Source organism: Balaenoptera borealis (genome assembly GCF_965194805.1).
Source record: "Balaenoptera borealis genome assembly, chromosome: 12".
Lineage (NCBI taxonomy): Eukaryota > Metazoa > Chordata > Mammalia > Artiodactyla > Balaenopteridae > Balaenoptera > Balaenoptera borealis.
The window spans coordinates 107,128,707-107,360,119 of record NC_138869.1 but is presented as its reverse complement, the minus strand read 5'-3'; the positions used below and the strand labels follow the sequence as shown (position 1 = coordinate 107,360,119).

The window sequence follows — 231,413 nt, the reverse complement described above, 5'->3', positions numbered from 1 at the left end:
GAGGTATGCTTAGGAACATTATTTTTAAAAAATATTACAGGTTAAATTAGGGAGTAAAAACACAATTTGAAGTTGGAAGGGAGCTGGTTGAGAAGGCTCTGAGATGTTGGGCCTGAAGCATATTTAAATGGCAGAGTGAGAGTGACAGTGGCAATTTGATGGATTTCTCGGTTTGCGGTAAATATTTCGGGCGGCGGCGTAGACATTTATGGGATTGCATGCACAGCCGTTACTCCTGGCCTCTGCCCCAGGGCCCCTTTGGGCAGCCCGGACCATGTCCAATGGCAGACAGCTGTTGGGGACCGTTCACTGAGTTCCTGGAGTTCTCTCGTGGTGATGTGTGTCCTCGGTAAGACTGTCCACGGTGCTGGTTGCTTCCTGAAGCAGAGGAGGAAAGCATAGAGGGTCTGGCAAACTGGCTGCGTGGCCCACCGGCAGCAGCTCCAGACACACATGTCTGCACGTGATCTGCAGCGGTCAGGCCTTTTGAGAGCCCTCCCAATCCCTTAGCCTCTTGTTCTAAGGCTTCTTGAGAACCTGGCAAGGAAGGAAGGTCAGAGCTTCTTTCTGCAGCCAGGATTCTGCATGTAGACTTGTAGCTGTAGCATGCTTCTGTTCCGTGAAGATAGCCACAGATAGCTTTTGGATCATCTAGTGCCTGAAAGCTGAAATCAGAGGTAATAGTACAGTTATGGTGATGAAAGAAAGCAGTCTGGTTGAAGATTTGATAAGGGCCAGTAAGATTCGCTAGTAACAGGATCTAATCCAACCGCAGGCATGATCTTCCCTGTTTTGGCCCTGCCCTGCCCCATGGGAGACGTTTGTAGAACCAAGAGGTCATATCCACCAGACCCTGCACCATGTCCCACATCCTAGGATGTCTGAATTTCCTGCCCAGTCTGCTCCAAGCCCACTTCTAGCACAGAGATGAGCCTCTCTCCCAGGGTCTTCCTGAGGGCAGGTTATTGAAACTTAGTACAAAAAAGATGCCTGCCGTGTGCACCTCTAGGACCAAGGGGAGGCCGTGTGGGGAGAGGGAGCGGTGGGGTTTGGTGTGTGGGCTGGGATGTCCACAAACACGCCCCTGAAGCCCAAGAGAAACTCTGAACAGGGAGCTTCAGGCGAGCGCCCCAGGCTGGCAGTACTCCGTGCACAATGTCACACGCGGATGCAGGGAAGTGACGTGTCCTGACCCCATGGAAGGACAGCAGAAACCCTGGGTTCGGTCCGTCTCTGGACTCAGCCCTTTGCATTCTTCCCTTGGCTGCTTTTAGTCTGTGCCCTTTCCCTGTGAAAACAAGACAGAACTGTAGCTGTGAGTGTAACAGCTTTCGGTAAAGTTCTGAGTCCTCCTAGTGAATTATCAAACCTAAGGGTGCCCTTGGGGACCTTTGACCTTGCAGTTGGTCTCAGAAGCAAGAATAGTCTTGGAGACCGTTCCCTCTAACCTCACAGTTGGCCCAGATGCTTCACAGTTGGTGTCAGAAGTGGCATTTGCTCGTGTGACCCTGACTCGCGGAAACGTATGGCTCAAGAAGAGGGCGGATGACGGGGTGGAGAGTGATGAACTTGTGGTTCCTCGGGGACCACAGGTCAGCTGAGGTGTAGAACTGGAGCTGTGCTGCACTTAGTTCTCGGAGGTGAAAGTCACGTGATGGCTCCAGCCCCTGAGTAGTTAGCTCACTGGACGCACGAGAAAATGCGGAGCGACAAAGAACAAGCGAATGAGTGCCCGTCCAATCGTGTTGTTCTCTGCAACAACCAAAGTGAAAGTGGGGTGTTAGGATGGATCTTGAGGCTGAGCCACGCTTGGATTCAGGCTGCTCTGAGCTAACTCAGGGCTGCCACCAAACGGGATAGTGAAGCCAAAGACACAGATGGCTGAGATCTGCAAGATAATGGGGACAAGACAAAGGGGAAAGTCAGAGCCGGTCCCAGTGGGGTTCAAATCTGTGAGCGGTTACTATTGGATAAGTTAAGCAGACGTTGATGGGATCAGAATAAAGGTCTTACTGCAGCACTCTCAGAAGTCAGATGGGCCCATGGGAGCCTCTGCTGGTTCCTCCACATTGAAGGGCCTTAAATCTGCTTCGTTCACCCTGGTTTGGAGGAATTTTAAAAGCTGGAAGGCACAGATGACAATGAGACAGCTGACCAAGAATTTCATGAGGTGACGGCCCCGTAGTCTAATCAAGGCACAGACTGGCTAAGAGCCCAGGTCCCTTGGACAATCCGCCCCCCTGCCCCGAGCTGGGGGCCCAGGGTGTGTGCCTGCGAGGGGGCGGAAGGTTCGGGGGGGTGGAGGAGATGCTTTGGGGGATCCTTGACACGGGGGCCCCGTGCACTCTGCTGCCAAAGCTACAGTTAGATTCGGAGGATACAGGGAGAAAAGAGTCGGTGGGACTGAGGTGAAAGTTTGGATGAAAACTGAAATGTTCCAGCAGACTCTGTGAAGTGGTTGTGTGTCCTTTACCTGAATGTTTCATGGGGACAGATGTTGTGTCTGACTGGGGAATGCCTCCCCTACCTAGTATTATAAAACAGGAGGCAGGTAAAGCCACCCCCAGCTTTATTACTGTTGATTCGACAGCTAAGCGGTAGTCACCGAGATTGCCTGAAGCTCCCAGCTTGCTCATGTGACCAGGGCGAAGTACGGAGAGATTATCTGTACAGTGACCCGAGTGGGGTGCAGACGGGGGCTTATGGCAGAAGCCTGTGAATCCCGCCTGGCAGTGACCACTGGGATTCCCACTGGAGAATTCCGGAAAATTTCCATGGCAAAGATCATTCCTAGCCTGCTATTGGACATTACTTGAAACTGCCCCGATGGCTGAAGGACGTAAGATAACCTTGGAACCTGAAAGACCCGTAATGTCTTGGGTGACGTCGGAGAAATGCTCTCTAGCGAGGGGCGTGCGAAGAGCGTCCCGTAGTGGATGGAACTGGTTTGTACAGGAAAGGGTGCTGCCGCTCTAAGTGCGGGAGGAGGACGACAGTCAGCCCAGTGGCCTGGAACGCGAGCTGTGTGCCTCTGTGCTTGGGCTTTTAATGACTCAGGGGTGGTGGCCAAGGGTCAGGCGGACGGGCAGCGGAGCCTGGCCTGTTAAAGGGCCGCCCGCAGGGGGCACAGCCCTGTGGAAGTCACTCTGGGAGTTTGAGGGGTGCATCAGTGTAGGGCATGCTCGCTGTGCATGAGAAGACCCCCCGTCGGGGATCGGGAGAGGTTGGGACGGGCAGGTGGCCATCCTTGAGGTGGCCCCGTGGGCCCATGAGCTCAGGGGACGTGTGGGTGCCACAGCCATGCGGAGATGGGCTGAATCTAGACATACTCTTCTGAGGCACAAAATGCCAGCTGTGCAGTCTGTGCACGCGGGACAGAGGCTGCTCCAGGGGAGGGTAATGCCCACAGCCGTCAGGTGGGGCTGCTGCCGCCCCCCCCCCCCCATGGTAGTAGACACTCTGAGTTAGGTTTTGCATGCCTGGTGGAAGAGGCAATTGTACAAAATACTGTAAAAGGACTGGAATAGAAGGTATTGTACCAATTCGGGCCATGGAGCCCCATTTCTTTAGATCGAGGACCCCGCTCTCATCCTGAGAAATAGTTGGGTAGATCACTGGAACAGGCAATGATTCAGGCAAGGAGGGCCGGCTTACACACCTCTGTGAATGTGTGCTCACACTCAACATGAAGGGGGCCGTGGAGGGTCCACCGGGGAGGTTCCTCCACTTTTCTATGGCATCTGGGGTACAGGTGGGAGGGATGCTGATATTACTGTACAACCCTTGCCCACATCACCTCAACTTCCTTTTTCTGCATGCAGTGGTCCTGGGACCAGGGCAGCAACCACTGGCCAGTAGTAAGGTTGATGCCTAAGCAAGAAACTCTCACTGTACCCTCCCATCTTTATGTCAGAATTCCTAAGGGCCAGAGGGAGTGGATTGTGCCTTGATCTTATCTGGCAAAACCGGGGTTAACAGTGAATGCAGCTGTATTGCCTGGCGGTCAAGAAAGCCCACTCCTTCTGGAACCTCGTAACCCTCCCCTAGGAGAAAGGACGGGGGGACTGAAGGGGGGGCTTGCCAGACTACCGTTGCTGCTGCCAACCCAACACGGAGGCTGAGCCTAGCACCCTTTCCAAACAGAGGTGGACAAGTCTGTTAAAAATAAAATGATAAATGTGGAGAAGGAGGAACGGGAGCTGAGGATAAAGGAATGAGTAAGTAAATGGTTTGTGCAGTGAAGGAAATGCAGCGTCTATGTTGGTGCCTTGAGAGAGACTCGGAACACGAGATGGTGGGGTCGCTTAGCCCGGGTACCCCGGCTGCCTGAGAGGGTGGGGCTGTCTGTTGCTGACACCACGCTTGCTTTTGGACCTGAATGGTCGAGCGGAAGCCTGCAGGACTGAGTGGCATCACCCAGGGAGCACCTTAGGGTGTGACGATGCCCCGAGCCCATCGTTGATGACTCAGTGGGACTCGGATGAAGTGTAATCTTTTGACTCTCGTTTGTCAGGCCGCCACACTGTGATACGGGGGTGACGCTGGCCTTGTTGGTGAGACTCAACCACCTTATGTAAACAAGTCTGATGATAATACTGATGTTGGTGATCAAATATAATGAGAAATGGAGTTAAAGCCTATTCAGGACGTACTAAAATGACTGGCTTGGGGAAGAACTGGGTTGACCCAACCATCAGCTAATTTTTATGCCGCATAGTTCTGTACAGGTTTATCACGAGGGGAAAAGAGTAATCTAACTTAGTACAAAAAGATGGAAATATATGTACTGGCCTTGTAGGATAAATCGGTGGGTTGTTTCCTATTGCTCAGTCTGATAAATACTATATCAAGTCTAGATGCTCAAAGATGACTGCTTTGCTGTAAGAGAGCCTTGGCCAAAAGCCAGGGGTGGCCTGTGTGGTGAAGAATTAATCTTACCCAAGAGAGGTCTGGTCCCTTCCCTCGGCTGCTGGGAGGTGATTTCCAGGCCCCTGGAATGTCCTGCCTGATAGGAGTGTGCTGTTTGCTTGGGGGGCTTTGGCCACTGACCGTCTAAGGAGTGACTTGCAGTTGGGGCTCTGGGCCACCCAGTACCAGGTGAGACCTCCCAGGAACTAGAGACCAAAGGCCTCAGCGTCCAGGAGGAGCTGGGGCAAGAGGCTGCTGGGTAGGCCGGGAGGTGGTCCAGCCCCAGTAGGAACTCCGGGCTCACAGGCTCAGGTCATCGACCTCGTGGGCGATGGCAGGGGCTTCATGTGTCCGTGTCCCCACGGGGAGAGGACCACTGGGCCCTTGGCCCTCTGTTGGACACTCCTGGACACCTCCCATGTTTCTCCTCCCTCGGCTGATTTTAACCCATGTGCTTTCCCTGTAATAAACCATAAGCAGGAGTAGAACAGCTTTCAGTGAGTTCTATGAGTCCTTCTGGCAGATTATTGAAACTGAGGGTGGTTTGGGGAACTCCTCAAACTTGTACCTGTCAGAAGTGTGAGGGCAGTCTTCTGTGTGAACACCGTGCCCCCCCCCCCGACTTTGTAGTTGGCCCTCATTTATTCAGGGGACGTGGTGAGTATTTACTGCTGAATTCTGAACCCCCCGGGCTTCTCCTTGGCTGTCAGTATGCTGGCAGCCCGGTGTAGGGAGCTGGGTGTTGGCGAGGGTATTCTGGGGAATATGGTCATCTCGGGAAGAAAGCCCTAATAATGGTGATTTTCTCTGCTATCTTTTGCTCTGTAACTAACCACCCTCAAATTTGATGGGTTAAGACAAAGCACTTATTGTTAAGCACGGGTTTGAGGGTTGGCTGAGTGCGTTTTGTCCAGGGCCAGTCCCTCTGGGGTCCGTGTCCTGGGCCACCTCACTAGGGCTGGTGGTCGGCAGCTCGTTGGTCCAGTGACTCGCTGTCTTGTCTGGCTGTCAGCGTGATGTCAGCTGGACCAGCAGCCTGTCACCCGTCAGGTTAGTCACGCTCCTTCTTATGGTGGCAAAAGGTCCCCAGCGGTGCAGAGGGCAAGCCCCAGTCCACAGTGCCTCTCTTCACGTGTATCACCTAAGCTGTTTCTCTATCAGATCTGCATCCCAGTTATTCAGTGGTGCCTGGCGAGTGGGCACAGAAAGGAAAAAATCCACACTGAGCTCCTCCTGTGTCCGCCAGCCGGCCGAGGCGCTTTACACACGCACGTGCTCATGCACACTCGCACACACACAAGGTAGATCTGATCTCCTCCTCGGACATGAGGAAACTGGTGCAGAGGGGTTAAGAAAATGGCCTGGCATCATGCAATGCCAGCAAAAAAAAAAAAAATCAATTGCATCTCCTGCCGCCTGACCACGCATTTCCTGGAGTTTCACATCCACGCTGTTTCCTAGGTAACCACCGCACAGCCGCAGGACCGTCTGCATGAAAGGAAGGGGGGTGGTCCATCCAGCGTCCACTCTTTCCCTCTCTTCCTGCATCAGCGGCGCTGCAGCCCTTTGTTAGGGCGTTACTGTGGGCGAAAACAGAAAGCCCAAAGCTTGCCGGTGGGATTAAATTTCCAGCAAGATACTTTTGCTCACTGAAGGACCACATTCATTGAGTGTCTCGCCTGTCGGAGCAGTGAGCCTGTTTCTATTTTTATTCGCTCCCTGCCTTTCCCTTCCCCTCAGGCTTTCTGTCTTCACAGCAGGCTCCCTTTGCTGGCGCCACAGCCGTGAGAACTCCTTACTCCAGAGAGCCTGTGCCCTTGACCCCAGGACCTCTTCCCCTCGGGCAGCGGGCAGCGGCTCTGCAAGGCCCTCATCCTGCCCTGACCTGCAAGTGACAGGACAGGGACCAGGGCCAGCAAGTGTCTGTGCCACGGGGCCAGTCATCCTGGCGCTGAGTCTTTGTCATCGTGCTTGCCCTGTGATGGTCCCTGCAGGTGGCCACTGGGACCTCAGGAATTTGACCCCCTGCCCTGATACTGGGACAGGCTTGGGGAGGGAGGAGATAGGCGAGGAACAGGAGAATGGGGCAGCCCCTCCCTCCCGCCTTCAGCGGTTTGATCTTCCTCCGTCCAGAGCATTTCCTTTCCCTTTTCTACGAAGCTGAAACGCATTTGCTGTTACGAGCGCCTCTCTTCTGACATAAATATTAGTGAAATGTGAGCCCCCCGGGCGTTGCTGCTGAGAGCCGTTTTTCTCGGCAGCATGTTGCGCAGGCACCGGTCGGAACGTCTGTGTCCGGTCCTGTGATGCACGATTAACATCTTCACTTGCCACTTGAAATACGCCTGCACAGCTGCAGTGCGGGCCGCGTCAGGGTGGCCCATCCGCTCGGCCACGGGTGGCCCCAGGGTCGGGACGTGGCCTCGGTGATGCGGGCGTGGGGAGGCGTCCGCATCAGGGGTCTGAGCTGCTGGGCGAAGGTGCCTGGCACGTCTCTGGATAGTCTCATGCCCAAGTCGGGCTTTTGGTTCTGCAAGGCAGTGGGCAGGGTGGAGACGGGGCTCAGCGCCCAGGCGGCAGGGCCGGCAGCCAGTTCCAGCCGGCACACGACGCCTGGGCAGCGCAGCTGGGTATTAGGTGGGCTAGTGACACGCTTCCTGGGTGTGGTGACAGCACGGCGGTCGTGGGAGAGGGTGTCTTTGTCCTCAGGACGTGTGCTCTGACACTTTAGGGGGAGTGTTATACACACAAGCCAGGGCCACAAAGTGGGCAAAACATTAATAACGGTTGAAATTAAAGAAAGGCTTACTAGGGTTAGTGTTGGCTGCTCTTCTTTCAGCTTGTAAGTTTTAAGTTTTATTTTTTAAATAAGTTTTTTGCAAAGGTTAATGATTAGTTCTAGGCCTGAGACCTGAAACAGTTTTCCTCATGACGGGCCTAGAGTTAAACTCTAGAATAAGTGGTAGTTTCTTAACTGTCTTGCCGACTTCCTCCTTATTCATGTGGAAGAGTCCAGAAAGGATGGACTCCGGTGAGAAAGCTACATTCAAATCCACCCGTTAGAAATATGTCTCACAAAGCCGGCTGGTGTGTTCTATTTTTATCTCGCTTTTTCTTGTTCTCACATATTCAGTGCTTAATTGGCTTTCTCATTGAAAAGAGCATTTTTATCTGACTGGCCATCCTGCTGCAGTAAGAGGGGTGGAGTGGTGTCTGGAGATTAAACCCCAAGAGTGGATGGCGAGTCTTCAGGTCCCTTTCGTGGTTCTGCTTTTATTATAACCTTGAGGAAATAACTCCATCAGCTGAAACACACACAGGAGAGCCACTCCTCTGGCCACTTGTATGTGAACAGCAAATCATTTAAAAAACAGATATTCTCTATTTTGATGCTTGTGCAAATATAACATGAATGCCTGGCTCAAATGGGTAAATGCATGGAAATCACACGATGGTGTCTGTCTCCCCTCCCAGACGGTGAGGTTCTTAAGGGCAGGGACAGTGTCTGTCTTAACCCCCATTGCCCAGCACCATAAATAATTTGTTGAATAAACACATGAATACATAAGTAAATGAAAAATAAATAAATGAAAAAAGGAAAATAAAGAGATGTGACAATATTCGAATTCTACAAACAGCCAAGGATTATGCAAATTTGTAATACCATTGTTTTTATGATTTATCATGTTTGTAGACTAAACATAGCAGATGGATGTCCAGTGCTTACAAGGGAAATACTTAGGTAATGATACAACATTATCAACATGTAAAAGTCTGTTGTTGAGAAAGGATTAGACGCTAAAATTAAAAAAAAAAAAAAAAAAAAAGAAACTCTTGGCGTTAGAGTGGTGAGACTTGAGGCAGCCTTCTTTATCCCGTGTAGCATTTTGTTTTTAATAAAAGTAACTTATAAATGAGTATGACCCCCGCAGGCAAGCAAATGGAAGCTGTTTGATATAGAGAAGAAATAGCACAGCGTGGAGAATGATTTGCCTCAGTCCACGTGGAATCTAGATTTAGAGAAGTGCATGTTGCTCTTATTAGAATGTTGGGGAAGAGAAGAGAGGCTTTGGAAGTAGCAGAATCCTGAACACAGCCTGATGCCGTGGCCTTGGCTCCAGCAGGTGCTGACGGAGGGAGCAGGAAGGTGGGCGGGGAGGGGTGCGTGTTGGAACAAAGTTCAATGTCCATGGTGAGCAGGCACACACGCAAAGACAGAGGTCAGCTTGAACTAGAAGAGTTCATCCCGTAAGCAGTCTACTTAATGTTGGACAAACTGTAAATCTACTCAATTTAAAGGTAAAAATAGCAGCACCCATTTCTGTGCCCATGGGTTCATCTTCAGATCCTCGAGTATCCTATTTTGTGAACATTAATTGGACAGAATTCAAAAGCACTGTAGTGGATTCAAAAACAATGCCTCCGGGCTTCCCTGGTGGCGCAGTGGTTGAGAATCTGCCTACCAATGCAGGGGACACGGGTTCGAGCCCTGGTCTGGGAAGATCCCACATGCCGCGGAGCGACTGGGCCCGTGAGCCACAATTACTGAGCCTGCACGTCTGGAGCCTATGCTCCGCAACAAGAGAGGCCGCGACAGTGAGAGGCCCACGCACCGCGATGAAGAGTGGCCCCCGCTTGCCGCAACTAGAGAAAGCCCTCGCACAGAAACGAAGACCCAACACAGCCAAAAATAAATAAATTAAAATAAATAAATTAAAAAAAAATAATGCCTCCAGTGACATACGAATGGTGCTTATCCTCACTGATAATTAGGAAATATAAATAAAATGAGAGTGAGATCATTTTTCATCAGGTTGGCAAAATTTTTGAATTTGATGATGTCCATTGTTAGAGAAGATGAATTTTTAGCACATAAACTAAAAATATGTTTATTAAAATTTTTTAAAGTTTCCTAAATTTTCTAAAATCAACCTTAGTTTCTATCTCAAGAGCCCCCGACTCTGTTTGGCAAAAAAGACAACCTCAACTTAGTCAATGTAGGTTAATCTTTGTCAATTCAGAAGACCCTCTGTCAACTGGGGGTTTCACCCTCCCCTCTCCTCCCTGAGGCTGGTTCCGCTTTAGAGCCGGTATATGTGATGCCAGAGCATCCCAGAGAGGGGGTCTTGCTCTCCCCCTTCACTGTCATCTACCCACGCTCACACCTTTCGCATACACACATCCCCTATCGTCCCCCAGGAGAGAGTTCGTGCTGACTTATCCTCCTGGTCCCGTTGTGACAGTTAACTGTATGTGTCAACATGACTGGACCATGGAGTGCCCAGGTAGTTGGTTACAGGTAGTTGGAGTTTATCAGCGAAGATGCTTTTGGCTGCAAGAAACAGAAGGTCCAACTGAAAGTAGCTTTCATCTTAAGAAACTTATTACCTTGTGTAACAAGAATATTAGAGCAGTAGTTCTCAAAGTGTGATCTAGTGACCCCCTGAGAGTCCCTAAAACCCTTTCAGGGCATCTGCATGGTCAAAATCATCCATTCCAAGTGCAGGATAGACCAATGGATTTTAATGTAACAGAGCAGAAGTCAGCAGTCATTTACAGAAAGTTTATTACAAAAAAGGTGCTATAAGCTAAGTTTTATTGGCACACAGCAACACTTATTTGTTTATGTTTCTTGATGCTTTTGGCAGAAGGTAATGCAAATGGCAAAGTTTCATTCTTTTTCATGGCTGAGTAGTATTCCATTGTGTGTGCGCGCGCGCACGTGCGTGTGTGTACACACCCCACATCTTCTTTATCCATTCAACTATTGATGGATACTTAGGTTGCTTCCATTCCTTGGCAATTGTAGATAATGCTGCTGTGAACATTGGGGTGCATGTATCTTTTCAAATTAGAGTTTTTGTTTTTCAGATCTATACCCAGGAGTGGAATTGCTCGGTCAAATGGTTGTTTTATTTTTAGTTTTTTGAGAAACCTCATACTGTTTCCACAGTGACTGCACCAATTTACATTCCCAACAACAATGTACAAGCGTTCCCTTTTCCCCACATCCTTGCCAACATTTGTTATTTGTGTTCTTTTTGATGATAGCCATTCTGACATCATGAGACATCATCAGTGGGAGGTGATATCTCATTGTGGTTTTGATTTGCATTTCCCTGATGATTAATGATGTTGAGCATCTTTTCATGGTCTGTTGGCCATCTGAATGTCCTTTTTGGAAAAATGTCTGTTCCGGTCTTCTGCCCATTTTTTAATCGAGTTGTTTGATTTTTTGATGTTAAGTTGTATGAGCTGTTTATATATGTTGGATATTAACCCTTTATTAGTCATATCGTTTGTGAATGTTTTCTCCCATTCAGTAGGTTGTCTTCATTTTGTCTGTGGTTTCCTTTCATGTGCAAAAGCTTTTAAGTTTAGTTAGGTCCCATTTGTTTATTTTTGCTTTTATTTTCTTCCCTTTAGGAGACAGATCCAAAAAAATATTGCTGTTATTTATATCAGAGTGTTCTGCCTATGTTTTCTACTAGGAGTTTTATGATTTCTGATCTTATATTTAGGTCTTTAATCCATTTTGAGTTTATTTTTGTCTGTGGTGTTAGAGAATGTTCTAAATTCATTCTTTTACATATAGCTGTCCAGTTTTCCCAGCACCACTTATTGAAGAGGCTGTCTTTTCTCCATTGTATATTCTTGCCTCCTTTTTTGTAGATTAATTGACCATAAGTGTGTGGGTTTACTTCTGGGCTCTCTATCCTGTTGCATTGATCTATGTGTCTGTTTTTGTGCCAGTACCATACTGTTTTGATTACTGTAGCTTTGTAGTGTAGTCTGAAGTCAGGGAGCATGATTCTTCCAGCTTCATTCTTTCTCAAGATTGTTTTGGCTCTTTGGGGTCTTTTGTGTTTCCACGTGTGTGGTTTTTGAATGGGTGTGGAGGTTGTGAATGGAGAGTCTCAAGAGAAGAGCAAGCAAATAAAATATTTTCCAAAACCCTTTTCTCATAAAAAGAAAGAAGTGATTTTTAGCAATTCAGGGGCATAAAAGTGAAATGGTTACAAAGCTGCCAAAATCAGGAAAGATTAGCTGCTCCAAACATTCGGTGAAGCAAGACAGAACTCGTTTTAGAAGCTGCGGAGCATCTGAATTCCCTTTTCATCTCATTATATCCAAATCTGAGGGGTTTCCAGGGGGAAGCAGAGCTAAGGCCCTGGCCAGCTCTCTTTCTGTACATGTGACAGGCTGTCGGTCCTGTCCCCACCTCTGCCTGCTTGGTGTCAGTCAGGACAGGTTTATGGATGCTGTCCCAACATCTGGGCTGTGAAAGGTCACCTCCCTGGATGATGCATAGGCCCCTGGAGCATTTCCAGTCCTCAGCAGTCTCTAGCCTGGGCAGGGCAACCAGGGCGAAGGGCCTGGAAGCAGGTCACATCCACAGGCATCTCCACAGGCAGGAGTCCCTGCCACGTGGCAGAGCACTTACACCAAAATGCGGTTCAGCAAAAAGGTGTGGATGCCGAATGACTGAGACATTTTCCCACGCTCAGTAGCCCAGCCTCTGTCACGTGGAGGCACTCAGTAAATGTCTGTGCAGTGAATGGTCAGTGAGGAAAGGGAAGAAAAGCATCCTTTTGAATAGGCTTCGTGCGCTGGCAGCAAAATGGGTAGACTGTGACCCCTTCAAGCAGGTGAGGTGTGGAAGTGTGACACGGGTGTTAGAGACTCTGCTACCCCCTTGTCTTGTTTTTAATATGCTAATGCTGCAAGGAAAACATTTGTTCTGGGATCTCTGCAGCTAGAACTCAACACCCACCGACATCATCCAGGGGTCCTGCCCCTCCCTGGCTGGTGGGGCAACAGTGCGTCCCTGGGCGCAGGTTAGAAATGTAGGATTTCGGGCCCCGCCCCAGACGGACTGAGTCAGAATCTGCATTTTAACGAGATCCCCAGGGAAGAGCCGGCAGGTTAAAGTTTGAGGAGCCCCTGGGGACGCAGACACTCTTGCCCCTGTGATGAGTCGTCAGGAGAACCTGGGAGACCCCGCTGCTCGAGACACACGTGGGGTCACATTAACAGAAATCTGGAGTTTTCTCCCCGGACCCCAGCGATTTCGTATGGTTCAGCGTCACACTTGGGGAGCGTCCAGAGTGTTTCCACGCTCCCCTCCTGGCTCAGTGCGTGGTGTCACCAGCTTCTGCTCGCTGACCTGGGTGCCAGCCGTGCCTCCTGAGAGATGGCCAGGGCTTCCAGAAGGGCGCCATGTTCAGGAGGTGACAGTTCTCCTCACCACCTTGAATGTTGTCAGCAACAACAATGACCACTGATAGTAATATCAAGTGCTGCCGTGTACCAAGCGCTGTTCTAGGGGCTGCGTCTGTATCTGACCCGCGGGGCAGGCATAACAACCGTTCCTATTTCGTAGGCGCAGAAACGAAAGCCCGGAGGCATTAAGTACTTGCCCAGTTCCCGCAGCTTGTACGTGGAATGACACCTGCTTGCGTCTGGGCCCTGGTGGCAGAGCTGCCTGATGCTCTGACAGCACAAGATTTCTTGTCACTTCCTGCTGGGCATACACGCTAAAGGCTCAGAGGAGCCGGAGACGTAGTGAACGGTCTAAAAGTGGGTGAAGAAAGCGAGGACGTGAAAAGAAGCTGGTCATCCACGCCACTGTGGGCAGACATGTTCCCAGGACCCGAGGGGCCCCCCTGAGTCCCACAGTCTGCAGTGTGATCTGGCCCGTGTCCCTGGGACACATAGACCTCACTGACGCACACAACTATCACAGACAATCAGCTGTGAGCGAGGACGGCTGGACAGGACGGGAGACGTGGGCAGGGGTGGGGGAGGAGTGCCAGGCCGGGGCCTGAGACCTCCTGGAGAGAGGCCCCTGAAGGCTTTGTCCAAGAAGCCCCCAAGTGGAGGTGCCTTCACCTCAGTGGTCTAGGGGTAACTGAGGGGACAGAACGGAACCGCTGGGGCGGGGGTGAGAGAGAGAGAGGAGCTCCGTCCCAGGTCCACGGCGGCCCGAATGACCGAGTCTGTCCGGTTGGCGACCATCTCAGACAGCGTCAAAGTCAGGAAGGGGAGGTGGGAGGGGAGCCCATGTGGGAGACGACTGAGTCAGGACGAGACTCCTGGAGCTTGGAAGTCCTTTGCTTCCAAGCCCTAGAATTTCTAATTTCCTCCAGGAAGTCTGTAACCTCATCTTAGGGACTTTATCTGGCAAAGGGAACTCCTCACCTGGACGAGGAGTCGGGGTGTCGCTGAACCCCTAGAGGCCAGGAGCAGCCTGGCCCTGCAGTGACCTCCTCAAGGCCTGGCCGTGAGCTAAGGCAGCTGGCGGAGGGGCGGCCGGGGGGCCGCCGACCCCTTCTCTCCCAGACTCCGGTCCTCCTCCTCCTCCTCCTCTTTTGGTCGAAAGCTTTGGGCGGTGCTTGCCCTCAGCGGGCTCCCCTCCTGGGTGCTGTTGCTGAGGCTGACACAGGGGAAGGCCTTGCTGACACCATCTTTCTCCCGCCTCCTGGCCTCAGGGCTTGCTTCTGAGCTCCTGGGTCTCTAGGAAGACATTGCACATGGAGGTGCTGCTGGTTCCCAAGCATAACCACATCTTCTACGTCTCCTTAAAATCTCTCACTCAACCTTTGCATAATTGAATACCAGATTCAACACTAAAAAAACCAAAAACAACCAAAAAAATTCACTCTTATGGATAGAAGCAAGACACGCACATTGGTGCCGTGTAATGAAGATCTGCCCACAAAGACTGCTCTGGGCGGAAGCTGGGCGGGTGGCAGCCTGCCCTCATCCTGTGCCAGCACTCACATCCACCCACTGGCTTTTTCTGAGAAATATCCAAACAAAGGGGTACAATTGTGTGAAATGCCAGCCAAGGAGCCAGCATGCGGGCCTCCCCGGGGTGATGGGAGGGGCTGGGCTGGGGAGGCTCATCACGGGTCGGGAATGCAGGTGGACTCAGTGCCGGACTCCTTTCCGCAGAAGGACGGAAAGCTACAGTCTGGGGTGTCTGCCACCAAGAGCGGGAGATAGCATCTACACCAAGCACGGCCACCCTGCTTCTTCCCAGACACCTGTCAGGATTGCTGCGGGAAGAGGAAAACAAATCAAAGACGAGGGAGGCCAGGCTCATGGTGATGGGGAGAAGCACGCAGCTCTGTGCAGGAAACCACTAATTATACAGCCACATTTTCTATAATAACAGCTTGGCTGTTTCAAGAGCTATCGTTTAAACCAGCCCGTCGTCTCCTACGAGAGCCCTGATTCTCATTAATATGTGAGTCACATTAGACCTTCCAGTTTGGGGGGATGTAAATGTTGCTTTTCTATGGAAATTGGCCTGATTTCAAGCCAATGAGGGTGCACTGATGCCTTCTCCGTGTTTCCATGGCATCTTTACAGCAGCTACCACGGCCTGGTTGCACTTAATTGTGCTTCTGTTTGTCTCCCCAGCGGCGTGGAAACTCCTTGAAGGCTGGAGTGTGCTTATTCCTATCTGTATCCTTAGCACAGTGTCACGCACACGGCAGGTGCCCAAAGATTATTTGTCGAAGTAAATGGTTGATGAATTAGAAGCGTGACGATCGAAAGCGAGACTTCAGAAATGACTGGATCCCAGGGTCCTTGGAAGACGGCGGCGGGGTCACGGCTTTGAATCTCCATCAACCATCTTCCATCACCGCCCCCATCAAAAACAGGCCAAGAAACTGACCCTAATCAAACTAAAAAATCAAATCTCCCTTTCAGAACTAGCCTTATAGTAAGAAAAGCTGCTGGAAGCAGAGTCCATAATATGGAAGATGGGATTAACAGCATCAAAGGGAAGAAAAGATCCTGGTAAAAATGAGGGAGGGAGACTGATTGAAGCAGATCTCAGAAAGTAAGCTGGTTAAAAAAAAAAAAAAAAAAAAATCACTTTCTGAAAACAACACAAGGGGGAGCAATAGAGCCATGCAGCTCTTTAAACTATCCTGGCCTTTCTTTTACGCCTAAAACTACAGGAAAACCCATTTCGCTTTAAAAAGGGCAACAGAAAAAAATCGTGCTCAAATCCCATTCAAAATTATTAATAAAAGCAAGAAGAATTATAAGCAGAATAATGTCTCTACAGATAATGAAAGTATGCCAAAAACACAACAGATTCAAATGGATGAAAGCTGTAACCTAAAATTTCAAATTATTTAAAAAAAAAAAAAAAAAATCAAGCAAAGGATAACAGATATGAAAGAAAAATGCATTAAAGTTACAAAAACTCTGAAATGAGATTCTTGGGAAAAAAAGTATTTCTAAATAGGTGAAAGAAGTGAGAAAAAGAGTAAAAAGAAAGAAAAATCATAAATGAAGTCCAAACTAAAAGGAATACAAGAGTAAATACACAGGACAGATACTGCCGTAAGAGAATTAGTAGTTGCAAGGGGAAAAAAAAAACCAACACCATTTTAATCAAAAGGAAATGAAGAGAGGAATTCTACTTTCAAGCCAAGATGGGGCAATAGGAATTGGATTACCCTTCTGACTGAAACAACTAAAAACCTGGGCAAAATATGTGAAACAATGGTTCTCAAGATGTTGGACACCAGGCAATCAGTGACTGGCCGCGGAGGCACGGGAGATGAAGTTGGCACGTGATTTTGCCCCAGCTGACGGTTTGGAGGCAGCTTCCAGGCTGCAGTGGGGACGGGGGGAGGAGGAACCCAAACAGGGTTCGGTGGTCTCAGTGAGTTGAGGACCGAGACATCAGAATTCAGAGGGCCCAAGTCAGGCAGGGGCACAAGGCAGAAAACAGAAGAGGAAGGAGCGTCACAGAGAGAGCTCTGGGGGTCTGCAGAGAGGGCCTCTCGTGTCTTTGGCTGAGAACAAACGTGCACGTGCAAGGTCGGAGACTACTGCTCAGGAACAGGGGAAAAACTGCTGGAAAGCAGTACACCAAACAGTTCCTAGAGCTCACGCAGGGCTGGGCATGATTTGTGTTCCTGTTAGTTGGATTGGAAGCACCTCATCATGCTTGGGCGTTGCTGTAATAGTGGGGTTAAATTATCCCTGGACCAAAGACCACTTTGGATTTACCCTAGTAAAGCTTAGAAGCATGTTTCCAAAGGACCCATTTGATTCCAAGTCACGGAACTGTGTGCCAGAACAGAGTCCCATAACATTTAAAGGACCATAACAAAATCCAGCAGTCAACAACATGAAACTCACAATGTCTGGCATCCAATCAAAAGATACAAAGAAGCGGGAAAATATGGCCCATGACTGCGAGAAGGATCAATTATAGCAATAGATCTGGAAATGACAAAGATGATGAAATGCCAGACAAGGACCATAAAGCAGTTAGTGTATTGTATGCTGCAGACACTCAAGAAAGTAGAGGAAACGTGAGCGTGAAGAGGAGAGAAATGGAAAATTTTTAGAAGACACAGATAGAACTTCTAGAAACTAAATATATAATATCTGAGATGAAAAATACTTGTATGAGATTAACAGCAGAGAACAGTGAATTGAAGGTACAGCAGTCAAAACTTGAAGCACAGAGAAAAGACTGAACAAAAAATAAGCAGATTATCAGTAAAGTGTGAGACTATGTCAAGAAGTCTAAAATGGGGCTTCCCTGGTGGCGCAGTGGTTAAGAATCCACCTGCCAACGCAGGGGACATGGGTTCGAGCCCTGGTCCGGGAAGATCCCACGTGCCGTGGAGCAACTAAGCCCGTGTGCCACAACTACTGAGCCTGCACTCTAGAGCCCGCGAGCCACAACTACTGAAGCCCGTGCACCTGGAGCCCGTGCTCCGCAACAAGAGAAGCCACCGCAATGAGAAGCCCACACAATGTAACAAAGAGTAGCCCCCGCTCGCCGCAATTAGAGAAAGCCCGCGTGCAGCAATGAAGACCCAACACAGCCAAAAATAAAATAAATAAAATAAATAAATTTAAAAAAAAAGAAGTCTAAAATGCATGCAATTGGAATCTCAGAATAAAGTAGGGGGATGGAAAAATATTTGAAGAAATTATGGTAGAAAATTTTATGAATTTGATGAAACTACAAGCTCACAGATTCAGGAAGCTCAAGAAACCCCAAGTAGAATAAAGAGGAAAGCACCCCAAGGCACATCACCTTAAAACTGCTGGAAAGGGCTTCCCTGGTGGCGCAGTGGTTGAGAATCTGCCTGCTAATGCAGGGGACACGGGTTCGAGCCCTGGTCTGGGAAGATCCCACATGCCGCGGAGCAACTAGGCCCGTGAGCCGCAATTACTGAGCCTGCGCGTCTGGAGCCTGTGCTCCCCAACAAGAGAGGCCGCGACAGTGAAAGGCCCGCGCACCACGATGAAGAGTGGTCCCAGCTTGCCGCAACTAGAGAAAGCCCTCGCACAGAAACGAAGACCTAACACAGCCATAAATAAAATAAATAAATAATTAAATAATTAAAAAAAAAAACTGCTGGAAAATAGTGATTATCTTGAGAGCATCTTAAAAGCAGCTAGACAGAAAAATAAAACATTACATACAGGGAAACAAGGTTGATAATTATTGGTGATATCTCATACAGCACAAGTTAGGAGACCATAGAATTATGTCTTTAAAGTGCTGACAGAAAACAAGTTGTCCACCTAGAATCCTATATCCAGTGAAAATATCTTTGAAAAATGAGGCAAAATACCTTTCTCAGCCAAACAAAAGCCGAGAGATTCATGGCCAGCAGGTCTGCACTACAAGAAACGTAAAGGAAGTTTTTCAGGTAGAAGGAGATGTGATCCACCCACAAAGATGAAGTGACCTGAATTGGTAAATATTGTGGATAAATCTGTTTTTCTTAGTTTTTAATCTCTTAAAACTATATATAACATCACGCACTTTGGAGTCAGAAAACCCTGGGATTTATACACGGGTCCTCCACTTAGAGCTGAATGCTTTGGGGGCGAGTCACTTAACCCGAGTTCTATCAGGAACGCTCAGTTCCCTAAGGAAGGATGAGACTGCCGGGCACGTGGCCCGTCCTCGCCCACCTCACAGGAGGACAGGAAGTCCAGGCTAGTCAACCAGCATTGCTTTTCTCTGACCACATGACCGATCCAGGGATGGGCGCACAACATCTGTCTGGCCAGTCTGGGTTCTTCTTTTCTCTGAGTCTCTAGGAATAGGGTGGAATGAACCTAACGTAGCCACCAGGTGGGGAGACCCTGCCTGAGCATGAAGCCCAACAAAACTGCGGAGCCAGGAGAGCAACAGAGAAGGACGACGTTCTGAGAACTTATTTAGAGGCTCCAGATGCAGCCATGAGACAGCCAGAAAGGTCTGCCCCTGGACTTTTAAGTTATGTGAGCCAACAATCTCCCAACCTTACCCCTTTTGTAAGTAAATTTTGAATTGATTTTGGACACAATGAAAAGCACCTAAACTGTACAGTATCTCTGAGAGGATGAAATGAGACAAACATGTAACCTACATGTTCAATAAACCCTGCATGTTATCACTTTCTTATCACTACACATAGCTTAATGCCCTTTAACCCTCCGTACAAGTAAGGTAAGAACTCTGTTTTATAAAGGAATTTACAGAGGTGAAATGACTCATCAAGATCCCAGAGTTAATAAATGACGTGGCTGAGAACTGTGTCCCCTCTACACTGTGGTCTCCATAGTAACATTCCTGGCATGCGGTCGGCACTTGGTAAATGTTGATTCCCTGCCCCCTTCCTGTAAACGAGACCCTAAAATCATGCCTGTCTGCCCAGAGATCTAAAAGAAAGTAGAAGCTGAACAGCTGCTTGTCTTGATTCTGGCTCATTGCGGTATAGTTTGCTCTTCAGAGTATTATCTTTGAAGGATCTGACCTTCTCAAGGCTTGAATCTTCCCGTCTTAGCCTCTGAAGGCTCGTCCCTCTCAGCTGTCCCCCCGGGGTCTCCGCTGCGTCTGGAAGTGGCTGTCCCACAGATACCCCGCCCCGGCTGGCCCTCCAGCACACTGACTTGCATTGTTCCCTGGCATCTACCAGCGTCCTCCTGGGCAGGCTGTCCCCGTGACCCAGGTGGCCCCCAGCCACTCATGCCCTGTGTATGCCCTGTACCCTCTCCTCCCACCCAATTCACCAAAGTCGCCTTGGTTCGTTCTCCTCAGTGACCAGGTGTGCAGGTCACATTGAACACATTCATGAAAAAAAATCCCATTGCTTTGGCCAAACAAATGTTCACAATCGGTGCAAGCTGACGTGACCACTGCACTACGGATCATTGCAAGGAATTTTCCTATAGAAGCCATGGGCATGTGCTGTCATCAGCTGACTAAAATTTAGGAAGGTCCGGAAGTAAGAGGAGTAAACATTTTGATCCAGGAATTTGAATCAAGAATCTTCTTTGATTCAGTCTTCAGCTCCCTGTTTTAGAAAATGGGAACTCCTGGCATGAAACACTTTGCAAACTCACGTCTGCAGAGAGCCCTGCAGCAGGAGCTAAGAGATCAGGGTTAATGTCACTCCTTAGCCCCCCTCTGATTATGGGAGAAACTTCTGGTTACCCATCCAGTGTCCATTCTCCACTTCTTCCTTCCCAAAAGAACCTCTGAGCTGGTGGCGGGGGCAGGGGGATAATGTGTGCGCATCTAAAAGGCTACTTCTCTCTGCACCCCCCGCAAAAAAAACGTGGCCAGTGAAATGCAGGCAGAGGCCATGGAGGGGGCTCCTGGCACAAGTCTTTAAAGTGGCTTACTCAGCCAGAAGGAGCCTCTTTACCCTCCTCCTTCCCCCTTCTTGCCAAGAACCCAGACACCATGACCAGAGCTGCCGCAGCCATCCTGCAGCCCAAGGAGAACTCGAGGTTGAAAGCCAGTGGCAGCAACGGGTAGAGAATAAAGAGGATATTGTAGTGCTAAGGGCCTGGACTGGGTGTCTCTAGACTGTTTTAAGTTAGAGAAAAAAAATAACTCTAAGCCACTGTTGCTAGGAGCTGAACGTCAGCCTCAACTGGACAGAGTGACCTGAGGACATTGCTTACTTGGAGCCTTAGTTTCCTAATTTATGAGCTGCTGGAGTCATGTGCCATCTCTACAGTTCCCTCTGTTTCTAAGACTCTATACAGATGCACAAGTACGAAAACCCTAAGGCTCATCGGATCTCCGTTCCACCTTGGCCGCCTGGGCAAATTTGAAGGCATCTACATCCCTAGGTGGAGTCACAAGGACTATAAATTTATACCACGTGACCCAGCAATTCCACTCCTGGGTATATACCCAGGAGAAATGAAAACACACATACACAAAAAAAGTGTGCATGAATGTTCATAGCAGTATTAGTCTTAATAGCTAAAAAGTGGAAGCAACCTAAATGTCCATCAATTGATGGATGGATAAACAGAAGGTGGCATATGCACACAGTGGAATATTATTCATCCGTAAAATGTCATGAAGTACTGACACCTGCTACAACAGGGATGACCCTTGAAAACATTATGCTAAATTTAAAAAGCCAGACACAAAAGACCACATGTTGTATGACTCCGTGTATATGAAATGTCCAGAAAAGACAAGTTTGTAGAGACAGATTCGTGGCTGCCAGGGGTTGGAGGGAGAGGGGAACAGGGAGGGACGGCACGTGGGTGATGGGTGACGAAAATGTTCCAGAATCACACAGTGGTGATACTTGCACAACTCTGTGAATATACTAAAACCCACTGACTTGTACTCTTTTAAATGGTGAATTTTGTGTCATGTGAATCATATCTCAGTTAATAGAAAAATAAAAAAATGACTATGCAGCATTTTGAGTGAAATAGACTGCACCAAATTAAGCTTCTCTGGGTACGTGTCAGCAAGCATGCCTTAAGAAAAGCACGAAGGGTCAGGGAGGTAGGGGAAAAAGCCTTTAAGAAACACAGGTATGAATGAGTCTTTTCAAGTAAATGGCTCAACTTTGAGCCATTTAGAAAAGCATGACCTTGCAAGAGAATTTCTCTTACACACTGGAAATAAATCAGCATTATAATAGTTGTCAAGTAGTGTTGTGTAGTACGCAAGTCACAACTAAAATGGGGGTGTGTAAAAGGCGGTACTCCAAGGAATAGTCATGAATTTCCCACTCATTTTCACAATAAGTACCCCCGATGGAGTATTCTTCTTGCAGCCATAATTGCAGTAGGACATATGTGTGGTGTTTCAGAATCAGGAGATTCAGCGTTGCCTGACACTGACCCCGTCAGAGACAAAACGCTCGACCCTGTGCCCAGCCCATGTGGGAAGGATGAGTGTGGACCCAGGGACACCTTTGGGTTTTTCCTTGAAGCCAGGACATTTCTCTTTCCCTCCTTCACAATCCTCGTGTGGCCTTGTAAACAACAGGACCTGGGAGGTGCGGCTACAGAGAAAAGAACAGAGTCCAAAATCTGATTTGTACAGAAAGTTCTGTGAACTGAGACAAAATTCTCTGACCCTCCATCTCCTTACTTACAAAATAAGGAAGTCCAACTAGATGACCTCTTCAGGTTACTTTCAGCTCAAATTTCTATTAATCTAACACACTGTTAGTGATGAAATGGGAGCTCAGCTTAGGTCATCAGCTTAGGGCTGAGGCGGAGGTGCAGGCAAATCTGGAGCGCGTTGGGGTTCCCGTTCCTTCTCAGACGCTTGGGGTGACTCCAGCTCACCCTCCCGAAACCCAGCCTCAGAATCCTGCATCACATCCCAGTGGGTCTTGTAATTTGGGTACCATGCCTGACCAGAAGTGAATGTCCTCCTGGTGGCACCTCAGGGAGGGCTGGAAGAATTCCTTTGTAGAAATGGTGTCGAAAAAACACACCGTCACCGTCACCCCCACTACTAAATCCCCGCACACGATGCTAACGTGACAAACGAAAGTAACAGTTTCAAAAAGTATCTCGTAATTCAGCTGCTGTTCTGTGCATTTTCCTACTGTTGCAGTGTTTTCCTAAGTGTGCATTTCAAATCACTTTATACAACTTGGCTTTTAAAGCTTCGCCCTGGAGCGTCTGCTTGACGGGTTGGTCTGGCACCCCTGTTCCAGTCATGCAGAAGCGAGCCCTGGCAGCGTGTGTGTGTGGGTGTGCCGACGGGCTGGCAGGCTGGCCTGCTGGGTGCCTCCTGTCCGCTCTTTTCTCACAAGGTGGAAAGAGAAGCAGGACACTTACAGGATGCCAAGAGGCACCTGGCAGGATTCCCTCTCGTCTCCAAAGTTACCCATCATGTGTCTGACAGGTCGTGGGAAGGCATGGCCAAGGGCGGATCCAGGGGGCCCTGGCAGCTGCCCCAAGTGATCAGAGCTCTTCAAACCCATGTTCCCCTTCAGCGAGGTTGTTGGAAGCTTTACACTAGCTCAGCAGGAAATGCACCTGCCTGTTCATTGTTAAATGTAGAAAATTAAAGCAGAATCCACTGGTTCCTGACCCGTTTGACCCTCCCCATCACTGGGTCTAGTTTTTATGATGTATAATATTCAGAAGGTGAACTGCTGCTCATTTCCATTTGGGGGGCATTTGGTAGAATGAGCTTATTTTCACACTATTTAGAATGACACTGCTCACACTTTTTCTTTGAAACTGTTTTCATACTCCAGCCTCTTCACCCCTCATCTTTCTCCTTCTCATCTTCCTCCTCCTCCTCCTCCTTCTTTTTCTTCTTTAAAAAAATAAAAAACACTTAAGTAGGAATAGAACCAAGTAGAATGAAATAAACACAGGGTCAGATTTAAAGTAATATTTTCTCTAATTTTGAATTTGTCTAAAAATTAGAGAAAAACCATAAGCCTAGTTTCCTTGGTGTGTTTTTCTTCCTAGAGGGGTGCGTAAATATGTTTTGCACATTTGTTTATTACCTACACTCCACTCTTCTCTTCCCAAAATGAGAAACTGACTAGCCCGGATTAAGGCAGAACATTGGCACATTTTGACAAAGTATAACTGATCCCACAGAAGCATATAATCTTTACTGAAAGTCACTTGTTAAAATCCCACAGCTTCTTTGGTGATTGAGTTCAAGTCTAGAGGCAGAGTTGGGTTCAAATCCCAAATTCCAAAGCTGCATGGTAAGAACACAATAAACTGAAAATTATAGTGGCTTACCTATTAAAAGTAAAATTCTCCAATAATCCAGAATTTATAATTTCGTATAAATTCAAAGGTAGTTAATGTGCAAATAGTTTGTAATGTAGTATAAACATAATTGCTGGGAGAAAGGTTGCTTGAGAATTTTAGTCTATTAACAATTTATAAATCTATGGTGATTCCTAAGTACAGGGGATTTCATTAACTTAAAATGTCACAGTATCATATACCCTTTGACGGAATATTCCACTTAGAGAACTTCATACAATGGTATATGCACAAACTTACTCACTGTGGCACTATAAGATAAAAGTGTAAGCAACCTACATGTCCATTGGTGGGGAACTGGTTAAATAAAATACGGCACAGCTACATAATGGATACTATATATCCAGTTAAAGGAGGCGGCCACTCTGTATTTTAAAGATACACTGTTTAGTGAAAAAAGGCAGCAGAACAGTATTGGTATCATAACGTGTGAAGAAAGAAAGAGGGAATAATCTAAATAGGTTTCAAGACTCATGGAATATTTCTGCAAGGACGCAAGAAAGATAACAATATAAGAATGCTTGCCGTCCGGGGAAGAAAATGCATCAAGAGACACAGGAGGAAGAGAGGCTTTCTTTCCACTCTCTATGCTTTAGAATTCTGTGCTGTGCGCATGTCGTAACTATCCCCCCCAAATTTTTTTTTGTAGAGGAAATAAAGGTATAGTAGGGTTTCTCCATGAGAATAGTCAGTGTGCTTTCAAGCAGGCATCTCTCAACTCATATTTACTTGAAGGCATCTTCAAACTCGGATTGCTCTCCCCTCTTAAATTGGGTATGATTGTGGTTGGTTCAGTTTTACCACACTGAACAGTAAATTCATGTGAGATTTTACCCATCCCTTCGCTTTTCTGAAGGAAGGATTCAATATAATGTGTTCTGAAAGTGCCATTTAAATTGCTAATAAAGAGAAGGAGACAGAAAAGAGGACACCATCAGGACACAAACGTTTATGTGATTTTAGCCATTACAACAGTAGTTCAGAAAGATCTCAGATGTTACATGGATGTCATCAATATTACAAAGAGGAAAAAAAACAAAAACAAAAAAACGGACGGGCAACAGTGAAGAGAACCAGCGCCCCGCCGCAGTGACCCCAGCCCATGCTTCTCTCCTTCCGCGAGCCCCCCTCCCCCTCGCTCTCCTCCCGGCCTCCAGCCACGCGGCCTCCAGCCACGTCCAGCCGCGCTCGGGGCTCAGGCCTCGTCCTCGCCCTCCTCCTCCTCAAACTCCCCCTGCTCGTCGGCCGTGGCGTCCTGGTACTGCTGGTACTCGGACACCAGGTCGTTCATGTTGCTCTCGGCCTCGGTGAACTCCATCTCGTCCATGCCCTCGCCCGTGTACCAGTGCAGGAAGGCCTTGCGGCGGAACATGGCCGTGAACTGCTCCGAGATGCGCTTGAACAGCTCCTGGATGGCCGTGCTGTTGCCGATGAAGGTGGCCGACATCTTGAGGCCGCGCGGCGGGATGTCGCACACGGCCGTCTTCACGTTGTTGGGGATCCACTCCACGAAGTAGCTGCTGTTCTTGTTCTGGACGTTGAGCATCTGCTCGTCCACCTCCTTCATGGACATGCGGCCCCGGAAGATGGCGGCCACGGTCAGGTAGCGGCCGTGGCGCGGGTCGCAGGCGGCCATCATGTTCTTGGAGTCGAACATCTGCTGCGTGAGCTCGGGCACCGTCAGCGCGCGGTACTGCTGGCTGCCCCGGCTGGTCAGCGGCGCGAAGCCGGGCATGAAGAAGTGCAGGCGCGGGAAGGGCACCATGTTCACGGCCAGCTTGCGCAGGTCGGCGTTGAGCTGGCCCGGGAAGCGCAGGCACGTGGTGACCCCGCTCATGGTGGCCGACACCAGGTGGTTGAGGTCCCCGTAGGTGGGCGTGGTCAGCTTCAGGGTGCGGAAGCAGATGTCGTACAGCGCCTCGTTGTCGATGCAGTAGGTCTCGTCCGTGTTCTCCACGAGCTGGTGCACGGACAGCGTGGCGTTGTAGGGCTCCACCACCGTGTCCGACACCTTGGGCGAGGGCATCACGCTGAAGGTGTTCATGATGCGGTCGGGGTACTCCTCGCGGATCTTGCTGATGAGGAGGGTACCCATCCCGGAGCCGGTGCCGCCCCCCAGCGAGTGGGTCAGCTGGAAGCCCTGCAGACAGTCACAGCTCTCCGACTCCTTCCGGACCACGTCCAGGACCGAGTCCACCAGCTCCGCGCCCTCCGTGTAGTGGCCCTTGGCCCAGTTGTTGCCGGCACCGCTCTGGCCTGCCAGAGGGAAAGAGTCTTCATAAGACCCTGATGACTGCCTTCAATTCCTTTTTCCCCTAAACCCTTTAATAGAGTTCAGGGAGTCAGTGTTCCGAGAAGATTATTTCAGGTTGTAGTTAAAATGGCCAGACATTAAAATATTTGGTCATGGACATAATTATAAATAAGGAGGGTTAGGGACCTGGCTATTAGAGGTTGAACGGCATTTTGTTTTAGGTTATATTGAGACAAAACCAACACACAACTCTATACGTTCTCTAAGGCGGTCACACCCCTCCACCCTGAGCTGCCCAGCGTAAAATGAGCCTCCCAGGCCATCAGCCATGGCAGTCACTCACCAAACACGAAGTTGTCGGGCCTGAAGATCTGGCCGAAGGGTCCAGACCTGACCGAGTCCATGGTGCCCGGCTCCAGATCCACCAGGATGGCCCGAGGCACATATTTGTTACCTGCGGGGACAGAGCAGGACTCAGACCTGCAGGCAGGGAGCTCGGGAGAGGAGGGCCTGGTACCAGCTTCCTTTTTGCAGGCGCTGCTTGTTTCCCCCAAACAAAGAAGGACATAGGATGACAGGATTCTCAAAGGGGCGCCCGCGGGAAAACCTCAGGGAAAGATGGGAATCCTAAATCCGCTAGTCTACCCTCCCCTGGGGCCACACTCCCGGGGTAAGTCCCCGGGGGAGAGGGGAAGGGGTAAAGGCAATCACCAGTGGCTTCATTGTAGTACACGTTGATTCTCTCCAGTTGCAGGTCACTGTCTCCATGGTAACTGCCGGTGGGGTCGATCCCATGCTCATCGCTGATGACCTCCCAAAACTGAGACACAGAAAAACCTTGCATTTAGCCTCGCCCCACCCCTCAGAGAGGCCGTGACTCACAGGGAAAAGCCCCGACTCAGTTCCGATAACCCAACCTCTCAGGAGCTTTAGGGCAGCGGGACCTGCACAGCCGCAGGGCTTTTGCATTTTGCAATGTCACGGAGCTGAAACTGGGCGTTTCCCGGGCGAACAGCTGCTCGCGGCAGGAGGCTGGGGTCTGGCGGGGAGGGGCGGGCGCGCAGGGACCCCAGCGGCGCCGAGGGGGCGGGCCAGGGAACAGGGCCCGGAGGGGGCTGAAGGAGGGGGGTTTTAGGTTCAAAGCACGTCCAGAGACCTCGGGAAGCTTGCTCTCCGCCCCTCCCCCCGCAGCTCGACTCGGGTTCGAGCGCGTCAAATCGATTCTCCTGGCGTCGGGGCCCCGCCCGCAAAACCGCGCACACAGCCCGGCGGACACACCGCCGCGCTCTCCAGGCCCGCGTGCCGGGCTAGGAGAAGAGCTGGGAGGAAAGGGGGGCCGAGGGACCGGGATTCCAAACGAGTTACAGCAGAAAGTTGAGAGGTTCCTCCCCATCCCCCCCGAAAGCGCCTCGGGCCCACGTCCCGCTCTGCGGCCCAAAGCAGCCGGGAAGAACTGCGCTTGGCGAGCCGCGGGCCTGCTCAGGACCACGCTCGCGCCCGCAGCCCCGAGGGGCGCTAGGCCGGCGTCCCCGTCCCCACCCCGACCCCACCCGGGCGCCGCGCCCACCTTGGCGCCGATCTGGTTGCCGCACTGGCCCGCCTGGATGTGCACGATCTCACGCATGGTGCCGGCTCGCTTCTTCTGGCCCCGGTCGGCGTCTGGTCAGTCTGTCCGTCCGCCTACACACCCACTGCGGGGTCACCGGGAACGCGCTCGGGAACCAGCCGGCTGAGAGCGTCCGCCCAGCGGGCTCGGCCTTTTATGCGAGGAGGGTGGGGCGCCCCGCGCAGGCCGCGCCCCCAGCCCGAGCACCCCAGTCCCCTTCGGGCTGGCGCTCTCCAGGCCCCGCTGACGTAATGCTCCGGGCCCCAGGGACCGTCCAAGGGGCTGGACCACGGGCCCGCGGCCAATCAGCACAGGCTTGCGGACCGGGCGAGGCATGGGGGCTGCGGGGGGTAGGATGGGGGCGTGCGCATTGTCTAGGATGGGGGGGGGGATGTGGAAAAGCTGGGCACTGCGACTGCGGGGTGGGTGGAGGAACCGAGGGCGGAGGGCGGCGACGCGAGGGCGACCAGGGTGGCAGGCCGGGTGTCTGGGGGGAGAGCTGGCACTGAACGGGGGGGAGCCAGGGGACTGGAGCCCGTGGAGAGGCTGTCAGGTGCGCCAGAAAGGAGAGCGCTGTGCCCCGGGTGCTGGCAGGTGTCAGGGGTGGCGGGGTGGCGCAGGTTTCGCTACCAGCGAGGATTGCGGCCCTCCTCCGCCCAGGGCCGGAGACCCCTAAGCCACCCTCCCTGGTGAGACCACTGCCCCTTTCCCCAGCCCTTAGAGGCCAACGGCTGTCCTGCGGCCGAACCTCGGTCGCACAGAGTCTTGGGAGAGGACAGGCTGCCCCAGGAGAAAGTCCTGTGTGATCAGTTTGTTGGGGTCTGAAGGCGGTGACCTTGGACACCTAAGACCCAAGAGCCCCAGGGTGCCCTCCGCCCCGCCCCCCAGCATCCGCGCGTCCTCTCTTTTGTCTCTGCCAAGGGCCCCTTCTCTGTGGCGGCAGCATCCAGGGGTGGGGCGACCTCCGCGCCTCCTCCGCCCTGCGCGACCCTCTCCAAGAGTCCACAGCTCCCCGGCTGGTACCCAGGACCCCCCCACCCCGCGGGTCGGCTTTTGCTCCTCGGGAGTGGATGGGGTGGGTGTGGCCGGCCGCGCGGGCTGGACTGTCCAGCGGTCAGAAGAGGGTGCGGTTCGGGGGCGGGGCTGCGGCAGAACAAAGAGCTGGAAAATGCGTGGGCTGCCCTCCCAGAGCTGAGCATTTAAAAAGCACTGGGTTCAGTCCATCTATTGTCCAGAAAGGGGATGGGTTCCAAGGGAGGTCATCGCCCGCCCCACCGCTAACATTCTCGTCATCCATCAGGCGCCGGACCCCGAGGCGGCCCCGAGGTCCCCAGCCTTCTTGCTGATGCTGCGGGTGAGGGACACGCCTGAAAACTGCGGCACCGCGAGGTAGAGGTCACCCGAGACCCCGAGGCGCTTTCCGCGCGCGTGCGCAGACGCGCAGCCCAGACACTCCTTCAAACCCACAATTTCTACAGAGGCCAAGAAGGAGCTGATCTCTTTGTTAGTTTTCGTGTGTGTGTGAGTGTGTGTGTGTGTGTGTGTGTGTGTGTGTGTGTGTGTGTGTGTGTGTGTGAGAGAGAGAGAGAGAGAGAGAGAGAGAGAGAGAGCGAGCGCTGGAACCTGGCTCCCGCAATTCCGGGGGTGAAGCTTCCCCTCCTCCACCCTGACCCTTGAGGGGTCTTCTGCGAGGTGACGTGACCCCTTTTCATCCTCAGGCGCGAGGGCCCGAATGACCCGGGTTCCCGCGGCGGAGCGGAGCCCGCAGCTGTTGAGTGAGAGCCTCCCAGAAGTATCAGCAAGCTGTCATCGCCTCCCTTCCCGCTGGGGGTGGAAGGGGGGCTTTCAACCCAATCCCTGCGCACAAAGAGAGACAGAGAGAACAAAAGCCCAGCCGCCCCCAAACACCCCTTGTGCCCGACTGCAGCTCGGGACAGAGGTCCCCAGACGCGGCGGCCGGAGCCAGGGTTGGGAGGGGTGGGGCGGGGGGCAGAGGGGCGGAAGGTCGGTCCACATGCCCGCTTGCGGGGCTCCAAGGACCTGGGGCCTGGCCCCGAGTTACTAATCCAGCTCCCACAGATGCAGAAGCGTCCAGGGCGAGTGATGCCCGAGGTCACACAGCAAGTTAAAGACAGGACTCAGGCCGGAATCCCGCTTCCCGGCTCCCAGCCCTGGGCAAGGGGACCGCGTCCAGGCAGAGAGGGCTGTGCCTGGTGTCAGCACCGGACCTGGGGGGTGGCGGCTCGGGTGGGACCGAGCAGCGCGGGAAGGACCCAAGCGAGGGCCGCACACACGCTGCGGGTGTGGACGCGCGCCAAGCGGCTAGAGCCCCGCCCGGGCGCCGAGCGCAGCGCTCCCGGGGATGAGCTCCTCGCCCGGCACCTTGAGCCCCACCAGCTCCCGCACCTAACGGTTTATTTCTCAGCTCCCGTTTCACCGCCAGATTTCCGCGGAGTGCCCGGCGTGGAAACGCGTGTTCAAGATTATGTGGATAAAAGGACCCTTTCCTCCAGGGTTTCTTTTTGGGAAGGGGCTTAGGATAAGGCGAGGCTGGAACTCATCCTTCCGGAAGCCTGGATGTCCTTGAGGACTCAGCACTTTTGGCTCAAGGCCTGCCTTCATTTCCGACCATTTGCCGGTACTGGCCCGCATTCCCGCCTCTACCGAGCGGGCATTCTCGTTAACCGTTCCACGGCCCCTCCCCAACTTGGGAGTATGATACTGCGCATTTTAATTTTCGCAAGGAGCTGGTTTTGCGTCGGAAGGATGTGTTGATGACAGCCAAATCTTTCCCCGAAGTTTTCAGTTTACCTGCCAACACTTATCACCCTTATTCTGCGTAGCTCTCAGAGAAGAGGCCGGTGAAGGGCTTTCAAAGAAAAAACCAAATCGCTCTCAGTTGGGTCCTCCAGCATCCAAGCATTTCTTTTTGTCTGTGTATTACACACAATTCCTCTCCATCTCGGTCGTTGTACATCAGACATGAAGGCGTCAGAACAGTATATTTCATCATCACTTACATGCTATTAACTTTAATGATGCACTAACATTTCTAAATTTTCCCTTCCTGAGACCATTGTAGAAACTACACATGTAAAATAAAATCCAACCTTTATTTTATGAATAGCATTGTGTGGCTGAGGTGAGTAAGATTCCCCCTAAGCTATTAAAATCCTAGTTGCTCTCACACTTTTCAGAGTATTTTCAAGGGCACATTCTCAAGTGATTTTGCATTTATCTCTTAAGTGGCCACAGGGTTGTGTTAATTAACTGAAGTCTGATAGAAAGGGGACATTACATAGCTGATTTGGTAGTAAATTTTTAAAGCGTTGTTTTCTTAAAGCAAGATATGTGTTTTTACACACACTGAAATTGCAAGACTTGTAGCTTTCGGATTTTCCCACTGCCTGCTTGCATTCACCACTTAATACACAGCTCACAGGCCCGGTAGCCTGCCAGCCGACTCTGCAGCCGAGATGCACGCGGTTTCCTAGGCAACCGACACTTAGCCAATGAATGAAGAGGAATCGAAAGAAAGAGACTGCAAATCCATCATTATTTCCTTTTTTACTCGTCTCAATGCTCTCCAGCTAGAAATATTGGAAAGCTACCAACCCTAACATTTATGCAAAGGAGTCAAATGCCCAGAGAATTGGGCCTAGGAAGGGGTCCAGCCCTGTCTTGTGACTGCGGGGAGGGGGTGGTGGAGGGGGGTTCACGGGACTCGCCGAGACATGTGCTTTCTCAGCTTTGTCACTCCCCCTGTTGATGTCCTACTGTCCCCCGTTTCCTCCCGGGCCTTCCCTCCCCCCATGAGAAGCCAGCAGCTCCCGGCAGAGCTGCCCCGGGGGCTCTTTAATCAAAGGGCTGCCTGGGTGGGAGCCTCAAGCCCTTGTCCTTCCGCAGTCGTGGGGCTCTATGGGGACCAGAAGGCCCAGGTAACAAAAGACGAAGATGAGCAGAGAAAATTCCGAGACCGTGAATGCAGAGTGTGGGGCGACATTTACTTTTGTTCCGCCGTGAGGCTGGCTGTTTTCCCATGGCCGGTGACTGAATCTGGGTTTAAAATGGCCTCGGTCCAGACTGAGAGCGCTGAGCTTTCACCGAAGAGCTTTGCCTTCTTTGTCCTACAGATCGGCAGAGGGAGTCGGACCCCGGCTTTCCCGGGCACAGCTTCCCTTTTATAAGCGGCCTCCCCTCCCCTACACTATCAGGGATTTGTAAGATTCTTGGGCTGGGGGAGGGCAGGCCAGAGGATGCGGGCTCTGTGAATCCTAGGTGAACGGCATCTCCTCGTGACACAGAGTCAGACTGGGCGGAAAATAGAAGCAGAGTAGAAACCACCCTTGAATGGGAACATTAGAGCATACTAAGATTGACAGGTGCAGCCCATGAAATCAACAAACGTAGAAATAAACTCCTTATGAAATGAATGCTACACACAGAAGGTATGAGGGGAGCCATTTCAAGTTTCAGCGCAGATCGCTGTAGTGTTGATGTGACTGTGGGGCTGCCGCTCCCCGACCCCCCAGTAGAAACCGGTCCACCAGCCACGGGTGCTCGTGGGGATTCAGGCAGCTCACCATTTGCCCCAGACCTTTGCTTGCCACTTAAATAGAATTAAAACATGTGTTCAGATAGATGCACACAAATACATAGAGTTAACACCCTTGGCCTCTTGGATTTAGATGTCTGGTCTCCATTAACGATGTCTTCACTGCAGAAACAGGTCACCTTCTGAGCAGGAGCTCTTGGCTTGACGTGTCCAGCCTCCTTTTTAGTGGGCACCACATATTCATGGTACATTTTCAAGAAAATAATGCATTAAGAGTGCCTCTGGGAGAACCCTCTACCTCTTTCAAAATAACCACTGGAGAGGAAACGTATCAAAAGATTTGGTTTCTCACATATCTCCGGAAGAACTGAAAGCAGAATTTCGAAGAGATATTTGTACACCCCTGTCCACAGCAGCGTTATTCACAATAGCCCACGGTGGAAGTAACCCTAAGTGTTCAGCAATAGATGAATGTACAAAAAGACCAAATGTGGTCTACACATACATGGAATACTCTTCAGCCTTAAAAAGGAAGGAAATTCTGACACCTGGTACAACATGGATGAACCCTGAAGATATTATGCTCAGTGAAATAAGCTAGTTATGAAAAGACAAATACTGTATAATTTCATGTATACAAGGTACCTAGAGTAGTCAGATTCATAGAGACAGCAGGATGGTGGGGGCCAGGGGCTGGGGGAGGGGATGGGGAGTAAGTAATGGGGACAGAGTTTCAGTTTTGCAAGATGAAAAGTGTTCCGGAGAGGATGGTGGTGATGATTGCACGACAACGTGAATGAACTTAACGCCACTGACCTGTGTGTGTAAAAATGGTTGAGATGGAAAATTTTATGTTTATGTGCATTTTACCACAATTAAAAATAAAGAATTAGTTCCTCACTATCTATGAAATATCTAGTGGCACCTTTTTTTAAAAAAATTAATTAATTAATTAATTTTTGGCTGTGTTGGGTCTTCGTTTCTGTGAGAGGGCTTTCTCTAGTTGTGGCGAGCGGGGGCCACTCTTCATCGCAGTGCGCAGGCCTCTCACTGTCGCGGCCTCTTGTTGCGGAGCACAGGCTCCAGACGCGCAGGCTCAGTAGTTGTGGCTCACGGGCCTAGTTGCTCCGCGGCATGTGGGATCTTCCCAGACCAGGGCTCGAACCCGTGTTCCCTGCATTGGCAGGCAGATTCTCAACCACTGCGCCACCAGGGAAGCCCCTCTAGTAGCACCTTTTTTGTCTTGATGCTAATATGGTGCCCCAAGTTTCTCAATGATTGATAGACAGATACATAGATAGATACATAGATGATAGATACATAGATAGACAGTAGATAGATACTTTAAAAACCAGTATCAATTTCATCATTTATTGCTCCTCCTTCTGCCCCAAAAGTGGTGTCAGAGGCATCTCAGTACTGTTGGCTCCTTGTTCATTCGTCTCCATGGACTCCCTGTGGTCCACAGTCTTAGCGCAGAGTTCAGGCTGCTCCAGTCCGGGTGATCTGCCATCCCAGGGTCACCTGCACCCTCTGCCTCTACAGTACATCCCAGGAGACTTGGACCTGCCTGCCCATCTCCTTTCAGGACGTGTTTTCTCAGCCTCTGCGTCTCTGCTCATGCTGTGCCATCGACCTGGAGTTACCCTCTCCTCTTCTTCAGCCGGTGACATTTCAATTGTTCTTCATGCTGCAGCTCAGCTCTCTGTGATTCGTCCCCCTGTTGCCAGGAACAACGAACTGAAGATGCTCTGCTCCGCCAGAGGCTTCTTCACGTGGTTAATGCCGGTTTTGCATTTGTTGCATTAAAGCAGTGATCACTGGGCTTTTTCATTGCACACCTCCACCCATTAAAAAAAGAGTTGAGGATGCATATTGCCCAATACTGTATATGTATATTTATTTATACATAAATTGTATATATTTATTTATTGTAAACATTTATTTTATTTATTTTTGGCTGCATTGGGTCTTTGTTGCTGCACGCGGGCTTTTCTCTAGTTGCAGCGAGCAGGGGCTACTCTTCGTTGCGGTGATTGCCGTGGCTTCTCTTGTTGCAGAGCATGGGCTCTAGGCGTGTGGGCTCAGTACTTGTGGCACATGGACTTAGCTGCTCCACGGCATGTGATCTTCCCAGACCAGGGCTCAAACCCGTGTCCCCTGCATTGGCAGGCGGATTCTCAACCACTGCGCCACCAGGGAAGTACCCTATACTTATTTTTATGAGCCAGTATCTCAAGGTACCATATACTTAGTATGAGTTGTACTGTGAATGATATCAGAAGTTAATCAACCTCTCAAATACACTTTTGTATAACTTTTAATTTTATTCTGGCGAACATCTCGCCAGACTTGAGCTCCTCATGGTTTTCTTACCTGGCAATGGGCTTGACTAAGAGCCCATGGAAGGAGCAGAGTGTCAGCTCTGCCATCTTATTTGTTTATATGTTTGCATCACTAATATCATCTTCACTTTGCAATTTCTTTGTTGTAGTGTTTTGAGCCCCTTCCTTGCCCAGTTGTGAGGGTCAGGGGAACAAAATCTAGATAACGTGTTGGTAAACCCATCGTTGTTTCCTCCTTTCCAGGGAATGATTCACAACACGTAACCACAGGATGCAGGGTCCTGCGAGGCGCCAGCATCATTGGGAACATTAACTAAAGTATCATTTCTTTATTTTTACGGGAAATAAGTATAAAGAGGAGTTCTCACAGTTTCTTCCCACGCTGCAAAGGCTGCCTGTCCCATCTCAAGACCTCTGCGTGAGATTAGAGTTCGTCCCATCGAGGACTCTGTTGATGGCAGGAGCCATGTCTTATTAGCCTTTATATCGCCCCCATTGTCTGAAACTAAGTGCAGGCAAACAGTAAATATTCCTCCAGTAAAGAAAATACCCCGAATATATGGCAACCAGAGAACCCAGCTATTTCCAACCCACACAGAAGCGGGTTAGAGGCCGAAAAGAGACCAAGTCATTTACACAGGTGGAAAAAAAAACCCACAGTTGTCCAGACTTTTCTAAAACAATATTCAATACTAGAAGATGATAGAACAATTCCTATAAAATTTTCAAGGAAAGTGTGCCCAAATATTTGTATATCCAGTTGCATTGCCTTTTAATTTTAAAGGTAACAAATAAATATTTTTGAACGTAGAAGAACTGAGGAAATGTAGTTTCTGTGAGTCATTTTGGAAAGAAAAAAAAAAAAAGGATCCAGAGAATGTAGAAATAGAAATAAATCTTAGAAAGGTTGGCTGTTTGAAAGCACGTGACCTAAGAGATAATGGTATCTCTGAATATAGCCCAGAAACAGATACGGAAGCCCTTCAGTTGAGGAGTTCTGTGGAAATGCTCTTCCAAGATGCTGGTAGTGACCCTGGCCAAGGACCTGAGGCTGCCGGATCATCATCAAGTTCCCTGTAAATTGGAATTATTACCTCCTTACAGGGAATTGGTTGTTTGCCAGTTTATTCTGGAAGCTTCTCTGCTACAAAGAATAGAAGATTTCCAGTGATGGAACAACAGATGCCCAGACATTGAAAAATGTCCCATGAAAATATAAAATTCTCAACAAATTGTAAGATTTTAGAGAGAAGATCAAAGCAATAAAGGTATCTCTTGAAGAACTCAGGATGCAAAATAAGAGTCTGTCTGAGGAGGTGAGTGGGCTTAGAGACACGCCGGGGCCTTGAAGAAAGGAACCAGATTGCAGCAGAAAATCCGCTTCTTATTTTGATGACTAAGGATAAATGCCATGGAAAGAAACAGGACAAGCTATTGGGAAGTCAAAATTCTATGGAAATAACACAGTTTTTATAAGGAATTCTGTAAAACTCACAGAGGCCCTCCCCAGCAAAATGCTGTAATGAAGCTAAATTAGTAAAGATGAAGTCTACGGTCCACCAGGCTTACGAAGAAAATGACTAAATTTAAGAGCAGCGCGGAGCAGCGATGGAGGAATGAGAAATGCTCTGAGCTCAGTGAACTAATAAAATTACGTGGAAACTCTTAGAAAGATGTGTGAGGAGGCTCGCTTGCAGAGAAAAGGAAATTGAAGTTTTAAATCATTGCATTTTGCAGTGGAAGCACAGGCCAATCACTGGAGTGACATTATTTTTAAAGAAACCAGAGAAGGAGGAAGATGAAGAGCTCACAGACAAATCTTTGCTAAATCCTTTGTTTCCAACATAAGCTGACTGCTGAGAGGTCAGTTGGACTGACATTTGGCCGAAATTCTGCTGGAAAATGAAAGAAAAAACCTTGCAGCACAAAGCAGAGATCTGTAATGACCTCTCTCAAAAGAAATACCATACAGGGTTCTGAAAACGCAGCTGCTTCACGACTGGTATAAATGGGAAAAGAAACGCAGAAGCCGCCAGCTGCAGAGGAAGTGAAACCTTACAAGCAGAGGAAGAAGACACACTGAATGCAGAATGGCAGCAGAGAGATCTCACAAAACCCCAGGCTGACCCTCGTGGGGGAAGCAGGTGATAGCTGGCCCGCTGTTCTCGCTGGAGTGGAGGGGAAATATGCCAACTGAGGACAGAAATTGAGGCAGTCAAACGTGTGACTTCCGGAGAGAAATCCCCTTCTCCCGCTGCTCTGCTCACACCCACGAGGACGCGGTACCCACAGCTCTGGATTTCTCTTCTCTTAGGGAAGAGATACGCCCCAAATGATCTGCGGATGGGCCAAGGGGATCATATGCAGTTTCTGGAACAAATGTGCCTCTGCCACGGGCTCCAGGAGCCATCATCAGTAAACCCAGAAACCTCTTCCCTTTGACAGTGATGATGTCACAGGTGAGGCTGGCCTCAGAGAACCCCGGCTTTCAACTGGAGGACGGAGGGTGCCCACGGGGTCCGCTTGGACACCTCCTCACCGTGGGTGGCTTCCGGCCTCTGCGCCGTCTCCCACCCCTTGCTCCCGCCGGGCTCCCCCTCCAGGCCTAGGGAACACTGCCCCCTCGGAGCAGGCTCTCACATGGGGGGAGGCCCTGCAGAGCCCCGCTCTAGAATCCCAGGCCCTCAGAGCTCTGTTCTGACCTCAGGCAGCCTCCCCCGCCCTCCTCCCATCCCAGAGCCCTGCACTGCTTGCCTCCACCTTTTGCAAGATTCAGGAATGTCTTCAGGCTCCAGAGGTGACCTTGTCTCGTGGCTGCTCACAGGACGACTGTCAGGCGTCTCCCAGACCCTCGTCATGACGATGAACGGGCTGCTGGAAACATCCCTGTGCTTCAAACCCATTTCTATTGTTCTCTTTTGTATCGAATTTTTTATTTTCCCAGGCTGACCTGAAGTTGTGCCCTCTGAGCCACAAATGAAGAAGACTCTGCATATGCAGCCGCCTACAGCAGTACCTGTTTTATTTTGGTTACCACAATTCAAGTAGTTGGCAAATTACTTTAAACATTATGAAAATATGATGAAAATGAAATACCTTTAACAAATATTTTTAAAGTTCAGAATTGTTGTCAAGGTACCTTAAGAGGGAGAAAGAAAAAACCTCATTGTAATTTGAAGTGTAGCGAGGTGCCCACCTTTGCATCGTAACAATTTCCTCACTTGGGAATCAGATGATCTGGAATGACCACAGGGGCCTGTTCCTTTGTCCTAGTCGCTGCCTTCATCCTGGAAACCGATTGAAATTAGGTGTGTTCCCGAGCGGGTTAGCACTCTGCCACTTGAAAGGTGCACAGACTTCTCAGGCCCAGCTTTTTTCATGACCAGAAGGACACGGGAGAGTGGGTTATGTCACAGTGGAGGGTGAGGGTGAGGAAACAGAGCTTGCTTCCCAAAGCCACTCCGGTTCTGACGTTTTCCCCAGGTGGGCAGAGGAAAGGGCCTGGTGGGCCTTTCCCGGGGAGGGGAGAGCGGGACGGCTCTGGCCTCCTCCCGAGGGTGAGCTGGGACCCCCATGGTGGGGTCAGGGCCAGGGTCTTGGCCTCTGGAGGTGCTGTCTTGCAGCTGGCACACCCAGCTTGATCCTTTAAAGTGGACTTAGAGGCCACCGAATTCATCCAACAAATATTTGCCATGTGTCAGGCCCTGTTCTAGGCCCAGAAAGACAGCGGTGAATGAATAGGGCAGAAACCCCTGCCCTCCTGGAGCTAAGCTGCAGCCGAAGTTGTCAAGTTAGAAAAGTATGGTTCCTGGTTTTTGATGTTTTTTCTTCCTTATTTCCTTGCCCTCATTGGTTTTGTTCATCCTGTTTTTATGCTTCTCCAAGCCTTTCTTTTCTCTGTTAAATCAAGCGTGTGGTCAGACGGGTAATTAAAGGTTGCAAACACCTGGTGACAATGAGTCTGGGACGGCTTGTGAGACGAGGTGCGGTCAGGTGCGTCACGCTGACACTCGCGGTAACGACACTAACCCATCCTCCAATCTCCTCCCACCCCCCTACCCCTGTTCTGTTTCTCTCTGAATGATTATAGATCCTGGTGTGAGAAAACAAGCGATTGAGTCTGGGATTTTGTTGGAAAAAAAAATAAAAAACAAGGAAGCAAACTCTCCGCCTAAAAATTGGCATCTTTAGTCATTACAGGGTCATCACGAAGGTGACTGCTAGGCCGAAGGCAAAGGTGAACCTACTTTCTGTTGTCACCTTGAAGCCTTTTTGCTACAGACCAGCCACAGGGGGAGAGAGAGAGAGAAAGACAGAGAGAGAGAGAGAGAGGGGGAGAGAGAGAGAGGGGGAGAGAGAGAGGGGGAGAGAGAGAGAAGGGGAGACTGAATCTCCCTAGGGCCCCAATCAAACTCCTGGGAGAGGGACTCCGCGTGGCCCCAGGCTCCGCGTCTGCTGGGCGAGCACGCCAGGAGCCCACCGCGGTGTCGGCCAGGGTGCCAGGGAAGGGCCTTGTCTGGGAAAGTGTGCGTGAGCGGCAGACGGGGCGGGGTGCAGGGGGGTGGGAGGCTGGGCGTGGGGAGCTCCGTGACCCCCGTGGAGGGTTTTCATTTTAGCCGCGAGACGGCGATTCGCTGAAGACCCCCGCCGTCTGCGGCCCCTTAGCTGAGGCCTGTAGCAGCTGTGAGAGTCTCCAGAGCCCACGGGGCTCTGTGAAGCCGGCAGGTGGGCCCGGTTCTCCTTGCCTCGAGCCCCACGCGGGTCTGAGCGGTGAGAGGGGCAGCTGCAGGCCTGCGGCTCCCCCCGCCCCCCCCGGGCTCCTTCCTCCACGGGCTGCAGGGTGTCCGCGGTGTCTGCGCGGGAGGGATGGGCTCGGAGGGCGGGGCGCTCGCCCCGCAGCCTCAGCGGCCATCCTGCAGGTCCCTGGAGGGCCGCAGGCGGGTGCGGGCCCGTCGAGCACAGGGGTTGCGTTGCTGTCGCTCTTGTCGCTGGACTGGGCCGTGCGGAGGCCAGGGCCGGGATACAGGAGAAGCGCGGGTCAGGGAGCCGGTGACGCAGTTAGACGTGTGGTGACGTCCTCTTGAACCTGGAGCGAAGCCTTAAAGACGCTACCAAGGGGAGCCCAGGTCGCACAGACGAAGCGGGAGAGCAGAGTGGGAAGAACGTCCAGTTTGGGCTCAAACTGCGACCTAAACGGAGAAACTAGGGAATACAGACGCTCCCCCGGGTCGCTGACGTGTGGACGTGAGGCTCAGGCAGCGGCCCCCAGTGCCAAGTAGGTAGGTGCCCGCCTGGGAACGACTGTCACCGGTAGATGAGGGGATGGGAGGGCATAGGACCTTGTGCCAAAATGGTTGGGAAGAACCCAGCGTCAGAACTGGGACCCGGAATCGCACTGCCGTGCTGCAACTGGAAGGAAAGTACAAGGAGTTGCGAGGTGGAAGTGGGCAAAGCACAGACTTCACGCCTGGAATCCTGTGGGCAAGGAGGTGGCTCTTCAGCCTTGGCCTCCGCAGCCTGGTGCTGAGGCTTCAGGTGGGCTCGCTGTGGGGCTGGTGATGGCGGGAGGGCAGGCCTGGGCAAGCGGTGGGCAACGGCTGAACAGCGGTACTTCTGGGCTGGGAAGCCTTGCTGGGGAGGGGGGGGCTCTTAGCAGCAGCTTCCAGAGGGCAGTGCCCAGAAAGGGGGCGACTGACCCAGTGGGGCCCTTGGAAGTGAAGTTGATGCAGAAGTTTACAGGAGAACTGCAACGTTAGTAACAATTTGTGATTTGCTCTGGATTCTCGGAGTGTTACCAGCCTGGGTCCTTGGACTCTTTTTTTTTTTTTATTCATTTATTTAACTTTTGGCTGCATTGGGTCTTCGCTGCTGCACGCAGGTTTTCTCTAGTTGCTGAGAGAGGGGCTACTCTTTGTTGCGGTGCGCGGGCTTCTCATTGAGGTGGCTTCTCTTGTTGCGGAGCACGGGTTCTAGGCACACGGGCTTCAGTAGTTGTGGCGTGCAGGCTCAGTAGTTGTGGCGCACGGGCTTAGTTGCTCCGCGGCACGTGGGATCTTCCCGGACCAGGGCTCGAACCCGTGTCCCCTGCATTAGCAGGCGGATTCTTAACCACTGCGCCACCAGGGAAGCCCTGGACTCTTTAATCAATAGAAATCGGTAAGAGGCCAGAGGAGAACTCCAGGCGAGGCTTTATTAGGACTCTGCAGCACGAGGGAGCGAAAACAAGTAGCAGGTGCCCTTGCTTGCTCCCTGAGGAGGGCAGGCTGGTCCCTTAGATGGGCTGCGGATGGGGCGGATCAGAGGTGTGGCTTAGGTGGACTGCCCACCCCTCTGGTGGCACCGTGTGCAGGGGGCATGCGCAGGACCCTGCTTTGGCTCCCGGCACCTCAGAAGTGGCAGCTGGGTTTTGGCCTTGTTGTTCATAATTTGCCCCAGCTGGGCATGCGTGCAGTTATTTTTCATCCCTTATAGTGTCTTTGTATTTTGGTGCTCTAGGAGTTGTTTGTTCAGGTGCAAGCACTGCAGCAAAGGGTCCCAGGTCCCAGGCTGTGTCAAGAGGACCTGGTACAGTTTGGGCAGCAGAGTGTGTGGAGGCTTCTTAGGGTGATGAGACTTGGTTAAATACATCGTGTGAATGTATTTGACCTTCTGAGCTAGGGTCACCCTTCTTTTTTTAAAAAAAATTTTAATATTGGTAAAGCTCACATAACGTAAAATTTACCGTCTTAACCATTTTGAAGCACACAGGTCTGTGGTATCAAGTACATTCACACTGTTGTGCAACCATCACCACTGTCCATCCACAGAACTCTTTTCATCTTGCAAAACCGAAACTCTGTCCCCATTAAACCCTAACTCCCCATTCCTCTCGCTCATGGGGCCCTGCCCCACCATCTACTTTCTGTCTCTCTCAGTCTGACCCCTCTAGGGACCTCAGAGAAGTGGAACCCTCAAGTATTTGTCCTTTTGTGTCTGGCTTATTCACTGGAGCACCATGTCCTCAAGGTTCCTCTGTGTTGTAGCCTGTGTCGGAATTTCCTCCCTTTTTAAGGCAAGGTCACCACTCTAAGTGGGTGTCCGGATGCTCAGATGAGGCTTTTCATTGGGAGGATCTGGCTGAATTTAATCCTCCCTTTTCCTCTGTCTCGCTGCCCTTTCTCAGCTCATCTCTCTCCCTATCCATTTAACAGGCTCTGAGCCCACTCTGTCCTGTGCCCCCAGCTGTGTCCTCAGTGCTGACCCCACCTTCTGAGCGCCCTGCACTTCCCCCCCTTGGTGCCTGTGCCCAGCCCAGGCCTCCCACCTGGTCCATCTGACTCCTCTGCATCCTCCCACTCCACTCCACCTCTTCCAGGAAGCCCTCCTAAGGGCTCAGTCTGCGCTGGGTGAACTGCCCAAGTCACTCTGCTTACTTTTAGCCCAGCCCTTACTGAGCTGCATTGTAGCTATTTGCTTTTCCATTTCTTTCTCTAGAAAGAGCTTTGTCTTCCTCATTTTTTTTTTTTTTTTTGTTCCCCTGGTGCCTGGCACAAAGTAGTCGTTCAATAATTGTTTGTAGGATAAACATATGCATGAATAAGTGAAAAACTGCTTGGGAACTCACCTCTGTGCAAGCCAGGGGCCATCATTAGGATCAATGGGCTTAATTGCTGCATTTTATGGACTGAGATAAAGACCTTTTTGGTGGAGACTGATGAAGTCTGGGGTGAATACGGAAGGGACCAGTACCGTTTAGATCTGGTTCTGCGCAAAGGTAGTATGTAGAACAGCTGCCTTTAAAGACCTCCTGCTCTCTGAGTCAGTACACAAACATCTGCAGAGACACACAGATTCTTAAGCTATTCAAGGATAGATTCAGAAAGTGCTCAGAGCACAGCGCACGGCTCCACGGCTGTCCTAGCGGACACTGCACACCTTCCAGAGCCCCTTGGTGGCCTCCGTCCCTCGCCCCAGACAGTACCGCGGTCCTGACCCGTGGCACCAGGAATCCAGCAGCGCTGGATGCGTCTGCGCCCCTCACTGTGAGGTCCATTCATCCCGGTGCGATGCGCGTTCACACACCCGCGCTCCCGGCCCTGCGACGCGGTGCGTGGATGGAGGGGTGCCGCCCTCCCTCTGCTCGCGGCCCGGGGAGCGGGGTGGGCAGCCGGGGGCGGGGCGCGCGCTCAAGGGCATCTTTGTGCCCCCGGCACTCAGCGCGGGGCCTGGAGCACAGATGGCCTCAGTAAATGTTTGCCGAGTGAACCCGTGAATGGGCGTTTTGTCTCTGGATCTTTTCATTTTTTCCCTTGGCTTGCTCCCCGCTCTCCTTGAAATACAGCTGCTTTCATGGGCCGCGTCTTCCTTTATTGGGTCGCTGGGCTCGTCTTCAGGGCCAGGAAGAAAACACCAGAAACGGACCCGCCCAGCAGCCATGTTCCGGGCAAAGGAGGTCTCCTTTGTGCCAAGAGCAGACCCGTCTACACACTAGGAGGGGGCTCGGGGCCGAGGGGCTGGCCCACGGGCCGTGACTCACGCAGCGTCCGGGCACCAAGGCGGGGAAGGGGCTTTGACATTCTTGAGACACCCCCCAACGTGCCGAACAGCCAGCCCCATCGGCCCCTCCCACGGCAGGGCCTCTGCGGATGGATTCCTGCATCACATGATCCTTTCAGCAGGAGACACGCACACACACACACGCGCACACACGCAGGCTTTTGTTCCCTGTCCTCCGTGTCTGCTGATGGCGGGCTCAGCTCTGAAGTGTGGGCGAGGATTCTGCGAAAGCCTCAGGGGCTGCGCCCAGAGGCGGGCCCGGCGCTGGGCATAGGGATTAAGCTCCATCTTCCGCCGGCAGCTGTGTCTCTGCTTCCTTGCGAGTCTCATAGTGCCACCGACCCCACCTGCGCCCCGGAGCCTTCAGGTCACCCCCCCCAACACAGTCACACGCACGACGACCACATTTCCCCGCCCCAGGGGGTACACGCCATCCGTGAAAAGGGTCCCCCTCCAGGTGTGTGACTTTGCTTATCTGAAAAGTGCTGAGTCACAAAGTAAAATCACATTGAGACCAACACTTACTTCACTGAAATAGGAAACACCGGGATTGTGGGGAATTCTGAGGTCCGGGAGGAGAGACAGCAGGTCCCACTGACGTTGGTGACACGGCCCCAGCGTCGCTGTCCGCCTTCAGGGCCACAGCAGATGTCCAGCTGTGGGAGCTGCCGTGGGAGGGCGGCGTGGAGCAGCCCCCCCCCCCCGACACCCCGCAGCCTGTGCACCCCCTCCACCCTGGCTCCCCGCGGCGGTCAGCCCCGCCCCCTGACGGGGGAGGGGGCCCCGGTGGTGCCCATAGAGGCCATGCTCCGCCCGCAGTGACCAAGTGCCTTCTGGGCCTCTTGTCTATCCTGGGCTTCATTCCCTTGTTTGAAAACTCGAGTCACAACACCCACCTCACAGGATCGTCGTGAGGGTCTCCCACTCGTGAACCCCTCCCGCCGGCTGGGCCTCTCTGCCTGCAGGACACACGCTCCCCGGCCTGGCTCATAAGCTTCTCCCTGTCCGCCTGATCGTCCCCCATCAGGCCCGGCGCCCTGCCCGGACTAACCTGGCCCCCCGCACAGTGCGGCCCTGCACCCACCCCCCCATTGTTAATTATCGTCTGGTGTCTGCCTGGGGGTCAAGATGAAATGCTCTTCCCCCAGCTCCGTGCGCCCTAGAAGCTTCTGGGAGAAGCAGGGGTCACCGGCGTGAGGACGCACGGCCACGTCCCTTGTTGGAACCCCCTTTCCTGCTTTGCTCCCCTAAATCCTGGGCTCGTGTCGTCCTTCCCGGGGACTGTGAGCACCCACGCGGCTGCTCCCCTGGCCAGCCGGACTGGGGGGGACCTTTTTATTCGTCGCTCATGGGTCAGTCAGAGGCAAGGACCAGACCTGCTCCGTCCTAGGGTGGAACTGGGGCTCCTGCCGAGTCCGGCGTGGAGTGAGGGCGTGGGAGGCCGGTCTGCGGCCGGCGCTGAGCAGGTTAACCTCGGGGGTGGGGGCAGGCGGGGCTGTACTGAAGCGTAGTCGATAAAGAAACTGTATTGACATCTTTCAAAGAGTTACAGAAAAATCTCAGGGCGGATGATTCTGTGATCACAGTGACAACTTGTGTCTGCCCACTTTAAGGTTTGTTTCCCTCTGGAGCAAACTGATAGGATTATCTAATTTTCCTTTGGTGCCAGAGCCTGATGACATCAGGACTAGGGCAGGGGTTTCTTTTGCGAGCTAAGGAAAGCTCTGGGACAGCTGCTGCCAGCACAAATATTTTGTCTGCACTTGTGGAGACTGGGCGGGGAAGGCCAGGGAAGAGGTGGACGCACTGGGCATATAGCTTTTGGGGGATTCGAGGACTGACAGGGGAAATTAAAAAAGAAATAGGAACGGTTCTGATAGCCCCCAGGAAGGGGAACATTCTGGAAGACTTCCCTGGAAACAGACTGCTCATATTAGGCAATTTTGGTTGGAGAATCTAATCCTCCTATTTCAAAAATGAGGTAAGAGGAAAGCCACTTTAAAGGACTCACTCTGTTACGTTGAGAGTAGATGGTAAGGGGATGAGGGTGGGGCAGGGGGACCATTTAGAAGGTTAGCGCCTGAGTCCAGAGGACAGGCGACAGCGGAGGTGATGCAGAGAGCTAGTAGGATTTGCTGATGAGGGAGATGCAGGTGTGAGAGGGAGACGCAGGTGTGAGAGGAAGACGCAGGTGTGAGAGGAAGATGCCTGAACACCTACGAATCAGGGGCCGCGTTCCGAGGGGGGAGACAGCGGGGGTGGGGGGCAGACTTCCTGGGGGACCCTTGTAAACTTAGAGGTCTCTAGGCACATTCAGATGGAGATGCTGGGTGGGCAGCCGACCTTATAGGGTTGGGGCTCAGGAAGGAGGCTGGCCCCAGAGACACAAATTTGGGAGAAGTCAGTGTGTAGGAGCTTCGTAAGCTATGGGCTGGGGGGCGAGAGGGAGAGCAGCTAGGGGAGAGGGTGGACCCCAGAACAGAGGAGGCTGGGACTGTGACCCAGCACGAGGGAGAGACAGCCCGGGACAGCCTGGAAGCCACGGTAGCCCAGGCTGGGAGGAGACCGTGTTGGGCTCGGGCTCTGACACGCCGGGCTCTTTGGCGGCCTCAGTGGCAGCAGCTCGGTGACGGGAAGGGCAGCCCAGGGGAGTGAGTTCAGGAAAGAAAGGGTGAGGAATTGCAGGGGTGGGGGTGATCAGAGTCACTGGGGAGACAAAAATAGGTTTGAAGGACGTGTCTACACCCTGGCGGGAATAGTCCGGAAGCAGGGGAGGGGGGCGGAGTCCTCCAGGGCACCATCCAGAGATACAAACCTCTGGGTGGTGCCCTGGAGGTTACGTAGGGCCAGTGTGTGAGGAGGGCTAATCTCTATCCACAGGCACAGGACGGAGGTGGACTTAAGTTCAGTTGGAGAAGGTTCGTCGGCTTTGGTGGGGGAACAGATCTGGAGTAGGCTGCGGGTTATCATGTACTCTTCGGGTTAGACAATGACTCAGATAGTTCAAGCACTTGGGGTGGTAGACGCAGCTTTGGGCCTCGCCTCCTGACCTCAGGCCTCTGGAAAATCTGGACAATGCTGGTTGGCAGATGCAGAGGCTCTCAGTAAGTCATGATCTGTTTTGTCACTGTGGCAGGGACATTGGTGCTCATCAAACACTCCATCTGCCCCCCACAGCTTGTAACCCCTCTACCCCCGGCAGGTAGGCAGTGACAGGTGACTATCTCTGGCTAATGGGCTACGAGAGGGTGTGATGTGTCACTTCTAAGTTGGAGCATCGAAAGGCTGGACCCAACCCTGCAGCTGTGACCCAAGGAGCAGTCTGGGTCCTTGAAGGACCACGTGGAGCAGAGACCCCACCCTACCTCTTACCCCCTTGCCTGCATCCCAAGCTAGAAATACATCCTGAGCTGAAGATAGAGTTTGTTACATCACGGCACTGCCATTTCAGGGCTAAAATGTTACCACAGCATAACCTGATCTATTACTAACCCAGATACCACATTACCAACCATGGCATATAACAGAGTTTGGGTTTGATTTTGGATTAAAGGCGCAAGGATCTCGTGAGAGAATCCTGTGATGCTGTAAACATCCTCGATGTTCCTGTGACTCACTGGGCACGTGCCCGGGGGCAGCTGCATCTCCAGGTGGGCACATCACGAACCCAGGACTCACCTTTCCTCACTTGGTGGGGAGCTGACAGGTGTCCTCCCCATGGGCAGTTCTCTTAGCCATCATCGAAACCCTGTAGTTCTTGGTTCTTGGTGAATGAAATTCACACCAAAGCTCACAACCCAAACCGGTGGCAGAAAGAAGAGAGGGATGAGTCGAAACACCGGGGCACCTTCCTCTCTTCAAGCAGACAGCTGGTAGGCTGGCCTCTTTCACAGCCTCCTGCTGGGCCTTTGCCTCTGTGGGCCGTGGGCTACCTGGGAAACAGGACCTGCTGTTTCATCTGAGTGTTCTAAAATTGCAGAGTTTAGAGAAAAGACTGGCCCTGACGGAGATCTGAGTGTTCTAAAATTGCACAGTTTAGAGGAAAGCCTGGCCCTGACAGAGTTCCCCGAGCTGAGGGTAGGAACTCAGGCCCTCCCCATCGCTTTGCAAAGCCAAGGCCACTCTGCGTGGAGCCCGTCTCCTTCCCACCTGCCACCCTGTGGTCCCCTGCGGAATTACACCCTCCTGCTGGGGTTGGAATGGAAGGATCTGGTTACGGTTCTGCATTCTTATCTGATCTTCACAGGGTATTAGCCCTAGAAGGCGCCCTAGAGATAATCCAAGCCAGTCTTCTCCATTTACAGCTCAGGTAACGGAGACCTAGCAGAGGGGCCCAGGGCTAATGAGCGGCGGGCCAGGCCTGGGGCCTGCAGCCTTGAGAAGTTCTCTGTTTATTCTTCCCGCATTTCCTCACTCAGTCAACCACTCAATCAATATTTGCTTTGCCTGTGACATGCAGGGCCCCCGCTGGCTACCGCCCGGAAGATGAGAGACCCCTTAGCTGCCCTTAAGGAGCTTCCTGAGAAGGAAGATGGGCATGAAAAAGGCCACTGCATGAAACGACTGCTCTGTGGGCGGTAAAAAGGCAGGCCAGGAGAAGCTGCAGCCCGTCCGCCCGAGGCGGGGAAGGCTTCCTTAAAGGGCAGAGTCGGGGCAAACCTCCGGGGTTTCCCCTGCAGGAAAGCTGGGGTGGGCAGGGGCACGTCGTGCAGTGGAGCACAGGGCAAACGGAGGTGGTGGGTTCTGGCCGCCTCGTGGAGCTTGTTGTCAGCAGGGCATCAAGTCAGGAGGTGAGGGGCCTTGATGTCTGCAAAGGTGTTAGGTCTGAACACCGTTGAAGAACAATTAGGGGCAGTAACGTGGGCAGGTTTATTCACTCAGTCCATCTCTCCATTCATTCGTTCGTTCGTTCGGTGAGAAAGACAAATTGGGAGCCGGGGAAGCAGGCGGCGGGGAAGCCAGTCGGAATGCCACAGCGGCAGCCCGGGCGACAGACGGGCAGGGTCTGTGCCAGGACGGAGGGCGGGGCGTGCAGGGGGAGGGCCGGGGTGGGGCGTGGGCGACGTCTGCACTGTTTGCAGAAATAGAGAGGATTCCTGAGTTTGTGTGGGGAAAGCGGGGGACAGGTGTGCATTCACCAACGTAGGGACGACAGGAGGGAGAGGGCTGGGGGCGGGGGCGGCGGAGGGTGGAGATGGTGGGTCCAGGTGCTTGGGCACGGTTAGGAGGTGCTGGTCGGGAGGCATGTGTGCGGCTCGAAGACGAGCAAGGCCGCCTGCAGAGTCACACTCCGGAGAGTGGGTGATGGGCGAGGTCAGGTCCCTGGATGTAACTGCCCAGGGCAAGTGCCAGGTGAGATGAGAGCAGGCCCCCGCAGGAGCTCTCCCGGGCTGGGTTCTGCAGAAAGCAGATTCAGAGAGCTGAGTCTGAATGTTGATGAGAGAGGACGCTGGGAAGCCACACCCATGGAAGGAGGGAGAGGATGGGACTGGGCAAAGGGAGCAGGAAGGTGCAGACCCCAAAGCCTCGGTTGACCCTGGGAACTGGGACCCTTTGCTGCAGAGCTGGCACCTGGACAAACGTCTCCTTGAGCAACAGAATAGAAAGTATAAGGGACTAAAGGTAACTGCACGCATACGCAGCTGGGGCAAATTATGAACAACAAGATACAAAGAGACCACAAACCAGCTGCCATTTCTGCGGTGCCGGGAGCAAGGGCAGGGTCCTGCGCGTGCCCCCTGCACACGGCGTCACCAAGCGGGTGGGCACACCACCTAAGATACTCCGGCCAGACCCACTCATCCACCTCCACCCTTTAGCCCGTTTAAGGGACCGGCTCGCCCCCTCGCCCACTTAGGGAGCGAGCAAGGGCACCTGTTTCTTGTTTTCCTTAACTTGCGCTGTAGCAAGAGTCCAATAAAGCCTTGCCTGAATTTCCCGTCTGGCCTCTTATCAATTTCTATTGATTAAGAGATTAAAGAGTCCAAGGACCCAGCTTGGCAACAACCCCATGGGGGGCTCCGGAGCTAAAATGGCTGTAGAGCCCCCGGGAAAGACCTTTGGGCAAGGAGGCTCTCGGCAGCCGAGGTAATCAAGAGGGGTGACACTTGAAGGTCCCAGACCCCAGGGCCCAGTGACAGTTCTTTCCTGGAAGGGGGATCTGCCCTTAGGCCAGAGGTGCTTTTTGGTCCGCTTACTGTCACAACTGGGCAGGGGATACCAAATGACTCGCAGGCAGGTCACCCAGGAGCAGGACATTTTCCTCCCTACCCCTGGGGGTGACAACAGCCCTAACCGCCTCTTGACATCGGGGTGCACCTCCCTGCTGGGGTGCCGCCTCTGCTTCGAGACTTGCGGGACTCTGGACACAAGGAGCCCAAAGTGCTAGCGACAGCCATACACAGCAACAGCTTCACGGACTCCTGCCATGTCCCCTGGGGGCTCTGATCCTGCGGTGAGTGACGGTTTGGGGAGCACCATCCCCTAGATGGGTTTTTGGGAGGATGGTGAGTGCGGTTGCTCCTGCTGCCACCCCTGGCGTCCTTGGCTCATGAGGTCTTCCTCTTGGGGACATGGCACCATGGGAGGCACTTCGGTTCCAGTTGTGTGGGGCGTCCTGGGGGATGGCTCCCATCCTCACCATCTCTGAGCACCTCTTTCTTCGGTGGGCGGCAGCTTGTGGGTGGCAGAGGGTGATGTGACCAGCGGCTCCCGTGGGTCTGGGCCCACTCTCCCACCTCTTTCACTGTCTCAGTGACGTTACGTGGAATACCACGCAGAGGACACACTCTGTAAGCAGCTGGATGGTGGCGCTCTCTGAGGCCCTGCGGACAGGAGGGCAAACCTGTACCTGGAATGTGGCTCCCATCAGAACAAATCGCTGGCGCCTCTGGGTGGAAGGAGCCCGTCACCACCACCCTGGTCCCACCCTTGGGGAGCAGCGCCAGAGAAGGGCTGGGGCCTGGGTCTCCCGGCCAGTAGGACATCTGGTGGCAGCAGTTGCAGGATCGACTTTGGGAAGTGGGATTCCGTGCTGCTGGCTCTTGCAGAACCTCCATCTCTGCTACCGTGGCTATTTTGTTCTTGGCCCTTTGTGCCAGCCCTGGGTGGTGGCAGACAGGGCCGACCAACATCAAGTGATGGAGTCATTTTGTCACTTAGTTGATAAATTTGTCACCTGTGGTGCACGTTCTCTGCTGGGTGATAGCACGTGACGCAGTGATCGCCACACTTCCGGGACAGTCCATCCACACGCCTCTTCCCCAGACTTCCCTGTCCTCCATCTTCCAGTCTTTCTTCCTCCAGGTCCTTGACCAGCCCAGCCAGGTCACTGGCCGTTGCCCATGAGTCTGTGCATACTCTAACCTTGGGCTACTGCTCTGTCGACACACAGTAGATGACCAGGTGCGCTGCCAGAGAGAATCTGTAATGCAACTGCCATCCATTTGTAGCCTGCATTGACCCATCCAAAAACCAAGCTCAGGCTTTTACCCCATTCTTCAGCTATTTTTATGGGATCCTGCATACAGCCGTAAGTGTGAGCTGAGGACGACAGGGCATTGGTGAAACAGAGGTGACAGTGATGTAATGCATCAGTGTGATATTATGTGGAATGTCTATAGACAGTGTAGAGCTCTTCAGACTACATTTTGTCAGGGGGTGGAGAGCTAACACAGCCTTGGGCTATGAGTACTGTTCATATAAACGAATATTGTCATCCATCCATGTCAATGCAAACTGTTTCTGCTCCTCTTCTCTGATCGGAAGAGAAAATGCATTTCCCAAATCCTGGTCCACCTACCATGTACCTGAAGACTTATTATTCTGCTCTGGCAAAGATACCACAGCTGCTGAGGCAGCTGCAATTGGGACTGCTTCTTGGTTGAGTTAATGGTGGTCTATCGCCGTCTTCCAGCCTCAGCTGGTGAAGTAGAGAGGGAGGAGGACCACCGCCACTGCATCCTTTGGATCCACAATGCTCCATCCTCCTCTGGATGCAGTACTGCTTGGCTGAGGTGGGCCAGTATCACAGGCTCCCCCGTGGCGTTCTCCACTATGGTAGCTCCTACCCCAGGCCAAGGACCCAGTATGGGGGCGTGCCAACTTCCAAGTGCGTCCACCCCAATTACATGTTCAGGGACCAGGCGAACGGCCCCAGATGGGTCTGCAGACCCGGTGGACCCTTGGCCAGCACTCTGTTTATCGTCTGGTTCCTGTAGGCCCCCGCACTAGCAGGAGGGCAGTGATGGCACTTCTGGTCCTCAGATCTCAGCGCCAGCTCTGACCCTTGAAATGCCTGGGTCTCCCTCTTTCCCGAGTGTACCGTTACCTGAGTAAATGGCCACTGGTCCCTTTGGGGAAGGGCTGGGGGTCACAGTGTGTTGCAGGGGACCTGGTCACCTCTTCAGTTATTTGGTTCCCAGAGACGGAGCAAGGGACCACGAGATCAGGGTGACTGCTGATCATCCGCCCTCAATGTTTTGTGATGGTGTAGGGTGACTACTAGCCTTGTATCACCCGCACCTTATACCCTTAGCTGACTCCGTGGGCACCGTGGAGCGAAGAGGGCCCATCACAGCTGTCCTGCATTGGGCTGAAACGGCCTGGCCTTTACACAGCTGCCTCTGCCAGTCACTGGGTGTGGGCTGCCCTGGGGAGGGCGTGCAGACACTGCAGGAGGCCCCAGTGGGAGGCTCTCTGCTAATGGCGTTGCCAGCAGCTGGGACAACCCGTCCTTTCTGGAAGGGGTCTGGGTGGCACATCTCAGAGTCTTTGGAGAAGCCAGTGTGGTTGATGGAGTGGGTTCCTGAGGCCGTGGAGGAGGACAGGGTCAGAGCACAGGGGGAGAGACCAACCTGGGACGAGGGGAGGGGCATCTCCTGCTTAATGAGGGGGAGAAGGAGGTAGGAATGGGGTCACATGAAGGTAAGGGTTTGAGAGGAGGGACAAGGAGTTGGGGAAATTGAGCCCGATGACCTCTGTTTTCTTTGTAAACTCAGAAGCTGGGTCATCTGCTGAATATGGGCTTGGGTAGCGTTAGGACTTGAGGAGAAAAGTCCTCAAGGTAAATGAGAGGATGCAATCTGGGGACCACAGGAGAGTGTGTTGAGGGGCAGCTGAGGATGGGGGGCCTGGAGGCTGTGAGCCCTGCCTGCTGGGTCATGTGGCTTCCGCAGCGGTTACCTGAGCCCACCGGTGGGGCAGAGCACGCTCCCGCTTGTGGGGGGGAGAACAGGGGGCAACAGGGTGTTAGCTTGTTGCCTTAGTTTCCCCAGACAGCTCTTCAAGACTCTTTAGAGAGAAACTCTCTGTTTTAAAAATGGTGTTTGTCTTCTAAGGGGACAAAGCATTAGAGGGTATTAGAGTTGATGTGTGGGTGACATCACCTGCTCTGTCAGTCCAGTTCATCGATTTATTCTTTTATGGATCATGCTTTTGGTGTTTTATTGTGAAATCTTTGTCTGATTAAAGGTCACAAAGGTTTTCTCCTACGTTTTCTTCTGGAAGTTTTACAGTTTTAGGTTTCACGTTTAGGTCTCTGAACCAGTTTGAGTTCACCCTTGCGTATGGTGTGAAGTGTAAATTGAGGTTCATTAATAATTAAGGAAATGCAAATTAAAATCACGTTGAAATACTCCTTAGAATGGCTAAAATGAAAAAGACTGACCACACCAAGCAGCTGATACAGTCCTGGCTGTTTGATGAGGATGTGGAGGACCCAGAACTCATACTCTGCTGATGGGAACATACAAGGGTACAGTCACTGTGGAAACAGCTTGTCAGGTTCTTAAAAAGTTACACATGGTACAACCATTCTACTCCTAGGTCTTTAACTACAAGAAATGAAAGCATATGTTCATAGAGACTTGTACACATGTGTTCATGGCAGTTTGACTGCAATATCCCCAAACTGAAAACAGCCCAAATAGGCATCACCACGTGAGGGATAAACAAGCAGTGGTGCGTCCACGCAGCAGAACACAAAGGAAGGAACAACCGACACATGCAACAACCTGGATGAGTATCAAAATAACTGTGATGAGTGAAAAGGCAGACCAAAAATCACACCTAGGGTACAGTCTATTTACATAAAACTCTAGAAAATGCAAACTAGTGACCAAGTACAGCACAGTGTTTGGGGGAGGCAGGAGGGGTTACAAAGGGCTTGAGGAAGCCTCTGGGGGTGATGGACATGTACATTCTCTGCATCGTGGGGATGGTTTCATGAGTTACACACGTGTCACAACTTCAATTCGTATACTGTAAATAGTGCAGTTATTGTAGGTTAATTATACCTTAATAAAGCTGTTAGAAACTATTGACCAGAAAATCAAGTACATAATTGAATCACTGATAATTAGTGAAGGGAACAAACTTTTAACAATACTCTTAAATGTCAATTTAGTCAACTTAGATCTATTAGAGATTTAAAAAGCACAACTCTGATAGTTCTGACATAAAACCCAACAGTCAGTTGTAACAGAATCTGACAAAAATGGGCGCTGTGTGCGTTTACCACAAACACTCTCTCCCAACACACTGAAGCCTTCCTATGTCAACTCCGAGTGTCCCAGAGTGACTACAAGTCAAGGTCCCCAGCAGGGATGACAGTGGCCCCCTTTCACCTGCTTCCCACGCCTCTGAGAGGCACCCGTTCTTACTTCCACTTTGCAGATGGGGAGACTGAGTCTCAGGGGTTGAACGGTTAGCCAAGGCCCACGCTTGTACAGGACATCAGCTCGGGGGGTCTGGGTCCGAAGGCGTGCCAACCCATCCCCCTAACTCAGTCCATGCAATTTTCCTTTCTAGAGCTTTTTCCATATCGCTGCCATCCTCACGTCTAGCTGCATTCAAGGCTTCCTGCTGTAACGGGGCTGCTGGGAGCAGGAGGATTTTGGAAAATCTAACCGAGCACGAGGGACGGAGGAGGCTGCTTTCAGTGCTTGCGGCACCGACTGAACAGCGCTGCCCTCTGCTGGGCGGCGCGTCTCCACCAGGTAAGACGCTCCCACAAGTGTACACTGCTGTCCGCAAGGACGCCGGCCCGCCCCCGGCCCGCCCCCGGCCCGCCCCCGCCCACTCCCGGGACCCGCCCACTCCCGGGACCCGTCCCTCCGGCGTCCCACCTGGGCCCCGTCCTTCCCCGGAAAGCCCCGCCCACACCGGGATCCGCCCCGCCCACTCCCGAGCCCCCGCCCCAGGCCCCGCCCCCCTCGGGATCGAAAACGAAGGCGCGCTCGACCTCTCGGCGCTCGCCTGCTCGGGTCTGGCGGCGGCGGCGAGGCTAGACCGGGTCCGGCGCGTGCGGCGGGGCCTCCGGGCGGCATGGAGGGGCCGGGGGCTGCTGCGCGGGGGAACGTCTCCCTGCACAACTTCAGCGCGAGGCTGTGGGAGCAGCTCGTCCACTTCCACGTCATGCGGCTGACGGACTCGCTCTTCCTGTGGGTGGGGGCCACGCCGCACCTGCGCAACCTCTCCGTGGCCATGTGCACCCGCTACGTGAGTGCGGCGGGAGGGCCGTGGGTGGGGAGAGGGGCCGGGGGGGAGGGAAGGGGCAGGCGGGGAGGGGGAGGAGGGGGCTAGGGATGCGGGGGAGGGATGGGGTCCCAGAGGCCGGGCCGGGGGGGGGGGCCGGACGGTGATCGAGGGCCTCAGGCGCGCGCCCCGTGCCCACCAGGGGCCCGCCGGGGAGACCGCGGATTCGGTGGCCCCCAGGGCTGTCCCGGGCCGGGGAGGGGCGCTTGGGGCTCCCCGGGACCGGGGTCGGGGAGGGCTGCGCTACCCACCCGGGGAGAGCTGCGTCCCGCCGCTCGGCTGGTCCTCCTCCATCTCTGGTTGGAGTGTCAGGGCTCCCTCGTGGGACCTCTGCTGTCCGCTCACACTCGCCCTGGGGGGTGGTATCTGCCCCTGTTTTTCTTGCCGGCTCCGTGTTGACCACATTTATTTACATTTCCGGCCCAGACCTCTTTCCCGCCCTTCCCCTCCCCTCCCGTGTCTCGCTGGCGAGTGTAATAGGCATCTCTCGCTCGGCGTTCCAGGCTCCGCCCCTGCTCCTCCGGCAGCCAGCCCCTCTCTGTTACAGCAGCTCCGTCCCAACCTTGGGGTCATCTTTGGATCCCCCCTCCCACGCTCCACGCGCCCAGTGTCAGTGAAGCAGTAGGCACTGCCGTCAGCAGACCCTGCAGAATCCAGCCTCTTCTCACCTGCTGCCTGGGCCAAGCCTGCATCCCTCCCCGCGGCTGAGGCCCCCTTTGCCACGTTATAGGTTTCTCAGAGCTGCTGTTGCAAAGTGCCACAGACTGGGTGGCTGAAAACAACGGAGGCTGATTCCCTCCCAGATCTGGAGGCCAGAAGCCTGAATCAAGGTGTCAGCAGGGCTGGTTCCTCCTGGAGGCTCTGGGGGAGAAGTCGTCCCCTGTGTCTGGGCCTCTGGTGCTGCTGGCACCTTGGTGCTCCTTGCTGGCAGCCTGGTCACCCCCAGTCCTGCCGCCAGTGTCACAGGCCTTCTCCTCTGTGTGCCTCTGTCTCTTCCTTTCTTCTGAAGACACCGGTCCTACTAGATGAAGGGTCCTTCTCACCTTAAGTTACATCTCAATTACACCTGCAAAGGCCCTATTTCCAAATAAAGTCACCTGCACAGGTGCCAGGGGTTAGGACCTGGACGTACCTTTTGGAGGTCGTGGTTCAGCCTTCAGCGCTGCCTTACGGCCAGTTCTCCGTGGGCTGCAGTCAGTATCGTCATTCCTCTGCTCAGACCTTCCGAAAGTCCAGAGCCTGCGCTGACCTCCAGGCCCTGTCAGCTGCTGGGGCGCCCCCGCCCCTCTGGGCTGCTCCAGCCCTTCACCGGGCAGGTCTGCCTGCTGCCAGGAGAGGCTGCAGAACTAGGACCACACAGGCCCACAGCAGGGGGAGGCCAGCCCGGGACAGGAAGGGGGCCGTGGGACCCTGGGTGCTCAGGTGATCCAGGAGCGTTGGGCCTTGCAGGTGGGGCAGCACTACCCTTTGTTTTCCTTGTAGGACCCCATCCCAGTGTCCACTGCCCTCCTTGGGGACATGTCCGACACGACGTCCACCGGCCTCGCCCAGCGCTTAGGTAGGTCCTGCAGCTTAGCTGCCCGAGTGCCTGGGGGGGGGGGGGACCTCGTTGTTCAGCGGAGCCGGGAGGCGAGTCACGGAGGAGGAAGGCTCTGTCTGGGAGGCGGACCCCCGGTCTCTGCGGGAAGGAAGGCCTCGTACACTGGGCTCCTCGAGAGCTGACCTGGTACCAGCGCCGCTCGGGGCTTGTGCTCCCCACGGGCTCCCGTGTCGCCCTGGCTGCCGTCCAGGCCGACCGGTGACAGGTGATTTGCTGCTCCTTGTGGGAGGAGAGGGCGAGTGATGCCCACAGTGCCTAGTGGGCAGCGGCCCCAGGTAGCCTCCGGGGGTTCGGTGGGGCCCCGCGGAGCAGGAGGGACCGCCCTTCGCCGCAGGTGATGTCGCTTAGAGCTCACCCTCGGCCTGGCCTGAGGGGGGCGTGAAAGGGCGTCAAGCAGGGCCCCGAGGTTGAGGGCTCCAGCCCCCCTGCACCCCAAACACGCATCCTGCAGATGCCCAGGTGGTTCAGGTAAAGATGCCCCCAGCTCATACCCATGACTGCCGGGTGGTCCCAGGCGCCCGGGGACTTTGACTGGCAGGGCAGCCTTGTCCCCTGTCTGGCCTTCGTGTTCACAGTGTCCCAGCCACGTGCGGAGCCCCGGGTCCCGGCTGGGGTGTGGCGATGAGGCCTGGGCCCTGATTTTGAGGAGCTTATTTTGTAGTTGTGTTGACAGCCCTGTTAGCCTGATTTCGGGGGAGTGGGGATGTGTGTGTCAGTCGCTCCGGGACGCACGCGTGTGGACAGCGCGGCCACGCGGTGGAGGCACCGCCAGTGCGTCGAGGGCCGGGGCTGTCACAGGTGGCCCACAGGTCGCATGAGATGCGGCAGAGACCTGGCGGCTGTGTCTCAGGGACGTCCACTGCGCTTGTCCTTTAGCCTGAAGCTAGAGCAGCCTGGCTAGTAAGTTATTTTGGTAACTTTTTATGAGGAAGCAATTTACAATGTACAGAAAAGCCACAGGACAGATATAAAGGATTCCTGCCTAGCCTTCGCCCGGACTCCCAGGCGCTATCATTCCTGCTCTACGTTCGAGCTGCTAGTTTTTTGTGAACCACGTGAGAGCAGGTGGAAGGCCTGATGCCCCTTTGCTTCACTGCGTATTTGCCAGCGTTTCGGGGTGACGCACCCCCAGCAGGCAGGCCCCGTGTGCCGGGCCTGGTGGAGGAGGGAGGGAGGCTGCTGGTTTGTGGAGCTGGGACCAGTGGGTCTCCCCAGTGTGGAGAGTCTGGGAGAGGAGGGCGGCGGGAGCTCGTTTGATGAGCCACGAATCAGCTGGTTATTCCAGTGAAGTGAGATGGGCTCCCGGTGTCCTTGAGATGAGGCCTGGAAGCAGTTTGTGTGCGAAAACTAGGGTTCTTTTTCTTTTTTGGGGCATTTTGTGCAAATGTTGGGGCTGTTTTTAACATTCACGTGGCTTACATCGATTTATAATCTGCATAATTTGAAACAACACAGACCAAAAAATACATTCTTTCTAACTTAACTAAAGTCAGACGTTAATGGAGGCTCCCACCTGCCTGTATCGGCAAACCCTGCAGCCCTCGGCCACCGCCCAGCAGGGACGGGCACACGTGGTGAGATGCCAGCACCCCAGGGGGACAGGCGACGCGTGTGCTGAGGCCACAGGGGACCGTTCCGCAGGGAGGTCACCTGCAGTTGAAAATGCGTTATTAACCGCCGTTGGTTGTCTGGAGGGTGCTGAGAAGAGACAGGTGCCCCGAGACAGTGTCTTGTGTGGAAGAGGTGAACGGCCTGGGGGCGCTGGGGGCTTCGGTGTGGACGGGGACCCCTTGCCCTGTGTGGCTCTGGGGGGCGGGGGGGGGGCTGCCAGCTGGCCCATGCAGGCGGGATGGTTCTTGGCTCGCGGAGGGGCTGGAATCAGTGGCCCCCGGGGCCGGCGACTTTCCTGCTGCTGAATGTGCGCAGGCTGAGCGGCTGGGGCTCGACTGCCCCGCTCTCCCCCTTCCCCACCTCTTTGCCTTTGCCGATGGGACTGACGTAGCCCCTGACTTCGGTGGGGGGAGGAGGGGCTTGCACCCGCCCCCTGTGGGGTGGGGCCCAGGGAGGAGCTATTTCACCGGAAGAGGAAGAGGGGACCGGTGCCTGTGCCGCCTGGCTCGTCCTCGGGACCTGTCCTGCCTGCAGGTTATGGGTGTGCAAGCGCGCGTGCTCTTGGCGGTTGGAGCAGCTCACGTCAGCCGTGAACGGTGCCGTAGAAAGGAGCTAAAACGCGTCTCTCGCATCGCGTTGAGCAATCGTACGTGTGCGCCTGCACGTGCGTATGTGTAGGAACGCCGCCTCCCCTCTGTGGGCGGGGGGAGTTGCCGGAGGGGGCGGTGCTGAAGTATAGACAGATTTTTTGGGTCGTGCCCCGCTGCTCGCGGGATCTTAGTTCCCCGTCTGGGGATTGAGCCCAGGCCCTCGGCGGTGGAGGCGTGGAGTCCTAACCACTGGACCGCCAGGGAAGTCCCAGGACCTTAGTGCTTTAAATACTTGCACATTATCTATGCTTTTTAAAAAGCAGCACAACCAGCCAGCCTCGTGTGCAGAGCGGTGGGTCTCAGACGGTGGAGTCCGAGAACAGACTCGGTGGGTCTGGGCGGGGCCGAGGGTCTGCATCTCTCACGCGGTCCCGGCGCCGTGGCCATGGGGACCGGGCCTTCAGAACCGCTGTTCGGTGCCTGTAGTCTGGTCTGCAGCAGCTGCCCGTGACGCCGCAGGTGTCAGAGCTCGCTTCTCTCCCTGGAAGCCCGCCTTCCTCTTCCAGGCCTTTCCCCGCAGTGGGTCGCACGCGTCCGTGTGCTTTCTCTCGTTTCAGCCAGGAAGACCAGCAAACAGGTGTTTGTCAGCTATAACCTTCCAAACACCGACAGCAGCTTCACGTTGCTGGTAGAAAACAGGATCAAGGAGGAAATGGAGGCCTTTCCCGAGAAGTTCTAGCCGAGGCGGCAGCAAGGACGCGGATGCGTGCGCCCGGACGGACGTCTGAATAAACGCGTGGGGTCTCGCCAGCCGTCAGCAGGGTCACGCGTGACGTTTGTTTCTAAAGGGTCGGTCTTCCCGCCGTCACTGGAGTTGGGCCCCAGGGCTGTACCTGCAGGAGGAGGCAGGCGAAGGGCAGGGAAGGTTCCTCGCGGTCCTGGGGGGAGGGGATCGGGGCCGTTGTGAGACGGAGGGGCTGCTCTCCGTCCCCGGAGGGGAAATCAGTCACGACTCCGTCAGGCCCGAGGCCCGAGGTCTGTGAGGTCCTTCTGTCGTGTGTCCCCGCGTCCCGCTGCTCCCCGAGTCTCACTTCTCTGGGCCCCATTTCCTCACCTGTGAAGTGGGACGGTCTCACCTGGCTGGGTTATTGCTGGAAATGCTTCGCAAACCCCGGTGCTGTGGCCCCTAGGACCTGGGTCACGGTTTTACCCTCTTTGTTGAACGGATCCGAGTGTGTCAGCCCCTCCCTGGGCTTCCTGCTACCCTGTCTGTCCTTCCGTCCCCTCTTTCCTCCAGGTCCCAGGCCCCTGCTGCGTCGTCTTAATCCTTGGCCTTTTCCTGCCGCTTCAGGTGGAGGAGTCCAGTCTTTCTGGAACGTGTGCTCCTTTCCAGAAGCCGGTGTTTCTCAGGTCAGTGGCTCTTAACTTGACTTCCGGTCGAATTGCTGGCGGAGCTTTTACAGGTTCCCCTCCACAGACTCGGGCGGCCGGAGGCCCAGGTTTTGTGGGGTTGGAAAGCCCCCCACGTGCTTCTCGGCGCAGCCAAGACCGAGGACTACAGGCAAAGGACTCTCTGAGCTTTGGGGTCCACGTGGACCCCTTCTGTCATGAGAGGCGGACGGTTTCGGGCCCTGTGACACGGTTCACGCGATGGGTGGCAAGTTCCGTGTCGAGCCCGTGCAGGCAGCCAGAGCGGTGACACTTTGGCCGGGACGGAAAGGCCCTTCCGGGGACCAGGTCTGGGGCTCAGGACGCTAACCTGCAAGGCCCCGGCCGGTCGTGGTTTGGAAGCACAGCAGGCACCTTTCTAGGAAGAGCAAGTAACGCAAAATCAGGGCTATGGAGAGGAGAGTTTGGTATAAATACTTTATTAAAGAAATATTGCTTTCTTGTTAAAAAATACTACATTAAAGAGAGCTCTGGGTTCTCAGTCTCTCCTGACCGAATCACAGTGTCAGAATCGTTTCCTGTCTAGGAACCTTCAGGCCACGGATTAGATTCGCAGGACATCCACACACAAGAGAAAAGAACTCTGAAATCTGCTGTTGCCCCCCATTTCTCGGGGTCTACGAACGGCAGTTGGATGTTTCCTCTGCCTCTGCCCGCCTTTACGACGGGGAATCTGCAGGCAGAGAAGCCACCCGCGGTCCCCCGGGGGCAGAGCCGAGGCTGGGTTTACACAGGCGCTGAAGTAGGGACATAGCGAGACCTGAATCAACAGAGTTTATTACTTGTAGCCAGTGGTCATGAAGTGCCCTTCACTGGATACCGTCAGATGAGGTAGGGAAGACATTCCAGAGGAAGTTTGTTAATGGGGCAACATTTTTATTTCTGTACGTTTACATACAAATCTCCCCCCGGGGTACAACAGCTGTGACGTCATGCAGACAGGACCGTGGGAGGGCAGGGCAGGACTGGGAGCGGGTTTGCGCCGGGAGCGGGCACCTCCAGGCGTCCCGTCCGTCCGCGGGCCCCACGGTCCTCACGCTGAAACCTCCGGCCCGGGGCTGCTGGTCCACCAGGGCACCCCCAGCACCCCGCACCGCGTCCCCAGCACCCCGCGGCCCAGGGGCGTGTCCTTCGGCGGCACCTCGGCCGCCCTTGTGCGGCGCCAGGAAGTGCTATTTGCGGGCAGTACTTCCTCTGGGCGGTTTCCTTCTCCTGCTGTTCTGCGGCCGGACCAGCTTGCCAGCCCCCTGCCCCGAGTCGCAAGTGGTCACACAGTCTTTCAGAAAACGCAACATTTAAAACGTTTACTCTGTGTCTTGGGTGCTAGTAGGCAGGGTATCGGATGCGTTGTTACCGACTTCCAGACAGGAACCGAAGGCAGGAGGGTCATGTTTGTGCCCGACTCGCTGGAAGGGGGTCCCGGCTCCCGGCTGGCTGGGACGGGGGGGTGCGGCGTGATGCCGGAGGACAAGCTGGACCTTCCCGGGCGGCGGGCTGGGGGAGCCGGGCGGCGGACGTGCAGTGGCAGGCGCCTGAGAAGCGTCTCTCTACTCAGCATGGAGGGACCTGGGCCGAGGGGTCCACGCGTGACCACGGGGGTCTCACGGAGCAAGGCAGGACCGGCCCCGGCTGGGCTTGGGGCTGCCTCGCCCACGTGGTGTGGGGTCTCACGGGGCTCAGCCCACAGGAAGCTTTTCTGCTTTGGCCACACTCACAGCTGTCCCTCAGGGGCCCAGCCTGACCCGGGGCCGCGGGGGAGCCGGGAACCTCCCCTCCCTCACACCTGCCGGACTTTGGTCCCGGGAGCCCCGCCCTCGCAGCCAGCTTCTCTCCTAGTCCACGAGCTGGCCTGACCGCTGCGGACACGGTGCTGGGCTCCGTGGGACCAGCGTCTACTGTTGTCACTTAAGATGCACCTCTGAACGGGGGTCTGGGAGTGCTGTGCCCGCCTTACTGGAGGTGCCGGCCGCCCCCTGCAGCTTGAGCACGACCCCTAAACGTCTACACGGCCAGCGGGAGGGCACGCACGGCCGGGGGTCCGGCGAGCAGCCTGGTTGCACGGTGCCCTGGCGCTGGGGTGGTGGGTGCAGACACACCTGGCAGGTGTGGCCCAGGGACCCCACTGGCCCCACGCCGCACGTCCCGCCCTGGACCGGGGGCCCTGCGGCCGGCACGCTGAGAGAGGCTGAGGTACTTCCCAGGTTTGGCACTCGAGCTGCACAGGTGTGAAGAAAGGCCTTGTAGATTAAGGTGAATGCGGACGGACGCTGAAACACAGGACAGACGTGACTCAAGACACCAGGCAGGGCCCCGAGCAGCTGGGCTGGGGCTCCTGGCTCCGTGCGGTTCAGTTGCTGGCGCCACGCAGGCCTGCGGGTCTGCTCGCCTCCTCACGACGTTCTCACCGAGCCGGCGGCGCCTCCCCGTGGCCGCCAGCTTGTAGGGGCGCCATGGGGGGTGGTAGGACAGACTGGAGGGGACGGGAGGCGAGCGGGGACGCCTGGGCCTCGGGGTCCGCGCCGCCGTGGGCTGGGAGTCCCCTCGCTGCTTCCCACGGACCCGGGGCCACGCCTTCCCTGGAAGAAGAGCCCACGGCAGAGGCACCGTGGGGAGGTGGACCCTTCCAGGAAGAACCCAGGCTGTCCCGGCGCTGCCACAAGGCAGTGCCTGCCTGGCCAGCGAGGGCTGTTTCTCAGCATCTCCCGTGTTTCCTGTGAAACGGCTCCAGACAGGTGCAGAGAGCCTGACCTGGAAAGGCAGGGAGACGAAGTGAGGAACACGACGAAAACCCTCGGACACCGGGGACGGGGTGGGGCTCGAGCTTTGGTGAGTTATTGCTTCTCTCAGTTGGTCTTGATGCTCTCGGAGGCTGCGGTCAGCCGGGCTCCCCGGTGAGGGGCCCGCTCCTCGCCCCAGGCCCAGCTCCGTGCTGATGGAAGCAGAGGGCACGGGGCCATCCCCCGCAGGCTCTGGGGTCTCCGCCGGCGGCCAGCGGAGCCGAGGCCTCCAAGCTGGTGATTTCTGCGCGGTGTGTGCTCGGGACGCGGCTGACGGGCCGTATTTGCGGGAGCACCCCTCCCTCCTGGGGGGCTGCCTTAGTTGCCTGTTTAGTTATTTTCCTATTGGTTTTAGTTGAGGAAGTAGCCGTGTGTTCAAGTCGTGCTGGCAGAAAAGCTGACTGCAAGAGGGGACTTTTCTGCTGGAGCTGAACCGGGAGGAGGGGTGATACAGTAACTTGTCTCCGACTCGTTGCGTCTGCTGCTCGGGAGCTGAGCTGGGCAGACCTGCTTGGAAGACCGGGGCGATGCCACCACTAATTAGGATTTCTGGTGAAATGGTTAAGCTTTTCCCCCAAAGAGCTTCCAGCATCAAGTATAAAAGGCTGATCTTGCAGGAAAGACTAAGCTGGTTTTAATGATACTGTGAGCTGCTTTCCCCCAGCACATGGAGTAGAAGCTCTTACCTTACAGAAAAAACCTTTAGAAACCATACAGACTCTAGCAAAACCCTAACCATTGACACTTCAGTCTGAATAAAGCACAGCTGTGGGAGTGCTCCAGACGGTGGCTGGTCGGTCTCTGCGCGCGGCCTCGGGGACAGCTGGCTCTGAGGGCGCGGCCGACCTCCCGGGGAGCCTGGGCTGCGCGGTCCTTACAGCGTGTCCTCGGCCACCGCGTCCCTCTTCCCGAGGAGGTGGCTCCATTTCGAGATCCGTGAAGGGAAGGGAATAAAGTGCTTCTTGTAAAAATGACCAAAATAAATACAAACGTTTAATGGCAGAGAGGAAAGTCTTCGAAGGGTCGTTTGCAAAGTCCGCTTCCTCAGACATGGGCTCCTCGGGGGTCCCCACGCCGGCCTCAGCAGAGTGGGCCCGCCCGTGGCCACGCTCAGCCCGGTCCGCCCCCAGGGCCCCGCTACATGGGCCGCCCGCCGTTGGCCGTGGTGCCGTCCGGCAGCCCATCGCCCGCGGCGGCCGCGTCGTGCAGCCCCGAGTAGTCCTTGAGCTCAGCGTTGGTGAGCAGGAGCGGCTGCTCCCCTCGCCTGGGCGGCAGCAGCGGCTGGCGCGTGTAGTGCTCGCCGTCGGGGATGCTCTCGGGCAGGTTCTGGTCCCGGCTCTCGGGAAGCAGCAGGAGGCAGATGATGCAGATGAGCGTGCAGCAGGCGAAGATGATGTGGTGCAGGAAGTAGCCCTTCTGGTTGTGCAGCTCGATGATGGGCGCCGTCAGCATGCCGAAGCCCGCACTGGCCAGCACCAGCCCCAGGCCGCCGCACCTGCGGGGAGCGCACAGGTCGGCAGCGGGTCGGACCCACAGGCACGGGGCCCCAGCACCAGCGCACGGCCAGCTCCCCCCAACCCCCTTCACCTCCTGCATCTGCTGCCACCGCTATTCAGTGAACGTTTTCCTCGCCAGCCCAAAACTTCTTACTTCATTTAGTTTGAAAGGTGACTGTAATAAATACCACCGTAAGGGGACAACCGGCCTCACTCGCCGTGAATAACATAACATTTTGTTTCTCAACCCTGTATCAATTTACGCTGTTTTTCCGAGGCTCGCTCTTCATTTAGAAGCGGGGAGGGCGGCCGGGGGTTAAAGAAGGCATTAAGGACACGTCGACAGGAGAGCTGCCGAGGTGGTGGAGCCGAAAGACCCCCCCCCAGCTCGCCTCTTCCCATGGGCACGCCGGGCTCACAGTTGTGCGCAGAGCAACCATCGACGAAAAGGACCAGAGCCTGCCAGAAAAGATCTACAACTGAAGACATAAAGTAGGAGCCACAATGAGACGGGCAGGAGGAGCAGACGTGCGAGATGATCAAGGCTCATGACCCCCACCAGGTGGGCGACCCACACACTGGAGAGCGATTACATCACGGAGGTTCTCCCACGGGAGACAGTTCTGAGCCGCACGTCGGGCTCTGTAGCCTGCAGGTCCTGTACCAGGAAAACGGGCCTCCAGGGTGTGTGGCTTTGAAGGCCGGGGATGGGGGGCTTTCAGGGGTCCCAGAGGACTGGGGGAAACAGAGACTCCACTGTTACAGGGAGTACACAAAATCCCACGTGCACTGGGACCAAGGGCAGAGCAGTAACTCGATACGAGCCTGGGCCAAACATACCTGCTGGACTTGGAGAGTCTCTCGGACAGGCAAGGGGGCAGCTGCAGCTCACCCTGGGGACATAGATGCTGGTGGCAGACATACTTGGGAGCTTTCTACCACGGGGACACTGGTGCTGGCTACCACCGTCTTGGCTCATGAGCTCCAAGACCTGGTACCACCCAACCACTTGTAGGTGCCAGTGCTGGGACGCCTTGAGCCAACCAGCAGGGTGGGAACACAGCCCCACCCCTCGGCGGACAGGCTGCTTAGAGACTTCCTAAGCACACAGCCACCTCTGGACACGGCCCTGCCCACCAGAGGGCCAAGATTCAGCTCCACCCACCAGCTGACAGGTGCCGGCCTCTGCTGCTAGAAAGCCTGCACGAGCCTCTAGACCAGTCTCACCCACCACGGGGCAGAAACCGGAAGCAAGAAAACCACAATCCTGTAGCTTGCAGACCTCGGCTGCTCACAGCAGGCCAATGCAAGCTTCTGGACACCTCAGACCCCATACCCAACTGTGTTAGGAACTGGCCCCGGCCACCGGCGATCCTACACCAGCTCTGAGATCCCTGGGCCCTGCAGCCAGACTCCAGGACCCAGCTCTGCCTGCCAGCAGTCTGGCACTAACCCCAGGACCTGGCTTCACCCACCAGTAGGGGGTCAACAGCTCCAGAGTCGCCTGGACCCCGACTTCACCCTCAGTGACCCGGCACTAGCCCCAGGGCCCCCGGGGATTCTGCAGTCAGCCGCCTCCTGGCCAGGCCCCCACCAACCAGTGGCCTCCACACGAGGCAGAGCTTGGCAGTCAACCAGACCGGGTGCCAACTAAGCCCACCAGACCACCCACATGGTCAGCCCTCCAAAACAGAAGGAACCACGCAGCCCTCATGGGGGCAGCCCTAGAGCGTACAGCTTGGGTGATGAGGGGGAGCGTGCTGCTGGGATGCATAAGATGTCTCCTACAGAGGGCCACTTCTCCGAGGTCGAGAAACATAACCCACCACATACGTCATATACAAATAGCAACTCAGACAAGATGAGGTGGCAGAGGAACATGCTGCAGACGAAGGAACAAAATAAAACCCCAGGAGAACAACTAAGTGAAGTGGGGATAGTCTACCCAAGAAGGAGTCCAGGATAATGATCGTAAAGATGATCAGAGAACTCGGGAGAAGGATGCATGCACAGAGCGAGGAGTTAAAAGCTTCTAACAAAGAGTCAGAAAATATAAAGAACAACCAGACAGAGATGAAGACCACAGTAACTGAAGTGAAGGAGTCCACAGTAGACCAAGTGATACAGAGGAATGGATCACTGAGCTGGAGGACAGGGTAGTGGGAGTCACTGCTCCTGCTGAACAGAAGAAAGAATGAAAAGAAGTGAGGGCAGTGTAAGAGACCTCTGGGACAACACCAAGTGCACTTAATATTTGCATTATAGGGGTCCCAGAAGGAGGAGAGAGACAAAGGGGCACAGAACATATTTGAAGACATAACCACTGAAGACTTATTTAACCTGGGAAAGGAAACAGACGTCAAGGTCCAGGAAGCACAGAGAGTCCCAAACAGGATCAACCCAAAGAGGACCACACCAAGACACACTGCAACTGAAATACCAAAAAATAAAAACAGAATATTAAAAGCAGCAAGAGAAAAGCAACAAATAACATACAAGGGAACTCCCATAAGGCTATCAGCTGGTTTTTCCAGTGGAAACTGCAGGCCAGAAGGGAATGGCATGATATATTTTAAATGATGAAGGGACAAAACCTACAACCAAGAATACTCTACCCAGCAAGGCTCTTGTTCAGATTTGATGGAGAGATCAAAGCTTTACAGACAAGCAAAAACTAAGAGTTCAGCACCACCAAACCAGCTTTACAACATATGTTAAAGGGACTGCTCTAGAAGAAAAATAAACGGCTACAACTAGAAGCAAGAAAACTATGAAATGAAAAAACTACGTGGTAAGGGCAAACATATAGTAAAGGTAGGAAGTCATCCACAAACAAAGCTAGTAGGGGGGTTAAAAGACAGAAGTAGTAAAATCATCTATATCCACAATAAGCAGTTAAGGGATGCACAAAACAATTAGATGTAAAATTATGATGTCAAAAACAGTCATCGTGAGGGGAGAAGAGTACAGATGCAGGGTTTTCTTTGTTTTGTTTTTGTTTGTTTTTTAAAAATTTATTTATTTTTGGCTGCATTGGGTCTTCGTTGCTGCACATGGGCTTTCTCTAGTTGCAGTGAGCGGGGGCTATTCTTCGTTGCAGTGCACGGGGCTCATTGTGGTGGTTTCTCTTGTTGCGGAGCACGGGCCCTAGGCTTGCGGGCTCAGTAGTTGTGGCGCAAGGGCTTAGTTGCTCCGCGGCATGTGGGATCTTCCTGGACCAGGGCTCAAACCCGTGTCCCCTGCATTGGCAGGCGGATTCCCAACCACTGTGCCACCAGGGAAGTCCCAAATGCAGAGTTTTTTTTTTTTTTTTAAATTAAATTTATTTATTTATTTTATTTTTGGCTGTGTTGGGTCTTCGTTTCTGTGTGAGGGCTTTCTCTTCTTGCAGCAAGTGGGGTCCACTCTTCATCGCAGTGCGCGGGCCTCTCACTATCGCAGCCTCTCTTGTTGCGGAGCACAGGCTCCAGACGCGCAGGCTCAGTAGTTGTGGCTCACAGGCCTAGTTGCTCCGTGGCATGTGGGATATTCCCAGACCAGGGCTCGAACCCGTGTCTCCTGCATTGGCAGGCAGATTCTCAACCACTGCGCCACCAGGGAAGCCCCACAGTTTTAAAAGTACACTTGAAATTAAGAGATGAACACCTTGAAATGGTCACATGTATATATAGACTGCTATATAAAAACCTCATGGCAACCACGAGTCAAAAATCTGTACTAGATACACCCATAAAAAAGAAGAAGGAATCCAAACATAACACTAAAGATAGTCATCAAATCACAAGAGAAGAAAACAAAAGAAGAAAGGGGGATAAAGACCTCCAAAAACAAATCCAAAACAATGAACAAAATGGCAGTCGGAACATACATATTGATAATTACCTTGAGTGTAAATGGACTAAGTGCTCCAACCAAAAGACACAGGCTCGCTGAATGGATACAAAAACAAGACCCGTATATATGCTGTCTACAAGAGACCCACTTCAGACCTAGGGACACATACAGACTGAAAGTGAGGAGATTGAAAAGGTATTCCATGCAAATGGACATCAAAAGAAAGCTGGAGTAGCTATACTCATATCAGACAAAATAGACTTTAAAATAAAGACTATTACAAGAGACAGAGGAGAATACCACATTATGGATAAAATGATCCAAAAAGAAGATATAACCATTGTAAATATCTATGCACCCAACACAGGAGCACCTCAATATATAAGGCAAATGTTAACAGACATAAAGGAAGAAATTGACAGTAACACAATAGGGGACTTCAACAGCCCGCTCACATCAATGGACAGATCATCCAGACAGAAAATCAATAAGAAAACACTGACCCTGAATGACACACGAGACCAGATGCACTTAATTGATATATATAAAGAGAGCATTCCATCTGAAAGCAGCAGAACACACATTCTTTCCAAGTGCATATGGAACACTGTCCAGGACAGATCACATGCTAGGCCATAAAACAAGCCTCAGGAAATTTAATAAAATTGAAATCATATCCGGCAGCTTTTCTGACCACAAAACTATGATACTAGAAATCAACTACAATAAAAGAACTGCAGAAAACACAAGCACATGGAGGCTAAACAATATGCAACTAAACAACCAATGGATCGCTGAAGAAATTAAAGGGGAAACAAAAAAATACCTAGACACAAATAAAAATGAAAACAGAACAATTCAAAACCTATGGGACACAGCAAAAGCAGTTCTAAGAGGTAAGTTTACAGTGATACAAGCTTACCTCAGGAAATAAGAAAAATTTCAAATGAACAACCTAACCGTACTCCTAAAGGAACTAGAGAAAGAACAAACAAAACCCAAAGTTAGTAGAAGGAACGAAATCATAAAAATCAGAGCAGAAATAAATGAAATAGACTAAAAAAACAATAGAAAAGATCAACGAAACTAAAAGCTGGTTCTTTGAAAAGATAAACAAAATTGATAAACCTTTAGCTAGACTCATCAAGAAAAAAAGGGAGAGGGCCCAAATCAATAAAATCATAAATGATAAAGAAGTTTCAGCCAACACCACAGACATACAAAGGACCATAAGAGACTGCTGTGAACAACTATATGCCAATAATAATAGTCAACCTAGAAGAAACGGTCAAATTCTTAGGTACAATCTCCCAAGACTGAACCAGGAAGAAATAGAAAATATGAACAGATCAATTACCAGTAATGAAACTGAATCAGTAATTTTAAAACTCCCAAAACACAAAAAAGTGCAGGACTAGATGGCTTCACAGGTGATTTCTACCAAACGTTTAGAGAAGAGCTAACCCCCATCCTCCTCAAACTATTCCAAAAAAATTGCAGAGGAAGGAACACTTTCAAATTCATTCTATGAGGCCACCATCACCCTGATACCAAAACCAGACAAAAATATCACAAAGTTATAGGCCGCTGATTAATATAGATGCAAAAATCCTCAACAAAACATTAACAAACCAAATCCAACAATACATTAAAAGGATCATACACCACAATCAAGTGGGATTTATCCCAGGGATGCAAGCGTTTTTCAATATCTGCAAGTCAGTGTGATACACCACACTGACAAACTGAAGAATAAAAACCATATGATTATCTCCATAGATGCAGAAAAAGCTTTTGACAAAACTCAACACCGATTTATGATAAAAACTCTCCAGAAAGTGGGCACAGAGGGAACATACCTCAACATAGTAAAGGCCATAGATGACACACCCACAGCTAGCATCATACACAACAATGAAAAGCTGAAAGCATTCCTGTAAGAGCAGGAACAAGACAAAGATACCCAGTCTTGCCACTTTTATTCAATATAGTTTTGGAAATCCTAGCCACAGCACTGAGAGAAGAAAAAGAAATAAAAAGAATCCAAATTGGAAAGGAAGAAGTAAAACTGTCACTGTTTGTCGATGACATGATACTATAAATATATATAGAAAATCCTAAAGATGTCACTAGAAAACTATGGAGCTCATCAATGAATTTGGTAAAGTTGCAAGATATATAATATACAGAAATCTGTTGCACTTCTATACATTAACAATGAACTATCAGAAAGAGAAATTAAGGAAACAATCTCATATACCATTGCAACAAAGAGAATAAAATACTTAGGAATAAACCTACTCAGAAAACTGAGTCACTGATGAAAGAAATTGAAAACGACAAAAAGAGACGGAAAGATATATCGTGTTCTTGGATTGGGAGAATTAATATTGTCAAAATGACCATACTATCCAAGACAATCTACAGATTCAATGCAATGCCTATCAAAATACCCATGACATTTTTCACAGAACTAGAACAAATAGTTTAAAATTTTTAATGGAAACGCAGGAGACCCTAAATAGCCAAAACAATCTTGAGGAAGAAGAACAGAGCTGGAAGAACCACACTCCCTGACTTCAGACTATACTACAAGGCTACAGTAATCAAAACAGTATGGTACTGGCACAAAAACAGACACATAGATCAGTGAAACAGAATAGAGGGCCCAGAAATAAACCCACGCTCTTATGGTCAATTAATCTATGACAAACGAGCCAAGAATGTACAATGGAGAAAAGACAGTCAAGGATTCTTTTCTGGAACATCCATGGCACACACTGTGCTTCATAAATGTTGGGATGCTGCAGATCAGATCATCCTGGTTCCTCGGCAAGAGGGCCACTGTCCCAGTGAATGGGGCAGAGTGAATATGATGACCCTTACAAAGAGCAGTGTGACTGACTCCACCTGGAAGGTGAATAAACTAGCACCTGAAATAGCTCTTCAGTCCTTGTGAGTCTGGCCACTCCAGGAAGCCACAGGAGGCTGCAAGGAATTATATGGGGCACCGGAAATAAAGGACGTGTTTCACGGGCCTTTGATACCAGTGAGACATCATTTTCTCTAAAACTGCCCACATGGGACTTCCCTGGTGGCGCAGTGGCTAAGAATCCGCCTGCCAATGCAGGGGACACAGGTTCGAGCCCTGGTCCGGGAAGATCCCACATGCCGCGGAGCAACTAAGCCCGTGTGCCACAACTACTGAGCCTGCGCTCTAGAGCCCGTGAGCCACAACTACTGAGCCCTCGTGCCACAACTACTGAAGCCCGTGTGCCTAGAGCCCGAGCTCAGCAACAAGAGAAGCCACCGCAATGAGAAGCCCACGCACTGCAACGAAGAGCAGCCCCTGCTCACTGCAACTAGAGAAAGCCCGCTCGCAGCAACGAAGACCCAACACAGCCAAAAATAAATAAATAAATAAAATAAATTTATTAAAAAAAAACCAAAACAAAACTGCCCACGTGTCTGCCTGACCTTCCTGTGACTTGAGTGGGGTGGTGCTGATGAGCATGAGAGAGGCTTCCTCGCTCAGAGCAGTAAAGTGCTCACGTGGTTAGTGCACAGGGACGTGAGTGCACAGCCCACAAGGAATTCCTGAGCAAGGAGCTGGCGTCCCCTCAGAGTCCAGGTGAACTATGTCATGGTAGCAAGTCACGTCAAAAGAGATGGAACGTATTTGATTTATGGTAGGGTTCGATGACTTGTTTTTAAAAAGTACCGACATATCTACAGATGCATATATATAACATGCAATACATGTACACATGCATATGTAATATGCAATATAGCCTTATGTATTTTTTTCCACAAAAGCAATTTTCTGTTGGTTTTCTATCAAGGAGACCTTGAAATTAATAAGATTAGGAACAACTATGGCAGAATCTGGTATTCCATTTTTGGATCTGTGTTTCTTTTAGAAATCTCAGTTTAGAGAATGGGATCATTACATGCTTGGTTCTAAGGTGCTAACTTCATCTTTCTCCCTGCAAATGCTGACTCTGTACATTTTCTGCTTTTCTCCAGGTTGTCACGAGAGGGCAGCACACGCTTAGGTTTAAACAGGAGAGCAGCCGCCTCGATTTGCAGATAAAGGAGAACCTGGAGCAAGGTTGCCTTCTCGTGCTTTTGGAGCTCAAAGGCTTTTACTGGTTGTCTTTATTTTATTAGTAATAATACCTAAGTTACTTTGAGGATAGAAAGATAGGTATACAGGCAGACTTCTTAGAAGTAGCAAGCTTGACTTAAGAATTCTGGAATCTTCAGAAAAAAATAAAAAGAATGAAGGAAAAAAAAAAAGAAAAACAACAAAAAAACAAAAACAACAAAAAAAAGAATCTTTAAATCATTCTTTTAACATGTTAATACCAGCGTCTTGAACACAGAAAACAAACCTCCTGTTTTCCACTTCCTTCTCCGTATTACTTAATTTGTCTTGACTACCTTTCTGTGAAGTCAAGGATGAACAAATATTTCTGCTGATCTTTACAGAAATAAATGTCACTGCCAAAAATATTCAGGTAGGAATAATTAACACCACCAGTTGTCACTTACTGTGGCCAGACCCTCTGTGTACAGTCTGTCCCCCACCGGTCCCCCCACGAGAAGGCCGTCATGACTAGTCTTGTTTTGGGGCAGAGATGAGCCCAGCTGAAGAACGTGCCCAAGACCACGCAGGAACGCAGGTTCCCTGCCCGCTAAAGGCCTGAGTCTGGGGCTGTGGGGGGATGCGTCTTGTGTGCTTTGGCTGTCCCCTGTCCTGTCTGTCCCCCTCCTGCTGTTTGACGGTGAGGACTACCCATCATCTCCTCGGCCTGTGGTCACTCATTGAACATGTGTTATAAACATTTATATATATATATGACGCAAATTTTAAAACGAGCTAAACGACCGCTCATGTCACGTGACACACAGGCCATCTTTGTCCCTGGTGCCCGTTCCTGAGGCGTGTCTGGAGCAGTGACAGCGGGTGGGGTCCATTGGGGGTGGGCACAGGGAGGAGCCAGAAGGGAGGTCTCCGGAAGGAAGATGCTTGGAGGAAGGGGTGGGCACCTGAGGGGAGGGAAGAGCTCAGCCGGAGAAGGGGGTGTGCAGCCAGGAAGCGGGTGAGGAGGGGTCAGGAGGTGAAGTGGCTCGTCTCCTCAGGCAAAGGAAACAAAAGCAAAAATAAACAAATGGGACCTAATTAACTTTTTAAAGTTAAAGATTTTGCACAGTAAAGGAAACCATCGACAAAATGAAAAGACAACCTACTGAATGGCAGGCCCTATCTGCAAATGATGTGACCAATAAGGGGTTGACATCCAAAATATATAAACAGCTCATACAACTCAACATCAAAAACAAACAAAACCCCGACTGAAACAACGGCAGAAGAACTGAATAGGCATTTTTCCAAAGAAGAAATGCAGGTGGGCAATAGGCACATGAAAAGATGTTCAACACTGCTAGTCATCAGGGAGATGCAAATCAAAACCACAATGAGGTATCACCTCATACCTGTCAGAATGGCCGTCATCAAAAAGAACACAGGTGACACATGTTGACGAGGATATGGAGAAAAGAGAACCCTCGTACACCGTTGGTGGGAATGTGAAATGGTGCAGCCACTATGGAAACCAGTATGGAGGTTTCTCAAAAAACTAAAAATAGAACTACCATATGATCCAGTAATTCCACTTTAGGGCATACATCCAAAAAAACTGAAGATACTAATTCAAAAAGATACATGCACCTGTGTTCGTAGCAGTATTATTTACAATAGCCAAGACATGGAAGCAACCTAAAGGTCTACTGACAAATGAAGATGTGGTATACATATGTAGTGGAATATTACTCAGCCATCAAAAAGAATGAAATTTTGCCATTTGCAACATGGATGGACTTGGAGGGCATTATGCTAAGTGAAACAAGTCAGGGAAAGACAAATACTGTTATGATACCACTTATATTTGGAATCTAAAAAATACAACAAACTAGGGAACAACAAAAAGGAAACAGACTCACAGATACAGAGAACAAACTAGTTAGTGGTTACCAGTGGGGAGTGGGAAGCAGGGAGGGGCGATATAGGGGTAGAGGGTGAGAGGTACGAACTATTAGGTATGAAACAAGCTACGAGGATGTATTGTATAACACGGGGACTATAGCTGGTATTTTATAATTTACCTTTAAATTAATATATAATAACCTTCAAAAATTGTGAATCACTATGTTGTACACCTGAAACATATAATATTGTATATCAACTATATCTCAGTAAAAAAGGAAGAAATACCCCGCAGCCAGGCCCTGGCGCTCAGGGAGCCTGAGGAGGTGTCGGGAGGTGAGGGATGCGTCCCTGCCACCAGCGCCTGCCCACCCCCCCCACCCGCTTTGTGAGGGCACACGGAGACAGCGAGGCCTCAGGGACCTGCCTGCAGCTTCCAGGTGACACTGGGCCTGCCACACCAAAGCCACCAGCTGCCCCTACACCAGCCGGGCCCCCCGTTACCGCCGAGGCCCAAGGGGAGGGTACCGAGAAGCACCTGCTGTAGCTGCAGGCCACGGGGAGGGGCGCCGTCAGCGTCTGGGTGGGCGCGCCGGACCGCTGTCATGCGTGGACAGCCGACGTCCCCCGGGCTCTGTGCAAAGGAGTTCTTACCCTCCTCTTTGCTTCTCATTAGCCAACCCCTAACCTTCGCTACTGTCCTTGTTCAGAGGGTGTGTTTTTAACACCGTGTTGTAGAAAAGGCTAGTTTTGCACTAGGCAACGTGAAGCTCACAGACCTGGGCGGCCCTCCCAGCTCCTCCTGGCTCACCCGTGAGAAGTCGGGGGAGGGCAGGAAGTCCACTTCCTCCCAGCGACTCCGCGGGACTGTCCCTGGGCGGACATGGAAGGAAGGGCCGGGACGAGGGGTGTCCCGCAGGGAGTGACTCGCCGGCAACACCAGACAGCCTTCTGTCCCCACCAGGAGACCCCCCCCCCGGACCTCATCTCCTTCCTCTGCAACTAGAAACGCATCACTTAGGGTCAAGTGAACATGTTTTCTAGCTTGTCATCCTGGCAAGCTGACCCCGAGAACATTTTCTATCCCCAAACTAATCTCTGCAGGTTTGCCTCAGAGAGGAAAAGGATACTGCATTTCCTTCAGTTTAGCTTGTTTAGCTTTTTTCAGCAAAATCTAACGATGATTCACGAGGTCTGCCGACTGCTGGAGGGGAGGGTGGCCACCCCCAGAGAAAGATACAACCACGCAAAGGTCTGACCTCGACTTCTGGTCTCCTGAAAGAGTCCTCCTTGCTGGGCTCCTTGGTAAAGGAAGGACATTAACCGGGTAAAGAAAGACACCGAGGGGCTGCTGTCCGCCTGGGGCGCTTTGCAACGTCCCCGCATGAAATGAGCTCCAGGCTCACTTCCCATGTCAGGTTAAGCAGAGGGTTGAACCTGGGTGAATTACTTGCACTGGCTTGCTTTTTCTTAAATGCACAATTCCCTGCCATTTTATTCCCCGGGTATGGGGCAGCCTTGAGGCGTGGCGTGCGTACGTAAGAATCCAGGAGGATGAATCAGAGCGAGGCCAGTGAAGATGCTGCGTCAGCGTGACGCCTGCAGACGTGGCCTCCTCCCAGAGCCCGGCACCGGGGCCGGGTGGTCAGTCCCGGGCGTCCTGCCTGGATGGGACTGGCCCCTGCTTGTCGCCCACGTGGGAAAGGGAGGATGGAACGGTGCCGTCGTGCTGGCTTCTGGGCGGTAGCCCACAGCCGATTCACTGCCATGCTCCCAATTACACTTTAATAGAGCGTGTGCACTGGGCAAGCTCATGGCGTTCCCACACCAAGCTCAGGAGCTCGACCGAAAGTCACAACAGTTGCTACCGCGAAGACAGCGAGATTCCTTTACAAAAGGAAACCCTTCCGTGTCGCTGTAACCTCGACAGCACCAGAGGGTGTGCCCGCCCGCGTACCGCTGCCCGGACGGCGCCGGACAGAGCAGACACCCCCCCACCAGGAGAGCAAAGGCAGCTGAGTGCAGGTCACCCTGCCTTTCAGACACCGGACCCATCGCGGCCTCCTGGGGGCCGGGCTGCACACTCGGCCTCTGCCGGACACACGGGGGTTCCTAACAAATATCTGTCAAACGAATCAGTGATGTAACTTGCTGGGTTTTCTCTGCGGGGCCTTTCTTTGGAGACATTGGCCTCTCAGGCCAGCAGAAAACCAAGGCCCTTTCTACTCTGCTTTGTACGTGAAACAGAGTTTCCTGAGTCCTCCTAGGAGAGTGGACGGCGTTTGGGTTGGAGCACAGGTGTAAAGCCAGTGGCCTCCCACTCCACTCCTTTTCCAGGCCCTGCCGTGCTGCTTGTGCAACGCTCAACGCTCCCCCTCCCTCCAGCTGCCTGGACGGGACCCCGGGTCCAGCCCTCACCTGACTCCGGGTTCCCTGGGGGCCAGGGCGGGACAGCGGTCTGGGAGCTGACGCCCAGCACGGGCCGCAGCTCGTCCGGAGGCCAGAGCAGAGCTGGTGGTTCACTCGCCGGGAGCCCTGCCAGACGGGAAGCCCCGCCCCCCGTGTCCTCAGAAGAAGCGCGCCCCTGCACGGCGGCCCGCCACGCACCTTATTACTGTGGGAGTGATCTCTGCACAGAAGAACACGCTGAGGTTCCCCACTGCATGGGAGGCGAACATGCCCACGATGGAGAAGGTGATGGAGAACTTGTCCTTGACACTGTCGCTCATTCCTGGGGGAGGACCAGGGGGTGGTGAGGGGGGCGGAGGGGAGGGAGGCAGCTGGGGGCAGAGGGAGCAGGGGAGCGGGGCGGAGGGCGGCCTGGGGCCGACGAAGGGTCTTCCCTCCTCCCCTCTGCCCGGTTTGAGGTGCAGACCCGGGGGATGCAGCAGCATGTCCCGGGGTGGGAGGTCAGAGCCCTTCTGGCAGGGGCCCTTGTCGGGTCCCCCGGGAGTCCCTGCGGCTCTAAAACGTGGGGCTCAGGCTGACTCTACCGGACGCCGTAGCCTCAAGCGGCCAGCAGGGAGGGAGGCTGGTGGTCTCCCTGACGCTATGGCAACGCCCTCCTATCCAGCCTTCCGGCTCAGCTCCAGAGAAAGGTCTCTGGTTCCAGAGAGCCTGGCCATCCTGGCCTCAGGCCCGACCAGTCCAATACAAGGGACAGGGCAGCCCAGGCTTGACTGAGGGGAACGAGAACTCAACCCCAAGAGGAGAACTTATGGGCCTGGAGGGAACGAGCTGGACCAACCTGAGCACCTTGCCAGTGGCACCGGGTCTGACCTCACCCCCAGGTGGCGCTAGGAGGGCACAGCAAGCCGCTGGGGTCCCACGTTTGGGGCGCAGCCCAGTTCCCCACGAGGCTGCACTGGGAGCCCGGGTGGCATGGGCTCGGTCAGGCCAGGCACGTGTGCGCAGCAGGGTCGCGTGCGGGGCAGCGGCTATGCCGTCCCAGAGGCCGAGAGCAGCGGGCTTGCGTCGCTCACAGGCGGGGACGGCTGCTTCCCCTGGCAGCGTGGTCAGCCAGACCCCCAGGGCCGTGTGGCCCAGCCCAGGCCTGTCCCCAAGGCCCTGCATCACCGTGGAGGCTGCTGGGCTGTGCTGGCCACTGGTGCCAGGGGCAAGGGCGAGGGCAGCGTGCAAGCCGGGCACAAAGGGGGCGGGGGGGGCGGCCCGACTTTCTAGAGGCGCAACGGGCAGAGAGGACAAGTGGATGCGTGTAGTGTCCAACCTACGGCCAACTTCAGCTGCAACTCTTGGGGTGAAAGGGGGAGGGGAGAGAGAGGAAAGGGAAACCACAGGTCTGTGAGTCTCTGTGAAAACGCCCTGCAGGTGCAATAAAAAAGACAACGGTGCCGCACGTGCGTTCCGGCTCACCTGAGTCTGGGTGCTGGCTGTATTTTCCGATCACTGGACCGCAGAAACGGCGGCAGACGAGGAGGAGGGCGGGCAGGGAGGGGAGAAAGAGAGCAGGTCGGACGGAAGCTACCACCGCGTGCTTCCACGTGGCTGGTTTCTAAGCAAGCCCCCTCCGGGACCAGCGGGGGTGGCCTTGCAGCCAGCCCGCCAGGCCCACTCGGGGACCCCAGCTGACACCGCCAGGGGCCAGAGAGCAGGAGGGACGTGGCGCAGACGTGGGGGAGGGTCCAGGGCATCAGGGCTGGCATTTGACCAAACGGAGCTCCTTCTGTTCGGAAGGGAGGGCTGGGCCCCTCTGGCCTCGTAACCCGGGGAGGACGCCAGCTCCTGAAAGCAGGGGCCCTCGCGCAGCGCCCGCCCTCAAGCCAAAGGGGGAATCTCGCCGTGTCCAAAGTTACTCAAGTCACTGCTGGTCTGTGCTCGGGGCACCAAGTGCTGTGGGCAGACCCGGCAGACAGCATCGCTATGCCCTCCCAGCCTGGTCCCCACGGTGCCCGGTCTCCTGGGCGTCCCGGCTCCGGGACTAAGAGGGCGGCTGTGAGCCCTGGGGCTGCCGTGCCCCTGCACGTCTGCCCAACCGGCGGGAGCTGCAGAAGACTCCCCGAAGGGCAGCTTGGGTGGCCCCACCAGGGGACACACCCCATGTCGTCACGGCTGAAAATGAGACCAGTCTCCCAGCAAGGTGTGGAATGCACGTGAACTTGCCCAAGTCAGAAAACTGCTCCTGAGTCTGACACTGGCTATTCTAGAATCCAGTTTGCACAGCAAGGCAGAGAAAGTCCTCGGTTTTCTCCTTCTCTTCCTTCTGTTCTGGATACTCCCTCCCCACCTGGACATCACGCAGACCTGAAACACTACTGCAGGCTTCTGACTTTCTCAGCAGCGCTGATCGAGCTCGACAGCTCCAGGGGGAGGGCAGCCCTCAGAGCCACGTGTTCCCCGCGGCGCCTGAGTCCACTGTGGGGCAGGGTCCTGGGCGAGAAGGCTCAGCCGCCCGGCTCACTCCCGCCTCGCCCCAGGCGGTCAGATGCCCTGCGGCTCGTCCCCGTGGCGAGGGCTTTCGTTCACCAGGAGCTGCACTGAGCTTGCCTCCTAGAGTTGGGTGGGCTACACGATTGGCTAGCTTTTCTTTAAATTACTTCTAACGCTTAGTGAGAAACTCTCTGGCCCCAAGAGCAGCTGAGGAACTTGGAAACACGTGCTGAAGAGCAGTGTCCCAGTGAAAGGGTGTCAAAATGTATTTATCTCGCCCTTGACTTCACATGAGGAAAAAGTCCTTCGTTCCTTCTCATGTGACGGATCACAGCGGGAGAGCCTGGCCCCCAGCGGGGTCATCACGTCCAGCAGGACTGTGAGGGCCCCGGGAAGCCTTGGGGTCGGGCGGGAGGAGGGGGGACCCCACGCATGCGTTCCAGTGAAAGCTCGTCCTTCCCGAAGCGGGAGGACACCTCGGGCTGCCCACGCACCCAGGGCTCTGGGGTGCCGCTCCGGCACGCCAGGCCCTGCCCCCGCCCGCCCAGGGCACCGGGCCCACTCACGGTTGAGCAGCCCGAGCTGCAGGAGCGAGGCCAGGGCCGTGAGGATCATGAAGAGCAGCAGGCCCCCGCGGCGCCCCAGGACCCGCACCGCCGGGCATACGGCCAGGCAGGAGGCCAGGGCGATGCCGGCAGCCGTGTAGTAGTCGGCGTAGAAGTTCTCGAGCAGCGGCACCTTCACCTCGTGGCCCATCATGCTGCGTGCGAAGCAGTGGTGGATCCCGAAGCCGGTCAGCCTGCGGGGACACAGTGCCTGAGGCCACCACCTCCCAGCGGGGGCGGGGCACACCGCGTCGTGTCCAGGGGCAGAGCAGCCACTCGGAAGGTGGCGGGGAACGCACGTCAGAGAGGACTTCAGGGGAGGGATGCGCGTGGTCACCTGCCTGCCGTGGCCGTACGCAGGGCGTGGGCGTAAACGCAGGGAGACCCTCTGCTCAAACGCCGTCTCTCACGGGATCCGGGTGTGAGGCAGACACCCCCAGGGTCCCTGCGTTTGACCCCGCAGCGTGGGCACCGAGGGGGCCCATCAGACCCACTTTCCAGGCGGGCAGACAGGCTGACAGCGCAGCGGGTGAGCACAAGCTCTAAGACGCGCCGCCCGTCTACCCCTCTGCCTCTCCCGGGGTTCCGGAAACTCGGGGACCTGCCCCGAGAACTGGCTCCTCCAGCCCCTCTCGCTGCTACTCGCGGCTCACGTGGCCTGGAGGAGCAGGAGGGGTCAGGCCGGTGAGGACACCTGGTCGTGGAGGCTGTTCAACGCTTAATTTACCGTTTCCCAACCCCCCGCCCTGGGTTCAGCCCCCTCCTGCCCCACAGGGTCACAAAAACCTGCAGGGAAACGTGTGTCCCAGCCGCCCAGACGGATGTCCACTCTGGGAACGGGAATAAAGATGTGTCGTGTTCCCTGGGAGCACGGGGCAGCGGGGCTCTGAGGCCCCGGTGGACGCGCCCCATGGGAGCAGGGCTGCGAGCGCCTGCATCCGTCCCTGAGCTGAAACGCCCTTCTCTCCCAGCCTCCCTCCCTGCTTTCAGCAGACCTGGAGGACGCACCAAGGTCAACTACAGACCCGGCCCTGCAGGAGGGAGCCGCCCTCCGCCAAACCCATGCGTTTCCCCTTGGGGACAGGCAGACCCGGCTCCCCTGGGCCACATTGGACAGCCTAACAGGTGTGAGTTCGGCGGGGCTCCTGGTCTCAGGGCGGGTCTCCCACCTTGTTGTTCTGGGGGAAGGAGGTCCTCCGGCCACAACAAAGCCGGAGAGACTGGCTCCCCTCCCCGAAAACAAGGATCACTAAGGTGGAAACTCCCCATCTTGTCTGTGTCACCATCTGTGTTTTTTCCAAAATAAACGCTGGAGAGGTGACCCCACCGTACACGGTCCCACGAGCCCAGCCGGCGTCTGCCTGAGACTGGGCAGCGGGAGGCCGGGCTGGAGCCGACTCTGTGCAGAGACAGGCCTGAGGGCTCGGCCCCGACCCGGCGTGCGGCGCCGCTGCCCCTTCCCCGGCCCGGGCCTCGGCCGCTCGGCTGCAGGACGAGGTGTCAGTCAGATCCGGGCCCTGCCACTGCTTTGGTGCTGGCATGTTTCGTATCCTCCCCCAAATTATTTAACCTGGAACCCCAATCCTGAGAGCTGATTCAATGGAGCTGCTGTGATAGGAGCAGCTGGGGGACGTAGGGCCAGAGGCGCACCCCCGGGCCTTGCTCTCTACCTATGACGGCAGTCCTGAGACTGTGCACGGAAGGGTGCAAGCTCCCCTCCCCCAGTGACCTCTAACCCCCTACTGCCTAGATGACCTGTGACCCTGAACGAGGCCCCACGTGGGCAGCAGGGAAGGGCAGGGTTCCTGAGCTGTGAGCCAGCAGCACAGGCTTGCGGGTGCACACTGAACGCGGGACCGGGCTGGCAGGAAACGGCGTGAGCCACAGGGGTGCAGGTCCAAACCCGGGGCGCCGGGCTGGATGTGGTTGGCAAGGCGGGAGGGCCTCTGGCCAGGTGCGGAGGTCATACCCAGGGCCGGGCCGGCCCATCACCACCCGCGGCGCCCTGGGGTCGGGGCCTCTGCAGGCGCTGGCTCCACACAGGGAGCAAGGACACTCAGCAGCCTGGTCCCCTCGCCCGTGACGGTGCCTGGAGGCCCCCACGTGGGGGTCCCGCCCCCCCCAGCCCCCCCCCCCCACTGTGCCTCGCGGGGAGGTGCATCGCAGGAGGCGCACGGCCAGACAGCCCCGCTCCCAGGACGTCCCTGGACGTGAGCCTGCTCTCCGGCAGCCCCGTCCCCCTAGGACGCGTCGGTGCGGCCCGAGTGGCACGCAGGGGGAGATGCTGGGCTGCCCCGAGGCTGGGGGTCCGCGTCTGCCGGCACGCGTAGCCCTTCAGACAGCTGTTCAGAAGCTCTGACGGGGCTGCTCAGGCTCACCCCGGCCCCGCCGCGTCTCCCCGGCCCCGCTGCTTCTCCCCCGGCCCCGCTGCCTCTCCCCCGGCCCCGCTGCCTCTCCCCGGCCCCGCGCCCGTGACTCACGAGTTCACGCACAGCACCACAATGTTCTTCCACAGGTTCCGGGTTCCCACCACTTTCACGATGCAGACCTTCTTGGGCCTCCGGGAAAGCTCCTTCTCCAGCTCTGCAGGGAGAGGGGACCCGTGAGCCACGCTCGGCCAGGCCCGGGCCGGCAGCCCCACCGACAGCCCGATGCGCGGAGAAGGAGAGTGTTTTTCTTTAAGGCAGGGGTAGGGCCTGGCTCTCAGGGTAGAAAACTCGCCACAGAGACACTGACTTGGCAGGTGCAGCTGCCCACGGGGCCCGCAGGGAGGCGGCGGGACACACAAAGCAGCCACCCGCGTGGGCTCCGTCCGCCGGTAAGGGCTGCGGAGGCCGCTGGCGGGCGCGGAGGCCCTGGTCGGGCTTGGGCAGGGGTCCTCTTCCTGCGGAGTCTGATCCCTCCGCTCAGGGAGCAGGAGATGCACGCGCTGCTCTGGTCCCCAAACCAACCCCGTGGGCCAAACAGGCTGAGGCTGCTTCCTCTGCACCTGCCCCTGCACGGCCCGCATGTTAGGAGGAGAAATGAGCGACTGGATGAACACGTGTGCGCACGCGTGCAGAGGCGTGGCCCGTGCACATATGTGCGCGCTGGAGCCAGACAGACGGCGTCTCCGCTCAGGTGACGTGACCAACTACAGCTTGGTCACGAGACCCAGCTGCTCGGGGGGCTCAGACCAGCTCTGAGCAGACGCCAGGCCCACGTCAGCGAGGTCGAGGGGTTTGCCGCCGTCCTGGGGCTGACGGTGCAACAGGGAAGATGCAACGAGGAAACGCCCCAGCCTCCCCATCTCCCGGCGTCTGTGAGCAGAAACGCCGCACATTCGGCCCCCGAGTCTGTCCCTGCTCCCCTGGCCGCGCGTGCCCTCGGGGGGGGGGACCCCTTCTCAGGGGCCAGAGAAGAAAAAGGAGACTTAACCAGTCAAGACTGCCGAGGTCAGGGGAAGCAAGGAAAGACTGACAGCGCACCGACCATAGGCGGCTGGGAGGTGAGAGGAGCAGGCAGCCCTGGGTGGGATCCTATGGCAGGGTCACTGGGGGTGACGTCCGGTCCAGGCTGCAGCTGGGCTGACAGCAGTGCGGCGATGGCAGTTTCCCAGTCGTAACAGGTGCAGGGGGTGTGAGATGTTACAACAGGGAGACTGACTGGGGGGTTTTCAAAATTCTGTGCTCTCTGTGTAACTTTACTATAAACCTAAGATGAATCCAAAACAAGTTTACTAAAAATAAAGCACGCAGTGGGGTGGGAAGGCCCGGAGGAAGTGGGGTTGCCTCAAGAGGGGCCCAGGAGCTGCAGCCCCCTCGGGGGGTCTCTGAGGTGTGTCCCCCTCCCTGTACTTCTTAGGGGCACTCTCACCCCTGGACGTCCTACCTCTTCCCTGCCATCCAATGGTGAGAGGGTCACCAACCTCACTAGTTACAGCTAGAAGGAAAAACAGGTTGCTTAACCATAACGGTTTAGTTTTTTATTTAAAAAAATGTTTGGATCAGTGTCACCAGCTGGGGCACAGAAGGGAGAAGGGGACACCTGTCCTACGTCCGAAGGAGACCATGCTCCCTCAGTTTCCAGAACTTTCTTCCGTGTCAATATTCAGGCACAGAGCTGGAGGCCTGTGCACCAGCCAGAACGGCTGGCCTTTCGGCCATCCGTCCATGGACGCTCAGCTCCTGAGTTCCTCCTGACCTTTATCATCCTCTCTGCAAAACAGGCTCGTTTGATTCACAGACATACTTTCCCCACGGTCAAAACACTAGAAAACTTTTAAAGAGCATGGAAACATGCTTAACACATAGCGTTGATCCAACGATCTGAGTATCTTCACTGTTGTGAAACTGGTCAGGAACCTATTTATCACAGCCACACTCGCCCACCATGGAAATCTTCCAGGAAGAAAAACTAAATGTCCATGCGCATGGCTATATAGGTTTAAATTTTTTTTTTTTTTTTTTGGTAATGCAGCTCAAACTTAATTCCTGATACTTTCTAGTGTATGAAATAGATGTTAAGAAGCTGTAGTAACTGTCATTATGACCTTTTTTCTTTCTTTTTTTAAAGCATTAAACTCTGGAGCCCAAGCTGACTGTAGTCTACAGAGGTAACTGCATTATTCTAAGCGGAATTACACTAACCGCTCCGGGGCTGTTGGCATGCTGTCTCTGTCACATGCATCCCCAGCCTCTCGACACCACCACAGAACTTCCCCAGCACCGTGTCTGCTCTGGGATGAAACCCCACCAGCTCTGAGCACACGAAGCACAACGTGACTTCTGAGACCCTTGGGGTGAGCACGAGAGCCCTTCCCGTCTCTCCAGTTCTCTTTCTCCAGAAATCTCAGGACTTTCTAAGGTCCTCACGTGTGGGAATAATGGGAGTGAACGGGGGCACTGAGAGCAGATCAGACTCTGAACACCAAGGAAATGACAGCTAAAAGCATCTCCTCTCTCTGGGCCTCTTCCCAACCTCTCGACTTGGAGCCAGAAGAGAGATTCCAAGACAGAAGCCAAGGCGAGCCTCTTTGATTCCGAAGCCAGGCCTCTCCTGCTCCACCCGCGCCCCCTCCGCGCCCTGCTCCCTGCGTCTCAGCTGCTCCCGTAATGTGCAGCCAGGGGCCCGGGGCTGGCCGGGTGAGTGACCGCTTTCCCGAGCTGGGGGGGCCACGAGCGGTACCCCAGCTTTCAACCCCTTGCTGAGGCTCCTCACTCTCTGCCTCAGTTTCTCCTCTGGTCAGTGGATGGACGTGATGAGGACTGGACGCAAGAAGCCGTGAGGCCTTCCTGGCCCCGCGCTCCGGCCGACCCAGACCGTCCTGGCCTCCCCCCACCCGCTGCGGAGACTCCTTCCTGGGCCTGCGGGGACACCTGCTGACCCCAGAAATTCCCTCTCAATGCGCGAGGCTCCAGCCGGCCGAGGCCTCTTGCAGGAGCTGGCGCGGGAGCAGGAAGTAGGCGCGGAGGGTCCGAGGCAGGGCGCCGGGCTCGGCTGCCTGGGGCCGCCTTGGCTTCATCTCCTGCTGGGGAGTGACTGGTGCAAGTCACCTGACGCTGGGGACCGTGAGGTGGCCCAATACAGGAACCCGCTTCTCACCTCGGGTTCAGGACAGACGGACAAGACAGAGTGAGGCACGTGGGGCGGGATCCCAGCTCGGTTACCGAGAAGGGCTCGGGTAAAGCCCCTGCGGGCCTGATCGGGGGGCCTCGTACCCCCCAGACTCGCTGCCTGACCTGGTGACGCCGGACTCGGCTGCTTCCCTGCGGGTCAGGCTGCCCGGACAGGGCCTGACGCCGGGGACCCCCTCCCTGCACCTGGCTCACGTCCAAGGAGGAAAAGGGGAGCCGGTTCACTCTTTCTCGGGGGCTCCTTCCATGTGGAGGGAATGCCAGGAGCGGGGAAGCCGTGCCTCGAACCCTCAGCCTCCTGGGGCCCCTTTCCCGTATGTAAAGCAGGGACGATCTGATCCATCGGAAAGGTTCTGATGAGGGTCAAACGCCTGTATGGCGTCTCAGCCCCCGAGGCAGGGCTGAGGGCGGGGCAACAGGGAGGATAGAGTCAAGGTGGGTGAGAGCCTGGGTTGGGGACGGGATGCTGGTCGGTGGCCTAGATAAGATGCTGGGACAGAGCATTCAAGCAGGCAAACCGGTCCAGCCTAGGGAGGTGCAAGGGGCCACTTTCGAGGAAACAGACACCCGCCTTCCTCCAGCTTTGCCCTGGTGCCGTCATGTCACCGGCACCGTGCGCCTGACAGCTAGGAGGGAGCAGAGACCCAGAGGCGGGTGAGAGCCGCATGCCCCGGGGCGTGAGCGCATGCCACCCCAGCCCCGAGTTGGGGGCGTCATGCACGCTGCTGCCTGCCCCCCAGCACAGAGACCAGCACCAGCCCAGCTCCTGAGCGAGGATACCACTTTCTCAAAACAAGAGGGAATGAATCAGCGTAATTAGGATGGAGAAAACAAGCTTCTCCCAGACAATATTTTAACCTGAAAGAAGCGGAGTGTGGTGATTTAATTAGGGAAATGCCAGAAACAAGGCACTCTGACTTAAGAGCGCTGACCTGCTAATGGATGGGCCTGGACAAGTTTGGGGACAAGAGCCAGACACTCCAAAAGGAGCAAACGAGGCCTGAAAGGAGCGAGGTCCACTCACCCCTCACTCCCCCTGCCCGCCACGCCAGCACGTCCATCTCCCTCTCTCGGAAGCAGCACAGGGAAGCTGCTTTTGCTGGGCTTCCTGGGCTCAAGTCTCAGCGCTACTACTCACTAGCTGTGTGACCTCTGGCAAGATACTCAACCTCTCTGTGCCTCAGTTTCCTCGTCTGCAAATGGGGATAATTACAGTACCTTGCACAGAACTGCTGTGAAAAGATTTAAGTTAATATCAATACACTTCTAATATTGATATTAGAAGCTTGCTTTTTCTGTAGAAGTCCGAATAGTCAATATTTTAGACTTTGCAGGTCACAATAAATCACTTCTAGTGCTTATTAAACACACAATGTTCAGGGTTCATGCCAAGATCTACTGGATCAGAATCTCTGGTTGCCGGGAGGGGCCCAGGAGTCTGGATTTTAACACCCTCCAGGTGCTCTCATGGATCTGATCTAGCTCGTGCTGATGTTCCTGATAAACAGGGATTCTATGGATATGAACTTTTCCGCTTCCTCAGAGGCCCAACCAATAGGTCCTGACAGATACAGACAACACAGCAGCTCTCTGAAGGTCCTGCTTGGGAGAGAGAGGGAGCGAAGGCCAGCGCCCCCCGGCCAGGACTGCCGGCACCAAACCGCAGGCAGGCAAGCCTGTGTGCCAGGCGCGGTTCAGCCCTCAAGGTTCCCCCGAGGAGCAGGGGCACGCAAGGTCATGCCTCCCTCTGGATTTGGACTTGGCCATGTTCCTGGTCTATCTGAGGACCGACCGTCACAGGAAGCTGGACAGCTGGTTGGGCAACAAAGGCACCAGGGGTGATGTGGGGTGACTCCCGGTCCCAGCGGGATGGGTGGCGGGTCCCCCAAGTCTGGCGGGGCTGCGGGTTTGAAGGGAACACATGCTCACCAGGCATCACGCCTTTGATGTCGCTCTCGGGGTTCATGCGGTTCTTCTGTGTGAAGCGTAGGATCAGCTTCTTTGCCGACGCAAACTGGTGGGTGGCCACGAGCCACCGCAGGGACTCTGGGAAGATCCTGCAAAGAGACAGGGGGCGGGTGAGGGTCTTCCCATCGGGTGAGGCGTGACGGCGCAGCTCTGTCGGGGGCTGGGAGCGTCCAGCCGGGTGGGACCGGGTATCCGTCTGTGAGCGGTGGAGGCCAGCGGGGGCTCAGGACTCTCTCTTGGCCCAAGCAGACGAGAGAAGACCGTGGCCCTGGATGTTCCTGGTTTTCTCTTAGAAAGTGTAAAAGTTGCAGTTTTTAAAATGAGGCAGAAAGGAGCAGTATCCTCCCAGCTGTGTCAAGAAATCTGTGTATACTTTTCACCAGAGCGCTGGATTACTAAAGCACGATCCAGCAATTCATTGAAGGGCTGCTTTTGTGATGTTTTGTCTCAAAAAAACAAATGTTCCGGGCTTCCCTGGTGGCGCAGTGGTTGAGAATCGGCCTGCCAATGCAGGGGACACGGGTTCGAGCCCTGGTCTGGGAAGATCCCACATGCCGCGGAGCAACTGGGCCCGTGAGCCACGACTACTGAGCCTGCGCGTCTGGAGCCTGTGCTCCGCAACAAGAGAGGCCACGATAGTGAGAGGCCCGCGCACCGCGATGAAGAGTGGCCCCCGCTCGCCGCAACTAGAGAAAGCCCTCGCACAGAAACGAAGACCCAACACAGCAAAAATAAATAAATAAAAATAAATTTATAAAAAAAACAAAACCAAATGTTCATAGAATGATTTTAAGTTTAAAAAAAATGCCCCCCCATCCTAGCAACCTGACAGGCACTTTCCGTTTTGAACATTTGGAGGCTTTCCCAGGGCTCAACTGTAGAATTATTTTCATCTTGCTGCCAACTGCCCAGAACGCCTCCCTGAGGTGGGTGATGGTTTCAAGTGTAATTAGCAACAGACTCCTTGCCGGTTTGTTCGTGTTTAGGATGAAATCTGGTGAGGAGTCCCATCAGAAAAATAACAAACAAACCAAACTACTGTCTCATCAATGCGATTTGTAATTTTACGTTTATAACGAGATTTGCGAGTCCGTCAAGGAGAACCATGTGCCTGTTTGGAGCAGGGGGTCAGCTTGCTTTTTCTGTAAAAGTCCAAATAGTGAATATTTTAGACTTTGCAGGTCACAAGGTCTCTTGAGAAACCAGCCACTGCCACATGCCCAGGGATGGAGGCTGTGTTCCCGCAGGACTTGATTTGAAGCAGGTGGCACCCGAGTGGAAGAAGCAAAAGCTGGAAGTCAAGGTTGGGGACGACAGCACAGCCTCTGTGGGCCCAGCGCTCCAGGGGTCCCTGTGGTTCATGTCAGTTACAGAGTGTCAAGGAATCATGACTGATGCTCATAAGAAGTTATCTTTGCTACTACCCAACACCTGTCCTACCAGCTCGGGGGGGCCGCTAATCAAAGTAAGCCAGAAGCTGCCAAAGCTATCAGTGGTAAATTTTTATTTCAGAGTCACATCACTAATGATGTAACGGCTGTCACTCCCTTACCTGTTTGAACAAAAATCAAGCTTCTAAATGTTCACGATGTATTTTGCAGCAACAGCTGACTTCAGTGGTACACTGGGATGGTCTGATCAGAGTGTTACTCTACGCTGGGAGACCTGGGTTGTCACCAAGAGTCAAAAAGCCACCGTCCCACGTGGCTGCACAAAGGTGCAGGCGAGCTGGGGGCCCACCCTGGTGAGGTGCGGCCGGAGCATTAAGACGGGCTCAGAAAGTCTCATGTCTTTTCGCCCAGGAGCCCATATTGGAAAGCTGATAAAACACAGGTTTCAAACTGTAAGCACTGATTTTTTTTTTTTAAATAATAAAAGTTAATGTTTGCTTTACTAGCCTCTAGTTTTTACAAATTAATTTTGAATATAATTCAAGCAAACATAAACACTCAGAATATAACATAACAGACATCAATATTATACAGATATTAACATCTTGCCATATTTTATCAGATCTTTTCTTTATAATGATAACCTAACACAAATGCCTACCCCTATAGCTCTCACCTATGTTATCTCCATCCATCTTTCTGACTTATTTGGGTTTAGTGTCACTTTCTCATTTCTTAAGATAGACACGTAGATCATTAACTTTAATTCTTCTTTTCTAATATATGCATTTCAGACTTCAAAACTTCACCTAAGTATCACTTTAGCAACATTTCACAAGTTTTGATAAGTAGTTCTTGCTGTGATTTGATTATAAATATTTTGTGATTTCTATCAGGATTTTTCCTTACCTATGATAGACAGACAGACAGACAGACATATCTCATATATATACATAACATTTCCAAACATACCGGTTTTGAGAGGGGGTAGTGGCGGGGTTGCAATCTTGTTTCACTGACTTCTAATTTTATTCAATCATTTTGAGAAAACACAGTCTGTGTTACTGCAAACTGGTACAACCAGAATCCTGGCTCCAAGAGGAGGAAAGAGGAGGAGAGGAGAGAGGCAGGGCCCACGGAGGGGAGGACCCGAGGTTATGGAGGAACAGCAGCCCTCGGACCGGAATGAACCCGAGCACAGAAACAGGGCTCCCCCAGGAGGCCTGGGCACAGGGACCAGGAGGACCCTGCCAGCCACACGCCCCGTCTCTGGTGGCAGATGGCACTGCAAGCCGCCGCCCCCACGCCTGCCTGGCCTACACTCACCCTTCTACACGTTTCCCATGAATTTACGTCTTTCCAGCTCATTATGCTGTAGTAACATTATCCCCACTTCACAGATGGGGAAACTCAGGCAAAGCACTCACGGACGTGTTCCAGATTCCAGGGCGGTGAAATGCAGAGCTGGATTTGACGCCAGGGAGTCTGACCCAGGACCCCACATCCTTAACCTCGGGGGATGCAGCAAAGAAACCAACCCTGCGTGTGGAGACGTCGCTCCCATGACTGGGGTTTGGGAGATACTGTTCCCCCGCCACCTCCTCAGCCCTTCCAGATGCCACGGTGCCCTCTGGGTATTTAAATCTGCTGCAAAGTCATAAACAACTCGCTGAATTGTCAGCCTATGAGAAAGCCCAGAGATGGCGGTTCTAGCTTGGATAATGTGCAGTGTGGCCACATTATGGGAATTTAATGAAATGTCTGCTGACAGGCACATAATGTAGTAACACCATGAAAATTAAAAAACTGGCCACTGGCCCAGGATCTGGCAGGAGTGTAGCTGAGCCTCAGAAATACCCAACATTTTCAACAAAAATAAAAGAGCACGGTAGGCAGCTGGAGCCCACGTCTGCTGGTGGACCCTCACGTGTGGATAGTAAGAAAAAGTGACCTTGAGGATGACCTCTGCAAACACAGTAATGTGCATAAAAGCCACAGCGGCATCTCTAGGAGGGAGCTTTGCCGTTGCTGCCAGAAGGGGCGATGGCTACGGGGACAGGCAGTGGTCCCCCGAGTGGGTGGAGAGACAGGAGTGTTTGAAAGCTGGAAGTATCTGGTTCTCTCAAGCGCATTGTGTGGCAGAACTATTATCACCCCTCTTCCACAGATGGGAAAACTGAGGCAGAGCAGGTTCAAGGGGCAGAGCTGGATTTGAACGCAGGAGACTTTCAGGCTGTGATCCCTCCAAGCCAGGGCTTCAATGGCTCCAGGGCTTCTGCGGGAGGATGTGGGCAAAACTAAAAGTCTCTTCTCGTCCAGTTCAAGTCCTAAGCCCCTGGCGGGAAGCGAGGGGCACAGGAAGGGCAAACGCAGAGCCCTGGGCAGAAGTCCCATCCCCTCCCTGAGGATGGTCACAGGTTGATGGACCTCTCGCCCCAAGGCACGTGGTCCTGAGGGCTCCGAAATATGTTCAGGATGGTTAGAAGGTCCAGGATCCCTCATTCACAATTCCGGAATCCAGAAGATTCTGAAATCTAAAACCTCTTCATTTAACTCACTTGGGAAAAGACCTGAACTCCCTGAGGCAGAACGGGACCTACTGGGTATGGGCGTCGGCCTCGGGCATCGCTCTCCTGAGATGCAGACACTTCCCTGCAGAAATGCGAGCATCCGATGGACACGTCAGCATCCCCACGGGTGGTGGCGGGGCTGCAGGTGGACGGTGCCCCCCCTGCCCCCACCGCCTTGCCCGCGTCACCTGCCAGGTCTTCCCGGCAGCAGGCATGAGTCACAGGTGAGGAAGCTGTGCTTCAAGACTTCAGCCACAAAGTTAATTTTTAATTAAGCAAATCACAGATAAACCCCTTCTCTACTTAAAAACTAAAATATTCCAGCGAACTCCGCCCCCCTCCGCCGACCTCCTGCCCCAGTCCTGGCGCCCCTGCACTGCCCTCCCCGCCCCGAGCTGACCCCTGCCCCGTGGGTGCACATCCTTCCAACCACTGGAGCCCCGTTTATCTCGAGGTGCTCCCTCCGCTGTTACGCTGCCCCCACCTTCAGTGGAAGATACCAGTTACGCTCTCCGAAATCCCCTTCCTTCCAGATGGGCACACAACCGCCCCCGTGGTGGTCCGGAGACTGTCACCCCAGGGGTGCGCACGGTGGTGTCCACCCCGAGATCCTGGGAAGAAGCCACGCTCACCTCCGACCTGTGCACTGGGGACACCAACGCAGGTCAGTCGGAACAACCTGAGCCACCTCGTTTCCCAGCGCATCCCGAGAACATCCAACCTCCGCCTGGATCTACAGGCCATGAACCCCGCGGCCTCGGTTATTCCACGAAAGCCAAGAACCGGAAATTTAAGGAAGAGGCTTTGACTGAACGCCAGGGAGGTTACAGAGGATGCACTGCAAACCCAGGCTTTCTTCAGAGGAGAACCCCCAGGCTCACTCAGACATCCGAGTCCTGGGTCAGGAAGCCCCAGGCGGCGACGGGGGTCGGGGAGGCGGTGAGGGGCAGAGAGGCTGGGCGGGGGCAGCAGGGAACCCCCAAGTGGGGAGGCACGGGCTTCCCGACCGTGCCCGGGGGCACCGGACTGCACCCCACACCACAGACCCTGCTGTAGGATCACACTTCCGCAGCACACGTGTGTCTGTTGGCATGACGAAAACCCTGGAATCACTCACAGAAGAAGGCAGAGTCACACATCTGAACTTGAAGCCCGAGGGGGTCTCTGATTTGCACTTAGCCTTTCCCCGGTGGCACTGATTCAAAGGTCTGGGACCTGGCCTTTGAATCCCTAGGGCAGCGTCACTTTTCCCACTTCAGGCCTACAGTACTACTTAAAAAGCTGGAAAAAATATTTTAGAAAGATGCCCACCCTAAATAGCTACAATAAAGTATCGATTCTTAAAGAATTATATGGAAAATTTATTTATGTGGAACTACTTTTCCAATGGTACCAATGTAAATGATGTTACTGTATCAAGAGAGAAAGCTTTCCCTGTTTCCTTTCTTTTTTTCTCTTTAAAGGAAGAACCTTTTTTTAAAATAATTAATTTATTTTTGGCTGCGTTGGGTCTTTGCTGTGTGCGGGCTTTCTCTAGTTGCAGCGAGCGGGGGCTATTCTTCGTTGCAGTGCACGGTCTTCTCATTGCGGTGGCTTCTCTTGTTGCGGAGCACGGACTCTAGGCGCGTGGGCTTCAGTAGTTGTGGCACGCTGGCTCAGTAGTTGTGGCTCGCGGGCTCTAGAGCACAGGCTCAGCAGTAGTGGCGCACGGGCTTAGTTGCTCCGCGGCATGTGGGATCTTCCTGGACCAGGGCTCGAACCCGTGTCCCCTGCATTGGCAGGTGGATTCCTAACCACTGCGCCACCAGGGAAGTCCTTTCCCTGTTTTCTGATCGATGCCCTTGGGTTGTTCCTCCAAGCTGAGCATCAGAAGCCATTCCAACGGGAGGACCCTGCCGGCTTCCCCTCTTTAGGACTCTGATGCACCACATGCTTTTCAGACCTCGACACTTTATGATTTAATAGTAACGTGTTGCTTCTGATCTGCTTTCCCATCTTTGTCTTCCTTCCTGCCTTTTCTGTTATCTGGCTCTGTCTCAAGTGCGTCTGACCTGCATTCCTGGATCTGTTTTACTTGCATTGTATGGTCTCTCAGAAGAATCAGAAATTAAAATGCGATAGTGTGATCCTTTCATAATACTACGAAGTTGATATTTTTTCCTTAACATTTAACAATAAAAGCAAGTATTCCTTCTACCCCACTGGAGGACCTGACACAGACGACGATTCCACGCAGGCTGCCTTCCAGCTAACCCATTTAACACCTGCGCTTGCCAATGCTCTACAGTCAAAGTGTGTCTCTCTCTTCAAATCACCGAACTGGAACATTTACTCACAAAGAAAATATGCACAGAAAGTAAGGCTAACTGCTAATGCTCTTTGAAATTAATTTTACCCTCAAGTTGTTTTGTCTGTGTTTCTGATGTAGTTAGTTTTGGGTGACACACCTGTCGACAGGTATGCTCTCACACTGGTGATGTGACATCACCGCACTCATGGGATAAATGTGTACTGAACATGATCAGCCTGCCGGGGGGAAAAACATGTAAATTAATAAAGGCCTCACAGGGAGGGGCTTCTATCAAACAGGTTAGAAAACATAGAGGGAAGCACATAAGTGAAGTTGGAGGAGCACAGCCGTGAAAGGCTTTGCAGAGATGAAGTTTCCCTGAACGTGTATGTGAAAAGAGTCCTAGACAGTTGTTCTAAGGGTGCTTTGATTTAAAGAGGTGATTCTAGCTGTTAATGCTTTGGGGTATTACCAAGTATCAAACTTATGACATTCTGTGAAGATTTTCAAAATGAAAAAATTCAGAGACTAGAACTGAATTAAACACCAGTTGGGGGAATATCCTAAGTTTCTGATTCAAAGCTCTTACAAAAATATACACTTGGTTCCGGTAGATAAGCTTTCAGTTGAATTTTTTTTTTAAACTTTAGTTCTGTTTGGTGTGAAAAAAAAAAAAAAAGTAAGTAGGTTCAGTTCAGGGTAGAGCAAATGGATATGAATTAGCTCTTTAAAAACAGTCAAGTTCATGACTTGAGTTAAATTTAGTAAATTAGGGAAAAGGGACAAGTATGAAATTAAAGAAAATTTGGCTCTTAGGATGGTTAAACCCTAAAGTCTTCCTAAGGCAAATCAACTCTTGTTGTAAATCTTTGTAGAACAAGGAATTCTTTCATAATTAAATGGCCACCCCACTAGCTTATCTGTCACATAAATTTGGAACACTGTATCTCTTGTTTTTCAAAATGATACACGCCTAAGCTCTAGAGTTCTTCCACTACAGCAAAACTGTGGAGGGACTATATCAGGAGGCCGGTTTATAGACCAGTTTCGTGACCTTGGGCAAGTCACCTAAACCTCCGGGCCTCTGTTTCCCCATCTGTAGAATGGGGTGGGCGTGGGGTGTGTGGAATCACACCAAGGCCTCCCGCCAGCTCCAACATTCTCTCCCTAGTTTATTTCAAGGGGCTGATGGTAACCGTGACCTCTTCTGAAAGTTAAAAAATGTTGCTCACGCAGTGCACTTGAACAAATATCCTAATGCTGCTTTAGGTGTGTTGCCAGGACGAACGGAGCTGGCTCCTAAAACGCCTTCGGAGCTGGCCTTTTAAAGGCTAAGCCATTCGGAATGTACAACAGTGTATAACGGCTGCGATACATTTAAAATGTTCCTCGGTTCCCACTAGCCACGGGAATACCTGGAATTCATCTGAGGTGGTTCTTTCCACTTTCTCTCTCCTTCGACTCTCTTCCTCCTGCTCCTTTCACTAACTTACCCACGTGCACGATGGTCAGGCCGAAGACAGCGTAGGGCACACGGGGCATTTAAAACGTAAGACGGTAGGGGAGTTAATTTGGCAGTTTTGCGAATGATACAAATAAAATGAGATGTTGAAAAACAATTCGAGGAGATAAGTGGAGAAGGAACCGAGGCTTTGTGTGGTTCTGCTTCTAACTGGAATTTTGTCGGCACCTCTGCATCAGCAACCAGTTACAGGGGGCTCCACAGACCCTCCCCGGGGGCCCAGCCTCCCCATACCTGCAGCTGCAGTCTCGTCCCGACAGGATGATAACCGAGGCCACAAACGCCACTCACCATCGGGGGGCCCCTGCTGGTTCTGCCCTGACCTCGGACCCGGCTCTGGAAGGTGGCCTCTTGCGTTACCACACTCACCTCGCCCGACTCCGAAGGAACAGTCACGAGGACAGGCCAGGCCACCCCAACTCCCGGCCAGGACGCCCCCTCCTTGTGGGGCTGGACGTGCGCTTTGCCAGAGTCCCTGCGGCCAGCCGACGGGGGCTGGAACCTGGCCCCTCTCTCTTTATCCGTCCACGTGGACTTTTGCCAGCTGCCAGCCGGGCAAACACCTGGCAGCTCTCACTAGACACCTGTCACCAGAGGGCCATTTCCTCAATTTCTGCCAGCGGCCAACAGCTCGACCTCACTGCTCCCACCACACACACACGCACAGGCACACGCGCACGCGCATCTGAACACACAGGCTCGCACGCACGCTGCCTGAACCCTGCCTGGTCTCGAGGCTCAGAGATCCTCAAGCTGGCCTTAAGCGACCCCCAGTCTCCTAGGAGTGGGCAGGGGAGTGGGATGGAACATTGGAGCACATGCCAGGCACGGGGTCCGCGTGGACCACGGTGTGGCTCTGGGGTCAGTGACGTTGGCCTTCAGAGCGGAGACCAGACCCTGTGGTAGCGCCTCTCTCCACATCTACTTGGAAACATTTCAGTTGACTGCAGGGGTTCCTAGTATTTTACAGAATCTCTGCCCACTCAGAAGGCAAAAATGGGGTTGCCTCTGGCCTGAGGGCTCCTGAAAATTGCACACCATCAGCAAATCCCCCAAACACCAATTTAGAGAACATTTTGATTTCACTTTTAATTGCTCATCCTATGCTTATGATTGACATACAGGGCTATCATTTTTATGTCTCTGTTTGCCTTTGTCAGTATTACCTAGTCTTCCCCCATCCAGATAATTTGTAGACAAACAGGATTTGGCTAAAAAAATTTTGTTTGCTCTAAGTTTCCTGAAACTTTCCCAAAATGAACTATCTGATAACCTGTACAAATAATTACTGCAGATTCATTCAAGCTCCCAGAGGCTACATGCCTTTTATGACTCACTTCTTCCGCGTTCCTGGAAGGAAAACATCGTCCTGTGAGGCTTAACCTTTGGTGATGGTGTAACTGATTCCAGTCTCCCTGCTGGTGTGCGGGGTGCCCCGAGGCCCTTGTTTCGCCTGCTTGCATAGTGTTATTTTGACCCCCCTACTGAAATAAAACTGTTTTTGATGGAGGAAGGTGTTTTGTCCCTCAAGTGTACAGGCAAGAGAAAAAGGCTGGCAGCCGCTGGGATGCATGTATATACCGACCCTCATGCTGGCTCTGACCTTGGACCAGTGCTGGTACCAGTCTCTGTGCCTTGATTTCTCCATGCGCCATGGAACCTCCTTCAGAGGGTCTGACTCAGAGCAAACCCCTCAAGAAACATTAAAAATTAGTCTTATTTTGGCCAGAATGTTTCCGATGCTATTTAAAAGAGCCAAGTAATATTTAGGAGTGCTTATCTATTGGAATTGTTAGTAATTTTTTTTTTTCTGGATATTTATCTAACATGAGGCCCCTGAAATGTTTTATTGGCTTGGCCAAAAAGTTCGCTTGGGTTTTTCCATAACATCCTAACAGGAAAAAAACCGAACGGACTTTTTGGTCAACCCAATACAATGGCTTGTTTCTTGAAATTTTTAAAAATTAAGATCGCTTTTAGCACATACCTTTTTCCCGAGGGTTTTAATTGTTTCTCCTCTACCAGTGAGTCCCGAGGTCAGCCCTCTCGAATGTCCTGGGTTTCAAGGTTTATCTTCCATTTGAGGAATGGATACTACTGCTTATTCTCCAATGTTACCAGCGCAGCTTGGTCTTTCCCTAACTTCCTCATTATTCCCACAGTGTTCATTTTCTTCTTCTCGTTCTCCCGAACGTTTCCCATGATCACGCTGACTGCCAACAGCACTCGGTAAATAATTCAGCATCTTCACACGTCTCGAAACTTCGAGGCAGTTCATGCAACACACACATCAGGTGAGTCTCAGGTGAGACCCTGTCCTCCCCAGGGACTTGGCTGGGAGTCTGGGGAGTGTGAAGGGAAACCGCACCCAGGCTCCCTGCAGGGGTGAGGGACACTCAGGCTCTAGGACAGGTAAGCAAGGTGGGACCTTTCCCTCCCAGCAACTTCCACCACGGGCCACAGCTGAAGACTCCCAGGCATGTGGGTCTATGTTCTCATAGTGCAGATAAAAATCACTGGATTCAGTACTGAGGGTTTTCTGTCTTCGTCTGTCACTTCCAGGAATGCCTATGACTTCGTCTGCCGTCTGAGATGACTCACAGTGGAGCTGGATTGGGCAGCTGGGTCCTGTGTGGCATCTCACAGACCCTCAAGGACGGCAACTGTTTCACGTCCTTGCAGAACCAAGAACCGCTTCTTAGAAGAAGGGTGTGTTACCCGAGCCAACCCACATCTCCTTTCACTCCTTGACAACATCTTTCACTTTACTGGAAGTGGACCAGGTTCCTTACCCCGTAAGCAGACGCCTGGCTTTTCCTTCTCACTGGGCAGCCTGGTGTACAGCAGCCCCCTGGGACTTCAGCCATCACCAGCACCCCTGCAGGGCTCCTCAAACCACCCGCAGACACTGTGACTCCCTCAGACTGGGGCGGGGTCTGCGCACCGGTGCTGCTAACAAGTTCCCAGGTGGTGGCGGTGACGCTGGCCCGATGGCCACACTCGGAGAACCACTGACATTCAGAAACCAGTTTTTAAAGACGCGCCACACGTGTGAGTGTCTTTGGTGCAGCTTTCTGTTGTCTTGGTTTCCCCAGCTAAAAACAGGAATAATCCCACCAACCACCAGCTTGTACCTAATCCGAAAATATCAGGTTGACACAGCCTCGCACGTAGAAACCTGCAGCTGATCTCGGGAAAAGCGTGTCCTGAAAACTTTAAGATGTGCTCAAGTCGCCATACCTGACGGTGCACCTGCCTCGAAGGAGGCACGTGAGGTTGCCCTCCTTCGTGAGCTGCTCCACCAGGCAGGGGTGTGGGCGCGTGGCACCGACACCTGGCAGGTGCTGCCTGAGGAGAGGCCTCGCTGCCTTGGTGTCACGACCGTGCCCAGCACACGCCAGGTCCAAAGCAGACGTGCACGTGCTCGTTCTCACAGAGCGTCACAGGTACTCGGCACCCACAGCGACGCTCTGAGGCGGTGACGGCACGCACCGGCGTTTTGGGAGAGCGGCCGGAGCATCTCCACCACGTCCCGGAACGCCTCTTCCCGGGCTGCCCTCCCAAACGCCACAGGCAGATGCCACGTGGGTGGCCCCCTCCACCACCTCCTCCCCCGTCTCACTCCTCAACAGTGAGTCCCACCCAGGAAAGCCGAGGTCACGTCTTCCGTGTACACCTTCCTGATCGCCCACCCCGCAGTTTCCCTGATGCTCTCACTGCACACGCGCCTGGACCCCCGAACACAGCCCGAATACAGGCTGTGCCCATGGGGCTCCGGGCTGAGGGAGGCCCTCTGGCTCCAAGCACGTGCCCTGGAGCAGGCCCGGCCCCCGAGGGACTCCTGTTGTGTGCCCCGCACACTGGGAAGCCGCAGCCCAGCCAGCCAGCCTCTCTCCATCCTGGCGTTACTGCTACCCCCAGCGTGTCTACGCAGAGCTTTTCCTGAAGTCGCCATCATTCTTGTATTCTGCGGCCCTGGAAGAATTCTACATTTATTCCGGAAAAAAGATCGATCAGTATGACCTCCTTCCAGGTTAGCAGTGAACCTCTGCTGCCCTTTCTCAAGTGACAGCAAATGCCCAAGCAGGAACCAGCATTTCTGTCCGGTGCTGGGGTCTGGAGTGCGCAGGCTGTGTGGGTCTAACTTCCGGCGCTGGCATCTGTGGTGGAAGCACCAGGAGCTGGGACGGGGTTTACGTCCAGGCAGGAAATACGCCCAGGGCTCCCCCTCTTCTGCTCCTGCTTCACGACAAGGCGCTTAAACTTGACTCTGAGAAGCCGTCTGAAGCACAGCATTGCAGCACTCAGCTTCCGAAGCTATCCCTCCACCTAAAGCCCACAGGACGACAGTAACTCACACCTCCCGGGCAGCTCCACTTGCCGGGGCACAAGTCATCTGCACATCACACCCCCATCTCCAGACCCCGCCTGCGCTCACTACACCCCCTGCCAAGCCCCTCCAGTCCCCAGGCACCTGTACCTCTGCTGCTGCCACCTCTCCCAGCTGCCTCTCCAGCCCTAGGCTCACTTCATTCCAGAGCATTCTGTAACCGTAGCCGCCCTAGGGCTGTGTATTAATCATGCCTTTTTGTTTTCTGTATTTTCTGATGTTTCTGGGAGGGAGGGCTGCTCCTCCCAGGGTTAGCTGATTCCTAGAGATAGCAAACAACTTGCCCCGTGACAGCACCTTTCAGATGCAAAACCGATGCATCCCGAGCCCCCTCCTCTGTGGGCTCTGCCACCCTGGCCACCGCCCACCTGCCCTCATCAGCCAGGGCCGGGTACCAGAAAACTGAGACAGCCTTACGCCCCAGATTCCACTGAAATGATTCAGACTAGCAGAGCCCAAGCCTGCACACCTGCCTCACCCCTCCTTCTCCCCAGAAACCACAAGGACGGCTCTTGCCTACCTCCTCTCTCTCCCTCGGCCTCCTGAGGCCCTGGTGCTTCCCCGTGTGCCCCCGCCAAGGCGTGGGGAGCCCCCTCCTCTTGGGAGCTGTCTTCTCCCCAGCCCTGGATAATGATACAGCCTACATTTCAGCATGGGCGTGGTTTCAACCAAGTCGCTAAGCTGTTCCCTTCGGCGGCTCCTCCGTCTCCCTCGAGATCAAAAGCCTCCCTTGCCAGGCCCTCCCTCGGCTCCGCTCTCACTTCGGTTGCTCTTCAGACTCTTCCCTCGGGGCTTTATGCTCTGCTCCCCAGCGGGGCTCCACGTTTCAGGGGCCCCCAGTCTCCCATTTCGGGAGCCGGTCCAAGCCCGGGCCATTCGCCCTCTTACGCACCTGTGCCCCAGCAGATCCACAAACGAGACCTCCCAGGGCTTCCTGCAGAACAGACCTGGAACCAGACCCCGTCAGGTGACTGCCACGCCCACTGGAGAGCAGGCACCACCGTCCCCCCCCCCCCCACCAGCACAGCATCAGCACCCGCCCTGCCCTGTGGCCGCTCCCACAGCAGACAGAGCGAGGCTCTCAGGGCACAGCCCTGCCCCGCTTCGACCGCTGGCGTGTTTTCAGGTGGCAGAGGAACCTCAGCGCCCAAGGCCCCCCACGTCTGACCCACCTCTGTGTCCAAGGTCATCTTCCGCCCCAACTGGCCACACTGACCACCGCCTTCCTCTTCCACAAAAAGCCAAGTGGAGCCAGCTTTTGCCCTGGCTGTCACCATGTGCCGGGCATTTAGTCTCAGCCCAAAGGTCACTTCCTCAGAGAGGCTGCTCCTGACCCCCACTCGTTCCTCTTCATCCCACTGCTTTATTCCATTTCTTCCTAGTGCTGGTTATTTGAAAGCATGTTATTGGCTGACTTATGATTTATGGGCTGTGGGCCCCCCATCACCCCATCAAGTACGTCTCAGTGGACAGAGGTTTGGTGACGTGCACGGCAGTATACAGAATCCCTCGTGTCTCGAACCGCATGCGGCGTGCGTACGTGGTAACTACTTACAATAAATGAGGTGAATTAACTTCTCTTTCAGACTGGTCTGTTTTGCAGAATTCCTGAGATACAAACTCCCTGAAGTATAGTTTTTGGCCTCGGTAATGGGTCCCCTGGGCTCGGTGAGCTCATCCTTGGTGAGAATTCTCTCCCACATGAGTCTCGGCTCCAGCGATTCCCCACGGAGGTTTCATTTCTGACCCTGAGGTTCCAGCGAGCCCCCCTGGTTCTTCTGTCAGCCTTGGAGAGCAGCTGGAATTTGGAACGGAACATGTAGCCACGTGTGGTGCAGACTCCAAGGCGCCGATGCCTTCAGGGTGAATCCTTCCCGCCCACGGCCGGGGGCAGTTGGCCAGCTTTGGAGCTGAGGCCCTGTGCTGCGCAGAGATCTGTCATCACTGATGCTCTGGGGCCCGGCTTCGTCCCGGGGGCTCAGTTCTAAGTGCAGAAGGGGCCTGAGATCTCAGCCCCGGGCCCCGTGCAGGGGTTAACCCAGGTCCCTGGGCCCCTTTCTGGTTCAGCTGTCCTGCGGTGGCCTCTGTGTCACTCCAGCTTGAATGCTGTCCTGGGTCTTTGCCCCAGCACCCCCTTTCCTGCGCTGGAGGTCAGCGTTGTGTCCGTATTTGGTTAATGCTGCCTCTTACCTGGTGTGCCTGGGTGCTCCCAGCTTCCACCTGGACCAGAAGATCCCTCATCTGCACCCTTTCCTCTGTGCTCCTGACCTGACCCTGTGTCCCGGGGACTTTATGTCGTGTGCTCTGCGTTATGGCCCCGTTAACACACTTGCTCCTTAGGGCTGCTCCAAAGCACCAAGCAGGCTGCCGGAACCCAGGGCACATGCGATAAATACTTGCTCTTAAAGGAAAGAGTGACTTTCAACATTCTGTCACCAATAGCCGGTCATGCTGGCCGCTGCAGCTCACTGCCCTCCCCGGAGGCCAGTTCATCCTGTCAAACCAGAGAGCCTTCTGCGACAAATCTTCTACCGCAGCAGAGGGGAGGAAGAGTGGTCATTAGGGGGCGAGAAAGAGGGGGCACCTCAATGGCCTTTAAAAGCCAGTGACGCCCCCGGAGCCGCTCACGGCTGCAGGCAGAGGTGGGACACACCTCTCACCGCGATTCCCTCGACTGGCCCCGGATACACCCCAGGCTTCCACACTGGGAAGGCGGGGTATAGTAACAGTAAGAGCAGTAGCTGATCTCTGCAAGTGCTACTGCAGGCGGGACATGCGTCAGCGGCCTTACGTAGTAACACAAGGGACAAGTACACGGTGGGTGGAGCGGGTCCACCCCGTACTGGGGTGCCTGGTGCCTCCGGACACTGTCCATCTGTCTGTCCACACACACATCTCACTTATCAAAGTACCCTGGGTGCCCTTTTCACCATAAAGTCATATTTTTACATTTGTGTGTTTCAAAGAATTATTTTTTATGTTTTACAATGGATTTAATAAATAAATGAACATTTTTACCTTGCCTAACACTAAACCTTGATATATTTTTAAAATTTAAAATAAAAAAATAAGATAAACAAAACCCCTAATGCTTTTCCACGTGGGCCAGGCCCCCAGACCTGCTCCAGGAAACCCTTCTCTGCCTTTTCTCTCTGTGAGGTGTCCTCCTACCTGGGACAGGTGGGAGCAGAGCCTGGGCTGAGCCGCAAAGCCTGGAGGTGATGGAGAGAACGCTGCCTATCCTAACAGTGTGTGAGTCTCCAAGAGGCTGGTCTCCAGGGGCCGGCAGACAGCACCACTGCCCTTGGGCGCAGTGGAGCCCAGGAAGCCAGAGGAGGGGGGTGGGGGGATTCCTGACTGCAGAGCGGGAGGCAGCACAACTCCGGGCTCAAGGGTCAGCTGGGTGTCCTCAGCTTTGTCATCTGTACAATGGGGCCATGAAATGCCCAGACTGAACGATCTACTATTTATACAGTGCTTGCCATTTGCATCTGGCACAAGCACGATACAAACAAGTGTTAAATAAGGAAATGTCCTGAAATTCCAAACCAAGCAAAGCCCAGCTCTGGACGCAGCAAGGGGAGGACCAGGAAGAGCCTCCTTCGGGATATAAGGAAGGGCTGCCCACTCCATCCTGCTTTGGGGAACGACTTCGTTCTTTGCCTCTTAAGACCCTGCAGGAAAGAGCAGGATGTCCCAAAACACGCGGGCTCCTGCGGGACGGCTGCCGTCCAGCCTCGGGTGGGGGACGCTTTTCCTGGCAGGTGGCCTTTTTCTCATCTGTCCTTGTCGCCTCCCCACCACTGCTGAGGCTCTGAGGACACTGTGAGTGAGAACCCGGCTCTTGAGGAAAAGACACGTGAGTCTGGCTCATGTGATTTCTCTGCTGGGGGTCTGCTGCCGGGGTGAGGGCGGGGCCAGCCTATTAAGCTGCACGGTCACACTTTCTTCCCCTCCCCCACACCTTAGGAAAGGAAGCCCAATTAATAGCCGTGTCCACTACGGCGAGCACTTAAAGCTAAGACACAACTGACTTCTGGCCACAAATTGGCTTTTCATTAGTGACTAAATAATAGAAACACAGTGTAGCGGGTAAAATCTCCTCTCCAGTACCTTGTACCCGGTGCGGGCCGGTGGGAGAGTTTGGCACAGAATGGGGATGGGAGGGAAGGAAAGAAAAGAGGTTTTTACAGAAAGGGTACAACGCTCATTTTTCGGGTAAACATCTCTCTATCCGAGAGCGGTGTTTTTCAACCTTGGCTAAACATTAATCCCCTGAGGAGTTTAAAAGCATCTAGTTGCCCAGGTCATACCCCCAGGCCAGGCCAGTGTGTTCAGTTGTTTTTTCCCTAAAGTCAGCAAGCCAAACACTAAAAGTTACACACGGTTCTAAAAGGCCTAGTGGGCTCGTCCAGAGCAGGGGTGGACAAATTTCTTCTGCAAAAGACCAGAGACTAAATGTTTTCGGCTTTGTAGGGCCACGTCGTCTTGGTTGTATCTGCTCAGCTCTGCCATCGTGGCATGAAAGTGGTCACGGATGACTCATGTGGAAACACGTGAGCACAGCCGTGTTCCAATAAAACTTTATTTACAGAAACAGACAGCGGGCCAGAGTTGGCCCGCGGGCCGGCATTTGCCCATCCCTAGCCCAGAGGAGATAGGGGACAGCGGCTCTGCTAAATCTCTCCTGAACACCTCCAAACACGTTTCCCCTGCCAACACAAGACCCCGCCCTTTGCAGACCCAGTCATGAAAGTCATGTCGAACACCCAGCAAGCGTGTGTTCAGCCTGACCGTGGCGGGTAGGTCGCTGGAGCCGGGCAGGGGCGCCTAGGCCTCGCTCCGCTCCTCCGTCTACTTCTGTGTATGTTAAAATGTCTTCCAAGATGAAACGTTTAGAAGAGGAAATTTTTTAAAAAGAGAGGAAAATTCCCTCATTAAAAAAACCACAAGCTGAGACTGGCGGGAAGTCTGGGGACCGCGGGGCCCAAGCCCGGGGCGCGGCCCTGGGGCGCGATGCAGGCGGCCCGGGGGTGGCAGGGAGGGTACTCACGACCAGTAGAGCAGCATGAGCAGGAAGGGGCAGATGATGAGGGCCTGCAGCACCTGCCAGTCTCGGCACAGGGCGGCCAGCCCGGGCATGAGGAGCTGCCCCGCCGTGGCCACGAAGCTCGCCACCATCGTGATCAGGAACCGTCTTCCCGGGGGGCAGAGCTCTATGCCTGCAACACAGAAGGGACAGGAGAGCCATGAGCGCCGGGCCAGCACACTTCCCATCTGGCCAAGGACCGCAAGGTGGTACGTCAAGGCTGAGATGCTCGCTTTGACAGCTGCACGAGCTGAGGCTCCCCTTGCAAAGGGAGCGAGAGCGTTGCTCAGGGCCACAGAGCAAGTCGTGGCCGAAGAACGCTGTGATGGAGAGCGGCCGGCCCAGGAACTGGGAGGTGCTGCCTCGTGGGGAGACCGAGCGTGTGCGTCACACGCGGCCCCCATACCTCTGCTCTCTCGGCGTCTCTGAGCCCCCTCTGCCGCCCTTCCTTCCGTCTCCGCTGCTGGACCACGTGGCCCTCCCAACCTCTGCACGGGGCACAGGAAGCCCAGCCCAGCTCCCCCCGCCTCGCCACCCCTCCTTCCGTCCCAGTGCTCCGGGAACTCTGAGTTCCAAGCAACCCACTCACACGTGAGACCAAGACAGGTCAGTCGCACCCAACCGATCTTCTGAACAAGACACAAGCCAAACCGTGAAGCAGACTGGATCACGTAGGGCGGATCTCACCCAAGCTCCCCCTCCCTCTCAGAATTCTGCTGCCCCCCCGTGACCTGGGCTTCCCACACACCCTCCTCAGATGACGGCTCTGCTAGCAGGGGCAGGTCTGATTCACCTTCATAGCTCCCAAAACACCAGTGTCTGCCTTCAATAAATGTCAAGGACAGCACGGTCCCTCCTGTTTGCAAGAATCTATGCTCTTAATTTGACCTCGCGTAAAAAAAGATGGTCACAAAACCTTAAATTGTAGCACCCAAGTGACAACCAGTGCATACCCACTACATGAATTCCTGTAATAAAAGTCCCCAGTACTAGAAAATGCAGCTGGGTTTTATATATTTTCCCCCTATAGAGCCTGTAATTTGTTTGCTATTGTTCCTCAACAATTTGCAGGATTCCCTAAAGCTTGCTTTTTTTTCATTTTTTTTAAAAAAAGCATAGTTAAAATGATTTTTTAAAAAAGAAGAAGACAGACCCTCAGGAGAGAATACTTCTCATGCCTCTGTATCCAGAGACTGTTCGTAGATCAGTGGCTACAGCCCATCTGCTGGCTGTCCAGAGGCCAGAGCAGAGGTCAGAGGTCAAAAGGCAGTAAGAAGGGAAGCGGATGAGAGGGGGCGAAACAGGCAAATTACATTTGGCCACAGGATGGAATCGGCGTTAACAAGGATCATGCTCTACACCAGCCAATACCTACAGCAGCTCATCAGTAAGGAATAATGGTCACCAGAATCTCCATCCTTGCCCTGCCACAGACAAACAGGTCAGCATCACAGCCGTCTGTGAGCGCGAGAGAAACCTGGCCTTGCTGATAGAGAACTTTTGCTATTTAATTAAGAAAATAGGATCAAACAGCTCTCTCCTGGCCATTTACTGTGCTGCTGTTCCTTTCAGCGCCCAGGCCAGGTTCACATAAAGGATTACTTCCTAGCGGGGCTCAGGTATTTACCCCACATCTGGCGTTCCTTTTTTTTTTTTTTTTAACTTTTTATTTTGGAGTATAGCCGATTAACAATGTTGTGATAGTTTCAGGTGCACAGCAAAGGGACTCAGCCATACATACACATGTATCCATTCTCCCTCAAACTCCCCTCCCATCCAGGCTGCCACATAACATTGAGCAGAGCTCCCTGTGCTATACAGTAGGTCCTTGTTGGTTATCCATTTTAAATACAGTCGACCCCAAACTCCCTAACTATCCCTTCCCCCTGCCCATCTGGCATTTCTGCTCTTAAAAATAATAAAGAGATCAGGGTCTTTTAGAGAAGACTAACAGTTGCAGGTTCCAGTTTTCACGTATTAAATAAGCACAAGCAGTGGATGTGCTGCTATGGAAACCAGAACTCGGCATCAGCCAGGGCGAGTGGGATGGTCTGAGGCCTGGCACAGGTCAGGGTCGGATGAGAAAATTCAGCACTTGGCCACTCCGAGAGGTGACGTCAAGACAGCATAATGGCTTCACTTCCTCGGGTTCGCTGTTTCGACAGGCCCTGCGCGGGGCTGGCGGCTCTCCTCTTCCCCACCTGGCTCTTTGATTTCGCAATGCGGGAAGTATGAAAATATCTGCAGCTATCGTTCTGTTCCCCCAGGCCCCCTTTGGGACGTCTAATCCCACACATCAGTCTACACCACGTGCTGTCACACCGAGGATCACAGGCAACGTCCCAAACCCAGGTCGAGGTCTGTGGGCGACAAAGGAGCATCGCCCCGTGACAGGCAGATGATTCCAGTCTGGCCCCTCCTCCCTCTACCCTCCCTGCTACCACTGCTCAGACGATGATTGCCCTGTCATGGCTCTCCTCCTACAGGGTCTCTCCTGCCTCGCCCGCGAGGGGCCCGAGCGATCCTCTAACTCCCAGCTACCCGGACGGACGCATCAGCGTCACCTGGGAGCTTGTTAGGCACACAGAGCCTCAGGCCCCGCCCAGGCCCCCAGCATCACACCCGCGTTCTAACGAGAGCCCCAGACGCCTCCCTGACAAGCACTGGCTCACTGTGCTTCTCCCAAACCGTGGGCATCACCCACAGCAGGAGAAATGCTTTTGTCTCCCAGGCACACGTCTATGAGAGCGGAATAAGTAAAATCATTTCCCGACCTCTCCAGGGCTTCTGTTTTGCTAGGAATCCTAGCAGAGATTTTGCTTTATCTCATCACGTAGAAAAACGTAGAGCATTCCAGCAGATCTACAGTATTTTAGTATTCCTGCCGAGGCAATGGAAAAACACAGCCGTTTGATGTAAGGACACGGGTATGACACTTACAATGACCCTTTTGCCTTGACTCACCAGGAATTCATTCCAAACTGCCTGAAATCAACTGTGTTCTGAAGGTGGCTGTAAAGATGTTCAAAAAAGAAAAAGCAATTATCAAAGAACCTCAGGCACTTTTTGGGTTTGCCGTTAATCACATGCTCCTTTTGGATGATGAGAAGTCAGTTTTTCTGAAGTGAGGAGAGGAAAGAATACATCAGGACGTGAACGTCCTAAGTCCCCGCATCTGGGAGGGGGTGGGGACCGCAGGTAGATGGCTCTCCCCGAGGAACGTCTGATCCCGGCTCTGCGCACAGGAGCACTCAACCCTTATCCTTTCTTTTTTTTTTTTTAAATTTATTTATTTATTTTATTTATTTTTGGCTGTGTTGGGTCTTCGTTTCTGTGCAAGGGCTTTCTCTAGTTGCGGCGAGCGGGGTCCACTCTTCATCGCGTTGCGCGGGCCTCTCACTGTCGCGGCCTCTCTTGTTGCGGAGCACAGGCTCCAGACGCGCAGGCTCAGTAGTTGTGGCTCAGGGGCCCAGTTGCTCCGCGGCATGTGGCATCCTCCCAGACCAGGGCTCGAACCCGTGTCCCCTGCATTGGCAGGCAGATTCTCAACCACTGCGCCACCAGGGAAGCCCCTTAAGTGCATTTTTAAAAAGCTGTGTATGTTGTTGCAGGTCTGGGAGTCTACGTTTTCTTGGGATCTCGAAGTGCTCCCAGCTGCTCTGAAATGAGTCTCCAGGGATTTTCTGGATGGCAGTCGGCCGTAAGGAGGGAACACATGCAGCTGGCTGAGGGCATCCACACAGAACGAGGAGGAAGTGGGCCCTGCAGGGGAGAGGCTGGGGCGCCAGTGTGGGCGCACGGCAGGCGTGGGACCCCTTCCCTGCCTCTTCCCGTCCGGGTGAAGTCGCCCAGCCTCTGTGCTGCGCCTTCCTGGCCTACAAGGTAGATAACGTTCCTCGGCCACGAGGTGACGCACATCCAACCGCCACTCAAGGCTGTCGTCCCTACAGACCTCAGGCTCAGGCCGTCTGGGTCCGGCTCCGGGTGGGCTCATGTCCCCCAGAGACTAACGCCAGTAAAGTAAGTGCTCCCACGCGGGACCTGAACGATCCTGGGTTTTAGGCAAAACTCAGTGGGAACAGACAAAAGGATACGCGTGCACAAGCCCCTGTGACAGGACTCCTGGACGTCAGTAGCCTCTGCTCTCCAGGGGATGCTGAGGGGGTTGGGTGGAGAGAACTGTCTCCCCGGGTGACGGTCCCGCTCTCGCCGCCTCCGCCTCCCCTTCTGGCTGTGAGGCCCAAACCCACCTCCCCCCACCCTCACGAACTCCTGCACCAGGTCCCCAGGAAAGAAACAGGGAGTCTGGACTGGCAAGAAACCAGCCTGCACGCAGGTGCCAGCACACGCTCCCAGCCAGCCCAGCAGGATTTCAAGCCCTGCTCCTGTCCCCACGACTTCTCGAGAAGCGCCAGCCCCTGCGGTTTCCCTGGGGCGCCACGCGGGTCACTGTGGCTGGACCCAGACGTCACCCCACCTGGGACGGGGGTTGGGGGGACTCAGCTCGCTGGAGGAGGGAGACGGGCTCAGGAAAGGACAGTCTCCCCCAAACTGTGTTCAAGCACCAGAACTAAACATGCTTCTGGATCCGCCGGGGAGTGAGAAATCCATCAAAGCCCAGGGCACCGCTGAGCGGCTCAGCCATCCCCACGAAGGGGCAAGCCCACCAAGGGCCGCCGGGCCCCTCGCAGCCCCGTGGCAGCAGCACAGGCCACTCAGAGGCCACTGGGCCAGACTCATGTCCTTCCACGCGGAGCCCCCTTCCCATCCTCCCAACCACCTCTGTCATCAGCCGAGTAGCTGAGGGGCCACTGGGGAGAAACCGCCCGAAGGAGAAGGAAGGGGGCCCCGCCAAATGGAAGGGGGTGGCATCGCGGCCCCCCACCTTGGGCACCGGCTCCCTCCAGCCTGGCCCGGCCCAGCCTCCGGGCTGCTGATGCCCCCCCGGGCCCGGGCTCCTCCCCAGCAAGGGAGGTGCGCTCACTGGCCGCTGCCCTGACACCCGCCGGCCTCTCTCCTCTTCCACGCTTCCTGCCCTCACCAAGCTGGCCCGGAAGGGGACACACCACTCTCTAATTACTGCCCTGGCTGAGGACACGGGGCCCCCAGAACCCCGGAAAATAGACCTGTGACATGTGATTTTGGAATTCCTTATTATAGCAAGAGCGCCTGAAATCGCCAGTCATGGAGACTCAAATAGCATCTGAGGGCGTGACTGTAAAAGGCTGCTATTATCACAACAGCTCCACATCTTCCCTTCCCCGTGGAAAACTTCCTCTTCCTCTCAATTTAGGACCTGCCAACCCAGCGGAACGGTTAAAACCCCCTCCATTTAGAGAAAAGAAGATAAAAAAATATGCAAATGTAAATATCTCCTACAAATCACATTCCAGTGCCTGCCAGACACACAGACTCAAACATTGAATGCTCAAATGCAGAAGAACCACATGACCCACCTGCTGGGTTACCCATCAGGTCTGCAGCGCTGGGCTAAGGCACAGCTCCCCCTCGCTGTGGCTAAACACGTCGGTGGGCATTTTTCATCCGTTAAACTCACTCAGTCTGCACAACTCTCTGGTGTAGGTACTGTTTTTAATGCTCGTTTTACACAAGAGGACCCTAAAGCTCAGAGTGATTAAGTGACTTGTCCAAGATCACACAGCTAAGGAGGGAACTGAGTTGGAACTGAAGCTAGGTCCTCCGTCCCCCTGGTGTCCCCCCCGCCCCCCCCGCCTGGCTGCAGGCAGGTCTCCAACAGGAGTCCCCGGTGGTGGGTCTGGCCTCTTTGCCGCGCCCACCGGAATCTGAGGTCCTGGAGGTCAGGCCTCCTCGGCTTTGCTCACTGCCCTTCCTCAGAGCCTGGGATGGTGCCTGGCACACAGCGGGGACTCAGGTCTCTGTCACCTGAAGAACCTCGTGATGGACTCTTCCCGTCTAGTTCAGTGGCTTTACCTGTGCTCCTCTTTCCTTACATTTCTATGATGGAATCAGTTAGGGTCACGGTAGCTGAGATTGGTTAGTAAATCTGCAGAAGCTGGTCTTACACGGGAGCTCATCGTGGTTCACAGATTCACACGCTGATCGCTGTTGGGGGGGACGCTGCCCACAAAGCCCACTGACGCAGTACGAGCCACGGAGCCCAGTGTCCTTTCCAGACAACGAATTCTTTCTATCACCTTGTGTTTCTTTTAAACGAGCATTATAACTACTCAAAATGAGGAAAAAGGATTTAAATGCTCACTAACGTTTCCGCTTAGCAATCTCTTCTGTTTAAAAACAGTGACTGATGTTCAGCAGTACACGCTTAAGAATTTAAATTAATACCACTTCCAGTCTCGCAGCATTTAGCGAGAGAGGAAAAATCCAGCGAGAGAAGGGACTTCATACATCAGAACAGCCTCAAGGCCACTGAAATCCTTGCATTTTGCGTCTGCTGAGCACCTTCAAGCTGAGTGAAGGAGCAGTTACAGAGAGTGGGTGATTTTCGGGTCCAGAACACAGGTTTCCGGCTGCCAGTTCCAAAGTGACAATTCTCATTTTCTTTGGTACCATCCATCCTATGGGTCAAAATCGCACTTACTGACCAATCATGTTTGCATCATTAGATTACGCATCCGAGCAGTGTCCTCAGAGACGGCAGATGTGAATGCTCAGGGGAAGGTGGCCCAAGAGAACCGTCCTAAGTTACTTCCAACTCTGCCTCACATCAGCGGCACACAGCTCCCCAGGTGTCGGAGGGCAGGCAGGATCACCCAACTCTTATTTCTCTTCAACAGCACTGTCGACATTGTTGTTGTTTTATGAGCTTGACAAGCAGTCAGGAAAGTAGGGGTTGGGTTTATGGTAAACAGAATATATCTCAACATGAGGTCACAGTATCATTACTGTATAACACCTGGTAATGGTAAATGTACTTCACTCTTTAGCATATTCTTCCTAAACAGGAAGGAATTCTTAGCAATTAGTCTTTCTAAACAAGGTCTTCCTTTTTTCTCACGTGCCTCTTCTTTGTACCTTCCCGTTTCTCTTATGTCTGCATTTATAAAAACTTTTGAAAGTTCATACATTCACCAAGAAGAGAGAATCGTGTAACGAATCCCCAAAGACCACGTGTGGGGTCAGCAATGATCAATATTTTGCTTCTCTCGGTTCTTCTGCCACTTTCCTTTCACTGTTTCCTGTAATATTTTAAATCAAATTCTTGAAATCATCCACTTCTAAGCCCACAGACGTCTCTCTATAAAAAGGGTATTTTCTTACGTAAAGACCAATACCATCATCACATGTAACAAAATCTATGATAATTCTTTAATATTATTTATTCTCCAGTCTATGCTCCAATTATTCAATTACCCCCAACATCTCTTTATGGGTGTATGTTTAAAACACCAGGTCCAAACGAAATTCATACGCTTGGCTCTACGTCTCCTTCAATCTAGAAAAGCCCCTCCCCATCCCCTTTCCCAGGGCGCCGTCTTGTTGAAGAGGCCAGACGGGCTCTGGTTTTGTCTTAATACCTACTTCCCGTGGGGTGCTGACTTGTTCCTTCATTCTCTGTTTTAATCTCTGAACAGTAAGTTAGACCTGAAGGTCCAGCTGGACTCAGGTGCAACATTTTCGGTAAGAACGGCTCGTGGTGGGCCTGTGCTTCCTGCTGCAGCCCCCCAGGAGGGGCACCTATTTTGGAAGATGCTGAGCTTGACCAACAGACTCACGTGGTGGTGTCTCAGCCTCCCATCCGGAGCCGCTCACCAACACCTTCCTCCTGGCTTCAACATCCCCTGACGGGCAAGGCCCACATCAGTGATTTCATCAGGGGTGCAAGATTTTCTAATTCCGTCGTTCATTGCGCGTTGTTTTTCGCCTTGAGTTATATTTGTACGGAAGAACTTTTATTCACCAGGGAGGGCCATTCAGAAGAGGCAGCACTACGGAACCACAGTCACACCAGGCGATGGGTAATTTCACAGGTCACGTCACCTCTGAGAGCTCCCACTGTGCTCAGAGCAAAAGCAGGCCTTCACAGTGACTTGAGGCCTGACGTGTTCTCCAGCCCCTTCCCCCTCGGACCTCATCTGCCACTTCCCCTGCCCATCACCCACTGGCCTCCTTGCCGCACCTGCTGTCTGTCCCTGTGCCTGGAACACCCCCCACCCCCAGTGTCCCACGCTCCCTCCGCCCACGTGTCACCGGATCAGGGAAGCTCTGCCCGACCACCCCACACAAAACAGCCATCCCTACCCTGTCTCAGCTCCCCAAGTTCTTCCTGATGACTCACCACACAGGGGACAGTGTCTCTGGACAGTGGTTCTCAAGTGTGGTCCCAAACCAGCAGCAGTGGCACCTGGGACCGTGCTGGAAACACAAATTCTAGGGCCCTGCTCCAGACCTGCTGAATCCGTACCTGGGGCTGCATCTGGCAACCTGTGTTAACAAGCCCTACAGCGGACCTGACAAATATCACATCATTCAATCCTTCTAATAACCCTAGGAGGTAGCACTGTTTTATCATTAAATTTTAAAGATAACAGAACACAGATTCCTGGGCCCCAGCCTCGAGACGCTGATTCGGGGGGTCTGGGTCAGGGTCCCGGAATCTGAGCTTCTAACAAGCTCCCAGGCCATGCAGGTGCTGCGCGTTCAGGGACCACGCTCTGAAACCCAGCGCTGTGAACACCGTAGGGAGAGTTCTACACATCTTAGCCCTGAGATCCCTTATCAGTGTCCCCTTTGCAGCATTAGCGTATTAAAACTAACACAACTCAAGGCTACACTGCAGCTTCGAACACCTGTTGGCCTGCAGGCCTTGGGGAGACTACATGCTTGCTTTTTTCCCCATCACCATATGTGTGACTTCCTTTCCCACTGAAGAAAATAGCTCTTCCAGTGCCCCCAGGGCAAGGCAGGCAGAGGCTTAAAAGACCTGGAGTTGCAAAGAAGTTCAACTCTCAGCCTAATTCAGATGAAGGGAAACTCAGAGAACACCCACCGGGGCTGGCAGAGTCCAAAGCCAGGCAGGTAAGAAACGTGCCAAACCGGCCTGGGATGAAGGGTGAGCCTCCAGCGAATCACGGCTCGCTGGCTCTGTGTAAAGCCCTTCAAATTCAATTAGAAGAAAACCTCTGTCTGGGTCGCACGGAACTCGGCGGGGGCCAGGGTCCGCCACGCGCTGCCGGCCCGCTGGCTTCACTCACGGGGGGAGAAAGGTCGCAGAGGCTGCTGCAAGCAACCACGCCTGCGCCTCCCTGTCTCTTCAACGTCCAGCGCTGCACCCAGCCCCCAGCAGACGCTCAGAAAATGCCGCGCTGAAATGACAGAAGCAAGGGAGGCACCCATTTCCCCGGGAGCCCAAGGGCTGGGTACGTGAGGAACTGCAGCTTCTACAGCACCTCCGCACCCGGGCAGGTGGGTCTCAGATGCAAGGAGCCCCTCGGAGCTGCCGACCACAGAGGAGCTGGCAGCCTACTGGTCAGGGCCACGCCCGCCTGCCCGCGCGGCTCCCAGTGGAATCGGCACCTGTGGCAGCGCGTTCAGGGGCTGCTGCCTGGGTGCCGGGGGGGCAGCTGTCACCGCTGAGCCCGGCCTGCTCCGCCAGCACGCGCGTGGCATCTGTTCTTTTCCTTTCCTTTCCTTTTCACTCTTGGAAGGAACCTACGAGGCAGGTAGTTATCTTTTCTTCCGAATGGGATGGACGGGCCAGGGGAGCTTCGGAACTGCCCTGGGTTCTCACATCGCCGGGCCAGGCGCCTTACACACGCCCCCAAACCGCACCCGCAGGACCCCCTCCTCGCGGGTGTTAACAATCTTCTGTGTACACACAGCTGGGCAGGGAGGAGGCTGAGTCTGGGGAGCCTGGAGGGAAGGTCACAGGAGGGAAGGTCACAGGAGGGAAGGTCACAGGAGGGAAAGGGACGGACCCGGTAAAGGCTCCACGGAGGGTAAGCCGCCGGCGAGGGCCCAGCAAGGCCCCGGGCTCGGCTCTGCCCCAGTGGCCCCGCGGCGTTCCCTCTGCTACTGAGTTCTGTCTTCTGTAGGAGGAACGTTGGAGAAGATTACAAAGCTGCGCAGGGGATCAGAACGTGACGCTTTGGCGGAAGGTTGGTTTTGAGCTGAAGGCAACGGAAAACCAGCAGAGGCAGCAAAAGCTCTCTGCTTTCCTCCCTCCCGCCGGGGGGCAGGGCACAGCCTCCTCTGTGCAGGGCCCCCTGCCCCTGTACCAGGAAGAGGAGACTGGACGACTCATTACTGGGGACGGGGCCCATCTGAGCCCACTTCACACGCCTCCCTGGGAGAGCCCTCCTCTTCCACGAGTGTCCCCCGTATACGTACCTCTGCACAATTCACCTCCCCCTAGAAGCCCAGACCCTTTCCCTTTGTCCTGTCACTTCTACACCCTTTGTTAAAACTGCGTATAAGCTTTCAAGCCTAATCGATTCCTTGGGTTTTCACTTCCTTTTCTGTGAGAACTGTGTACACATAAAAATTAAAATATTAACATCAAACAAAATTCGTATGCCTTTCCTCCTGTGAATCTGTCTTCTGTCAGTTTAATTTGCAGGGCCCCAGGCACTACACCTAAGAGGGCAGAGAAAAAAAGTTTTTTTCCTCCCCTCCAGTTGCATCCTCAAAATTGTAACATTTCCTAAGCGTGTGATCATCTTTGTCATAATTATCAAAAGAGAACAATGCTGTTAGAGAAGGCAAAGTCTGTAGAGAATTTAAAGTGGAGGCATTAAGATGAGCTCAATCCCACAGGGAGATGTATGTAGGCTTTTCGGTTTTCATCTTCTGTCTGAGAACGCCGGACCTTTCTAGCCCAGAGTCACTATTCCATCGAGAGTAACTGCATGGAGTGGAGGGGGCGAGAGAGACCCCAGGAAGGGGTTCCAGGAGGAGGGCTTGTGGGTCCAGGGGGCTCGATAGAGGAAGCAACCCCCAGACTGAAGCCTGATGCATGTGGTGGAGGGGACAGGTGACCAGGTGGGAGAGGACGTGCTGGCAGAGGGGACGGAGGGGTCAGGGGGGAGAGTGGTCAGTCACTCCTCAGGTGACAGACAGCTGTGTGGCTCTCATTCCCACCACGACTAGAATGCAAGTCAGCCTCCTGCCAACTGGGGTTCGTAGCCTTTAAAACTGCCCCAATTTCGATAAAAATGAAACCGGCATTCCTTCCCCAGCCCTCCCCTCCCCCTGCCTCCCCCCCAGTGTGATAACCTGGCACCACGCTCACGGGTTTTGATAGGGACAGACACTGACCATCACTCGCCAGGTGCAGCCGGGTTCCCAAGCCCTGGCCCCGTCCCTCCTGGGGCGAAGTCTCGGCTTTCCAGCTCATGACCTTGAGGAATATCTGCCCCGAGGCCAGCCTCCCTCTGCAGATGTACGAAATTAAAAAGACTGTGTCCGCAAGAATCCACCTGCCGGCCGCTCCTTTCCCACGGAAACAGCATCATCCAAGACAGGTAGCCCGGAGGCGGCAACGGGGAGAGCAGAAGCGCTGAAATGGGCTGGACTTTTCCATTTGCCAAGTACCGGCCTCGTGGTCTTGAGCTGAGTACTTAACACGCTCATGCGGTCGCGGGAGAGGGTGACAGGTCCCCGCTGGAAGGACCGGTGACAGGGGGTGAGCTGCCGGGCTGGTGTGCCCCAGCGCCTGACACAGCCCATCCGAGTACCAGCTCAGGGACTCGGTCCAACGGCCCCGGGGCTGCGGGAGACGCTCACGGCCACCGCAGAGGCGCTCGCAAAACGCCCCTTTAGTTCCAGGTAACCACGAAACAAATGAACTTTTGTAGAAGTTTATAACTCTTGTGAAAGTTGGGGACTTTTCGCATGAGAATGGCAACCTCCAAAGTGCCGGGAATGCTAACCATAGTATACAGAGGAAGGGCCTTTCTACGTGATCCACTGTGTAAAGGCGAGCAAGGATTTTCCAGGCCCCACGTGAAAAGGGAGAAGACAACTGTCGCAGCAAATGTGCAAGCAACAGAGCACAGGTCGCGTGGAAATGGATGGGCCACGGGGAAAGGACAGCCCCGGAAGGCGAGGATGGGAGAGGTCCCAAGACATTTGTCTGTGGGTTTTGATGGGCTCCGTTTGGAAGGGACATGCTTAGCATTTGGAAAAGCGGCCCTGGAGGCACTATAGGTTCTAAGTAATTGTATTTAGAAGAGCAGTGTCTTCACACTACGTTCCTTCTTGAAGGGTAACGGTGAACGGCCGGGAGCCGCATCTTTCACGCCCCCCGTGAACGCAGGCGTTCACATCACACACACACACACGACCGTTTCATACCGTTCAAAACGGCGTGAAGTCAGGGATTGTACGGCTCGCTCTAGTTCTTGCTTCTGAAGGAGGTATGTTCAGGACAGACAGCACTTTATAAAGCGCAGGACCCTCACGGTGAGGCTCTCTAGAGGCCGACCTGCCCCGGGTGCCCTTGTGAGCTGCAGTGGGAAGAGTCTCCCAGAAAGCATCCCTCCTCTCAAGTTGAGAGGCGGCTTGTCAGCTACAAGGGATTTAAAGTTTGGAAAAGTTCTGCCACTGAATTATAATTTTTTTTTGTTTGTTTAAAAGATTTGATTCCGGGCTTCCCTGGTGGCGCAGTGGTTGAGAATCTGCCTGCCAATGCAGGGGACACGGGTTCGTGCCCCGGTCCGGGAAGATCCCACATGTCGCGGAGCGGCTAGGCCCGTGAGCCACAACTACTGAGCCTGCGCGCCTGGAGCCTGAGCTCCGCGACAAGAGAGGCCGCGATAATGAGAGGCCCGCGCACCGCGATGAAGAGTGGCCCCCGCTCGCCACAACTGGAGAAAGCCCTCGCACAGAAACGAAGACCCAACACAGTCAAAAATAAATAAATAAACTTATTAAAAAAAAAATTTGATTCCAAAAGCCTACTTTTCATATGGTGTAAGAGTCTGTTTCAAGGCCAAGCTTTGAGGACACACCTGAAGCTCACTGTTAGTATAATGACTGTCAGACCTCCAGGAAACTTCCAAGGTGGGTTTGTTTTGTTTGCTCTCTCTCTCTCTCCCCCCTTCTTTGGTCCAGAACATAAAAGCACGGAAGTCACCCCACTTCAGATGTGATGCTGCAGTCACCGGTGGTCATTGCTGTGGTATCAGGCGACAATCAAATGTAAATGCTGTCACACAAAACAACCCCAGAGTCTGGGGTACGTGTTCAGCCAGCACCTCTGAGACATGCTGGGCCACCTTTGACAAAGTTGACAGAAGAGAAAGAGGCACAGGGGCAGAAAACAAACTATTCACTTATCATCTATCACGACCAAAGCCCTCCTGCCAGGGTGGGGCTGTGCTTGGAATTAATTACTAGCGGGGAAAGACTCCATCTGGTTTGGGAAAAATCAAAATTCGAGTGACGGGCTTTACACAGAACAAATAATGTAAATTCCTTAAAAGAAAAGTTAATAGATTTAAAAAAATCATATAACTTAAATCTCCACGTACTTCTCTCATTTCCTGAACAAATTCTAGGGTCCAAGTGATTAAATGTATTTCGATTCATGGACAGGGGAAGCAACCTGCCCAAGAGAGTTAAGAAGGTAACCCAAGTTTCGTAACACCTAACCTAGGATTTTATTCCTCTAGGTAAATGATATGGGTTTAAATGCTGGGTATGTCTGTGTGAAAACTTACGTTCAATCAGCATTTTAAGATGGGACCCTGAATTTCAAATTAAACCCATTACAGCGTGATATTTAAAGGATATAAATCTCCTTAACATCGTTCAACTCCTCCAGAAAGTCATTGTATGGCTCATACATTGACATAAAGCAAAACTGAAAAGAACACCTCAATTCACTTAGGCAACCAACTACTAAAACTGAAATGCAGAATGAAGTAGAGCCCCAGGAACTATGAACGAGGCCATGCGGGGTCACCCCCGCACCTGTGGTCCTCCTAAACGCGGAGGTTCTCCCAAAGCAGTGCTCCTCAGAGGATGGCTCCCTTAACCCTCTGCATCACCCCCCCACCCCGGGATCCCCTGCCCAAACCTACGGAATCAGACACTTCCTCGGTAGAAGCCAGAGTTTAGCGGGGCGCCCAGGAGATGCTGATGTACCTCTGTCATCAAGCTCCAGCAAAACTGATGGGGTTCTTCATCGGTCTCAGACTACCATCAGACAAATAACACCTTCACCTGTTACTGTTGCAGGGGAGGGGAAACCTCTTCCCTACCCTTTTAGGTGCGCTTCCTGGGGGCCTGTGAATTAAACTGACAAAAGGCAGATTAGGAAGAGAAAAGACAAAGTTCACTGCTGACTATGGACTCGGGGGCTCACAAAGAAAGTGGCTCAGAGAAGCAGTTAGAATTTGGGGCTCATACACCATCTCAACATGAGGAAGGAGTTAGGATTTCAAGGGGCAATAAATAGTGAGAAACGAATGCCAACTATGTAGATGAAAGAAACTATTGGAAAGTAAGGTTTGCTTTAGTAAAGTTTGTTTATGCAATTTCTCATCTCTGGTGACAGGAGTCACTACCCGCGCCACCTGCCCCCGGGATAGGAAGCTTCCCATAAAGGGGGATTATGGGAGTTGAATTCTTTCAGAAGATCTGCTTTTAGGCAGTAAGGCGAGTGCAGAGAAAGCCTCTTCCTGCTTCTGCCAACTCTCAAACGTCTTCAGCCCAAAGTACTCCTTATGCCACCGTGGCACATTCTGGACCCTTTCCCTAGGAAACACAGTCACCTGCATCACGGCCTTTATTCCTAACCACGTTCTTGTCCTATTCCCATTTTACAGGGTGGCCCCAAGAGGCTGGTGACCAAACAGGTCTCGGGTCATGTGGTTTACAGTACCTAGACCTTGAATCCAGACCTTTTGGATTCTAAACATCACATGTATCCTTTAAGAACAAAGCAGACAACCCTGCCCTCCAAACACGCACACAAGTCCCATTTAGACACTGTCTGCCTATTAGTCATCTCTTTTCAGTAAGACTCGCTCAATTTACCACCATGACCGCTAACCAGACTGGCTAAGCTTATCCACGAGGGCCCACTCCCGTGTTTGCTGAGACATAATGAAACACTCAGCAACCAGCCAAATGTCTAAGGGCCCAGAGCTTGCTCCTGAATTGTCCATCTGCTTCCAAACATCACGACACTGATGGATGACCTTGGGGACCGGCGTGGAGTCAGGCCCAGCAAAGAGCTCATCATTGTCAAACACTCGTGCCGACCAGCCAGCAGCTCTCCCACACGAGAAGGAAGAAAAACATTTTATTTGGAAAAGGACAAGTGGAGGGTACGAGATGGCAGAAGAAGAAAACTACATTCTATAAATATTCAGGATATTATTTCCTTCACTAAATTTTATGCTGGATTCATTAACTTTAAAGAAGATTTTTGCTAAGAAATGGAACACAAATTGGAGTGTTCAGCCCAGTCTCTGACAGCATTCGAGGAATATTCTGGTTTCTACAGCTTTTTCTTCCAGAATTGTACCTGACCAAAATGGTAACCACCTAAGGCTTTTTAAATTTAAACTTAATTAAAGTTAAATAAAATAAAAAATTCGGTTGTTGAGTTAGGCTAGCCACATTTCACGTGTTCTACTGGACAGCACAGATCTAGAATCTGATGTCCAAGTGTCGAAATAAAGACACTTTGCCAACATTCTCAAGAATATGTAAGTAGGAAGGAGGGGGAAACTGAACTTAAAAGATTATTTTTAAATTGTGAAATATTTCAAGTATACTGGGAAAGTATAAGAAATACTAGAAAACACTTGTGTGCCCAAACACTTGGCTTGGTCAAATCTTTACATTTACTGTATTTCTCCACATCTTTTTGAGTGAAGATAAGAAAGCACAACAGACACAGTGGAAGCCCCAGTGGGCCCCTTCAACGAGCTCAGTGAACGCTCTACTGAAAGTTAAAAAGGAGCCCCACGACGGTGTCCGGCAACCACGCGGTGAGGACCCTGCGCTCTGGACCAGACGGCACGGGTTCTACGTTTCTGGGACAGCTAAGAGCAACTCCAGGACGTCTGGAGATCTGCTGAAGGTTAAAGGAAACTAATTTGAATGTACAGACAGATGCATAAAGATCCTTTTCCTGGAGGTAGAAGTGGAGAGCATGTCTCGAAAGAACCAATTTCAAACTCCAAGCATGTTAAAATTCGTGATCCTTAGGCACAAATGCCTCCAACGAAACCCTTCAATATCCCCTTTCAGCGCTTGTAACTGCAGAGACAAGCTTCTTACAACTCTCCCCTGCTGAGGCCTTGAAACCGAGACGTAAACCCACAGAAACGCTGTGCCCGTGGCAGTTCGGGAGCTAGGCAGAAATAGCCACCGCCCTGGGTAAATCATTCAATAAACCTTAATATCAGGAAATGAGCAAACCCACACCGAGCAAGCTTCCTTTATACAAAGAAAACAGCTGTTTATCAGCCAGTATTTGACAAAAGGTCCACTGCTAAGCCTGTCATAAATACGCGCGTGTGTCCCAGCGCGAAGGACATCCGGCTGCACCAGGATGCCATACACACTTTCACTGAGCGTCACTTCTGTTATATCCTCGAGTCCAGTGGACTCCGGGCTCCGACACTTGGGGAATTAGCACACAGAGGTGTTCAGTGGCTAGGGAGTTTCGAATGCCAAGACGTGTGTTTTTTCGTACAGCCCACCTTCATTCAGCCAAAGAAAACAGTTCTCAGAGGGGAAGGGCCCACTTTTAAGTTATAAGGAAAGTACACGTAGCCTACCGTTCTACAAACACGGTGCCTTTTGCAGGACAAGACGCGGGACCTGTGAGTATCCAGGGGTGAGGCGTGAGCTCCCAGGTCAGAGCAGCTGAACGCAGAGTACGTTTCTACTGTTGTGTACAAACCGTTCTGCCCCCAGGAGCTGGGTAATGAAGCTGGCTTCTCCTTCAGCATTTAAACTGTTCCACTTACAACTCACGGGCTGTTCAGCCTGGAACCACTGGAACTTTCTCCTGCTCCAGGTGCGCAGGGCCAGAGACGGGCTCCCCTCCGTTACAGGACACGGCTCCCCTCCTGTGCGTGAACGATGCCACCTGACCCGCCAGCACTGCCCTCCCAGCTAAGCCCCACCTCTGCTTCCCTGCTGGCCAGTTTCTGCCACATCTAAAACCCACTACGGTTCATCTGGAGCTAAACTCACCACGGGCCTCCCCACCCCAAAGTCAGCCGTGCCCCTGACTTCTTACGTCTGTTAATTACGCATCCCTCGACGCCCCACCCCCCGCCCCCGGCTGAGGGTCCCCCTACCTGGACTCAGTCTGTGGGTCCGGGAAGCTTCCTTCCTGCAGACCCTCTGAGATCCAACTGTCCTGTCCTACCCTCTTCCATCCCTCCTGCTCCAGCTCAGGCAGGGTCCCCTCCATCACCCTCTCCCATCTCCCACCACGCGGCTCACAAGAACATCCCCTGCTTCCCCCAACCCTCCCACTGGAAATAGTCTGCCCTTGCTGATGCCCAGGACGAACACAGCCAGCCTTCCACGATCCAGCCTGGAGTCCCGGGACCTGGGGGGGACTAGCACATCTTAACCTTCAACCTTAAAGACACAGACACTGGGGGAAATTTTGAAAACATAGAAAAGTATACATTAAGTGAATCACCGATAATCCAAATGCCCGGCGTTCAGATTCCAATGTATTTCCTCCCAATCTTTTAAAGAATTAATTTAAAAAACAGAATTGGCTATCTGCTTGCTTTCCTTATTTTGTAGGACACTGTAAACATTTCCTCAAGTCGTTAGATAGTCCCCCAAACGAGGTTTTGAGGCTGCATGAGGCTTGACCCCATTAATTCATGTACCTGTCTACTCTCTAGCTGCTTCCCACTTTGTGCAGTTACACTGCCCCCCACAAAGGGACATGAATGGTCTCGAGGGCCCGGTCCCTTCTCACACTCCTCGTGTCCCCGACCCAGAGCAGCCCTGGGTGACCCCGCTGGACTGACTGACCTGCGTGTCGTCCCCCTAAAGGCCGCGCTGCGCCGGGCTCCCCTCCCACAGAGGCAGCACCCAGCCCTGCAGGAATCCCCACGCTCCTCGGGTCTCCGGCCTCTGCGTCTCCCAAGCTGCTTCCCTCCCAGCACCTCCCTCTCACCGGCGCAATCTGCTCTCACGCAGGCTCAGGATGGGAACCTGGTGATTCTTCTCGACCCCAGCCTCACTCTCCCAGCCGGGCCACCATCTCTCCACCGCCCTCTACCCCCAGTCCGTCCCTTCCCCCTCTCCGCCTGGGCAGCCACAGGGGCCTCCCCGGGACCTCCCCACTTCCCAGTTTCCCAGCTGCACTTCAGCCAAAGTCGCCTCTTTAGGACCAAGTCTGGGATGACCTCATTATTCCTCTCATCTCCACCTGGGGCTCCTGCTTTACCCAGGAGATGGCCCAGGAGGGCCTGCGGCGCCTGTCCGGCCCCGCTCAGGCCGCGGCTACCAGCCCTTCTGTCCGCCCCTGACAGGCCAGCCCTCCCCAGCCCGGGGCCTCTGCCTGGCCGCTCTCCCGTCCTTCCCTGGCGAAGCCTCCCGGTCCCGCACGCGTGACGTGTCCTCAGGCTGTGCTCTCCCTGCTCCCTCATGTACATCAAGGCTCCCGGCTCTTTCATGCCACCTGATGCCCCCTTCACAGCACTGTCTCAAGTGGGGACACACAAATCTGATCGTCTGTACGATACGTGCCTGGACCGGAGGCTCCAGGGGGAAGGAGCCCATACCTCTGTCGTCTTTAATACCGTGTCCCCTCCTCAGGGCCTGCACGTGACAGGTTCTCTGTGCCATGGGAGGAGGGAAGTGGGCAAGGCAGGGCGTGAGCTGGCTTCTGACCACCGCCTAGTACCACGACCCCAGCTTGCGGGGCCCTGAGCCCGAACCAAAGGCCACCTGCCACCGTCCCCGGGGCAGAGGTTCTATTCCCCAGGAGCTGCCGTTCCATCTTCTCCCACAGGCAGGGATGCGCTTCGGCTGCTCTGTGGCCACTGCCTGAAGTGAGCACTGCTGCCTGCACGTTCGCATCCTCGTCTCTCTCCGGGCTCTTGATCTAGCGAGGCCACTGCCCGGTTCCTGGTCCTGCCCGTGCGTCTCCGCGTGCGCACGTGGGACGTAGGCCCTGGTGACGGCATGCCGCATCCTGCCGTCCTGCCCAGAGTAACTCAGCCATCGCCACTGGGCGTCCACCCCGTTCCGGATACCGAGCTGGGCGTGGTGCCCTCTCCTGCTCCCCACACCTGAGGTCAGCCCCTCAGCACGGCTATGGTCACTCCCTCAGACCCACTGGGAGACTGTCCAGGGAGAAAACGGTTCAGACCTTCCACCTGCACAGACTCACTGGACCTTACAGCCATGAGGGGACAACCCCCAGCCGACCTCCCGGAGCTGCCCCTTGAGGCCAGACAGAGGATGCTTGCGAAATTCAGACTCTCTGTTCCAGGCAGGAAGTGACCGAGTCCCCTTCCCTCCCCCGTCACCTCAGCCTTCACCACCACCTTGGAAATAGAAGCTAACCTTTCATGATCTCTTCAGGAGAGTAAACGCTTCTCCCTCCGGGTAAACAAGGAAGCCACAAAGCACCATGTGAGCAGGAGAACAAGGGCATGGCGGTGAGCCTTTCTTCCGACAGCCCAGCGTGGGAGCAGCCCACTCACGGGGCCAGGGGGACCCTACGGCCTCAGAGCTGGGAGATCGCCGGCCCTCCAGGGAGCCGGCCTTCAACCACCGGGAAGCACAGGGCTGTTCCATGGGAACCCCAGCGTCTTTCCATCCCCACCTTCCCCTCCCCCTCCCCACCCCAGCTCCTAGAACTGGTCCAGGGCAGGAACCTAAGGGTCTGTCTCTCCCCCGGCCCCATCACTATCAACACCTCCCGAAGACTTTTCAGCCCAACTGACCACCAACAGGCAAAGCCAGAGGCCCAGGGCAGCCCCGCGGCCCTGGAGTTTCTGGAACCTTCTCCAGGCTGTGGATCACCCAAGGGCATCTCCTGTGGGCCCTGAATTATTATAGCGCCCAATATGCCTTCCTTTCTCCACCTCCACCTCCTCACGGCCTGGCAAACAGCCATGGTTGGCATGACTTGTTTTTATCAGATTAAAATGTATCACCCCTCTTCCCACGCAGGATTGTGTTTCTGTTTGGCGAAGAATACTGAATATCCGACCAATGCTTTGAATATCACTCAGTCTGGGGAGACAGAAGAGCAGAGAGATGAATACGGATTACTGAAATAAGCAAAACACGGAAGCAGGAAATTCATGTTTAGCGGTCAGTGCCCCAAACAACCTAGTAAGTTAAGGATGGATATTTGCTCGTTGCTTCTGTCTCTCAGGCTACAGACCTAGGAGAGAGACGTATGCTGGACATCCTGATTCCTGGGATACAGGAAGGAGGGGGACCACACTCCCCTCCGTCCCCCCTGACATCAGCACTCCACTGATTCCGAGTCTTTGTGTCCCTTGGGGTACGCAAAGGTCTGGGGGGTGGGGAGGGCCACGGTCGATATAAAATTCTGTCCAAGTACTCGGCAGCACTGTGACCCCGTACACACACACACACACACGACAAAAGGTTCACGACGCAGTACTTAACCCTTATTATGTGTGTTGCACTCAATTCTACTCTTTTCCTTTTAAAATGCTGGGAAGGATCTGCCCAATGGACTTGGTAACCCCCCTAATGCGTTATGAACTGCAGTTTTCCAAATGCTGCTTTAGGGTAGGGTTCAGATCGCTTTAGAAACAAGTGCACAAGGGCCTCCGAGAACTGTGACCCCGGGCTGCATCCGGCCCGCTGCCTGGCTTTGTACAACCCGCCACCTGTTTGTATTTAGCCTGTGAACTAGAATCGGTTTTTACATTTTCAAAGGGTTCAAAACAACCAGAGGAAGCAGGATATGTCTCGTGTGGAATGTATGTGAAACTTGAACGTGAGAGTCTGCCGACAGCGCTGGGCTGGAACACAGCCGTGTGCGCTCACTCCCAGCCTGTCTGGCTGCTCTCGCGCTAGTGCACAGACTGCTGGCCCGCAGGGCCCTGAAGACTGAGTCTCTGACCCTTTACAGAAGAAGTTTGCGGGCCTGTGCTCTGAAGCTTTGATAGGTGCAGACTGGACCGTCAGATCGATCTGTCAAGTGTGTTGCCAGGGTCACAGGATATTTTACTTTTACTTCCGTTTGTAACAGGATGATCAGTAATATCACTTGAAGAGCGCAGTGATTTTTTATTACGAGAACAGAGTCCTTAAGAAGGCTGAGCTACTGTCACCTCAGAGAGGCAGCAGTGGAGTTTCTCTGGGTGTCGGAGGAGGGCCCTTCACCACGTACTCCGAGGGCAGTGAGCTAGTCATCTGAGGGCATTTTAATTTTTAATGCTCTTCTCTTACTGAGGTATTTAACTTGTGGTGGGAGAAAAGGATTGTTTTAAAAACCAGCCCTTTTGGAACTTAAATCACGAGCCTGCATTTCCTCCACAAGAGGATACACCAGGCTGATGAGAACCAATTTCTCTTAACATTCAAGAAACCACTGTGGATGGAAAGCTCCCTGGGAACGGCTGCCAACAGAGACGCGGCCAAGGCTGACGCCATGTGTATAGAATCGCAGGAAAGAGCGAGCGCGGGGAGGCCCCAGCTTTTGTGAGGCCCACACTGGAGAGGAAAGAAAGCTCCCGCCAGCCCTGCAGCCCGCGGGCCTTTGTCCAGCACCATCTGAGGACGTGGAAACGCCTGGGGATTTAGCCGCTCGGGGTGCACAAAGGAGGGAGAAGGAAAAGTAAGAGGAAGAGGGGCCTGATCCTGGCTGACGGCGTGGGGCGGGGAGGGCCTGGGGGGGCTGCTGAGCTACGACCCTGGGCTTCGTCTGAGGACGTGGCCACAAGGGGCACTCGGCCACGTCTGCACAGTCAGAGGCGGGGGGGAGTCACTTCAGTCGAACAAAGGGTCCCTTTGTGGCTCCAACTCCTGCCCCCATCCCCCAACCCCAGAAGCTCCAGAAGCCTCTCCCCTGTGCCCCTGCTGGCCTTGGCCTAGGAATGTGCCATTGGCCCCTTTGAAGGCTCGGCAGCCCCTCTCGTACCCCGCCGCTGCCCACAGCAGCTGGCCTTGGGGAGGCCACGCTGCTGCCATTTGGAACCAAACCGGTGGCCAAGGGGACTCGATACTTCCGTGCAAAGTGAGCCGGAGACCCAGGCTCGAAGGGCTGTTCATCAGCCATGCGTGCCACCCGGGCGGGGTCCAAGGTGCCGAGGCCGGTGGGCACCTGCGCACGGCGGGGCCCCCGCGCTGCCCGGCTCCCTGTGGCCGTGGCCCGCGAGAGGGCAGGGAGGGGCGCTCAGGGCTGTGGCGCCCCAGGCCGGGCTGGCAGCGCCCGACTCTGAAACCGAGTCACAACAAAGGCATCCCAGGCCTCCCCCGCGCCGGGCAGGGCTGCTGGCAGGTGGGCGACCGGAGCAGAGGGCACGGCCGGGCCTGGGGGACCACGGAGAGGGCAGGTGGGGACGGGAGGGTGGGAGCCTCACTCGCACACAGCTCACACACGTACATATACACACACCATATGCACAGCACACACAGCCCACACTCACACAGATACAGGCACACAGCCCACACTCACACACGCGACACGCCATACACACAGCCCACACACACACAGATACAGGCACACAGCACACACTCACATACGCGGCACGCCATACACACAGCACACACTCACACACGCGACACACCACGGACACAGCACACACAGCCCACACTCACACAGATACAGACACACAGCACACACTCACACACGCGACACACCACATACACACCACACACAGCCCACACTCACACACATACACACACCACACACACACTACACGCAGTCACATACTACACACACACACCACATACACTTACGACGCCACACACAAAAATACAAATACACAGCAGAGTCACGCACACACCACACACACCACACACTCACACAGTGTGAGAGCGCGCCATGCTTCAGCTATAACGATGGTTGACAACAAAAGGGAAGGAAAAGCTGCTCTGAGGATTTAACTTCCAGAGGCTCTGGTCTTTGCCTCCATCTCATTCTCATTTCTCCACCTTTACGTAAGAAACCTCTATGGGGAGTCGCCTGCATCATGGAAAAGGGAACCCCCTGGGTGCTTCCATCATATTCCCACATCGTGTGAAAACTGCAGAGGTCTAAGCAGCAAGTTTATGCTCCGAGAACGATTAGTGTGCTAACAGGTACTTACAAAAACTAGAATTCTGAGGGGGTGGCTTGCTGAGACTGAGCTTGACCAACAGTCTGGGGGCACTCGGGCCCGGCCTGTGACAGGCTGAGGGCGGCAGACGTCGGGGAGACGCCCTACCTTCCTGCCAACAGAACCAGCGCTGGCGAGTAGCTTTGTTCCAACGGAACTCGGCGGCCGAGGAGCAGGGCAGAATGTCTTACTTAAAAATGAAGGCGGAAAGTAAATATAATCAGTGTACAAATACGGACTGGTCCCAGAAGACGTCAGGTGATGTGAGGTCTCGCCACCGCTCTGCTTAATCTACACAGAGAAACTGCTACCGTTGAAAAGAACACGCTTTCATCTTCCTGGAGACTCGACGGCAGAGGCTACAGAAGGCACAGAACTGGGGTCCTCACCTGGCCTCCAGCGCCTGAACGCGAAAGAGAAGCGCCGTCTTCCAGCACCCCTACCGCACCCAGAACCCCGACTAGGAGATGTCTCTGCCTCCACTTCTCCCAGTTCCCAATTCCACCCTCCCCCGGAGCGGACCAGTTTATACCACCTCCGGCGTCGCCTGAGATCTCTCGTCATCCGGCCTCAGGGCCTGGATCACACCGGACAGAGACCCTCTGTGCTGGGCTTGAAAACATCACACTCCTCTGATTAGGGGTTTACCACCCTCGAGAAGATCACGTAGAGTCAAACATCAGGAAGAAGGTTCAACTGAACACAGAAGGCTAGAGCGGCTGGGATTTTTGTCCCTAAATCACCAAACTGGTCAAGCGCTGCCTTCCCGGGGTTCGGGGGGAAAGGCTGTACCTCTTTACCCTTTACTGAAGCTCTGACACGGTTCTCTGTCCCTGCTGCAGCCACCCAAACGTGAAGGTTCCCGAGGGCCCTGGCTCAGGGAGCCCCAGGCCCTGCTCAGCAGAGCAGACCCTCTCCTCCACTGGCGGACGTTTCCTGGGACCCCAGCTCACCCCTGAACGTGACACATGCAGAGGCTCCAAGCCCCAGCCATGGATTTTTCCCGATCTCCCGCGGGTTGGCTGCTTTGCTCTTTTGAGGGAGACACTGGGGAACACACCATTCCTGAGGCAGCCTCACTGGACGCGCTGCTGTGTTGTCTGGGGTGGCAGGGAGCAAAGTCACCTTCCAGTGCCAAGGTAAACCTCCCCGGCACACTTGGGTGGTTCGTGGGGATTTCGATGACGATCACAGGTAGTCCTCCCTTATAGAGTCGGCACGGCCAAGACGAGCTGCATGAAAGGCTCAGGGAGAATTCCAGGCCAGAGACACACAGACCACTCAGCCTGCCACACGGACCGGACCCTCCCCCAGTGGCAGTCAGGGCACCAGATGGCAGACACTGCCCCCAAGACCCTTCATGGTAAATTCAATGAGAGACGCACATTTGCCTGGAAGCTGGCAAGTGAGGCCCTCAGAGACCCCCTTCTCCTGCCTTCACATGAGGGCGGGTCGGGGGAGGGAAGAAAATTCCGGAGAGGCTGGGAGTTTGCCTGTCTTGCACCCCCAGTGCATTTGCTCTGTGTCTCCATCATGCGAGTCCTGCGTGTGGCCAGACGCCACGGTCATTCCCGAGACCCTGAGCCTCGACGACCATACACCACCCTCTCATCTTTAGAGCCCCGCATCCAGCAAGCACTCAATAAGTGATGGATGGACCATTCGTTAGTGGAGGAACGGAAACTCAGTCTGTGTTTTTCAGCAGATGCCCCATTACGAGTGTCGGGGCGAGAGGAGGAGTGGGAGGTGTTGCCCAGCTTTCCGTCATCTGCACCATCGCTGACATCCCACCAACCACTCAAGTCATTAGTGCACGTCTACAGTGGGAAGGGGCCGCCCTGGGCCAAGTCACCGTGGTCGCTGAATCTCATAATTCAATGTCATGTCCTCCCACGTCACACAGAAGGTAGCTGTGTCAGTCCACAGGTAAGATGGGATCATAGAAATGTAATGAGCTGAGGGTCACAGGTCACAGCACTGATTCTGTCCCTAAAAGCATGATGCATTCGGATGCCTTTGTGCTGCACCCTTTCCTTTAAATAGGAAACAGGAAAAATACCGAGGCTTCTTCTATTATTGAGTTTAAAACAAGAAAAAAAATAGCGCCTCCACCTGTAGGACATGGGAGTATCCACATCCTTGTCTGTGGCTCCCGTCCTCCACCCTCTCTGCACGGTTACTGCCCTCACCGATCAAAAAAGGGATCTTCCCACAAATCCTGACTCGCATCTCTTCACCTTTACATCGTGGAAATAAAACAAGATGAATAGGGGCCCCAATACCATCAATTTCCTCATCCTCAAACTGAAAATCAGAAATAAGAGTTTCAGAGGAAAGAGATGAACTTACTGTGCCTGGTAAGATGCCTTTGAACTTAAAAAAAAAATAAGGGGAAGCCAAGTTTCCTGTTCATAGATGCTTCATGACTTATTCTTGGCAACATGACCATCCTTCCTTCTCACCATTTGTACAACAGAAAGAAAGGGGGCAGGGGCCGCAGGCCGAGGGAAGGCAGAGGCCCGAGCGAGGTCACATCGGTGACATTACGGATGGGGTCTGATCTGGGCCCTCGCAACCCCACTCCCGCCCTCAGCCCCGCTCCCAGGCTGCAGGCTCGGTCGCTAGCTGCCCCGTCCAGCCTTGCCGTGCCTTCCAGAATTTCATTTCAATGCGTAAGAAACAGAAGCACAGGATTTTGTGGCTCCTCCACTGCATCCAATTGCTATTTCTTTTTATTTATTTATTTTTGGCTGAGTTGGGTCTTCTTTGCTGCGCGCAGGCTTTCCCTAGTTGCGGCGGGCGGGGGCCACTCCTCGTTGCGGTGCGCGGGCTTCTCACTGCGGTGGCCTCTCCCGTTGCGGAGCACAGACTCCAGGCACGTGGGCTTCAGCAGTTGTGGCTCGTGGGCTCTAGAGCGCAGGCTCAGTAGTTGTGGCGCACGGGCCTAGTCACTCCGCGGCATGTGGGATCTTCCCGGACCAAGGCTCGAACCCGTGTCCCCTGCATTGGCAGGCAGATTCTTAACCGCTGCGCCACCGAGGAAGCCCCAATTGCTATTTCTTAAGTCAAGGCCCAAGTTCAATCCTCAGCGACCCGACCATCAAAGCCAACGTGGCTCCAGTTCATTCCCTCCACCCTGTCAATGCGGGGGGACCTCCCAAACACAGTGTTGAGTTTTAAAAGAGGAAGAAAGGAAGTTCAGAAGAACAAATACATAGGATACCACTTATTTAGAGTGTTCTTTTTAAAGGCAAAACGGTACCACACAGCATTCTAGATACAGCTTAGGGACGCATATAGATGGGCTAAGACGAAAGGAAGTTCACGGGGTGACAGAGCGACGGGGGTTCCAGACGAGTGGGGGGAGGAAGTCGCGGGATGGGGGGCGGCTAGACTACTCTTCTCAGAAAAACTGTACTGGAGGTGGAGCTGGTTCCCAGTGCTGGGTTCACCTCTGCCGCACACCACAGCGACTCAGTTACACACGTATATACATTCTTTCTCATCTTCGTTCCCACTAGGGCTTATCCCAGGACGTTGCACAGAGCGCCCTCTGCTCTACAGTAGGTCACCGCTGCTCTCCATCCTATTCACACTAGTTTGCACGATGGTGCTTTGTTGCTGAGTCTGGGAAGGGGGTGTGTACCTGTGTGACATCAGGAATACTTCCCAGTGACCACGGATAAAAGAAATCGAAGCACACACCCTCTCCTGAGTGCCTCTCCCACACGTGCCAGCCCTCGGGAGCGGGACCTCGGGCTCCTGGAACGTTCAGAAGGCAATGGTGAGCAACGCAGCGGCCGACGGAGCTGGGTCCTAAGGCAGAGCTTTAGCCGACCCGCAGGAAGGTCAAGGGTCACGGCCCCGTCCTGGAGACACCAGCAGCCTTCTCAGGAAGGGAAACCTCGGAGGAGGCGTCCTGGCAGCCTCTTACTTCCTCACCCGCTGCTGCAAATACAGCCTACCCTAACAGGAGGCACCACGCTCTGCCCTCCGTCAGCGTCTCCATTCCACTGGGCACACTTCAGCCAAGAGGCAGAGTGTTCATTTGAGAACCGAACCCGCCGGCAGGGACCCCGTCCGTGTAGGACGCTTCTCCCCCAGTCTGGAGCTGCGCTGTAACCGTGTTGTCTCCGCCCTCCTCTGCTCAGCAGCGAGGACCAGCTGGCTTGGACCACTGGGTGTTGAAATCGGGCCCGTCATATCAACAGCCACCCACAGGAAGGTGCTCGGTTACACCTGGGCCCTTCAGAGCATTCTGAGAGGAGCGACCTCATAACCCCTCAGTACATCCTATGAATAACGATGTTGGGTATTCCACCCATTTCTGAGATGGGAAATGGCATCTTCAAAGGTTGGTTCATCGACACAGGGATGGACCAGAAGTACAGACTTCTAGATTCCCACCCCCGGGGCCAGCCCGGAGGCTACAGCAGCCTGGACCACACACAGCCTGCAGAGGACCCAGCAGTACAGCCTGGAGGAGACAACAAACGAGAAGCGAGGCAGGCACTGCACGAAACGCTCACACCTCGTGCAGAGTCACACCACATTCCCCGAGTCTCAGAAGTCCAGTGGCATTTAAAGCCCAGGGGAATATTTATCATTGGTTTTGCCAAACAAACCCCTCCTTACCTTAGGCAAAGGTCAAAAGCACAGCAATGTATATATGTCCATGACACTCTCTCACCCTGAATGTAAAATAGATAGCTAGTGGGAAGCAGCCGCATAGCACAGGGAGATCAGCTCGGTGCTTTGTGACCACCTAGAGGGGTGGGATAGGGAGGGTGGGAGGGAGGGAGACGCAAGAGGGAAGAGATATGGGAACATATGTATATATATAACTGATTCACTTTGTTATAAAGCAGAAACTAACACACCATTGTAAAGCAATTATACTCCAATAAAGATGTTTAAAAAAAAAAGCAAAAAAAAAAAAGCACGGCAAAACCCCCAGTGCAAACAACCAGCTGGAGGGCCCTCCTCGGCCGCCTCGGAAAGTCTGGGCTAATGATTATCCAGACGGCTTTCTTAGGTCAAGCAGGCAGGCGGCCCGGTGACAGCACGGGGACCACTCCCCTGATCAGGCAGCGTGAGGAGGTGACCACCCCCCCCCAGAGTGGGTGTGTGTTCCCAGCTCCCTATAGGCTCGGCATCAGTCACAGATCTTAACTACTTCAAAAACTGAACTCATATGCTGTGCTGTTTACCTCTTTCTAGATATCAAAAAACGTGAATCACAAATAAAAATTCAGAGTCAACCTTTCTGGTTACCACATTAAAAGCTCCTTGAGATTAGGGACTGTGGTCTTATTCAAAGTCCCATGTCCAGCTCTTGACCTGGAGAAAACCCTGAGTAATGGTGGGTCACGGAAAACAGAAGGCTAGCAGTGCACAATGAATGCACCCCATCTGCTTATTCAGTAGAGACCACGCAGAAGCGCTCTGCCGGGGGAGATGCGGGATGGGTAAGTCGGCCTTAGGGGGCCGACAGGCTGATGAGGGAGGCACGAGACTATGAGATCAGGCAGCTGGGTGTATGTGGGGGGGAGCCCTGGGGAGACCTTGGTACACAGCGGAAAGTAAGCAGGACTGTCCCGCCTTGTGGGTGACGGGGAGGGGGAGGGGCTGAGAGGAGGGTCCGGCAGAGGCAGCTCACTCCCGGAAAGAGGGTTTGCGCAGGAGAGGCCGAGGGCCAGCTTGGACATCAGGATCCGAAGCCCCCAGGAGGGTCTGTTTCATCAACACCACCACCACCAGAAGGAGCCACGGCTCTGCGGGGAAGGCGCTGCAGGGCGGAGCCCCGGAGACAGGCAGGCGTCTGTCTGGGGGACGCTGCCGAGTCACCGGAGGCCCTGGCTGCCCTTGGGCCACGCGTCCTGGGCGGCCTCTGCTCTCCGTCCCCCTGGCCAGGTCTCTACCACCTGTCCTGTTTCCACAGTGGGTTTGCTGCCCCTCCTCCCCACGCCCACCCCTGTGCGCCCACGGGAGGACCGGGAGTGCAAATTGCACGACTGCCAAGAGGGAAACTCTTACTCATTCAGTGCCGCAGAGACGGGTCACAGGCCGGACAGGCTGCCTCCAGAATCACTGACTGTCTCAACTGAGAAAAGGCTGGGCGCCGAGAACGGGAGGTGAGGAACGCGCCAACTGAGACCCACCTGACCTGGGGACAAGCTGGAAGGCACACCTGCGGAGGACCCGCCACCACCAGGCAGACACAGATACTGCTGAGCCAGCCGGCTGGTGCTGGCGCCTTCATCCCTCATCACCAAATGGTTCTTCTCAGGCCACACACATAAACATCCATCTGAATAAGGATCCTGAGTGCAAGTTTAAACCAAAATGAAAACCAAAGACGACCTACAGGTGGCCAACAGGCAGGTTAAAGATGCGTAACGTCACCAATCGTTAGGGAAACGTTGATACAAACGACCATGAGATACCACATCACACCCACTAGGATGGCAGGAATGTGGAGAAACAGGAACCCAGTGCACTGCTTGTGGGAACGTAAAATGGTGCAGCCGCTGTGGAAAACAGTAGGGAGGTTCCTCAAAAAGTTAAACACAGAATTACCATGTGACCCAGAAGCTCCACGTCTGGATGTACACCCAAAATAACTGAAAGTTGAGACTCAAAAAGCTACCTGTGTACTCATGTTCACAGCAGTATTATTCACAATAGCCAGAAGGTGGAAATGATCCGAATTCCCACTGATGGATGAATGGACAAACAAAATGTGGTCTACACGTGCAACGGAATATTATTCAATCTTAAGAAGAGAGGAGATTCTGACACATGTTCCAACATGGAGGAGCCTTGAGGACATTATGCCAGTCACAAAAGGACAAATCCTGATTCCACTCAAATGAGGTCCCTGGAGTCATCAAATTCACAGAGACAGAAAGTAGAGGGGTAGTTGCCAGGGGCTGGAAGGAAGGGGATGGGGAATTTGGTATTTAATGGGACAGAGTTTCAGTTTTGCAAGATGAAAAGCTTCTGGAGGTGGACAGTAGTATAACAACATGAACGTACTTACTGCTAATGAACTGTACACTTAAAAACAGTTAAAATGGTAAATTTTACATTACTGTCCTTCACCACAATAAAAAAAATCCCCTTCCAAACAAACAAAAAAAATGGACAGTAGGCATATTTGCCTTTGGAGCTCTGACCCGGTCTGTGCCCAGCTGCCCCACCCACCAGGGTCCCCGCTGTCCCCTTTCCCTTCAGGGGGATCAGATAAACTCCGTCACCACGAGGCGGAAGTGACTCCGGGAGCTTGCTGCGTTACCATCCTCAGGGCAAGGATCCCGTGTGGCTTAAACTAGAGAACTGCGTCCTGGTGGCCAGATGTCATCAGGCACCTGCTCAGCAGCAGGCAGAGGTCACTTTTCACCTCCTCAGGTCAACCCTGACCATCTCATTCCGCACACCCATCTCCACGTTTCCACTTATCCCTGTGTCCACTGCCACCTAAGCCCAGACACCACCCCAGTTCCTAAGGAAATGAGCTGAGCCCTCCATGGCGACACGGGACAGAGGTGCAGGGACCCCTATGAGGTGCATCCTCTAGCGGAGACCACAGGCTTCCCTGGGATGGAGGGAGGGGGCGTCGCGAGCCGGGTGTGGGCAGAAGCAGCGGGTCAGTAAGAGGGAGTGCAGGTGGGCAGCAGAGGAGCACGAGGCTGGGCCCTCCATCCAGGCCACGGACGGCATCCCACGTCCCACATTTCCATAGTTCATGGACTTCCTACTTCTATGCATCTTACACTTACCCCAAGTTAAACTGCTCAAGCGACTTCAGCCTGAACCAGCTGTGGTCTAGATCAGGGCTTCCTCCCAAAGAAACCTGGTGACTGCATCTCACAAAACACACCCTCTGACCAAACACATCTTCTACCAAAACAAGGTGTCAGATGGTGCTCTGAGGGAGGGGTGTGGGGTCCCCCAAGCTCTCCCTTTGTAAGGAGCTTGAAGGTTCCTACGTCATCTTTTATCTTTTTAAAAGGCTGGACGAGTCAAGTCTGTGCCAATGGCTACTTCATCCCGAATCCTGTCCTCTCTCCTAAGCTCACACCCCTTGGGTCACCCCAACCAGCATCCTAATGGCCAGGTGAGGACCCGCATGTCACAGTGATGCAGGCGTCTGAAGGTCAGTGGCTGAGGTCACACAGGCCAAGGTCCCGAGAGGGGGTGGTGACCCTGCCTGTCATTGGTTCCATTTCCAAAACTCTGGGGTTTGGGTCTTCCATCCCAGTTGTTCTGGGAACTTCTGCTAAATGGTGGTAAATGTTTAACTCACAGTATCATGGGGGGAAGGGTTAATGTGTGTTAACTGTCTAGTGCAGTTCCTGCCTCAGCAAATAACTTATTATTTTGTTATTACTACCACCAGTAATACATAAAGAGTAACTTCTCCTGAGTTGTTTGGTACTCAGGATATCTCACGTGGAAGAATCCTTGCACAGGATCTATACAACTGCTGAAGTCCATAGAACTCACTCTGACCTTTCCCAAGCGAAACAGCCGGCCCAAATATCAGTTTTATCACTAAGTTACAGGGCTCCTCCCGGCAGAAGCCACCGTGGACCTCCGGCTGAGGGGTCCTAGCGATGGCAGGGGAAATCTAGGAGAATCCAGCGGCCTCTGTCTCCCACCCCATCCTCTGCGCAAAAATAAAACTTCGCCGAGACTTTCCAATGATGCAGCCATCGCCCTGCAAGGAAGGGGCAGGGGCTGATCCCGAGTCTCAGGCAGGAGCAGGTGTGTGGACCCCATGCACAGGCGAGCGTGGCCGTCGTTCAACCACCCCGTGAACTCCTGATGAGAGCGGAGCTTCAGAGAAAGCGCACGCAGCGCTCGGAGGAAGTGTCCTAAACCGTCCTGAGATGAGAGGCGAGGGTCAGGCAGGCGCGGCTCGCCGGTGGTCTCTGAAGGCGGCTGTCTCTGCCCACCGTCACCTCTGGCATCAGCGAGCCAGGCCCGATGGCACCTGCAGGGCTGTCCTCCGGGGCAGGGGGGGCCAGGCCTCTGCAGCGCCTGCCGACGGCTCCGTGGCCATCTCACCCCAACGGCCCCCAGAAGGCAGTGCACCCTCCGGCCACCCCAGCCAGGGCTCAGAGAGCGGAGAGAGGGGCCCGGCGCTCACCGCACGGCTTTACCACCGGGCTCACAGCAGCTCCAAGAGGAAACCCGCGCGTCAGCACCTCCCAGGAGAGGAAGCCGGGGCCCGGGAGGCAAACCAGGTCACCCAAAGTCACAGGCCGCGGGGACAGATGGGCCAAGAGTGAGTCCAGGCGGACGTCTGCTAGCGTCGGGCGACTCCTGACTGTTCGTTAACCGTGAAAGATTAGTCACGTGACGTGAAGGAGATCAGAAACCCTCGCCCACCCCGTGTCCCAGTGACCTTGAGTGGGGCTCAAACGAGCGACCCCCTTCCCCTTTCCTCCTGCTGAGGACCTCTCTCCCTGGGCTGGTCACGTCTGTTCCGACGCCAAGTCCTACGATGCTGTCTTGGCCTCATCCAGATGCTTCTAGATCTCTGCGTTGTCACGGACACCCCGAGAGGCCCATCACCCAGAACAGGTGGACGGCCCTCCCGGGGCTCCAGCAAGGTCAAAGTGACCGAGGGTGAAGGGCAGAGGCGGGAGGCCTCCTGGGGTCAAAAGTCGCAACCACTTAACGCCCCTCCCGTTTGGACACAAGGTATTTTCTGGAAACAGGGGGTTTTGACCAAAAATTGAATCTTTGGTTCTCTATGACAAAGTGCTTGCTAGACCCACACCGTGGGAATATGCTTTCTGCCCTGGCCCTTCCTGTGATGCGTCTGCCATACAATCCCAGCGCTGGCGACACAAGTCAGGCTCCCCCCAGGGCCCCTGCCCCTCACGCCCAACCAGAGCCGTGTAATCTTCAGCCTGGGAGGCACAGATGTGTTTGGGGGTAGCCGTGAATGTTCTGTAGTTTTGTAAGATTGTATGGGTGTGTGGGTGTAAAATATGCATTTTTCCAGGGGAAGAACCCACAGTTTTCATCAGATTCTCGAAGGGGTCTCTGACCCAAAAAAGATTCAGATGACTCGGAAGCACCGCTTTTAAAAGGAGCTTTCATTTCTGTCAAATTGGCCACATTTCAACATAAAGTGGGTCAGAGCGATTAGAAGTGGAAGAAAGGCAAGGATGGGCAATCTCATCTGTAAGATTTCAGGGAAATTAAAACATCCTCCAACGGAATATGTTATGCGAAAGGACTGCAATAGAATGGGGGCTTACTGGTCGTGGAAGGGGTGCGTCAGGCGGGAGAACAAGAGCCGTCGGAAACGCGGAGTGGACGAGGGGCCCTTGCATCCCCCCGTGCGCTGTTCCCGAGGTGGGCTCCGCAGGCAGCGGGCTTGTTAGCTTGCACACTGGTTCCTATTTTTACTTAAACCTACTGGAAAACCATGTGTGCAGCACAGAAGTCCTGGCCTCCCCCTGGGACCAACCTGCTGACACGTCAGAGCTGCTCAGAGAGATGAGCTAATGAAAATCCTGTGGTCTTTCCCAGAGATGCTCTATTTTTAACCTAATTCTGACTGTCACCTAAAGTGGGAGGTTTACATTTTTTTTTTTTTTGGTAGGAAAATACCTTTTCCTTCTTAATATTCCCATGAATAATTTAGCCTAGCTGATAATTCCTCCAGTCTCCTTCAAGCATTTCTTCTGAAGACAGATGGGGACATTCCAGGCAGAAGAGAACTGAAAAAACATGTGAATCCCTGCTTCGCACCCTGCAGGGACCCTAATTAAAAATAAAAGAACCACAACACAAAAAGATGAAAGGGACTGTAGCCCAAGCACTTTGAAAATCACTATCATCTCCCTGTAATTTTCCTGCAACTCTGTCTTCAAAGTGATAGATCCACCTCATGAATGGTTCCCAAAAGTTCATGTGTAACTTGCTTATTAGGAATAATGGTGTAAACAAATGAATGTATCTATGAAACAGAAACAGACTCACAGACATGGAGAACAGACTTCTGGCTGCCCAGGGGGAGGAGGGTGGGAAAGGGATGGAGGGGGAGTTTGGGATTAGCAGATGCAAACTATTACATATAGAACGGATAAACAATAAGGTCCTACTGTATAGCACAGGGAACTATATTCAATACCCTGTGATAAACCGTAATGGAAAAGAATATAAAAAAGAATATATATGTGTGTATAACTGAATCACTTTGCTGCATAGCAGAAATTAACACAACATTGTAAATCAACTGTACTTCACTTAAAAAAAGAAATAATGATTGACATATATACATTAATATGTATAAAATAGATAACTAATAAGAACCTGCTGTAGAGCACAGGTAACTCTACTTCACTTTGCTGTACAGCAGAAACTACCACAACACTGTAAAACAACTATACCCCAATAAAAAAAATTTTTAAAAAAAGAAATAATGGTGTAAACATATGTTTAGGTTCTCAATTTGAGGCCACATTTTTTAGGGGCCTTGGGCCAGTCTACACAAGCATTTTAACCCAAAGACTGTTGAAATGCTTCATACTTAAAATATCTGTGTGTTGAAACACTATTGCTTCGATATTAGAAATGGTTTTTAAAATATTATATTTTAAACATAACTTTTTTTCTCGTGAAAATTTCCATCACATACAGGTACACCTCCAAATTCAAGAGAAAAAAAGAAAAACTCAGTCTATGGTATACAATTAATATTAATATAAATAATATGAACAATTAATATTTGTTAACATCACACTTTTGTTTCAGGAGGAAGAGGCAAATTATGAGAAAATAGCTCCAATTTGATTAGGATGACGATTAGGGCTTGGAATAGTGTACTCCACTGAACTTCATTTTATGGGATCTATGCTTCCATTTTTAAGGATGCCTTGCTTGGGAATTATTTCCCCTAAACTTCTCCACTGACTTTCTTTACAAAACTAAAGGTTGTTAACCACATCTAGGAATGCAACAAGTCTTTTTAAAGTTAAGCTCTTTTGGGAAGTGACTTTAATGGAAATCATTTAGTAAGACAATTTAAATGCTTAAACACATTTTGAAGAATCCCGAGTTGGTCCTTGAGGAACCCAGGGTCTTACAAGGGGCAGAGGGGGTGGGTGCGGACGCCCGAGGGCAGGGGGCCCCGCTCTTGGTTCTGATTTCATGAAGCTTTCCCTGCACGGCATAAAGAGTGGGCTCTCTCCACGGGACCCTGACTTGAGAGAAAGCCGCATCGGGGTGGGCGCGCCGCCCAGGGCGTCAGCCAGCCGTGCTGGTCCAGACCTGCGGGCCCCGCAGCCACAGGAGGCTCCTTCCTGGGGTCAAGGCCGTGGAGCTCCTCGCTCACCGGGCCGTGGGCCCACCTGCCCGACCTCAGGCTCAAACTCCATGTTGAGCAAGTTCCCCAATGACCTTGATGGTGCCTCCTCGTGCCTGCCTTGTACACATTTAATGGGGAGGGAACATCGATCCTGCTTGAGTGTCAATAACTCCATCGACCTCTTGAAACCAGCAGGGCCTTCAAAGCAGGACATCGTGGACTCACTTCTCCACCCACCTGCCGAAGGGTCTCCTGACCACTGACACCCCACCACCTGCACTCAGTCCTACAGCCACGTGGCAGGCCTTTCAAGGGCTGACAGCACGGAACCAAGTGTTCGATTTCCTGAAAACAGGTCCTCCCTGGGGCTTTTTTACCCATTCCGCGGCTCCCGGGAACGTGGCCTTGTTAGAAGGGAATCGCTTTATTTCATTTACTCTCTAAGAGATGCTGCAACACAAAAATGAACTTATTTGGAAAAGTGTCTTGGAGAGTTTCCATAACTGGTTTTCTCTCCTTGAGCCGATGAGCATTTTATTCTGAGGTTTATCTGGTGCCCTGGTTACCAGCGCGACTGAAGATCTACGCTCAAGACTCAGGAGCGATTACAGAAATTCGATTTAGCCGCTGCCGGCTGAGTGGCTGCCAAGCGTGGAAGACAAAGATGAACAAGATTCTCCTCCAACAGACACAGGTTGGCGGGCCGAGAACCAGACCGGGCGTCGGCAGCTTTTCCCGTCAAAAGCCAAATGGCGAGTGCTTTAGGTGCTGCGGGCCACATGGTATCTGTCAGGACCACCCAATGCTGGCACCACAGTGCAAAAGCCACCAGCCTGCACAGAACCGTGTGGGCAGGGCCGGGCCCAACAGAACTCTTCTGATGGACACAGAAACTTCAATTTCTTACAGTTTTCACATGCCACCCAATATGCATCTTCTTCTTCTGTTTTACGACTTCTAAAAAATAGAAAAAACACTCACAGCTCACCAACCATATAAAATGTACAGCTGGCCGAGCGTGGCCAGTGGCCGTGGCTTGCAGACCCCTGGGCTAGACTCCTGGGTCTGCCCACTCCTTGCTCTGTGAGGGAAGGTGAGTTGCCTGGATGTCGCGAGCCTTGCTTTCCTCATCTTTCAAATGGGGATGAGAATCTTTGTCTCGTGGGTTCTAACAATTAGATGCCTAAACATAGAAAGCACTAGACGAATGCCAGGTGATCTCCTTCCTGGAGAGGTGGCCTTGTTGATCACAGAAATAACGGCTAAGCTTCCCGCCAGCACGGTGTTAAGTGCTGCGTGCTTTTTATAGTATTTTATCTAATCTACGAGGGCATCGATTTTAAGACGCACCATTACTGAACGGACCACCAAGACAGAAAAAGCTGCCAGTTAACCTCTGACACAGCATCGACTGTAAGATGTGTCTTGATTTCACAAATGCTAAAACGTGTGTGCAGTGGTGGTGTTGGGGGGGGGGACGACTGCATTTTAGAACCAATGAAATGTGGTATCTCCTTTAAGCCCGCAGCCATCCTCAGAGGCAGGTACTCCTATCCCCATTTTACAGAAGAGGAAACTGAGGAGAGGTCCTAGCCTGTGCTCACACAGCTGGGCCTGAACACGGGCAGCCCCGTCCAGAGTCTGAGCTCTGCCTCTTGGGCACGAATGCCCAGCAAAAGCTGAAACAGCTGGAACTTTGAGTAGGAAACGGCAAGGTCCGGGAGTCGGGCACAGAGGCACCTTGTCCCCGGTCAGAGGACAACAGGCCAGCCATTCTGTCCCTCTGGTGCTTCAATGCAGGGCATGACTGCAGCAGGAAGTAACAGGAAACGGGAGCCTCAGATGCAGAATAAAAATGGCAAGGGGCACCAGCATCGCGGCTGCAGGACCCTCCTGATGGCTGCACTGGGAATCCTGCCCAGTTCAGGGGAGGGTGGGCGCCATGCTAAGAGGATGTGACATGATGTCCAGGACCTGGGACTTCAGGAGTCGTCCCTTGGTTTCCTGACCGACAAGCATGGCCCTTGGGACCTACACTGTGCATTCAGGGTGGTTCACGCTGAGCACCTGCTTCCTTCTAAAGCCTGGAGGCTGGTCCGTGCCAGGCAGAGGGGGCCGATGTGAGCACCTCCAATCAAATCCCTGGGCGCTGGGTCTCTGATGAGCTCCTGGTGACGCCATCTCACACATGTGGTCACAGCCCACAGCTGGGGAATGAAGTACCGGCTGCGTGACTCCACTGGAAGCAGATGCTGGAGCTCGGGCCTGGCCTCTCCTGGACTTTGCCCCGTGCTGATTTTGCTCTGTATCCTTTCCTGCAGTGAATCACAGCCAAACTAGAAGCCGAGATGCTGAGTTCTGTAAATCCTCAGTCCCCGGGGTGGGCTGGGGCTTCCGGCACAGCCACCCTCAGCTGTTTCATTTCAAAACCCCATCCTTCTGAAACGGCGCCGTACCAGGTGCTGGACGGAGGCCGCTGCCTGTGCCGGCCCTGAAGCAAAGGTCGTGAGAAGCCAGGTAGAGAGTATCTGTGTTCAGCTCCATTGATCAAGCACCCCTTCCACGCTTCTCTGGGAGAGGTGACCTCGTGATTTCTGTCCTTCGGGTAGGAGATGGCCCAGGAGATGGTGACGGTGACGACAGAGGTGACAACAGCCTGCACTTACTGGGACCTGCCATGACCACTTCCCATGTACACTCAGTCCATCCTCAGCAACCCCAGGGGGCAGGCGCCTTTATTATCTCCATCTTTACAGTGAGGAAGCTGGCCACAAAATTGCTGAGAGCCGCCCTGGGTCGCACACTGGTCACTGGCAACACGTCCTCTGGCTTCAGAATCCAAGTTCTCACCCACGACACAGAACTGCCTCTCTCTGGACGTGGACATAAATCTGAACCGGTATCACCTGGCCCAACTTCACCCACCCCTTTAAAAAATACAGTATTTATTATATTCCACCCAAGCCTCAGAATGACCTGTGTGCATGTTCTACTGCCTGCGCTACCCTCTGAGCCGTGTGGCCAGTCCGTGCCTGGTGTGACTCTGGGTCCCACCAGGGCACCACGCTTTGCACGCGGCAAACATTCAGATGCAGACGGACGGGAGGGAGTCACCATTCGGGACTGGGGGTCAGCGCAGACGAGAACTGTGATCTAGGTTTTGGGGAACACGCGGACACTCTGATCTCTAATGGTCAGTTCCCAACAGTCAGAAGGGAAAGCGGGCGTTCATGGGGCAGCAGCAAAGCAGGCAAAGAGGTGGACCCGGCAATGACCATGAGAAGGTGAGAGGCCTGAGAGACGACTGGCCAGAATAAAGGATGCGTCCAGGTGAAACTGGGTGAAATCAAACTGTGACGACCCTTCAATGGAAAGCTCGGGTTAAACAGCGGAGGGCAGCCAGTGAGATTTGGTAAGAGTTATCTGGGGGCAGAGGGAGGGACGGGCCAGAGCTTTGGGGAGGCGGAGGAGTCGAGAAGCTGCAGAAGGAATCTCAGCACAATGTGAACACGCGAGAAATGCAGCCGGAGCCCAAGACCGGAGGCGGGTTCCACAGCACATCTGCTGCTTAGATGTGTAAGACCTCGGCCAGTGCGACTTCTCTGAGCGGACGGGCGGTGCTGAGAGTCTCAGCCTTTCCCACTTGAACCTTTAGGATCCTAATAGACTTGGACTGGAATTGGTGGTAGCTGTGGGTTTTAAGCACCATTTCTAAAGAGAAGATTGATGGACTCTGGTATCTGACTAACATCGGTGGGGTATTCATGATGGCCCGAGAGCCAGCGCAGAAAGCTGGGTGAATGACGGTGATACTGATGGGGGTAAGGAAGTGAAGAGAGAAAATCAGAGACATTCTTTACTTCACACAGGAAAGTATGCTTAAAGGAAAAAATAACCTTAGCAGCTACTAGAGGTGAGACTCTAAATGACAGTAAGCTACAAGGAAAAAAAAAAAGCAGGAAAAAACGAGAAGCAAGCCCAAGAGAAGACAGACTTGCTGACGGCTGCTTTATCCACCCTGGTCACCCGTTAACCCTCCAGCACCCCCCAGCTTCAAACAAACCACCCGTCAAAATACTGCTTCTACAACTGCGGTCAAAGCTGATTAAGTCTCAGGATTGTATATGAGCACATTCTGTGTTTTGAAATAGAGTATCAGCCACTGACCCTCGGGGAGCTAATTGCTTTTCCATTTTTGAGCACAGTTGTGCGTCTAACTAAATCATTCACCTGCCAGGTGGCTGTGCCCTACAGTGAGCTTTAGTGCCCGGGGACCAACGTGAGCCCACGGCAAGTGCCAAGGCCACGACCGTGGGCAGAGAGAGAAGTTCTGGGGAGAAGCTGCTCAGTCCGACTGTAGAACCTATTTTCTGCAGATGTGATTTACTGCTTTGTGCACAGTCTCTCTATCCAGGGAGGGAGACTTTAGCCTCTAATGTGTATATTATACGGTTGTATACTGAATATACAAGGCTGGTAGCAAATATGACAGGGTAAGCAATTCTGCAATTGGCCCCTTGCAGTTAATTATCATGCCTTGTACACATATATTGGGTCACTACTGGCAAAGACCAATTTCTGGTTTAATGGGGCAGAAAGAAGAGATGCAGATACAAATGTCTATCAACTGTCCCTATTCTCATTAAAATATTCCCCTTAGAGGAAACCACACGCCTCATCTGTTTACTTGGATTTGCCTTTAAAGTGGCTGATACACTAGGAATTTTAATAGTAGAAGTAAATTCATTTGGTGCCATGCATATTTCCGTTCACTTTCTAGCAGGCATTAGAATATTTCATCTCTGAATATTTTGTAGTGGTATATAATTCTTTGGAAAACACACTGCATTTGAGGTAGTAAAGATCCTGCAGATTTTATTAAACAATTGTGCCAGTAAGAGCGCAGCAGTAAATGCTAATGCGGGCTTCAGAACACAAACGCTCATTGTGCCGTCATTTCAGAGCGAGAGGCTAGTGAGAGGCCGGACCAGAGACTGGACTCCCGGCGCCTCCTCCCCCTCCCCCTCTTCATTTCACTGTGTGATTCGAGCAAGTCACTGAACCACGGCAAGGCCAAGACCACATCACAGTGCCAAGAGAACCCTGCCATGGCTCTCCGCTGAAGCCCACCTCTCCAGCCGGGTTAGAGACCCTCCCAGCCCCACCACTCTCTGCCACCCCTCCTCGTCCCTCGCAGCCCCAATTTGGTCACTCCACATCCTCTCGCTATAGAACGTGCCCTCTTGTCTCCCTGGCACTAAATACTCTGTCTCAGGCCCCCTTCCCACAGGAAGGTCTCCCGTCTCTCAATGCACACGCTGCTCTTCTTTCTCCTGAATTTCTGGTGACTTTCAGCCACCTGCATCCATCCTTAACTCATTCACTTGCATCACAAATATCTTGGTGTCTGTCAGATACAGTTCAGCGCATGTAGGTGCAGGTCACTGTATGCACGTTGTGTTGGGTCATTTAGACAAAAACCAACGGGACACACATGAGCCGTGTGGGCCAGCAAGAGAGAGAAGGACGCTGACCGTAAGGAGGCGACGGTAGAGTCGGGCAGGGAGTTCAGAAGAGCCAGCCGGGCCCTGCCCAGCCTGGGGGGATGGGGTGGGGCGGGAAGATCTGCCCTTTGTGTTCACGGGCAGCAAGTGTCCTTTAACTGAACGACACAGAGAAGATCCGTGCGGCCCCTGGGAGGATGACGGGCACGTCTGCAAAGGCTTCCACGTGTAAAAACAGAGACGGGAAGGAGGGCCTCTGATTGGCCCCGGGGAATCTGGAGATGCAAATGGAGGAGGAAGAGGGCACTCCAGGCGTAAGGACGGTGCGACAGAGGCTTGAGAGAGGGCCGGGTGCAGAGCCTGGAGGAGGGGCTGGGAAGGGGACAAGGGGAATGATGCTGAGAGACCCCCCCGCCGCCCCGACCCTGCCTCGCCCCGCCCCTCGGACCCTCTCGGCTGGGCAGCTGCCCCTGAGGTGCGTCTCTCTCTCAGGTCTGTGGGCAACACGAGGGCGGCTGCCCCATCCCTGGCTTTCGGGCCGGTCACCTCTAGGGCACCGCGCAGTGACCCATGGGTGAAGCCACGCTGCCCAGAATCCGAGCTGTGCTCTGGAAAGACGCCTGGTGGGCGGCGGGAGCAGCACCCGGAGGGGGGCGCCTGGGGAGGGGCGCCGGGCAGGAGGCTGCCGAGACCCTCGGGCAGGCGCAAGTGGCCCCTGGGCGGGAGGCCTGTCTTCTCCAGATGCTCCTGATGGCGATGCCCGGTCCCCATGGCCTGGCGGCCCCCGCGCACCCACAGAGCCACAGTCTGCCCGGCTGGGGACGAGCTGTCAGGCGGCTCCTGTGAGCGGCTCCACCACGGCCCAGACGCGCACCTGCGAGGGGGTCCGCTCCCCCGGCACCGCGACGGCCCGCAGCCAACACGTGGTGCCAGCCCCGCGTGCGCCCGGCTCCCCCAGCATCAGGAGCGCCCACGGCTCCGGAGACGCCCCACTTCCTGCTCTGCTGCCCGCGCCTCTAGCGGGGTCCACGCTTGGCAGGTGCCAGAGGTCAGAAGTTCCAGGGCCGAAAGTCCGGCAAGCGTGGCAGTGAGGGCCTGGAGGGGTTTCTCAGGAAGTAAAGGCAGAGGGACACGAAAACCTCGGCCCGGGTATCAGCACAACTCCTGCCGAGCTGATACACAGTGACCCCTGCTGTTACTCCTACTCAGGCCGTAGGCCTCGACTTCCCTTGAAAAGCCACCCTTTCCAGGGGCTTCCCTGGTGGCGCAGTGGTTAAGAATCCGCCTGCCGATGCAGGGGACACAGGTTCGAGCCCTGGTCCGGGAAGATCCCACATGCCACGGAGCAACTAAGCCCGTGAGCCGCAACTACTGAGCCTGCGCTCTAGAGCCCGCGAGCCACAACGACTGAGCCCGCGTGCCACAACTACTGAGGCCTGCGCGCCTAGAGCCCATGCTCCGCAGCAAGAGAAGCCACCGCAATGAGGAGCCCGCGCACCGCAATGCCGCGACTAGAGAAAGCCCACGCGCAGCCAAAATAAATAAATAAAATAAATTTATATTAAAAAAAAGAAAAGCCGCCCTTTCCTGTCTTTCCTGGATATTCCCCGACAACCACAAGCCCCTCCCTGTCTGAGGGGGTTCGACTGCGACTCACGAGGTGTGAGTTCTGACTCTGGTTCAGACACCACCTGCCTGGCCTTGGGTGTTTTAACCTCTCACAGTGTAGATTTTCATACGATGGATGAGTTGGACTGGGGTCTGGGCGCTCAGATGCAGCTCAAGCAGGCCTGTCTTCGTAGGACCGGCTGGTCTGGGGCAGCCCCGTTTTCTCCGGGATGTGGGTCTCCCTCACAAGCTCCCTGGAGAGCCTCCCTGCACCCGGCCTGCCCAGACACGAGCCCCGTGCTCTGGCGCGCAGAGCAGACAAGAGCCGGAATCGAGATGCGCCTCTTCTCTGCCGCAGGGATGCAGTCCCTGTGCCCTAAACGCACTCCTTCTTCTTGCAAAAGTCTTACAACCCACCAGATGGGAAGCTCCTGGAGAGAAAGGCCCACCTTGCTAATGATAATCTATAAATGTTAAAAATCACCAAATGCTCCCTGAGAAAGTTCAGGGCACGTTTCCCATTGTCAGGGATGGAATTTATTTTTCATGCTGTGGGACGCTGTCGGTGGGGGAGGGGAGGGTGGACCGCGTTTCCACCCGGCGTTGGAAATTCCAGCTTACGTGACACAGAGGCAAACACACCTGTGGGGACCGGAATGCTGCCATCTTTCCTTTCCCTCGGGACTAAATTTCTCCCACTAATTCTGCCCCTGCTCCGTGTCAGCCTGAACATAAGCTGAAAACCGACACCCATGGAGCTGAAAGCAGAGACTATGCGATTCAAACTGAAGACCGCAGCTGGGTGGGCTCAGGGCCCCGACCCCCTCCGTGCCCCGCTGGAGCACTTCAAAGCGTTCCCGCAGTTCTGTTCACCAGGGATGATGAAAAACGCGTGTCTCCCCAGGGTCAGGGATCTTAGAACAGGATCCGTTTAAATGCTTGTCGGGGGGCGGGGGGGGGGTGCTGGTGGAGGGACAGAGACAGAGGGGACACCTATGTGTGAGCAAGAGAAAATGTGAAGCACACGACGAGGGAGAAGGGGAGGTTGAAGAGAACAGAACCCCAACGCTGGCTGTTGAAGACACTTAACAGAAAACACGTCCCGGCCGGAGCAGCAACTGACGTGTGAACGCACAAAGCGTACAGGCCGACAGGGCGAACGTGTTGTCCACACTCAGCAAGTTAAGCAGGTTTTGGAGATGTTTAGACGAGTCTCAGGTGGACGGGGACACAGGGACGACACTCTTCAGCATGACACCCACACCAGTCCTCCTGGAACGCCTGACGTCGCTGGGCAAGAAGTGAGGAGAGGGTCTTCCTATGAGGAACCAGTTCCAACCACAGTAACGGGGATTGGTAAGAAGAATACGCAAGGCAGGGGCCGATCAGTGAAGAGTATTTCTGTACCTCTGGGCCCCTGACAACAGCCTGACCGATGAAGCAAACGTGTCCTGACATCATCACTACACAAGACGTTTTGGTAGCTTTACCAACACATACCAAGTCCTGTGGAACTAGACCCTATTTTTGGAACGTCTTATCTATTCTTTACAAAACTCTACCCAAATTCAACACTAACGTTCTTTCCTGCTTGTCCTAACTCACTGACGTAAAAAAAATAAAAACCAAAAAAAAATGTGGCACAAGCAGGGTGTCTGCACAGAGAGAAACCCGCAGTGGGTGGTGTGTTAGTCATGGGCCACATCACGCTGCAGGAACAAAAAACTCTGAATAATTTCAGACGCTTAAAAGATCAGAAGGCCATTTCCCGCGTACACTACGTGCCCAGTGAGGGCTGGCGGAGGGCTCGGATCGCCACTGTCACCTGGGGGTCAGGTGGAAAGCGCGGTTATGAGTTAGAGGCCCCCAGGTGTCTCGCAGGTAATTAAATGCTCCGGCCCAGGAGGGACACGTCACTTCTGCTCACCGCTCACGGGCCAGAACCAGACACGGGGACCTGCCCAACCTCAAGGGAAATATTGGCCAAAGGCACCAACGACGTCCACACCTTGTTGTGTGGAGCTGATTGTTCGAAAATGCTTCAAATACACATCACACGTGAAGAGGCTGGCCCGACCTCCTGGGCGCTTTGCGTCCTGAGATGTGTCTAGACCCCTCGCCCCGCCTTGTCACAGCCCCAGGACCACGACGGGGACTGACTCGAGTCCCTGCCGTGGTTGCCACTGCGTCGCGGGAGGTGGCTTTGCAGTGCCGACCCGGCCACTAACCTGAGCCCCGGGTTCACCGCGGGGGCTCAGCCCCTTCAGTTTCACACCCCGCTCTTTCCCAGCATCTCTCACTAGGGCGGCTTCTGTCTACTCTGCCAAAGGCTGGGCACCACGGACGGCAGGAGAGCCGGTGGGCCCCGCGGCGGCTTCAGGACCTGAGCAGCGCGACAGCAGCCCAGCGCACGGCGTCACCTCCATGCCACGAGGGACAGCGTCGGGGTGAAGGGCACGGGCTCCCCAGAAAGACTCACTGCGTCTCGGCCTCAGTTCTTCCCTCTCTGGCCAAGCGACCGTCTCGCAAGCGGGGAGGGTGACGGCTCCTTCCCCACCCCGACCCCGGTCGCTGTGCTGTGGAATGAGGGGTGAAGGGGCGCGTCCAACAGGCACTGGTGCCACTGTTCTTTTTCTTCTCCTCATCACCTAACCCCCTTTGGCCACACTAGTTTCAAGCAAATTTGTTCCACAAAGAGGAAGTCACATTCCTAACGTAACCTGGGAGGTGGGTGTAAGCACCCCCATTAAACAAGGAAAAGACCAAGACTGACCCAGGATTAGAATCTGTCTGTCCGAGCCGGCCCTCTTTCCCTGCAACGTTCTCCCAGGTTTGCCCTGACGTCGTGAACACAAGGGGCCAGGTCAGGGTCAGGAAAACAGCTTGGTCAAGGTCGATCACCCACTTGTACCTGGAACGCTTCAAAGAAGCCGCTCTGCTCAATTCAACAACGATAAGGCGATGCCTTCCCCCCCCCCCCCCCGAATGCATTCTGCACGCTTGACCCTCCGCTGTCTGCACACACAGCCAGCCAGGCTCCCGCCGCAGATGCTGGCGATGAATCGGGAAAGGAAGTGTCGCGGGAAGGACGGGGAGGTGGCCGTCCAAACCCTGTCGCCCCTCCTGCACCTCAGAGGCCCAGCAGCCTTTGTCTTCAAGGCTCCACACGCACACACAGCAGGCTGATTGGAAGGTGCGCTACGGTCCCGGCCTGGAAACCGCTGTCTTTCCCCCCGGACGGGAACCCATCACCTCATCCTCTGGCCGCGGCCCACTCTGCTTGTCCTCATCTGGACCAGAGGCGAGGGTCCCCCAGACGGCACGGTGTGATCGGGGGGGGGGCTTCCTCTCACTGTCCTCCTCTCCAACCAGGAAAGTCCTCCAGAGCAGCGGTCAGCAAATAGCTGGGGGGGCCAATTCGGCCCAATGGCTGTTTTTGTAAATAAGGTTTTATTGGAACACCCATCGTTTACGCATAGTCTGTGGCTGCTTTGTGCCATGATGGCAGAGTAGTTACGCGAGAAACCCTACGGCCCAGAGAGCCTAAAATATTTCCCATCTGGCCCTTTACAGAAAGCGTGCTGAGCCCTGGTCTAGGGTTTGCGGCAGGAGAAGGGGCAGGGAAGAAAGAGCTTTGGACCCACAAGGATGGTATGGTGGCCCGTGACCGTCCCCGGCAGAGCCTCTGACCAAGGGCGTGGCTTTCCTTTACTAAATACTTTCTTACGTGCTGGATACTGGGACATAACAGTGAGCGAGATAAACGCAATCTCTGCCCTGTGGGAGTTTAAAGTTGTGTGTTGGGATAAAGATGGGGCATAACGGAAAGAGAAGAACAGAGATCCATGAAAAATCAATTAGGGGGTCACACAGCGGTGAGCTATTCACACAGCAGTGAAATGAGCGCATTACAGCTGCAAAGAGCCACACACACACACCTGGGAAAAAAGGCCGAGTGAAAACAAAAACGTCCAGAAGAACACATGCTGCAAGATTCCACCTACTAAAAGTTGAAAAGCATGCAAAGCTAAATGATATACTGTTCGCGGATCCCAGCAGATGAGGCAAAATTATGAAGAAAAGCAAGGGAAGGAGAAACACAAAAGCCAGGCTCATGGTGACCGGGAGGGCAGGAGTGACCTGGGTGGCTGGGAAGGGACACACGGGGCATTTCAAAGCAATGGTCACAATCCTCAAACGTGCCTGGTGTCAGAAGCCTTCATATCTGACTTGTTGGCATTTTTATGTCTGTTCAGTATTTAATCCAACTGACTTTTGAAAGCAGACTCACTGTGATGAGTGAGGAAGGCCCCCAACTCAGATGGGAGGGGGATGCCGGGAGAAATCTCTGGAAAAAATGGCGCATCTGTCTCCTGAGGACTTGAGCAAATTTCACCCTGAGAAGAAGTCGCAGAAGGCTGTTGTTCCAGCAAAGAGCACCTGTGCAGAAGTCCAGAGGTGCTACAGACGACGAAGTTTTCAAGGAACTGAAGCAGCAGATGAGGGGGCAGCGGGCAAGCAGGGCTGGGGGTGTCCCCAGGCCACACTGAGAAGCCTCACAGGCCGCCGTGAAAAACGGGCACTTTGTTCCCAAAGCAACGTGAGCCTTTGGAAGACTGAAGCCATGGAGTGAAAAGACACGGTCAGAGCCGTCTTCTAAAAAGAGTCTTCTTGCTGTGGCAACGTCAGTTTATTCTGCTGTCCTGACGTCCCCTTGGGTTTCTGCGGGGTTGAGAGCAATGCTGGCCCCTGCCTGTCACTGACAGCGCCACCAGCTACACAAACAAAACTAAGGTGTCAGGCCAAAACCACACGGCCCTTCGTAACACAGCTGAAGGGTATCAACTATGGACCGTTACGAGCAGGAACACACTGTGTAAACCAATATTTTGCACGCTGAATGAAGTATCAGTGCACCAGTAGGGATTACAGCGATAAAGACGTTCCAGCGGCGACGCTTTGCAAAGCAGGTGCTCCTTCTCTAAAACAAAGACTCCCCTAACACATGTCAACTTTACGAAAACAGATTTTAGTCTACGAGACCCATTTTAAACAAGCATTCTATCTAAACGCTTCTTAATTCTTTAAGAGAACAGATAAGTGGAACTATGAATGCTGTAAATATTTTAAAATCATATCGGTAGGAAAATCAGTTCAAAAGCACATTTCTCTAGTGACAAGAAGAAACATGCATATATAATAATAATAATTATTATTATTAAATGCTACAAAGAAAATAAAACATAAAAACAGCACTCTCTCTGGTTTCATCACCCCACCACCTACTTCAAACTTGTAACTTAATTACTAAATAATGACCGTATTTTTTGCCTCCTGTTAATTCTATTTGGAAAAAATGTCAACATAAACTCTTATTATGCTTGTAGGAAGTTAGACCAGATAGTCTCCAAAGAAGATAGCGACTTTAAAAGTCCTCAAAACGATATGATCCAGCAACTCCACTTCACAGTATATAACTAAAAGACCTGGAAGCAGGAATTTGAACAGACATTTGTGCACACACGTTCACAGCAGCGTTATTCACAACAGTCCAGAAGTGGAAGCAACCCAAGCGACCATCGACGGATGAATGGATAAACAAAATGTGCTGTATCCATACGATGGAATATGATTCAGCCTTAAAAAGGAAGGTAATTCTGACCCAGGCCACAACATGGATGAACCCTGACAGCATTATGCTCAGTGAAATAAGCCCGCAAAGACAAAAGCTAGATGATTCCACTTCTATGCGCCCCTACGGTTGTCAGATTCATAGAGGCAGGAGGCAGAACGTGGGTGTGAGGGTCTGGGAGGAGGCGGATGGCGAGTTCGTGCTAAATGGGGACAGAGTTTCTGTTCTGCAAGATGAAAACTATTCCGAGATGGATGGTGGTGATGCCAGTAATAGGAATATACTTAATGCCACTGAGTTGTACACTTAAAAAGGTTTGAAACGGTAAATGTTACATTACATATATTTTAGCACAGTAAAACAAAAAGTTCCAAAACGTGGACGTCTTAACTGAACTGCACAACTGCTGATTTAATATTACAGACTCAACCGGCCCCTCACTGTGGCCCTAATCATCTTGGTCCCTTAAAAGTCTCTGGGTTCCTCAGGGATGTCCTCTGAGGGTACAAGTGCTGACCAGAGACTAGGGCACCTGTGTCCTCCCCATTATGGTACCAAACACACGTGCCTGCTACTGGCCCCCAACCAAAAACCCCTGTCCTCAAAACAGTATTCCTCAGAGAACCCTTTGTTACCAGGACAGAGAGATGCATTACAGCTGGGATGTCATGAGGGCAGACTTGGTCACCAATTATTTTCAGCTCACCTTCTCCAAAGAAGATTCACAGAATAATCCATTCGGCCACCGAGACACCGCGACAAGCGCCCCAGCTCTGAATTCAAGCAGGAGGCTGCCACGTTAAGTGCATCGCACTCTGAACGATGCGGGTCTCAAACTCCCCATTAAACATCAGTCCCTGCTGGACACAAAGAGGAGATCTCAATAGGCTTAAAAAATAGCATCTTTCCACACTCCTCCTAGGTCTTTAATTACCTGGCAAATGGATTTATTAAATGACCTGGCTCGACATTAGCAACAAACACAACACTGGTGCCACCAGGGCTCAGAGAGCTCCCCAGGCGTTCATTCAGAAGTGGACCAGAGGGAGGATGAGAGGGAAGCAGGAAGGGATGCTGTGGGGTGGCGGCCCCAGGGAGGCCCTGCAGGACGGCAGACAAGCCTCAGCCCCAGACACAGAGAAGGAAGAAGAAAAACCCACTTGTTCCACGGAAACCGTAAACAAAGCCCACAGCTACGAACTTGGTTAAGCGGGCATTTGTGACTCGTTCTTCCCCGTCCCCCCTTAAAAAGTTTGCTTGTTTGGAGAGTCGGGGGAGGGGCTCCAAATAAAGCGGCCACAAGAGGCTGGTGGTTCTTCCGAGACAGCCTGTTCTTCGTGCCCAGAGGAGACGGGCACCGCTGGTCACACCCACCCCGCGGGGTCTGCTCCTCGGTGGCCAGGCCACGCAATGCTAGAGACAGCCCGGGGCTCAGAGCGGGCCAGGGCCAACACTTTGGTCTTGCGGATGAAAACAGTGAGTCCATATGATGCAGCGATCCCACTTCTGGGCACACCCCCAAAAGAACTGAAAGCAGGGTCTCGAAGAGATATCTGCACACCCATGTTCCCTGCAGCACTCTTCACAGAAGCCAGAAGGTGCCAGCGACCCAAATGTCCACGGATGGATACACTGCACGCAGTCTAGACAGACGATGGAATACTCCTCAGGCTTACAAAGGAAATTCAGACACATATCACAACACGGATGAACCTTGAGGACATGATGCTCAGTGAAATAAGCCAGACACAAAAGGACAAGTACTGTGTGATGCCACTGATGTGGGGTCCCTAGAGGGGACAGATGCACGGAGACAGAGAGTAGAAAGTGGGTGGCGGGGACTAGGGAGGGGGGAGACAGCGTTTAATAGGGACAGAGTGTCAGTGGGAGACGGATGGTGGTGACCGCTGCACAGCGACGTGAGTGTACTTAACACAACACAGTGACTTAGAAATGGCTAAGATGGTAAGTTTTATATTATGTGCTTTATAACACAATTAAAAAATTTTTTAAAAAAGAGAACGCCAAGAATCAGGGTGTGGTAAGAGAAATAAGCTGGCGGATTCTGCGTGAACTGTCAGGGAAGCGTCTCTGAGGAGGGACAGGAGGTGGAGGGCAGGGTAAATGTCTAGACAGAGCCGGCTGGCATCTTTCATCCGCCGCTCCCCGACCGCCCCCTCCTCCCCCTTTTCAGGCTGTTTTCCTGCAATCACAGCCTCGTCCAGGCTCACAAAGGTCTCAACTCATCGGGGGGATGGGGCCCCTGCACGGCCACCTGGCCGGGGGCCTGTGCAGCAGACACCCAGGGCCAGGTGGTTCTTCCTGACCTGTGAAGGCATCGCTATCAAGTCCCGCAGATCCGGCACGAGGGGAGACGGTGCGGACGCGTGCATTTCAGGTTGTCACCAGCTGCTCGAAACCCACCCCACGCCTGCCGGCAGGGGTTTGCCTTGCTGGAGCCAGTTTTAAAGATTTGCCCTCAGCATGTGCCTTTTTTTACTAACTCGCAACCCTGATGTCATTTGTCCTAAAAAAAATAATATTCAGCCAGCTTTGGTGGGCCATAGATCAAAGGGACATCACAATGCTGTGTTTCAAAAAAGGCCCCGTTTTGGATGAAATGAAGAGCCCCCCCCTCCTGGCACGGTGTCACCAGGCCAGCTGCCACCATCTGTCTGCTGCGTCATCTGGAACAGCTGCCAGCTGGGAGTCACGTCAGGAATAAGGGAATGAGGCTCTTTTCACACCTCCTGGCCTAAGCTAAACCTCTCATCCAATGAACCTGAAGAAGAAAAAGGCATGAACACCTGGACATTTTACATACATTCAGCCTCTCAAGTAACTGGTCTCAAATCACAAAGCGCACTGATCCGAGTTTTAAAGATTCACCCACAACGTAAGAATGCAGAGCGATCCAGGCACACCCTGGGTCCCCTACCTGCCCCCTCCTCCTCCTGCCCAGAGCCTAGTCGAGTCCTAGTGCAAACCCTTCACGTGCGGGCCAAGAATTCTACCCACGTGTGCAATGACCTCCCCGGCAGGCTCTCCCACGGGAGGAGCTGGGAGCCGGAAGTAAACCTAATGCTCCGAGGGGCCCAGAGCTCTGGGCACACTCAGCGTTCCCTGCAGGCTTACGACCTCCTAGGAGGGGCCTGGGCTAAGCGTATCCCCCGCGGCCACCCTGGCCCCATTTCACTATCCATCTGTCTCATCTGTGAAAGACGGGGTGGAGACTGGGGGCCAGCCTGCATCCCACGTAGGACCCTTGGCACTCCCGAGCCTGGTGTGCATCGCTAGACCCTAAGGGAAGGTACAGAGTCTAGGCAGCTCTGCTTTATTTCGTAAACATTAGTTTCAGGTCCTGAGAGCTTAAATAAAACGCTGGCTACCTGTGAAACCACGGCCGGACAGCAGCGGAGCCAAGGACCCTGACACCGACGCTGGAGTCCGGCCTAAGGGCCCCGCTCGCCCAACGCGAGGGAAGCAGACCGTTTACTGCAGATGCTGGGTCCGCTCTTAAGTGCATCTGGTGAGCTGTGTGGATGGGGAAGCGACACCCTGACTCTTTACAGACTCACCAAAACCCCCCATGAGATCCCTTCCCATCTCTTAGCTCTTCCTGAGTACCTACCACGGGCAGAGGGTACAGGACGGGCTGCGATCCCCCCTCCCCGCCACGGAGCTACGGTGAAGGCGACAGCAGTGACTCGCGGGCAGGCAACCAATCGTGGTGAAGACAAGGAGGACGGGGACCTGTGTCCTCGCTCCTGCTGGCCAGCCCCGCGTTTTGTGCTCAGCCAGACGTCGTCTGCACACAGGGTCACTGAGACCTTCTTCTGCTAGCAGCCTGTATCAATCAGCCGTGGGAGTGCAGGGCTGAGCCGTCGGTTCTGAGCCCAGCCAACTCTTCTGGCATCCAGCCCACAGCCGTCTAGCTCACGAGGCTTCCTGAGAAATCCCAGCTATTACCTTTCCTCTTCATAACCACCTATGTGACAGCACGCGTTCTTTTCCCTCATCTTTAATAGGCGGGAATGGGACCAAGAGAACTCCAGCCTTTCCAGCTTTCATGTTTTACAGCCACACACATACTTCTACTCTGTGACAGAGCTGCACAGATTTTCATCACGTTCCATGAATTCATTCATTCACCCAACTCACGTTTAGACACCCTTTCTGTGCCGGGTACAGCCCCAGGTGCCGGAGATACAGGGGAAAAGAATGGGAAGGTCGTGCTCTGCAGAGTCTACTCCAGAGCCGGGGGCGGGGGGGATATTCATGGAGATTCAGATAAATAAATATCTTTCCAGGGGGTGGTAGATGCTTAAAAAAAAGGCAGGTGGTCCTAAAGGAATAATTTGGCTGATGGTTAGATGGATGGTCTGAGAAAGTTTTGCAGACGTCATACGAGCAGAATCACGGCGACAGAACATGGCCAGGTCTGCAGAGGTCTGGGATGGAGCATCTCAGGCAGAGGGAGAGGCGCCTAAGAGTGACCCGAGGAAGCAGTGAGAGCCTGGCACGTAGAGGATGGAAAGGAGGTCAGGCTGGCTGGAATACGGAGTGAGGTCATGGGACCACACAGGCTGCAGTGAGGACCTTGGCCTGCACGGTGAAAGCCACTGGAGGGTGCGGCAAGGACCACGGGTCATGCCCCAGCAGCCCACTGTGTCTCCTGCAGGCTTGCGGCTGTCCAAGATGAGACGGTATTTCCCAGACCCCGTGCAGCTGGGTGTGGGCAGGTTACTATGGGGATGTAAGACGTGGTACCCACGACCTCCGAGCAGTGACCTTAATGGGAAGGGCGATCCCGCCTCCTCTTTTCCACCCCCGTGCTGGCTGGAATGTGGATGTGACGGCAGGATTAGCAGACAGGGAGGGTCCGGGCCCCAGGCTCAGGAGACCGTCCACGCCCGCCTGGATGACTACGGTGACGGTAGAAATAAACAGCTACTTTGTTTAAACCCCCGTCATTCTGGTTTTCAGGCTTCCGCAGTGAAGCCACGGCTAACTAACCCAGAGGGTTTGAAGTAGATGCGCACGAGGCCTGGTTCCGATGCACAGGGGTCACCCTGGTTGTACGTGAAGAATCAGCCGCGCGGCATGAGCAGGACGCTACTGAGGGCGAGAAATGGAAGGGCTTTGCCTCGGGGGCTGTGGTGGGGTGGAGGGCATCGAGGGCCTCAGCAGGTGATCAGAGGGACTTGCTGATCGAGGGGGAGAGGGGAGAAAGCGACTCAGACCCTCGGCCGGAGCCGCCGCGCGGTCGGTGGTCTGGACTGAGGTTGGGAAGACGGGGCGGCCGTGGCCGTGAGGCCGAGGGTCTGGACTGAGGTTGGGAAGACGCGGGGGCCGTGGCCGTGAGGCCGAGGGTCTGGACTGAGGTTGGGAAGACGCGGGGGCCGTGGCCGCGAGGCCGAGGGTCTGGACTGAGGTTGGGAAGACGCGGCGGCCGTGGCCGTGAGGCTGAGGGTCTGGACTGAGGTTGGGAAGACGGGGCGGCCGTGGCCGTGAGGCCGAGGGTCTGGACTGAGGCTGGGAAGACGGGGGGCCGTGGCCGTGAGGCCGAGGGTCTGGACTGAGGTTGGGAAGACGCGGGGGCCGTGGCCGTGAGGCTGAGGGTCTGGACTGAGGTTGGGAAGACGCGGCGGCCGTGGCCGTGAGGCTGAGGGTCTGGACTGAGGCTGGGAAGACGGGGGGCCGTGGCTGTGAGGCTGAGGGTCTGGACTGAGGTTGGGAAGACGCGGGGGCCGTGGCCGTGAGGCTGAGGGTCTGGACTGAGGTTGGGAAGACGCGGCGGCCGTGGCTGTGAGGCTGAGGGCGGACGAGGGCTCTGTCTCAGCCACACTAACCCCGAGACGCTTTCAAGGGCCAAGCGGGACTCCCACCAGGCAGCTGCGTGGAGGGCTGTGGAACCTGGTAGGGAGGTCAGGGCTGGCGAAATAAACCATCCCGAGATGATTCAACGCCAAGCTTCCAGCAGCGCTGACCAAAGCAGCAGCTGCTAGCCACATGCGGTTACTTATAGTTAATTAATGAAAAGTAACTAAATTTACAGATTCAGTGCCCCAGTCCCCGGCCACATGTCACTGCTCAGCTGCCACATGCGGTGGGGTCAGAGCACCGGGCAACGTAGACAGAGCACACTCCCAGCCCTGCTGCAAGGTCTCTCAGAAAGCTCTGGTCTAAACCTCTTTAGAGAGAGTTTATGATGATGGATTGGCTCTGTCTCACAGCCTGACGTGTGAGAGAGAATGGGAGAGAAAATAAAGGCGTGTGTTTTCCCATTTTATTTCTTCTTCTATAACTTAGACGTGTAACCACCACACTCCTTCACCCAAATCCTTCAGGTTCATGTATAAACTGTTCACAATAATTCCCAATATTTGAAGAGATCAGAGGTCTGTGTAACTTTTCAGAAGGTAACTATCCTGAGGTTTCAACTCTTCTTTTATTCTCAGCTGCCTTATCAGCCCTGAAGAAGGATGGGAGCCTTAAGCGATGCTCTCTCGTCCGCTGAAAGCAGACAGCAACCCCTCCCGCCCTGCTGGCCCCCCAGCCCCACAGAGATGCCAAAGCAGCGGTGATGAGACAGAAAAGCCAACTGTGCAAACACTTGCTTCTACTGTCACAAGGTGGATGGGGAAAATGCCAAAAAGAAGAGCCTGGAAAAACACCAAAAGAACAATTATCCCCTGGAGAGAACGTGAAATAAGACCCTACAGTGACCCCACAAGGGAAACGGAAAATAAACGAACGGGTCAGAGACCAGCACCAGGTTTTTGGGAGACGATCACAAAGGAAAAACAAGGTTTGGGCACCGCGATCCCCTCCTGGGACGTCAGCCTTAACCCCCCGGGGTGGCGTGTTCTGTGATTCAATTACACTCTCTTAAAGAGAGAGATCTGAGTACCCCAGAGCAAGCCGACACCCCGACGACTCCAGGCTCACATCAAAGTTGCAACAGCAATCCCCGGCCGTGGCTGGGAGCCCGCGCCGCCGGGAGCAGGGTGAAACACGAGGACGGATGTTGAAGGATGATTCCGGAGGAGACCACCTTTTCCATGACAAAAGCGCCAAGAAGAGGAATGGCCTTGGTAAATTTCATTCATGGGAAAGAGAGATCTCAACGATGGGCTCTCCACTGAACTTTCTGCAGGGACGCCTTCCGTGACAAAGAGGACATTCTGGTTCAAACTGGTTAGAACTAGCGATAACTAGAACGGCACAAACTCTTGCTACCTGCCAGCCACGATGGGATGAGAGGGCAAGGCCCCCAGAGCTCTCTCCCCGAAGCACGGAACGGAGCAAACACTTTCGCAAAAAGCCGGCGATGGCTGTCCTCCGCCTACAGAGTGACGCCGGGACACCGCACCCGGCACCCATGTCCCTCGGAGGCCCCAGCCCTTGGGGAAAACCTTCCCAGCCTCCCACGGTGACTCCCTGTGGAGAGGTCCCACTCGCCGGCCAGGCTCCTGGGTGAGAGGACAGAGGTATCTCTTGGGAAGGTGCCTGGTCCTCAGGATGCAGGATGAGGCCAGAGAGGCAGCTGGCCGGGGAAAGGGACGGGGAGCGGGGGGCAGGCCGGAGCCAAGCCATCCCCCCGGTGATGGGGGTGGGAGGAGCTGAGGGCGGCAGGAACGAGGACAGGGAGAGGGTCACCGGCTGGGGCTGGACTCTAGACTCTAGAACGCGGGTTCCTGAGTCGGGGGAGGCCCGTCTCTGGCCACCTGAGGACACGTTCTTGGCGGTCTGCAGGAACCTTTAAATTTTGTGTTCTCATGTCAATGGAAATCCATTTATATTCACACAAGCATCACCTTGATTGTCTGGCTGAGCAGCCCGGAACCCAGCAGGGACCTGAGATTTCAGACCACGTTCGGGTCTAGATTTACAGTCCAAAGGCCGAAGGTCACCATGGCTGGCTGAACAGAGGCAGGCTTAAGCGTGGTTTGAACAAAGCAGCAGGAGACGGGAGCCACCACGGTGTCCAGCACCCCAGGACGTGACCAGGCTGAGGCCGTCCCTGGAAAGGCCATGCTCATCAGCACAGGAGCACCAGGACACGGGACGTAGTGATGGCTTCCCGGCTCAGCCCCGGCCAGCACTGGACTAAGCGCCTGTTTAGCCAATGTTTTAATCATGCCACAAATCTCACTTTATGGTCAAGAGAAGCAGACAAGTCAGCAGGGCCGTCGAGGGGCCGAGGCGTGGTGGGTATGAAGGATGAGTGTTCCATGCGGGCAAAGCCCCAAAGCTGTTAACACCATCTCAGACAGCAAAGTTACGTGAACAGGCATCCCGGACGCTGGGAATTTTCAAGTCCAAATGTCAAAATAGATTAAATGTGAGACTGAATCTGCAGCCATGTCTTTCTGCTGCTTGACCCAACAAGGCTGAACAGGCGATTCTGTTTCAGGAAAAGACCCTCACCCATCACATTCAAGTGCCATTAATTTGGATCGTACTGATTTTGGAATTGGAGGTCGTTAACACTTTGGTGTTACAGTCATTTAGAAGTTGTAAGAACTAATGCAAACTCCTTATGGGATATTTGTACACATTTAAAATGATATTAGGGCTGTTAGGAACAACATGGCAGTTACCAACATGGGCACTGGAGCCACCGAGACCTGGGGTCCAGTCCTGGCTCCTCCATCTCTGGGTTTGTGGTCCTGGGCCAGTTACCTCACCTACACCTCAGGTCCCCATTTGTAAAGTGGGGATAACAGTGGTGCCCAAATCATAGGGTTAAGGGGTGGAGTAACTGAACTATTGATTCTGCACTCAGCACAGCATCAAGGCACACTGTAAAGTCCAGTCAATGCTAGCTCCTCCTGAAAGGCCCCACTCACCCGGGGATTAGAGGTCTCAGTTTCCTTATCTGTAAAATGGGGGTCTTAGTAGGAGCTACCTTATACAGTTAGTATGAAATTTTAAAAAAATGTGTGTGAGATCTTGAAAACAGCTGCCAGTGTTCCATTTCCTTGTGTCTTTCTCAGCGAGGAATGGAGTGTTCTGGGTGTGACGGGTACCCAGGTACTGGGGTCCAACAGAAGAGCCGAGGGCCCCTTGTATGATTTGTCCAGGAGAACCTTTCCTTTAGTTTATTATCTTCTCCTGCCCCTGAAGTGGTTCGGAGTTTAAAAATGCAGCCGGTGGGGCTCTGGATGGATGTCGCAGGAGAGGTGGTTTATTAAGCCAGCTGCTGGAGAAACGGTTATGAAGCGGATTTTTACCCCGCCTGTCCCCACCACAGTGACTCTCCTCCATGACCCCCGGCGACTAGCCAGCCCCAGTCCAACGTTCCCCTCCAGCTAAGTGCTCCGAGTCTGCTGTGAGCTCAGGGAAGCCCTCGGATGAGGCCCTTTGGAAGAGGAAAGGCTTGATGATCCCAGCACAGGATTCCTGCTTTCAGCAGAGCGGTGGCCGTCACACGCACAGAACCACGTGCACGAACACACACGCCCACCCACACTTCTCTGGATCTTCGTGGTTTACTGACGGCGATTATGTTCATCCTCTCAACTCTCTGCACCACCCTTCATGGTGAGAAACAGATTTAGAGTCTTTAAGCACCTCGCCCAAGATCACACTGGGCGAGCGGTGGGGCTTGGCTTACATCCAACACCAAACCCTTCCCAGCATCTTCCCAGCTGCTGACGTGTGACACACACATGCGTGCGTGTGGACGAGAAGGCGGGTGGGCGCACAGCGAGTGTGCAGACCCTGCTTCCGGCGTGAGCAACATGACATCCCTTGGAAGACAAAACTGCATCTCTAGTTCAACTGCAGTTCTGAATTCCCAGCTATTGAGCCAAGAGAATGCACTGTTTCAGGTGACTTCAAGAAAAGACTCATTACTGATTTGCCTTCTAAACTCAACTTTTTCTACCCAATTATAATCAACACTTACTTGTTATTTTCTTGCACAGCAATGTGGATGCACTTAAGCCACTGACTTGTACGCTTAAAAACGGTTGCGATGGTAAATTTTATGTTACATACATCTTACCAAAAAAAGTAACTTTCTTTCTAAAATACTTGACATGAGGACAAGATGTATCCCTCTGGGGAAGACAGAAATTAAAACCTATGCTTGAAATGATTTAGATTACATTAATCACTAAATGGAAGTTGCTTTTGCCCCGGTTACCTCTGACCTACTGGGCGACCATTGCTCCATCCCAGGGCTGTTTCTCAATCCTCTTCTTGCATCATTGGACACTCTCATTGGCCCCTCCTTAGCGCCCTGGTTATCAGGCTATTCTGACTTTCCACTGACCACTCAGGCTACTCCTTCCCACCTCCCTCACTGGTTCCTCTTCCTCCACCCATTTATTTCTCATGTTACACAGGCTCTGGGCAAACTCAGCTATGCCGGGGCCTGTAACTGCTACCTTGATGCTGAGGACATGCGGACCTTGCTCCTGAACTTCTGAACAGCCAGTCACCTGCTAAATCAGTCACCCCAGATGCCCCTAAGGCACCCCCGACTCGTCATATCTGAAACTGAAGCTGTCATCTTCCCCCGGCAAACCTGCCAGAGGAGGGGAGGGGCCGGTGGCTTCGAAATCTATAGGATTAGGAATCTGAAAGCCTGGGTTTTATTCCTCATCCCACCATTTGGAGGAAAACCTATCCAGGTGCCCAAGCTGGTCACCAGGTCCTCTCCACTCCCTTCTCCAGTCACCTAAGCTCAGGTCCCACCTCCTCAAAGTCTCTCCTTCCCCGTGGCCACAGCCTTCATCCAGGCTCTCCTTCCTCACCCAGATGCTGCAACCACCTGCAGCTTTCAGCTTGGCCTGCTTCCTTGGTCTGCTCTCCACTGCCCCAGCCTGAGCAATCCCCCCAAAACGTGCATCTAAAACGGTACCTTTCTGCTTGAGACCCTGCAGTAGTCTGGCACTGTCCCAAGGTCACGGAGGACAGAGTCTTTTTGTGCATTGTTCCAGCCTCCTTCCCAGGCTTCACTATTCATGATTCAGCCTCTGGGCTACACCCAGCCCCTAATAACCCACATTATCCAGGATGCTCTAGGCTCCAGCTGGTCCCTAACCATTCACATTACCCAGGATGCACTAGGCTCCACCCGGCCCCTAATCACTTACATTTGCCAGGATGCACTAGACTCCAGCTGGTCCCTGATCACCCACAGTACCCAGAATGCACTAGGCTCCAGCTGGTCCCTGATCACCCACAGTACCCAGAATGCTCTAGGCTCCTCTGGCCTCTGAGTATCCACTGCAAATAGCTAACACCTACTCCCCCTGACCCTAGCAAATTCACAGCTCGGGCTTGCTTTCCGACACTCTCAGTGCAGCCGGGGCCTGGCCCTGCATCTCCCTCACTAAACTCTGAGTCCCGGTGGGCAGGAAGGTGTGTCTGCCTTTGCGTGCTCAGCCCCTGACTTAGGTACCCGGTAAGTGCTCAAGTTAATCACGGTCCCCTGGCACCTAGTAAGCCCTCGAATGCTTGCTGAGTGCATGAGTGAGGAGAAAGCAGTCCTGTTTTCACGAGAGCCACCAAAACAAAACCGAGACTCCCTGAAGCCGAGTTGCTCTGGCGTGACACAGAGGCACACGGTCGCTGAGAGCAAGCCTTCAGGGCTCTGCGTCACGGGAGTTGCGTTTCTCTCTATTCTCTCAGCCAAGATTATGGGTTTTTTTTGCCAACAGGAGTCTGGGCAAACCAGTCACGATTTCATCTCCCACAGATCCGTTTGGATGTTTTTAAAGAAGCCTGGTCTTTTTCACTTGCTTTCCAGGTGACGTTCATTTCCTCCCTTTTGTTTCAAGAGTGAAAAACAAAGTCCGTCTAACACCGCTCTCTTACTTCTCCTCAACCCCCTCTTCCAGTCAGCACAGCTTCCAGCACTGTGTCCCTTCCTGTCTTTCCAGACGAGAGAAGAAACCCTGTGGCGTCTAACGGGATCCCTGGAACAGACCTGTGAGCCCACCTGGCAAATGTGTGGCGAGAAAGGAGGGTGCAGTGGGCAAGAAAGGCTTTCCCAGAAGTGGCGGGGGTGGGGGGGTGGTGGAGCTGCGGCCTAGAAGGCAGGGCCAAGAGCCACAGGGACGGGGACGCAGTCAACTGCTAAGCCTGCCCCCCCCCACTCACCTCCCACGTCACCTCTGGCCTCAGCCCCTCAGCGCTGCAGCCTCCAGAGAGCAGCGACTCAGGCTGCCAGCGCGGGCCGGAGAAGGACACCATTCAGGGCCTAGCATCGCCGGGTTCCTGCCCTTCGTGGCCCCTGTTGAGGGCTATGAAACCCTCAGCACCGGGAGGGGCTCCTGGCTGAGCTTAGAATGAAAAGCCATGGAATGCTTAAGCAGGAAAGCATGGGGGCAGCGGTGGTTTCCACTTGGTTTTGTCGTTGCCTTATCTTGACAGCGGTAGTCAATGTTAACACCTAGAATCCACTTGTTTTTGTTTTCTACCCATTTTCTCCACAAATGGTTCCACGGGACACGCTTTGAAACCTGTGCCCTGACTTGAGAGAGAGGGAGACAGAAGCTTAGAGATAAAGCAGTTTGCTGCAGGCACAGGGTCGGTCCACCATGGAGCTCATGCTACACCTGGATCTCCTGATCGCCACATCTCTCTCCTTCCCCTTTTAGTGTGTGAGCAGCTTGTTTCAAACGAAGCCCTCACGCACCACCAGAATCCCAGTCTGGGAAACACCCAGTCCTCAGGGATGGACACAGCGTTAATAACATCCTCCACTGCGGGGGGGAAAAGGCATCCAAATACTCTCATTTTAGAACGCCAGATACCTAAATATTTTCTATTTTTTCCGCTGATTTTGAGACAGGACTCTCTTCACCAAATTCGAAACACCCAAAGGAATATGCACTTGACGCCCACTCACACGAACCTCTGTCCCAACTTCCAGCAGAAGACTGGGCATCTGGGCCTCAGTGATGCCACCAGCTGCATACCCTTCCTCTGCCCTCGTATTTCCACCTTTGACATGCAGGTGACACAACATATCCTCACATGCCCTAGAGACACACAGACATTTGCACTTTCTTCAGAGAAAAGTCTCCATATAAATGCAAGTAGCGGCTAGTACGTGAGAAGCGGGAGAGAGGTTTCATCATTTTTATTTGCAGAACTGCCACTACTCCGAGAAACACCGTCCTCGGCGGCGCTTCCTGGTTCCCTGCTGGACGACTCGGCCCTCCAGTCTCAGACCAGCCACAGGGCCCCAAGCTGTGCCACCTCAACCCCTCGGGAGGATGGGACCAACCTGCCGGAACCTCTGCCCTACGGCAGCATCCCGAGAGCGCTGGGGTTCCTGGGAGGCGTGATGGGGAAGGCAGGTGAGGGGACCAAGGCCTCGTTACCTTTCTCTCATACATCTGCTCCCTCCCTCGTCACAGTCTGCCTGTGGGTTAGGAAAGTGTTTCCCGTGAAGAAAAAGACAGATGGGGAAACCTAAGTCCGTTCTGATTTCCCAACCATGCCGTCTTGAACCTGGATCGAACCAAAACTCTTCTGAAGTTTAAAAATAAATGTTTGTCAAAGGCGCTGGGTAAACGCTGACTCACTTCCTTGGTGGACAAAGCCCTGTAGGTAGAGCTGGTCCCACCAGAACGGGGCAGTGGCTCCGAGGGTGGTGGCGGGGAAGACCCAGGCGTCCGAAGACGGGGCGGCGAGGGGGGAAGAAAGAGGCAACAGATGACGATGGCCAGGCACACGTTCACGAGAAACTGTCCCTTTACCCAAACGCAGTGCAAATATTAGCTCATCAGCCAGCTGAGGTCACTTATACTGAAACTGTCCCTTCACCCCAACGCAGTGCCAATATTTGCTCATCAGCCAGCTGGGGTCACTTATACTGAAACTGTCCCTTCACCCCAACGCAGTGCCAATATTTGCTCATCAGCCAGCTGGGGTCACTTATACTGAAACTGTCCCTTCACCCAAACGCAGTGCCAATATTTGCTCATCAGCCAGCTGGGGTCACTTACACTGAAACTGTCCCTTCACCCCAACGCAGTGCCAATATTTGCTCATCAGCCAGCTGGGGTCACTTACACTGAAACTGTCCCTTCACCCCAACGCAGTGCCAATATTTGCTCATCAGCCAGCTGGGGTCACTTACACTGAAACTGTCCCTTCACCCCAACGCAGTGCCAATATTTGCTCATCAGCCAGCTGGGGTCACTTATACTGAAACTGTCCCTTCACCCCAACGCAGTGCCAATATTTGCTCATCAGCCAGCTGAGGTCACTTACACTGAAACTGTCCCTCCACCCCAACGCAGTGCCAATATTTGCTCATCAGCCAGCTGGGGTCACTTACACTGAAACTGTCCCTCCACCCCAACGCAGTGCCAATATTTGCTCATCAGCCAGCTGGGGTCACTTATACTGAAACTGTCCCTTCACCCCAACGCAGTGCCAATATTTGCTCATCAGCCAGCTGAGGTCACTTATACTGAAACTGTCCCTTCACCCCAACGCAGTGCCAATATTTGCTCATCAGCCAGCTGAGGTCACTTATACTGAAACTGTCCCTTCACCCCAACGCAGTGCAAATATTTGCTTATCAGCCAGCTGAGGTCACTTATACTGAAACTGTCCCTTCACCCCAACTCAGTGCAAATATTTGCTCATCAGCCAGCTGAGGTCACTTATACTGAAACTGTCCCTTCACCCAAACGCAGTGCAAATATTTGCTCATCAGCCAGCTGGGGTCACTTATACTAAAACTGTCCCTTCACCCAAATGCAGTGCCAATATTTGCTCATCAGCCAGCTGGGGTCACTTATACTGAAGCTGTCCCTTCACCCCAAGGCAGTGCAAATATTTGCTCATCAGCCAGCTGAGGTCACTTATACTGAAACTGTCCCTTCACCCCAACGCAGTGCAAATATTAGCTCATCAGCCAGCTGAGGTCACTTATACTGAAACTGTCCCTTCACCCCAACGCAGTGCAAATACTAGCTCATCAGCCAGCTGGGGTCACTTACACTGAAACTGTCCCTTCACCCCAAACGCAGTGCAAATATTAGCTCATCAGCCAGCTGGGGTCACTTACACTGAAACTGTCCCTTCACCCCAACGCAGTGCCAATATTTGCTCATCAGCCAGCTGGGGTCACTTATACTGAAACTGTCCCTTCACCCAAACGCAGTGCCAATATTTGCTCATCAGCCAGCTGGGGTCACTTATACTGAAACTGTCCCTTCACCCAAACGCAGTGCCAATATTTGCTCATCAGCCAGCTGGGGTCACTTACACTGAAACTGTCCCTTCACCCAAACGCAGTGCCAATATTTGCTCATCAGCCAGCTGGGGTCACTTATACTGAAACTGTCCCTTCACCCAAACTCAGTGCAAATATTTGCTCATCAGCCAGCTGGGGTCACTTACACTGAAACTGACCCTTCACCCAAACTCAGTGCAAATATTTGCTCATCAGCCAGCTGGGGTCACTTACACTGAAACTGACCCTTCACCCCAACGCAGTGCCAATATTTGCTCATCAGCCAGCTGGGGTCACCTATACTTGACCACACAGCTCAGTGACTCACTCCCTGGTGCCACGGTTCAGTGGACTGTCTTCTTAACGTACAGCACAGCTCTGATGCTCAGAAACCCTGTCGACTGAGATACGACCCAAGGAATATTAGTTCAGAAGAACATCAAATTATAGGAACACAGACAATCGCGAGGAAGACAGTCACGCAGCACGATGGAAATTACGCAGCCTCAGTCCAGATCCGTCATCTATCTCACGAGCTCGTGAGAACAGAACATCACCCCACCCAGAGCAAACTCAAGGTTCTCAGAGATTATTTACCAGTTAAGACTTGGCTCCTCATTTTGCAAAGTAATCAGTAACTTAGTCACCTGTGAAATTTCTGGTCACTCCTTGATTATGTGTAAAATTCGTCCAATTATGTATGCTGTCTGGGTTTGAGGAGGGTTATTATAATGAGAACATGAAGCTTTTAATTTTTCAAGGAAATTGTTCAAACAAAACAAAACAATTGTTTTGTTTTTTGGCCTGTTGTTAGGCCAAAAAACAAAAACAAAAAAGTAATGTTCATTCACCCACCGTCAGTAAGGCATGGTCTCTGCTGGCAAAAAGCAGGGCTCATTACTTGCGCTCAGGGTCGGGGGAGGTTGCTAAAAGTGGGGCGGGGAAGACAGAGATCAAACGAGGAGAGAAACTCAAAAAAGTATGCTAAAATCATTCCTCTCCCCCAGGACTTTTTACATCTGATATCAAGTCAACTCAAAAAGCTATAACCTCTCGGGGCTTCTTTTAAACAAGGACACATCTTTACAAAAGCTGCATCACCGTGTCTGTGAGGTTAGGAATCCTTGTTGGAAAAAGAATTCACACCACAACAAATCACACCTGCCCGTGTTGAAAAGAGTCTATTTCTTTAGTCTCTGACAAGACTTTATTTTTCATAAACGAATAAGGAAATGTGATGCTCGCTTCTTTTCTCTGTCTGTGGTTCCCTGCTGCTGGCCCAGCTAAGTCAAGACCTTCTACCTTTTTTTTTTTTTTTTTTCGGGTCCAGAGCTAAAGGGCTACAATGAAGCCACCAGGGTGGCCCAAGTGTGTTTAATTATTTCAGTGTCTCGTGGGGCCTCAGAGGCGGCAGGAAGCTCGGCTGTAGCTGCCACTAACCATTCAGCATGGCTCGCTGTCTCTGGCTCCTGCCAACATGCTTACAGGTACAGACTCCTGGGAAGATGCCAACCGTCTCCAGTTTATGTCCTAATTACACAACCACATCTCCTTCTGGTGAGCTGAAGGAAACTAAAGTTTCAAGGAGAGAGTCTTTCACTGGAATGTACCTTAGACAAATTCCAAAACAGGAAAAACCTTAAGCGGCCTTGCACGTAAAAGCACAAAACCTTCACATGTCAGTATCACGTCTCAAAAAGAAGAGTCCACCTTCATGGCAAGCTCCGCAAGAAACGAAGTCGGCAAAAATCATGACTCTCCCTTCTTACAATGCCAAGAACCTGCAAGGCTGAAAAAACAACGATATCCAGGTCTCTTCTGAGAAAATTCAGACCTTTCCAGCAGATGCATTAAGTAAGCCAAAAACCTGCCAGTTGAAGGGTGAGAAAATGTCAGGACCGTAAAAAATGTATCTTCCAAATAATCAACCTCCCCAACGTAAAAACTTTTCTTTAGAGTCAAGAAATACTTCGACCCTGTGACCAGGGTTATGAAGAATTTCCTTTAAGCAAAACAAATTCCCAAGCATTCACTAAGCATATATACTAGTGTATAACATGTTAGCAAGCACACTAATCAGGAAATTCAGAGTCACCTGCGCTACGGACTGAGAGCTGGTCTCTTAAATTCTCGTCACCAGCCTGCCTTCTCCCAAGATTGCCAGAGCCAGAGGGGCTACCCCAGCCCAGCACACAGCACACCCACCCCAATGCTGTCTGCCCGTTACAACTCTATTTCCTTTTATGAGTCTCCTTTCCCAAACTTAGCTTTCCTGATTTACGCTGTTTAAATATTATCTCAATGAACTCCAAGTAATCATTTATATCGTTTTGCTTTATTTTAATTTTGCTATATCAGATATCGTTATTAACTCGGACAACGGGCCACTGGTGGATATTTGGAAATTTTCATTGCAATGGTATTCGTTCTGACGTTTGACTCATAATCCCAATCTAAGAAAACATAACTATTTATTTACGCCTTGCTTCATTTCCAAGAAAACTTAAGACTGTGTGCAGAAATCCATATAATAAAATAATACTTAAATTATGGAGATAGGAAAATGGGACAAAGGAGAAATGAAAACAGAAAATTTCAAATAAAACTAGGAAAGAGGCCAGCATTTAAAGCTCAGCTTGTCAAGCCCACAGACGTGCTAGATCAGATTCTAAGCTTTCCAAGCTTCCCAGCGTCAGTGGAAAGAGAGAGAATCACTTATCAGTGGTTAAAATATGACGGCCCACTGGTCAAATCTGGACACCATCTGCCTCTAAACAAAGTCCTACTGGAACACGGCCACATCTAATCATTTACATATTATTTATGGCTGCTTTCAGGATATGATGGCAGATCTGAGTAGCTGCAACAGAATAAAATATTTACTACCTGTCCCTTTACAGAAAAAAGTTTGCAGATGCCTGGGTTACATGATCTGTGCCGGTAAGATAACAGCAAAGCCGTCTCCCGGGATAAGCACGCTCTTCGTATGGTTCTGAAGTATGTCAGAGAACGTTCTACTATAAAGAGCTCACTGTGTAAACTCATGAAAAAACAGCCTTAGCTTCATTTTTCACAGTACATACAGCAACAGATTTCACAGGGACAATGGCGATTCTATGTGAGGCTGAAATGATGCCGTTTGGGGGAAATTCTCTCCAGGTCTGGCTGAGTTCAGGGGAGTCTGCAGAGATGGCCAGGGCCGGCCACCCCCTGCCCTCCTTCCTTATCACAGGCCGGCAGGGTTAACAGGTCAGGCTCCTCTCCCGCTGGGCCCCAAGGGTCCCCCCAGGTCCTCTGAGGTCTCTGCCAGCAGTTGGCATGCAAGATAAAACCGATATGTCAGCTTTGCTTTAAGGCTCTTTTCCGTGAACATTCTCTCCACGGAATGTGGTTAAGTACCGGGGTGGTGAGATGGAGGTTATTTCTCTGCTAAGTGTCTGAAGCGCAGCTGTTCCATTCTGCCAGCGTGCAGAGCCGTCCCTGGGAACAGCGTCCTCGAGGAAGCAAAGGACGGATGTCCTCCTGGGGGAACCGGAGCCCCGCGGGGATGGCGGCCTGGAGAGCAGACGCCCACGCGCCTGAACCAACATGGGGCCAGGGGGCCTGAGAGCAGGGCCCAGACCCTCCTCCAGAACGAGCGCGAGAGCCGCTGCTCTGCACAGACGGATGGGTGGGCAGGGATGGAGAACGGCCCAGGCACCTTGAGTGGAAGCGCTCAGGCCCACCCCGCCCATGACGTCTGTTCAAAGAAACACACCCTCCGAACAGACATCACCTCGACCCACTGCCCTGGAACACGTACGTTCCTTAAGAACCCCCAAGAGCAAGGGTTCCAAAATAAATGCAAATAACCTGGAAACGGTGACTTCTAAGAAACCACAATTCAATTCAGTGTCAGAAGAAGATAACAGAACTGTCAACAGTGACTTTAGGAGAACACGTCTGTAGCCCTTTTATTCTCTGTGGTTATAAAGCTACGTCATAATCGACTATAGTTCTGTTCTCTACAGTAAGGGAACAAAATCGAGGCTATCTAAAAGTGTTATTTAAAGGGATCATAGACTAAACTAAGAGAGCCGTACTGTAAGATAATCAGAGCTATCCTTATTGACCCCACTGGAAACTGCTACTTAGTCTATCCTGCCTATGTTGTCAAAGAGAAAGAAAAAGAAAACATGTCATAAATCATCTTACATTAGTCCTAACAGTTTTTTCCACACTGTGATTAAAAAGTATAAAACTAGAAAATAAGTAAACACCTAAAACCTTCCTTCTTCTTGTGGGCTTGTGGCCCTGTGCTAGGAACCACCAACTACAAAGAAGTGAGACAACCATCCTTGACAGGAGAGTTAAAAGGGCCACAAACACGATGGAAATTTTCTTCACCCTGAAGAGACTGCCGTTTGCTCTCCCAGCACCAGTGTTTAGGGTTCAGGTCCAGAGCACTTAAGCCACATGGGGAGGTGAGAAGCCTGGACCTGGCGCAGTCTTAAAGACAAAAAGACAAGAAACACTCTTGAGGAGTCCCTCAGAACACTGAGCCCGGACCAAACTGGAGCAGGCACTTGGTATGCTCTTCTGGGACCAAGCGCAGGGATGCCCGGATACGTCCAGGTTTGGCAGTGCACGGAACGTGAGCACAGAACATCCCGGGGGAAAGCAGAAGCCCGTCCACGCCCACTGCGGGCCGATCCCCACTTCTCCGGGCCACGATGCAGCCCCCCACGTCCTCCGACGGGCCCTGAGCCTGAGCTGGAGCTCGGGCTGAAGGGAGGGTTAGAGACGCAACGTGGGAACAAGTGTTTTCACAGCAGATGAGGCCTGTGGTCCGCACCTCCAGAAGCTGCTGCCTCCACAGCCCGCCCCCCCGCCTCCCCGCATCGCAGCACTCAGCGGCCACACGTCCCCTCATTTCTTCAAGACCCGCCGTGAAGGCTCCTACTTACGTAGTGCGTACAGGGTGAGAATCACTCCAGCCAGGCAGAATCCTTCAAAGAACCTGAGTGTGCTGAACATGGTCACGTTCACAGACAGCGCCACGGTCAGTCCAAAGACGAGGATGAAGATGACGGAGAAGAGCAGCACGGGCCGCCGGCCGAACCTGCACGCGGACAGGGACACGGTTAGCCGTCACCGCCGGGTGGGGCATCCCTGGGACGGCCGGCGCTCGCTGGGTGCTGGATGAGCACCGCACCGAGTCTGTATCCCTCCTGGACCCACCCGGGGAGGCCCAGGGGTAGAAGGTCCCCGGGGGATATGCACGCACCCGCTCGACCTGTCGATTAGGGAACACAGGTCAAGAGTACCGCACAACAACAGACGAGGGACGGGAACCACGTCCTGTTGTCGAGTCTGTTCCCAAGTACATGGGAGATAATTCAACACAATCAATAATACCTTCCCCACACACCAACCTTGACACGCCCAACATTCAATGTCTTCAGAAGCTGCTGACCTTTGGAAGTGGCTCCAGGGTCAACACAGACCCCGGGCAAGTGGCTTCAAGTCGTTTCTCTGGGCTGTTAACTAGCCTGGCCCGACCTTACCCGTGGCCCGGTGGAGCCAAGGGCCAAGCCGGCTGCCGACTGGTTTCAACTATATGATGAGAAGAAAATTTAAGGGATCACAGGCTAAACTAAGGTAGCCTGGCCTGTACACAAGGGGTGCGGACCCGAAAGTGAAGCCCCCAGGGGCCCATCCTCTGCATCTCGGGAAAGGGCAGCGCGCAGCCTGGGCTGGTGGGCCGCAGCGCCAGCCGGTGAGAGCTCGGTGACCACCAGGGGCGATGTGCTTCTAGGCGTGGCCCGGGGGGGAGCGGGGAGCGGTGGCCCATTGGGACGGGGAGGCCCTTGTTCTCCATCCCTCCCAAGCTAACCTGCCACGTGTCCCAAATAAAGCAGAACCCTCCACCACACAGATGAATGTGACACAGCCAGAGTGAACTGGAAGGAAAGCTCACAGAGCAACTGGACCCCATCTGCCAAGGGAACAAAGTCCACGCCTGGTACCCCCAAACACCTAGACTTAGGACAAGGCACCCACCTAGGAGCAAAATGCCCAGAAAGGGCAAACGGAGAGAAATGGAGAGTAGATTCGTGGTTGTCTAGGGCTGGGGTGAGAATGGCGGTGACGACAAATGGGCAGGAGATGGAAATGTTGTAGACTCAGCATGTGGTGTGACTGCATAACCCTGCAAATATACTAAAACTCACTGAATTGGGGACTTAAAATGGGGGAGCTTTATGGTATGTAAATTATCTCTCAATAAAGCTGCTTTTGAAAAAAGCAATACTCAGCAGTGCACGGCCTTGCCCTGTGCAGGAGATGGATGTAATTTCTAGAAACTCTGGGGCCTGGAACCACAGGACACAATTTCATTCAGAATCCCTTAGGCTTCTGGGCATCTGCATCAGTCACTTTGGTTTAGAGAAAGGGGGCCAAGGCTGCGAGCTCAACGCAACGCAAGTCAACCTTCTTATCGAGATTTAGCCATTACCTCCCTCGACTTGCGCTGGGGTCACTAAGCCCTTATCAGCAAAGACTCTATAGGTAGTTTGGTCCAAACCCAACCCGTTTACAGAAATAAATTTAAGCATGGCTTAGTTGGGTCTCCTGAAATGAAGGAAAACAAAGTCTAACTTACCCGTTCTTGTTTACCTCGACTTCCCTTCTCTGTAACATGGGGCTAACCGTCCTGCATCGCAGTGTGTTGGGATCACTAACAGGGATGACAGACAGGGCACCAAGCAGCTCGTGGGTCCCCTTCCCGCGTCCTGCGTCCCTGTCGCCCACCAGACATGGTCTGCCCTGTCCTGACACTTTAGGAAAGATCCTGGATTTTTTCTTTTAACTTGTAGAAATGATTCTAAATCTTTCCCTCCCAAATGGTTGCTAAAATCATTAAGCGAATTAATTAGGATTAGGAACTGTGGGACAAACATGGTCCTCAGAGCCAGAGCCCCCGGCCCCGAATCCAGGCTCCCTGAGGAAGGATGGAATCTTGAGGAAGACCAGCCTCTGTCAAACGAGCCTTGTGCTTTCTTCAGGAAGGGCCGTCGGGTACAGACACGTGCAAGTGATTTAGAAAGCACTGGAGTTCAAGTGCGCACCGGCTGCCCCAGAGCTGGGGCCCTCCCCCACCAGATGACCGGTAAAATCGCACCCCCAGATCTGTGATGCAGAGCCTTTGCAGTCAGGATCTGTGATGCGCAGAATAACGGCCTCGGGGGTGCCCTGGTCCTAATCCTCAGACCCTGTGACTGTGTCACCTCTCACGGCAAAAGGGGCTGCACAGACGTGACGAAGGTGAAGGGCCTGAGGTGAGGTGACTGTCCAGGTGGGTCTAATCTAAGGACCCGGAGAGCCTGTCCTTGCAGGGAACCAGAGAGATGACCTTGTGAGAAGCACCTGACCAGCCACCTAGGGCTCGGAAACTAGAAGTGGGCCGGGAGCCAAGGAACGCGAGAAGGTGGAGAAAGCAAGGAAGTGAATTCTCTCCTAGCACCCCCAGAGGGCTACTGCAGCCCTGCGGGCACCCTGAGTTCAGCCTGGCGCCAACTACAGGACCGTAAGTTAGCTCAGCCAAGCCACCAAGTGCCTGGTAACTGTGACAGCAGCCCCAGAGAAATACGACGGGGTCTCAACGGGACACAGGTGTCCCGCTCAAACGGAGGACTCTGAGGAGATTTTAATGGAGGGATTATTCACAAAAGGGTGGGCAAGCTGGGAGAGAAAGCTGGGGCTCCTGACAGCAGGGAGAGGGGGGAAGGACAGTCCGGAGCTCAGAGACGGGGGTGCAGGGGGCCCCTGACTGATGGTAACTCTACAGAGACCAAGCAGGGGAGGGAAATGCCGCCCCCTCGCTGTCCCCTCCCTCAGATCTCCAGCCGGTGCTCCCCCCCGCCCTCCGCCACCCCCGCCCTCCGCCCCGCTGGCCAGGCTCAGCCGGGAGCCAGAGGGCAAGAAGGCCTGCGGTGCAGCCCATAAAGGCAGCCTCCCGGGACCGGCTGGATGAGAAATTCAGGATGTCCAGCAAAAGACCCAGTAAGGAGGGGGGACGAGGTCATCGGGCGAGAGCCACTGACCGGGCCGGTCCCCCTCTTCTATCTAAACTATCGCGTGACGTGACAGTACATACTGTCCAGTCCCAGATAGAACGTGTGCGGAAAACAGTCACTTTATAAAGTTTTCTTAGACGCTGACTGCGGTCTTAGCTTAACCTACGACTTGATCAACTTCCCTACACGGCCGTGAAACGGTGCCAAGGGCTGTGAAATCTGGACTTCCCTCTACATGTGTTTATCTCCTTTGAAGCAAGGCTCTAGCAGGGAGTAAAATGCCAAAAATAAATCAGGCAAGGGTGGAAAACACCAAACTTTCAAACTGGAACTGAGGCCCACTCAACCTGTGCAGAAAGCCCCAGCACAAGCCGCCTGCCCTGACCTCCCGGTGCCCCTTGCCCACCCACCGCGACCTTGGTGAAGCGGCCACGGCACCAGACTCTGGCTGCTCGCCAAGGAAGACCCCAAACTCTCCTGTCTTCTGTCCCCAGGCCTGGCGTGCGGTCAGGGAGGCCAAACGGCATGGATGGGCAAGAAGTAAGAAACCACAAAACCACGTCTAAACCATTTAAACCATCACAGATCTGTTGGTCGAAGTCCGTATTTACTTCCCCTATTAAATCTCTCAGGAATCAGGACACTAAAACCTCCGTCAAGTCCGTGTTTTTAGAAAGAAGTGACATGGTTATATTACTATAGCTTTCCCCACCTATTTCAATGCAGGTTTCTAGGAAACAAAAGTCCTTGTGGTTAAAACACTGGGATTAGAGTATCTTTTAGGTCAGTACAGCTCACTCTGAAGACCTTTAAGCTCAAGTATTTGGTTTAAAAAAAAACAAACCCCAAACCCTCGCCCTTTCCCCGCCTCCACCCCCCAAGAAAAGCCACCACCAAACCCCATGCGAGGGCGGGCTGTGGGTTTCCGGAGATCACTGACAGCGTCTCTGTTACCATCTCCAGGGAGTATGTCCTTAAGAAGCACTTCCAAACGATGATTAAGCAACTTCTGAACACTCAGGAAATCACACTTCATGTTAATGCAAGGAACTCCCAAACAGGCGCTAGCTTTGGGGAAGAAAGTTCTAGAACCTGAAAGGGGCCTCCCTGGGCTCCCCCGCCGCTCTGCCCCCGCAGGCGCTCTCTGGGGCACCAGCCAGCTGTCTACACCCGTGGAGCCGGGCTCTGGGGCCACCACCAGCTTAGTCTCAAATCCTGGCTCTCCGACCTAAAAGCCGAGTGAACCTGGGGATTTTACTTAAACGTCCGTGCTTCCGTTTCTCCACCGTGAGACAGGGGTAACAACAGTACCTTCCTAACGGGGTGCTGTGAGGACGGGATGTCCTAATCCACGGAGACACTCAGCACGGTGCCCGGCAACGGCAGGCAGTCAGTAAGTGAGGGGTGCTACCACTGTCGCTGTTATTATTACCATGACTACCCCCCATCGCCCTCCGACCAACCTGTCACTTCACCCTGAACCACACACCTGGCCCCTGACCCACCCAAGCAAAGCGTATTCATTCTCGCCTCTGGTCACCGCCCCTCTGCCTGCACCGCCCAGCCATTACCCACATGCTGCCCACTTTTCAAGGTCCAGCTCCCCGTGGACCCGCACAGGCATCTGCTGGCCAAGCCGACTACAAGGACTGCCCCTCTCTAAGATCTGTGCGGCATTCAGGGCGCTCACGGGCACAGCCCCACCGTCCAGTTCTCAGGGGTCAAGAGAGTCCGGCGTGTCCTCTCCCCATCTTTTGACGCCTCTTGTATACCCACCCGCTCAGGGCCCAGCCCATAAAGCCTCGAAGCCACGTCCCCAGGCTCTTCCTAACCGCACTCTGACGGTCAGGAGGAGATGGGCTTGCAGGCTGCGAGCTGGTTTTGCTAGATTCTAGCAGCCGGGGAATTGCAATGAATTTAAATTCTCACTTCAAAAGGGTCTGCTCTGTGCACCGGCCAATTCTTTTCATTCTGAATTCTGCAGGTGGCAGCTACAGGCTTCTGCTGTGGCACCAGCACCAGGGCAGAGGAGAGCCTCGGTCACGGTGAGCTCACACCGACCGTGCCCCGTGAGGCAGCAGAGGCTCGCTGCGGCTCCCGGGTTTGTGCGGCGGGCGTGTGGGTACTTACCAGTCAGCAACGCATCCAGTTATCAGGTAGCCAAAGATTAATCCAACCAGTAAGGAGAACTTAGCGACATGGACCTTCCAGGCATTATCACACACAAGATCCCACTAGAGAGGGGCAAATAGAAAACAGATCAGAGAGAAACACACACAGAGGCCACTTGTCAATCATAAGGGCAACACATAACTGCGCTCAGGGTCATGATACCCTTTACAGGCTGTGTCACACATACCGCTAAGAGTCTCTTCAATGTTTTTGAAAATCCAACAATGAGAAATATAATCTGCCCACAGAAGGCGGTGTAACGTTTTAGCCCGGGACAGAGGATAAAAGTCTGCAGGGTCTCACACCCCCCATGACATCTGCGTTTGAGTCTTTCCTCCATCCTGCCACCACAGGCCGGGCATCCCCCATCACTGGCACAGCTGTCACGCGGCCCTGCAGGTGGAAAGCCCCTGCCAGCTTTTTGCATGGGGTATCACAGTAACACGAGGAAATTAAAAGCAACCTCTGTGTTTCCATCCCAAAAAACTCCCCAAACTTTATAAGTCGTCTTAAAATAAGAGGGTTAGCAGTAAATACTGAAATATCAACTTTAAGCATTCTTACTTTTTTTCCTCATCAACGTCCCTTGTGTTTTCCCACATTACATCCTAAAGCTACCTGCTCCACTTGGAGAGAAAGCCAATCAATCGGTGAATACAACATTTAGACTATTTTTACAATTAAGCTTTATTATTTAGAAAAATAAATAAAAATAACCCTCCAATTTTTCCTTCCTCCTTTTGCAGAAGTGAGAGAGAAATGCACATCTGTTCCCTCGAACTGACGTGTGTCCAAGTGGAGCACACGTGAAGACACGGCCCTCAATCCGCAAGCAACTGACGTCTGGGCCCGAGGGGCAAACAAATGGGGTCTCGGCTTCCACGGGTTTTGGGACAAGCCGAGCTTCTGCACCAGCCACTGCGGACGGAGGGGCCGGCCTGGACAGAGCAGGAAGGCAGCTGCCCGCCACGTCATTCCCTGGACTCCCTGGGACACATCCAGGGCCGGCACTGCTGGCTGCACGTAACCTCATCATTAACAATTCAGATACAGGAGTTCTTTACAGGGGTGACACCCCCCTATGTCTGCCCAGGGACCGGCGGCACCAGCATCACCTGGGAAGGCGTCAGAAATGCACATTCTCGGGCCCGTGGCAGACCCCGAACGGGAAGTTCTGGAGGAAGCACAGCAAGCGGTTTAACAAGCTGTCCAGGTGACAACACCGCCGCCCTGGCCTGCCATTTCTCTGCTATTTTGAATACAGTGAATGAGCTTCCCAGGCCTGGGCCAGGGCTCAAACAGTCAACCCCCAAGAGCATGGTGAGGCCAAAGGCCGCACGAAACATGCACAGCAGGGCTGGTCAGTGCTTCGTGCGGCAAATGCCGGCTCAGAAACTAGAGTGTGAGCTAAGGGGCCTTTTGGAGGCCAGCCTGGAAAACCAACACTCACGGAAGTACCAGTGTGCGCATATTCCGTCTCCCCAGCCTGGTTTGTACATTCTGAGGCTGTTCCTGAATTGTTTTCTCTCCACTCTGCCTAGCACAGGACTCTGCCCACAAAGTAACTGATTCCAAGGCTAAGAGCTACATCTACCAGCCTATCTGGTTCCTCCGGGCGAGGAGGTGCTTACACCACCTATAATCGTTACAATCCCAATCACATCACACCTTCCTGCACCTCAGCCTGGCATGTTCCTGGCAGGAGAAGGACACGCCCGGTCCCAGGTTGCTGCCAGGGGGAGGGGGAAGGGAGAGGGGAGGAAGGGGGACCAGCGGCTGGCTCTGTGGCCCAAGAATCAGTCACTCCTGTCTCCACCCAGACTTCTCACTGATGAGCTTACTTGAGGTTGGTTAAGTGAGGCCAAGGAGCACATTCTGCTTATACGAGATGGCCAGGAGACAGAAGAGATTTTCCTAAAGGCATCTGGGGCGGAGCGGGTTGCCCACACCGCTGTGAGTTCAGGCCCCTGAACGATAACTCGCCCTGGCCTTGGGCAGCCAGGACCCAATGCAGCTGCTACCTAGTCAGATGTTCAGGGCAACCTCTATCAATTAACAAGGCGGGAGTGGAAAACTGAAACAGCTGAAGGAGACAGAGCCGCTCCCACGGCCAGGAGGGAGAGGCAGCCTGGTGAGCAGCGCCTGCTGGCCCCGCGGTCCCCAGCCTGGGGGGCGGGGTGGGGGGAGGATCCAGGACAAGGCAGCCACCTGGCGCCTTAACCCTTCAATCAGGCGCCGGAGCAGACAGCATCTCTGAGTCAACAAGAAAACCACTCCAGACCCCAGCAGGCTCCCCAAGATAAAGTTCCTCCTGCTCGGGGCCTGCTGGACACCCCTAAAGCCTGGAGGCCCCCTGAGGTCCACTCCATAAACAAGGTGAGGTAGGGCTGGGAATCCACGGGGACAGCAGCCCTTGTCCGATCGCCCCACTTCTGATGAAAATAAAATATGCTCAGATGTCGTACAACCTCCAGAAGAATTTCAGAAGTATGAGGACACTTTGAGATCACCTCGCTGTCGAAATCTGTCCCACTATCGATAAGACATGGCAATCGGTCATTTCACTAAGCAAAGGCGAAGGGACGTTAAGAAACCTAACCTGTGCACAGCCAGGACTCAGCGGCACAGGTTCTGTCTCTGACATCATCACCTGTCACCTCCCTCTTCTCACACCCATCAACCACCGACGCCAGAGGGTACCTTCCTAGCGTACCCGGCACCCATCCCCCACTCCACCTCTGCCACGGACAGCCTGATTTATGGGGACGCGTAGGGGTTCACTCATCACCCTTTTGGTGTGGGTTCCTGCAGTGTGGGCTGGAAAACACCACTTCCGGGCTCCCTTACCGCTAAGCTCTCACATGTGACTGAGGTTCTGCCCGTCGTCTGCACTTAACTTGCAGCGCACAGCCTCGATCTAATTTCCAGGGTGACTTGAATTAGGAAGAGCCTTAAGCCGGGACTAGGTGGGACATCCATTTGGTGGTCACATCAGGCAGGGCTTGGTCTGCAGGTGGCCCAGGTGTGATCCCAGAGCCTGGGTTGGACAGTGACCTCCTGAATCCCCTGCCTCCTAACTGTGACCCGGTCCCGGGAGCGGCCAGTTCTCGGGAGCTGCTCCAGGCACCCTTCAGGAGGCTCAGCCCTCAGCCGCTCCTGCAATCGGGCGAGCGCTGATTTTATGACCAGATCTCCCTGGGAAGGAGTGTGCAGGGCAAGAGGAGAGGGGGCCTCCCCACTGAACTAACACAGGGGTCTCCATGCATTAACCCCTCAAATCCATTCCCTTCACAACAATGAGAACAGCCCTCTAGTCAAGCACTTCGTCAGCAGGTTTAACAAGATCGCAAAAGCGGAGAAGTCATGGCCCCATTACATAGTCTGACGCCTTGCCTCCCTTGCCGTTGTTCCAGGACCGGGGATGGTCCACTGTGATGATGCACGGTGAGGGAACTGACCCTAGAATGTGATCTCAATCTTAGCTGCACACGTTCTGTTTTTTTAAAAAAGGCCGTGGTTACAGAAAATCTGGTAGACTGTTTTCCTACCTATATATTTTAAAGATAAGTTAAAAGAAATAAAATTTATACTATTTTCAAAGGAATAATCTAATTGCTTGACTTGCCAGAGGGGAGAAATATTCATCAAGGAAACTAATGAAGTTTCTAAAGAAGATGGAAGATAAATGGGAGATGAGGAAGATAATCTTATTTTCAGCAATAATGAATACTATGATAAAGTAAAATGCAAAACAAGAACATAAAAAAACTGGAAGAAAACAGATTACTTATCCAATTTTGAAGTGGAGAGAGACTCCCTAAGGATAAAAACTAAGAGAAATAAAACTACCTAAGGAAAAGATGATGGATTTTATAACAGTTTATCTGTTACTCCTTAATTATTATTCATTTTACTTATTATTTGAAACCTCCATGCATAAACAAAATACCATAAACAAAATTATAAAGAGATAAATTTGTAAAATATATTGGAAGGGGGATCAGAATGTGTCACCCCCCCAAAAATGCCACTTTGGCCTGAGGATGATTTTGAGCTGGAGCAAATGAGAATCAGCAGATTCAGAAAGAAGCCTTCTCAGGGCATCCCTATCTGCCTAAAAGCAGAGACTTCTGAGAAATGAAGAAGGCCATAAACCCCCTCTCCCGGGGGAGTCCTATGGCCATGAAGACAAAGTCGGCACCAAGATGCATCTGCAAACAGCCTCACTGACAAATTAGGAGTTTGGGATTAACATGTACACACTACTATATATAAAATAGATCATCAACAAGGACCTACTATAAAGCACAGGGAACTCTACTCAATATTCTGTAATAACCTAAATGGGAAAAGAATTTGAAAAATATGTATAACTGAATCACTTTGCTGTACACCTGAAACTAACACAACATTGTAAATCAACTGTACTCCAATATAAGATAAAAATTAAAAACCACCTCACTGAAACAACCCTCGTCTTCCGTTAGTTCCCCCCATATATTTCCTTCCCAAGTTTGCCACCCCTAAAAGCCTCAACCCCTTTTCCTCTATCTCCTCACTTCTGTACAAACGGACTGTCCTTCTGTTAAGATGTGAGCCCAAGTTCCGACCACCCCTTTGAGTTACTGGTCACCAAGCGCTCCTGTGTGCCCAGCTGCACTTGGCAATGAACCCTGGTTCCCTCCTGTTCAGCTGCCTTCAGTCTAGTTCCCAGGGCCCCAGCCACAGAACCTAGGAGGGGAGAGGAAAAAGGTTTTCTCCTCCCCTACAACAGCCAAAGGGTTACTATCCTTAGTAAGTATTTCCATAACAATATAGACTGATACTCCTACTAGAAATGGGTAAAGCACCAGGCAAATTAACAAAATATGAAACAAATGGTTTAAAAAAACACCTGGGAAATGCTCAATTCCACTCATTAAAATCAAAGCTCAATATTTTATTTTCAAAAAAAATTTTTTTTTTAGTTTCCCAAAAACGCAGGAGAAACCAAGAGGACCAAATCTGTGCTGGGCGTGTAAACGAAGCACTGCATTTCTGCAAGGCCGTCTGGTAACATGCGTCCCGTGACTTGAAATCGTGAACACTCTTTATCCCAGCAATTCCCTTTCTTGGAAGTTTTTCCCAAGGAGGCTATGATTGATGCCCACAGATGTCCTGGTGCAACGGTGCTCAGTGTTTGTAACTTGTAAGAAATGGGAACCTGCCTGACATCCAGCAAGACTATACAGCATGAAAATGTTTGCTTTTGGCTGTGTTGGGTCTTTGTTTCTGTGCAAGGGCTTTCTCTAGTTGCGGCAAGCGGGGGCCACTCTTCATCGCGGTGCGTGGGCCTCTCACCGTCGCGGCCTCTCTTGTTGCGGAGCACAGGCTCCAGACGTGCAGGCTCAGTAGTTGTGGCTCACGGGCCTAGTTGCTCCGTGGCATGTGGGATCTTCCCAGACCAGGGCTCGACGTGTCCCCTGCATTGGCAGGCAGATTCTCAACCACTGCGCCACCAGGGAAGCCCCAAATGTTTGCTTTTGAAAGCAAATGATTGAGAAAAATGCTCATGATATAACGGTACGAGAAAGGCTCAGAATAAAAAACCATGAATAGAGGAGATATTTGTGTACACAGGGGAAATTAGAAGAAGATATTCCAAAATATTTAAAGTGACTATCTCTGGAGAGTTGAGTTTTATTTTCAATTTTATACTTTTCTTGACTTTTCCAAACTTTCTACAGTTAATCTATAAGCCTTATAATGAAAGAAAAAAAGTAGAGGTAAAAGTAATGTAGACTCCCACCCACAGTGGTAGGTGGAAGTGATCGTAGTTAGGGTGAGACCAAATCATTAAAAAAAAAACAAACCTTTTCACCTTTTCAGGAATATGCATTTTAACACAATCTAAACACTCAGGCCTAGCGGAAGCCTGTTGGGAAAATGACTAAAAACAAACTACATCTTTGGAGCCTGAAGAGTACTGATGATGTTAATATTCACTGACTAAAGCCAAAAACATTTTTTAGCAAACTAAGTGAAAAATTTCCCCCAAGTTTCATCTTTTGTGCCGGAGATCCCCATCTGAGGCTGTTCCATTAGAAGCCACGAGGGTTTTACCAGTCACAACGCACATCTGTTCTAACCCTGAGGAGTCAGTAGAGATAAACGGAAAAGTTTCTGCTCAGACTGCAAAGGGGATAACACTGCTTAAAACTTCAAAAGCTTAAATAAAACAAAATTCCTGACTCAGGTGGAGGAATTTACAGAAATGCAGGGTCAGCATTCTTCTGCAACCTTTTTTTCCCCCTAAGGTGGTATTTCAGCAGACCCTCATGAACCACTGTTTGATACACCGAGGATTTGCCCTGCTCTGTGTTCTTAACTGGAGACAATAGAAGTGGCAAGAATACCCCCCCTGACACACACACACACTCACACACCCTGGAAGGCTGGCCACATAAGCTGGACCCATGAAGCACATTAGCTACAATCAGCTGCTCAACACTGAGGCAGCCTATGCGGGTCTGTGTTATTCAGCGGTTCTTTTTTTTTTTTTAATGGATTTATTTAATTTATTTATTTTTGGCTGTGTTGGGTCTTCGTAGCTGCGCACGGGCTTTCTCTGTTTGCGGCGAGCGGGGGATACTCTTCATTGCGGTGCGGGGGCTTCTCATTGCGGTGGCTTCTCTTGTTGCGGAGCACAGGATCTAGGCACCTGTGCTTCAGGAGTTGTGGCTCGCAGGCTCTGGAGCGCAGGCTCAGTAGTTGTGGCGCACGGGCTTAGTTACTCTGCGGCATGTGGGATCTTCCCGGATTAGGGCTCGAACGCGTGTCCCCTGCATTGGCAGGCGGATTCTTAACCACTGTACCACCAGGGAAGCCCTGTTTTTGTTTTTTTTAATCTAGTAGCATTTGGATTTTTTTTTGCTAAAGACGTTATCAAAATTCAAGAAATACTGCATATTTTGAAAACCCCAAATTATTCTCTGCTTTTTGCCTCTAAGTTCATCCTCCAATTTTAGGAGATTCACAGCAGCCAACATAACTGCCAATTAGGGCTGGCACTCTCTCGAGCTTCCTTAAATGACATAATGAACGACCTTGCCAGATACTCTGGGAGGTTTTTGGGTTTCTTTTTAGTTTTGTTTCCCTGTTTTTCATTAACTGCTGCTCAAATGGCTCCTCCACTTTCTTTTTCCCCAACCAACTTGGCGCCAAAAACCCAAACACAGCACGCTGAGGGAAACAGTTGAACCAAAAATCTACTGCAAGCCTGTTGGTGCTCCACGGAAGAGACCAGCAAACCCGCTCTCTCCTCGTGCAAAGGAAACCGGTCCAAAGCCACAGTGTCAAAGCTGGTGAACTTCTTCAACCTCACGTAGCCCCGTTCTGGACTAGTGTAGTAATTTTAGACTCACCCTAACCCTTACTCAGTGATCGGTCTTGTTCTGTTTTCCTTCCAGTGACGACTCTTACGCCTGCTGCCCTTTGGCTGTAGTACCACCTTGGTGTGGAGGAAGAGAGACGGACGTGACAACTGCTTCAAACGGTCTCCTTCGGGGGCTTTCCCGGTTCTTACTGAATTTGACCATTTTTAAAGGGCTGGAAGTATAAAACCTCTTACTTATAGCACAGGGAACTATATTCAGTATCTTGTAAAAAACTATAATGGAAAAGAATGAAAGAAAGAATATAATGATATATACATATATATTATGCATAACTGAATCACTTTGCCGTACACCTGAAACTAACACAACATTGTAAATCAACTATACTTCAAATTTAAAAATAAATAAATAAAAATTTAAAAAGCTAACTTAAAAAGGAAACAGAAAATTCACCACCTAAACAGGCCCTGAGTAGTGGATGTAGGACCATCTCTGCGAGGTAACACGAGGCTCTCAATTTTCCTTTACTTTTTCTGAAAGGAAACAAGGAACACTGTACAGTTCTGAGCAGAGGTTTACGTTAGTAAACGTCCTTATGAATGTGCCACGATGTCCACTATGGCACTGGGGGGTGCTGAATCTATATTCCACAGGCAGCAGAGATGGTAAATAAGCAACGACCTTCTATCAACCAAAACCTTGGAGAGTCTTTCCAAATCCTGCAATGCCTATTTTACTACCTCTAAGAAGGGAAATTGATAGTAAACCCTATACATTAAAGAGGACTATTGCAAAACCAGAAAGAAAGAAAAAAAAACAAAAAACTCCACCGCCCTAAACATTCAACCCCAGGGAACTATTCACGCCTTAAGTGAATTCAACACACCGGCTTCTCCCACGTAATTGATATTAAGTAACTGAAAGATTCTTAGCGAGAAATTACACAGTTGCTACATGTGTTACTAGAAGAGATCTTTTAGTATTGCGCAGGAACAAAACTGGACTCGAACACTTAAAAGAGCCACACTAATTCTGGAAAGGAGCAAAGTGTGGAGACCTTTGGACAGCAGGGTCAGGGAATCCTTGGAACGAGAAGAATGTGATGACCAGGTGATCAATCGGGAAGAACTCAGAGGCAGAAGGAAAATTATCTTTTACCTGCGGAAACAAATGCCTCGTCCCTCCCCACTGCCTGGCAGCTGTGACCCTGACTTCTCTCAGCCCCGAGAAGTGCCTCTGGGCCAAGTCATTCCTCACCTCCCTGCCCTGCCAGGGTCCAGCCACGCCAGGGAACCCCCAGCTCCCCAAAAGCCGCAGGGCCCTTTGCCTGTCCTACAATATCCATGCACACCCCGATTTTCCTGGCTCAATGGATAAAACTCATTTCAACCAAAATTATTTAACATTGTAGATCACCTGCAGGTTGGAGAATGGCAGCCTTTCTGTACTCCTGGCATTATTCCTTTCAATGGGCGTATAGTAGCTTTGTAAGCACACAATTAATTACAAGGGGTAGAAAATTAGAAAGATACAAAGAATACATTTCCACATATTTAATCAAGTCAATTGAGAAGCTCTCCTCTTCCTAGTGCCCCTGTTCTGTACTCCTATAACAACCTGTACTCAGGATAAACACCCAGACTATTTATCAGAACATATCATAATTGCCTGCTGCTTACAAATCTTTCTTTCACCAGCTCAGGGGTTGGCAAACTACAGCCTGCAGGCCCAATGTGGCCCTGCCCCCTGTTCTGCACGTTGAGTTTGATGGGGCACCGTCTCTGCTGGTGCACAAGTGCGTGTGCCGAGCACAGGGGTGACAACATAGAACACACGGCCTGCAAAGCAGAAAACGTCTACTATTCAGCGCTTCACAGGGAAAGTCTGCCGACCCCAGCACTCGACCGTGAGTCCCTGAAGAAAGGGACCACGTCCTCAGTCTCTAAGCTGATGTCTGGGACGGGGCAGGACAGCACGTGGAGCTGCCACTCTGGAAGTGGACATGCTCTGTGTTTGCCTGTGTTCACTGTGCCATGCATCTTCTCAACCCTCTTTCTCTCCGTGATTATTTCTTCAAACAGGATTTAAATAATTAATACATAATTACGTATTATACAACATTTATACAGGCAATATAGTTTTAAGTGTTTCTGCCATACTTTTCACCATTAGTAATTTTCCGCAAGGGAAAGAGAATTCTAGTTTTATTATAAAAGCCCACAGAATACAGGGTATGAGAAATTTATTTAAAACAATGAATAATTTCTCTCTTAACAGAACAAATCTGTTATATAAATTAAATATTGTCTCAACATTTGTTAAGCACCTGCCATGGTCTTGGGGCTCTGCTGGCTGCTTTGACTAAGCATCTTATTCAGGCATCGAAACAGCCCTACAACATGGGCTTATGACCAGTGAGTCCATTTTACAGATGAGGAAATTGAGGCAGAGGGGAATCAACTAGTCCAAAGTCAAATGGTTTTTCAGTAGAAGATTATCAATCCACGTCTGATTAAAACTCATGTTCTTCCCCCACCCCAATAAACTCAAAGAAACAGCCCTTGTTCATGCAAATATAAACAATTCTGTGGTTTATATTAAACTGTTATCGGTTGCAGCATTTGTCTTGCCTGGTATTCAGAAGACCTCAGGTACAAGGAAGCAAAGCATGACTGTGGAAGCAGGACAACCTTTGCTGTTACTTCATTGTTACAATGACTAAACAAAAATAGCTGGTAAAGTCCCTGTGAATAGCAGGTATGTACTCAAAGGCATCTATTAAAAATAATATCCCAGTATCTTATTTTTCATAGAATTTTAGTATCAAAATACTGGGAAAAGTCAAGGTCAACCTCCTAATTTTAGAAATGAAAAGCCTGAAGCCCAGAGAAATGACGTAACTTGCTCAAAATAAAAAAATCTTGGGGACTTCCCTGGCGGTCCAGAGCACTCCTTGCTTCCACTGCAGAGGGCATGGGTTCGATCCCTGGTCTGGGACCTAGGATCTTGCATGCCGCGCGGCGTGGCAAAAAAAAAAAAAAAAAGCCTGGGGCTGCTGGACCCCAGCCCAGGCTGCTGTGGAAGATCTCACTTCCTCATAGGTGGCCCTGATGCAAACCGCCCAAGTCCATCACTGCCGAGCAGGACAGAGGTGTGTGGTCCAGCTCCCAACCTCATGGTCATCTGTCGGCACCACGTTCACTCTGGTCCAAAGCCCTTAAACATAAAGAATTTCTAAAAATTATCTCAACATTCTAATTGAGACCAACTCTTGGGCTTCTTGTCCAACAGTCACTTTTTTTTTAAATAATAAATCAGAGCAGTTGAGAAGCTAAACCAGTTTTCTCCCTGTTTCAACATTGGTCTCACCATCTTGAAAGGACGTGAATAATATTAGGCGAAACGGCCTCTTCAAACAAGGATGTTGTTTGCTGTGTCTGACTCAAATTAAAAGCCAGTACAGGGGCTTCCCTGGTGGCGCAGTGGTTGAGAATCTGCCTGCCAATGCAGGGGACACGGGTTCGAGCCCTGGTCTGGGAGGATCCCACATGCCGCGGAGCAACTAGGCCCGTGAGCCACAACTACTGAGCCTGCGCGTCTGGAGCCTGTGCTCCGCAACAAGAGAGGCCGCGACAGTGAGAGGCCCGCGCACCGCGATGAAGAGTGGCCCCTGCTCGCCGCAACTAGAGAAAGCCCTCACACAGAAACGAAGACCCAACACAGCCAAAAATAAATAAATAAATAAAATTAAAAAACAAAAAAAGAGCCAGTACAAATGTGAATCTAAATGGTCACCTTTTCCACGAAGACAGCTGACACCAACCTGCTAAAACAAGGTACACAGAACTCTCAGCTGCTGAACTCACAAAAGGTCCAGTAGAACACTAGTTGGGGAATTTTTACCAATTTGGCCTTTTCCTCCGTTGTTCTTGGGCCGGGCTGTAGTTTACCAGGGTATCCGCAGAAGCGCATCATCAGATAAACAAGAGCCTGCAGGAGGCCTGGAATTCAGAGACCACCACGGGGGCTGGGCCAGGAGCAGCCAGGAGCAGCCGGGAGCAGCCGGGAGCAGCCAGGCACCGAGGTGAGAGCACAGATTTCCAGCTGATGGACCCGAGTTTCGATTCTAGTCACGTGACCCGGGTGAGTTACCTCACCCCTTGGGGCCTCAGTTGCAACGTCTATGATATAGGAGTCATAAAACTTGCAGTATAGGTTTTTTATGAGTCAAAATTAATATAAAGCATGTGCCTGGTGATTATTAGTCATTAATTCTGTCTGTCATTTAAGCAGCTCCTTCGGGGCTTATGTCTGTTGGTAACACTTGAAGGAGAGCTAATAAAACTACTTTCAAAAAGGGTTTTGATATTGAGAGTCTGCGTTATTCACCGAGGCTGACCCTAACTGATCCAAATGAAGGGGTATTTTCTAGCTGTACATCCTGTCTGCACAGCTGGCACCAGAACAGAAAGTGGGAGAGGCAAGCACAGAAAATGCCCCCAGGGCACAGTTGTGTCCACAGTGGGGAGGGACTGGACGGGGAGCCGGCACCCTTCCACACGGGGTCTACATGCCGTTCACGTCCTTCCCCAGAGCTCGGATGCGACGCCCTTCGCTTCGATCTCATCAGCTGCAGACGGGACAACATCAGCCCCAAGTCCCAGACATCCTACCAACAGTCATTAAATATACTGTTTCTCTGACCCAAAGGAGAAAAAGGAGGTTGGTTCTCAACAGCTAGCGACACTATTATACCCAAAAGGGTGTTTACGTTTTTTTCCCTTGAGCCAACTATTAATCTCCCCAGAACATTGAGCAGAATTGGCAATGTGACAGCCAAAGGTGACAGTGCAGTTTGTTTCCGGCTGCCCGGGGCTCAGCGGGACATGGATGTGCAGATACAGGCCCGAGGAAGGACCCCTGCCACCCACTCCAGGGGCCTCCGACATCCCGAGGGACAAGTTAACAGAGGACAGACAGTTCTCCAAGATTTTCCTCGAATAAAACTCAAAGCATTCTTAAGCCAAAGCCAGAATCAGCTCCTCGAGGGGTACCACGCACTGCCGTGAGCCAGTTCTCCTGAGGACAGACCCCAGGGACCCACATCAGGCCCGGCCGGGTGGGAGAGGGAAGCGGGTAACAGACTCAGCTGGAAGGGGAAGGAGGGGGCAGAGACCCCTTGGGCCGAAGCGGCTGCGAGTGGCCAGACTGGGCCTCAGGTGGCCTCCCTCACAGGCCCCCCCAACGGCTGTGTGGATGTTCTCACCCTCCTCACCCGCCAGCCCGGTCAGAACCACATGGGCTTTCATACTGGGGACGGACCTGGGACAGTGTCTTCTGCTACGGATGCATTTGGAAGTACAGCACGCAGGAACTTGTGCGGCAGCCCCTTCCGTGAACCTTTGGAAACCAGGCTCTTTCTTGCAACAGTATTAACTGCCTTGTGTTCAGGGCTTGGTGGGCGTGGCCTTGCTGATTAAGCCAGGGCAGCTGAATTCCATCCCAGCCTAAGGCATGCTCTGGAAAGGTGCCCTTCACAGACTGCCAAGTGAAAACCCTCCATCAACCACTGATTCAAGAGCGGATTTTACAAAGCTCGTCGCAGGGCCATCAAGGCCACCCACTGGGCACTCTCCACTCCTTCCCCTCTCTCTAAGGCACACGGGAAGCAGGAGAGGAGGGAACGGTCCATAAACGAAACCTTCAACTGGGCTGTGCTCCCCTGTGGGGCTGCATCTTTAAGACGCATTCACTTCTAAGTCAGCAGCTGAGGCGTTTTCTGAAGGTGCTTGAAAGGGCACCAACAGGTGTTCATCTGCAGTAACAGTCAGTCAGAGGGAAGATGGAGTCTCCCCTGCAGGACTTCTCAGAGCCTTCACCGTTACTGCGCGCCATGGGTCCTGCACAGGGGGCTCTGCGGCTGCGCTTCCCAAACTCAGGAGGCCTTGGACACCCCACAAACACACTTTGAAGGGCATATTTTTGAACTGCAGAATAAGAGATGTTGCCATGCATATTTTGTTTGCCCTACGACCTAACAGACGATCACAACGCCAGTTATAATATGACAGTTCTGGGATTTTGAGCCTGGGGTAAGACACTTTGGTTACGCCTGCATCTACATGAGGGGAGGAGGGCTGCTATTCATATGTGTCAAAGGATATTCAAAGTAAGCTGAGGAATTTGTTTTCTACCTTTGATCAGAGAAAATAAAAATGATAACTATGTTTCTCTGTCTTTGCAAGAGATTATAAAGGCTAATTGGTAACAGATGGACAAACATTCACTACTCTTAGGAAACGATATGTATGTCAATGACAGCAAAAAGCACTCACTGTGTACAATTCACCCTCCTCGAAAGGACATGTACCTGCACTGGACGCTGCCGCCTCTCTTGCAGGAGGACGCTCAGTCAGCCCAAGTCCAGTGGTGCTTATGGACCCTTTAAGACGTAGTCTACGTACCCAACAGAAGTGAAAGCAGGGACACAAACAGGTATGTGTACGTCCATGTGCAAAGCAGCGTTATTCACAATAGCCAAAAAGTTGAAGCAACCCAAGGGTCCATAGACACATGAATGGCTACACAAAATGTGGTGTATACACAGAATGGAATACTATTCAGCCCTAAAAAGGAAGGAAATCCTGACACAGGCTACACCATGGATGAGCTTGAGGACATTACACTCAAAGAAATGAGCCAGTCACAAAAAGACAAAGTACTGTCTGATTCCACTTATATGAAATCACTGGAGCCGTCAGATTCACAGAGACAGAAAGTAGAAGGGTGGATGCTGGGGCAGAGGGAGGGGGGAGGGGCAGTTAGTGTTTAATGGGGACAGAGTTTCCGTTTGGGACGATGAAAAAGTTCTGGAAATGGATGGTGGTGATGGTTGCACCATACTGTGAAGGTACTTAATGCTAGTGAACTATATACTTAAAAATGGTTAAAATGCTAAGTTTTATTTTATACATATCTTACCCCCCCAAAAAAAAAAGTGAGATAAAATTGCGTTCCTGTTCTAACAATGACAAACCCAAGGTGTGACTAGTCAGGGTTCTGTCTGGCTTACACACAGAGGACGCCCCCTCGAAGAGCAGGAAGCACCGGGACAGCCACTTCCTGCTTGCAGATCCTCAGTCCTACGCGTTAGAGTCTCAGGACAACCTTCTCCAAGGCCCAGACCATTCCCTGCAGGGAGACGTCAGCAAAGGAAGCGTGACAGTCCTCCCGCCCCTCACACTCGCCTGCTTCCTCCCCTGGGCTTCACTTCCCACGATGCTCAAGCCAGGCTCCCGGCGCTTAGGCTCTGTCCTCACGCAATCAGGTTCCTCCCTTTGCGTCCCCGCCCGCGGCCAGCACCCTGGTCCAGGCCCATCGGGGACTCATCTGCGTATTCAGAGGGCGGCACAGCTTCCATATTTAATGGCTGTTTACTGATCACTATTGTGTGCCAGACCCCAGGAAATAACAGTGCAAAGTGCTGTCCTTGCTGTCGAGGGTCTAAGGGTGGAAAACAGGCCGTGAGTAAGAAATGAAATACAGCTGAACTTAAGGCGCTGTGCGAGCACATCAGAGGGCCTGGGGCTCTGTTTAGTTAGGACTCTCCCTCTTGGCCGGGCAGGGGGTCAGGAGGTGAGCGGAGAAGGTGGGGCAGGGGCAGACCCGGAGGCCCTGAACCCCACGTTACAGAGGGGAAATGCATCAAAACCAACCTTTAAATGGACTTCAAATGTCAACTGAAATCAAACCTCATGTTGGCTCTTGCTTGATGCTGCTCTTGTTAGAAACACCCTGATCCAGCCTGGCAGCCTTTCAGAGGAAGGGGACCAAATCCCCGAGTCCGCTGTTCAGGGGACGGGGGAGGAGAGAAAGGGAGAGAGTGACCAGGGGGTGGGGCGTGGACCAAGCAGGCTCCAGCCTGTCTACAGACGCACCGATGGGTGGGCACGAGGGTGCAGGCCACACATCCACCACTGATGAACAGGCTGCAGGATACGGATGAGCCCCGAGGAGAAGGATGAGCTCTATCATCACATGTACCTTGGCGTGAGCTGCTTTACCTCTTAGCCGAGACCAGCTGCCCAGACGTTTTCTTAAGGTGAGAAGGCAGGGTCCCCACGTGCCATGAAGGCTCATCTGCCAGGGCTGATCGTAATTTTGTCCTGAGACCTTCCAGACGTCTTGTTTTAAACGTGTTGAGTTAACGGCTGGGAAACTGCGGCGCTTCGTACGACGCGTCAGAGCAGCTGCCCTCCCAGCCCCAGTGGGGGCTCCTCGAGAAAAGGGCTCGGAGGAAGCACGGGTCTCAGAGCTCACACCCTGTGGAGATGGAGCCTGCATGTGGGTCGTTTCCTTTCATCCCTGCAAAGCCTACGCAATGAGCGGCATCTCCACCTCGGAAATTAGGGTCCAGGAGGCCAAGTAATTCCAGGAGCTGGAGGTCTGAGTGGAAAAGTGGTGAGGAGCCCAGGATGGAGACCCAGGTCTCCTGCCCGAGCCTAGGGCCTTCCCCCCGCCCTGCTGCACTCAGCACAGCCCCCGAGCACGGGACCGTGTCACTGCTGGATCAGCCCCGGTTCTTACAACCACGCGGTGCTTGTGGTCAAGTCGAGACTGTGAAAAAGCCACGTGTAAAATCATTTTTCACAAGGTCTTTTGTTTTTTTTTCAAATCATGGGGCTGCGTTTGCAAAACCTAAAGGAACCGAGCTTCCTGGCTACTGTGCACAAGTGCCGTTCAGAACGCCACCTACCCAAGCCCAGGAAAGCCGCCTCTCGCTTTCCCCTTCGGCTCAGTAACTTCCACAGCCATCGGGATAAACGCATTCTCTCTGCTGAACACGGCGGGGCCTCCAATCCCTAAACTGCTGCCTCAACACAAGTGCATCAGTGGTGCCTTCACCTGCTTCAACACGAGTGCAGATCATCCTGGACGACGCGCAGGCACGGACGCAAACACTCTGCCCGACGAAATGCCCAGCGACACGCAAGCACGGACAAACGTGAAAACCCTGGGGAAAACGCCACGTTTTTCGAGGTTCAAAAATGGTGGGAACCGTCTGCCTGCACTTCGTTGCTTCCTTTAAGGTCTGTAGGCGGAGGGGAGAGATTGGGAGGGATGATTCCCCTCCCACGCCCCAGCCCTGCTGGGAAACACTGCCCTAGCCCCCTCCTTCCCCTGAAGCAGGATCCTGCCGGGCAGGTCCATCGGAAGAGAGCTCCCCTTGCCCTTCCCTACGAGTGTCCCTACACACGGGGCCGCCGCTCTGTGTTCAGCCGTGGCCGGGAGATGGCGGACACACCGGCTGTTTTGTTTGGCCTCTTGCTCCCAAGCTTCTTTAACCCCGGAGCCGTCGGCCCTCACCAGGCTTACCCAGGTCTTCCTGAGCCAGGAGGGGTGCGGGGCTCCCAGCTCGGTTCCCACATGCGGCAGGAGGCCCTGCTGCTCCAAGCCCCCGGGGGACGGGGTGAAAAACCACAGCACTCCTGGTACCCGCCCTGGGGTCCTGGCCGCGGCCGGTCCAGGTGTGGCTCCTCCCGCCCACGCGCAATCCCGCCCACGTGCGTCCCCGCCCCCGGCCCCACTCCTCCGGCCTCCTCATCACTCTCGGGCCCTGGAAACTGCATCTGGATTCCTGCGTCTCGGAGGCCACAGCTCCTCCCCCACAGGCACCCCGTCGCTCCTGCTTCCGAACCCCAGGAAGAAAAGGGAAAGAGGGAAACCTACCCAGATTACAAGTAAGTCAGGGCCTCCCACTAACTGCTCCGATTCTGTCCACTTGGACGTCTTAGAACTGAAAGGTAACGAGGAGTAGGAAGGGCTTACGAAGTACTGAATTTCACTGTCATGGCAATCTACGCGTAACGGCCCCAAACAGGAAACGCCCCGAAGTCCACCGACCGGTGAGGGGAGAACCCGAACGCGGGGCACACGAGCGATGGAGGGCGGACCAGCCGCACGAGGAGGAGCGACTACTGACGCAGGTGGGAACGTGGACAAACCTCACAGGTGACGCCGGGTGCGAGCGGCAGACGCCCAGGCCCCGTCCTGCACGGGTCCGTGTCTGCCACGTTCCGCACCAGGCGGCACCGGCTGTGCTGGGGGAAAGTAGCACGCAGGCCGCTTGGGGGGAGGCGATGGGAGGCGCGCAGGGTCAAGTTCTCCGTGGCGGGGGTACGCGCTGCCGCTTAATTTAGGTGGTGGTTAAGGGGCAGATAAATGGGTCCAAACCCACTGAACTATACACTTAAAATCTGCCCATTTTACTGTATGTTAATTGTATCTCCATTTAAAAAAATCTGGGAAACTGTTTTAAACGGGTCCCCAAAGATGAGGAAGCAGCACCCAGAGCTGACGGGGCTTCCGTCTCCTCCCCCCTCCCCCCTCCGGCAGCTCTCTGGTGACAGGCGGCGAAGGGGAAGGAGATGCAGGGGCTGTGACGGAGCCCAGAGGGCTGGATGATCCTCCCGGAGCGAAGGCGTTTGTTCGCACCTTCCCTTCTGCTCAAGGAGACGACCTCCAGGCCAAGCGCTCAGGGCGGAGTGAGCGACTCGCACAGGTGCTGTTTATTCCAGGGCCCCTCCCCCTTCTCCCTCACCGTGAACAGCGCCCACAGGCGCTCCCGCCACCATCTGCAGCCACCTGTTACCCGCCCCCTCTGTCACCACCTGGATGCCAGCCGCTGCAGCCACCTGCTTGCAGATCCATCACTCGACAACAGACCCAATGGGCCGGAAAGCACTCTTCTTGCAAAACTGACGTGAAGAACAGAACCACCCGTGTTGCAGCGATAAGAAGCTGTCTTCCTGCAAGGACTCCATCGTGGGCGGAGCTGCGCCGCCCCAGTAAGAGCTGGCGAAGTGACTCCTCACCCCGGCGGCTCAGGACGTGAGTGTGGGAGGGAGGAAGGGTCCTCACAGAGAAGATGAAGCTAAATGACGTCATCAGCGTGGGTCCTCATCCAGCACGGCTGGTGCCCTTGGAAAACGTGGAAACGTGGACGCAGAGACACAGGTAGAGGAACGATGACGTGAAGACACACAGGGAGACCAGGTGGAGATGGAGGACTGGACTGGTGCCTCCCCGCCCAGGACGCCAGGGACCGAGGCCGCTCCAGAGGCCTGGACGGACCCTCCCTCAGAGCCCCCGGGGGGAGCCAGGCCTGCTGACGCCCCGGACTTTCCGTCGGACTTTCTGAGGCTCCGGGCCGGCCCCCTCCTGTCACCTGATACGCGAGTGAGTCTGGTCTGCCCCTTGCCCACCCCGTGTGGCCGGGCCCCATCACCCACAGCACAGACGCTGGTGGCCCCGGCCCTCCTCTCCGCCGGCACACAGTCTGTCTTCTAGAAACGGGGGCGGGGGTTGGGTGCTGGTGTTGTGGAGGGAGCACAGGTGGCGGAGCGGGACTGACGTATCTGGGATGCCGGCTTCGTGGATTAGGAACGCCGCGCCCCTGGCCAAGCCCCTTGGCCTCTAAGCCTGGGGTCCCTCACCTATCAGACGCTGATAACAGGAGGGAGAAGTGAGTGGCTAGCCCACGGCCGGGACATGTCGCCACGACCTGGCTCAGAAACCTTCCACCCTCTGCTCACCCGCCAGAGACGGTCTGGGGTCCTCTGCACACATGCACACAGCCCCTCTTCTCCCCGATCCCACTCCTCTTGAACCCAGTTTTGTGCAGGTGCCCGCCCCACGTGACTCGGGGAAGGGGCGTCCCCGGCGCGCACAGAGCACCCCCAGTGAGTCCAGGGCAGGTATGCGACCTGAGGGGGTGCAGGTAAGAGAGGAGGACCCACGCTCCAGGCTGCAAGGAGACGCTGTCATTCCCTCTTTCCCAGGCCAGGAGGGGGCTGGGGCCTCAGAGAGCCACCGTCAGGGGGCGTCACCTTGCCAACACGAGGACCTCGGCACTTGGCCACGGGCTGGATCGTGTCCCCTCAAAAGCCATCTGTTGAAGCCCTGACCTCCAGCACCTCAGATGTGGCTGAATTTGGACACAAGGCTTTCAAGAGGTGATTAAGTTAAAACGGGTCATTAGGGTGGGACACAACCCAATACGACCAGTGTCTTTAGAAGAAGAGATCAGGACACAGACACACAGAGAGATGACCCTGTGAGGACACAAGCAGGAGGTGGCATCTACAAGCTGAGAGAGGCCTCAGGAGAAACCACCCTGCCAACACCTTGATCTTGGCCCTCCAGCCCCCAGACTGTGACGGAAGAAATCCTGCTGTTTCAGCCCCAGTCTGTGGTGCTCTGTTACGGCAGCCCAAGTAGTATTAGCCTCTCACTGCACAGTGTTAGGATGAACCAGCACTGACGAAGGCCAGGAAGAGACGCAGAAAAGACTGTGGACTGGGGCCTGGCCCATCCCTGACCTCCAGAATGTCTTAAGTTTTCCTGCGTATTTCAGAACTCAGTGTGATCTGAGGTTTTCTGCTGTTTGCAGCGACAGCATGCCTACTGATGCCCAAGGTTTCAAACCTTCACAGCTCTGCGCCTTATCTCCTCCTGGTTTAAACAAGAGCTCCTTCCCACTTCCTGCCACCCAGGACTGACCCCCGACACACACACTCCACCCCTCCCCACTGCCACCCCCTGCTCAGGCTCCCCCCTGCCCACACTGCTCTCCTTCTCCTCGGTCTCCCGGGACCACCTGATCCTCAGGGCGTGACTCAGAGGCTCTCAACACGGCACTCTGCAAACAGAGCTGCCCAGCAAACATGTGAACGACATACCCTCTGGACTTTGCTCCTGTGGTCTCCTCCCCACGTGAACGGGAACCAGATGAGTTAGGCCACCACCTCCGCTCTACGCACAGATTCCATCAGACTGTGGATCACGGCCTCCCCCTCAACAGGAGAAATTGCCTTTTGGAGACTGAAAAACCTACTCTTGGTATAGTAAACTGAGCCTTTAAATTCTGGTCACCCTCTGCCTGCTCAGGTCATTTCAGTTTCCCCCAAACTGCTGCTGGAGCGAGACCCACAACCAAGGCTCTAGTTTTTCTTTTTTCGCCACCCTCCCTTTAATCACTTGTCTGAGACCCTAGTCAAAACTCTAGTCAAAAGAGGACTAGAGCTACAAATGGGGAAAAACAAGATGGCAGGTGAGAAACTAAGGAGAGAAACCACTGCTTATACTTAAACCACAATTCAATTCAAACCTGTTATCAGCAGACACACAAAAACCAAAAAAAACCTCAAAATACTCTCATAACCTTGATGATATCCATTTTTGAAAAGCAGCTTCTTCTGGGACTTTCCAGAAAAAAAGATTAAAAATAAATCTTCTTTTACAATGAAATAACACAAAACCCTACCCTGGAACCCAGAAGATTTGACAACTGGCCCACCATGCGACAGCTCCAGAAGCTTCCAAGCTGTGCACAGGCCCCAACAAGATGCGTCACCTTCTCACTTTTCTCTACCTCTCACTGGGTGACCGCTGGTTGAGGCATCTTTATTTCCCATGTGAACGTTACTTCTGAGAGCCAGCTAAGACACTCCGCAGCCCCAGAACACTCGGCGAGGTCTCCCCGCTCGCAGCCTTGGATAGTTCTTTCCTAGGGACACCAGGGGGCCGAGCACAGACCCCTGAGAAGGAGGACAGCGAGTGGGACAGACAGACAGATGGCGCTGTGAGCATCTAAGGAGGGAAAGATCTCGCTGGTTGGGGAAGACGGGCAGGTGGGGCCCGGGGTCGGCTCTGGTGAGTGGACAGGCCCCAGGCCAGCAGTTGCAGTGACCGCCCCCCAACAGGCTGACTTTCGGAGGCACACGTGTCATGGGGGATGTCACACTAGGACCACTGCAGGTTCACCGTCTGCACCGAGGGGGGTCGCCCTGATCAGTTACTCTGATACCGTAAACAGCGCTCACGCTCCGTTCCGGCCCCGAGCGCTCGGCGTCTCTGTCCCACAGGGCAGCTCTCGTTGCCTGTCCCTGAAAACACTATCAAACCACCTTAATGGGAATTATGGAAAAGGCTAGTCCGAATTAGAGCCATTTAGAAGATAAATACCTTTTACTTGCAAATAAATGTTTCCCTTTCAAGTAATGAACCATTATTCTAAGCAGAGGTTCAAAGGGCCTATGTAACAAGTGACGGGGTCATCAGCAACACCCATCCGCAGGTAGACCGCACGGATTGGTGCTTCAGGATGCGGTGTGCCTGCCCCGGAAGCCGGGCCGCGGGCGGGCGGGCTGAGGCTCGGCTGACGGCACTCGTGCGCTCCGCAGACCCTCCTTCCACGGGGCAGAGCGCCCAGCCGAGCGGTCATTCCTGGCAACTCTGCAGCCCCTGCCCGGCTCACAGGGGAGCCTCGGTCTCAGACGGGCTGAGCCCTGGCCATCTGTTGGGTGGGGTCAGGAAACACAACGAACGTCTACACTAGCTCAGACCAGGACGTCTCAGACCTGGCGCTCCGGACATTTGGGGCTGGATCACCCTTTGCCGCGGGGGGTGGCGGTCCCATGTCGTACCACGTACGGCAGCATCCCTGGTCCCTGCTCACCAGACGTCAGCAGCACCCCTTCGTCCGCGTGACAACCACAATGTTTCCAGACACGGCCACGTGTCCGCTGGGGAAGAACCGCACCACGTGGGGATATCCTAGAACTTTTTTAAACAGCTGGTGCCTGGGTCCTACAGGTATTTCCCCGAGTTCCCCAAGCGAGTCTAGGTTTTCCAGACACCACCCCCGCCCCCAGTCCTAGATCCAGAAAGACCAATTCTGTCGATACGCAGCTTTCATTAGAAGGAAAGACTCTGTGACTAAAAGTTCTGAAAAACACTGGCTTAAAGACATAATGTGCTCCAGAGCCCAGGATGAATTCCAGTTTGAAGAGCTGCTACTTGAGATACATCACACCACCCTTCATGGTCCTCAGCAGCTCCTTGAACCTGGGCTTCAGGCCTGAGTTGACCTGTGATTCTGTCCTCTTTCTATTCTTGCCGTCCTAGAATTAAATTGGCTAACACCCCACACCGGCAGGGCCACAGCCCCCGGCCACCTTCGCCGCGGCGAGCACGTACCAGGGCCAGGTACCCAGGCACAGGGAAAGGCCTGGAGAAGGGGTGGGGTGACCAGGAGGCGGACTCCGGGAGGGAGAACACCGTGTGCAAAGGCTGAGGCTGCCTGAGGAAGGGTCGGGGCCAGAGCGCAGGGTCCCGGTGCTGGGCGGTGGGGACAGTGGCCGGAGAGGCAGGCGGCGGGCGCGAAAACCCGCCAACCAGGCCCAACTCCGCCCTAAAGGCCAGGGAGCACAGCGAAAACTGAGCAGGGGGGTCGAAAGAGCCAATCAGCTACGACTTAGGACAAAAGTGCTGGGGTTTGACGCAAGGGGGGTGGAGGAGATCAGAGACCAGAGGACACGGCCAGTCTTGCTGGTGATGGATCATGCAGGCCTGGAGCCTTGCGGAGATATCCAGGAACAGGCAGAGCTCTGGGGCCGCCCTCCTCAGGCTGTGTGCTGGAACTCAGCTGTTAACGGGCTGAACTGTGTCCCCTCACCCCCCAAGAGACTCTCCTGTGTTGAAGTTCTGACCCCCAGCACCTCAGATGTGACTCTTTGGAGATGGGCCCTTCCAGGGGTAATTCACTCAAAATGAGGTCACTGAGGTGGACCCTGATTGAACAGGGCTGTCCTTGTAAGGAGGGGATGAGGACACAGACACAGAGAGATGACCGTGTGAGGACACAGGGAAGAGGTGGTGTCTACAAGCCCAGGAGAGGGGCCTCGGAGGAACCAGCCCCGCTACCGCCTTGATCTTGGACGTCCAGCCCCCAGACTGTGGGGATAAATGTGTGTTGCTTTAGCCGCCCCGTCTGTGGGGCTTGTTTCTTGGCCCATAAGGAGCTAAGACAGCGGGGAACGACCTTAACGGGTGAGTGATGAAAAGGATTCTCGCAGGAGACCAGGAGGAGAGCCGCTAGGAGACAGATGGGAAGTCCAGGCAGCGCACCTGTCCTGATACAGCTGAGGACTGAATGGTCACCGCTAAGGCCACAGACAGGTCGCCGGACGTCCCTGAAGCCGTCTGCGGATCTGGTATCACCAGCCTGACTCGGCTGTGGCACCGAGACCCCGAGGCCCGGGCGAGGCGGGGACCAGGCAGAGCCGGCACCTCCCAAGGGCAGACACGTCGAGAGGGACAGGCCCTTGGTCAGAAGCCCTGGGAGGGGCCACGGCCATGGTTTTCGAGGGTGGAGGACGGATGGAAGGGCTGGGGGACCCCGAGGACACGGCGTGGATAGCTGGGCGGCACTGCTCCCCGGCCCCCCGCACGGTGAGCACAGGCCTCCCCAGGTGTGTTCACCTCTGTGCCCCATGCCTCAGCTCCCGCCCCACAGCACGCCCAGAGCCCTCCATCTGACACTGGTCTCGGCTGTACCAGGAGCTCCTTCTCTGGGCACAGACGAGCTTCCGTCCACCTGGGTCACTACCCGGGCCGGAGCAAGGCCTGCCACGGAGCAGATGTCCCGAGAGCGGAAGCAGGGCAGGCTCAACACAGGCGGTGTGGGGTCGCCCGATGGGGAGGGGCTGTGTGTCACTGTCCTCAAAGCGTAGGGCAGCAGCTATGTTCACAGCAGCCCTGTGACAAGAACCTCAAGGAGGGAGCCACCCAAGTGTCCACTGACGGATGATGGACAAACAAAAGTGGTGTAAACACAATGGAATATTACTGTTCAGTCGTAAAAAGGAAGGAAATCTGGACACGGGCTACAGCGTGGATGAACCACATGAGGCTCAGTGAACTAAGCCGGTCACAAAAGGACAAAAAATGGTTTCACTTATAGGAGGGGTTGAAAGTAGTCAAACTCACAGAGACAGAAACTAGATGGTGCGGGCTGGGGGCCGGGGTGGGGGAGAAGGGGAGTTAGTGTTTAATGGGGACAGAGGTTCAGTTTGGGAAGATGGAAAAGTTCTGGAAAGGATGGAGGTGATGGTTGCACAACGCTGAGAATGTACTTAATCCTGCTGAGCTGTGCACTTACAAATGCTTAAAATGGTCAGTTTCATGTTATGTATACTTTACCACAGTTACACAAACATTTTTTTAAGATGGACAAAAACTTTGTGTTTGCTGCAAATGCTCATCTATATCCATTTGGGAACAGTGGAGTTCCTTAGGATGAAGCAATCAAGGGTGCCCAATTTGTAAAGCATCTTTTAAACACACAGGAAAAGCAGCTTTTAATCTAATCTGGGAGGAAACAGTCTGTAGTGCAAATTATGGGGCTGAGTGCCTAAGCATCCATAATTTAATATGACCCCTGGGAGGCTTCTGGCTGGTTTACAGCACACTGTCTCCTTTGCGCTTATTCTTTATTTTTTTTAAGTTTTAGTTTTGGCTGCATTGGGTCTTCATTGCTGCACGCAGGCTTTCTCTAGTTGCAGCGAGCGGGGGCTACTCTTCGTTGCGGTGCATGGGCTTCTCATTGCGGTGGCTTCTCTTGTTGCGGAGCACGGGCTCTAGGTGCCTGGGCTTCAGTAGTTGTGGCACGTGGGCTCACAACTACTGAAGGAGTAGTGACAGGCAGTGGGTGGCGGTCCCCAGGAGCAGGGCCCAGCTCAGAAGGGCGGCATGTGGCTTAATGCTCTGCCTGTGGCTCGCAGGCTCTAGAGCACAGGCTCAGTAGTTGTGGCACACAGGCTCAGCAGTTGTGGCTCACGGGCTCTAGAGCGCAGGCTCAGTAGTTGTGGCGCATGGGCCTAGTTGCTCCGCGGCATGTGGGATCTTCCCAGACCAGGGCTTGAACCCGTGTCCCCTGCATTGGCAGGTGGATTCCCAACCACTGCGCCACCAGGGAAGCCCTACACTTAGTCTTTAAATTTTGCTAAGAAATAAAGTGTGACTATCACGCTAGCAGGAGGATTAAGTTATACAAAGACTGACCCTCTTCCCCACTTAAAAAAAAAAAAAAAAAAAGGCTGATAAACACTTAACCAGCATTCTTATGACTTGACATTCCTTCCCACAGGCTCCTGTGACTCAGCTATGGGTTCACTGCTCAGATAAGAAAACTGTCTCATTTCTGGAGCAGGGTTTCCAATGTAAGAAGCCTCCTGGCTCCTTGGTGCCACTGCAGGTCCTAATCTAACTATACACCCAGAACTAAACCGGTTAGGGCTGTGCCTCTGCAAAACAGGCCCTGCAAAAGTGAGTTATACTTTCACGGCAAGGAACCGAGAAAAAGACACAGCAAAGGAGTGGAGAAGCAGAAGGACGTGAAATCGGGAAGAAGACGCAGAAAGGCGCGGGGAACACTTGCTGAGCTTTGCAGTGGTGACACCGGCTCTGTGAACGGTGACAGGCAGTGGGGGGCGGTCCCCAGGAACAGGGCCCAGCTCAGAAGGGCCGCGTGTGGCTTAACGCTCTGCGGCTGCCGTCTCGATCTTGGGAATCATTTACGAACAAGGGGCCCTGCATTTTCATCTTGCACTGGGGTACCACAAGTTTCGTGGCTGGTCCTGACTGGAAGAAAGGTTTGGAGAGACCAGGAGACCCGCCCTGAGTGGGGCAGGGGGTGGGGCAACGCTTTGCTGCGTGTTTCAGCGTCTGCCCAGGGGCTCGCTCCAAGCCCCCTCTGATCTGGAGCTAATAGCTGAGGGCATCTATACCTATTTCCAGAAAAGAAGCCTCAGGAGGGGTGTTCCTGCCAATTCCACACTAAGCTTAAGGAGCCGGGTAAGTTCCACCCTGAGTCTTTGAGAAGAAAAAGAGTACTTTGTCTAAAGCATTTAAGGGTTAAATCATCAATATTCATTTATCCTCCATTAACTGCCCAAAAGATCCATCTCTAGTCTCTTCCACCCCCCATTGAAAAACAGCTACTGCTGCCCCCCACCCCATGGTCTGCAGGGGTCCCCCCGCCCTGGGTAACTACACGCTGTGCTCTGAAACCCACCTGCCCTGCCCCAGCTGGACATCGGAATTGCGCCCAGGAATCTGGTGTTGGACAGAGGGGTGCTGGCCTCTGCCTGACCAGGGACCAGGTGAGCAAAAGCCAGTCTGGACGGGGGGTGGGGAAGCTGATCTCAAGAGAAACTGATGCGGCTTCCAAAAGGGCTCTGAAACAACCCGTCCCACTTTCTGGTCTCAGATCCCAGCCTAGGTTTCCTGAGCCATCCCTGCATCTTTCCTGTCAATTTCTTTTCTATTTTTGTTAATTAATGTAATTTGGAATTTGTTTTCATTACTTGCAACCAAAGGAGTCCTGAGAAGAGAGGGTTTGACAGCATGTCATACAGTGCAAGTGATGACCTGAGAGCCCGCTGGCGGTGTTCTATTTCACAACGACTTGTTGTAGGGGAAATCCACTTAAATCAGCCCATAACCCTGCCCCTTTTCCCAGAAATGCAGGCTTGTGAATCTCTAGGCCACTTGTCTCAGGGGTGGTCAGCCCGTATGTAATGACCAGCGCTGGGTAAACGTTGAGAGAAGCAGAGACCACAGAGCCAAGTCTGTGGACCACGGAGGTCAGGGTCAATGCCTCCTACAGACCCAGCAGGGACAACACTCCAGGTGGGCAGAGGCCTCTCTACAGAGCCTGGCCCTTCCCCCGTTTGTACCTGCCCTGAAGGCAGCTCCCTGATGCCTGCGGTCAAGGCTCGGGTTACCCTCTGCCCCCCTTTACAATTCCACTTTCTCTCCGATCCGCTTCCCCCCAGCACAGCTAATCCAGACTTCTAACTCGGTAGACGGTCCTCCATCGAAGGGCACGGACTCAGATGTCTGGCCCACGACCTCGGTGGAGGTGGAGGAGCAACTGACAGAGTACCCCACCTCATCCTGGGCCCCGCCGGCCAGGAAGCCCCTTTCCTTTTCAGATCCCTGAGCCCTGCGGCCAGAGACCTGCTCTGTTTTCACAAGAGAACTCTGAAAACCAGCCAACCCCTTCAAGGGTCTTTCAGACAAACCCCCTGGAGGTCAACCTTGGCGGGACCCCTCAGGCCACCTGCATTGCAGCGTCCCATCTGAAGGGCACACCTGGCTTCCCAGGTCATCAGTTTCTGGGCAAAGGCGAGAGACACCTCGGAACAGCCATGGAATTAACCACCCTTCCAGGTGTGGCCTATCAGGTCCTCCCCATCTAAGCATTTCTGACCTGACTCGTTCAGCCAGTCCTTACCCCACAGAAGAGGAAGAAAGGAATCTGAGATTTCCAGGTGTCTCCTGGAGGGGGGTGTGCGCTCCCATTCCGCCCCACAGCCGCCCTGGAGGGGAGGGGAGGGGAGCCCTGAGCCCACTTTACCCGCGAGGTGCCTGCAGATGAACGGGTCATAACCCACACCTGCCAAGCTAAAGAGCTCCGCTCTTCTCATGACATCAACGCAGGTGAGCTCAGACGCTTCTGGTGAGGACTCGGTGGGTAAAGGGCACACCTCCACTGGGGAGAGGGACAGACACACAGCCAGTGCTGGGGGCACTGCGTGCGGACCTGAAGGATGAACAGGGACCAGCAAGTAGAAGGAAGGACAAAAGGGTTCCAGGAAGTGGGCTCAGAAGGCAGAAGGAGCAACGATTAGGGAAACTGCCCGAGAGGTCTGCACAGCCCACCACAGAAGCCGCAGGTAACAGCACACGGCCACGCCCATCCTCAGGCAGCAGCAGGACCATCTCTGATTGGCCAGTAAAGATGAAGAGAAAGGGCAGGTCCCCCCCATCCCCCCTCCCCCGGGCGGGGCCCCTGGGGCGGAGGCAAAAACACCCTGCAGGGTGAGCAGGTGAGCAATTCTAACCCTACAGCTACGGCTCTGGACACGTCAGTGACTCCCAGCCTCGTTCTCCTCCCTGAACTGAACTCTGGACTCGAAGATAACACCACAGCTCGCTGTGCCCAGGGCACACTTTTACCTACACTGGGTGCTGGGCACAGGTGAAGCTGGTTGAATGAAGTCAGTTCTAGCCGATGGCTTCCCATTTCAGGGTCCTCTGGCCCCATGGAAATTTAATTAGCACCCTCCCCTTTTGAGCCAGAGGGCAAGAGAAGATGCTAGAACCCTCCAGGGCCGGTGCTTCTCCAATCAGCAGCCCGGGAACAGGGTCAGACCCACTTGCCCAAGGCCTGGTCCGAACCTGCCGGCCAGTGGGCTTCTCCACGGCTCCTCCTCAGGCCCCCCCCCCCTCGGGCCAGCGGCCTCCTTCCAGCAGAAGCAGGCCCGGCTTCCCCCCTGCCCATCTGTGGGGCCCCAAGCAGGGTCAGCGCCAGCCCCGTCCTCACCCCACAGGCTCTCCCTGGGCGCCCCCGTTCCCTACCCATCCCTCGGCTGGCTGAGTTCATCGTCTCATGGCTATGAGTCACCCCATCCCCGTGCTCCCAGCCACCCTGCACGCTTCAACCCCAGGCTCCCGCAGGCCACAAGGCCCTGCAGATGCCACTCCCTCTCGGAGGGAAAGACACCCCCCCCACCCCCTCCTCTGCCTCTCTCCTGCTCAGGCCTCAGTCTCATCACTGAGGCCAGTCCGTCTGGGCCAGGCTCTCTGTTCTCTCTCATTTCCCATTCTTTCCACTCACTTATCTCAGTTTGTAATTAAAAAGTGATGATGATTAGTTAAGGTGTGCCTCGCTTGTTAGTCCATCAGCTCGGTGGGTGCTGTGCTGTCTCCGCCTAGCGCTGCATTCCCAACAGGAAGCACAAAGCCTGGCCCAGAATCCGCACTCACGTCTGAGAGAGGGAGGAGGGAGGGGAGGAGAGGTTAGGAAAAAACAGAGGAGTGGCCCAGGCTCACACTCAGTGGCGTGATGATTGCCTAACAACTGTTTCTCGGAAGAAAAACAGACCCAGGTGTGCGGTGTTTGCAGATTTCCATGGTGTAAATGCTCTCACCGTAGCCGGCTCCCAGCTGCCAGTCCTGCATCCTGAATGTGTGGCCCAGCCGGCTCCCGCACCAGGACTGACATTTGGTGCCCAACGTGTTTTTAAGTGACATCAACTTTTGACTCGATCCTGCCTGGGACTGAAGGCCAGAATGAACTGAGACTTGCAAAACAATGCTAAAGACAAGAGGTTTTGCAGCTGGTCCAGAGCAAGAAGATGAAGGAAAGGTGAGACCTGGGGACGAACACTGTCCCCCAAAAGATGGAAGAGCTGCTTAGCAACTGTGCAACTTTCGGTGTCTCCATCAGTGACGACCACACCAGATTCTACGCTTAGGAGCTCGTCATGAGCAAGTCAAAGCCTGTGAGAAATGCTGTTATGCCCACTGACCTAACATTTATTTCCCTTCCTAGCAATTCATCCTAATACCTCAATAGAAGCAAATCTGACACCTACAACACCAAATCAAAAAGGTACTGAGATCCTAAAAATATTCAAAGAAAATGTGTTTTTTCCCTAATATTCCAGGATTATAGAAGCCCTAAATCTACCACAAAACCCAGAAACCATAAAAGATTCACTTGACCCTATCCAAACCAAAAGTCTCTGCATGACAAAAATACCATAAACAAAATCAAAAGACAAACAACAAACCAGGGAAAAACATTTACAAAACATCCAAAATGATTAATTTACTTTATGCATAAAGTAATCCTATAAATCAGTAAGAAAATAATGCCCCCCCCAAATATACACACAAGAAGGCAAAGGATGCGAAGAGACAGTTCAAAGAAAAGGAAACACAAGTGGCTCAAAAAATTTCAGAGATATTTAACCTCCCTCCTAACAAGAGAATGCAAATGACAACAACGACCAAATACAATTTCTCACATGTCAAACCAGGAGACATTTAAAAGTATGACAACCCCCTGGGTCAGGGAGGGTGTGGGAGTGGGGCCTCACACCTTATGGATGGAAGCGTGAAAGGGCAATAAGATCTCTATGGAGAGCACTTTGACATCTGTCAGAATTAAAATGTAGCCCAGTGTGACCCTCCACTTCTAAAAGTTTCATGTGTGCGGGAGTTTCATTGTATATCATGTAATAACAAAGACTGGAAACAACCGGAATGCCCGCTTGAAGGGTGACTTGTTAAATTATTACACAGAAAAGAGCGAGGGGCTCCCTGTACTGATAGCACCCATCCCCAACACAGGTGAACAAAAGGCCTGAAACAGTGTATACGAACAGCTTGTGAGAGAAAAACATATAAATGAAAATATACTTGGAATATTTCTGGAAGGATACATAAGGAACTGGTAACCATGGCTGCTTCCAAAGAGGGAAACTGGAGGCAGAGATGGCGAGAAATGTTACTTTTACTGTTTGCTTTTGGTCCCATGTGATGCATTGTCTATTTCAGTCAGTTTCTAAACACAGTCACTGCACAAAGATGTTCACTGTTGTGTTGTATATAGTAGACACACGAAATAAAACCACACTAGGATGACCTGCCAGGTGAGTTCTTTCTAAAGATATTCCTATTGCGATGACATTGTAATTATTTTTCACCCTAATTAAATCGTACTGAGTCACTTTAAATAACTTCTCATCTTGAGCCCCAGAAAAAGAATTCAAATTACTTCCTGGGGTATTTAAACAACTCTCAGGTTACTTACAGGATAAAGGCCAGCAATCTGTGAGAATTCTTGGCGAACAGAAAAAATATTAGAAGACTGGAGATAAACAAACATCTTAAATTTCACGTACAGAAAGAGAGTGTTGCTAACATTGATGGTAGGCAAAATTCTAGGGGTTATTCAAGGAAGTGGAGAGCATTAGAAACCAACAAGGGTTCACTCTGAACAATGCAGGATAAACCATGCATATTACTGGGAGGAGTATTTTAAAGTCAGCAGAGTTATGTTAAGCACTGATGATCTTTCTACGCGTCTGGGGATAAAACGCAGAGCAATGAACAGCATTTGGAAGTTGAGGACCAACTTTCTGGTCCACTCAAGGCTGGTGAACGGACTTAAAATCAAGACAACACTCAGTGTTAAGACTGCCTTGGACGGCTCAACATTCTTAATCAAAGGAAATAACAGGTGAAAATGTTTTGAAAACTTTATAGGGCAGCACAAAAGAAAGGTGGCGTCATCATCATTATTACGATTTCGAAGGCATTGCAAATTCTGATTAACAAATACCAGGGACCAAGGCAAAAAATAGAAATAAAAAAGATCCTAACAGGAGAGATCTAACAACCCAAAACTAGCAAGATGAAACCTACATGGTACCCCACGTCACACAAGCACAGGCTGAGAAAGCCCTGACATAACGGGATCCCATCGAGGCCCCGAGGTAGACAGATGACATGTCTATGGAAAGCCTTAATGATCGACTGTAAGCTTCATTAGTGAAGTGACCAATGTCTTCTCTTCTGATCAGAACACACAGGCCGTGCCTATTGTGTTCTGGGTGCCATGCTTAAGAGATACATATGCCACGTGGAACCATCAGAATGGCGAATTCTGTCCCGTACGGAAGGACTGAAGGAGCTGGCGATTTCTTAGCCAGGGAAGAAACCAGTACTTGGGTATCCTCAGATATCTGAGCATGTATTATATGAAGGAAAAAGAATCATTCGGAGGAGAGAGCTGCACAAACAGGCATGAGATGACCCGAGTTATGTCCACCAAAAAGCACGACTCTCTGCAAGGAAGACTAACCAGCTAATGGGGTTCCGTGCAAGGCACAGCCACGCCAGGGATGCCACCCAGGAGGGGAGAGACTCTTGTCAGTTCCAAGACCCCTTTTAACTATAACGACCTGGGACTCTATCTGCCTTGGCAGTTTCATGTGTGTAAGTGCTATTATAGCCTGTATACTAGACTATACAATATATGATATAGATATTAATGATATATATCTAGAACATATATTTAATATAATGTAATATGTGCCTGGTGGTTCTTCTGTATCCCCCTCCCCATCTAATACCTGGGGAGAGAACAGGCCCTCTATCGCAGGGAGGCACACACCTGCTGGAGGAAGTCTGATGATAAAGATATTGCACGGGGCGCTTCCTTGTGAGGGGAAGGTCGCGGCGCTCAGTGGGGGAAGAGGGTACAAAAGGCAACTTCTCAGACCCTGAACTTTCATCCACGGACAGAAGGAGAAGCCTGCCACTTCTGCTTCCACTTGCAAGCCAAGCTGACAGGCACCTGACCTCTGGAATCAGCACCCATCACAATATGCATTCCACGTCTGTACATCTGATACAGGATCCAGCGGGCACCGCCATCAGAGGAGAAAGCTGGCCTCAGTACCTGCCAAAATGTGCTTAAAAAGCTTTTGAAAGCATTGGTTAATGGAACAGAACAGTCCTTTATTTAGATCTTATTTGTGCGTGAGAATCAATATGTCCTTTTTAGTCTTTATCTTACAGGAAAATGCGTCTCTACCTATTGCCCCCAAGTGTTCACCTCCCGGACTGCCTTGTCAGCTGTACATAACTGACGCACCCCAAGCCATGCTGCACACCCTCGTGCCATTTTTGACCCCCTCGAGTGCTTACTTGGAACACCTGTCCAGCTCTCCAAGGCGCCTCCATAGCCTGCTTTCAAGAACTGTTCTAGCTTTCTCCTCCCACCATCCACGGCACGGTCCCCACCACTGGGACGATGATGCTCTGACCCACTCCTAACTTCCAAGTTGGCCTCCCCTGTGACCCCAGAACAGAGTACCCTCTACACACATCTGCTTCGATCTACATCATTCCTCCTGTACTTTAGAAAGAGGCTCAAAGTATTTGACACGTTGCAAATCCTTACTTTCACAGACATACAAACAGTATTAAGATAGTCACTGTTCTTAAGTTTTCCGTGTGGTAAACAGCAACCAGACATTGACCTCCATCGATGGGAAACAGTCACAGAAACGCCTTGGCAAAGGACAGGCTGACTGACAGGATCAAGGTGAACCAAGCTAGAAGCATCTCCCCATTAACAGCTAATCCAGAGAGTTCCCGGAGGCCAGCTCATTTCTCGCCAGGCTGGTATAAGCTGAAGACAAGGGTCATGATGATGTAAGAGTTTCATCTTACATATCCATGAGGCACAGCTGTTTACTAACACACGTTTGGGGTGGGGGGGAGATACATGCACATAGATTATTATAAACTGTCAAATTTCAGTCTGGCATTTAAACAAAGCATTTCAAACTCTGCCCAGAACTGCCCAGAAGTGGGAGAAAGGTCTACATTTACTTTGAAAGGCAAATTAGTTATTTAAAACACAGAAGGGGCACAATAACACAAGTTGTTTGACACACTGGCATACAATCTCTCTTGTATGTTAAGAAATCCAGAAAACTGTAGATGTCTTAGGCATTGATTTTCTAGCACTGCCCCTTCTCCACCTTTATGATGGCCACACATCTCTCGCAAACACTCCTACTCCATTTCCCAGGATGCAGCACCTCTGCTAGAGGGCCCCCCTGGGCTGGAGCAAGTCAGATGTCCAGGTAAAGCTGGCCAGGATCTGACCTCAACGCCTGGACAAAAGGGCTGCTGTGTGACAGCAGGAGTGGTCCCGAAACACCACAAATTCTTAGCATCCTTCCTACACTCCAATGGTGTTTGCTACGGTCCCGAGAAGGCACCTGAGGGAACACTGGGGTGGCGAAGTCCAACGTGAAATACGCCGACCTCTGGGGAGGACTGAGCTTGGGGAAACCGAAAAGGAACCTTCAAAAGCGGTTTGCCTCTCCGGCTACAACTTGAGCTCTGTAGTCAGCTTTGGTCTGTTTCCAAAGCCAGCGCTGGATGGCTGAGGCGTGTCCGGAAGAGCACCTGGGAATAGGGACTACTCTGGCAGAAGCTTCTTTGTGGGAGACTTGGGGACAGCTGGCCCAGCAAAGGGCAGAGCCCGGGGCCAGGCTCCAGCGGGCAGACCTTGAGACGGGCATCCTCCAGGGCCAGCTGGTGACACATCAGGCCTTGCCCTCTGCGGGCCACCCCTGCCTGAACGAAGTGACAGCTCGACGGTGGGGGAGGGAAGCTCCAGCCTTTGCAGAGAGAGAGGGGCGCCCCTTTCGTGTGTGCTTTGAGACAGGAGTTTGGGTGCCAACTCGGAAGGCTAAGGTGCCCCTTGGCGTAGGTAGGCAGGGCCACCGCAGAGGGCTGCCGGAGCCCGGCTTCACACCCGGGCAAACACATCCGTTTGGGGGATGGAAGGACAGCAAGCCCACGTGAGGTGCGAGGACACGCGGGCTCGCACCACTGCGGGTACCCGGGTCTGCACGAGGGCGCGGGGAAGGGCGCGAGGACCGCGGAGGGCACAGCGCTCGGGAGGGGGACGCGGGGCCGGGGCGGTCGCGGCTCTTACCTTGCTGACCACGTTTTGGACCAGGCCTGTGCGGATGCCGTAGTTCCACGCGTGGCAATCACAGTTGGAGGCGTTGTCCCCCTTGTCCGGAGGGGACGGCAGGGGCGGCGCGTCGCCCCCTTCCGCGCCGCTGCCGTTGCCGAGGGGGCCCGCCGTCCCCCAGGCGGCGGTGGAGAAGGGGGTGGTCGGGGGGGTGGTCCAGTTGGCCAGGTCGCCGCCGCCCCACCGGCCCGTGGCCGTGACCCCCGCTGGCTCGGCGCCCTTGCTGTCCCCGCGGCACCAGAAGTTGGGCTGGTCCAAGAGGAAGGAGTCCGAGAACTGGCTGAAGCCGATGAAGAGCGCCGGGATCCAGGTGAGCAGCACAAGGGTCTTCTGGTAGCCGCCGCCCAGGCCCCCGAGGAAGGGCAGCACCGACCCGTCGTAGTCCAGCAACAGGAGGCTCGGGTGCGGGCCGCCGGCGGCGTGCGGGGCGGGCAGCGGCTGGATGTCGCCGCCGCCGCCCGGGCCCGCGCGCCCCCCGAGGGGCGCCGAGGCCGCCGCGTCCCCGGGCGGCAGGGCGCCGTTCTCCTCGGCCGCGGGCGGCAGCCGCCCAGGGACGCCGCCCGCCGCCTCGCGCCGCCGGTCTATCGCCATGGCCCGGGTCCGCGGCGCCCGCAGAGGCGCATAGAGCGCGGCGGAGGCTCCCGCGGGGCCCCGGGCAGAGCGCGCGGGCCCGCCGCCGCCGCCGCCGCCGCCGAGGAGGGCCCGCCGCTCGCAGGGACGCTCGGCCACCGCGCGCGTCACTGCGCCCCCATGGCCGGCCACCCGCGCCCCGGCTGCGGCCCCGGCGGGTGCCGGGCGGAGGGCGGGCAGAGGCCGCGGCCCTCAGCCGCCGCCGCTCATCGGCTCAGAGGCCCGGGCGCCGGCGGCCGAGCCCGCCGCTCTCCGCGGCTCCGCGCCCGGCGCGCGAGGAGGAGGAGGAGGAGCGGCGCCGCGCCTGTGCCTGTGCCTGTGCCGGCGGGAGCCCTGCGGAGCGTGGCGCGGGCGGCTCCGCGCTCCCCGCGCGCCCGGGATGTATTTATCCGACCCCGGCGCCTCCCGGAAGCCGCGAGCTCGATGCCAGCCTGCCGCGCCGGCCGCGATCCCCGGCTCGGCTCCCCGGCCTCCCTCCGCCTCCCGCGCCCCGGCCCGCCCCCTCTCCCCCCGCGCGGTGGAGGTAACGCGGCACCTGCTGCGCCGGCTCCTGCGCGCGAGCGCCCCCTCCGGCCCGCCGCGCCGCCGCCGCCGCCGCAGCAGCCGGGGAGGGGCGGGGACACGGGATGCCCGGCCGCAGGGCGCGAGGATCCCCGCCAGGCCCCGCTCCGCCCCCGGCAGGGAGAGGAGGAGGCGCCACGACCGCGGGCTCGTGAGGCTGGGGGCCCGGAGGGGGCGGCGCGCGCTGAGCGGGTGACCGGGTGGTCCTCAGGCTCGGCTCCCGCGGCGCCGGCTCTCGGTGACCTCTGTTCTCTTCCCAAGTGCCCGCCACCAGCTGCCCGCACCCCACGCCAGGTCGCGAGGCCAAGGGTCGCCAGCGTTCGGGAGCAACCCTCTTGCGCTGTTTCGAGGCGCCGACCCGGTTGATTTTCGAGTCGAGGGGGCGCATTTGCCAATTTCAGGTCGTGGGTGACCCGCAGCGTCGGGTCACCCGCGACCGACCGCAGCACCCACTCCCAAATCGCCATTTCTCGCCCCACTCCCAGAGGAATGCTATGTAAGCACGAGGCCGGAAGGATATATTGCCAACACCGAGTTATATGTACATGACCGTGAACGGTGCTGGTGTTCCCCACCCCCTCCCCAAGATGCATTCCGGTCTCCGGCGGAGCGCACAGGCGCACACGCGGCGGCCGGACTCCCCTCCTCGCCCGCACTCCCGCGCAGACCGCGCTGGGCAGCGCCGTGTGAACAACAGCGCCCTGCGGCAACCGGCCGCCTTCGCAGGTTTCCTCCCGCGCCCGGGCCGGCGGGCCCCTTCACCAGGCGTGCCCAGTGATAGGACCCTTGACGTTCTGAGAAGTTTATTAATGGGTGTCTCAGATAGAGCAATCCATTTCCAGCCTTGTTTGGGGCGGGGTGGGGGGGGGGGAGTGGGAGAAATGCTTTTGCTTTCCAAAAGAATACACTCTAAGCTGCATATACTGAACGTACTCTTGCATTTCCATTATTTGCTTACATTTTTAACCTGCAGTTCTTTTTTGTTATGGGCAACACGTACTTACAATTTAAAATACTTGCACACCAGAGAGAGAATTCTTTAAAAGCCTTCTAGCGCCCCGGGCCTTGGAGGCGGGGGAGGTCGTGGACTCGGGTGTGGCTGAGAAGGGGAGATTAGATACGCAGGGGCAGGGGCGCAGGAAACACCAAACCTCCGAGAGATGGGTCTCAAAACCTGCACGTATTTTAACAGTAAGCACTTGTTAGCGTTCAGTATTTCGGTAAAGATTGAAGTTTGCAGGGTTGGCTTTCTGATACACAGCGCTCACTCAGTCCTCATGGGACCCCCAAGAGGTGGGTCTTCAAGATGAAGCTGTAGGGTTAGGGCGTTGCCCACAGCAGAGCCAAACTTCTGGCTTGGAACCAGATCTTCTGACTTTACACTCCAGGATTTCTCCGTTTCAAAAGGCAGGGTAAACAACAACAACAACAAAACCTCAACAAAGCAAGCAAAAAAACAGCGAAAAAATCATAGGAAAGAGTTTTAAAAGACATTTGTCAATATGCATTTTTAGGTGGGAGAAGCCCTAGCCCTGGGGGGGAGTTTCATTGCCAAGCTGTTATTAGTTCTTGTCTCAAAAAGGTGATAAAAATCCTCAAATGGTACATTCCTAAGATTTGGGGACACACTCGAAATGGTACCCTTTAAAACTCAAGCTAAAAGGAAGCCACATAAGATGTTTGGAATTAGACAGCTGCAGCACTGACCCAGGCATTGTAATTAAATTGCTGATTAGATTAGGGGTTTCCCTAAATCCCTCTTGGATCAATATGCCCCCCAAATCTAGTCAGGAAGATTAAAAGGTAGCAGTTAAACTGGCCTTTAATTTATTAAGATATACCACAAAAAGTGACCTCACGGAGGGACCTAGAACCAAAAGAGCAAAGAGAAAGAACTGGAAACTCTGATGGCCGCCAGGTTCACTGGCTCCTATACGGCAGCCACTCAGGCACCTGCTATCACATTACCCTAGTCTACTTTCCTGCACTGTAGTTTTCACCAAGTGCTAGTTTTCTTGTTTACTTATTTATCTACTGCCTCCTACCTCTAGACTGTTCCTGTACTCAGCTGTATTTCTGGGGCCTGGCACACGCAAGGCAATATGTATTTGCTGAATAAATGAGTATATCCAGTTACTATCACGGAGTGATGTTATCTGTTGGGATCCTCCATCTCTGTTTACTTTGCTTCTTAAGTCACCAAGCAACCTTTTCATGTTTGTTTAGTCTCTCAAATATAGTGCTCAGATCAGCCAGCAGGAGAATTCACATGATCTTGACAATTCTATGTCTTAGTGGAAGTTATTGTGGTTGGTGGATTAGCTCCCAATGTGAAGTTCTTGTGGGCAGTTATCAGTCTGCAGATGGACGGTTTGTAGGCCAAAAGCAGCTCACAGACTACACATGATGCTTCCAGAATAATAACTGCCAACATTTGAAAATCGGGAGATTGAACATTTTTTAAGTACATCGCAGAAGTCCTGGCCCTTGTCATGCCGTGTTTTCTTGGAAGGCAATGGAAGGACAGGAGTTCTCCAGCTCGCCTTGTTTCTGCTGGGCACACAGGGATGTGAGTACACGTCATTTGTCTGGCCCCGGAGAACATCTGAGACTGTGACCCTAAATTTATGTTAGTATCCCGAACTCACTGATCTCCATTTCTCTCCCTTTGAAAGCATGTTAAATAATCTGTCTGTTTGTAATTTTCTTAAAATTGAGAAAGTAACAAGAAGAAATAAAAGATACAAACAAATCACCTTTGCACTTGAGCAATTTTATTTCCTTGGAGATAGCAGGAGGAAAAAAAATATGTAGCTTACTTCTAAAGTTGACAGAAATCTAATTTTAAATCCTCCATAATTCTGTAAGAGTTAGTTTCAAGGAATTGGTGTCAGGGTTAATTAACTTAAAATGTACAAAGCAATCAAAGCAAATGGATTTCACATTGGCTTTTTTACCTGTATGCTCATGTTTTTTCTTTATACTTGAAATATGGATAGATATATTTAAAAATATCATGTCCTTTTTCTTTTTTTTACTGCAGTTTGATTTCTTTCAAATAGCTATTTGAAAAGTGGGTTATCTTGATTTTTGGAGGATGGGAGAAAGTGATATGAAATTACTTCAAACTCGTGTACACTTGAACATTATTTACATCATTCTTTGCCTTTTGGAATGTTAACTTTGACTAACAAGGAATTTGACATTTACAAAACCTATCATAAATGAAAATGCAAAAGCTATTTTTGTTTTGTCGAAGAAGTAATAAAAATGTCAAAATCTACCCCCCCCCCCCCCCCCGCCAAAAAAAGAACTACAGGTAATATCTTGAGAAAAACTACTTACTCGTGGAGTACAAGCCAATTCATTCTTCCTGATCGAAAGACCAAGTGAAAAGAATTAACAAAGTGAAGATAAGACTTTTATGCAAAAAGCTATTCAATTGTAAATGTGATTGATAGGGCCGAATTAAAAGCTTGGTTAAAATTTAATTTTGAATGCTTTTATTGAGTTTAAAAACAATTAGTATAACAAATTGATCTAGAATTGGAGGCTGGCTTTTGTTTGCTAAAAATCACAGATGTCACGTTTGCCTTATCGTGGTTAAGAATGTTCATTGTGATATCATTTATATGTAGAATCTGAAATATGATACAAATCAACATATCTATGAAGCAAAAACAGACTCACAGATATAGAAAACAGACTTGTGGTTGCCAAGGGGGAGGGGATGGGGAGGAAAGGAATGGGAGTTTGGGAGTAGCAGAGGCAAACTAGTATACACAGGATGAATAAACAACAAGGTCCTACTGTAGAGCACAGGGAACTATATTCAATATCCTGTGATAACCATAATGGAAAAGAATATGAAAAAGAATGTGTGTGTGTGTGTGTGTGTGTAAGAGTCACTTCGCTGTACAGGAGAAATTAACACAACAACCATGGGGCTGTGTCAAAGGGATAAGCTCCTGATTTGAGCAACAAAATAAATAAAGTCGTGTTCGTTAATAACCCAAAGTATAAAAGAACTATCCCCAGATCCATGCTGATATAAACAAATGATTGAATAAAGAACGAAAGAAATGGGGAAGAAGAGATAAATCTCCCCTGTGGAAGAACTGTAGATACTGTGTGTACGCACATGACCCTCAAGAAGGTGGAGCATTGACTCAACACTCATGAAGTGTGGGCTGCCCACAGTGTTTCCGTCCGAAGAGGACAACATCGGCAGGGACAAGTCATCTTGAGAGCGTGTAGCCTTGACCTGGTGTGATGAGAAGGGCCTTTACCTCTGGGGTCTTCCTCCCCCAAACCCGTAACCCCACTCTAAGCAGGAGGAAAACACCAGGCGAATCCCAGCTGAGAGGTTCTATAAAATACCTGACCAAAACTGAAAACTGCCCAGCTCATCAAAAACAAGGCAAGTGTGAGAAACCGTCACAGCCCAGAGGAGCCCAAGGAGACGTGAAGATCAAGTGGGATGGGATCCTGGAAGAGAAAAAGGACATTCTGTCAACAGTAAGAAAATCTGAGTGAACTATAGACTTTAATGAATAAAAATGTATCAGTATTGGCTCATTCGTTGTGACCAATATACCAGACTAATGTAAGATGTTAATAACAGGGACATTAGGCCTAGGGTATATGGACCCTCTCTGTACTATCCTTGTAATCTTTTTCTATAAGCCTAAAAATATTCTAAAATAAAAATTTTAGTGTTTTAAAAACGGTGATTTAATACTCTTTCCAAACACGATTTCATTTTAAGCTCTAAATCAGTAATTTCCCTCTGAATAGGTTCTATCTTTGCGATAATACATTTTTAAAAATTTTATTGACATATAGTTGATTTACAATTTGTGATGATATTTTTAATCAAAGATTTCATGGTTCGGAACTCAAAGTCGATGGGGGAGCAGAAGAAAAAAACAAAAAAAAGAAAAATAAATTTTAATAAAAAGCTTGTTTTAGTAAGTGATTTTTTAAACGACTCCAAAATGTTAAAAAGACACCAACAGCACTAAATGTGCCTGCTGTGGTCCAGTCTCTGGTCTGTCTGCAAGGCTGGCGGCGTAGAGGATGAGCCTTGAGCCCAGTCTGAGGGTCATGACGACTAACTGCTCAAATTCTCCTGTTTTCATTCTAGTTTACATTTCCATCTTTTATCAAGTTTTGATCATTGACCCAGAAATGCACTTATATCCAAGTTTTCCTTTAATTTTTCAGTATTTTTTCCTGCTGCCTTGTTAACCTCAAAGATTCCGTTTCTTTAAAGTTAACATAGATCCTTCAGGGAGGCTGCAAAATTCATGGGTGTGGAATAAGCAGCCGCTTTTAGCGAACAGAATAGAGCGGCCGTAGCCTCCAGGTTATTGGTCTTTGACAAGAGTGTTTCCATCAACCAGAAAATGCTGGGAATATAAATTTAAGGGCATTCAAGTAAAACTGCATTTTCTAGTGTATGTCCCTAAAGGACAGAGCCCTGATGTATATGCCTCAGGAGCCCCCCTGGCTGTCACAGCGCCTGGCACTCAGTAAATATTTTTGGAATGGATGAAGAGTGGGGTGATAGGATTTTGCCAGAAAGAGAAGAGGGAACAGCCGAAGGAACAGCAGGAAGGAAGGCACCGAGGTACAGGGAGAATTACACGTTTGTGAAGGTGTAGGGACCTCATGGCATTTCCATCTTATGATTTAATTATGGCATTTATAGAATAAAATTTGACGATACTCTTTGTGAAATAATAAGAAATACATCTATGGGTCTCTGCCCCTGGTTCCCGGCACAGGACTCCTAAAACCCTTGTAATTTCCTAAGTGACGAGAACCCTGGGAGCATCTCTTGTTCTGATGATGTGACTGGGTGGGCTCCTGGAAGCGGCTGGTCTCCAGAAACACCGAGCCAGGACGAGAAGCTTGGAATGTCAAGCCACCCTCCGCGTTTCTCTAGAGGGAAAAGGGGCCGGAAGTGGAGTTAATGACCCATCATGCCCACGTGCGGAAGACTCTGTGGGGAAAATCCCGCTAGTGTGGGGTTCAGAGGGCTCCCAGGTGGGTGAGCACAGCCACACGGGGAGGGTGACGCACCCCAACTCCAGGGGGACAGAGGCTCCTGCACTCAGGACCCTCCCAGACCTCGCCCTGTGCATCTCTTCATCTGGCTGTTCATCAGTATCCTTTACTATATCCTTTAATAAACTGGTAAAGGTAAGTAAGCCTTTCCACATCTGTGAGCCCCTCTAGCAAGTTAATCAAACTCAAGAAGGAGGTCATTGCAACCTCCGCTCTGTAGCTCAGCGGTCCCCACCCTTTATGGCACCAGGGACTGGTTTCGTGGAAGACAGTCTTTCCACGGACTGGGGCCGCGGTGGGGAGATGGTTCAGGTGGTAATGTGAGCGATGGGGAGTGACGGGGAGCATTGGGGAGCATTAGGGAGCGACGGGGAGAGGCAGATGAAGCTTCGCTTGCTCCCCCTCCACTCACCTCCTGCTGTGCGGCCCGGTTCCTAACAACCAGCCCGTGGCCCGGGGGTTGGGGGCCCCTGCTGTAGCTGGTGGGTCAGAAGCACAGGTGGCGGGCGGCCTGGGCTGATAGCTGGCATCTGCAGTGTGGGGAGGGGTGCCGTCTTGTGGGACGGAGCCCTAATCGGTGGGATCCGAAGATAACTCTGGGTCAGTAGTGTCTGAATTGAATTAAAGTGTAGGACCCCCAGCTGGTGTCACAGAGACTTGCTTGATGTGGGAGAAAACCTCCCACATGTGGTGACCGGAGGTGAAGTGTTTTCCGTGAGCAGCAGAGGAGACTCACAGGTGAGAAAGACACAGTAGGGAAGAGCGTGGGGAGGAAAAAACTGCACTTTCCAAAAGACTATTTTAGGGGCTTCCCTGGTGGCACAGTGGTTAAGAATCCATCTGCCAACGCAGGGGTCACGGGTTTGAGCCCTGGTCGGGGAAGATCCCACATACCGCGGAGCAACTAAGCCCACGAGCCACAACTACTGAGCCCGCGAGCCACAACTACTGAAGCCCGTGTGCCACAAGTACTGAGCCCGCGTGCCTAGAGCCTGCGCTCCGCAACAAGAGAAGCCACCGCAATGAGAAGCCCGTGCACCGCAAGGAAGAGTAGCCCCCGCTCATTGCAACTAGAGAAAGCCTGCACACAGCAATGAAGACACAACGCAGCCAAAAATAAATAAATAAAATTTTATTTTTTAAAAAAGACTATTTTAAATATCAACATTAGGAGTTTTGAAAGGACGTTAAGAAAATCCTAGGGAAATACCTCACTTTAGAAAATGGCTTTATTGAGGTATACTTTACATACACACATTTTAAATGTACAGTCCAGGGATGTATACACCTGCGAAGCCCTCACCCCCATCCAGATACAGACATCACCCAGAGAAGTTCTGCTGAGCCTCTTTGCAGACAATCCCCGGCCCCCTCACCTCCCTAGACAGTGACTGGCCCGCTTCTCTCACTGCAGGTGAGTCTTTCCTATTCTCAGCTTCGAGTAAATGGAACCAGGCACAGGCTGTCCTGTGTCCGGCTTCTTTCACTCAGCATAACACTTAGGAGACTCACCCATGTCGCCCGTATTGGTACTTTATTCCTTTGTATTTACTGCTGAGTGGTGTTCCATTGTATGAATACCGCAGGACTTGTTATCCATTGCTCTGTTCATGGGCGTTTGGGTTGTGTCCAGTTGGGGCCACTTGGAATAAAGCTGCTCTGAACCCTCAGATACAGTTCTTTGTGTAGACACATGTTTTCATTTCTCTTGGGTAAGTATCTAGGAGCAGCATTGGTGGGTTATACGATAAGTCATATCTTACTTTTGAAAATGATACCTTTTGGGTCATTAACTCACAAACAGTGTCCTTATAGCCACTATTTGAACAAAGAACCCAGGCTGGATAGAGCATCATCCGAGCTGGCATGGAACAGCTTACGTTCTTAGATTAGAATAATGCTCGTATTCTTTGAGGACACAAGTGACAATGGGGAGATGGCACTGAATATGCTGGTTGGTACGTCTGAGCTGAAGTGAATACTTTACACGTCAGTATCTGGAAGTGGACTCATTTTAGGCAGCATATCAGGGTCTCATACTTGCTTACATAGCAAGACATCGACAGGAAATGACCAATACTGCGAGTGCATCAGTATTTTTTTCATATGAAAACTATACACCCAAGGCAAACTGACTTATGCAAAAAAAGAGACTTTACTAGCTTATGTAACCAAAAAGACCAAGGGTGACATGGCTTTAGACATGGCTGAATCCTGCTCTGTCTCCACCTCCAGGTTGCTTTCTTCTCTGTCACCTTCATTCTCAGGCTCCACGTGGCGTGTCCCCTGCTCACTCACCCTGGCAGCTCCCACAGAAAGAGGCAGCTCTTCTCTAAAACATCCCAACAACATCCCAGCCAGTCTTGTCAGCTCTGACTGTTGCTGGCGGGTCCCGTGCTCTTTCTGAGCCCATCACCATGGCACCCAGGCTGTGATGCTCTGGCCAGGCTTGGTCACGTGCGTGGAGGTGGCCTTAGCCTGGTCTGAACCGCAGGCCTGAGCGGGGAGTAGCAGGATTCCCAGGCGCAGTTACCAGAAGCAGAAACAACGATGGCCATTTCTGTGCTTGTTAGAAACGTTGTGCAAACTCTAGATTTTTAAATATATTGATGTCACTCAGGCTCCTTAATCTGAGAAAGAAAATGGATGAGACATTTAGTTACAAGTTGTCAGGAGAGACTCCTCCACTTTTCGGGATAACTCATCAAATAAATTAGAGGGAACTACCACCCACAGAGCACCAGTGACTCCCAGGTCCTAAACTCCACTTTCCCCTAAAGCATGTGGGGGAGTGCTTACTCACGTGGCCGGCATCACGTGATTGGGATGCAGGACCTTCCAAGGCCTCCTGGCTAGAGGGATGCTTTGCCCAGACCCCACAGGACCCTTGTAACTAGTTTTGTTGGGAGGGCTTGGGGTTGGGGAAAGGAGGCGGGCTTTAAAGGATGTTCATCCCATCAGCCCCCAGCGGAGACTTTTCTTTTTTTTTGAACACCTTTATTGGAGTATCATTGCTTGACAACGGTGTGTTAGTCTCTGCTGTATCACAAAGTGGATCAGCTATACGTATACATGTATCCCCATAACCCCCGCGGAGACTTTTCCTCAGAGCGTTGCTCTTGGACGCCTGGAACCCATGGACCAAGTCAGCAGGAAGCCCTGGGGATTCAGTTCCCCTTAACCTGGGACAGGCGAGTGGGGGGCAGCGAGGCCCCCGCCCCCCCTTTTGCCTGCATCCTCATTCCAGGCTCTGCCTCCAGGCGGCAAGGCCTAAGTCAAGGAGCGTAAAACTTTCAAGCCCCCCAAACGCTTGGCAGGATCCCGTCATGGAGAAAGCAGAGCATCTGAAGTCAGACCTCCTGACGTTCTCTCCGGACCGCACACCTTCCGGCTGTGTGACCTTGAACTGGTCTCATCACCTGTGTGAGCCTTACTTTCCTCATCAGTAAAGTGGGAATAATCATAACACCTGCCTTACCTACCAATCACCTGTCACACGGGGCTGTTGCGAGGTACACATGTGATCATGTGAGCGGGGAACTTGGACGAGTGAACAACTGTACAATATCCAGGATTATTTAGGTGCCGTCAGAAGTGGTCATCTTGACCCCAGCCCCTTGAGAGATCCAGAAGGAGCTTATCTGATTGCGCATCCCCACAAACTGGGGTCGGATCCAACATCAGTCAAACAGAGAAAAGGGGTTGGAATCCCCAGGACAGTTCATTCCATCAGCTCTGCTAAATAATTCTGCAGCCGGGCCTGATAGACACAGAGCTGGAGTTTGCTGCCTGCGGTCAGACTTCCTGGTAGCGGATGACTCTGGGCCTGACCTCTGGGTAAAGTCCCAAATCTCCAGTGGCCTCTTTGCCCAGGGGCAGGCCACCCGGTCCTCTAGCTTGTCGATGGGGCTAAATCCACATCACCAAGTGTGGAGGACCGCCACACCCCGCCGTCCAGGGTCGCGTCCACCTCCCCACCCCGCCCAGGAGCAGCCCCGGCCAGGCTTCCCTGGTCCCGATTTTATCCCCTGGTGGAGCTAAAGCCTGGTCCTGGCCCCGCTGCACCCTGCCTGCCCTGTCGCTCTGCATCTTTGACAGAACCAGAGATAGGACGTGCTCCTAACAAACTCAAGAGCCACCCCAATCACTGCCACCCTTCCCCGTGTGCTGCCTCACTTGAAGCACCTGCACCCCTGTGAAGGCCACTGTGGAGGTGAGGACAGCAGGCTTCAAGGGTGTTGAGTAACTTGCCCGAGGTCACATGGTACGCAAGCCAGGACTCCAAAGCTCAGACTGTTCTCCTGCCAGACTCAGGAAGCCAGCCCGCTGCGCTCAGCACCTGCCCTGCTCCGCTCCTGTCCTCTCAACAGAAAGTCATGCCAGGGGCCTCCTTGACCCCTGCCTTTGTTCCTGGAGCCGGCTTCCTCTCTGCCCCAGTACTGGTGACCTTGGGAAACCCCAAATTGCTCCCCTACAGGAAAATGCCCTGTAGTAAGTATAGCTCCTCAGGCCAGCACTGTCACCCACCGCCCTCCCTGGGGGACACCTCTGAGCCCTTAATCTCTCAGGAATCATTTATCTAGTCATTTCAGCATCAACCCTTAGTCAGTGAACAAAATAGAGCCCTAGACGGTGAAGGCTTCTTAGAAACGTGCCTGATTCCCCCTTGTTTTGGGTTCAGAAACATTCTCCCACTGAAAAGTCTCTGGAGTACAAAATTTTGTGTCTTCCCCTCCGTCTTCTGTGTGTGAGACGCTCAGAAAATCCCGCTGTTGGACACGGAACTAAACAGAAGCACAGGTGAACTCCTTCAATCCCTCACCCTTCCCTGGAGGTTCTGGAGGGATTTGCCCTCTTGGGCTGGAGGGACACGGAACTAAACAGAAGCACAGGTGAACTTCTTCAATCCCTCACCCTTCCCTGGAGGTTCTGGAGGGATTTGCCCTCTTGGGCTGGAGCCTGAGCTGGGCTGAGTGGTCAAGGGAACCGGGTATCGCCCTCAAGATGCTGGAGGACCCTTTCTGCAGAAAAGATCCAAAAAATGAGAATCTAAACTCCATTGCCTACAATTCTATTTTATGTTTTTACCTTTTTCCCCACCTAGTTCATTTTAAAAAATGACCTTAATGCCTTGCATCAGATGAGACTTTTACATATAGAAACAGATATTTTTATTTTATTTAAAAATTTTTTCATTTTATATTGTAGTATAGTTGATTAATAATGTTGTGTTAGTTTCAGGTGTACAGCAAAGTGATTCGGTTAAACATATATATGTATCTATTCTTTTTCAAATTCTTTTCCTATTTAGGTTATTACAGAATACTGAGCAGAGTTCCCTGTGCTATACAGTAGGTCCTTATTGGTTATCTATTTTAAATATAGCAGTGTATACATGTCAATCCCAATCTCCCAGTCTATCCCTCCCCCCACACCCTTCCCCCCAGTAACCATAAATTCATTCTCTAAGTCTGTGAGTCTATTTCTGTTTTGTAAATAAGTTCATTTGTATCATTTTTTTGGATTCCACATATAAGCGATATCATATGATATTTGTTATTCTCTGTCTGACTCACTTCAGACATGATATGATAATCTCCAGGTCCACCCATGTTGCTGCAAATGGCATTATTTCATTCTTTTTTATGGCTGAGTAATATTCCATTGTGTGTGTGTGTGTGTGTGTGTGTGTGTGTGTGTGTGTGTATGCCCCATCTTCTTTATCCACTCCTCTGTCGGTAGACACTTAGGCTGCTTCCATGACTTGGCTGTTGTAAATAGTGCTGCCGTGAACACTGGGGTGCCCGTATCCTTCCGAAGCAAGTTTTTCTCCGGATATATGCCCAGGAGTAGGATTGCTGGGTCATATGGTAGCTCTATTTCTAGTTTTTTAAAGAACTTCCATATGTTTTCCATAGTGGCTGCACCAACTTACATTCCCACCAACAGTGTAGGGGGGTTCCCTTTTCTCCACACCCTCTCCAGCATTTATTGTTTGTGGACTTTGTGATAATGGCCATTCTGATTGGTGTGAGGTGATATCTCACTGTAGTTTTGATTTACATGTCTCTAATAATTAGTGATGTTGAGCACCTTTTCATGTGCCTCTTGGCCATCTGTATGTCTTCTTTTGAGAAATGTCTGTTTAGGTCTTCTGCCCATTTTTTGATTGGGTTTTTTGTTATTTTGGTATCGAGCCACATAAGCTGTTTGTAAATTTTGGAGATTAATCCCTTGTAGGTCACATCATATTTTCTCCCGTTCTGTGGGTTGTCTTTTTGTTTTGTGTATGGTTTCCTTTGCTGTGCAAAAGCTTTTGAATTTAATTAGGTCCCATTTAGAAACATGTTTTTAAATGATCAGAACATGAGCACACGAGTCGTTCCTCTTCCCAGAGAACAATGGACCTGTGAGGAAGGTGCTGCTATTGTTCGAAACTTTCCGCCTCATTTCCTGAAATTGCATTTGGAGCAGCACATTCTTTGAATTTTCTCAATTGTGAAAAAATTTTTTACACTCTTGATTTTAAGTGGCTGAAAGTCCATTGAAACCAAGTAAAGTGATTAACCTGAGAAGCATCCTGTGGAGCTTGAAATGACTTTGACTATGAAGTAAGGAGGGAGTTTCCTGTGTGGTCCTACGTGGCTCTGAGGGTCGTGAATTTCTTCTGAGGCCCAGGAGGCTGTCAGGGAGGGGAGGCCTTTCCCCAGCGATGGTGATGGTGACGGTGACAGGCTTGGCCGTCCCACTGAAGGCCTTCCCGTCTGCTCCGTCCTCACTCGAAAGCACCACACTCCCTTTTGATCTTTGCTGAGCGTTTATCCCTCACGTTTTCATTTAATGAGGGTGACACCGTGTCCAAACCCAGGGAGGAAGTGGAGAAGAATTTAAATCATCCCTCGAGCACAAAAAGGCGGTTTTGTGTCCTCCACAAAAAGGCAGTTTCTTAGTTGCTCTCACTCAGCCCAGCTTTCCAACTGGGCAGATGAAAGGATTCCTCTGGGGTCTCTCTTCTCCGATTTTCAGTTTTTTCCCTTTCAAAGGAGAACACATGTGATGGGCACCGTCCATGTCCCCAACTAATGAGATCTCAGGGTGTGAGGTCCTGCCGATCCTGCCTGGCAAGTTTCCACACAAAGCACCTTCATCGAGAGAGTCTGCTAGGGATCTTCAGTAGCTTCAGGTTCACCTGCTGGTCGCCGTTCAGGCCAGGCGGGAGGGTGACTCAGGTGTTTCCAGCCCACTTCTCACCACCCAAGCCCCGTGGGTTCTGGGCTCAATGCTGACCCCAGCAGCATCTACACTGGCGCTGGGCCTCACTGTTTGAAGCTCTCTGTTGCCAAGAGAGGCTCTTTTGCATTAAACCCAAGTGTGAGCTCACCAATTAAGGCCTCTCAGAAGCTTTGCAAATAGCCGCCCATGCCCCTGCCCCCAGCAAACGGAAGAGGGAAGAAGGAAGAAGCAGCTCTTTCAGGGGTGAGCTGGTTAATGTGTTTGCCCGTGCATCGTGGCTGGTTTTCTTCCAAGAAAACAAAAAAATCAATAGCTTCTCCCCATCCCGGGCGAGGGATATAGTTTTGGATGATAACACACGAGGAAGCTAAGCGGACCCTCCAGCCTTCTGACTCTAAGGCTCTCGATTTCTGGGAGAGGAAACTGAGGCCCAGGGAAATCAACTCCTTTGACCAAACCGAAGATTCCATCGGAGGCCAACCCGGGACTAGGGCTCAGGTCTGATTCCCAGTGAACACATCCTGGGCGCTGCTCCTTAGAAACTGAGTTTGTGTAGGACGACCGGGGTCAATTGTAAAACGACTGACACACAATCAATAGGGCACTTTCCCTGATCTCCCTCCAACCTCATTTCTCTGGAAACAGATAGCTTGAATGTATTAAAATAAGGTCTCTCTGAGTTGCTCCCTGAACCTTGAAGCTCTCTGAAGATTCGACGGTGTATCCTTCATCGTTTGAACCTAGTAGGGGCTCAGTAAATGGGGAATGAAGGGATGAATAAAACCAGGCAAATCAGCTGTCCCAACCAGGATCCCCGCGGCTCTCCTGGTAATGCCAATGAGTTTGGTTAACCAGCCATTAAGTAACTGCCACAACCTTTCCCCCTGATATTTTGAGGAAGTTGGCTTCTTTTAAAAACATCAGTGCAATACTTAAATTAAAATCCAAAATAAAAATGCTACTCACCCAACGTTTCACTTTATCTCCTGAGCTTAATTATACAAAGCCCCCAAAGAAAGGCAATTCTTCTGGAAAGGCCAGCCTCTCTTATGAACTCTGCCCTGCTTGAGATTTCTAAACCTTTTCAAAGCTTCTGAGTCTTTTTCAATCAACCTCTGACCTCAGCACTCAGAGTCCTGGGAGAGCTGACTTCTGTCACAAACATCGGAGACGCTAATAAGGCAATAAACAGGCTCTGAGGCTCAACACCAGCTCACAGCCGCGCGGGTCTTGGTTTCTGTGGGCGCTTGTCGGGGGCTGTGTGGACATGTCAGGGGCTGTGGGCCTGAGGGGAAGAAGAAGTTCCTCTTTCTTTCTGGCAAAATAATTAAATTGCTGGACCGACACAAAGTGAAAGAGCTTTGCAAAGTTAAATGCGGTGCAAATACCCATGATGTTGTTGGGCTGGCCAAAAAGTTCGTTCAGGTTTCTCCATGCGATGTTATTATTCTTATTCAATACTAGGCAATTATTACTGAATTATCATTCAATTGATCAATGTTATTCTTATTCTACTAAAGTACAGGTGCAGTGACTGAATGTCAGGGGAAATGACTTTCTGAAGGAACTGGCAGTTTCTTGCTAAGAGGGGCGGCATTGGACTTTTCTTTGCGGGAAATGAGCACAGCTTGGAGTGGTGAGACCTTAGGATCTGGGCTCCTTACATCATCAGAGTCTCAGCGATGGCTCCTCCCATCTCTGTATTCCTTTGGGTGTTACTTGTTTATTACGCATAAACCACGTGCTGGTTAGATGGTGCTTGTGAATAGAATCAAATATTTCCACTGCCTTGCTGATGGCTTCCAAGCCCCTTTTGATGTCTCTAAAGAAAAAAAGCCACTTGATAAAATACTGTCTGGTCCCCGTGGTGGCCTCTGTCCAGTAAATGTTGATCCCCGTGGCAACTTCCTGTCTCCTAGACCTACAGGGGGAAACTGTGGGATTAAACCAAACGTAAAACCCTTCAAAGCATCCCTTTATCAGCCAGCGATGGGAAGAGCTTTTAAGGTGGTCATGATTTGCAGTGTGTTGCCCGTGTTATTTTCCCAGCCAGAGAAACGAGGTGTCTTCCCAGAGTGTCACGTGGGGGGATGTCTACGGACACGTCTTGTTCCAATGACAGTGGGAAACTCCAGGACGGCGCCAGGTGAGGGCGGCGGACCTGGCCTTGTCGACTTAGGGCAAGAGCTCTTTACTTGGGGTCGGTGGACCCGGAATTATATGCCAATTGTGTGCATTTATCTGAGGAGAAGTTTCCATCTTTCCTCAGGCTTTCAAATGGGGCCAAGACATCTCGAAAGATTGAGTTCGCGAAGTAGAGGTCTTTTTAATGTCAGTTTACTGAGATGTGCCATGAAAAAATCGCACTTTGCTACAAAATTTTAACCGTGCACTTTAAAAAAAATGCGGGTAATTTTAAAGTGAGTTAATTTATTTTAGATTTAGCACCAAAAAAGATGGTAAGAAATTAATTCCATGCATTAATGTGCTCTAGGACCAGGCACTTCCCTTCCCTGGATGAACCGTTTGCAGTTTGGTTGATGGCCTGACGGGTATATCTAAAACTGTGTATTCTTGTTCATTCATAAAGCACTCGTTGAACCGAACGCCACGTGCCATATGCTGTGACAGGACAACTGCCCAAAGGCTGAAGGGACCGCTGGGGAGTTCACAGTCTGGGTAGCAGCTGGGGATAGTGCCAGATGTTTTGAGAAAAGCAGGTGTAGGGCATCACAGAACTCCTGACCTAGGCAGGGGTTCAAGGATATCTTAAAATATCCTTGAACTACTTCCGAGCTTTAGGAGTTTGGGAGGTGATGGGCAGGGCAGGAGAGAAGAGGCAACAGGAGCACTTTCACGTGTCTAGGAGTCATCTGGGGCTGGTTAAAATGCAGACTCTGAATCTTTGGGGCTGGGCGGGACCTGAGAATCTGCATTTCTGCAAAGCTGCTGGCCGACCCCACTTTGAGTAGCTCTGGCTTTCTGGGGCTCGGAGAGGGGCTCAGGGTGGCCTTGCTCCAGACCCCTGGAAGAGTCTCTCTCTCTGTCTCTGAAATGTTTCAAACATTCAGAAAAGTACAGGGAATAATATAAGCCTGTACCACCGTGATTTTACAAATGTTGACGTATGTGCCTGGTGGCTTTGTAAAGATACGCTCTCCCTTCCCGCTTCTCCCTCATCCCACCCACACCCCTCCTCAGCAGAACCCTCTTCTGGTCCTGATGTCTACGTTTTCCATCCATGATGGCAACGAGAGGCAAATATCAAAGCAGGGCCTGGATTTAAAATGATCTGAGTACATTATAGTACATCAATTCCACAGAGGCTTTCAAACCAGACTCATCAGGCATTTGAAAATCATTTATCTTAAATGGGGCTCTGAAATGCACCAGGACATTAAAAATGACTGTGAATTATGTTTACTTCATGTTTTACATTAAAAAATAGGAAGCATCACAATTCCTGTTCCGGATAAAGGCATTTTTCTAATCCCACAATTCGCTCTGCAAACATCTAAAGCAACATCTAATTCCAGCCTCTGGAATAGCCACCTCTTTTTCAAAAGCCAGCTAATGTATGCATTTGCAGACACAAAGACCAAAATAAATCAAGCAGGGCAGCTTTGGTACCCTTAGGTGATGAGACTCGGGGGGAAGGAATGAGAAGAGGAAGATGTCGCTGGCATCTCCCGCTCTGGAAGCTTGACAACACCCTCCTTGTTCCTCTAAGGTCTGGAGAGGGTGCGCCAGGCTTTGGCAACGCAGACTAATAAGGGCTCCTGGGCCACAAGGGCTTCCCTGTCTAGGGGGAGGGACAAAGCAGAATTATGTCATTACCGTGCTACGTGGGGAGTGCTCAGCACGGGTGAAGAAGGGCCGTCAGAGCACAGAGCAGTGAGGAACACAGGGAAGTCTGCTTGTAACTGGTTATGGGTTTAACCATCTTGGCCTTTGTCTTGGCTGAGGTGTGGCGGTCTCCTGTGCTCTTTGCTTTGTAACTCAGGGCACGGATGCTGGTGGTGTGAAGGCT

At 52.9% G+C, this 231,413-nt stretch overlaps 3 protein-coding genes and 2 long non-coding RNA genes across 16 annotated transcripts; 2 read left to right on the top strand and 3 right to left on the bottom strand.

Moving 5' to 3' along the window:
• Nucleotides 1–24,902: 24,902 nt before the first annotated feature.
• Nucleotides 24,903–27,981, bottom strand: TUBB2B (tubulin beta 2B class IIb). Its single transcript, XM_082346038.1, has 4 exons — nucleotides 27,795–27,981; nucleotides 26,939–27,047; nucleotides 26,571–26,681; nucleotides 24,903–26,229 (listed from the first exon to the last, which is right to left on the bottom strand). The coding sequence occupies exons 1-4, from the start codon at nucleotides 27,849–27,851 to the stop codon at nucleotides 25,169–25,171; spliced, it is 1,338 nt and encodes a 445-aa protein (XP_082202164.1). The 5' UTR covers nucleotides 27,852–27,981; the 3' UTR covers nucleotides 24,903–25,168.
• A 9,747-nt stretch (nucleotides 27,982–37,728) lies between these two features.
• On the bottom strand, nucleotides 37,729–43,933 carry LOC309607477. The gene is made up of 2 exons (XR_014232414.1): nucleotides 43,794–43,933; nucleotides 37,729–40,142 (listed from the first exon to the last, which is right to left on the bottom strand). It is a non-coding gene; the product is annotated as an uncharacterized lncRNA (long non-coding RNA).
• A 10,565-nt stretch (nucleotides 43,934–54,498) lies between these two features.
• PSMG4 (proteasome assembly chaperone 4) lies at nucleotides 54,499–59,421 on the top strand. Its single transcript, XM_082346045.1, has 3 exons — nucleotides 54,499–54,767; nucleotides 56,286–56,361; nucleotides 59,222–59,421. The coding sequence occupies exons 1-3, from the start codon at nucleotides 54,594–54,596 to the stop codon at nucleotides 59,341–59,343; spliced, it is 372 nt and encodes a 123-aa protein (XP_082202171.1). The 5' UTR covers nucleotides 54,499–54,593; the 3' UTR covers nucleotides 59,344–59,421.
• A 1,035-nt stretch (nucleotides 59,422–60,456) lies between these two features.
• Nucleotides 60,457–213,478, bottom strand: SLC22A23 (solute carrier family 22 member 23; the record flags this gene model as incomplete). Of its 12 annotated transcripts, none has more annotated exons than XM_082346015.1 (12): nucleotides 60,457–64,325; nucleotides 75,409–75,450; nucleotides 76,757–76,880; nucleotides 77,877–77,900; nucleotides 78,023–78,055; nucleotides 79,603–79,835; nucleotides 82,122–82,224; nucleotides 87,186–87,313; nucleotides 104,441–104,609; nucleotides 172,967–173,121; nucleotides 178,208–178,311; nucleotides 212,846–213,478. In XM_082346015.1, the coding sequence occupies 12 exons, from the start codon at nucleotides 213,476–213,478 to the stop codon at nucleotides 63,968–63,970; spliced, it is 2,106 nt and encodes a 701-aa protein (XP_082202141.1). In that variant the 3' UTR covers nucleotides 60,457–63,967. The 12 variants fall into 12 exon arrangements, with proteins under 12 accessions (XP_082202141.1, XP_082202146.1, XP_082202147.1 ...); XM_082346022.1 differs by lacking the exon at nucleotides 75,409–75,450 and adding an exon at nucleotides 65,167–65,219 and having other exon boundaries at nucleotides 64,139–64,325; XM_082346020.1 differs by lacking the exon at nucleotides 75,409–75,450.
• LOC309607482 lies at nucleotides 112,707–114,983 on the top strand. Its single transcript, XR_014232416.1, has 2 exons — nucleotides 112,707–113,881; nucleotides 114,511–114,983. It is a non-coding gene; the product is annotated as an uncharacterized lncRNA (long non-coding RNA).
• Nucleotides 213,479–231,413: the final 17,935 nt, after the last annotated feature.

What these genes read in the sequence shown, in the direction of transcription:
- TUBB2B (XM_082346038.1), bottom strand. Translation starts at nt 27,851, where the DNA reads ATGCGTGAGATCGTGCACATCCAGGCGGGCCAGTGCGGCAACCAGATC. An exon ending in GCAACCAGATCGGCGCCAAG is followed by an intron (nt 27,048 to 27,794) that starts GTGGGCGCGGCG and finishes TCTGTGTCTCAG; the next exon opens with TTTTGGGAGGTCATCAGCGA. An exon ending in GCCCGACAACTTCGTGTTTG is followed by an intron (nt 26,230 to 26,570) that starts GTGAGTGACTGC and finishes TCCCTCTGGCAG; the next exon opens with GCCAGAGCGGTGCCGGCAAC.
- PSMG4 (XM_082346045.1), top strand. Translation starts at nt 54,594, where the DNA reads ATGGAGGGGCCGGGGGCTGCTGCGCGGGGGAACGTCTCCCTGCACAAC. An exon ending in TGGCCATGTGCACCCGCTAC is followed by an intron (nt 54,768 to 56,285) that starts GTGAGTGCGGCG and finishes TTTTCCTTGTAG; the next exon opens with GACCCCATCCCAGTGTCCAC. An exon ending in CGGCCTCGCCCAGCGCTTAG is followed by an intron (nt 56,362 to 59,221) that starts GTAGGTCCTGCA and finishes CTCTCGTTTCAG; the next exon opens with CCAGGAAGACCAGCAAACAG.